This window comes from Ranitomeya variabilis, chromosome 2, assembly GCF_051348905.1.
Source record: "Ranitomeya variabilis isolate aRanVar5 chromosome 2, aRanVar5.hap1, whole genome shotgun sequence".
Taxonomy (NCBI): domain Eukaryota; kingdom Metazoa; phylum Chordata; class Amphibia; order Anura; family Dendrobatidae; genus Ranitomeya; species Ranitomeya variabilis.
Window position 1 is genome coordinate 777859175 of NC_135233.1, and position 231350 is coordinate 778090524.

At 44.5% G+C, this 231350-nt stretch overlaps 2 protein-coding genes across 8 annotated transcripts in view; both read left to right on the top strand.

Moving 5' to 3' along the window:
* The window catches only part of SYNCRIP (synaptotagmin binding cytoplasmic RNA interacting protein), a 99023-nt gene extending 96004 nt beyond the window's left edge, over nt 1-3019 (top strand). For 4 of the 6 annotated variants that reach the window (XM_077289774.1, XM_077289776.1, XM_077289773.1 and 1 more), the window contains one exon: nt 1083-3019. In XM_077289774.1, the coding sequence (XP_077145889.1) occupies nt 1083-1111 (29 nt within the window). In that variant the 3' untranslated portion in view covers nt 1112-3019. The remainder of the gene's footprint in view (nt 1-1082) is intronic. The other 2 variants (XM_077289777.1, XM_077289775.1) reach the window with 1 other exon arrangement.
* A 60738-nt stretch (nt 3020-63757) lies between these two features.
* Nucleotides 63758-176947, top strand: SNX14 (sorting nexin 14). Of its 2 annotated transcripts, XM_077289782.1 has the most exons (29): nt 63758-64019; nt 71051-71171; nt 85846-85922; nt 86003-86081; nt 86844-86887; nt 87683-87770; nt 91232-91316; nt 98246-98402; nt 98941-99016; nt 115131-115175; nt 115284-115364; nt 115626-115740; nt 121611-121766; nt 122557-122681; nt 124601-124659; nt 125750-125776; nt 134858-134993; nt 138541-138748; nt 138878-138961; nt 152375-152475; nt 159306-159417; nt 159696-159736; nt 159813-159932; nt 160017-160140; nt 163721-163885; nt 169600-169695; nt 171864-171955; nt 172473-172529; nt 176246-176947. In XM_077289782.1, the coding sequence occupies exons 1-29, from the start codon at nt 63880-63882 to the stop codon at nt 176255-176257; spliced, it is 2823 nt and encodes a 940-aa protein (XP_077145897.1). In that variant the 5' UTR covers nt 63758-63879; the 3' UTR covers nt 176258-176947. The 2 variants fall into 2 exon arrangements, with proteins under 2 accessions (XP_077145897.1, XP_077145898.1); XM_077289783.1 differs by lacking the exon at nt 125750-125776 and having other exon boundaries at nt 63827-64019.
* Nucleotides 176948-231350: the final 54403 nt, after the last annotated feature.

Below are 231350 nucleotides of genomic sequence, written 5' to 3' on the forward strand. Positions count from 1 at the left end.
ATGGACCAGCACTTTTGTCCATACAGTGGCTGCTGGTGGAGGAGCATGTGACCAGACCTGTCCATCAGCCTCCTCCAGTAAAAAAAAAAAAAAAAAAAAAGCAGCTTTGCGATATGAGCTGTGTTACAATTGGAGGAGGCTGATGGACAGGTTTGACCCCATCCTTCTACGCCAGAAGCCATTGTATAGACAGAAGTGCTGGTCAGTCCAACCCCTTTAACTCAAGTGAGGGTAGACCATCACAAAGGTTACTTGTTATCTTGTCTACAAGGCTAACTCATGCAGTTGGGACTTCCTCAGCTCACCTATGGAGATGTTGCAGAATAGTGGTTTTCCTGCATTCACTCTGTATTACTGTAATGGTGGGATTTTCACTAAATATAGACTCGCTGTTGGCTGAGAGGAATATGAACATTGCTGTGTGTTTTAGGATGGTGGAAGTAATGACATGCTTTACGTCATGTGGAATATGTACAGGTCACTTATGGGAGTGTTATGGCACCAGTGTTGGTAAACTTGCATTGTAGAAGCAGAAATCCAGTCATGTGTGAATAAAAATATTAAGACCCGATATCAAGGTAAATAAATGTCCCCACAGGCACACGCATAGTTTGCCCCTCATTATGGGTGAACCGCTGTTGTAGGCATGCTATTACAGTGCATTTAGTTTGTTGAACATTTTCAGATCCATTATTTTTTATTTTTTTATAATCTCGGTTGAAAGAATATGCAGTGGATGTATGCTAGTTTTGCAGTATGAGGTGTAGTTGTAGTTTTTAACTTTACATAAAAAATAAAATCAGTTTGTAAGCGAACGTAAAGTTCTTAACTCCAAAATATATAAATTACCAAACAGAAAAAAAATATATCCAAATTAGAAAGTTAGTGGCAATCATGTTTTTAAATGCATGCTTTAATTTCAATATTTTGTTATTCCATGCATGGGTATATGTTTTGTTTTCTTTTTTTTTTGTTGATTGTTGAACTTCTAATACTTTAATCTTTTCAATTAATTTATTTTATTTATTTTTTTTCTTTGAATACATTCTGTGTCTAACTGATGCCTTTTGTTACCTGACTAGCAGGGAAAAGGGGTCGAGGCCGGTCCTGACCTGTTACAATGAAGACTGACTTGCTATGTGGGATTACACCAGAAGCTTGCAGTGGAGTACTGGTAAGGAAATGAAGAAACCTTTAAAATATCCGAGATGTATAGGAACATTTTGTCACAGAAGACTTTCAAGCAAAAATCATGGATTCTGATATTGGACTTTCAAACTAATATGTGGACTTTGAATTCCTTTTAACATTTTTTGCAGTGCAAGTTATTAAATTTAAGTTACCCTAAATCTTCAAATGTGTTGAACAGAGTTGCTTCATGGCCGAAGGCATGGTATATTGATAAAAGTCTATTTTATAAGCAAGGATAGAAATCTGCAGACGGTAGATTTTCAGTTTTCTTAATAGTGGTTCCAATGGTGTTTACTTTGCCATTTTTAAGCAAGTAGTCCGTTCTGCTTGCTTTGACCATTTTTGATCTGAGCATCTTAATCAACATTTGATTGTTTCTAAGCCTGCAGGAATCCTGCCTTAAGCTTCAATGGTTGCAGCTGTAGGACTACTGTCCAGTGTTAAGGTTACATTGCGACCCAGACCCTGCAGTTTTAGGGCTGATGTACTGCAGCTATGCAGGTATTTAAAGCTGATGTTTAATGGAACTTCTTAATTAAAAATGGCATAGTAACTTTACACTTAGATTTTAAAAGGTTTAAGATGTCTGTTTTGTTCTTCTTTGATATAAAAAAAAAAAATGCTTAAATGGTGTGGGAAGCAAGGTTCACTACTTATGTCTGTATATCACCATTGGTACCCATTTCATTTTTTTATCACTTATGTTTTTGCTCCCAAAGGTTTATAATGAATGTGCCACATGACTTGTGTTGAGATAGTGAAGTTTCGGGTGTAATCATCAAAGCCGGTTAGTCAGGCATTCCAGATAGTGGTTCTTTTCAGAACCTTTTTAAAGGGTTGGTTAACTACCTCAGTAGCAGAGGATTGAACTATACCCTGTGTACTGTATATAGAAAATCTTTGTTGATGAAAGTTAGACTTGTTCCATGTGCCATGATGAAGTCTTTTCTAAATGTACCAAATGTAACCTATGGCCTTTAGTGTTAAAGGTGTTTGAGACTTCATCATGAGCCCCACAACAAGCCCGGCTTTTGTCGTATTTTGTGGCTGAAAAAGCAGCCTTTGCTCTTTCAGATATATTGTAGTTATTTGGATGTAAAATAGTTTAGCGAGATGTTACTTTTTCTAAGACATCAAATGTTCCCAAAAAGTACATCGGCAACTTATTCTAAACACTGCAGTGTCCCTTTTTGGTCAGTCAGGCGTTGACTGCATATGCCTTTGACCCTGACTTTATTTTTTTTTTTTCCTGTCTGGAAAATATTTAATATAAATTTCTTAAACGAATTCGAGAAAGCATATTGGCTGTGACAATGTCTGGCTAGCAAAATGCAGTAGTTATATTCATGCACTCCCTTACTTTTTGCAGGAAATTTTCAGGCAAGTCATTTATTTCTCTGAATATAGGCCATGGAAATTGTGCTGTACAGCTATTCCTGTAGCCTTTTTTTTTTTTTTTTTTTTCTTTTTAATAAATATAAACTAACTTAAGCACCTTGATAAGGGGAAACATGGTGAATACATCTTTTAATGGAGCACAGTTTCCACTGTTTGAAAACACTTTGCCTCTAAAGGGACACTGCAGGTAAACTACATATTCATTAGGCACCGAAATAGTTGATCAATCCTGTTACCCAATAGCAGTTTCTTATTTCCCCAGCAAATGAAATTTTTTAAGCAGCATAAATAGATCTGTCATCTGTTCAAAATGCTCATGACAACAATCATTTTTTTGCATTCCTGCAAATAAAATTGTTTTATACTGTAAGCTGGAGGTGAGTGTAACTTATTTTTGTAATAAAAGTTTTTATTTTTTTTGTGTCATTAATATGTGTATGTTACTCCAGAGATTATTTTGCTTTAGTCTCACTGCAGTATGTTTACCTGTACTGTTTTGTCTTTTTTTATTTTTTTTAAATCATAGTGGTTGCCAGTTAGTCTGCAAAAGTAAATCTGTTAAAGCTCCTTCTCACTTGCATGAAATACGGCCGAGTCTCGCAGGTTAAAACCTGGCTCTGCCGCCGGCAATCGCAATACATGGAGCTGCATGCTCCTCTCTGGAGTGCTGGGGCTGGGGGCAGTGCAGGGTTTTAACCTGCGAGACTCGGCCATATTTCACGCAAGTGAGAAGGAGCCCTTAGGCCAAACAACTGAATACAATGGCTAGGAAACAGCTGCAATGTTCAATTCACCTGGTTGCAGAACATTCTATACATAAAACATTTAAAAATACAATGTAATAAAAAAAAAAAATTATATATAATTTTTTTTTTTTTGTCAAGGTCATATACCCATATACAGAAGCCTTTCTTTAAATAACCTTGTATGAGGTAAAAACATATGCCGCCTCATACCAGTGGGTATTTGTTTCCTTGAGGTACAAACCATTTGAGAAGATGTATGTCTGCTCTATTTTCCCTTTTTTAAGCTACAATCTAAGGTGGATCAAGCCAGGAAGAAATAAAAAAAAAAAAATGCTTTACACATCAGGGAACTGCTAGATTAGGATGGAGAGAATTTATCCCTCTCCGACCCTTGAACTTTACAAATTACAGTTTTTGATGGAGATATCTTTTTATATTTAATACAATAAAGTATTAAACTTTCAGGTTCTAAAATCGCTCACTTTTGTGATTCTCTAGTATATACTAGTTGTGTGGTGTATTTGATGTCAAAGCATGTGTTTGATGTCCGTCTTAATACTGCCACAGCTTCAATGTTGGGTCATCTTTCTACTGTGCTCATTACAGGATAAGACGTTTTTTTTTTTTTTGTTTGTTTTTTACAAAATTAAAAGTTGAAGACCAGGATTAAGTGTCAAACATTCTGAAAATGTTTTGCTTTTTTCCCCCAAGTACCTATAGTATTACATGAAACTATTATGGCTAACACTTTAGTAGAAATCAGTACAACAAATGCCATGAGAGTCTCAACATGCAGGGATTTAGTGTGCTTTTGTTTTTTAATTTTTTATATATAAATGTACACTATCTGTTAGAAGTTTGGAGAACGCAATGGAAATCTGGTTAGGGTAGAATAATTAGAGTTCTACAGACTTGAAAAGCGTAAGAAAATGAATATTCCTCCTCAAAACGGCCACATTCTTCAAACCCTGTTGCATTGAAGTTGTTTTTCTTTGTGAAATAAATTTTTGGTTTCTTTGTGCTTGCCAGCTTATTAACTTTTGTGCATTATACCAGACCACGTCATGCTACAATCGGGGGAAACTAGAACTCTTGACTATACTCTGTATTGAAGGTAGTGTTTTGAGTTTTCTTCTTGTATCCACCACTACATAAATCAAGTGTTGAAATCTATGGTTTACTTATCTGCTGATAATGTCCAAGACTAAATATTTTTCAATGATATTACACTGGGGTTTCTTCTCCCTCTTAGGGTGGGGAGTGGGGTTGTTACTGTAAACGCCACCCCATCTACTATAATATATACATACAGTGGTTTGGCAGAACTTGATAAATACCAACCGTAAAAGATTTTTAATAGCTGCCTTTTGTCAATAGGGTTGTACAACTTTATACATTCATTTGGTTTTGGGATTGCACCAGTGATTTGCATTTTACTGGCTTTGAATTTTCCATACATATTTTTAAATGTATATAAATAAAGTGATTTACAAAAACAAAGTGTTTTCTGTGTTTTTTATTTTTCTTTTTTTTTAAAGTGAATTTTTTTTTATTATACATATTTATCTATTTTTCATGTTAAATGTATTTAATATAATACTTTGTTCTTGTGTTTTTTTTTTTTATGTTCTCCCCCTTTTCAAACGAAAAAGATCATGCAGTCTTGCAATTTTTAAACTGGCCTCCAAATCCAGTAGTAGCCTGTTACCAGGGCTATGGAGTCGGTAAGCCACAGTTGCGACTCCAACTCCTGGATTTTATCAGGTTCTGACTCCGACTCCTTCATAAATGGCCAATTCGTAACAATAAATTTACTGTTGTAAAATATTAACATCGTGCTTATTCAGTTTCTCACCATCATATAAGTAATCAGACCACTTAGAGCAAAAACTATATTTATTAGAATACAATTAGAATATAACAAATAACTTTTATAAACTTTTCTAAACTCTTGTAAGTAAATATGCAATAAACACTGTTATGCAGTTAATAAGAAGAAATCTATACATTTGTCCTCAGAAAAAGTATTGCCTCTGTCAGATCCTCCTTCATGGATGCCATCAAATCTGATCTAATTATTTTGAGAGCAGAGAACAACCTCTCTACACTAACTTGGGTTGGTGGCAAAGCAGTAACCACTCGGGCAACATCTCTGATAATGTCAGGATACAGATGAATCGCTTGTTGCACTGTTATTTTTGATGAACGGTCAAATTTCTCAATTTCTTTTAGTGCACATGAAAAATTCTGCTGAAATGTACTGGCTGTGTTCTTTGATGGGGATGACTCTTCTATGCGGGAACGCTTTGCATGGTCCTTGTGATCCAAATATTTTTCGAAATTAAATTCTTCATCAGTTGATGAGGGTGAAGATGTGGCAGGACGACCAAATTCTTCTTGTTCCTCCCGACTGTTCTGCAACCCTTTCACCCTTACTGCTATTTCAAACAGAGCTTCTTTTCCTTTAGTTAGCTGTTGATCATCTAGAAGAATCCGATGCATTGGGTCTACATAAACAGCTGCCAAAAGAATGTTATTTTGTAATAGTAGCTCCTCTCTCCGTTTCATTGATGTAGCAATGCCACTTGCAATTAACCCTCCTCTTTGGGACAGACGAAACATCAGGTTCTTCCACTCCTTTAAGAAAATACCTGGAGTTAAGTCCTCTGCTTGTAAATTTTTAGTCACTGTAAATGGGTGCTCCAGCAATTTTTCCAGCTCAGTCACCTGATTCCACTGACTTTCATTTAGCGTCAGTTGAGGGTTAGCCATGTCTACAAGAGAGGTTTTCAGTTCAACCAAGCGCTGAATCATTAAGTAAGTACTGCCCCATCGTGTGGCTTGATCAATAATTGCCCCTTTTCCAGCACGTCTCTTCAAAATTGAGTCAACTTTAGGGGTTCTGGCAACAGTAGCCTATTTTCTCACCTTGCCAATCAGTGCAGCAGCATGTCCTTCTTGCAGACTGTCTTATAGCCAGCTGTAGCGTATGCACAACACAGCGCATGTGATGAATGAAAGAACGTATTGACCGTTTCAACAAGATCATCTAAACTATCATGTTGCTGTTCATCTGAAGCAACTTCAGTTTGCTCCTCAGATACAATACTGTGTTCCTCTATTTCAAACATTTCTGTGTCTGTGGACCCAGAATGTTCTTCTAGCTGCTGATCACCATCATTACTCTCATTCATTAGCTTAATAGTACTTACCATATTTGAAGCATTGTCAGTTACGACAGAAAGAACTTGCTCTTTTTTAAGTTCATAGTCTTGCAGAAGCTTTTCCACCAAGACCTGGAGAAACTCACTGGTGTGATGAGCTTTGGTGTCTTTTACTGCCAATGTCTTGGTAACTATTTCATTTTTGTCACAAACAAATCGGACATTGATGGCAAAGTAGTTCACTCTGTGACGTGTGCAGGCATCCATTTTAAGAAACAGAATGCGTCCCTTGAGAGTTTTTTTAAGTTCTTCCTTTTGTTTAAAAGCTTCTAAGATTACTAATTTTCTAATACTCTCTCCAGAGAAACACCAAGCTTGCGGGCCATTTCCCCATTCAGACACACAAAAGCTGGTCGTGTAAATAATGAAATGGGCACACTATCCTTTACAACAAGCTCTATGATCTGTTTTTTAAATGTATCTACTGTCATTGTCACAGTAACTTTGTCACTGACAAAATATCTTGCAACTGATGGCTGCAAAGTTCTCTGCTCCTTTGTTTGGCTGGAAGAGCTGGGCACTGGTTCATTGGTTTGGATGCAGTCTCTCATCCACTGCTTTCAGTACTTCTGGATGAAAGCGCTGTAAATGTCTCTTTAGATTAGAAGCTCTGGTAGGAGCATTTTTATCTTTGCCTGAATATGCACTGATCTTGGCTTCACAGCATTTGTTTTTGTCTGGATCATTTGTCATACACAGACATAATGTTTTCTATCTTGAGTGATGGTGAAATGTTCAAATACAGCTGATTTAAAGTGACGCTTCTTTGACATTCTCAGGTTTTTAATTCTGCATTCACAATCCAAATGACAATTGTTTTTTCCTAAAAACAATTGTACAAAATTGCCAGGTCGTACAACTGATATAGTGGTCAGTAATACTGTTATTCCTCATGTACTCACAGTTAACTGATGCAAAGTTTGTTGAAAGGATAATACTTCTTACAGTCTTCCTCTTCTGAGTAGCGGCTGTGAGATGCTTGGAAGACGCACACCTAGTAAACATCTAGTCTAGAGGAGGAGCTTTACTACTAAGAATTTGCTACACATTTTCACTTTCAGTTTCATACATTGTAAGTAGGGGGGTTGGGGCACCATGAGGTTAACCAAGTATAAGATTAGATAAGGACAGTGGAGAACAGTGACACACAAGAAGTAAGGGTACTGTCACAGTCACACTTTGGACGCTACGACGGCACGATCCGTGACGTCGCAGCGTCGTATGATTATCGCTCCAGCGTCGTAGACTGCGGTCACACGTGGCAATCACGGCGCTGGAGCGATGCCGAAGTCCCCGGGTAACCAGGGTAAACATCAGGTTACTAAGCACAGGGCCGCGCTTAGTAACCCAATGTTTACCCTGGTTACCAGCGTAAACGTAAAAAAAACAAACCGTACTTACTCACATTCCGGTGTCTGTCCCCCGGCGTTCTGCTTCTCTCCACTGTGTCTGCGCGTCAGCCGGAAAGCACAGCGGTGACGTCACCGCTGTGCTCGCTTTCCGGCTGGCAGGCGCTCACAGTGCAGAGAAGCTGAGACGCCGGGGGACAGACACCGGAATGTAAGCATGTACTGTTTTTTTTTTTTTTACTTTTACGCTGGCAACCACGGTAAACATCGGGTTACTAAGCGCGGCCCTGCGCTTAGTTACCCGATGTTTACCCTGGTTACAAGCGAACACATCGCTGGATCGCTGTCACACACAACGATCCAGCGATGTCAGCGGGTGATCAAGCGACGAAAGAAAGTTCCAAACGATCTGCTACGACGTACGATTCTCAGCAGGATCCCTGATCGCTGCTGCGTGTCAGACACAGCGATATCGTATGGATATCGCTGGAACGTCACGGATCGTACCGTCGTAGCGATCAAAGTGTGACTGTGTGACAGTACCCTAAGAAATGTCTCTATCTCCAGCAGAACTGCTTATCACTGTTGTTCATAGTTTGATAGAACATATATATCTGAGTAACATTTATAAAATTCATATGAAAGTTCAATTATGAAAGATTAATACATTTTTAAAAAAAGCTGGAGTCAGTACATTTCTTCCGACTCCAACCAAAACTAACTCCCGACTCCACAGCCCTGCCTGTTCTTCGAATTCTGAAGAGATCACTTGACAGGAGTCCTCTGTTTTACAGGCTGGATTACAATGACAGTACACCTATACGGTAGGCAAGATCCACTATTCAGAATAGTCACAGCTCATGTACCCCTCCTGCACAATGACCACTCAATGTGTATTGGTACAGATAGCTGTTGTAAAGCATATCTCCTTTTGGCAAGATGAAGAAGATAGTTTGGTGTGCACTGCGCTGATGGGATGTGCTGGTAGGGCAGTGTTTAACCCCAGGAACATTCTTAAAAATGACTTCTCTAGCCTCACGATACCTTGAATTTTTGATTAAGTGAAACTTCGTTATATAGCCGACACAAATTACATTGTGAGGTATGGAGTAAATTGCAACAAAAAGGCGAACGATTCAACCTATATTGGGCCCTTTTCAGTCGCTGGAGGAGAAAGAAGTACTAGCAAAATAAAGAGTGGCATATAGCAAATGTAGAGTATATCAGTCATCAATGAGATGATAGGGTTGTATGACAAATATATATTATATTTAATCAAATTCACTTTGTACAAATGTAAATAATGTAGAAATCTTAAACTTAAAAACATAGTAAAAGTATAATGTATATGAGCACATGCGCTCAAGGTAATTTATCTGTGCCAGAATGTAGAAGAGAATAGGGCAACACATGATGTGTGCAGTATGATTAGCGCTTCATTCCTAACCTAATGATCTACACTTTCTGCCTGCGTCTCAGGCAACCCTTGTACGGCACCACTAGGCCAGCATCCTCCACAGCCACATGTTCCTCCCTTTGCCTCTTAACGCTGCTGTCCTCTGTTCCTTTAAAGCCTCGTGCAGATATATCCCTCATGGACTGCTTCTAGGACTGTGGAGCTGGCTCAGACCCAGAGGCGCTCCACACAGGGCATATGCCAGCTAGATTAGATTCCCTCGTCAAAGCTCAGGCGAAACGCGCGTCAGGCGGGTGCGGGCTGCTGCGGGGTCTCATTGCTGGTCAGTGTACTGCTGCTTATTTCTCTGCATATGCACTTTCTATTAGACTCTGGCACTTTATATTTAGTTGATTTTGCTGTTCAAATTCCTTTTGATACTGTGGGTCGCCCTTACAGGGGGCTGGCTAGGCTTTTATTTTTAACATATGCCAGCCTTATTCAATTTACTTAAATCTCATTATTAATTGTTGGGAGTGTTTTATGCTTCAGCAGCTGACCCTTTACTGTTAAACACACACTGCACCTTAATCTATGCACCATTGAGTTTTACATTGATCCTGTACAGTAAGTAAATTTGTAGCTATGATACTTCATTAATATTTATATTTATTATATACTATCAGATTTGCTACTACTATTATGTAAAAAAAAAAAACCTCTTTGGATCATGCTTGTAATATTACTATTGGTGTTCTTTTATTTGTTTTCTGGTGCATATATTTACCCCGTGCTTCCTTGCACATTTTTTCCACCTGTTTTTTTGCCTTCCCTTCACTACTTCTTGTGTTTTTTTATTTATTTTTTTAAATTAATAAACTATTTCTGGAAAAATGTAGTGGTATCACATGCATAGCTTTATATGAAAAACAATAGAGTGAAAAATCATTTAGATTAGTTGAGTATTAGATTAGGGAAAGTACTATGGTATGTTTAATAGTCTACTACAGTATTCACTGAATTGAGTTAATGTCAGCACGGAAAAAAAAAGTAATCCTTCATGCGTCCTACAGCCGACGATCGCTGACTCACATCAGTGAGCTTCCTCCCTTTGTTGCTTTTTTTTTTTTTTTTTAATAAAAAGGTAAAACATTCATACTAGCGACAGTACAATATACAATAGTATATATATTTTTTTACTGAATTTAGTTAGGATTAGTGTCGGTGTGGAAACCAACCAAATCCATGCGTGCTTCCTACAACTGTCGATTGCTGATGCACATCAAAGAGCAGCTTTTGGTTGTTTGTTTTTTTAGATTAAAAATTTAAGGACAGTAAAAACATGCTAGTAATTGATGACTACTACAGTAGTTTTTTTAAATTAATTTAGGTTTACTGTCAGTTCATTTTTTTTTCTTCCCTGTTCTAAGTAAAAAAAAAAAAACAAACTTGGTACACTCGCACAAACACCACATACTTGAAAAAATGTCATTCCGCTTGTACCAAATCCAGTATTCAGCAGAGGAGGCATATGCTTTCCTTTTCTCTGACAGGGAAAGGATCCCACCTTCCTTTATTTTTCCGACATCTCTACCTCTAGTGATACTGAACTGCCACACAGATGCCCCAATGCAGAAAATGAACCAGTGCCCACCGTTACTGACCCTGTATGGACCTCACCTGCTGAAAATTATGAGCCACAGATTCTTGATTTTGGGGAGAAATTTGGAAAAAGTCAATTTCTGTGAGGCTCGTGGTGTCAAAGTGTCTCTGTGAGGATTTTGTAAATCTGTGTCGCAGACAAGTTTGTATGCACAGCAATTTTTATCCCAAAATCTGACAGTTATTTGTTAACTGGACACTTGTAGACTCCATAGAAATTATGAAATTTTGGGCCCTGGTTCTTCATCTGGGGTTAGTGAAGAAGCCAGAAATTTGGCAATATTGAAGTGTTGACGTTTTGTATAACACTCTAGTGTCCCACATGGCTATGGCCCAGACATGCTCTGAGGCTACCCACAAATTCTTGCATTACAATGAAAATGCAGTGTCCTCCCCGTGATGACACCAACTTTTCAAAGTTTGGCCAGTCATTAAGAACTTCTGCAACACGTTTGCTTATGTGTATAACCCCCAAAGGTACATTGCGTGGATAGGTCCCTTATACATTTCAAAGTGAGGCTCAAATGATGGCAATACCTGCCCAGTAAGAGGGCCAGGTATGGAATTAACCTCTATAAGCTGTGTGCGAGTACTTCAAGGTACACCCACAGAGTTTATGAAGGTACAGACATCTGGCTTCAACTCCCTGACTTAGGAGTGAATGGGAAAATTGTGGGATTTGGTGCACCCACTGCTGGATCAAGGGTACCGCCTCCTTAAGACCATAATTGGGCAGCTGCTCAGTGAGAGCGGAGCCCAATGAAACATCATGCTGGTGGTCAAAGACAAGAGGGATGTCCTTTTTTTGACTACCATACATGGTGATGGCAGGCACCCCCACCACTGTACTAGGTACCTCCTACACAGGACAACAAACCACACTGGATGAAGAAGCTGGCTGTGCACATCGTACTGATGGCGATGTACAATGCTTTCGTGCCATCACTGTGCAGGACAGACATTACTTGAGTTCCAAGAAGTAGTGATTAGAGTTGAGTGTATTTCTTTCGGTCCCCGCTTATTCAGCAAGCTATAGCTCTTACCGAATAAGCTGCAGAGGGAACACTGATACATGGAGCGTGCGGGCTGATTGGCGACACAGCTGCATGTGTCGCGGTTGTCACTGTCACAGCACATGCATGGACAGCCCAACACACAGGCTGTCCATGCATGTGCTGTGACAGTGACACAGCCCTGACACATGCAGCTGTGGTGCCGATCAGTCGGCGTGCCCATGTATCAGAGTTCCCACTGCAGCTTATTTGGTAAGTGCTATAGCTTGCCTAATAAGCGGGGACCTGAAAAAATTTGCTCAACTTTAGTGATCAAAGCCCTAAAATTTGGCAGTCAGAAAGGAGCAGGCCCCAGTTCTTCTGGAACTGAAAGTGCCCGTGTTGTACCAGAGCAAGGTTTCTCTAACCTGGTCTGTATTTGAAAGACTGGGCGTCTACACTCATCCATGGACTAATACATTTATTCCTGACTTGCACAACTCGCATATGCCAACCTGATGCACTCTATACTATCATGTATGCCAACCTGACGTACACTACATTACAAGTATGCCACCACAAAAAAATTCACATGCCAGGAAAACACTAGATCAATTCCAATATACGGTCACTAGTGGAGGCGGGTTTCCACTGTTTAGGCACATCAGGGGCTCTCCAAACATGACGCTCTCAGCCTATTCCATGAAAGTCTGCATTCCAAAAGTCACTCCTTTGCTTTTGAGGCCTGCCGTGTGCCCAAACAGTTGTTTTCCTCCACCTATGGGGGTATCGGTATACTCCGGAGAAATTGCACAACAGATTTTGGGGTCCACTTTCTCCTGTTACACTTGTGAAAATACACCAGAGGTGTTTCTAGGTCTTATGGCATCCAGGGCAAGAAGTTAATTTGCAAACCCCCCCCCTAGCATATATGCAACCAATTTAATGCACCCAACATAAAAACATGAGCACTAGTCAGTATCACAAATAACATTTTCATCCAGGTACCTTGTAGATTACGTCTTTTCAAGTTGTTCTTTCTTCATCTTGTCCAAACACCATGATGCATTTTCTGAGCCACAGCCTCTCTGCAGATTTCCATCTTCTCCAGTCTTGTGCAGCACATTCCCCACACAATGCCCTTAAAGATAGATGTCATAATGCTCTTGAGGAAAAATATCTGCCTTGTGCTGTGACCCTGAATAAATAATTGCCCCTCGCTATATTCCCTGCACAAAATATGACCCCACATGTCCCTCTTATGGTACATGCTTTCCACACTACCCCGTTCTTTCCATACTGGGCCCCCTCTGCACACTGAGTCTCCCCTATAGGGCCCAGTCTCTATACCCTGCCCCCTCAACACATTCCCGCTCCTTGGCTTACTATCCCTTCCTGACTGTGACCTTACACTGCCCCCCATGCTACTCCACACACACATACTACTCAGTCTTTATTATGTGTCCACTTACACTCCCTCCCATACTGTTTTCTTGTACTATTCTCAATATTTTTCCTTACCCCATGACGGCACACCTGAGAGGGGATCCGCCCAGACAGGACCGGAAACCCTACTGAAAATAAAAGGGCGGTACCTCTGTTGCTTCAGTTGGGTTTCCTGTCCTGACAGGGACCCTTGTGCTGAACACGGCGGTGATTCCACTTACCCAGGTCCCGTCCCGGCGTGGAAGAACAGGCAGCGCCTGTGCGTCGGAGTTCGGGTCCTGGATGTGCCGTCCACAGGTCCTCCGGGTCTCTGCGTCCAAGCGGGCGTTTGTGCAGCATGGTCGGATGGCCGGGTTCCTTCCATGGCTGCCACGCCGCCCTCCTCTCTGCCGGTGTCCAGGTGCGGCGGCCGCTTCCGGGTCGCACGTCTGACATCACGCGCAAGGCACGCTGGGAATGGGCGTGACGTCGGGGGCGGGCGCCGGATCCAAGATGGCGGCGCCCATGAAGAAAAAGCCAGCCGGTGGAAAAAGACTCGGGCAGAGCAGGGGAGGGGCCACCATTGGGCACAGGAGGAGGCGGGGAGTGCAGTGGATCCCCCATAAAAGGGTGATATCCACAGAAGATGCACTCGTGCCCAGAAACATCATGGAAGTGGAGCAGCAGCAGGCACTCTCGCCAGATGCCTTGCCGAGCCACCAGCATACCAGGAGCAGCCGCTCAAGTGGTAGGAGCAGCAGTCGTCCTGTCTGGCAAGATTCGTCGGCGTCCAGGAGGGACGCTTCACATGCATCTGTCCTGCCTCCAAAACCGGTACCCTTGATTGTCGGCGGTGGTGAGTGATCTACGTGAATGTCACCCTTATGGTAACGGTCATTTTTTTTTCTGTTTTGATCACTAGGGGTCCAGGAAAGCTAGTGGTAAAACAAAGAACCGAGAGTGTGCCCTTTGTAAAGACCCGCTTGCAGTTCAGTGGCAGAAGGATCTCTGTTCTAACTGCATTAGTAAAACTATACAAGAAGAGACCCCTAATTTCGCCACTAGCCTTAAAGCCATAATACAGGCTGAAATAAAAGACTCCTTGAAAATGGCCCTTAATAAACTGAGAAGGAGAAGCCGTAAGGCGTCTACAGAGTCAGATGCCTCTCAGATACAGGAGAGTCATAAACTGTCCCGATCTATCTCTACCTCCTTGGCCTCTGTCCAGTCTTCAGATTCCTCCTCGGACAGTGATTCAGGAGGTCGTCCATGTTTTCCAGCTGAGGACGTAGACAAATTAGTTAAAGTAGTTAGATCTGCAATGGGTCTTAAAGAGAAGACACCTAGGTCACTAGAAGATGTCATGTTTGGTGGCTTAGAAGAGAAAAGGAAACGCACGTTTCCGGTCAATGCGAAAATCAAAGCATTAATCGAGAGAGTGGAAAAAATAGCTACTTTGCCTTCTTCATCCAAAGGAGCTATCCTTTTGAAGAAAAAGACTGAATCCTAGGAGAAAATCCCTAAAATTGACGGAGCAGTAGCCAAATGTTTAAAAAGATCGTCCCTTCCGTTAGAAGACTCGGGTGTTCTCAAAGACCTGCTTGATAAAAAAAAAAGCAGATAGTTTTCTGAGACATATCTGGGAAGCCTCAGCGGGGGGCCTGAAGCCAGCAATTGCTGGGACATGTACGGCCCGTGCTCTCATGGTCTGGCTACAGCAGATAGAGGATTAGCTAAGGGTACAAAGTACCCAGAGGCGACATTCTTGCAAATATATCTTTAGTGCAAGGAGCAGCAGCTTTCTTGGCAGACTCTTCCGCGGATTCCGCAAGACTAACAGCCAGAGCGGCGAGCTTGTCCAATGCGGCAAGAAGAGCCGCTTGGCTCAAGGGTTGTCCGGGGGATTTGCCATCTAAACATAAGCTGTGCTCCATTCCATGTGACGGCCAACTCCTTTTTGGCAAAAAACTAGAAGAGATTCTGGAACATGCAGGGGATAAAAAAAGTTTTTCCCAATATCCCTAAAGATTCCAAAAACCCCTTCTTTCAGAGGAGATTTAACAGAGGTCGCCCCCCAGGAGATAGAAAAAAATTGGGACTTTAAAGATAAGAGCGGATCGGGCTACATGTTTAAAGGGCCCTCTACATCAGCAAAAAAATCCCCCCAATGACATTACGCCAGAAGTGGGAGGAAGACTCTCCCTCTTCTTTCCGGCCTGGGTAAATATCTCCCCCAGTACCTGGGTCGTAAATATTATCAAAGACGGCCTAAAAATAAAATTCATCCGTCCACCCAGGCGAAACTTTATAATAACTCCCCGAAGAAGGTCCCAACAGGAGCAATCTGCCCTGGAGACTGAGGTCTTGGGACTCATTCGCAAAAAGGTTCTTCGGGAAGTCCCGGCTCGGGAAGAAAGGCGGATTTTACCCCCCCTCTTTTTAATCCAAAAACTGGATGGCTCTTGGAGAACTATTATAAATCTAAGGAAACTCAGCCAATCGATAGACTCCATCTTGAAGGAGTAGTTCTCTATCAACACGACCATAAAACTTCTCTTCCAACACTGCTTCATGGCAGTAATAGACTTAAAAGATGCGTACTACCATATACCAATACATCAGGAATATCGGAAATACTTGAGAGTAGCCCTCTATATTCAAAATCAGTCAAAACATTACCAATATACAGCCCTTCCATTCGGCCTGTCTACAGCCCCCAGGGTTTTCACCAAAGTAATGGTGGAAGTAATGTCATACCTCCGGTCCCAGGATGTAGTAATTGTCCCATATCTGGACGATTTCCTTGTAATAGGGAGGTCAGAGTCCCACTGAACTCATCAAGTATCAGTGGTAACATCAACTCTAAGGGAGCTGGGTTGGATAATAAATATCCCCAAGTTAAGATTGGTACCAGTAAAACTACAGTCCTTCCTGGGGTCAATGCTGGACTCCGAGCGTCAGCTCTGCCTCCTCCCAGAAAACAAAGTAGCCAAGATAATAAACCTGGCCGGTACAGCAATACATCATCCAGCAATGACTCTAAGAAAGGCGATGTCCCTACTAGGCTCGTTAACATCGTGTATTCCGGCAGTAGGATGGGTACAATTCCACCTAAGACAACTACAGTGGGAAGTTCTCTCGGCTCAGACGGTTAAGAGGGCATTTAGAAGGAAATCTGTCTCTCCCTGGGTGTAAGGGATTCCCTAGTGTGGTGGACGACCACCTGACAATGGGGGTCCAGTGGCAAAATCCGGTCAAAGACATCATGACCGACGCAAGCGGTACAGGTTGGGGGGCTCACCTGAGATCTCACTCTGTACAAGGAACCTGGTCCTTACTAGAAAGAAACTATGGGTCAAACGAAAAAGAACTATTGGCAGTGGAAAAAGCCCTAAGACATTTTCTCCCTTTGCTCCGGGGCCGCCATACTCGAATCAAGATGGACAATCGAGCAGTAGTGGCGTATATCAATCATCAGGGGGGACGAGGTCCAAAGGCCTCATGGAAATATCAAATCTACTCCTTCAGATGGCAGAACAACACCTGTCACCCCTGACGGCACTACACATCGGGGGCATAGAAAACACAAAAGCAGACTTCCTGAGTCGCAGAGGCTTAAAACAGGGGGAATGGTCCTTAGACCCCCAGATATTCCAACAAATCGTCCAAGCCTGGGGCACACCGGAAATAGACTTGTTTGCCAACTTACACAACAAAAAAAGTCAAAAAGTTCTGCTCCTTAAATCCAAGGGAACATCCTTTTGCAGTAGATGCCCTACTAATACCCTGGAAGTTTTCTCTGGCCTACGCCAGAGAGGATCAAGCAAAAATAATCCTCATAGCTCCATTCTGGCCAAGGAGACCATGGTTCTCCCTTCTGAGACATGTCGGTAACGGACCCATGGATTCTGCCAGAGGTTCCGGACCTACTAACCCAGGGCCCAGTGACCCACTCTCAAGTGAAGGGCTTCCATCTGGCAGCCTGGAATTTGAGAGGGCGTTGCTAAGTCGCCAAGGATTCTCACCAGGATTAATCTCCACCCTACTTGAAAAGCAGAAAACCCATAACTTCTAGGCTCTATGGTAGGACATGGAAAAAATTTCTTGACTTCCTGGGTGAACCATTGGGGGAGGTGGCTCCAGTGGGTCCTATCCTAGAATTTCTGCAAGCAGGATTACATCTTGGGTTAGCAACCAGCACCCTTAAAGTTCAGGTTTCAGCCTTGGGGGCATTATATAACTGTAATCTTGCCTCAAATAGATGGGTTTCACGATTCATAAAATCTTGTAGTAGATCTCGACCGGTCGTTATCTCAAAAATCCCTCCTTGGGATCTAAATTTAGTCTTAGAAGCCCTAACTAAAGACCCTTTTGAGCCTTTACAGGAGTTATCACCTAAGTTACTTACCCTTAAAACGGTTCTACTAGTAGCCTTAACATCGGCACGTAGGGTAAGTGATTTACAGGCCCTGTCAATATGCCCTCCTTATACTCAGGTTTTTGATGACAGGATCGTTCTAACACCAGACCTGGCGTATCTCCCCAAGGTGGTTCAAAAGTTCCATAGGAGTCAAGAGATTACCATCATTCTGTAGTAATCCTAGAAATCCAGGGGAACAAAAGTTCCACATGCTAGATGTAAGAAGATCTATGTTACAATACATGTCTATAACTAGTCAGTGGAGGAAAGGCCAAACCCTATTCGTAGCCTTTCAGGGTAGCAAAAGAGGGTTGCGGGGTAGCTAAAAGTAACATTGCTACATGGATCAGGGAGGCCATTAGTTTATCCTACTCTGCGGGTGGCACTCCGGTTCCTGAAGGCATCAAGGCTCACTCCACCAGAGCCGTGGCTACCTCCTGGGCAGAAAAGGCTGAGGTTTCAATTGATCAAATTTGCAAGGCCGCTACCTGGTCCTCACCCTCAACTTTTTTTCAAGCACTACCGGCTAGATCTTTCTTCCTCTGCTGACCTAACCTTTGGTAGAAGGGCACTACAAGCGGTGGTCCTCCCTTTTTCATTCTACAAAAATCTCTCAGGTGTGCCGTCATGGGGGAAGGGAAAACACCAAGGTTACTTACCGGTAGCCGTTTTTTCCAGAACCCATGACGGCACCCGTATATTCCCCCCCCCCCTTTGTCACCCTTTCGGTGTGCACTATTGTTTTGGGTGCTTTTTTAGTTAATATGATGTGGTGATGGATTGCCATGTATACTAACCAGGGGGGCCTCTCATGCTCTGAAAACCAACTGAAGCGACAGAGAGGTACCGCCATTTTATTTTCAGTAGGGTTTCTTGTCCTGACTGGGCGGATCCCCTCTCAGGTGTGCCGTCATGGGTTCCGGAAAAAACGGCTACCGGTAAGTAACCTTGGTGTTTTCCTCACACATTTCCCCCTCCTAATACATTTACTATCTCACTTTCCATACTGCTTCTTCACACATTCTCCCCCCCCCCCCCCCCCGACTACCCATACTGTCCGCACACATCCCATCACCCTCACTCTTAATAATAATAACCTTTAAAATAATCTTTATTTTTATATAGCGCTAACCTATTCCGCAGCGCTTTACAGTTTGCAAACATTATCATCTCTGCCCTGATAGGGGCTCACAATCTAAATTCCCTATCAGTATGTCTTCCTCATACTATATCCACACCCATCCCCCACTCAAGATACTGTGTCTGCACCTATTGTATCCTTGCTCCCCAAACTTGTCCTCAAATTTTCTCCATTACACTAAATCTCCCCCACCCCGTTACACAAAATTCCCTCCCACAGTAAATCTCCTTAGCCCCATTACACTAAATTTCCCCCACACAGTAAATCTCTCAAGCCCCGTTGCACTAATTGACCCCCCCACACACAGTACATTTCCTCCACACAGTAATTCTCCCCCAGTCCCGTTGCACTAAATCTCACGCACATGGTAAATACTCCCCAATGCAGGAAATACCCTCCCACACATAATGAAACTCCATTACACCTAACTTTGTTACATTAAATCCCCACCACACAGCGTATATACTCCACACACAGTACATAACACCCCCCACACAGAGTACCTCCTCACACAAAAAATATAACCCTTCCCCCAGTTACATTTTGCCTTTGGTGTCTTCAGCTCCAGTGTGGAGCACTTCCACCAATGCTCTTCACGATTCTCGGCGCCGGCAAGTGATGTCAGCAGCGTGATCATATGACTTGATCACGCTGCTGGCGTCTGCTTCAATTGCACTCGTGTCTGAAGATGCAAGTACAATTAATCACTGGACTCCGTGAGTCCAGCTTGACAACCGGCTCAGGGAACGGGCAACTCCCAGTCCAGGGGATGGGGGGGGGGGGGGGAAATGCGGGTGGAGACACTTCAGACTGCTGCATTAGGCGACTGGGCTACGCCAGGGGTTGCTGCCCCGGTTGCCTGCCTCTAGTTATGCCGCTGTGCCACATTTAGGTAAATTCCTTGGAGGGGGGGGGGTTAGTTTCCAAAATGGGTCACTTGTGGGAGATTTCCACTGTTTAGGCACACAGGGGCCCTCCAAAACGCAACTTGGTGCCCGCTAATTCCAGCAAATGTTGCATTCAAGAGTCAAATGGCATTCCTTTCCTTCCGAACCCTGCTGTGTACCCAAAAAGTGGTCTAACCCCACATACGGGGTATCTGTGTACTTGGTAGGGGGGGGAGAGGAGAATGGACCCCAACATTTTTTGGGCTATTTCTCCAGCTACCCTTGCAAAAATTAAAAAAAAAATGGGCCTAAAATAAATTTTTTGTGAAAGTTAAAATGTTCATTTTTTTTTTCCTTCCACATTGCTTCAGATCCTTGAAATACCTGAAGGGTTAATAAACTTCTTGAATGTGATTTTGAGCACCTTGAGGGGTGCAGGTTTTAGAATGGTGTCACTTTTGGGTATTTTCTGTCATTGACCCCTCAAAGTAACTTTAAATGTGAGGTGGTCCCTAAAAAAAAAAATAATAATAATTTTGTAAATTTTATTGGAAAAAGGTCAACTTTTAACACTTTACTCCATAAGAACAAAAATTGTTTTAAAAATTATTAATTAACTATTTTGTGTTACATGACTGGTTTAAGGGCGTAAGAATTAAAATTTTGAAAATTGAAACATTTTTAAAATTTTTCTCCAAATTTCAGGTTTGTTTTTTTTCACAAATAAGCTCAAGTCATATCAAAGTGATAACATTTCTATCTTGAAGCACAATATGTCACAAAAAACAGTCCCAGAATCGGTGCGATCCGTTAAAGCATTCCAGAGTTATAACCTCATAAAGTGACACTGGTCAGAATTGTAAAATTTAAATGTGGCCTGGTCATGAAAGCTGGAAACAGGCTAGGCGGTGAAGGTGTTAAGATAATCTGTGCTGTATTGTAATACACAAAGCCCCTATACACTTTTTTTATGACTCTCCCCCCTCCTGACTTTCACTTAACCCCTTAGTGACAGACCCAATTTGGTACTTAACCCCTTAATGACCGTAGCCTTTTTCGTTTTTTCATTTTTAGCTCCAATATGGCCATGTGAGGGCTTCTTTTTTTTGCGGGACGAGTTGTACTTTTGAACACCATTGGTTTTACCACGTCGTGTACTAGAAAATGGGAAATAAATTCCAGGTGCGGTGAAATTGCAAAAAAAGTGCAATCCCACACTTGTTGTTTGATTTGGCTTTTTTGCTAGGTTCACTAAATGCTAAAACTTACCTGCCAATATGATTCTCAAGGTCAATACGAGTTCAGACACTAAACGTGTAGGTTCTTTTTTGTATCTTAAGTGGTGAAAAAAAAAAGTTCCAACTTTGCTAAAAAAAAAAAATTGCGCCATTTTCCGATGCCAGTAGTGTCTTCATTTTTCGTGGTCTTGGGTTGGGTGAGGGCTTATTTTGTGTGCCGAGCTGACATTTTTAATGATACCATTTTGGTGAAGATACGTTCTTTTGATCGCCCGTTATTGCATTTTAATACAATGACAAAGTGACCAAAAAACGTAATTCTGGCGTTTTGACACTTATCGCTACACCGTTTAGCGAGGTTAATTTTTTTTTTTTTGATTGGGCAATTCTGAACTCTGCGATACCAAATATGTTTGATATTTTTGTATTATTATTTTGAATGGGGCAAAAGGGAAGTGATTGAACTTTTATTTTTTTATATATATATTTTTAAAAACATTTTTCTTTAACTTTTGGCATGTTTCATGTTGTGAAATTGGATTTTGGGCTCCCCCGGTGGCCACTGGTGGAATTGAACTGGTGTGCATCATCCCCTCTGTTCACCTGTTTCCATCAGGATGTGGGAGTCGCTATTTAACCTTGCTCCTCTGTCACTTCCATGCCGGTCAACATTGTAATCAGAAGCCTTTCTGTGCATGTTCCTGCTGCTAGACAACTCCCAGCTAAGTTGGACTTTAGTCCTCGTTTGTTTTTGCATTTTGTTCCAGTTCACTGCTGTAGTTTCGTTTCTGTGTCTGGAAAGCTCTTGTGATCTGAAATTGCCACTCTGATGTTATGAGTTAATACTAGAGTCTTAAAGTAATTTCAGGATGGTATTTTGATAGGGTTTTCAGCTGACCATGAAAGTGCCCTTTCTGTCTTCCTGCTATCTAGTAAGCGGACCTCAATTTTGCTAAACCTATTTTCATACTACGGTTGTCATTTCATCTAAAATCACCGCCAATATATGTGGGGGCCTCTGTCTGCCTATCGGGGAAACTTCTCTAGAGGTGAGCCAGGACTATATTTTCCTCTGCCAGGATTAGTTAGTCCTCCGGCCGGCGCTGGGCGTCTAGGGATAAAAAACGTAGGCAACGCTACCCGGCTACTGTTAGTTGTGCGGCAGGTTTAGTTCATGGTCAGTTTAGTTTCCATCCTTCCAAGAGCTAGTACTTATGTTTGCTGGGCTATGTTCTCTTGCCATTGAGAACCATAACAGTTTCAATAGTCTCCATAGGAGACTAGAAGCTGCCATAGCCCGATCGGCTCAGCTACATAGAGGCGATGATCAGGTCATCTGGCATAGCCCCCCATCACTCTCCTTCTTGGTCAAATAGCCCTTACACAGCCTGGAGGTGTGTTTGGGGTCATTGTCCTGTTGAAAAATAAATGATGGTCCAATTAAACGCAAACCCGATGGAATAGCTTGCCACTGCAAGATGCTGTGTTAGCCATGCTGCTTCAGTATGCCTTCAATTTTGAATAAATCCCCAACAGTGTCACCAGCAAAGCACCCCCACTCCATCACACCTCCATGCTTCACGGTGGGAACCAGGCATGTAGAGTCCATCCGTTCACCTTTTCTGCATCACACAAAGACACGGTGGTTGGAACCAAAGATCTCAAATTTGGACTCGTCAGACCAAAGCACAAATTTCCACTGGTCAAATGTCCATTCCTTGTGTTCTTTAGCCCAAACAAGTCTCTTCTGCTTGTTGCCTGTCCTTAGCAGTGGTTTCCTAGCAGCTATTTTACCATGAAGGCCTGCTGCACAAAGTCTCCTCTTAACACAGTTGTTGTAGAGATGTGTCTGCTGCTAGAACTGTGTGGCATTGACCTGGTCTCTAATCTGAGCTACTGTTAACCTGCGATTTCTGAGGCTGGTGATTTGAATAAACTTATCCTCAGAAGCAGAGGTGACTCTTGGTCTTCCTTTCCTGGGGCAATCCTCATGTGAGCCAGTTTCTTTGTAGCGCTTGATGGTTTTTGCCACTGCACTTGGGGACACTTTTAAAGTTTTCCCAATTTTTCGGACTGACTGACCTTCATTTCTTAAAGTAATAATGGCCACTCATTTTTCTTTACTTAACTGCTTTTTTTCTTGCCATAATACAAATTCTAACAGTCTATTCAGTAGGACTATCAGTTGTGTATCCACCAGACTTCTGCACAACACAACTGATGGTCCCAACCCCATTTATAAGGCAAGAAATCCCACTTATTAAACCTGACAGGGCACACCTGTGAAGTGAAAACCATTTCCGGTGACTACCTCTTGAAGCTCATCAAGAGAATGCCAAGAGTCTGCAAAGCAGTCATCAAAGCAAAAGGTGGCTACTTTGAAAAACCTACACTGCGTGCACAATTATTAGGCAAGTTGTTTTTTGGATCACATACTTTTTATACATGTTGTCCTACTCCAAGCTGTTCAGGCTTGAGAGCCAACTACAAATTAAGTAAATCAGGTGATGTGCATCTCTAATGAGGAGGGGTGTTGTCTAATGACATCAAAACCCTATATAAGGTGTGCTTAATTATTAGGCAACTTCCTTTCCTTTGGCAAAATGGGTCAGAAAAGAGATTTGACGGGCTCTGAAAAGTCCAAAATTGTGAGATGTCTTGCAGAGGGATGTAGCAGTCTTGAAATTGCCAAACTTTTGAAGCGTGATCACAGAACAATCAAGCGTTTCATGGCAAATAGCCAACAGGGTTGCAAGAAGTGTGTTGGGCAAAAAAGGCGCAAAATAACTGCCCATAAATTGAGGAAAATCAAGCGTGAAGCGCCAAGATGCCATTTGCCACCAGCTGTGCCATATTTCAGAGCTGCGACGTTTCTGGAGTAACAAAAAGCACAAGGCGTGCGATACTCAGGGACATGGCCAAGGTAAGGAAGGCTGAAAAACGACCACCTTTGAACAAGAAACATAAGATAAAATGTCGAGACTGGGCTAAGAAATATCTTAAGACTGACTTTTTAAAGGTTTTATGGACTGATGAAATGAGTGACTCTTGATGGCCCAGATGCTGGATCAGTAAATGGCAGAGAGCTCCACTCCGACTCAGACGCCAGCAAGGTGGAGGTGGGGTACTGGTATGAGCTGGTATCATCAAAGATGAACTTGGGGGACCTTTTCGGGTTGAGGATGGAGTGACGCTCAACTCCCACACCTACTGCCAGTTTCTGGAAGACAACTTCTTCAAGCAGTGGTACAGGAAGAAGTCAGTATCGCTCAATAAAAACATGATTTTCTTGCAGGACAATGTTCCATCAGATGCCTCTAACTACTCCACAGCGTGGCTGGCCAGTAAAGGTCTCAAAGAAGAAAAAATAATGACATGGCCCCCTTGTTGACCTGATCTGAACCCCATAGAGAACCTATGGTGCCTCATAAAATGTGAGATCTACAGGGAGGGAAAACAGTACACCTCTCGGAACAGTGTCTGGGAGGCTGTGGTGGCTGCTGCACGCAATGTTGATCGTAAACAGATCAAGCAACTGACAGAATCTATGGATGGAAGGCTGTTAGTGTCATCATAAAGAAAGGTGGCTATATTGGTCAATAATTTTGGGGGGTTTTGTTTTTTTTGCAAGTAAGAAATGTTTATTTCTAAATTTTGTGCAGTTATATTGGTTTACCTGGTGAAAATAAACAAGTGAGATGGGGATATATTTGGTTTTTATTAAATTGCCTAATAATTCTGCACAGTAATAGTTACCTGCACAAACAGATATCCTCCTAAGATATCCAAATCTAAAAATAACACACTCGAACTTCCAAAAATATTAAGCTTTGATATTTACAAGTCTTTTGGGTTGATTGAGAACATAGTTGTGTGATCAATAATAAAAATAATCCTCTAAAATACAACTTGCCTAATAATTCTTCTTGCAGTGAAAGACAATTTCAGTTGTTTCACACTTTTTTGTTAAGTATATAATTCCACATGTGTTAATTCATAGTTTGAGGTCTTCAGTGTGAATGTACAATTTTCATAGTCATGAAAATACAACTTTTGGTCCGTACTGTGTGTGTGTGTGTGTGTGTGTGTGTGTGTGTGTGTGTGTGTATATATATATATATATACACATACACAGTACGGACCAAAAGTTGGACACACCTCATTTAAAGAGATATATATATATATATATATATATATATATATACACACATATACACAGTCATGGCCAAGAGTATTCACACCCCTGCAATTCTGTCAGATAATACTCAGTTTCTTCATGAAAATGATTGCAAACACAAATTCTTTGTTATTATTATCTTCATTTAATTTGTCTTAAATGAAAAACTACAAAAAAGAATGAAGCAAAAAGCAAAACAGTGATCATTTCACACACAACTCCAAAAATGGACCAGACAAAAGTATTGGCACCCTCAGCCTAATACTTGGTTGCACAACCTTTAGCCAAAATAACTGCGACCAACCGCTTCCGGTAACCATCAATGAGTTTCTTACAATGCTCTGCTGGAATTTTAGACCATTCTTTTTGGCAAACTGCTCCAGGTCCCTGATATTTGAAGGGTGCCTTCTCCAAACTGCCATTTTTAGATCTCTCCACAGGTGTTCTATGGGATTCAGGTCTGCATTCATTGCTGGCCACCTTAGAAGTCTCTAATGCTTTCTCTCAAACCATTTTCTAGTGCTTTTTGAAGTGTGCTTTGGGTCATTGTCCTGCTGGAAGACCCATGACCTCTGAGGGAGACCCAGCTTTCTCACACTGGGCCCTACATTATGCTGCAAAATTTGTTGGTAGTCTTCAGACTTCATAATGCCATGCACACGGTCAAGCAGTCCAGTGCCAGAGGCAGCAAAGCAACTCCAAAACATCAGGGAACCTCCGCCATGTTTGACTGTAGGGACCGTGTTCTTTTCTTTGAATGCCTCTTTTTTTTCTCCTGTAAACTCTATGTTGATGCCTTTGCCCAAAAAGCTCTACTTTTGTCTCATCTGACCAGAGAACATTCTTCCAAAACGTTTTAGGCTTTTTCAGGTAAGTTTTGGCAAACTCCAGCCTGGCTTTTTTATGTCTCGGGGGTAAGAAGTGGGGTCTTCCTGGGTCTCCTACCATACAGTCCCTTTTCATTCAGACGCCGACGGATAGTAAGGGTTGACACTGTTGTACCCTCGGACTGCAGGGCAGCTTGAACTTGTTTGGATGTTAGTCGAGGTTCTTTATCCAACATCCGCACAATCTTGCGTTGAAATCTCTTGTCAATTTTTCTTTTCTGTCCACATCTAGGGAGGTTAGCCACAGTGCCATGGGCTTTAAACTTCTTGATGACACTGCGCACGGTAGACACAGGAACATTCAGGTCTTTGGAGATGGACTTGTAGCCTTGAGATTGCTCATGCTTCCTCACAATTTGGTTTCTCAAGTCCTCAGACAGTTCTTTGGTCTTCTTTCTTTTGTCCATGCTCAATGTGGTACACACAAGGACACAGGACAGAGGTTGAGTCAACTTTAATCCATGTTAACTGGCTGCAAGTGTGATTTAGTTATTGCCAACACCTGTTAGGTTCCACAGGTAAGTTACAGGTGCTGTTAATTACACAAATTAGAGAAGCATCACATGATTTTTCGAACAGTGCCAATACTTTTGTCCACCCCCTTTTTTTATGTTTGGTGTGGAATTGTATCCAATTTGGCTTTAGAACAATTCTTTTTGTGTTTTTTTCATTTAAGACAAATTAAATGAAGCTAATAATACCAAAGAATTTGTGTTTGCAATCATTTTCAGGGAGAAACTGAGTATTATCTGACAGAATTGCAGGGGTGTGAATACTTTTGGCCATGACTGTATGTATGTATGTATGTGTGTGTGTGTGTGTGTGTGTGTGTGTGTGTGTGTGTGTGTGTGTGTGTGTGTGTGTGTGTGTGTGTGTATGTATATATATATATATATATATATATATATATATATATATATATATACACACATCTTACACCTTGAAACTCCAGGTGCTTCACAAAAGCTTATAACGTTGAGCTGTGAAAATAAAAAGATTAAAATTTTTTTGCACATAAATGATTTCACCCCAATTTTATTTTCACAAGGGTAACAGGAGAAAATGGATCAATAAATTGGTTTGCAATCTCTCCTGAGTACGCCAATACCCATTATCTCTGGGAAAACCACTGTTTGGGCACACAGCAGGGCTCGTAAGGGAAGGAGCACCATTTGACTTTTTGAAAGCAAAATTGTCCGGAAGCGAGAGCGGACGCCATATCCCATTTGAAGAGCCCCTGATGTGCCTAAACCGTGGAAATCCCCCCACAAGTGACTTCTAATGCACTCGCTAAAAATTTACTCAACAGAAATAAATATTTTTTTTGCAAAAGAAAAAAAATTAACCTCACTAACGATGTGGTGAACACTCCCACAATGCACTGAAAATTACTTGGCGATTATTATTATTTTTTTTTATGTAAAAGAAAGATGGTACCTTCCTACCTGTAAAGCAATTTCATTAACCAATACGAAAAATCTTAGTTACTTACCGGTAATGGGATTTTACAGAGCCTATGACAGCAGCACCTGAGCGAGGGTATCCGCCCATCAAGGACAGGAAACCTACTGAATAAAAGGGAGGTACCTCTCTTCCACATCAGTTTGGGTTTCAGAGCATGAGAGGACCTCCAGGCAGTAACAGGACCATCAACAATAAACATTCTTTCCTTAAGGGTGTTTAAGTGCACAACACTAGAGATAAAACAGGGAAGGTATTTAAGGGTGCTGACATGGGCTTTGTAAAATCCCGTTACCGGTAACTAAGATTTTTTTCCCCTTCTCACATGAGAGAAGCACCTGAGAGTTTTCTATAGATCATAGCACCCTAGGGAGGGATCACCGCTCGTAATGCCTTTCTCCCAAAGGACAGGTCATCAGAGGAAGACAGCTTAAGACAGTAGTGTTTATTGAAGGGGGAAGACCATGTTGCTGAATTACATATTCTCTTGATCGACACTTATGCCTTCTCAGCCCAAGAGGTTGCCATGGCCCTGATGGAATGGGCCTTCAGGTTCTCAGGAACTGGTATATTACCCCTAGAACGCATACCTGGGGCCTCGCAGGCCTGCCAGGATACTTGTTTTCTATTTTCTGTAAAAGTACTTTAGGTAGAATTTTGAAAATCTAGGTAATCCTCAGGTATATAGTTGTTAGTAATTTCCAGTTATTCATATATTTTTATGTTACAGACATTTCGGTATAACAACCTTTTTTTGGGACTACCCCATATTCACGCACCTGGGGCCTTTTAGGCCTGTACTAGGTTTACATGTGATACTCAGTCTTTTTGTCTGTATTGTTGCTGGGGAAGAACTTTTATGACTCTGCTATTGCTGGGAAGAGTTATTTCAGAACCCATTTGCAGATCCACACTACAAAGCTACTATGTCCATCAATAGATTTGAGGGTATTCGGAGATGCCTTCGTTTTGATGAAAAGAGAACTCGCCCTGTGAGGTTGGCAACCGATAAATTAGCCCCTATTAGCTATATCAGTAATCTTTTTATCAAGAACTGTACAAAGCTTTACCATTCCAGTGATAATGTGACAGTGGACGAGCAACTTCTTGCCTTTAGGGGACGTTGCTAATTCATTCAGTATATGCCCAGTAAGCCAGCTAAGTATAGTATAAAAATTTTCTGGATGTGCGATTCAGCAAGCTATTATGGGATGAATTTACTGTGGCAAAGAAGCTGATGCTCCAGTCCAGAAAGACCTATGTTCTGACATAGTAAAAACACTTGCTCTACCAATTTTCAATTCAGGAAAAAATATTACAATGGATAATTACTTTACCAATTTTGAAATGGACAACTTTTTGCTTCAAAAGCAACTTACACTTGTTGGTACTATGAGGCCAAACCGCCGCGAAATTCCTCCAATCATGAAGCACAATGCACAGCGAACAATCTACGAGAGTGTATTCGGTTTCTGCATTCAAGCAACAATGGTGTCTTATAAAGCCAAGAAAGAAAAATCCATGATATTACTGAGTACAATGCATCATGATGGAAGTATTGACACCAATGACAGGAAAAAAAAACCTGAAATCATACTGCGTTATAATAAGACAAAAGGAGGTGTCGACAAAATGGACGAAATTATTGGAGAGTATTCGTGCAAAAGGCAGACTAAACGTTGGCCTGTTGCCCTTTTTTCCAGTATCCTTGATGTGTCAGCCCTCAATAGCTACATTGTTTATTGTCAAATTAATCCAGAATTCCATGCCAACAGGAAAGACAAGAGACATCTATTTTTGACAGAACTTTGTTATGAACTTTTGATGCCTACTATGATGGAGAGAAGCAGCATGATATGCTTATTAAGGCAAATTACGGAGGCAATGATCCGATGTGGAATACGCTTTCTGGAACATTCAGAGCAAAGAGAAAAAAAAAAAACGCTGCTATATTTGTCCAGCCAAGAAGAAAAGAAAATCGGAGCGTTTCTGTTCTACTTGCGGACAAAATTTATGCAAGGAACATTCAGCCGAAAAAATAATATGCGAGAATTGTCGGGGGAATATGTACAGTTACAAATAAATATTCCTGCACCAAGTTTGCTACAACCAAAAAATGTTTTCATAAAAAAATTGCATATAGAATGCCTATATTTGGCGTGCCCGTTTACTTACTTTTTTGTTGTTTTATGCACATAATTATGTTTTGAAATATACACATCTTAGGCTGTGTTCCCAGTAGCGCTGGGATTTGCCAGAAGGGGATCCATAATGGATCTGACCTCCTGGTAACTCCAGCTAAGGCTGCCGGAATGGCGGGATTCCACCAGCCTTAGCTGAGGTCACCAGGAGGTCAGATCCATTACGGATCCCCTCCTGGCGGACCCCAGCGCTAGTTGGCATGCATCCTTACCTTGCAATTGTAAAATAAATTTTGAAAAGTATTTTTATTTGAGTTATTCCGTGTTATTTGCACACAGGCCTAAAAGGCCCCAGGTGCGTGAATATAGGGTAGTCCCAAAAAAAGGTTGTTATACCGAAATGCCTATAACATAAAAATATATGAACAACTGGAAATTACTAACAACTATATACCTGAGGAATACCTAGAGTTTCAAAATTCTAACTAAAGTAATTTTACAGAAAATAGAAAACAAGTAATCTGGCAGGCCTGCGCGGCCCCAGGTATGCGTCCTCCAGCCTTAGCTGGGGTTACCAGGAGGTCAGATCCATTATGGAATCCCGTCCTGGCGGACTCCTGCGCTAGTGGGAATGCATCCTTACTTTGCAATAAACTTTGAAAAGTATTTTTATTTGAGTTATTCCATGATAATTGTAAACAGGCCTAAAAGGCCCCAGGTGCATGAATGTGTAGATTTCTATGGGTATGCGTTCTAGGGTTACTAGAGGAGTATGCTGTGCTAATGACATCCCTAATCCATCTAGCTATAGTACCCCTCGTTACCTTAACACCTTTCCTAATTCCCTGGAACTACGTGAATAAGAACTCACTTTTCCTCCACTGTCTTGACGTGTCTAAGTATTGTAACCAAAGCTCTCCTAACATTTAATGTGTGAAGTTTGTGTTCCTCTGCACTTTTCGGGTCACTAAAAAAGGAGGGGAGAACTGTGTCCTGGCTTCTATGAAACTTTGAGGCTACCTTCGGAAGATACGCTGGATCTGGCCTCAGAATAACCCTATCATCCTACACCTGTATAAACGGGTGGTTAATAGATAGAGCCTGTAAATCACTGACCCTGCGGGCTGATGTTAAGGCCACTAATAACAGTTTTGTAGTGTTCGTACTCTAACCGGTAACTCATTCAAGGGCTCAAAGGGAGATTTTGTCAGCACGTCAAGAACTAGGTTTAAGTCCTAAGGAGGCATCTTTGGGGCTGGTATTGGTCTTGACCTATGACATGCTTTAATGAAGTAAAGGGCTAGAAGGAAATAAAAAGCACAATAGGTTCTTATCTGGGTATAAGGAGATAAATTCTATTCAAATTTACTCACCATATTGAGCACTAACACAGGGTCATAAAGACATAAGCTGCTGCAGATCCACCGGTCTCCTCGTGACCAACCAAAGAAAAAAAAATGGGATATAGAGCTAGATTCCTCTCTGCACCGCCACATTCTATGTGGTATCCTCATGAAAGAGCCGTGGTGCTCCAAAACGCGTTGAATAAAGCCACTTTTTCATTGGATTACTTAATTGGACTTCTAACTTTATAAGCTGCGCAGAGAAGAATCTACCTCTATATCCAATTTTTTTATGCTTTAATGAAGGAAACTATCTATCCTTTGCTAGGTTATAATGATATAGAGCTGCCAAAGCAGACACCTGTATCTTAAGGGTGCAAGTGGCTAGGCCCATTTCCATACCCTTTTGAAGAAATTCCAATATAGCCTTAATCGAGACCTCACCCCCCCATGGTGTGTCCCGAACTAGCTAAGAATCTAGCCCATGTCCTAGTCATTCCCGGCTTCCTACTCTGCAGCAGGGCAGAGACTAAGGCCGGAAAGAAGCCCTTTTGTATTAATAGTAACTTCCCAAAATCCAGGCTGTTAAATGCAACAATTGCTTTTAATGTTCTGACCAGCCATAATGTAAGAAATCGGATGTTCATGTAATGCTGCATGAACCGGTTACCAGACAGAATATGGAAACAGAAACACATGGGCTACTTGCATAGTGAACAAGTCTGTAGGAACATGTTCACATAGCACCAAGAAACTTGAAGACACAAAAGAGCACAGTAAAACGAAAAACACTCCGTTGAAGAAAAATCACAGTAATCAGCAAGTGCTAGTAAAAAGATGTAAAAACAGGGTATTTGGTTGATACTTTTTTTGCAAAAAATGTATACTAAGCTGCTCCACCAAACATCAAGGTATACCCATATAGAGCAGTCCTAACTGATGTATGGAATCCCTATCTGATGTATTTAAAAACCTGATCATCTGTATATTACCTGTATGAGCAGGGTTCACAGAGGAAATGTCCATGTGGACATGCTGAATGGAACAGCTTTTGTGCAGATAGCCCACAAGGAGTGGTGGATAACTCCCTAGTCTTGTAGACACGAGAACAATTATGGAAATAGAAACACATGGGCTACTTGCACAGTGAACAAGTCTGTAGGAACATGCTCACACACCACCAAGAAACTTGAAGACACAAAAGAGCACAGTAAAACCAAAAACACTTCGTTGAAGAAAAATCACAGTAATCAGCAAGTGCTAGTAAAAAAGATGTAAAAAACAGGGTATTTGGTTGATACGTTTTTTGCAAAAAATGTATACTAAGCTGCTCCACCAAACATCAAGGTATACCCATATAGAGCAGTCCTAACTGATGTATGCAATCCCTATCTGATGTATCTAAAAAACCGGATCATCTGTATATTACCTGTATGAGCAGGGTTCAGAGAGGAAATGTCCATGCCAGAATATGTAAAAATACACAGAGGGTTATTAAATGCATAAAGCGTGGGAACATGATACGAGGAACCTGGTTAGGGTGAAAATTTTGAATGGGCAACAAAGGGATAGTTAAATAAATCTGTTGAGGCGGTAGGCCAGTCTGAAGAAATACATTTTTAGGGCACACTTAAAACTGTGGTTATTGAGGATTAATAGAATTTTATCCTGGGTAGTGAATTCCAAAGAATTGGTGCAGCACGCAAGAAGTCTTGGAGATGGGAGTGGGCGGTTCTGATTATGGAGGATGGTAACCTCAGGTCACTAGCAGAACGGAGGGCACGGGTAGGGGGGGTAGACTGAGATGAGAGAGGAGATGTAGGGTGGTGCTGAACCGTGGAGTGCTTTGTGGGTGACAGTGATAAGTTTATATTGAATTCAGGAGTGGATGGGTAACCAGTGCAATGACTGGCACAAGGTAGAGGCATCGGTGTAACGGTGAGGAATATGATCCTGGCTCCAGCATTCAAGACAGATTAGAGGGGGAGAGTTTGGTAAGAGGGATCCCTCAGACTAGGATGACTGCAGACTTGATTTTTTCTCTTTGTTTTATTAGGTGTGTTAATGACTCCTGGACTTCTAATCTAATTATGGACTTAAAGTCCATAGCAAACCCGGGTGTTTCCTCCCAGACGGTCTACTGTATGTAGTCAGAACAGAGTATTTTACTACAAGTGCTGGGCAAATTTACCCTGCACAAAGCACACTCCTTTTTGTTCTGCTTGGAGCTACTTTCAGGGGCCATTCCTAGTAAAAAAAAAAAATACATAGAGAAAGTGGGAACCCATTTAACCCCTTAACCCCCAAGGGTGGTTTGCATGTTAATGAGCGGGCCAATTTTTACAATTCTGACCACTGTTCCTTTATGAGGTAATAACTCTGGAATGCTTGCATGGATCCTGGTGATTCTGACTGTTTTCTCGTTACATTGTATTTCATGATAGTGGTAAAATTTATTTGATATGACTTGCGTTTATTTGTGAAAAAAAGGAAATTTGGTGAAAATTTAGAAAATTTCTCAATTTTCCAGCTTTGAATTTTCATGCCCTTAAATCACAGAAATACGTCACCCAAAATACTTAATAAGTAACATTTCCCACATATCTACTTTACATCAGCACAATTTTGGAACAACATTTTTTTTTTGTTAGGAAGTTATAAGGGTTAAAAGTTGACCAGCGATTTCTCATTTTTACACCTCCATTTTTTTTCTTAGGGACCAGATCACATTTGAAGTCACTTTGAGGGTCTATACAATAGAAAATACCCTAAAGTGACACCACTCTAAAAACTGCACCCCTCAAGGTGCTCAAAACCACATTCAAGAAGTTTATTCACCCTTCAGGTGCGTCACAGGAATTTTTGGAATGTTTAAAAAAAAATGAACATTTAACTTTTTTTCACAAAAAAATTACTTCAGATCCAATTTGTTTTATTTTACCAAGGGTAAATACCCCATATGTGGGGGTAAACCACTGTTTGGGTGCATGGCAGAGCTCAGAAGGGAAAGAGCGCCGTTTGACTTTAATTGGCTGGAATTGAGATAGGATGCCATGTCGCGTTCGGAGAGCCCCTGATGTGCCTAAACAGTGTAAACCCCCCACAAGTGACACCATTTTGGAAAGTAGACCACCTAAGGAACTTATCTAGATGTGTGGTGAGGACTTTGAACCCCCAAGTGCTTCACAGAAGATTATAATATAGAGCCGTAAAAATAAAAAGTCATATTTTTTTCACAAAAATGATTTTTCGCCCCCAATTTTTTATTTTCCCAAGGGTAACAGGAGAAATTGGACCCCAAAAGGTGTTGTGCAATTTGTCTTGAGTACGCTGATATCCCACATTGGGGGGAACCACTGTTTGGGCGCATGGCAGAGCTCGAAAGGGAAGGAGCGCTGTTTTGGAATGCAGACTTAGATGGAATGGTCTGCGGGCATCACGTTGCGTTTGCAGAGCTCCTGATGTACCTAAACAGTAGAAACCCCCCACAAATGACCCCATTTTGGAAACTAGACCCCCAAGGAACTTATCTAGATGAGTTGTGAGAACTTTGAACCCCCAAGTGTTTCACTGAAGTTTATAACGCAGAGCTGTGAAAATAAGAAAATCCTTTTTTTCCCACAAAAATGATTTTTTAGCCCCCAGTTTTGTATTTTCTAGTGATGAGCCAATATACTCGTTACTCGAGATTTCCCGAGCACACTCAGGTGTCCTCCAGGTATTTTTTAGTGCTCGGAGATTTAGTTTTTCTTGCCGCAGGTGAATGATTTACATCTGTTAGCCAGCATAAGTACATGTGGGGATTCACTAGCAACCAGGCAACCCCCACATGTACTTATGCTGGCTAACAGATGTAAATCATTCAGCTGCGGCACTAAAAACTAAATTTCCAAGCACTAAAAAAATACTTGGAGGACACCCGAGCGTGCTCGGGAAATCTCGAGTAACGAGTATATTCACTCATCACTAGTATTTTCCCAAGGGTAACAGGAGAAATTGGACCCCAAAAGTTGTCTAATTTGTCCTGAGTATGCTGATACTCCATATGTGGGAGAAAACTAGTTTTGGCACAAGTCGGGGAAGTAGTGGTGTTTTTTTAATGGAAACTTTGATGGGCTTTGCGGGCTTCATGTTGCGTATGCAGACCAACTGATGTGCCTAAACATTAGAAACCCCAAAGTGACCCTGTGAAGGGTTAAATTAAGATCAAAATTAAAGCAGGCTTCATTTTGTGCTTTTCGACTCCATCTTGCGGTTTTAAGATAAATTTTGTTACTAGGTAAAGTTCACAGCTGTTATGAGACCTTGATTGTGTCAACCTGGACAGGACATGAGACTGAGGGTGTATTGTTCTATGAGACTTTGACGTACAGACTGTTCCTGCATTCTTATAGGTTAAGAACTGTGAGCGTGTTCTTATGCTAATTGGTTGAAGTATAACTTCTATGATTATGAAAAGTAATACACAATAAACGGGGGCCAGAGATCTGCTCGATACCCCCAGAGACACACGTCTCCGTCTGGTCATTTTCAGTTGCCGGCAACGCTCTGTAGATCAATTTGAAAATCACTGTGTCAACCATGAAGGATCACTTCAGATCCTCCCTCAACAGCTTGGTGCCCGAACGTGGGGCCCCAAACAGGAACGCTTCTGCCCCCCAGAGGACAACAAGACAAAGTACCCTCGGACCAGACACAGGCACTGGAAAATTGGGACTGATCATCCCCCACAACAACCACGGTAAGCTGGCAGTTATACTGTTCAGACAGACCATTTGGTGTGGTTTTCCTGTGTTTGTTGCTGCGGATCTGTGGTTTGTCCTCGATGGTGTGGTGATTCTTGGGTGGAATCATATAGAGGTGTAGTTCCATTGGGGGCCCAGTGCTCGAACCGTACCTCATAAGGGATGGACACCCCGGATTGACCAGTGATGTAATTCTCTTTATAGTCAAAATATCCTGAAATCCTAATCACTGTTAGAATCAGGCGTGGTGAGGTGATCGAAGATGGGTAGGATGCGTAACTCAGGAATATATAGATATATATATGTCCAGAGGTGTCCGGAGGGTTAGTTTGAGACGCCCTCCTCCTTTCACTGAGTACTGCGTTTTTTGGGTTGTCCCAGTGGGGGACAGTTAGACCTGGTGGAACAGACTATACAGCCTCTCTAGTACTGTGCACAACTAAAGTAAGGATATTTAGCTCTAAAGGAGAATCCGTTTCCGTGGAAGAAAAAGAAGAATTTGTGTGACGAAGATTTTGTAGAAATTAATTAAGTCTGAGAACTGCTGTATTCTGTTTCTGTGTGAAATTTCTAAATACCTGATGGGAGGGGTAAATCAAACAGCTGCACGATTGCTTTCTCTGTTCTGTGTTGAGGAATGCTGTGAATTCTTATCTCCGCTCAAGTCTCGGATGGGAGGAAGATTCTCTGTATATTCTGTCCTTGGTGTAACATGCGCTGGGAGATCTGTGTTTTGATTCAAGCAACAGTACTGTATTGAAGTAGAAAGAAATATTGTAAGTTGAAGTTGGAAGTTGAAAGTGAAATATGGTGCCTAGTTTTAGAAGGAAACTTGTAAGTGATTGGTTATCAGTGTGATTGAAAGATTGGTAAAAGATTCACCTGCTTCAAGTTAAGTGATTGATATATAGCAAATTGAGGATCAACAGAGGAAGTGAGTTGATTGTTTTTGTTACCATTACGTTGAAAAAGGAAAGCTGTCTACTTCTATGACAAAGACTGAGACAGTGGCTGGATGTTTTGTTTTGCAGGAAGGAATGGAGGAAGTGCTTGAGGGTAATGTGCCAGAGACAGTTAAAAATGATGATTTTGGACAGGGGGCTCCCTGTTAGATGATATGGTCCCTCCCCAGGAAATTAAGCCTCTTCTTCTGACTGTAAGCCCTATGCCCCTTAACCCTAAGGCACCAATATATCCTGGACTGCCGAGAAGTTTTATGGGCATCTTATGGTAGTATTTAAAGATTTAGGATTCTCATTGTATAATAAAGCCCATTCACACCTTTTTGTGGCAGCTTTAATGTCCGGACTTAAATCTGAATTGAAAGAGGCAATAATGTCAGTTAGACCTGACATTGAGACTTCCACTCCAGATGATGCATTGAAAATAGTAAAGAGTTTTCAAAAGAACTTAGCCCGTTGTGCATCAGCCGGAAAGGCAAAGATTAAACCAGTAGCCACAGCGATTCCCGCTCCAACCTTAGCCCCCACCACAGCTACAAGGACACAGCTAGTTCCTTATCAGTGGCACACACAAAAGACTCCAGCTCCTGCCCTCCCCACTATACACAAATCCAGTCCCATGCTCCAATATCCCTTTTAACCCTATGTTTGGGAATCTCACTCACCAGCCCCGCCATGTCAATTCTCAGACCAAGAGCTTGTTTTAATCGGTGTAGATGGCAGACCCAATAAACATACTTTTACAAAACCCATCCCTGTGGGACCCTTCCCTGAAGTTACGGCCCAGTTTCTAATCTCTCCCACATGTCCGGTAAATTTACTGGGGGCAGATTTATTATCACACTTCCGCTCCAGAATACAATTCCAAGATGATGGTCAGATGGTCCTCACATTATATAACCCCTATGCAGATGAACACAAATAGATCTGTATCCTACACGCCCTTCCCACAGTTATGATGGCCCTGATAGGCCCAGATCCACCCCCAATAATGCCTGAGGATTAGCGACTCACCCCATATCTCTCAGAAATACCACACAAACTCTGGTCAAAAGGGCCAGATGATATAGGGAAAATGCATGTAGAACCAGTAAAAGTGTTTCTCAAACCTGGTGCCCCTTTTCCTAAAGTCCATCAGTACTTTTTGAAACATGATCAGGAGCGGGGCCTCATGGGGCAAATACAAACGTTACTCGATAATGGTGCCCTGGTACCCTGTGTTTCCCCATGTAACACGCCCTTGTTTCCTGTTAAGAAAAAGACCCCACCCGGCCAACCCCCTGTGTACCGGCTGGTACAAGATCTACGGGTAGTTAATGCAGCTACTTTTCTAGAAACTTCAGTGGTGCCTAATCCACATACTCTTTTGTCCCAGATACCTCAGGATGCTGCTTAGTTCACAGTCATCGACCTTGCCAATGCCTTTTTCAGCATTCCATTACACCTAGATTGCCAGTTTCTATTTATATTCACTTATCAGGGATGACAATTGACGTGGACAGTTATGCCACAACGGGCCCAAAACAGTCCCAATCAGTTTGCAAAAAAATAAGGGCCAGTGTCTTTTACCCTGGGAGTTAAATCACCTCTATGTCACGCTGCTTCAGTATGTGGGTGATCTTTTGTTGTGTGCACGAACAGAGCAGGAAGCCATTGCTGCCACTGTTAGCCTCAAGTATCTGGCAGATCTGAACTGTCGGGTTTCGGCATTGAGACTTCAGTTCTGCCTTGGTCAAGTGACATTTTTGGGTCACTGTCTCTTTCAGGGTGTCAGACACCTCACAAAAGAAAGAAAATAGCCGTTAGTTCCTTTCCTTTTCCGAAAGATGAGACTGAACTTCAGCGTTTTCTTGGACTATGTACCTATTGTCATCAGTGGATACCGGACGCATCCCGCATAATGCAACCTCTCTACAATGCCCTGAAAGATGGTTCAAGATATGCTGGTTTGGCAGATTCCACACTGGATACGCTGTTACTACGGAAGACGCTGTAGTGCACGCAGCTGCACTCCCTCACAGTCAGCACAAGAAGCAGAACTACAGGCTCTGTCTACTGCATGTGTTCTGGCCAAAGACAGGCGGGCTAATATATACACGGACTCACAGTATGCATTTGGTATTGCTCATGATTTCGGAGCCCTATGGGCCAATCGAGGGTTTATCATCACCGCCGGGACTCCAGTGAAGAATGCTGAAGCTGTTAAAACCCTCATGGACTCAATCAAATCACCTACCCAGGTGGTCATTATCAAAGTTAAGGCACACGGTCCTAGGAACAGTCCACAGACTGTTGGTAATGCCTTTGCGGATATGCAAGCAAAAGCTGCTGCCCTCCTACCCGTTGAACCGACCATACCAACTATGGTGACCACACGCTCTCAGCGTAAACAGTTACAAGAAACACTGACTCTACAGGAACCTGATGATCTGTGCCAGACTGAGGTTTTCGGCCGGACACCGCGAGACTGCTTAATGACAATGCAGAGAATGTCCCCAAAGGAAGAAGTGAAGCAGTGGAAGGCTGATGGAGCACGTATGGACAATGGTCTCTGGAAGAAGGACCAACTTGTGAGTCTTCCTAAGCGGTTGTACCCTGCTATTGCCACGTGGGCACATGGGCCCACATATCGAGGAAAAAACAGGCCCTAGCCCTGGTACAAAAAATCTGCTGGGCTCCAGGTATTTCTACAGTCCTGAGAGCACTCAACCGTGCATGTAACATCTGTCAGACCTGCAATCCTGGTCAACTTTAATGTGCACCCCCGAAGCACCTTGCTAAGCCCGACTATCCTTTCCAAAGGCTCCAGGTGGACCACATGACGTTGCCTAAGTCTGGAAGGTATGAATATTGTCTGGTGGTTGTCAACATGTTCTCCAGTTGGCTGGAAGCATTCCCCGTTACCAACATGACTGCAAAAACTACAGCAAAGAAACTGGTGTTGGAAGTCATATGCAGATATGGTGCTCCAGAAGTTGTTGAAAATGACCAAGACCTGGCCTTTTCTTCTCATGTGTATCAGGAGGTTCTGACAATGCTTGGATCCACTGTAGCCCTCCATACTCCGTACCATCTACAATCCAGTGGGAAAGTTGAGAGGCTGAACTGAAGGGACAATTGACCAAAATGATGCAGGAGACTACGGCTCCATGGCAAGAGCTCCTACCCATTGTACTGTACCACATTCGTACTACCCCTATTGAAAAACATGGCCTGTCCCCATATGAGATATTGTTTGGTGCTAGGCTCCCAGTTGCAAATTTCCAGCCTCAGTAGTTATCAGAAGAAACTGACCATGCTGTTCAATATGTTATTCAGCTTAGTAAAAATCTTGCTAACACCCATGCTTTAGTTTCTTCTTACCTGCCAGATTCAGCAGAAACCGACACTTGTGACAACTTGAAGCCTGGTGATTTTGTGGTCGTGAAAAGACATGTCAGAAAACACGGACTAGAACCCTTGTATGACAGTCCCTATCAGGTCCTCCTTATCACTCCTACATCAGTAAAGCTGGAAGGAAGGCCGACGTGGATCCACGCATCGCACTGCAAGCTGGTTAAACAGACTAGTAGCAAATAAGGGGACATTATGTTTCGGTTTTTCGCATTTTCCATATTAACATTGGTAACTGCATGGGACAGCCTAAATTCCCCAACATCCTTGAAAAATAAGTTTGTACAATATCATGAAAGATTAGTAGCACAGACGGGTATAGCCAATAAAATTGTCAGTTCTATTTTCATTTACCCTATGATTACACAAATGTGGGATAAATTGGTTAGGGCCACAGACTATCTAGATGATGAAATTTGGGATATATTGGATATACTTAATACTACTGTTGCTGTCCAAAACCAACTTATCATAGTCACTAGTGAACATACTGTAGTACTGGATTACTTAATAGCAGCACAGGGTGGTAAGTGTCAGGTTATTGGACCCGCTTGCTGTCATTATATAGATCCCAATAGCACTATGAAGTTAAAGTTAGAGGACATTCAAAGACTCAGAGATCAATATGATAAAGACAATGACCGTAATAAGGACAGTTGGTGGGCAGACACCTTCTCCTTTCTCAATCCAGCCAATTGGTTTAAGGGATTTGGGGGCTGGATAGCTGGAATCTTGCAAAGTTTGTTACACCTCACTGCCTTTATCCTTGTCATGTATGTAATACTAAAACTTGTTCTTTGGTGTATTTCTGTATGTATTAGGAAATTCTGCACTAAGACAACTAATGATGATACCAAAAGCATTGCCACCCCCGCTCTTTAAACTGATTTCACAAAGTTATCTGATGAAGATGTTGAAGCCATGCGTATGGCTACCTTCAAACGACCTCCACCGTCATCAAAAATTGTTATCCGCAAATTGTAGCATACAGGAGGGACGGGTGCGCCGCAACAGCCATGGCTGGTAACATGGCACCAGTCATGTGAAGACCAGTACCCCTTGAGCTTATAACTCGGGATAGTACCTCTGATGCTGCATATTAGTTAACAAAATTTATCTAGGGGGGAATGTGAAGGGTTAAACCAAGATCAAAATTAAAGCAGGCTTCATTTTGTGCTTTTCGACTCCATCTTGCTGTTTTAAGACAAATTTTGTTACTAGGTAAAGTTCACAGCTGTTATGAGACCTTGATTGTTTCAACCTGGACTGGACATGAGACTGAGGGTGTATTGTTCTACGAGACTTTGACGTACAGACTGTTCCTGTATTCTTATAGGTTAAGAACTGTGAGCGTGTTCTTATGCTGATTGGTTGAAGTATAACTTCTATGATTATGAAAAGTGATACACAATAAACGGGGGCCAGAGATCACACACGTCTCCGTCTGGTCATTTTCAGTTGCCGGCAATGCTCTGTAGATCAATTTGAAAATCACTGTGTCAACCGTGAAGGATCACTTCAGATCCTCACTCAACAACCCCATTTTATATTTTAGCCCCCAAATTTTTATTTTACCAAGGGTAACAGGAGTAATTGGACCACAAAAGTTGTTGTCCAATTTGTCCTGAGTACGCTAATACCCCATATGTGGGGGTAAACCACTGGTGCAAGGCAGAGCTCTGAAGGGAAGGAGCACCGTTTCACTTTTTCAATGCAGAATTGGCTGGAATTGAGATCGGAAGCCATGTTGCGTTTGGAGAGTCCCTGCCTAAACAGTGGAAACCCCCCAATTCTAACTCCAACCCTAACCCGAACACACCCCTATCCCTAATCCCAACCCTAACCACACTCCTAGCCTAAACACGCCCCTAACCCTAATCCCAGCCCTAACCACACCCCTAACCCCAGCACACCCCTAACCACACCCCTAACCTTGACACACCCCTAACCCCAATGCCAACCGTAAATGTAATACAAACCCTAACCCCATCTATAGCCCTAACCCTAATGAGAAAATGGAAATAATTTTTATTTTATTTTATTATTTTTCCCTAAGGGGGTAATAAAGGGGGGGGTTGATGTACTATTTATTGTGGGTTTTTGGCAGCTGTCACACACTAAAATACACTTTTTATTGCAAAAAACTTTTTGCATTACTACATTTTGAGAGCTGTAATTTTTCCATATTTTGGCCCACAGTCATGTGAGGTCTTGTTTTTTGCGGGACGAGTTGCCGTTTTTATTGGTACCATTTTCTGGCACATATTTTTTGATTGCTTTTTATTATGATTTTTAGGAGGCAGAATGAACAGAAAACCAATTCATGAATTTCTTTTGGGTGGGGCGTTTATACCGTTCCACGTTTGGTAAAATTGATAAAGCAGTTTTAATCTTCGGGTTAGTACGCTTACAGCGATACCTCATTTATATAATTTTTTTCTCTTTTGGCACTTTTAGACAAAACCTTTTATATAAAAAATAATTATTTTGGCATCGCTTTATTCTGAGGGCTATAGCTTTTTTGTTGATGATGCTTTATGGCGGCTCGTTGTTTGTGGGACAAGATGACATTTTCAGTGGTACCATATTTATTTATATCCGTCTTTTTGATTGCGTGTTATTCCACTTTTTGTTCGGCGGTATGATGATAAAGCATTGATTTTTGCCTTTTTTTTTTTCTTTTTTTTTTACGTTGTTCGCTGAAGGGGTTAACTAGTTGGACAGTTTTATAGGTCGGATCGTTACGGACGGCGCGATACTAAATGTGTTCTTTTATTGTTTTTTTATTTACATAAATAAATGTATTTTTGGAAAAATATTTATATTTTCTTTATTTAGGAATTAAAAAATATATATTTTTACACATGTTAATTTTTTTTTTTAAACTTTTTTTTACATTGTCCCAGGGCGGGACATCATTGTATAAAGTCAGATTGCTGATCTGACACTTTGCAGAGCACTGTGTCAGATCAGTGATTTGACAGGCAGTGTAGGCTTCTCAGCACGCACTGACAAACCACCTCCCTGCAGGACCCCGCGGCCATCTTGGATCCGGGGGCCTGCAGGGAGGAGACCTTCGGAACAACGCAATCACATTGCGTTGTTCTGAGGGTCTCAGGTAAGCACGCAGGGAGCCCCCTCCCTGCGCGATGCTTCACTATGCCACCGGAACGCTGCAATCTTTTTTGATCGCAGTGTTCCGGAGGATAAAGTGCCGGGAGCGGTCTGTAACTGCTCCTGGCACATAGTGCCGGGTGTCAGCTGTGATAATCAGCTGACACCCGGCCACGCTTCCCTCATGAGTGCGGTTGATCGCGTATGACGTACTATCCCGTCGATGGTCAGACAGGCCCAGGTCACCTCGACGGATAGTACGTCGGATGTCAGAAAGGGGTTAATATGATGAACTTTCGCGTAGATCACTCACCATTCAGCTGATCAATCTAGGGTACCGGAGATGGAAGCAGGATCGGTTCAGAAGAACGTTCTCTCCTGGAGGTGGGCTCATGACCTGCCTTGCTCTTCAGGCTTGTCCTGCTGCCTGCCCGACTGCCACTACTGTGTCCCTGGCGATGGCACTGCTGGCGATGCAGTAATGGCTGCTATGTCGGCTGCTGCTGCACATCCATGTTCAGAACTGCCGCAGAAAATGCCACTGTAATCCTGGGGACATACCCTTTTATACCGGGATGGCCCAGGCCAGCTCCATCCGGCCCCGACTTCAGGTCATTGAATCCGGCGCGCTGTGGGCAGGGACCCTCAGCCAGCCCTGTACACGTGCAGACCCGGATGGCTTCTCACAAACCTGGCCACGCGGGCAGGGACCCTCAGCCAGTCCTGCGCACGTGCAGACCCGGATGGCTTCTCACAGACCTCCTGGCCAGTGTTACCTCACCCTCCGGAAGGCATCCCGTTCTGGACACCCTCCAGATTCTGGGTAAGTCCAAGTACCGCTCACTTCTCAGGTTCCCACAAGGACAGGAAACCAAACTGATGCGGAGTAGAGGTAATGCCCGTTTATTCAGTATGTTTCCTGTCCTTGATGGGCGGATACCCTCTCTCAGGGAAAAAAACAGGAGTTTTTTTGAGAAAAAACAATTTTTCTTTTTAAAATAACCACAAAAGGTAGTGTAGCACATAAGTGAGTAAAAACATGAACAAAATATGCATGTGGAGTGACAACAATCATCCATACAATTTTTATAGTATCTAGTGTGGATTTTAACACATGCCTAATGAATATATTGCTAATCACTATAAAGCTACTCTGTACTATTATATTTTTTTGTAAAAGAAAATTGGACATCACTAAGTGTGTGACGTCCACTACTCTAATACGGTACCTCGCTATCTATGAAACTACATTGTACCATTTTTTTTTTTTCTAAAAGAAAATCGGACATCAAAACTCTGTGATGTCCGCCATGGTAATACGCTACCTGTAAAACTACTGTACGATTATTTTTTTTCTAAAACAAAATCGGACATCACTAACAGTGTGACGTCCACTACTCTAATATGCTACTTTGCTATCTATGAAACTACACTGTACTATTATTTTTTCAAAAAGAAAAATCAGACGTCACTTACACTGCAACGTCCGATACTCTAAATAAAGAAAAAGTCTCTTGGCGCAGGCTCCGATAAGCAGCGATACTGAACAGAGTGCTGCGGCCACTAGAAGAGGAAGAACGCTCAGAGCAAGGAGCCCCACACACGGAAAAAAGTGCAAAATGTGCTCTAAAAATTCAATTGGGAGTGGGGGGGGGGGGAGGGGAGAGGAGGTGGTTATAGGGATTGAGGAACTGCTGCTGCTGTGACCACACATCAGTCACACCAGCACACAAGGAACTTTATAAAAAAAAAAAAAAAACCTTATTGTCACGTTGCTGTGATTGGCTGGTCAGAAATGGGGTGGAGTGGTACAGACCCCTGGGGCAATGTGCAAGGATGATCTGCTGTCGCAGACAGAAAAGCCGGATTACTCACCGGTAATGCTCTTTTAATGAGTCCACGACAGCACCCCACATGAGAGAGAGGGATCCGCCCATAGGAACAGGAAACCTACAGAATAAAAGGAGGCGGTCCCCTCTCCTCCTCAGTTTAGTTTACAGAGTATAAAAGGAACCGCAAAAGCTTTAGTATTAATTCTTATACAGCAAAATATCTTAAAAACTCTATACAACCATTATTTGTGAATTAAAGAAAGGGCTGTGCATAATCAGGGAGGGTTGTAAATGGGTGCTGTCGTGGACTCATTAAAAGAGCATTACCGGTGAGTAATCCGGCTTTTTACCCTTCGCCACGACAGCACCCCACATGAGAGACTTTCAGAGAGTTATTACTCGGGTGGGATGACTGTACTAAGCACAGCTCTACCAAAGGTCAAATCAGACGATGAAGATAGATCAAGTCTATAATGGTTGTAAAAGGTAGAAGGTGTAGACCAAGTTGCGGCCTTACATATTAGATGGATCGGGACATCCGCTTGTTCCGCCCAGGAGGAAGCCATGGCTCGTGTTGAGTGTGCTTTAATACCCACTGGAGGAATCTCGCCTTTCGATGTATAGGCCAAGCAGATAGCATCTCTGATCCACCGAGATATGGTAGCTCTCGTGACCCCATGTCCTTTCTTGTGGCCCTGAAAGGAGATAAACAGAGCCCTACTCTCCCTCCATGCTTGACACCTTTCTATATAAGTCAGGATGGCTCTTCTGACATCTAAGGTGTGGAACTTCTGTTGTTCAGGGGTTACAGGAGAATCAAAGAAGGAAGGGAGAAATATTTCCTGTGACCTGTGGTAGGTGGATGCTACCTTAGGGAGGTATGAGGGGTCTGGTTTTAGGACTATTCGGTCATGGAATATCAGTAAGAATGGTGGGTCTACTGATAGGGCCTGGATGTCACTAACACGTCTGGCTGAGGTCAGAGCTACCAAGAGGGCTACCTTATATGTGAGGACATTTAGAGGTATAGAATCTAGAGGCTCAAATGGGGAGCTGGTTAAGGCTTCTAGCACTAGATTTAAATCCCACGGAGGTAGACGGGGAATATGTACTGGGTTACTGCGTTCACAAGACTTAATGAATCTGGAGACCCATCTATCAGCGGCTATATTATATCCATATAAGGCTCCTAACGCTGATATCTGGACTCTTAAGGTGTTCACTGATAGTCCTAATTCTCTACCTTTTTGTAGGAATTCTAGAATAGGTGTTATCGGAACCTGTTTAGTGAATGGTACTGTATGAAAGTCTAAGAATTTTTTCCATACCCTGCTATATATCAGGGTTGTAGATCTTTTCCTACTTAGTAGCAGGGTGTTTACTAGTTGTTCTGAGAAACCCCTTGAAGTTAATAATTGCCGCTCAAGTTCCACGCCGTCAAGTGAAGCCCTTTCACTTGCGGGTGGAAAAACGGCCCTTGGAACAGTAGTTCCTTGTCCAATGGAAGAATCCATGGATCGGATAGACACATGGTCTGGAGGCAGGAGAACCACGGTCTTTTTGGCCAGAAGGGTGCAATGAGGATTACCCTTGCTTGCTCCCTCCTGATCTTCCTGATCACTAGCGGAATTAGAGACATCGGAGGAAAGGCGTATGCCAGTTTGAAGTTCCAAGGATGGTGTAGAGAGTCCAGCATGTCTGGATGATCCATGGAGTTCAGAGAAGCGAATCTTTCTACCTGTCTGTTGCCTCTTGTGGCAAATAGCTCTATCTGAGGCACTCCCCATGCTTTCGTTATTAGTCTGAACACGGCTCTGTTTAAGGACCATTCTCCCTGGCGTAGCCTGTTTCGGCTGAGGTAGTCCGCTTTGGTATTCTCTATTCCTCTGATGTGTAGGGCTGTTAGGGATGCAAGATGAGTCTCTGCAAATTGGAAGATATCCCCTGCGATGGTCATCAGACTTCCCGACCGTGTACCGCCCTGGCGGTTTACATAGGCCACTGTGGTGGAGTTGTCTGAGAAAACTCTTACATCTGCTCCTTGGATCTGTGGAAGAAAATAATTTAAGGCTTTCCCTACTGCTGTTAACTCTTTCCAATTTGACGAACATGATGATTCTGACTGATTCCAGGTATCCTGGACTATATCATCCTCCATATGTGCACCCCATCCCGTAGGGCTGGCGTCTGTAGTAATTATTTTGGATGGATCTATTATCCATGGTACACCCCCTGAAAGGTGTCCCATATCTAGCCACCAAGATAGAGATTCTATGACATCTCTAGAGAGAGTTAGTTTACTCTCTAGGTGTCCTTCCCGTCCCTGGGCTGACAGTACTTCATACTGTAATTGGCGGGTATGGAATTGAGCCCATGGTACAGCCGGGATACATGAGGACAATGATCCCAGTAAGGACATAGCCTTCCTTAGTGTCATGTAGGGGTTTTTTATCGCTTCTGACACCTTTGACTGTATAGTCCTTTTCTTTGAATGCGGGAGGAAGCTTTTTTGACTTACTGAGTCTAGCTGGATCCCTAGAAACATTTGAGTAGTGTCTGGATTCAGCCTGGACTTTTCGAAGTTGATAATCCAGCCCAACTCCTGCAGGGATGAGATTGTGTTAGACAACCGCAATTTACATTGAGCCACAGAATTCCCTATTACTAGAAAGTCATCCAGGTAGGGTATTATTAAAGTGTCCCGTTGGCGTAGATGAGCCATTACCTCTAACATCACCTTTGTAAAAATGCGGGGGGCCATAGAAAGCCCAAATGGCATTGCTACATATTGGAAGTGACGAACCTGTCCCTCCAGGATGACCGCTACTCTTAGATACTGCTGGTGTTCGGCATGTATAGGAAGGTGATAGTAAGCATCTTTTAGGTCTATCCCGGCCATGACACACCTAGGGAACAAAAGCTTGATGGTAGAACTAATGGATTCCATTTTGAAAGTGTGGTTACGTAAAAAGGAATTTAATTTTTTGAGGTTTATGATGGTTCTGAATGAACCATCTGGTTTATTGATCAAGAATAAAGGGGAATAGAACCCCCTCCCTTCTTGATCCCGGGGAACTTCTATCAATACTTTTTTAGATAGAAGCGATAGGATCTCTGATTCCAGAGCTTCTTGTTGTTGTTGACCTCTCGGAGATGTTACAATAAAAGAATCCCAAGGGATTCTATCAAATTCTAATTTTAATCCATTCCCAATAATGTCCAGAATCCAAGGACTAGATGTTATTAATTTCCATTTAGCAGCGAAATATTTCAATCTACCGCCCACTTCATAATTAACGGTACTTGTTACGTTTTGGGTTATAGGATCCGGAAAACAGAGCACCTTTTTGTTTTGGATCCTTTGCCTCCCAGCGCTCCCTTTGCTCAGTGGGTTTATTCCTGGTGAAGGGGCGTCTCCTGAAAGCTCTCCTGTAAGAGGGAAGGTACTGGTTAGGGAAGCCTTTCTTCCGCTCTCCTGCTTTATTTAAGAGCTGGTCCAGAGCTTTCCCGAATAGGAACTCACCCTGGCAGGGGATCGCACAAAGTTTTGCTTTGGCCTGTGCGTCCCCTTTCCAATTCTTCAACCAGAGTGCTCGCCGGGCTGTGTTTACTAGGCCGGCTGACCTGGCTGTTAGGCGTAGCGAATCCACCGAGGCATCGGCTAGAAATGCTACTGCATCTTTCATTAGAGGGATTTTCGACAGAATTGTATTTCTGGAAGCTCCACTTCTAATTTGTTCCTCCAGCTGCTCCGTCCATACTAGCAGTGACCTTGCAGTACAGGTGCTAGAGATGGCTGGTCTGAATGCCCCCGTATTAGCCTCCCATGACCTTTTAAGCAAGGCTTCTGCTTTCCGGTCTAACGGATCAGTTAGCGTCCCTGAGTCCTCCACAGGCAAGACCGACTGTTTAGAAGTTGAAGCCACTGCAGCATCAACTTTTGGTACCTTTTGCCAGGAATTAAGTTCCTCATCACTGAAGGGGTAGCGTCTTTTAGCAGAGGATGGTAAAAAACCTCTTGTATGTTGTTTCTCCCACTCTTTTTTAACCAGCTCCTTAATTGTGGGTATGGCGGGGAAGGACCTTCGTTTTCTTTGTCCTAACCCCGCGAACATGATGTCCTGCGCTGACTTCTTTCCCTTCTCATCTGGGCACCCCATCGTGCTCCTGACGGCTTTAATTAAACTGTCTACACTGCTATTTGGTAGACAAAGCCCTCCTTCATATTCCGATGAACTTGGCTGGGACTCCTCTTCATCAGAGGATTTTTGCACTACCTCTGACTCCGAGCTTACTGGAGATCGGGACCTGCTGGGCTGGCGGGTACTGGTGCTACTTGTATGGGCCAGACCTTGCATCTCTTCCCGAATTATGGCTCTAACGTCAGATGGAGTCATTATGTTTTCTTGCCGTAATGTCAGTACGATGCACTCTGCACATAACCTCTTAGTATATGAGTCCGGGAGGGGTTGCAAGCCTAAGGCACATTCTCTGTGTTTGGTTTTATGTGTCCTTTTCTTAGTCTAGAGGAAGGGGATATAGGAGGAACATATATCAGCATATGGGAAGAGACTCTTTTAAAACTCACCCAGTGAAGCTGACAGGTACCGGTTCTGGAGGCGGATTCTTAGCTGAAAGACCTTTCTGTTTGGTGGCAGATCGCTTTTCCTGGGATCGATCTCCACTTTTAGTGCTGCTCCTGGCGCTTGTCTCCTTACTGGGAGACTGCTCTGTTGCAGACAAGTGCGCTACATCGGGCGGTGAAGCCATACTTACACACACCGGCCGACGCTAGCGCTGCACTTTTGAATCTGGCGCCGAATCTCCTGCCTCCCCGGACCCAACCCGGAAGTGCTCCAGCGACTTCCGGGTTAGACGCGCCGCTCCTCCTTACCATGCGGCGGCTGCTGGATAAGAAGCCGGCCGCTGAGCGCGCGCGTCCTCATGGATCCGGGCGGCCCAGCGGCACCGAACCCGGACCATGGCGATGAACAGACGAGGGGGGAGGCTGCAAACAGTGGCTCCCCCGCCGCTGCCTCTGGTACCGCAGCCCCTGCCGTTCCACCAGAGACTGACGCAGGCAGGTGCATGGCCCAGGAATCCTTTTTGGACTGCAGGTACTTCGGGGTTCCCATAGAAACAGGAAACCTAAACTGAGGAGGAGAGGGGACCGCCTCCTTTTATTCTGTAGGTTTCCTGTTCCTATGGGCGGATCCCTCTCTCTCATGTGGGGTGCTGTCGTGGCGAAGGGTAAAACCATCATAACTCGTCACTGCGCGTTGCGGTGGCTGGAAAAAGCGTTGCCGTAGATATACTGCGCTTTCTGGGAAAGCAGCTTCCGCGGTGTACATCCTCTGCTCTCCCTGCACTGATGGCTGAGGCTATCCCCTGACTGCACACACACATCCTCTGCTCTACCTGGACTGAGGGCTGAGGCTATCCCGACTGCACACACACATCCTCTGCTCTCCCTGCACTGATGGCTGAGGCTATCCCCTGACTGCACACACATGCTCTGCTCTCCCTGCACTGAGGGCCGAGGCTATCCCCTGACTGCACACACACATCCTCTGCTCTCCCTGCACTGAGGGCCGAGGCTATCCCCTGACTGCACACACACACACATCCTCTGCCCTCCCTGCACTGAGGGCCGAGTGTCATGATCTCAATGGCAAGAGAACATAGCATCAGCATATATAGGAACTAGCTCTTGGAAGATGGGAACTGAGCTGACCATGAACTAAACCTAACACACAACTAGCAGTGGCCGGGTAGCATGCCTACGTTGATTCTAGATGCCCAGCACCAGCCGGAGGACTAAATAATGCTAGCAGAGGAAAATATTAGTCCTAGCTCACCTCTAGAGAAATACCCCGAAAGGAGACAGAGGCCCCCCACATGTATTGGCGGTGAATAAAGATGAAATAACAAAACGTAGTATGAAAATAGGTTTAGCAAATTTGAGGTCCACTTACTACATAGCAGAAGACAGAAAGGGTTTTCAGCTGACCATGAAAGTGTTCTATCAAAACACCATCCAGAAATTACTTTAAAACTCTGGCATTAACTCATAACACCAGAGTGGCAATTCCTGTTCACAAGAGCTTTCCAGACACAGTAACGAAACTACAGCTGTGAACTGGAACAAAAATGCAAAAACAAACATGGACAAGAGTCCAACTTATCTAGTAGTTGTCTAGGAGCAGGAACAAGCACAGAGAGGCTTCTGATAACATTGTTGACCGGCAAGCAACTAACAAAGCAGCAAGGTTATATAGCGACTCCCACATCTTGATGGGAACAGGTGAACAGAGAAGATGAAGACACCAGTTCAATTCCACCAGTAGCCACCGGGGGAGCCCAGAATCCAAATTCACAACAGTACCCCCCCCTCAAGGAGGGGGCACCGAACCCTCACCAGAACCACCAGGGCGATCAGGATGGGCCCTATGAAAGGCACGAACCAGATCAGAGGCATGAACATCAGATGCATTCACCCAAGAATTATCCTCCTGGCCGTATCCCTTCCACTTGACCAGATACTGGAGTCTCCGTCTGGAAACACGAGAGTCTAAGATTTTCTCCACAACGTACTCCAACTCACCCTCAACCAACACCGGAGCAGGAGGCTCAACGGAAGGCACAACCGGTACCTCATACCTGCGCAACAATGACCGATGAAAAACGTTATGAATAGAAAAGGATGCTGGGAGGTCCAAACGGAAGGAAACAGGGTTAAGAATCTCCAATATCTTATACGGGCCGATGAACCGAGGCTTAAACTTAGGAGAAGAGACCCTCATAGGGACAAAACGAGAAGACAACCACACCAAATCCCCAACACAAAGCCGAGGACCAACACGACGGTGGCGGTTGGCAAAAAGCTGAGTCTTCTCCTGGGACAACCTCAAATTGTCCACCACCTGCCCCCAGATCTGATGCAATCTCTCCACCACAGCATCCACTCCAGGACAATCCGAAGATTCCACCTGACCAGAGGAAAATCGAGGATGAAACCCCGAATTACAGAAAAACGGGGACACCAAAGTGGCAGAGCTGGCCCGATTATTGAGAGCGAACTCCGCCAATGGCAAAAAAGCAACCCAATCATCCTGGTCAGCAGACACAAAACACCTCAGATATGTCTCCAGGGTCTGATTAATCCGCTCGGTCTGGCCATTCGTCTGAGGATGGAAAGCGGACGAAAAAGATAAATCTATGCCCATCCTAGCACAGAATGCCCGCCAAAATCTAGACACGAATTGAGTCCCTCTGTCAGAAACGATATTCTCAGGAATACCATGCAAACGAACAACATTTTGAAAAAACAGAGGAACCAACTCGGAAGAAGAAGGCAACTTGGGCAGAGGAACCAAATGGACCATCTTAGAGAAACGGTCACACACCACCCAGATGACAGACATCTTCTGAGAAACAGGCAGATCTGAAATAAAATCCATCGAGATGTGCGTCCAAGGCCTCTTAGGAATAGGCAAGGGCAACAATAATCCACTAGCCCGAGAACAACAAGGCTTAGCCCGAGCACAAACGTCACAAGACTGCACAAAGCCTCGCACATCTCGTGACAGGGAAGGCCACCAGAAGGACCTTGCCACCAAATCCCTGGTACCAAAAATGCCAGGATGACCTGCCAACGCAGAAGAATGAACCTCAGAGATTACTCTACTGGTCCAATCATCAGGAACAAACAGTTTATCAGGTGGGCAACGATCAGGTCTATCCGCCTGAAACTCCTGCAAGGCCCGCCGCAGGTCTGGAGAAACGGCTGACTATACCACTCCATCCTTAAGGATACCTGTGGGCTCAGAGTTACCAGGCGAGTCAGGCTCAAAACTCCTAGAAAGGGCATCCGCCTTAACATTCTTAGAACCCGGTAGGTATGACACCACAAAATTAAACCGAGAGAAAAATAATGACCAGCGCGCCTGTCTAGGATTCAGGCGCCTGGCGGTCTCAAGATAAATCAAATTTTTGTGGTCCGTCAATACCACCACCTGATGTCTGGCCCCCTCAAGCCAATGGCGCCACTCCTCAAAAGCCCACTTCATGGCCAAAAGCTCCCGATTCCCAACATCATAATTCCGCTCAGCGGGCGAAAATTTACGGGAAAAGAAGGCACAAGGCCTCATCACGGAGCAGTCAGAACTTTTCTGCGACAACACTGCCCCAGCTCCGATCTCAGAAGCGTCGACCTCAACCTGAAAAGGTAGAGCAACATCAGGCTGACGCAACACAGGGGCAGAGGAAAAACGGCGCTTAAGCTCCCGAAAGGCCTCCACAGCATCAGGGGACCAATCAGCAACATCAGCACCCTTCTTAGTCAAATCGGTCAATGGCTTAGCAATATCCGAAAAACCAGCAATAAATCGACGATAAAAGTTAGCAAAGCCCAAAAATTTCTGAAGACTCTTAAGAGAAGAGGGCTGCGTCCAATCACAAATAGCTTGAACCTTGACAGGATCCATTTCAATGGAAGAGGGGGAAAAATATATCCCAAAAAGGAAATCCTCTGTACCCCAAAAACACACTTAGAACCCTTCACACACAAAGAATTAGACCGCAAAACCTGAAAAACCCTCCTGACTTGCTGGACATGAGAGTCCCAGTCATCCGAAAAAATCAGAATATCATCCAGATACACAATCATAAATTTATCCAAATAATCGCGAAAAATATCATGCATAAAGGACTGGAAAACTGACGGAGCATTTGAAAGACCAAAAGGCATCACTAAATACTCAAAGTGGCCCTCGGGCGTATTAAATGCGGTTTTCCACTCATCCCCCTGCCTGATTCGCACCAAATTATACGCCCCACGAAGGTCAATCTTAGAGAACCACTTAGCCCCCTTTATGCGAGCAAACAAATCAGTCAGCAACGGCAATGGGTATTGATATTTAACAGTGATTTTATTCAAAAGCCGATAATCAATACATGGTCTCAAAGAGCCGTCTTTTTTTGACACAAAGAAAAACGGTAATTAGTCTTACCGATAATTGTATTTCCAGGAATCCATCCTGACAGCACCATGGAGGACGTCCTTCTCATCCGCAGTGGGACAGGAAACCACGAGAGTTCAAAAGGACCCTCCCACCTCCACCCTTCAGTGATTTTTCAAAGTAACACGTCTGGATGGATGCAAACAAAACAAATTTATTTTGAACATAACAAGATTAGTACAAATGTTACTTCACATAAGTATAACAGATATTAGGGAGGGAACTATCCGTGCTGTCAGGATGGATTCCTGGAAATACAATTATCGGTAAGACTAATTACCGTTTTCCAGGTCACCACCTGACAGCACCATGGAGAAGTACCAAAGGAAACTTCCTGTTCTAGGGTGGGACTACCGCTTGAAGCACCTTCCTGCCAAACGCTAATTGAGAAGAAACTACATCTAATTTGTAGTGTTTTGAAAAGGTGCTAATGTTAGCCCAAGATGCTGCTCTGCAAATCTGATCAATTGAAGCCCCACCTTTTTCTGCCCAGGAAGCGGCCATAGCCCTAGAAGAGTGAGCTTTCAGGACCTCTGGGGGGTTCTTTCCCTGCGCCTGATAGGCAACGCTAATGGCGGATCTAATCCATCTGGCTATGGTGGATTTTGAGGCCTTCTTCCCTTTATTAGGACCCCCGTAAAGGACGAATAGATTATTATCCTGCCTCCAGGCCCTAGTCATATCTAGATATTTTAGTACTGTTTCCCTGACATCTAGGTTATGAAAAAAGGACTCTTTCTGGTTCCTAGGAAACTGGCAGAAAGATGGAAGTACTACCTCCTGGTTTATATTGGAAACTGAGGCAACCTTGGGAAGGAACCCTGGGTCAAGTCTTAAAACTAGCCTATCCTCGAATACCTGAAGATAAGGGTTCTGGATGGACAGGGCTTGGAGTTCCCCTAATCTTTTGGCCGAAGTAACGGCTACCAAGAAAACAGTTTTAAGGGAGAGATTAGCAATATTAATGTCTTTCTTAATATCAAAAGGCTCCCTACATAACTCATTAAGGACTAGGTTAAGGTCCCAAGGAGGGACGGTGTTTCTGATTGGGGGCCTTAACCTTGTAACCGCCTTGGAAAACCGCGTGATCCAAGGATGAGCGGCCAGGGAAGTATCATAGAATACACTGAGGGCTGATATCTGGACTCTTAAGGTACTTGGTTTAAGACCTTTCCTGAATCCCTGCTGTAAAAAGTCCAGAATTTTAGGAATGTTAGGGCAATCAACATCGATTGTTGCATCTCCACAAAAGCTGCAGAATTTCTTCCAAATCTTAAGGTAAATTTTTGAGGTCACTGGTTTCCTACTTGCTAGTAGAATGGAAATTACTTCCTCAGATAGGCCTCTTGTTCTTAGGATCTGCCGCTCAGGATCCAAGCCGCTAACTGAAGATTTCCCGGGTTTTGGTGAAGAACCGGACCCTGAGAAAGTAAGTTCTTTAATTCTGGGAGATGGTACGGATCGTCTATTGCAAGTTTCCTTAGGAGAGGGAACCAGCTTCTCCCGGGCCAGAAGGGAACCACCACGATCACCTGAGCTTTGTCTTCGAATATCTTTCTGAGGACCCTCGGTACCAGAGCTAGAGGGGGAAAGGCATAAAGCAGACTCCTGCTCCATGACTGGGAGAGAGCATCCACTCCTGTCGGGTTTTCCTGAGGGTTCAGGGAATAGAAAGCATTTACCTTCGCATTCCTTCTGGTCGCAAAGAGATCCACTGTCGGAGTCCCCCAGCGTCGACATAGGGTATCGAAGACTCTGTTGTTCAATTCCCACTCTGTGGGTGACAGCTCTTCTCTGCTCAGGTAATCCGCAACCTGGTTTCTTGAGCCTTCTAAGTGAACCGCTGAGACCGAAAGTACTGACTTTTCTGCCCAGGTAAAAATTTGATCGGCCAGATGTTGTAGCTTCGGATGCCTTGGCCCCCCTTGGTGACGAAGAAAGGACACCGTCGTCATGTTGTCCGAAAAGATCTTCAGGTGCTTGTTTTTTAGCAACGATCGGGCTGAACTCAACACCTTCCAAACCGCATGTAGCTCTCTGTGGTTTGAGGAATTGCTGCCGTCTTCCAGATTCCATTGGCCCTGGAAGAATCTTCCGAGAACCTGGCCGCCCCAGCCCTGCTGACTTGCATCCGTTGTTACCGTGACTGCCGGGGCCTGGATCCAAGGGACACCCTTCCGGAGATTTTCTGACACCGTCCACCAGCGAAGGGACTGTTTGACCCGATAAGACAGGAGAAACTTCCTGTCCAAAGAAGACTGTCTTCTGTCCCATGATGACAGAACCGCCTTTTGCAACTGGCGAGAGTGGAATTGACTCCAGCTGACACAAGGGATACAGGATGTCATGATGCCCAAGATCTTCATAGCATCTCTTATTGTCCCTCGATTTTTTGCAAACTGTCGAACCTTTTTTATCAGGTCGGACCGTTTTATGTCCGGAAGGAATGATTTTCTCAACTTCGAGTCCAGCACTATTCCTAGGAACTGTCTTCTTGATCTTGGCGTTAGGTGCGACTTTTCCCAGTTCAGGACCCATCCTAACTTCTGCAGTGTGGAGATCACCAACTGAGAATCGATCTTGAGTTGCTCTACCGAGTCTGCTACCAACAGGAAATCGTCGAGATATGGTACTATCGTGATATCTCGTTTCCTGAGGTAAGACACGATCTCTACGATGAGTTTTGTGAAAACTCTTGGAGCCGACGCTAGTCCAAATGGAAGGCAACGAAACTGATAATGGAATGTTTCTCCTTCCCTCTCTATTGCGAATCTCAGGTATCTCTGATGATGCGAATATATTGGTACGTGGTAATATGCACTTTTTAAGTCTAAAGTGCACATTACCACGTCTTTCCCTAGAAGGGGAATTGTGGAGCGGATGGATTCCATCTTGAACCTCTTGTATTTTAGCCATCTGTTTAGAGGCCTGAGATTTATGATGGTGCGAGATTCTCCTGAGGGTTTTTTTTTAGAAAAAAGACCCGAGTAATGACCCGTTCCTATCTGGTGAGGAGGGACAGGAGATATCGCCCCCATCCGGAGGAGGTCCTGTACGTCCGACCACACTGGAGAGACTGAAGAGAGACGGGTGTTGGAAACAAAATATCTTTCTCGGGGAAGGGAGTTGAACTCTATCCTGTACCCCTGAGATATAACCTGAAGGACCCATGGGCTTGATGTAATTTTCTCCCACTCCTCTAGGTAGTTTAGCAACCGTCCCCCTATCCTGGTGGCGTCATTTTCTCCTGAACTCTGATCTAGGGTTTGAGGGACCCGGATCTCTGTTTCGGTTCCTATTCTCTCCTCCTTTCTGGTAGCTCCACCTACCTTGCTTCCCCTTACCCCTATAGTCTGATCTCTGACTGTAAAAGGGCCTACGAAAGGGCTGGTATTTTTTCTTTTTCTCCTCTGGAAACCCTTTCTTATCATCAGAAGCTTTTTCCAGTATGTCATCTAATATGGGACCAAAGACTCTGCCCCCTGAAAAGGGAATAGAACATAATTTGTTCTTCGAATGAACATCCCCCGACCAATTTTTTAACCAAATAGCCCTACGGGCAGCATTTGATAGAGACTGGCCTCTGGCAGTGAATCTCACAGATTCTGCCGTGGCGTCCGCGAGAAAACCTGTTGCAAGTTTTAACAAAGGGATAGCTTTAATAATAGATTCCCTCGAGGTCTTTGCCGACAACTGGTCCTTCAAGTCGTCGACCCATAAATGCAATGATCTCGCCACAGATGTCGCCGCGATATTTGTGCGGATCACTGCGGCAGAACTCTCCCACGCTCTTTTGAGGAGACCATCTGCCTTTCTGTCCATAGGCTCCTTCAAGTTTGAGGAGTCCTCAAATGGTATGGCAGTCCGCTTTGATACTTTTGCCAGTGGGATGTCAATCTTTGGTACATCCTCCCAATCTTTGACCTCTTCATGATCAAACGGGAGACGCAGTCTAAAGTCTTTTGGAATGGAGATTCTTTTTTCCGCCTCTTCCCATTCTTCCAAAATCATTGAACTGTGGGAATAGGTGATGAAGAGGTTAATGGCTGTTTACCGAGACAAGATTAGAGACTAGCCGGCTCGGACTCACCGAATATGGGCATTAACCGGGAAGACCATTGATGTTTGTGAACGTAAGCCCCCGAACATCTCGTCCTGGACGGATTTAGAGGTTGAGGGTTCCTCAACCTGCATGGTCTGTCTCACAGCTCCTAGTAGTTCTTCTATGTCATTAGAAGAGAACAAATATTTCTTTCCCCTCTGAGGAGGGTCTCTGCATACTTCCTCTTCCTCCATCTCAGAGTTTGAGGGACTGTCTTCAGATGACAGGTCAGACTCCCTCTGCCTTTTCCTGGACCTAGGAAGATCCTGGTAATCAGACTGGGACATCAGGGGAGTGGAAAGGCTAGATATAGAGGCCTGCACCTCTTCTCTAACCATAGTTCTCATGTTCGTTATTAAGGAGGCCTGCTCCTCCCCCACAATACGGGCAGTGCAGGGCTCACAGAGGGGTTTCAGCCAGGAGGCGCCAAGCTTTGAGGCACATAAGGGACATTTCTTATTTCTTCTTTTTTCTCCTGAAGAAGACTGTCCCTAAACTAAACAAGAATCTCGCTAATGGATATTCTAACTGATGTAGAAACAACCCTCACCACTGGGTGCACTCACATGAGCCTGGGAAGCCGGCGCTTCAGCGCTCGCCGCAGCTATAGGATCTGGATTCTCCATAACCGACGCCGCGCCGCCGCTGCGCTATCTTACCTTATATACTTCTAGTCCCCTCCTCAACAGGAGCAACGAGGATGCCGCCATTGCTCCCGGCCGTGACCCGGAAGTGATGCACGGCGCGGTGAACCGGAAGTTACTCCGCCACGTTTCCAGCGCTCTCAGCGTCCTAAGCACAGCGTACCGCCCGGCTTCGGATCGCATGCGGAGGGTGCGCCTCGCAGGAGCGATCAGGTACATCTGTGGTGGCATCCTCCGAGGTCGAGAGCCCCCGCCAGGGGGAAGCGACCTCTTACCAGGAGCAGCGCTGCACTGGTACAAGCTGAGGGACCCGATCACTTGGGTGTCAGCTAACAGAGTTCCCAGCGGGAAGGAAGAGGCCGAGCCCCCCCGATCCACACTCTCTGTAGGGACTAGGCGATCTCTCGTCGTTCCCATCCACAGTGGGACAGGAAAAAACACTGAAGGGTGGAGGTGGGAGGGTCCTTTTGAACTCTCGTGGTTTCCTGTCCCACTGCGGATGAGAAGGACGTCCTCCATGGTGCTGTCAGGTGGTGACCTGGAAAAACCGGCTCCTAAGGGAGATGACGATGGACGAATATGTCCCTTTTCCAAGGACTCCTTTATATATTCTCGCATAGCAGCATGTTCAGGCACAGACAGATTAAATAAACGACCCTTTGGGTATTTACTACCCGGGATTAAATCTATGGCACAATCGCACTCTCGGTGCGGAGGTAACGAACCAAGCTTGGATTCTTCAAAGACGTCACGATAGTCAGACAGGAACTCAGGAATTTCAGAGGGAATAGATGATGAAATGGAAACCACAGGTACATCCCCATGAGCCCCCTTACATCCCCAGCTCAACACAGACATAGCTCTCCAGTCGAGGACTGGGTTGTGAGATTGCAGCCAAGGCAATCCTAGCACCAAATCATCATGTAGATTATACAGCACCAGAAAGCGAATAATCTCCTGGTGATCCGGATTAGTACGCATAGTTACTTGTGTCCAGTATTGTGGTTTATTATTAGCCAATGGGGTGGAGTCAATCCCCTTCAGAGGAATAGGAGTCTCCAAAGGCTCTAAATCATACCCACAGCGTTTGGCAAAGGACCAATCCATAAGACTCAAAGCGGCGCCAGAGTCGACATAGGCGTCCGTGGTAATAGATGACAAAGAGCAAATCAGGGTCACAGATAGAATAAACTTAGACGGTGAGGTGCAAATGGAAACAGATTTACCAAGCTTTTTAGTGCGTTTAGAGCATGCTGATATAACATGAGTAGAATCACCACAATAGAAACACAACCCATTTTTCCGTCTAAAATTCTGCCGCTCGCTTCGGGACAGAATTCTATCACACTGCATACTCTCTGGCGACTTCTCAGTGGACACTGCCAGATGGTGCACTGGTTTGCGCTCCCGCAAACGCCTATCGATCTGAATAGCCATTGTCATGGACTCATTCAGACCCGCAGGCACAGGGAACCCCACCATAACATCCTTAATGGCATCAGAGAGACCCTCTCTGAAAGTCGCCGCCAGGGCGCACTCATTCCACTGAGTAAGCACGGACCATTTACGGAATCTTTGGCAGTAAATTTCCGCTTCATCTTGCCCCTGAGATAGGGACATCAAAGTTTTTTCTGCCTGAAGCTCCAAATGAGGTTCGTCATAAAGCAACCCCAAGGCCAGAAAAAACGCATCCACATTGAGCAACGCAGGATCCCCTGGTGTCAATGAAAAAGCCCAGTCTTGAGGGTCGCCCCGGAGCAAGGAAATCACAATCCTGACCTGCTGTGCAGGGTCTCCGGCAGAGCGAGATTTCAGGGACAAAAATAATTTGCAATTATTTCGAAAATTCTGAAACCCAGATCTATTCCCCGAGAAAAATTCCGGCAAAGGAATTCTCGGCTCAGATACAGGTGCATAACAAACAAAATCTTGCAAATTTTGTACCTTCGTGGCGAGATTATTCAAACCTGCAGTTACACTCTGAAGATCCATTACAAACAGGTGGACACAGAGCCATTCAAGGGTTAAGAGGAGGTAAGAAGCAGCTAGACAGCAATTAAGGGCTAGGCAGCAAAACTCTGAAGGGAAAAAAAAAAAAAAAATTTCCCTTAAACACTTCTCTATCTCCTGCTTCAGCCCAAACAATTAACACTTTGTGGGCCGGTCAAACTGTCATGATCTCAATGGCAAGAGAACATAGCATCAGCATATATAGGAACTAGCTCTTGGAAGATGGGAACTGAGCTGACCATGAACTAAACCTAACACACAACTAGCAGTGGCCGGGTAGCATGCCTACGTTGATTCTAGATGCCCAGCACCAGCCGGAGGACTAAATAATGCTAGCAGAGGAAAATATTAGTCCTAGCTCACCTCTAGAGAAATACCCCGAAAGGAGACAGAGGCCCCCCACATGTATTGGCGGTGAATAAAGATGAAATAACAAAACGTAGTATGAAAATAGGTTTAGCAAATTTGAGGTCCACTTACTACATAGCAGAAGACAGAAAGAACACTTTCATGGTCAGCTGAAAACCCTATCAAAACACCATCCAGAAATTACTTTAAAACTCTGGCATTAACTCATAACACCAGAGTGGCAATTCCTGTTCACAAGAGCTTTCCAGACACAGTAACGAAACTACAGCTGTGAACTGGAACAAAAATGCAAAAACAAACATGGACAAGAGTCCAACTTATCTAGTAGTTGTCTAGGAGCAGGAACAAGCACAGAGAGGCTTCTGATAACATTGTTGACCGGCAAGCAACTAACAAAGCAGCAAGGTTATATAGCGACTCCCACATCTTGATGGGAACAGGTGAACAGAGAAGATGAAGACACCAGTTCAATTCCACCAGTAGCCACCGGGGGAGCCCAGAATCCAAATTCACAACAGCCGAGGCTATGCCCTGACTGCACACACATCCTCTGCCCTCCCTGCACTGAGGGCCGAGGCTATGCCCTGACTGCACACACATCCTCTGCCCTCCCTGCACTGAGGGCCGAGGCTGTCCCCTGACTGTACACACACATCCTCTGCCCTCCCTGCACTGAGGGCCGAGGCTGTCCCCTGACTGCACACACACATCCTCTGCTCTCCCTGCACTGAGGGCCGAGGCTGTCCCCTGACTTCACACACACATCCTCTGCTCTCCCTGCACTGAGGGCCGAGGCTGTCCCCTGACTTCACACACACATCCTCTGCTCTCCCTGCACTGAGGGCCGAGGCTGTCCCCTGACTGCACACACACATCCTCTGCTCTCCCTGCACTGAGGGCCGAGGCTGCCCCCTGACTGCACACACACATCCTCTGCTCTCCCTGCACTGAGGGCCGAGGCTGCCCCCTGACTGCACACACACATCCTCTGCTCTCCCTGCACTGAGGGCCGAGGCTGTCCCCTGACTGCACACACACATCCTCTGCTCTCCCTGCACTGAGGGCCGAGGCTGTCCCCTGACTGCACACACACATCCTCTGCTCTCCCTGCACTGAGGGCCGAGGCTGCCCCCTGACTGCACACACACATCCTCTGCTCTCCCTGCACTGAGGGCCGAGGCTGCCCCCTGACTGCACACACACATCCTCTGCTCTCCCTGCACTGAGGGCCGAGGCTGCCCCCTGACTGCACACACACATCCTCTGCTCTCCCTGCACTGAGGGCCGAGGCTGCCCCCTGACTGCACACACACATCCTCTGCTCTCCCTGCACTGAGGGCCGAGGCTGCCCCCTGACTGCACACACACATCCTCTGCTCTCCCTGCACTGAGGGCCGAGGCTGCCCCGACTGCACACACACATCCTCTGCTCTCCCTGCACTGAGGGCCGAGGCTGCCCCCTGACTGCACACACACATCCTCTGCTCTCCCTGCACTGAGGGCCGAGGCTGTCCCCTGACTGCACACACACATCCTCTGCTCTCCCTGCACTGAGGGCCGAGGCTGTCCCCTGACTGCACACACACATCCTCTGCTCTCCCTGCACTGAGGGCCGAGGCTGTCCCCTGACTGCACACACACATCCTCTGCTCTCGCTGCACTGAGGGCCGAGGCTGTCCCCTGACTGCACACACACATCCTCTGCTCTCCCTGCACTGAGGGCCGAGGCTGCCCCCTGACTGCACACACACATCCTCTGCTCTCCCTGCACTGAGGGCCGAGGCTGCCCCCTGACTGCACACACACATCCTCTGCTCTCCCTGCACTGAGGGCCGAGGCTGCCCCCTGACTGCACACACACATCCTCTGCTCTCCCTGCACTGAGGGCCGAGGCTGTCCCCTGACTGCACACACACATCCTCTGCTCTCCCTGCACTGAGGGCCGAGGCTGTCCCCTGACTGCACACACACATCCTCTGCTCTCCCTGCACTGAGGGCTGAGGCTGCCCCCTGACTGCACACACACATCCTCTGCTCTCCCTGCACTGAGGGCTGAGGCTGCCCCCTGACTGTACACACACACATCCTCTGCTCTCCCTGCACTGAGGGCCGAGGCTGCCCCCTGACTGCACACACACATCCTCTGCTCTCCCTGCACTGAGGGCCGAGGCTGCCCCCTGACTGCACACACACATCCTCTGCTCTCCCTGCACTGAGGGCCGAGGCTGTCCCCTGACTGCACACACACATCCTCTGCTCTCCCTGCACTGAGGGCTGAGGCTGCCCCCTGACTGCACACACACATCCTCTGCTCTCCCTGCACTGAGGGCTGAGGCTATGCCCTGACTGCACACACACATCCTCTGCTCTCCCTGCACTGAGGGCTGAGGCTATGCCCTGACTGCACACACACATCCTCTGCTCTCCCTGCACTGAGGGCCGAGGCTGTCCCCTGACTGCACACACACATCCTCTGCCCTCCCTGCACTGAGGGATCTTCTTCATCTGACAACTAGGGCAGTGGTATCGCAGCTTATTAGAGGGGCGGGGCCTCGCCATGACGCAGGTTGTCACATTCCAGGAAGAAGACTGGAGCCGAGAGCCGCCGTCATGTCCGCGGCCTGCAGGATGTTGTGGCTGCATATGAGGCAGCGGCTGCGGACCGGCGCAGTGCGGGACATCTGCCGGCAGTATCCCCTGCTCTGCTTTATCCTCATCGTCCTCTCGTTGGCCACCGTCCTGCTCCTCAGGTAACGCGCTCCCGGTGTCTGGCTTCCCTCTGTGCTGCTGTATGTGTGCACTCCATGACAGCGGTGCTGAGTGATGCAGTATAGATCCAGAGGGGGAGCAGACAGCCGCTAGCCTGATAGTGTACATTAGGGGGTCTTCTGGGACCCGCTGTATCTCCTTGTACTTTACCCAGGTGTCAGCACCAAATACCCCAACTGTGACACACATATTTTACAACATCGACTAGTAGTTTATATGCCCCACACCGACATACTGCTCCCAGGGAGGCCCGTGGTGTCCCCACACGCACATATAATGCCCCTACAGTGCCCGCCACATACTACAATGCTGCCACAGTGCCCACTCCATATGTACATATAATGCCCCTACAGTGCCCACTACACACACTATAATGCTGCCACAGCGCCCACCACACACTATAGTGCTGCCACAGTGCCCACCACACACACTATAATGCTGCCACAGCGCCCACCAACAAACTCTATAATGCCCCCACAGTGCCCACCATACACTCTATAATGCTGCCACAGTTCCTACCCCACACACTTTAATGCCCCTACAGTGCCCACCACACAATACAATGCTGCCACAGCGCCCACCAACAAACTCTATAATGCCCCTACAGTGCCCACCGCACACTACAATGCTGCCACAGCGCCCACCAACAAACTCTATAATGCCCCTACAGTGCCCACCACACACTACAATGCTGCCACAGCGCCCACACGCACACTATAATGCCCCTACAGTGCCCACCACATACTACAATGCTGCCACAGCGCCCACCCCACACGCACACTATAATGCCCCTACAGTGCCCATCACATACTACAATGCTGCCACAGCGCCCACCACACACACTATAATGCCCCCACAGTGCGCACCATACACTCTATAATGCTGCCACAGCGCCCACCCCACACGCACACTATAATGCTGCCACAGCGCCCACCACACACACTATAATGCCCCCACAGTGCGCACCATACACTCTATAATGCTGCCACAGCGCCCACCCCACACGCACACTATAATGCCCCTACAGTGCCCACCACACACTACAATGCTGCCACAGCACCCACCCCACACGCACACTATAATGCCCCTACAGTGCCCATCACATACTACAATGCTGCCACAGCGCCCACCACACACACTATAATGCCCCCACAGTGCGCACCATACACTCTATAATGCTGCCACAGCGCCCACCCCACACGCACACTATAATGCTGCCACAGCGCCCACCACACACACTATAATGCCCCCACAGTGCGCACCATACACTCTATAATGCTGCCACAGCGCCCACCCCACACGCACACTATAATGCCCCTACAGTGCCCACATACTACAATGCTGCCACAGCGCCCACCCCACATGCACACTTTAATGCCCCTACAGTGCCCACCACACACACTATAATGCCCCTACAGTGCCCACCACATACTACAATGCTGCCACAGCGCCCACCCCACATGCACACTTTAATGCCCCTACAGTGCCCACCACACACACTACAATGCTGCCACAGCGCCCACCCCACACACACTATAAGTGACCTGACCAGTGTGTCCATTTTTTCCATCAGCCTGTCATCAGTGTTTTTTCTGGATGGATAAATAAATAGATTGCAAAGCTTCTCCTTTACATCGCAGGGTTAAACAATGATGCCATCCTTGTGCTATACGGGTATGTGCACACGCTGCGGAGGCGCAGCAGTTTTCCATGAGTTTACAGTACCATGTAAACCTAAGGAAAACAAAATCAGCAGTGCACATGCTGCGGAAAAAAACGCTCGGAAACGTAGCGTTGTATATTCCGCAGCATGTCAATTCTTTGTGTGGATTCCGCAGCGGTTTACACCTGCTCCATAATAGGAATCCGCAGGTGTAAAGCCGCAGGTGGAATCCGCACAAAAACCGCATTAAATCCGCAGTGCGGATTTACCAAAATCGCTGCGGAAAAATCCGCACACCTTTCCGTAACCTGTGCACATACCCTAAGTGTTTTTCACGGACCCATAGATTTGTGTTGGCCCTGTTCATCCATGCTGCTACAAAAAAAACATGTCTTGTATTTTGCAAGGAAACATGGTTCCTGAAAAATATGGACATGTGAACAGCACCATTAATTATAATGGTTACATAAATAAAGAAAATAGACGGGAAGCTATATGCCATAAAATTACTTGAAAATTTTTATTGATACAATTTTAAAAGATTCAACATAAAAACCAGTTAGTATGGGGACAGCAATATGCAAAAAAAACAGCCAAAAGAAGGTACACAAATTACAGGTGAATCATCACCTTTAAGAATGGAGCTGTTATTAGAATTAAAGTGAAGATTAAATATTTATAGATTTGTGGAGCAATGAAGCTTCCAAAATTTTTTTATATATCATACATAGTGAATTAGTCAAAATATAATAAGCTTATAACAGTGTTTGTAATATCCTTATATATATCCATTGTCAATCCGTATTAATAGTAACTGCCTCCACGTGATTCACCCACAAAAGAAAGTATGAAAGAGTTTTCACTTAGTGTCTAATTGTGATGTATGCAGCAAAAAAATCCATAAAAAGGGGGTATGATAGTAAGGAACAGGGATAGGAAACCTTAAGGATGGAAGTAAAGATAGTAAATACTGTACCTTTAAATGACTGTGGCACCTCTGACGCGCGTTTCGCGTTTAAGCTTTTTCCAAGGGAGTGTGCATGATTGATGGCTCTATCTAAGTGTTCTTATATAGTGTTCATTACATTAGTGACAGCGGCTTGAATCTTTCAATATTGTCTTCCCGTCTATTTTTTTGATTTATGTAATGTTTGGAAGTGCCATGGATCTAGGCATGGTATATATTCTTTGAGATTAATTATAATGGGTACATGTGAAATCGGAAACAACATGGACATGCAAGACAGACGCCTGAATGAGCCGTAAGGGATGCCTTCACATGTAGCAGAGATGCAGCCAAATGTCACCTGTAAGTCCACTCAAATACTAACCTCTTCCCAACCTTGGACGTACTGAGCACGTCCAGGCAATTTTGCGCTCAACAAGAGACGTGCGCACAATCGCCGCTGGATGGCAGCTGATTTCACAGCTGAAACCCGGCAGTTTAAACCCCTAAATGCTGCGGCTGATAGCGATTGCAACATTTAGACAGCAGGCAGAGGTAGGGAGCCCCTTCTGCCCTCCAGTGCCCCACCCCGCAAGGTTATCGCAGGGGCTCGATCATTGCTATGGTGACCCAATGTCTTCATGACAACATTCGGGTCATCAGGCTATGGCCGCATCTGGGATGACCGACCCCATAAGACTGTCCTATTAGTTAACCCCTTCAGTGAACACCATAAAAAAAAAAAAAAGTGATTCTTTTTCATCATATCGCCAAACAAAAAGTGGAATAAAACGCGATCAAAAAGAATGCAAATAAAAATGGTATAGCTGAAAACATCATCTTGGCCTGCAAAAAATAATCCACAATACAGCTCCATCAGTGGAAAATAAAAAAAGTTATAGCTCTCAGATTACAGGGATGCAAAAATATATTTTTTTTCTATAAAATTGTTTTTACCCTGTAAAAGCGCCAAAGCATAAAAAATGTATAAATATGGTATCGATGTAATTGTACTGACCCGAAGAATATAACTGCCTTATTATTATTATTTATTTATATAGCACCATTAATTCCATGGTGCTGGACATGAGAAAGGGTTACATACAGGGTTATAGATATCGTTTACAGTAAACAGGTTTACAGTGACGGACTGGTAGAGAGGGGAGAGGACCCTGTCCTTGCGGACTTACATTCTATGGGCCTTATCAATTTTACCACACGCAGAACAGCAAAAAAAAATCCTGAATTGCTGGTTTTTGTTCATTTTGCCTTCCAAAAAAAGGAATGTAAAGCGATCCAAAAATGTTGTGACCAAAAACCGTACCAATAAAAATGTCAACTCGTCAAAAAACAATCCGTCACATGACTGTCAGCAGAAATATGGAAAAATTATAGCTCTCAAAATATAGCGATGCAAAAACTTGTTGCAATAAAAAGTGTCTTTTAGTTTGTGACCGCAGCCAAACATAAAAACAGATATAAATCTGGTATCTCTGTAATCGCACCGACCCGAAGAATAAAGTCACCTAATCACTTATACCGCACAAGGAACGGTGTAAAAAATAAATAAAACCAATTCTTAACCTGCTATTGATTTTTTTTCATTATGCCTCCCAAAGATCACAGTAAGGCTCGGCGCACATTTCTCCTGTGCTCTGGGCTGAGCACTTATGCTGGGGTTTGCGTGTAAATTTATGAAATACGTGACTCAGACTGAACCCCCGGAGGAAGATTCCCTATAATGAGGCAGATGGAGGCACTGTGGACGCCGTCTGGCCTTTGATCCGCCGTTGTCCGTCTTTTAAGGCGTGCAAAAAAGCACAGTCTGCCACACAGGCCAGATGAAGTCCAGAGTAACTCTGCTACCGCATTTTAGTGAGTGGATTCCTCTGGGGTTTTTTCTGAATCACATCATTCGGAGATTGAGATGGAAAACCCCAAAGTAAGAGCACAACGTAGAGCGCAGGATAAATGTGATCCCAAATGTTATGTAAAATGTTACCAATAAAAGTCTCAACTCAGTCCACAAAAATAGCAAGTCCCCACACAGGTCCATCATTTGGCAATGGAAATATTGGGGGCTTCCATGTTACTGGTAGTCTAAAGGCTCTGGAAAAGCGCTTTGGCTCCTTGGACGCCAAAAGAAATCCAGCAAATTCTGCACTCCCAAATACAAATGCCCCACAGTGTGCCTAGACCACTTTTAGCATCCACATGTTTGGCTTTTTTGTAGTGATGTGATTTTTTTTTTATTTCCACGCCTCAACGTCATGAATTACTGTGAAGTATCTGGGAGTTGAAGGTGCTCACCACACAACTAGATAAGTTCCTTGAGGGGCCTATCTTTCAAAATGGGGTCTTTTGTGGGAGGCTTTCACTGTTAAGGCTTTCCAAACGGGCCATGACGTCCTCTTTTTATTCCAGCCAATTTTGCCTTCAAAAAGTCAAATGGCGCTCCTTCACTTCCGAGACATGCTGTGCACTCAAACTGTACTTTTCCCCACACATAAGGGGTATCGGCATGCTTAGGAGAAATTACACAACAAATTTTGGGATCCATTTTCTCCTGTTTCCCTTGTGAAAATAAATAAATTTAGATCTAAAATAACATTTTTGTGGAAAAAAAGTAAATGTTAATTTTTTCCTCCGACATTGCAAAAATACCTGTGAAGCACCTGAAGGGTTAATAAACCTCTTGAATGTGGTTTTGGGCACCTTGAGGGGTGCAGTTTATAGAATTGTGTCTCTTTTGGCTATTTTCTGTTTATATATCCTCAGATAGGTCATGTATCTCATTGTGAGACAAACAACCTCCCTTACTCTTTCCTACCACCACCCTGGAAATTACATGGTTTCATAGTCTCTGATGGAAGGAAGTCACCATCTCAGACAGTCATGAGTTCTGCCTTCATAATGACTTTGCATGGACTGAACCACTCAGGCTCTCCACAGGAAAAAAGAAGCTTCTATCACAGTTCATGATGATGATTGCATGACTCCTGTCTCACAGTTCTAGTATAGCACTGTGGTCTGCAACCTCTCTGACCTAGAAAGCTATACTCCGCTCTGAGAGCTAGAATGTGGCTCGCCAACTATGTGAAGGAATTGTAGAAAAAGAAACGACTGGAAACTTCTCCAAATAACAAAAACATACGGTAGATTATACTTTTCTGTTTTAGCAGTGCCATGAAACTATGTTTGGCTGCATGAAGCGAGTCACTGTATAAAAAAAAAAATGCAACAACTTTTTTCTTGTCCTGGAAACCTATTTAGTTATTGAAGATATTATCACCAAAATGAATAACATATCCACACTGTTATCTTATTGGTGGTTAGGACTAGTGATGAGCGAATAAACGCGTTACTCGAGATTTCCCGAGCATGCTCGGGTGTTCTCAGAGTATTTTTTAGTGCTCGGAGATTTAGTTTTTCTTGCCGCAGCTGAATGATTTACGTCTGTTAGCCAGCATAAGTACATGTGGGGGTTGCCTGGTTGCTAGGGAATCCCCACATGTACTTATGCTGGCTAACAGATGTAAATCATTCAGCTGCTGCGAAGAAAACTAAATCTCCGAGCACTAAAAAATACTCGGAGGACACCCGAGCATGCTCGGGAAATCTCGAGTAACGCGTTTATTCGCTCATCACTAGTTGGGACATAAATGTATCAGTGTTTTCTCTCATGTTTCTCACAGTCACAATGAAGCCTATGTAACAAAGCCATTGTGAGACAAATGTAGAGCCTTTTATGCCCTGGTCTTGAGCATTACACTCATTATGAGCATGACGTACACCTGTACCAAGAGGGAAGTACAGAGCAAGGAAAAGAGGTAGAACAGGAGTGAGCGGAGCAGGAACTACCGTACCTAGGAGGAGATGGCGGCCAAGCAAAGAAGGGTGACGTCACCAGATAGGAGGACGAGGCTGCCGCATCACCGCTGAGCCATTTTCTGGTTCATCCTTCAACCCCAATGTGTCTGAAACACGTTTGACTTGTCTGCTACATCTGACATGAGCCACAGGTTAGAGGTTCCTGGTGTAAAGGATGACAAATTAGCCCCCTAACTGTATGGTTGTGTTATCACAGCACACAGAGATGTTACTGGCTCTAACTGGGCATGTGATGATTTACTGATGCATCATGGGACTGATAGAAGATCAAAATATGGGGTGAAATCTGGGAATCAAGATGAAGGATCAAAATAACCTAAAGGATGCTGTACCACATGGAGGAAAGTGCACCAGGTATAAAAGAAATGTGGAGTGTGACACTCGGGTCTGGGTGCATGGATAGGGAAAGAAAAATCACTAGACCGCTTCTTTAATATGTTTTGTTTGGTATAGTAGTTAGCCTTTATTTTTTATTTTTTTGTATTAGTTCACCACGTTTTCTCTTTTTTCAGATACCTCCATATTCTTATGATCTTCTGGTCTTTCCTTGCTGGAGTTGTTACATTGTATTGCACTCTGGAGCCTGAATCTCTCCTTCCTAATATTCTTTTTAATATAAAACAAAAGCCCAAGGTACAGTATTTAATTACATCATTGCACGTTTGAGCCTCTATTAACAATAATGAGTCAGAATGGCCTAACGAGGCCAAAAAGCTCTGACTGCCCTTCCCGTTATGTAAAAACGCTGTGAGCAGTCCTAAAGCTGCTCTGGCAATCTGCAGTGCTTATGTCATTACACACATTAGGTGAGATCTCCTGAGGTGTTGGAAAATCTGGTTTTACAGTAGACCGTGTACAACACGCTGCTAATATATGACCATTAAAGGGGTTGTCTGGTCTAGAATGAGAAGTCCGCAGTCACACTGTGTTACTGCAAACTTGTGAATCCCCCCAGTACACGCACTGTGCGCTGCAAGGACTTGCGGGTGTCTGCCCAGGGAACGGCTGTTAAGTATTCAATATGCATAATCCTGGACAGAACCTGTCTGGTGGGTGCGACCTCGCTCCATACACTTGATATATCGAGGTAGACTGAACTTCTTTATATTGACTCTTCTTACAGGGAAGGTGCCACAAAAAATAAACAATTGAAAAAATGTAAAGTATTAATGTTAACCTTGTAAAAAAAAATCTAAAATTATCAAGTGTTTTTAATGGAGTAAAATATGAAAAACTAGATGGTGGCCCGATTCTAACGCATCGGGTATTCTAGAATATGCATGTCCACGTAGTATATTGCACAGCCCACGTAGTATATTGCCCAGCGACGTGGTATATTGCCCAGCCACGTAGTATATAGCCCAGCCACGTAGTATATAGCCCAGCCACGTAGTATATAGCCCAGCCACGTAGTATATAGCATAGCCACGTAGTATATAGCATAGCCACGTAGTATATAGCATAGCCACGTAGTATATTGCCCAGTGACGTAGTATATTGCCCAGTGATGTAGTATATTGCCCAGTGACGTAGTATATTGCCCAGTGACGTAGTATATTGCCCAGTGACGTAGTATATAGCCCAGCCACGTAGTATATTGCACAGCGACGTAGTATATTGCCCAGCCACGTAGTATATTGCACAGCCACGTAGTATATTGCCCAGTGACGTAGTATATTGCACAGCCACGTAGTATATTGCCCAGTGACGTAGTATATTGCACAGCCACGTAGTATACAGCACAGAGCCACATAGTATATTGCCCAGCCACGTACTATATTGCCCAGTGACGTAGTATACAGCACAGAGCCACGTACTATATTGCACAGCGACGTAGTATATTGCCCAGTGACGTAGTATATTGCACAGCGACGTAGTATATTGCCCAGCCATGTAGTATATTGCCCAGTGACGTTGTATACAGCACAGAGCCACGTAGTATATTACACAGCCACGTAGTATACAGCACAGAGCCACGTACTATATTGCCCAGCCACGTAGTATATTGCCCAGCTACGTAGTAGATTGCCCAGCTATGTATGTCACAGGTTAAAAAATAAAAAATAAACATATACTCACCTTCCTATCCGAGGGCCCATTGTAGTTCTAACATACTCACCATACTTGTAGTTCTGTCGCCTGTGCGCGGTACAGGCGGCAGCTTCCGGTCCCAGGGTGTGATGACGTCGCGGTCACATGACCGTGACGTCATGGCAGGTCCTTCTGCCATACGATCCTTGCTACCGGAACCGGCGGCTTGCACAGAGCGGTTACCGGAGGGTGGCGAGGAACGGGAAAGGTGGCGGAAGGTGGGTATATAATGATTTTTTATTTTTTTTAATTATTTTTAACATTAGATCCTTTTACTATTGACGCTGCATAGGCTGCGTCAATAGTAAAAACTTGGTCACACAGGGTTAATAGCCGCGGTAACGGAGTGAGTTACCCGCGGCATAACGCGGTCTGTTACCGCTGGCATTAACCCTGTGTGAGCCGTGACTGCGGGGAGTATGGAGCGGCCGCCCGCACTGACTGCAGGGGAGTAGGGAGGGACTAATCGGACTGTGGCCGTCGCTGATTGGTCGCGGCAGCCATGACAGGCAGCTGGCGAGACCAATCAGCGAATGAATAACCGTTACGGAAGTTGAGGACAGACGGAAGTACCCCTTAGACAATTATATATATATAGATAATTTAAAAAAAGTGTTTGGTATTTCCACTATTAAACAATAGAGGGAGCAGCTGCTTAAATTTGCTATGAAAACCTAGTATACAACTAGCTCACATTAGGACTGCAGAAAATATGTAGGGGGGGTCTGCTGACATGTATGAAGTCGCTTCCCCTTCCCTTCTGGGTGTCTGCAAAAATATAAGAGAGGATGAAGTTTAGGATCACAGTGCAGAGCCATTTTGTTGGTGACTGCCAGTGACAGATACAGTGTCACCGAGGACGGACGGCTGCACCGATTGTTAGTTGGTGCTGCTCGCTGTATCATAAACTGGGATTAGATACGTAGAGTGAATCACACTGGGATTATTCACATCACATGTTACACTACACATATCTAGATATAGGAATAGGTGTAATGTATGACATGATTGCATTAGACACAGTAGTCTGGGGCATATCATGCAAGATGGGGTCAGATACACTGGTCTGGGGTGCATCTTGCATGATGGGATTAGATATACTTGTCTGGAATTTATTACCCATGCCCATGATGGTAATAGATACATCGGTCTTGGGCGTATCACCCATGCCAATGATGGAATTATATGCACTGGTCTGGGGCGTATTACCCATGCCTATGATGGAATTAGATACACGGGTCTGGGGCGTATCATGCTGGATAGGGATTACATAAACGGGTATGGGGCGTATGATGCCGGATGGGGATTACATACACTGGTCTGGGACGTATCATGCAGGATGGGGCATTACGTACATGGATCTGGGGCATATCATGCAGGATGGGGATTACATACATGGGTCTGGGGTGGTGTATCATGCAGGATGGGGATTACATACATGGGTCTGGGGCGTATCATGCAGGATGGGGATTACATACATGGGTATGGGGCGTATCATGCCGGATGGGGGATCACATACATGGGTCTGGGGCGTATCATGCAGGATGGGGATTACATACATGGGTCTGGGGCGTATGATGCCGGATGGGGTTTACATACATGGGTCTGGGGCATATCATGCAGGATAGGGATTAGATACATGGGTCTGGGGCGTATCTTGCAGGATGGGGATTACATACATGGGTCTGGGGCGTATCATGCAGGATGGGGATTACATACTCTGGTCTGTGGCGTATCATGCAGGATGGAGATTACATACATGGGTCTGTGGCGTATCATGCAGGATGGGGATTACATACATGGGTCTGGGGCGTATCATGCAGGATGGGGATTAGGTACTCTGGTCTGGGGCATATCACGCAGGATTAGATACACTGGTCTGGGGAGTATCACGCTTGATGTGGATTCTGGCACTGTGCCTTCTCTCTTCCCGATTGCCCTGCTGCCGGGCTAATGGTAGTTGTAGTTGATGACAGCTGTAATTTGTCAAAAACACATCTCCGGTCAGGCCCCTTGGGTTAGTAATGGAAATGGGTTTATCAGACACCCTCATTACTAACCCAATAATGAAAGAAAAACACAGACAGAAAATATATATTGTTTAAAAAAAACACTCCCTGACATGTACCCTGGTTCACCAATTTATTTTAAAAAAAAAAAAAATGCAGATCCTATGTAGTCCAGGGAATCTGCTGTAGAGCTGAGCTCCCTGGCGGCCTGAACTAAAATGAACTTTCGGCGTGGGAAAATCAGCTGGCATTTTACCACGCTGAAGAGTTCATTTTAGTTCAGGCCGCCAGGGAGTGCAGCTTCGGTGACGTCACAGCTAGTCACTAAAGCTCCACTCCCAGCATTTCATTCATTCCACAGTAGTTTACAGCCAGGAGTGGTCACATTAGCAGCGCTCCCGGTTGTAAACTGTAAATTCCCCTAGATATGGATTACTGCGTGGGACTGACTGTACACCGGACAGGTATGGTATATTGTTGGTTTATTATTTCTCCTACGCCTCATTGGGAGACACAGGACCATGGGTGTTATGCTGCTGCTACTAAGAGGACACTAAGCAAATACAGAAAGAATAGCTCCTCCCCTGCAGTATACACCCTCCTGCTGGCTGTAAGTGAACCAGTTCTTGCTTAGTGTGTGTAGGAGGCACTTGGGTCTGCTTTCAGACCCCACCGTTTTTATTTTAATTTTTTACTTTATATTCTATTTTTTCTCTTAACGGAGCGAATGGGGGCGACGGTTCCTTTCTAGGTTCCGATTTCCCCCGAATCATCAACAGGCAAGTACATGAAGCGTCCCTCCCGTATCCTTTCCTGCAACATTGGATGCCAGCACTGAGCTCACCTTACGGGCGACGGTTCCTTTGCGTTCCGATCTCCCCCCTACATAGCAGGCGACCACATGGAGTAGCAGGCGACCACATGGAGTAGCCCTCCATCTACCTCTCCTGGAGCCGGGTGCATAGCCAGACATAAATATGTATGGCGTCTGCAGCCCCCCACTGCATCAACACTGATATAGCGGATGACACAAGGCGGCAGAAGCTCTCCACCCCCTCCCCGATTATGGCGACGGTGGATTCAGCACCGGCCCACCGCATCTACCGTGAGTACACTGCGGGAGCTGAAGTGCTGAGGGGTCCTGGTCCCCAGGGTATGGGAGGTCCGCACCTTAAAGCCCTGGTCCATGGGTTGTCCGCAGTGCAGTAATTCAATGAAGGAGTGTGGCTTAAGAATGGCACTAATAGCGGTCCCGGTGCTGCAGGCTGCAACCGCAGGTTTTTAAATTTAGCCCCGGGCTTTTCCCCTTCATACAGGCCAGAATTTTGGCCACACCCACCTGCAGTTACCGCCGCACCACTCTTTCTGGCGCTTCTCGTTCCCTGAGAAGCGCTCTCACTTCCTGATCTCGGCCATCTTGGTACACCCACAGGGCTAATGCTGCAGCGCTGCTCCAGCCTTTTTGAATCACTGCCTTCAGGACGAGCGATTTCCGTGCATACACTGCAGACCTCCCCTGGGGACTCAAGACACAGGACCTGGGTAAGCTACAGAAACATAGCTTAACCCTTCCCCTGTTAGTAAGCGCTCTCCTCAAGGCTATGTCTCAATCAAAGCCTCACAAAAAGTCTGGGAAGACTCACACTGTGTTCTTCGCGGCATGTACCTTTTGTAAGGTGTCATTACCCAGGGGTCACAATACTGCATTATGCACAGCTTGTGAACCGGTGACTGCTCAGGAACCACCTGTTACTGATACTGAACCCAGTGAGCCTAGTCCCCCTGAGTGGGCTACCTCCCTTTCCCGGTCTATGGCATCTCTGGCAAAAGCGTTAGACTCGTTCCGAGACCCTTCCTCTAACCATGGCACGATTACGGACGACGCTTCCGTTCGTCAGAACCCCTCGTATTCCAGGGGTCGTACCTTGCTAAGGAGCTCTCGCTCTTCCAGGAAATAGGAAAGATACATATCTTGGTACCATGTTAGCCAGTAGATAGAAAAATATTTAGAATTGAGAGTCCTCAGTGGTTGATACCTTTTAATGGCTAACTGAAAAGATGGTAACAAATTGCAAGCTTTCGAGACTACACAGGTCTCTTCATCAGGCAAAGACTTTGCCTGTCTTTGCCTGATGAAGAGACCTGTGTAGTCTCGAAAGCTTGCAATTTGTTACCATCTTTTCAGTTAGCCATTTAAAGGTATCAACCACTGAGGACTCTCAATTCTAAATATTTTTCTTCCAGGAAAAGGACTCATGCCATATCCCCAGACCATCTCCGGGATTCGGGTTCTGAGAGCTCCATTTCTCACTCCCTTTCCATTGGAGCCAGTAGAGAACCTGTTTCAGAGGACGATTCTGATACGTCCCTAGATCAGGAATTTCATCACGATCAGGAGACTCTCAACCCTCTGTCAGTGAATAAGGCTTTGAAGCTTGAGGAGGAACCTTTATCTAAAACGGATCATGCCGTGTCCTTTAAGAGGACCAATCGAGCTCATAGAGTGTTCGCCACTCATCCCAAATTTAAGGAAATCGTTGATTCTCACAAGATCCGTCCAGATAAACCATTCACAGGGCAGAAGCCCATGGAGTCCAAATATCCTTTTGCCCAGGATCCAAGAAAAGATTGGTGGCAGTCTCCCCCAATCGCGCCTGGCTACTAAATCTGTTTTATCCTCTTCGGAGGGCGTCTCTATTAAAAACCAAACCGATCGTCAGATCGACAATATGGCGCGTTCAGCCTTTGAAGCCTCAGCAGCCGCACTGTTCCCATCTTTTGCCGCTATGTGGGTGGCTAAGGCTATGACCCACTGGGCTGAGGTCTTGTCTTCAGCGGTGCTGGATACCAATCTCCCCCCCGAGATAGCAGACCTTGCTACTCAGATAGCCAGAGCTGGAGATTTTGTAGGGACCGCGTCCCTGGATGCTGCTAACTGCGCTTCTCAAGCAGCAGCAAACGCCATCACCATCTGGAGGTCCTTATGGCTCAGGGTCTGGCGTGCGGATTCTGCTTCCAAAAAGTCATTGACTTCTCTACCATATCAGCGGTCGTCTTTTTTTTTGGCAAAAAGCTCGACCAATTAATTTCTGATGCCACTGCAGGGAAGAGTAAAATTTCTTCCACAACAGAGACCCTCTCGACCCTTTCGGAACCTGCAACCACAGGCTCAGTCCCAATTTTTTTTGTTACAACTCAAACTGGTCCTCTACTTCCACATCTCTCGGTTCTGGCCGGGCACAACATGGAGACAGAGGTTCCCAGGCTTCTTATAAACCTTCCCCTTGATGGAAAGGCAGGCCTAGGCAGTCGGGATCCAGAGGCTCCAGAATGGGCAGATCTTCCACACAAGGACTCCCTGTGGTATCCGGGGAACACCCTCAAAGTAGGTGGCCGCCTGCTTTCCTTCAGTGCAGCGTGGCTCTCTTTTTTGTCGTTCACGACGAGTGGGTACGCGGCCGAGTGTCCTCCGGATACAAGCTAGAAGCTCTCTGAGAAAGGACGGAGTTATTATTCCGGTTCCTCAAAGCAAAAGGTTTCAAGGTTTTTATTCAAACCTCTTCATTGTTCCAAAGAAGGACGGTACAGTACGGCCCATACTGGACTTAAAACTGCTGAACAAGTTTGTCAGGGTGCGACGGTTCCAGATGGAATTGCTTCGTTCTGTCATGGCCGCCATGGAAAAAGGCGACTTCCTGGCGTCTATAGACATCCAGGATGCGTACTTCCACATTCCTATTTTACCTTTTTACCAAAGGTTTTTTCGCTTCGCAGTTCAGGAAGATCACTTTCATTCGTTGCTCTGCCCTTTGGCCTTGCCATTGCCCCCAGGGTATTCACCAAGGTCATGGCAGCTGCCGTGGCCATACTCCACACCCAATTAGTGGTGGTGCTACAGTATCTAGACGATATCCTCATCAAAGGCCCTCTTTCCGCACCTGCATGGAGGCCCGTGAACATCACAATAGATACTCTCTCACCTAGGTTGGAAGATGAACTTAAAAAAAAAAAAAAAATCTTCCCCTGTACTGGCTCAGCGAATTTCCCTTCTAGGAATGATACTAGACTTATCTCGGGGGGGGGGGGGGTTGGATCTTCTTCCCCCGGAAAAGATCTCGGTTTTACAGCGAGAAGCTCAGAAGCTCTCTCACCCTCGCACTCACTCTCTGCGCTTCAGTATGAGAGTTCTCGGCAGGATGGTAGCAGATATAGAGGCGGTTCCATTTGCTCAATTACACCTCCGCCCCCTAAAGCATGCTCTCCTGGCTGTTTGGGACAGGAACTTGTTCTTTCTCGACCATCGGCTCCTCCTTCCCCGGCGAGTCAGACAGTCTCTCAGGTGGTGAACAGTAAAATCCTCCCTTAATCAAGGGAAGTCATTTCTTCCAGTACATTCGTTAGTTCTGACAACAGATGCCAGTCTTCTAGGCTGGGGAGCAGTGCTCCTTCATCACATTGCTCAGGGCCGCTGGTCCCTCTAGGAATCACGTCTTCCGATCAACATCTTGGAAATTCGGGCAATCAGGTTGGCGCTGCTCCAATTCCCTCCCTTCCTGGCGGGTCGCCCAATCAGGATTCTGTCCGACAACGCCACTGCAGTGGCATACATCAACCGCCAAGGGGGAACCCGCAGCAAGGCAGCCATGACTAAGGTGGGCCACATCCTCCGATGGGCCGAGGAAAACCGCTCTATGATTTCTGCAGTTCACATCCCGGGAGTGGACAGTTGGGAGGCAGATTTCCTCAGTCGTCAAGGCATCGACTCCGGGGAGTGGTCTCTCCATCCGGAGATCTTCCACCAGATCTGCTGTCGTTGGGGAATTCCGGATGTGGATCTGATGGCCTCACGGCTAAATTCCAAACTTCCCGACTTCACAGCTCGGTCCCATGATCCGACAGCCACCGGGGCAGATGCTCTCGTACTCCTGTGGCTTCATTTTTGGCTTCCGTACATATTTTCCTCGCTTCCTTTACTGCCGAGAGTCATCAAGAAGATCAGAGCGGAGAGGGTACCGGTAATCCTGATAGCGCCAGATTGTCCGCGCCGGGCGTGGTACGCGGAACTCGTTCAACTAGTCACCGACGTTCCCTGGCGATTACCGAATTGCGCAGACTTGCTGTCTCAGTGCCCCATTTACCGTGATCAGCGCTAGAATGCCTTCATCTATGTGTATTTATCATCGCACCTAGAAGACCACCTTCTCATGGTGCAACGACCGAGGATGTTCTCCTCTTCTTTTTTTTTCTATTTTCAAATTCTTACAAACTGGTTTGGACTTGGGTCTCGCCCTTAGTTCTCCCAAGGGACAGGTTTCAGCCCTAATCTGTTCTGTTCCAACGCAGGATTGCCAACAGATTACAAGTCAAGACGTTTATTCAGGGAGTCTCCCATCGGGTGCCCCCCTATAAGATGCCGGTGGAACCATGGGTCCTTAATCTGGTCTTCAGAGTTTGCAACAGGCTCTTTTCGAACCTCTACAGGAGGTTTCCCTGTTTTTTCCTTCATGGAAAGTTGCTTTCCTAGTTGCGGTCACCTCTATTACACGAGTCTCCGAGCTGGCGGCTTTGTCTTCTCAAGTTCCGTTCCTGAATTTTCATCAGGATAAGGTGGTGTTGAGAACATCCCCGTCTTTTCTGCCGAAAGTTGACTCCTCTTTTCATCTCATTGAGGAGATTGTTTTTTCTGTCACTCTGTCCGGCACCAGTACATCGCATCGAGAAGGCCCTTCACACACTGGATTTAGTGAAAGCTCTTAGGAGATACGTCTTGCGGACAGCGTCTTTCCGCAGGTCAGACCCCCTGTTTGTGCTCCCAAAAGGACCAAGGAAAGTGTTTTCCTCTTCCAAGGCGACAATAGCCAAATGGATTCGTTCGGCTATTCAGGAGTCCTACCGAGTCAGAGGTCATTCTGTCCCAGAGTGACTCGGTCAGTGGGTGCGTCTTGGGCCATCCGGCACCAAGCTTCGGCAGCCCAAGTTTGCAAAGCTGTGACTTGGTCCAGCCTGCATACATTTACAAAACATTACCATATTCACTCTCAGGCCTCGGCAGATGCGACCGTTGGCAGATTAATCTTGCAGGCGGCAGTGCCGCAGCTGTAATTTTGGGTACAAGGAGCAATTGCAGTTAATTGTTTCCCACCCAGGGACTGCTTTAGGACGTCCCATGGTCCTGTGTCCCCCAAGGAGGCGTAGGAGAAATAGGGATTTTTGTGTACTCATCCTAAAATCCTTTTCTCCGAGCCAATCATTGGGGGACATCACCCACCCTGTTAGCCTATTGGCTTTGGTTTTTGTGTTGACTTGGTTTTGACATAGTTCATCCTTGTTAAATGTTAAGCTCCTACTGCTTTGTTACCGAACTGGTTCACTTACAGCCAGCAGGACAGTGTGTACTGCAGGGGAGGAGCTATTCTTTCTGTATTTGCTTAGTGTCCTCCTAGTGGCAGCAGCATAACACCCATGGTCCTGTGTCCCCCAATGATTGGCTCGGAGAGAAGGATTTTACGGTGAGTACACAAAAATCCCTATTTTGACATTTTTTCCAGGAGATCGAGGGCTTCGCTTGGAATGGCAGACTAATGAAGATGGAAAAAATGTGTATATTGTTTTATTTCATTAAAATACTTTTTTCTGTCTGGTGTGTTTGATTAACCCTTTAACAACTATAGGATTAGTAATGGATAGGTGTCTTATTCACACCTCTCCATTATTAAGTCGGCTTAGGCTATCTGCACACGTTGCAGATTATATGCGTTTTTGCCTCTTTTTTTCGCTTTGAAATCTCGGCGAAAACGCATACACAACACAGCCCATTGAATTCAATGGGATTCCGCAATGCTGTACTAATGCTGCGTATTTTTCCGCGGCGGAATCTCATCGCGGAAAAATACGCAGCATGCTCATTCTTTGTTCGGAATCGCAGCGATTCCGCACACATAGGACTGCATTGATCCTCTTACTTTCCGCATGGGGCTATGCCCACCATGCGGGAAGTAAGCGGATCATGTGCGGTGGTACCCGGGTCTGGAGGAGAGGAGACTCTCCACCAGGCCCTTGGGAACCATATTTCTGTTTAAAAAAAAATGAAAATAAAAAAAATTGATATACTTACCTTCCGATGGCCCCCGGAGTCCTCCCGCCTCTCAGCTGTGCACGCGGCGGCTTCCGTTCCCAGGGATGCATTGCGCGAAGGACCTGGGAAGACGTCGCCGTCACATGACCGTGACGTCACAAAGGTCCTTCGGGCAATGCATCCCTGGGAACGGAAGCCGCCAGGAGCGCCGCTGAGGAGATCGGGGGCCGTTGGAAGGTGAGAATAACCATTTTTTAATTTTTTTTAAATTATTTTTAACATTCTATCTTTTACTCTTGATGCTGCATAGGCAGCATCAATAGTAAAAAGTTGGTCACACTTGTCAAACACTATGTTTGATAAGTGTGACCAACCTGTCAATCAGTTTTCCAAGCGATGCTACAGATTTCTTGGAAAACGCTAGCATTCTGCAAGCTAAAAATGCTTGCAAAACGCCAGTGTTTAGCGGGAAAACGCATGGCAATTCTACATGCGTTATACCCATGGCAGGGAGTTGCAGAATTGCCGCGGGAATTTCCGCGGCAATTCTGCAACGTGTGCACATAGCCTTAATGTCACCTTTACAATAGGAAGGTGACATTAACCCCTCATTACCCCACTTGCCACCGCTACAGGGCAAGTGGAAAGAACCGGGCAAAGCTCTAGAATTGGCGCATCTAATAGATGCGCCTTTTCTGGGCAGCTGCGGGCTGCTTTTTTTAGGCTGGGGGCCCGTATCCATGGCCCCTTACCAGCCTGAAAGTAGCAGCCCGCACCTGTGAGTTTTGCCGAGTTGGTTTATAAATATAGGGGGGACCCCATGTTGTTTTTTTCTTTCCTTTATTCTCCCCTGTTCGCCGGCCGAGCTGGGGAGAAAAATGACAGCCGCGTTCAGCACCACACGCAGGGGAGCAGCGCTTACTGTAGCGTTTCTTCCCCAGTGGCCGTCCGTATGGTACTGATGCAGCACATGGTTGCCACACGGATGTATCACACGGACACGGATATCTCCGGTACCGTGTTTGCCGGTACCGGAAATATCAGGACGTGTGAAACCGGCCTGAGAAGGAGTGCTGGAGGAGTTCTAAGTGACTGTTGTTTGGTTTGTATGCTTGATAATCCCTTATGTTTCCCTGTTTTGCTTGCTTCCCCTTCCTGCACACCCTGATGGATTCCTCTTTTATATAACCCCTGGCAAAAATTATGTAATCACCGGCCTTGGAGGATGTTCATTCAGTTGTTTAATTTTGTAGAAAAAAAATCATATCACAGACATAGCACAAAACTAAAGTCATTTCAAATGCCAACTTTCTAGCTTTAAGAAGCACTAAAATAAATCAAGAACAAAAAATGTGGTAGTCAGTAATGGTTACTTTTTTAACCAAGCATAGGGAAAAAATTATGGAATCACTCAATTCCGAGGAAAAAATTATGGAATCACCCTGTAAATTTTCATACCCAAAACTAACACCTGCATCAAATTAGATCTGCTCGTTAGTCTGCATCTAAAAAGGAGTGATCACACCTTGGAGAGCTGTTGCACCAAGTGGACTGACATGAATCATGGCTCCAACACGAGAGATGTCAGTTGAAACAAAGGAGATGATTATCAAACTCTTAAAAGAGGGTAAATCATCACACAGTGTTGCAAAGATGTTGGTTGTTCACAGTCAGCTGTGTCTAAAATCTGGACCAAATACAAACAACATCGGAAGGTTGTTAAAGGCAAACATACTGGTAGACCAAGGAAGACGTCAAAGCGTAAAGACCGGAAACTTAAAGCAGTATGTCTCCAAAACAGGAAAAGCACAACAAAACAAATGAGGAACGAATGGTAGGAAACTGGAGTCAACGTCTGTGACCAAACTGTAAGAAACCGCATAAAGGAAATTGGATTTACATACAAAAAAGCTAAACGAAAGCCATCATTAACACCTAAACAGAAAAAAACAAGGTTACAATGGGCTAAGGAAAAACAATCGTGGACTGTGGATGACTGGGTGAAAGTCATATTCCGTGATGAATCACGAATCTGCATTGGGCAAGGTGATGATGCTGGAACTTTTGTTTGGTGCCGTTCCAATGAGCTTTATAAAGATGACTACCTGAAGAGAACATGCAAATTTTCACAGTCATTGATGATATGGGGCTGCATGTCAGGTAAAGGCACTGGGGAGATGGCTGTCATTACATCTTCAATAAATGCACAAGTTCATGTTGATATTTTGGACACTTTTCTTATCCCATCAATTGAAAGGATGTTTGGGAATGATGAAATCATTTTTCAAGGTGATAATGCATCCTGCCATAGAGCAAAAAACTGTGAAAATATTCCTTGAAAAAAGACACACATGGTCAATGTCATGGCCTGCAAATAGTCCGGATCTCAATCCAATTGAAAATCTTTGGTGGAAGTTGCAGAAAATGGTCCATGACAAGGCTCCAACCTGCAAAGCTGATCTGGCAACAGCAATCAGAGAAAGTTGGAGCCAGATTGATGAAGAGTACTGTGTGACACTCATTAAGCCCATGCCTCAGAGACTGCAAGCTGTTGTAAAAGCCAGAGAAGGTGCAACAAAATACTAGTGATGTTTTGGAGTGTTTCTTTGTTTGTTTGTTTTTTTCATGATTCCATAATTTTTTCCCTATGCTTGGTTAAAAAAAGTAACCATTACTGACTCCCACATTTTTTGTTCTTAATTTCTTTTAGTGTTTCTTAAAGCCAGAAAGTTGCCATTTGAAATGACTTTAGTTTTGTGCCATGTCTGTGATCTGCTATTTTTCTACAAAATTAAACAACTGAATGAACATCCTCCATGGCTGGTGATTCCATAATTTTTGCCAGGGGTTGTATATGAGTGAATATTTTGTGTGTGTAGTTTTCAGTTTACCCTTGTCTTTGTTGCCCTGTTTGTTGGGTTGGTGTACTGTGGTGCACGGTATCTTCCCCTCTTCCCTCGGTGGGGGAAGGGGACAGATGAAGGGCTAACTTAGGAGATAAGGCAATGGCGGAGACCCCGGCGTCTTCGCCATCTGAAGTATCCCAGGGAACAGGGTGAGCCTGGGGGGCGCCCCTTAGTGCTAGGGCCAGGAAAGGAGCCCCTGGTCCCAGGTCACTCGACAGCTTTTGTTGTGACACCTGGTTCTAGAAACCGCTGGCAGTCAAATGGTTTTGCTAAAGATATACGCACGTTTAATATCTGGTGGCGCTGATATCTTCAGTGCAGGAGCCGCCTTTCCCCCTTTGGTTCTGTTCTCAATGCATTTGAGCCTTCAGTAGGAGGTATGCATTGAAAGTAATTTCCCAAAGTCTATATACTTCTAATAAAAGGTTTAACATTTGCAATTGTATTGGTATACACTGAGGCTTACATGGATTGTAGGCCTCCATAAATCACATGAAATAAGACTTGTTTTTTTTTTTTTGCTGTATGGCAAACAGGGCTTGGTAAGTTCATTTGCATATATGTCGGAAGCCATGCTCCGCTGTTGCCACCACGTTGGTCAATAAGGGGATCTGTCACCAGGTTTTAATCTTGAGAGCAGCATAATGCAACGTAATGTGAAACGGAGACCCTGATTCCAGCAATGTGTGACTTATTGGGCTACTTGCTGTAGTTTTAATAAAATCACTGTTTATCACCAGGAAATTATCACTAGTAGACTAGTAAACTAGATGCCATGTAGTCCAACCTCGCCCCCACCACTGATTGGCAGCTTTATGCCTATGCAGAGTGTATTCAGAAAGCTGCCAATCGGTGGTGTGGGCGGCGTTATACAGAGGTCAGCATTCAGAGAACTTCTAGACCTGCAGCAGATAAAATAGTGATTTTATTAAACTTTCAGCAACCACTAAGGTAAGTGATAAATCACTAGAATAGGGTGTCTGCCACCACATTGTGCTGCTCTCTGATGGGGTAGCAAAAACCTGGTGATAAATTTCCTTTAAGTATTCTAATAGGACATATAGACAAGAATGGCATTAATGGACTATCACGGTTTAAAAATCCCGTGGTCACCTTACCATGTCATTATAGTGTGCTGCTTCTTCCTCATTGCAGCTTGTATACTAGTAGTTCTACAGCTATAGTAACTGTTCACATAACAGAGCTGGTCTATTTCTTCTCTGTAGCAGGCAGAAATACAAGAGCTTTTCCCACAAGGCCATAGCTGTGCAGTGTGTGGCAAAGTTAAGTGCAAAAGGCATAGGTAAGTTCAAGCCTAATGTAGACTAGAGCTGCACCATACTTCATTGTATTTCTAGGAGTAAAGGTTGTAATGTATTTCAGGCCAACACTGCAGCTGGAAAACTATCAGCCATGGCTGGACTTGAAGGTTTCTTCCAAAGTGGATGCTTCGCTCTCCGAGGTATTCCTGTTTTCTATGGGCATACTCTTAGGCTACGTACTTACATTGAGCTTTTGGTGCGTTTTTGATGCTGCGCAGTTTTGCTGCTGCGAAAACATAGCGTCTTACAGTTCCAGTACAGTTGATGGGATTTATAGAAATCTCACGCCCACAGGGCTTTTATTTTACTCATCGTAAACTGACCTGCGGTGCGTGTTTCAGAGGGACAGCATGTCAACTTCTGACTTTTTTTCTGCGGATTTTTCTCTTAGACTTGCATTAGATGCGTAAAATCTGCAAAAAAAAAAACTGTGTGTGTTTTAAGGGCTTTTTCCGCTGTGGAAATGTTTTGTCAAACCAAAAAAACAAGAAGTATCAAAGTATAAAAATAAAGTATAAAATATAAAGCAGCTTTATAGCATGACACATTAAAAAGAGGCAAAAAAACCGCGTTAAAACCCCAATAAAAACACATGGGAGAAAAAATAGCACACAAAAGCGCAAAGAAAAACCGCAAGTAACCCAATTTAAATAATAGGTGCAGAAATTCCTGAGTGCCAAAAACTCAGCAAGCACTCATAATGATTACTAAGCTTTTGGGGGGTTGTCTTGGCAAAAACATATATATATATATACACTCATATTTTAGTATTTTGAGCTAAAAGGTATACATTGAGTACTGTTATGCCTAGTTACAGTGTTTTAGGAGGTGCATGGATTCAGAGAAACGAGTGTTCTGATTATGACTGTTCAAAGGCTTATCATGCATTATTTTCTTTATAGGTGTTTGAACTCGTACTGGAAAACTTTGTTTACCCCTGGTATCGGTACGTTGGTATTCCAAATCATTGCCTAATTGATAAATCTGTGGCTCACTTCATTATATTTTTTCTTTTTTCAGAGAAGGGTCACATGCTTAGATTGCCCCTATGTAGTAGAATTAGAGCATTGCTATGAGCGCCGACCACAGGGTGGGGCTCATAGCAGTCTGGCATCAACAACCATAGAGATGGAGACCTCTGATTGTCATGCCGACGCACCGCTGACCCCCAATCACATGACGGGAGTCAGCAGTGCGCGTATCTCTGGCTGGATGGCCAAAAGCGCTTGTTAAATGCTGCTGTCAGAGTTTGACAGCAGCATTTAACTAGTTAATAGGCTAGGGCGGATCGCGATTCCGACCGCGCCTATTGCGGGCACATGTCAGCTGTTCACAACAGCTGAAATGTCCCAGCTTTGATGCGGGCAGAAAGGGGTTAAGGAAACTTTAAGTAAAAAAAAAAAAATTGACTTTTTTTAGTGATTTAACTCGTGATCTCAGAAGGGAACCCCCACACTATTAAACATCTAGGGGCCGATGTCACTATTAACAGCCGCATCTACGTATGTGCTTAAACGGCTGTGGTCAGTCCCAGTATGAATCGTGGCAGAGGCAGCATTGTGTCAGATATAGTGTTCAGCTGACAGATTCGACATTTCCCCTGTTGGATGCTATCCTCTTATTTCAGGCCAGCTTAAAGGTGTATGGGTCATTATTAAAGGTAAATGCAATTTGTTTTCTCCACATGTGAAGGATTTCTTTGCAATAGTAATAAATGTATTTTTGTTTTATTTTATGACAGTCACATAACTGAAGATGAATCTTCCGTAGATGAGCTGAGGTTGACGTTGAGATTCTTTGCGTCAGTTCTTGTGCGAAGAATACAAAAGGTGATCACATGATAATTTTATTACTATTATTTTATTTTTACATTTGTCATGGATTAATGGTGCTATTAAATAATAATGATGTACAATCAAAAATTATATTGTGGTACTGTGTTGGCCAGAAAAATCGTAAATTCTTTCATGTCCAAAAAGACAAAAGCATTCTACATGTCATACATTTATTGGCTAACCAGAATCAGCTGTGACCCCATGCTGTCCAGTCAGTATACCCTGTTGCTTCCTCTCCTGCCCAGGAGATGTGCTATGATCAGACCACGTCCCTGTACGGTCAGACACAGCCATTACACAGTACACAGCAGGGGCACATTTATAGGATTATCTCAGCACAGGAACATTTTATTTAATCACATCCAATTGTGGAAATTATTATTATTCCACGACCTACTGATTGAAATGTATTTTGCTGTTAGCTATTAATAAACAAATCAAATGTCACCCACCCACCCTGATGTTTAAGACGCTATTGCTGCAGTAACTGACGTCATATGAGTCATGGTCAGAGCTTCTGAGCTCAGTAATTGACTGCAGCACTGTTGACATAATATTAGCACTGCAGACAAGCAGAGACTGCGGCAGCAGCGGAGAGCTGGCATTTGACCCAGGGACAGTCATTCATCCCTTGGATGTATCCATACCTCCAGGTTGGTAAAGACATACCATTCTTGGACGTATGGATACGCCCTAGCTTTAATGCGGCGCTGCAGCAGCAGGGCACCGAAAGGAGTCAGTCAACAGGAGGAGTGGGGTGGTGCTGCACCCCTGCAACTACAATCTCTGTTATTGGCTGTTCAATCATCAAACAAATTTTACCACTGTCATGAATTACAATAAGTCATGAAAAAACAGTCTCAGAATCACTGTGACCTGTTGAAGCGTTCTAGAGTTGTTACAACAGAAAGTGACAGTGGTCAGAATTGTAAAATTTGACCTGGTCAGGAAGGTGACAACAGGCTTGGGAGGTAAAGGGGTTAAATGGGTTCATTTTTGGTTTGGTTCTAAAAGTTGACAACCCTTTTATAAAGCTACATCAATCATAAAAATCATTAAAAATTGTTATGGCTCTGTGAATGTGGCCGCACAAATAATAGTTATTTAGAAAAAGTAGTTTTTATTGGGTAAAAGTAATGAACCCCTAAACAATCTTGATATTGTCACAATCATAAACTCGTAAAAAATTTTAAATTGCCAACCCTGAAACCCTTCCTGACATCAGCCATATGCTGCAAGTCAGGAAAAGGTGCATGGAGCGGGCTCAGAACCTGAGCCTGCTCCATACTCAGCAGATAATGGCTTAACAAAGATTGGGTGGAGCCGATCTCCGTCTCTGCTGTTATCTTAAATGTCACTATCGATCTCGGACAGATGCATTTAAGTTATGTGGTCTAGGGGCACACGTCATTCCACATGCCCCATGTCTTCCCCTCTGCCTCATGGTTGCGGAGTGCTGGTGGGTTGATTTGACATCAGGGGGTCTGATGAAGACCACTGTACCTGCAGGTGAAAAAAAGCATGTCACTTAATCAAAATGGTGGCGCCTGCGCACTTTCTTGTATTGGTTAGTGTCTATTACCTTCCTGTGTTTCAAAGAAAAAAAAATTATCATCAATATGGCGCCGTCGGGTGCACCTGCGCATTAGCATCTATTGCGTTCCGATAGATGCTGCGCAAGGACCGCCACCGGCTCCTTGTTGCTGCAGCCCTAAAAAATGTACACTGCAAGAAAATAGCACCAGCTCTGTACGAGATAGATGCTACTGCGCAAGCACCTCCGCTGGCTTTTTGTTGCTGCAGTAAAAAAAAATGTAAACTACAAGAAAATGGTGGTGGTGCTTGCGCAGTAGCATCTATCGGAATGCGATAGATGCTAATTCTCAGGTGCACCCAACGGCGCCATAGTGATGGTGATTTTTTTGTTCTTTGAAACACAGAAAGATAATAGGCATTAACCAATAAGAGAAAGTGCTCAGGCGCCGCCATTTTGATGAAGTGACATGCTTTTTTCAAATACATACATTAGTATATTCATTATGCAAACTAGGGGGCGGGTCAGTGAGGAATCAGTGACCTGTCAGCAGTCTGCATTCTGAATATGTAATCAGAGCACCACACCCACCAACCCCGCCTTAGGACACGAGCATATCATTAACACAAAACTGAAAATAAAGATTAAGAAACAACCACAAGATGGATTTCATCAACCAAGGTATCATTTTATTCAGCATAACCGCGCCAACCTGACACTGTCTGTACGTTACTGTGCACAATCCTGCTCACAGGTTCCCTTTAAGTCATGGACACTCCTTTTTAAGCTAATCCATAAACACAGTAAAGAAAAAAAAAATTAAAAGGCCAAAATAGCTTTTTTGTTTTCCAGTCTTTTGCAAAACTGCAAAGAATGCAATAATTAATGATCAAAACGTATCTATTCCAAAATGATAGCAATAACAGCTTGCCCCTCAGAAAGCAAGCCATTATTAAGCTCTGCTTACCAGGAAATGGAAAACTTTTCAGGAAATGGCAGCACAAATCTCTCAGTTTTTATTTAAAAAAAAAAAATCCTAACTTTTGTCGCAACCAAAATAGTTACACAAAACCCAGACTGGACAAGTTTTTCATCACCTTAATCTTACTGACCTGATGAATCAGGTTACTAAGTCATTTTTTTCCACTCAGCGAACGCTGTAAAAACAAACCCCACATACAGTTGTGGGTTGTTGTTTTTCTGCAATATCGGCACATTGTATTGTAAAATAAATGGTTTCCCACAAAACAGCTGTTGCTGGCATAAGAGCATTTTTATGGGGGTTGTCCAGATAGATGTGTTTTCAAAATAAAAAGATATGACGAATTCCGAGAGGAGAGAGTTCCCTATGTCGGCACATCAGCAGTGCTGTGTGTAAAGGGGATAGACTGAGCTAGCCCCCTCCACAACACAGCACTAGCTACGTGCCAACACTGCACACTCTTCCCTGTGTTGGCTAAGGCTGGGTTCACACTGCGTTACGGGCGTCCGTTAGACGGACTACGTTACACCGCGGCATAAACGCGGTGTAACGTAGTTCGATAAGGCCGCCATTAATTCCTATGTCGGACGCATCGCTAGCCTAGGGATGTGCCGTCATTGAGTGACGGACCCTGAGACGCGGGCTGCAGCGTCCGGGTCTGTCACTGCTAGCGCAGATAGAGGTAGCAGATGCTCTATCTGCGCTAGCGTGCTGCCATACCGGCACTTGTGTTTACAGCAGCACGTTACCGTATGTGTTGAACGGGCTGCTGTAAACGCAATGTGAACCCAGCCTAAAGCCAGTCCTTGAGGTGCCACCGTTGATAATTGAAGCATATTAGGAAGTTGTTTCTTTCTTTCTATTTAAAATGCATCCAAATATTTTTTTACCTATTTTTCTTAGCAGGATAGCCTTTCCTAAATGTTTTCTCATTTCTAGGTGGATATTCCATTTGTTATAACGAGAAAACTATTAAAAGCTGCTATGAAGCATATTGAAATAATTTCAAAAGCCAGACAGAAAGGTAAATTGGCTTTCAGGATATTATAGCGTATTTGACATCTCCGAATCAACCCTCTGGTCTTTATTATCTTTTCTCCTTTGCCACATTGGTGGACACAGGACCATGGGTGTTATGCTGCTGCCACTAGGAGGCTGACACTAAGTTGAGACAAAAAAGAGTTAGCTCCTCCCCTGCAGTATCTCCCCCCTCCCTTATCAGACGAGCACTGGAGTGTCACCTCCAGTACCCTCTTCTGCAGCCAGGCCTTATTGCCGGACATTCTGCCCTGCCCACCAGGTTCTCCTCGGCTGTTCAGAGGCACCTTGCATTGTGGCGTCCGTGCAGCCCCCACTGCATCACCACTGAGAAAGCGGATGATGGAAGGAGGCGGACGGTTCCTCTCCACCCCCCTTTTTATGGGGATGGTGGATAGAGGCTTCCCCCAACCCTGCACCGTCCTAATCACCCCGGGCACAGCTCACCTGCAGCGAGCTTCTCTGCATTCCCCCTCTATTCGAGGTAAGTGCCATAACATGTGGGGGGGGGGGGTCGGTCGTCCCAGCGGTTCTGGAGGGCTCGTTCACTCTTTTTCAGGGTCTCCCCTAGGGGCCGGCGCTCCGCGGCCGCGCGCCGGGCCGAAGCCGCAAATTTAGCCCCCGGCTGCGGCCTAGCACAGGCCGGAATCTGATAGGCTCCGCCCCCGTTTTTGCGTCATTCTGCGGCTCCGCCCCCGGTCCTGGCGCTTCTCGCTCTCTGCGAGATTACCCTCTCAACCCCCGGCGGCCATCTTTTTCCTCTCTGCACGCCGCAGCTTCAGCTTCTCCACGTGCAGCGCTCTGAACGCCGGCTGTTGCTCCTCCTGCACCGCCGCTGCTCCTCTCTCCCTGCGGGACACAGGACCACGGGTAAGGAGACCACGTTAGGTTCTCCCTTGCAGCGTCGCCCTTGATCCATAGCCTACAGACCCTGAGCATTTTCTCTTACATTAGGGTACACCATGTCCCAGTCAAGGACCAGAAAGACCACCAAGGTGCATTCTACCTTTTTTACTGCGTGTACCACCTGCCAGGCTCCACTCCTTCGGCCTCAGAGTTTCCCCCTCTGCCCAGCCTGCGATGCCCCAGGTGCCCAGGAGCCCTCCGCCACCACCGACCCCAGTGTATCTAATCCTCCTGAGTGGGTCGCGTCACTGTCACAGTCCGTGGATTCGCTAGCCAAAGTGATTAAATCCCTTCAGGACCCCTCTGGGGAGCGGGGCTCTCTTTTTCCTGGGTTAAGAGATCCCTCCGTAACAGGGGAATCATCGGCCAGCAGGGGCCGCTCTCACCAGAAGGAGGCACGGTCATCCAGAAAACGGATCCGCACTACCTCCCCTGAGCACTCACCGCACCAGTCAGCCTCTGGTAGCTCCACTTCTCGCTCACCCTCTCTAGGGGCCCATAGCGATCACGAATCTGAATATGAGTCTGATGCATCCTTAGACCCGGATACTCCGGAGTTTAGGTCTACTGTCGACTCCCTCATCGAGGCAGTCAATCATGCACTAAAAGTGGACGATGACTCTAATTCTGCTCCGGACCATTCCGTTTCCTTTACAAGAAACAAGCGTTCCCATAAGACGTTCACCTCTCACCCAGATTTCCTGGATATAGTCAGGCGACACAGGGAGCGTCCGGATAAGCGTTTTACAGGCAAAAAGGCCTTGGAATCGAAGTATCCCTTTTCCGCAGATCTTGTTAAAGATTGGATGGAATCTCCACTAGTAGATCCTCCGGTTTCGCGCTTGGCAACCAAAACTCTCTTATCCGTTCCTGATGGTGCTTCTATTAAGAATCCCACGGAACGCCAGCTAGATTCTCTAGCTCGCTCAGTGTACGAAGCCTCAGGTTCCTCTCTATCTCCCTCCTTCGCTGCGGCTTGGGTTGCCAAGGCAATGGTTTACTGGGCAGATGCCCTCGCGAAATCCATTCAGGAACAGGAACTTCCGTCTGAGGTGGCGGACCTGGTCAAACAAATTGACATGGCTGGAGATTATGTGATGTATGCGTCCCTCGACGCTGCGGACTGTGCAGCAACTGCGGCTTCGAACGCCATCACCATTAGGAGAGCTATCTGGCTCAGAGAGTGGTGTGCAGATTCCGCCTCAAAAAAAGTCTCTGATTTCCCTTCCTTTTCAGAGCGGGTGTCTTTTTGGAGAAAACCTAGACCAGCTTATTTCCAACGCTACAGGAGGAAAGAGCAAGTTCCTCCCGCAACACACGTCCAAAGCTGCTTTTCAGCGACAACAGTATTTTCGCTTTCGGCCCTTTTGCAGTAGCCCATTCTGGTCCAATTCTGCCCCCTCTTCCAGATCAGAACGATCCGCACGCTCACACAGAGACTCTCGACCTTATTTCAGGCCGAATCAGTCCTGGCGAGGAAAGCCTAGGCAACCCAGAACCAGAGGGTCCAGGCCTGCCAGATTCCCTTCACACTATTCCAGTCGACACCTCCAAAGTAGGCGGACGTCTGCTTCTTTTTCAGCAAGTCTGGCTCTCCGTCGTCCACGACGAATGGGTCAGGGATCTGGTGTCGTCTGGCTACAATATAGAATTCTCCGCCTCCCCTCCAGCACGCTTTTTTCCCTCTCGTCTCCCAAGTTCGGGAGCTTAGTCTCGCGCACTTCACTGCGCCATCGAATCCCTCCGCCAAAGCGGGGTCATCGTTCCGGTTCCGGAACACGAGAGATTCGGAGGTTTCTACTCAAACCTCTTCGTCGTGCCAAAAAAGGACGGGACGGTACGCCCCATTTTGGACCTGAAGCTACTAAACAAGTACATAAAAGTACAGCACTTCAGGATGGAATCTCTCCGATCGGTCATCTCCTCGATGGAGAGAGGGGAGTTCCTAGCATCAAAAGACATTAAAGATGCTTACCTTCATATCCCAATCTTCCCGCCACATCAAAGGTTTCTCCGTTTCGCCATCCTGGAGGACCACTTTCAATTCACAGCCTTACCCTTCGGTCTTGCCACAGCACCCAGGGTATTTACAAAAGTCATGGCGGCCGTCATGGCCATTCTTCACTCTCGAGGAGTGGTCGTGTTGCCATACTTGGACGACCTCCTCATAAAAGGTCCATCTTATCAGGCCTGCGAAGCAAGCGTCCACATTACCTTGGATTCTCTTTCGCCCCTGGGCTGGTTAATCAATTCGGACAAGTCCTCTCCCATTCCTGCCCAACGGATCTCATTCCTAGGCATGATCCTGGACACATCAAGGGGACTGGTCTTGCTTCCTCGGTCCAAGGCCCAAGACCTTCACCAGGGAGCTCGGACGCTCTGTCACCCTCATCCACGGTCCATCCGGTTTGCCATGAAGATCCTGGGAAAAATGGTGGCCGCAATAGAAGCTGTCCCCTTCGCTCAACTCCATCTCCGCCCCTTACAACAGGCTCTGCTGGACAACTGGGACAGGAGTCCCTTATCCCTCGATCGGCCATGCCCTCTGTCCCCACGGATCAGGCAAGCCCTCACATGGTGGACTCTGGGTTCATCTATCCTCCAGGGGAAGTCTTTTCTCCTCGGATGGGGAGCGGTATTCCTACACCACTCTGCCCAGGGGCGTTGGACGATTCGGGAGTCGAGGCTCCCTATAAACATCCTGGAAATTCGAGCAATCAGACTCGCTCTGAGACGCTTTCACCCCCTGCTTGTGGGTCACCCAATTCGAGTTCAATCGGACAATGTCACAGCCGTGGTGTATATAAACCATCAAGGGGGTACCCGCAGCAGGGCGGCGATGCAGGAAGTCTCCCACATTCTTCGTTGGGCCGAGGCCAACCACTCTACCATTTCCGCGGTGCACATTCCAGGCGTTGAGAACTGGGCGGCGGATTTTCTCAGCCGTCAGGGTCTTGCCTCGGGGGAGTGGGAACTTCATCCAGAGGTTCGCCGGCAAAACTGCCTTCGCTGGGGAACCCCGGACGTGGATCTGATGGCGTCCAGACTGAATGCCAAAGTTCACAACTTCATAGCACGTTCTCGGGATCCCCAGGCCATCGGGGTGGACGCACTGATATCCCCGTGGCATCGGTTCCAACTCCCGTACGTGTTTCCTCCGCTTCCCTTACTGCCGAAGGTGATCCGAAAAATCAAGACGGAGGGGGTTCAGGTCATCCTTGTTGCCCCAGATTGGCCACGTCGCGCATGGTACGCGGAGCTCGTCCAGCTCGTATCCGACGTTCCCTGGCGGTTACCAGACCACCCAGATCTGCTTCGCCAAGGGCCGATCTTCCACCAGAGCTCAGGGGCCCTACGTTTAACGGCGTGGCTGTTGAAACATGGATTCTAACCCAAGCTGGTTTCTCTCAGCAGGTCATTCCCACCATGCTAAGCGCTCGCAAAACGTCTTCCGCTTGCATCTATCACCGCACCTGGAAAACCTTCTTCTCGTGGTGCAGGCTCCGAGGTCGCCCTCCGCTCGTTTTCTCAATCCCTTCCATTTTGGATTTCCTACAGTCCGGCTTGGATTCCGGCCTGGCGCTGAGTTCCCTCAAAGGTCAGATCTCAGCTTTGTCCGTATTGTTTCAACGTAAGATCGCTGCCAACCTGCAAGTCAGGACCTTCATTCAGGGGGTCTCCCATGTGGTACCCCCCTACAGGACGCCGTTAGAGACCTGGGATCTCAATTTGGTTCTGAGCGTTCTTCAGGAACCTCCGTTTGAGCCTCTGCAGGACGTCCCGCTAACTGTCCTCTCCTGGAAGGTTGCCTTCCTTGTAGCAGTGATATCTATCAGACGGGTCTCAGAATTGGCCGCTTTATCCTGCCGGGCGCCTTTCCTTGCCTTCCACCAGGACAAGGTAGTTCTACGCCCATCTCCGGCCTTTCTCCCTAAGGTGGTCTCATCTTTTCACCTTAATGAGGACATCATTCTTCCCTCCTTCTGCCCACAGCCAAAACACAGGGTCGAAAAGGCCCTTCATACCCTGGATGTGGTTCGGGCCCTTAGGAGGTACATTTCCAGAACTGCTCATTTCCGCAAATCAGACTCCCTCGTTGTTCTCCCGGAGGGTCACAGAAAGGGTTTAGCTGTGTCTAAGGCCACGATAGCCAGATGGATTCGGTCTGCTACCCAAGAATCCTATCGGGTCAGGGGCAGACCTATCCCGGCGGGGATTAGAGCACACTCCACTCGGTCGTTGGGTGCTTCCTGGGCCATCCGGCATCAGGCAACAGCGGAGCAGGTTTGCAAGGCCGCAACGTGGTCCAGCCTGCATACTTTCTCAAAGCACTACAATGTCCACATTCAATCTTCTGCGGATGCGGCCCTTGGCAGACGTCCGTCGCTCATTTATAGTCAGTTGGTACACGGAGTTTACTTGGTTGTATTGTTTCCCACCCAGGGACTGCTTTGGGACGTCCCATGGTCCTGTGTCCCCCAATGTGGCGAAGGAGAAATAGGGATTTTTGTGTGTACTCACCGTAAAATCCTTTTCTCCGAGCCACTTATTGGGGGACACAGCACCCACCCTGTTAGCCTTATGGCTTGTTACCTTTTTGGTTCCTGACTTTCTTTGACATGTTATACTCTAATGTTAGGTATTGTACTGTTATTAATCTCCTACTGCTTTTGCACTGAACTGGGACTCTGGAAGCCAGCATGAGGGTGTATACTGCAGGGGAGGAGCTAACTCTTTTTTGTCTCAACTTAGTGTCAGCCTCCTAGTGACAGCAGCATAACACCCATGGTCCTGTGTCCCCCAGTGAGTGGCTCGGAGAAAAGGATTTTACAGTGAGTACACACAAAAATCCCTATTTTACTTTCATGATTAGGGCATTTCATGAACACATCAGAAACGTAGTGAACCTGACAGCTGATACGTGCTGCCCAATTAGTCTGCAGCATGTCTCCTCTTGTAGAAAACTTGTCACTCGGGTAAATGTTGTAAACACATTTTATTGTGCAGGCAATAAAAAGTAAAGAAGACATTTCGGTCCTGCAACGACCTTCATCAGTCAGGCAGATTGCAGTGTGCACAGGGTTCCAGGCAGAAACGACCGCCCAGGATCAGCAGCACATGTATCAGGCACTGGCTGTAATATCTCAGCCAGGTATGTTTGACTCTGACATGCAGCAGCGTTTCCGAGAGAAAACGTACTTTTAGTAGCTGGGGGGACTGAGCCGCACTGTACACTAGTCGTACAGGCAGGTCCCCGGCGGTTTCTCCCTTTCCTGTGAAAGTGGCTGACGGGTCTCTGCCTATACGCGCACGTACATGTCAGTCACTGTCAGCGGGCAGGAAGAAGCTGAAGGGGACGTACCTGTAGGACTAGTGTACAGTGCGGATCGGTCCCCAGTGCAGCAGCGTTTCAGAGTAAATCCTACGTGGCTGACATTGTACAGCCAGTGGCGGATTCATGCTGCCCATGGATTGGGCAGAATGTGTTAGGTGTCATGTTCTGGGAACCTATAGGGATGTAATGCAATTTCAGGACTTGATGTGGGGCAGGTACTTAGATTTTGGAGAACAAGGCCTACATGGTTCTGATATTGTCTGTACATGAACCCTCTGAACTGTACAGTGCTGCAGAATATGTTGTATTATTATTAGATTGATAGGAGGGAGGCAGAAATAGAATGGGTGCAGGGTCTTGCTTTATAATCAACCCCGAAAACAACACTGTGCCTATGTGAGCGAGCACAAATATGTGTATGATAGGTACATTTATTTTGCATGGTCCTTTTGGTATACTGTGTATGGTATGGCTAAACAAGGTCTCGCTCACATTTATCAACGGATTATAATTGAAGGATGCTGATAACACGGTGTGTTGTGAGGGACAATGTCCTCAGAACTGTTGCGCTGAAACTACAAATGTAACATACTGTAATGGTTGGGGAAACGGTATTGGTTGAAATAGTTCATTTTTTAATACTTTTTTTTTTTCATTTTTTTAATTTCAATAAGTAAAAAACTCAGAGTTTCTGCAGCAGGCCGCACTCGAGGAATATGGACCTGATCTTCATGTTGCATTGAGAAGTCGCAGGGATGAACTTTGCTACCTCCGAAAACTTACGGAGCTTCTTTTCCCATTTATTCTACCACCAAAAGCAACAGAGAGCAGGTGAGTTTTCAGTTTTGTCCTAAGTGACAACATCTTCCTTTCAGTTTGTGCTTTAGTTATGATCAGATCTTCCTAGATGTACAGCGGGATATTTTGTAGTTTGTAAAAGCCAATATTTTAGTACTCTTTATTGTCAGTCCACTTGGCGGTAAACGGTAGTCTTATCAATGCTATCCCTTCTCTAAAGTAAGCTGCTCAGGCGACCGGGGAATTTTCATGGGTTCAGCTCCTGAGACCCCCAGCAAGTTGCCAGTGTCTGTATATTCCCCTATCTAGTGTCTATTGATATGTATGTAATGCATGGATGGGCTAGACCACAGTGACCGGAGCCGCTCTTACACTCATGGCTCTCTGCTCTGCTTTCGTGATGTCCATACGCTTTAACAGGGCACGTGTGCAAGAACTATATCCAGGGAAAAAAAATGTAAATGTCTCTATAGTAGTAGTATGATATTTCTGAAGCAAAATTCTATTTTTGTCAAGTATGCACAACAATGTCCATTTCTAATACCACGTTTTTGTATGTTAATTATTGCAGACCTTTGACATTGCTTCTGAGAGAGATTCTTTCTGGTTCTGTGTTTCTCCCCTCAATGGACTTCTTGGCTGATCCAGTAGGTTTCTATAAATGTATTGCAGATTTGTAAGTTTGTAGGTGGGGGTAATATTATGTGCTCATATGGTAATATAGATCTTTGCATCAATATTTGAAAAAACGAGCAAAATCTAATTAGTCCGGGGTCACACTACCGTATAACACGGCTGAGTTCTATGAGATAAAACATCGCATAGCACTCGGCCCAGTATTATTCTTTGGGGCAGCTTAGATTTGTGATTATTTTCTCATGCTGATTCAGCATGAGAGAAGAATGGCAGCATGTTGTGATTCGCAGTGAGCCTCTGCTCACTCTCACCCATACAAGTCTATGGGTGAGAGTGACAACCCACAGCACTCGGATATCACCTGAGTGGGGCTTGATATACGTCGGCAGCAGAGGAGGTGGAGAAATTAATTTCTCCACCTCCTCCACAGTAGCATGACCCTTGGCTCCTGCTCGCAGCAGAGCTGGAGCTGAGGGTCATTAGCATATCACATCCGATGCCATATGCTAGTGTGACCCCCATCTTTAGATGTGTACTCCAAAAATCTGGTCTTTTATGGAAGAGTGCCATTTACAGTTTACACAAAGCCATATATGAGGGGGTACCACAAAAAAAATGAGAATTACTTATTTAATTTTTTTTATTCAAGATAACATTTTGACAATATTAATCCCCTTCAAAATACTGTGCATTAGATAATATGCTCTTGTCCCAAAGGTTTTTCCACTGTTCAAAACATATATTCTTCTTAACTAATGCTGGTAAGTGCCTCCAGCAATTTTTTCTTAACCTCTTCTACGTCCTGAAAACGCTTTCCCTTTAGGTTTTCCTTTGTTCTTGGGGATAAGAAGTCATCGCAACTCGCAAGGGGTTAGGTCAGGCGAGTAAGGGGGGTCAGAAACTGTTGTCATGCCGTTTTTTTCCAAAACTAGTTGATTTTCAATGCTGTGTACGCAGACTAATTGTTGTGATGAAGCAGCCAGTTCACCTATCACCACTATTCAGATTTTTTTTTGTCACTGCCTCACGCAATCGCTTCAGTACCTTCAGAGAGTAAACACATTCTCATACGGTTCTCCCTCTGGTCATCGGAAAGAAGTCATGGAACAAACTTTGCAGCTGCGAATTTCATATTCGAATCTTCAGTTGGATTCTTTGGCATGAACCCCAGGAAATTCCAGTTATTTCTTTCTCGCTTCATTGGGGGACACAGGTAACCATGGGTGTATGCTGCTGTCACTAGGAGGCTGACACTATGCAAATAAAGAAGAAGTAACTCCTCCCCGGCAGTATACACCCTCCGACAGGCACCAGGCAACTCAGTTTTTGCTTAGTGTCTGTAGGAGGCGGACCTGGATCTAACCCCAGATCTGCATTTCTTTTACAGGGATTTGTTGTTTGTTTTTAATCATTTCCCCTTTCTTTTTCAGATATTTTCTTCAGGGTAACAGGGTGCAGTTTTTCTCACCCTGTTTTCCCCACTTTGAACGACCGAGAGAGCAGTGTGGTTTCACCCACATCGCACCCTCTCGGACCCGCTGGGCAGGACTTCGTCCCGTCACCCATTCGGGTGTTCAGGGTGACTCTTTCCTCGGTGGCCAGTCCTGCCCATTTTCCCCTCCTCATCCCTCTCCTCGGAGAGGGCTGAGAGGAAGACGGCGGTCACTTCCAGTGACCCTCTCCCCTTGGTTAGGGGTCGACGCCGTCTTCTGCGCCGTAGAGTTCGCGGCGCGGGAAGGAGGACTTTTTCCAGGACCCTCCATCTTCCAGGGATCCTGATGTTTTCTCATCTTCAGGTAGGGAGTCTTCAATCACCAAACCATCCCCCCCCCTCCCCTCCACCACCTGCCCAGCAGTGATTGCCTCTTACCAGACCTCCTTTCTGATAAGGGGACCGAAGAGGGAGAGGGCCGCATTCTCAGCGCCGGGATGCGCTATCGCCGCGGGAAGGGGAGCAGAAACGCTAGGATCTTTTTCCCCCTCTTTATTCAAACTTGCAGGCGCGCGCCCGCCATTTCTCCCTGTCTCTCCCAGCTTTATCTTTCTTTTTGGCGCTTGAGCGCCCTCTTGTGGCGGCCGGCGTTATTGCGGCCGGGACGTTCAGCTTCTCCCTGTCTCTCCCAGCTTTTTCTTTCTTTTTGGCGCTTGAGCGCCCTCTTGTGGCGGCCGGCGTTATTGCGGCCGGGACGTTTTCAGCGTCTTAGGGGGCATTCCTTTCTATCCCCCCTTCAGTGTCTGTGCACGCCCACAGCGTCGCACTGTCTCCGCGCTCTTTTCTCCTGCTTCCTGCTCCCTGTCAGCGTCTGCTCACCGCGTGGGACACAGGATTTTCTCTGGGAACACAGGCACCTGCGGTGTTGTGAATTTGCTTTTTGCTCCCTCTAGTGGTTACTAGTTTTTTGACTCTGGTTTTTCTGTCATTCCTTTTATCCGCACCTGGGTCGTTAGTTAGGGGTGTTGCTATATAAGCTCCCTGGACCTTCAGTTCAATGCCTGGCAACGTAGTTATCAGAGCTAGTCTGCTGTGCTCTTGTCTACTGATCCTGGTTCCAGTTATATCAGCTAAGTCTGCCTTTTGCTTTTTGCTATTTGTTTTGGTTTTGTATTTTTGTCCAGCTTGTTCCAAATCTATATCCTGACCTTTGCTGGAAGCACTAGGGGGCTGGTGTTCTCCCCCCGGACCGTTAGACGGTTCGGGGGTTCTTGAATTTCCAGTGTGGATTTTGATAGGGTTTTTGTTGACCATATAAGTTACCTTTCTTTATTCTGCTATCAGTAAGCGGGCCTCTCTGTGCTAAACCTGGTTCATTTCTGTGTTTGTCATTTCCTCTTACCTCACCGTCATTATTTGTGGGGGGCTTCTATCCAGCTTTGGGGTCCCCTTCTCTGGAGGCAAGAGAGGTCTTTGTTTTCCTCTACTAGGGGTAGCTAGATTCTCCGGCTGGCGCGTGTCATCTAGAATCAACGTAGGAATGATCCCCGGCTACTTCTAGTGTTGGCGTTAGGAGTAGATATATGGTCAACCCAGTTACCACTGCCCTATGAGCTGGATTTTTGTATTCTGCAGACTTCCACGTTCCTCTGAGACCCTCGCCATTGGGGTCATAACAGTTTGCCAGGCCAGTATTAAATGTTTAATGCATTGCAGAAGAGGGATTATAAGAAAGAAGATTCTGAGTTTTTTTTTTCTTCTTCCCCTTTACCTCAGAGTGGCTATGCTTGCTGCAGACATGAATGTCCAGACCTTGATTACAAGTGTGGACCAGCTGGCTACTCGTGTGCAGGGCATACAAGACTATGTTATCAGAAATCCTAGGTCAGAACCTAAAATACCGATTCCTGAACTGTTTTCCGGAGACAGGTTTAAGTTTAGGAATTTCGTGAATAATTGTAAATTGTTTTTGTCCCTGAGACCCTGTTCATCTGGAGATTCTGCTCAGCAAGTAAAAATTGTTATTTCGTTCTTACGGGGCGACCCTCAGGATTGGGCTTTTTCGCTGGCGCCAGGAGATCCGGCATTGGCTGATCTTGATGCGTTTTTTCTGGCGCTCGGTTTACTTTATGAGGAACCCAATCTTGAGATTCAGGCAGAAAAGGCCTTGCTGGCTATGTCTCAGGGGCAGGACGAGGCTGAAGTGTATTGCCAAAAATTTCGGAAATGGTCCGTGCTGACACATTGGAACGAGTGTGCACTGGCCGCTAATTTTAGAAATGGCCTTTCTGAAGCCATTAAGAATGTTATGGTGGGTTTTCCCATTCCCACAGGTCTGAATGATACTATGGCACTGGCTATTCAAATTGACCGGCGGTTGCGGGAGCGCAAAACCGCAAATTCCCTCATGGTGTTGTCTGAACAGACACCTGATTTAATGCAATGTGATAGAATCCTGACTAGAAATGAGCGGAAAATTCATAGACGCCGGAATGGCTTGTGCTACTACTGTGGTGATTCTACACATGTTATCTCAGCATGCTCTAAACGTATAGCTAAGGTTGTTAGTCCTGTCACCGTTGGTAATTTGCAACCTAAATTTATTCTGTCTGTAACTTTGATTTGCTCACTGTCATCTTATCCTGTCATGGCGTTTGTAGATTCAGGTGCTGCCCTGAGTCTCATGGATCTCTCATTTGCTAAGTGCTGTGGTTTTACTCTTGAACCATTAGAAAATCCTATTCCTCTTAGGGGTATTGATGCTACACCATTGGCAGCAAATAAACCGCAGTATTGGACACAGGTTACCATGTGCATGACTCCTGAACACCGCGAGGTGATACGTTTCCTGGTTTTACATAAAATGCATGATTTGGTTGTTTTAGGGCTGCCATGGTTACAGACCCATAATCCAGTCCTGGACTGGAAGGCTATGTCAGTCTCAAGTTGGGGCTGTCGTGGTATTCATGGGGATTCCCTGCCTGTGTCTATTGCTTCTTCTACGCCTTCGGAAGTTCCGGAGTATTTGTCTGATTATCAGGATGTCTTCAGTGAGTCTGAGTCCAGTGCACTGCCTCCTCATAGGGACTGTGACTGTGCTATAGATTTGATCCCAGGCAGTAAATTTCCTAAGGGAAGACTGTTTAATCTGTCGGTACCTGAACATACCGCTATGCGTTCATATATCAAGGAGTCTCTGGAGAAAGGACATATTCGTCCGTCTTCTTCCCCTCTTGGTGCGGGATTCTTTTTTGTGGCAAAAAAGGACGGATCTTTGAGACCTTGTATTGATTATCGGCTTTTAAATAAGATCACTGTCAAATTTCAGTATCCTTTACCGCTGTTGTCTGACTTGTTTGCCCGGATTAAGGGTGCCAAGTGGTTCACCAAGATAGACCTTCGTGGTGCGTACAACCTTGTGCGCATTAAGCAAGGTGATGAATGGAAAACCGCATTCAATACGCCCGAAGGTCATTTTGAGTACTTGGTGATGCCTTTTGGGCTCTCCAATGCGCCTTCAGTTTTTCAGTCCTTTATGCATGACATTTTCCGGAAGTATCTGGATAAATTTTTGATTGTTTATCTGGATGATATTTTGGTTTTTTCTGATAATTGGGATTCGCATGTGGAGCAGGTCAGGTTGGTCTTTAAAATTTTGCGTGAAAATTCTTTGTTTGTCAAGGGCTCTAAGTGTCTCTTTGGTGTACAGAAGGTTCCCTTTTTGGGGTTCATTTTTTCCCCTTCTGCTGTGGAGATGGACCCAGTCAAGGTCCGAGCTATTCTTGATTGGACTCAGCCCTCGTCAGTTAAGAGTCTTCAGAAGTTCTTGGGCTTCGCTAACTTCTACCGTCGTTTTATCGCTAATTTTTCTAGCATTGTGAAACCTTTGACGGATATGACCAAGAAGGGCTCCGATGTAGCTAACTGGGCTCCTGCTGCCGTGGAGGCTTTCCAGGAGTTGAAACGCCGGTTTACTTCGGCGCCTGTTTTGTGCCAGCCTGACGTCTCACTTCCCTTTCAGGTTGAGGTGGATGCTTCGGAGATTGGGGCAGGGGCCGTTTTGTCGCAGAGAGGCCATGGTTGCTCTGTTATGAAACCTTGTGCCTTTTTCTCTAGGAAGTTTTCGCCTGCCGAGCGAAATTATGATGTGGGCAATCGGGAGTTGTTGGCCATGAAATGGGCATTTGAGGAGTGGCGTCATTGGCTCGAGGGTGCTAAGCATCGTGTGGTGGTCTTGACTGATCACAAAAATCTGATGTATCTCGAGTCTGCTAAACGCCTTAATCCGAGACAGGCCCGCTGGTCATTGTTTTTCTCCCGCTTTGATTTTGTTGTCTCGTATTTACCAGGTTCAAAGAATGTGAAGGCCGATGCTCTTTCTAGGAGCTTTGTGCCTGATGCTCCTGGAGTCGCGGATCCTGTTGGTATTCTTAAAGATGGAGTTATCTTGTCAGCTATTTCTCCGGATCTGCGACGTGTGTTGCAGAGATTTCAGGCTGATAGGCCTGAGTCTTGTCCACCTGACAGACTGTTTGTCCCGGATAAGTGGACCAGCAGAGTCATTTCCGAGGTTCATTCATCGGTGTTGGCAGGTCACCCGGGAATCTTTGGCACCAGAGATCTGGTGGCCAGGTCCTTTTGGTGGCCTTCCTTGTCAAGGGATGTGCGGTCATTTGTGCAGTCCTGTGGGACTTGTGCTCGAGCTAAGCCTTGCTGTTCTCGTGCCAGCGGTTTGCTCTTGCCCTTGCCTGTCCCGAAGAGACCTTGGACACATATCTCCATGGATTTCATTTCTGATCTTCCGCTATCTCAGGGCATGTCCGTTATCTGGGTGATATGTGATCGCTTCTCCAAGATGGTCCATTTGGTTCCTTTGCCTAAGCTGCCTTCCTCTTCCGATCTGGTTCCTGTGTTTTTCCAGAACGTGGTTCGTTTGCACGGCATCCCTGAGAATATTGTGTCAGACAGAGGATCCCAGTTCGTTTCCAGGTTCTGGCGATCCTTTTGTAGTAGGATGGGCATTGATTTGTCGTTTTCGTCTGCTTTCCATCCTCAGACTAATGGACAGACGGAGCGAACCAATCAGACTTTGGAGGCTTATTTGAGGTGTTTTGTCTCTGCTGATCAGGACGATTGGGTGACATTCTTGCCGTTGGCTGAGTTTGCCCTTAATAATCGGGCTAGTTCCGCCACCTTGGTTTCGCCTTTTTTCTGCAACTCTGGTTTCCATCCTCGCTTTTCTTCGGGTCATGTGGAGCCTTCTGACTGTCCTGGGGTGGATTCTGTGGTGGATAGGTTGCAGCAGATCTGGAATCATGTGGTGGACAACTTGAAGTTGTCACAGGAGAAGGCTCAGCGCTTTGCCAACCGCCGCCGCGGTGTGGGTCCCCGACTACGCGTTGGGGATTTGGTATGGCTTTCTTCCCGCTTTGTTCCTATGAAGGTCTCCTCTCCCAAATTTAAACCTCGTTTTATTGGGCCTTACAAGATATTGGAAATCCTTAATCCTGTATCTTTTCGTCTGGATCTTCCTGTGTCGTTTGCTATTCACAATGTATTTCATAGGTCCTTGTTGCGGCGGTACATTGTGCCTGTAGTTCCTTCTGCTGAGCCTCCTGCTCCGGTGTTGGTTGAGGGCGAGTTGGAGTACGTGGTGGAGAAGATCTTGGATTCTCGCCTCTCCAGGCGGAGGCTTCAGTACCTGGTCAAGTGGAAGGGCTATGGTCAGGAGGATAATTCCTGGGTGGTCGCCTCTGATGTTCATGCGGCCGATTTAGTTCGTGCCTTTCGTGCCGCTCGTCCTGATCGCCCTGGTGGTCGTGGTGAGGGTTCGGTGACCCCTCACTAAGGGGGGGGTACTGTTGTGAATTTGCTTTTTGCTCCCTCTAGTGGTTACTAGTTTTTTGACTCTGGTTTTTCTGTCATTCCTTTTATCCGCACCTGGGTCGTTAGTTAGGGGTGTTGCTATATAAGCTCCCTGGACCTTCAGTTCAATGCCTGGCAACGTAGTTATCAGAGCTAGTCTGCTGTGCTCTTGTCTACTGATCCTGGTTCCAGTTATATCAGCTAAGTCTGCCTTTTGCTTTTTGCTATTTGTTTTGGTTTTGTATTTTTGTCCAGCTTGTTCCAAATCTATATCCTGACCTTTGCTGGAAGCACTAGGGGGCTGGTGTTCTCCCCCCGGACCGTTAGACGGTTCGGGGGTTCTTGAATTTCCAGTGTGGATTTTGATAGGGTTTTTGTTGACCATATAAGTTACCTTTCTTTATTCTGCTATCAGTAAGCGGGCCTCTCTGTGCTAAACCTGGTTCATTTCTGTGTTTGTCATTTCCTCTTACCTCACCGTCATTATTTGTGGGGGGCTTCTATCCAGCTTTGGGGTCCCCTTCTCTGGAGGCAAGAGAGGTCTTTGTTTTCCTCTACTAGGGGTAGCTAGATTCTCCGGCTGGCGCGTGTCATCTAGAATCAACGTAGGAATGATCCCCGGCTACTTCTAGTGTTGGCGTTAGGAGTAGATATATGGTCAACCCAGTTACCACTGCCCTATGAGCTGGATTTTTGTATTCTGCAGACTTCCACGTTCCTCTGAGACCCTCGCCATTGGGGTCATAACACTGCGGCTACCGCTGTTGCTGTCCGTCAGCAGGCTCAGCGCTACTAAGTACTCCACCTGGCAGTATTTCTCCGTGGACAAGGTAATATCCACCTATGTCCGACCCCACCCCGGCCTTTGCCCCCTCGGCCATCCATTACGCCTGCGCTCACTGTAAGAAAAAGTGGGCCTCAGGTCAGCCTTCTCCTTTCTGCCCGTCCTGCGTTCCTCCTACCATGTCAGTGCCCCAGGAAGCTTCTAGGTCCCGGGATGAGTGCACACCCCCTCCCCCGGAGTGGGCTGTTGCTATGTCTCAATCAGTGTCCGACCTGACTAAGGTTTCTCAGTCCCTGGTCCAGGCACTTGAATGTATCCAGTTTCTCTCTAATGCCACCAGTACCATGAACTCTTCACACGGCGATTCGCTCGCACCTGTCCTAGACCCTCACAGAGGCAGACCGGACAAAAGAGACAGAAAACGGACCTTATCTAGATCCTCTTCCAGTTCCCTGGACGGGATTCCCCTATCTGCCCGTTCCCCCTCCTCGCAGGCGGACGTCGGGTCTGACCTTTCCTCCCAGTCGGAATCTGACTCTGATGCAGATCAGACTTCCGGAACAAAGGAGATGGTCGATAGCCTTATTTCAGCTATCATTCAGACGCTTGATCTTAAGGAGGATGAAGCGAGCTCTCAGGACGTCTCCGTTGCGTTTAAACGGATTAAACGTCCCTCTAGTTTTTTTCCTAATCACAAGGAGTTTGACAACACTACCTCTACACACTGGGAAAACCCTGGCAAGCGTTTCCCTGGCAGGAAACTGCTTGACGTGTTATACCCTTTTCACTCCGACCTTGTCTCCAAATGGTCCGAGTCTCCTAAGGTCGACCCACCTGTGTCCAGGCTATCCTCTCAGACAGTTCTGTCTATCCCGGACGCGGCTTCCCTTAAGGACCCCACGGACAGACAGATCGAGGCACTAGCAAAATCGGCATTTGAGGCCTCCGGAGCCTCCCTTTGCCCTAGTTTTGCCTCGTCATGGGTAGCCAAGGCTGTATCAGCCTGGGCCAAGACCCTGCACAGGGGCATTTTAGCTTCTGCTCCTGCTGAGGAACTGTCTGAATTAGCGGATCAGATTTCCCTGCAGGAAAATACCTCATGAATGCCTCCCTTGATGCAGCGGCCTGCTCTACCAGGGCTAACGGCAATATTGTCGCCATTCGCCGGATTCTTTGGCTAAAGGCGTGGACCGCTGACCCCGCTTCTAAGAAATCGCTCACTGGTCTACCTTTCCAGGGTTCGAGACTCTTCGGCACCCAACTAGATCAAATGATTTCGGACGCTACGGGTGGTAAGAGTACCTCTTTACCCCAGTCCAAGCCGAAACATCCCTTCAACAGGAGGGGCCCTCAGTCCTTCCGCCCCTTTCGGTCCTTTGCCTCTTCAGGAAATCCCACCCAGGACCGTTCCTCATCACAAGGGGACAGAAGAAAACCTTCTTTCAGGCCTCCACCGCGTTTTAGAGCCAAAAGCCACCCCGCAAAACAATCGGGATCTCGGGGCCACAGGTTTTCTAATAAATGACGGGTTGCCCCCACCTGGAACTCCTTCCAGGGTGGGAGGCCGCCTTCTTCTGTTCTCAGAAGTTTGGCTTTCAGTAGTCGACGACGCCTGGGTCAGGGAGATCGTCACGTCAGGCTACAAAATAGAATTTTCTTCGCCCCCAGGAAGACGTTTCATGCTCTCTCGTCCTCCCACTCAGCCGTCTCATCTCCAAGGGCTTCTCCAGGCCGTCGAGTCGCTCCTCACCTCAGGAGTCGTAGTACCTGTGCCTTTTTGCGAACGGTTCTGGGGTTTTTACTCAAACCTGTTCGTGGTTCCAAAAAAGGACATCTCTACGTCCGATTTTGGATCTCAAGCGATTGAACCGCCATCTACGGATTCGGCACTTCAAAATGGAATCTCTGCGCTCGGTGATCGCGCCCATGGAGCCGGGAGAGTTTCTGTGCTCAGTGGACATTCGGGATGCGTACCTTCACGTTCCGATTTGCGTACAGCGTCAGAGGTTCCTCCGGTTCGCGATCCAGGAGCATCATTACCAGTTCACGGCCCTCCCTTTCGGGCGGGCGTCTGCTCCCAGGGTCTTCACGAAGGTCATGGCAGCTGTCATGGCCATTCTGCGCTCAAAGGGGATCCTAGTAATCCCATACCTCGACGACCTCTTGATCAAGGGCTCGTCTCATCAGGATTGCTGCCAGAGCCTCCAGCTTACTCTGGACACACTAGTTCGCCTTGGCTGGTTAATCAACTACCAGAAGTCTTCCTTGATTCCAACCCAGCGTCTGGAGTTCCTGGGCATGGAATTCGACACCTCTCAGGCTCAGGTCTTCCTCCCCAAGGGGAAGTTCCTTTCTCTTCGTCGGGGTGTCAGAGCACTAAAGGTTCCGAATCCTCTTCCTCGCTATGAGGGTTCTGGGGAAAATGGTCGCTTCTATCGAGGCGGTCCCCTATGCCCAGTTCCACTCTCGTCCCCTCCAGCTGGCCCTTCTGTCTGCCTGGGACAGGAATCTGTTTTCCCTGGACCGTCCGTTTCACCTCTCTTACAAGGTGAGGCAGTCCCTCTCTTGGTGGACGCTGTCCACCTCCATTCTGTGTGGGAGGTCATTCCTCCCTCCCCACTGGCAGGTGATTACCACCGACGCCAGTCTCCAGGGTTGGGGAGCGGTCTTTCTCCACCTCACAGCCCAGGGCCGCTGGATGGCTCAGGAGGCGTGCCTCCCTATCAACCTCTTGGAAATCAGAGCCATCTTCCTAGCCCTCATCCGCTGGGAGCCCCTCCTCTCGGGAAAGCCGGTCCGCATTCAGTCGGACAACGCCACAGCCGTGGCATACATAAACCACCAGGGAGGGACTCGCAGCAGTCAAGTCATGACGGAAGTGGCAAAAATTCTCAGATGGGCGGAGGATCACGTCCCCTCTCTGTCAGCCGTCCACATTCCAGGGGTGGACAATTGGGAGGCCGACTTTCTAAGTCGCCAGGGCATCGTTGCGGGCGAGTGGTCTCTTCTTCCCGCAATCTTCAGCCAGATTTGCCAGCGGTGGGGCGTTCCAGACGTAGACTTGATGGCCTCATGGGCAAACCACAAGGTTCCCCAGTACGTCTCCAGATCTCGGGATCCGATGGCCGTCGGATGCGACGCTCTCGTGATCTCATGTGCCCAGTTCCGGATGCCCTGTCTGTTCCCGCCTCTCCCCTTGATCCCAAGGGTAGTAAAAAAGATCAAGACAGAAGGGGTCCCCATGCTCTTGGTAGCGCCAGATTGGCCTCGCAGGGCCTGGTACGCGGAACTGGTGAACATGCTATCGGACGTTCTGTGGAGGCTTCCGGATCTTCCGGACCTTCTTTCGCAGGGGCCCCTCTCCCACCCGAATTCTCGGTCTCTGAATTTAACGGCATGGCCGTTGAGGCCGCGGTCCTGAAGAACGCGGGTTTTTCGCATAGCGTCATCCAGACTATGATAAGGGCGAGGAAATCGGCTTCCTCGCGTATTTACCACAGGTGTTGGAAGGCCTTTTTCCGGTGGTGTCAGGACAACAATCTGTTTCCTATGACCTTTTCCCTTCCTTCCCTTCTCAGCTTCCTTCAAACGGGCCTAGATTCGGGTCTTTCCCTTAGCACCTTGAAGGGTCAGATTTCCGCTCTATCCATTCTTTTTCAAAGAGACCTAGCTTCCCTACCTCAGCTGAGGACCTTCATCCAGGGGGTTGCTCATATAGCTCCCCCTTACCGTTCTCCTGTCGAGCCTTGGGATCTCAACCTCGTCTTAGACGCCCTCCAGCGGGCGCCCTTTGAACTGCTTCAGGACATTTCCTTCTCGCTTCTATCCTGGAAGGTAGCCTTTTTGGTCGCCATCACCTCCATCAGAAGGGTGTCAGAACTGGCGGCATTATCCTGTCGTTCTCCCTTTCTAGTCCTGCATCAGGACAAGGTGGGTCTTCGTCCGGTTCCTTCCTTCTTACCGAAGGTAGTCTCATCCTTTCACATCAACGAGGACATTGTCCTCCCTTCCTTTTGCCCTTCCCCAGTTTATCCCTTGGAGAAATCGCTTCACAAGTTGGATGTGGTCAAGGCTATCCGGATTTACCTCGCCAGAACTGCCTCTTTTCGTCAGGCCGATCCTCTGTTCGTCGTCTCGGATGGGCGTCGAAAGGGACTTCCCGCCTCCAAGTCCACAATTGCTCGTTGGATCCGTTCGGCGGTTTTGGACGCATACCGTGCCCAGGACAAACAGCCTCCTTCGGGGGTGAGGGCTCACTCTACCCGGGCAGTGGGAGCTTCCTGGGCAGTTCGTCACCAAGCTTCGGCCTCGCAGGTTTGCAAGGCCGCTACGTGGTCATCCATGCACACCTTTGTTAAATTCTACGGGGTGCATACTCAGGCTTCCGCGGACGCGAGCCTGGGTAGGAGGATACTGCAGGCGGCGGTTTCTCACTGGCCGACCTAACTCTTTTTCTGCAATACCCGCCCTAGGGACTGCTTTTGGACGTCCCATGGTTACCTGTGTCCCCCAATGAAGCGAGAAAGAAAGAGGGATTTTTGGTTCTTACCGTAAAATCTCTTTCTTGGAGCCTTCATTGGGGGACACGGCACCCTCCCTTGAAGTTGTACCGTGTTGGCTAACGTGCCGTTGTTGTGGGTTGGTACATAGGTTGAGTTTTATATTACCTGTTCCTACTACTGCCTTTGCACCAACTGAGTTGCCTGGTGCCTGTCGGAGGGTGTATACTGCCGGGAAGGAGTTACTTCTTCTTTATTTGCATAGTGTCAGCCTCCTAGTGACCGCAGCATACACCCATGGTTACCTGTGTCCCCCAATGAAGGCTCCAAGAAAGAGATTTTACGGTAAGAACCAAAAATCCCTCTTTCCTGCAATTTACCGATTGTTTTGCGATGATCAAGCATGATGGCATCGCACAAATTTTTGACCATTTTCTTCTGTTCTGGATGTTGAGGGGCAACCTGAAGAGGTTTCATCTTTAAGTGACATTTGGCCTCTTCTGAACCTGGCAGACTACTTATATGCTTAATCCTGGCTTAGAGCTCCCTTTCCATAAGCTTCTGGAAGCGTTGTAACTGTTTCTGCCTTTGCTTTCTTTAACAGGAAACAGAATTACACGTTTGCAAGTTGCTTCTTAAAATTTGCCATCGAAATTTCATTAATTGAAGGATTTGGGCAAATTTCTGGATTGATTATCAACTGGGATAAATCAAGTTGTATGCAGGTGGATAGGGAAGTAGATTGTACGAGGGAGGTGGAGCAGAGTACGAAATTAAGGGTGGTGACGAAATTTAAATATCTGGGGATTCAGGTTTCTCTTCCCTTAACTAGATTTGAGGAACTTAATCTTGAGCCTTTAATAAACAAACTACGCGTCAAAATTACAGCTTGGAATAAGCTACATTTGTCGGTGGTGGGTAGAGTAAACCTACTTAAGATGGTGGTGATGCCACAGGCTTTGTATATTTTGCATAACTCTCCGGTATGGATCCCTCTGTCCAGATTTCGTAAACTACGATCATTATTTGGGGAATTGGCGTGGGGTGGGAAGAACCCTAGAATTAGGCAGGAGATACTGCAGAGGCCTAAAGATGAGGGGGGACTTGCCCTGCCTAATCCCTGGTTATATTTTTTATCTGCGCAAAGCCAACATCTTAGGGGTTGGGGGGATGGACTTGAGAAAGGTCAGGGACATAGTAGCTTGGTACATATAATTGGCAGGTGGCCCTTGGGTCAGGGTTTAGAAGCTGGCATATTTAAGAAGTTGGGAACTTGTTTTCACACCATAAATTTGATCCATAAGGTATGGCAGACGATTAAAGGTATAAGGGGGGTTGTGAAATTCACTGAGTTTTCGCCTATATGGGATAACCTCTCTTTTCAAGAATTTAATCATATGGAAGGAATGGGAGAGTGGAGGAAAAAAGGCATTGGGTTGATAGGTCAGTTGATTCACAACGGGAATCTTAAATCTTTTGGTATGCTGCAGCAGGAATTCCATTTCCCGGGGTTAAAGTTGTATCAATATAGAAGGGTTCAGCACGCATTTCAGGCACAAAAAAAGAGAGGGCCTATAGTGATTCAGAAGGATCTAATGTTGGATTTTATATTAAATAATAACGGAACAAAAGGGGCAATATCCGAAGTATATGGCGATTTGTTACATACCTTTCTATTGGATTAAGGCCAGAAGGAAATGGGAGGATGAACTGGGGCAAATAGACGATGATAGGTGGGAGTCCATACTGGAATACATACCTAAGTTGTCAATGAGTGAGCCTGGGAGACTGTCGCAATTATATGTGATAAATAGGGCCTACAGGACACCTGACATGCTGTTTAAAGCCGGGCTGAGAGACGATTCTGGGTGCCCCAGGTGTTCCCAGTCTCAGGCTGGTATACTGCACATGTTGTAGCTGTGTCCCAGATTGTTCGCATACTAGGTTGTAGTGCTGAACCAGATAGGGGTGATTTATGGGTGTACGATTCCTAGGGATCCGGTGGTGTGTGTACTTGGGTACGTGGAGGAAATCCTGACCGACGAAACTGCCAAAATGGCAATTGCTAGATTATTGTTCATTGCAAGAAAGGTGATCGCAAGGTATTGGATTAGGGAGGAACCTCCTACTAGACGGGAGTTTATCGCACAAGCGAATCATATTGTCCAGCTCGAGAGAAGCATATATAATAAGAGGAATAGGATGGGATTTTTTTCAAAAGCTGTGGCAGCCATGGCTGGATGGGAATAACTGAACGGCGGTGGTAAAATGATGCTAATAATAAATATGTATGTACTGCTTAATCTTTTCTTTCCAAGAGAATTGTATGGTTGGAGTTGGTCGTTAAGGGGGGAGGGAGGGAGGCGGGGGGGGTTTGTTTCTTGTAAAAATCAAAATATTGATGTATATTGTTATCTGAATGGATATTGTTGTATATCTTTTGCATAATAAAAAATATTTGGTTTACAAAAAATTTGCCATCGAAGAGAGCATTGGGAGAGTAAAGTTTTTTGGCGAAATGCAAAACAGTTTGTGGCAGAAAATTAATACTGCACATCACCCTGAAAACACCATCTCCACCGTCAGACATTGTTGTGGCAGCATCATGCTGTGGGGATGTTTTTCCTCAACAGTGACAAGGAAGCTGGTCAGCATTGATGGTTGGAGCAAAATATACTGGAATCCTGGAGCAAAACCTGTTGAACTGTGCAAAAGAAGGGTTTAAATCAAAGCATATCCATGTCTGTGAATGGCTGTCACAATCTTGACCTAAATCCCATTGAGAATCTGTGGCAAGGCTTGAAAATTGCTGTTCACAGATTCTCCCATCCAATCTCACTAAGCTAGAGCTAGTTTGCAAAGAAGAATGGGCAAAAATGTCAGCCTCTAGATACGCAAAGAAGGTAGAGACATACCCAAAGACTTATCACAGTAATTGCAGCAAAATGTGGTCCTACAAAGTATTGATTAAGTGGGGTCTGAATACAAATGCACACCACGATTTTCAGTATTTATAGTTTTTCAATATTTAGAAAACCAGGTATCATTTCCTTTACATTTCACAAATACTTGATACTTTGTGTTCGCATATCAGATAAAATCCCAATAAAATGTATTTAAGTTTGTGGGTGATAAAATGTTGAAAAGTTCACAGGGTATGAATACTTTTTCAAGGCACTGTGTAACATATCATTGCTGAAGGCCAAGCTCTGAAATTGTAAGCAAAATCCAAAAAGATTTGGTGAAGATTTCCCTGTGGATTCTTTCAGAGTTACTAGGGATGACATAGCTATTCCTTTGAGTGATTTTAGCATTATAAGTGGATGTGACATCTTTTTATCTTACAGATGTGTGATCTGTCCTTTTTGTTTGTCAATATAGTAAATAGAAAATCTACTTAATTTCATCAAATGTAAAAGTTTGCTTTCTAGTTACCAGCAATTGTTTTTTTTCTCCATGTGCATGAGCTAATAGATATATTCTTATACGTGAATGCAACACTGTCTATTTTATCTATTTGTAATGTATGTGAATGTTTTTTCTAGGACAATGTTAACCGGTTGCTCCTTATTTTCATTGACAATAGTCCTGTGAGTATATTATTTTTCTATTTTTGGTATACTATTTGCTCTTCTAGTCTTCTAAGTTCTTTTCATTTTTTTTTTTTTTTAACATGTGTCCATTTAATTTTGTTTTAGCCTGAACAAGCAACTGAGCCAACTTCCAGTTTGGTACCATTCCTCCAAAAATTTGCAGAGCCTAAAAACAAGAATCCTTCGGTATGTGCCATGCTTTGCTTTAAATAACAAAATTATACTCTTTAGTTAAATCAAAATTGAAATATAACTGAAGCCAATGACAATAAAAAATGTATTACATATTTTTGGTGTCCTGTTCTGGACGCTTGAATTAGGAAAAATGAGCAATAGTTTATTGGGATAGCACTGTTTTATTGTTGTTGCGAAATCATCCTTTTTTGCCTGATTTATGTTGTGTTCTACCAGTTTCTTAATGATTTAGTGGACTTATTTAATTTCCAGGTCCTGAAGCTAGAATTGAAGGAGATCCGGGCAGAGCAGGACCTTCTTTTCCGCTTCATGAATTTTTTGAAACAAGAAGGAGCTGTGCATGTTTTACAGTTTTGCTTGACCGTGGGTAAGTTAATGGAGGCGCCTTTAGAAAATCGCAGAAGCCATGCGCAAGCTAAAAATGAGAATAAAAATGATTTAAAACCCCTTCATGACATTTGACACAAGTTCGAATCGCGATCCGCCCATTAACTAGTTAAATGCCGCTGTCAAACTCTGACAGCTGCATTTAACAAGCGCCGCCACCGCTGACCCCCGTCACATGATAGGGGGTCAGCGGTGCATTGCCATAACAACCTGAGGTCTCCTTGAGACCTCTATGGTTGTTGATTGCAGATTGCTTTGAGCGCAACCCTGTGGTCGGCGCTCAAAGCAATGCTGCATTTCTGCTACATAGAGGTGATCTGTGCTTCACCTCTATGTAGCAGAGGCGATCGTGTAGTGGCAGCTTCTAGCCTCCTATGAAGGCTATTGAAGCATGCCAAAACAAAAAAGTGTTTAAAAATATAAAAGTTCAAATCACCCCCTTTTGCCCCAATGAAAATAAAACAATAAAAAACCAGACCTACACATATTTGGTATCGCCGAGTTCAGAATCGCCCGATCTATCAATAAAAAAAAGGATTAACCTGATTGCTAAACAGCATAGCGAGAAAAAAAATCAAAACACCAAAATTACGTTTTTTTGGTCGCTGCGAGATTGCATTTAAATGCAATAACGGGCGATCAAAAAAACGTATCTGCACAGAAGTGGAATCATTAAAAACGTCAGCTCGGCACGCAAAAAATAAGCCCTCACCCGACCCCAGATCACGAAAAATGGAGACACTACAGGTATCGGACAATATGGCGCAATTATTATTATTTTTTTTAACCCCTTCCCGACATGTGACGGAATAGTACGTCACATGTCGGGACCCCCGCTTTGATGTGCGCTCTGGCGGTGAGCGCACATCAAAGTCGCGACATGTCAGCTGTTTTTTACAGCTGACATGTGCGCGCAATAGCGGCGGGTGAAATCGCGATCACCCGCCGCTATTAACTAGTTAAATGCCGCTGTCAAACACAGACAGCGGCATTTAACTACCGCATCCGGCCGTGCGGCCGGATATGAGCGCATCGCCGACCCCTGTCACATGATCGGGGGTCGGCGATGCTCCTCCATTGTAACCATAGAGGTCCTTGAGACCTCTATGGTTACTGATTGCCGGTGGTTGTGAGCGCCCCCCTGTGGTCGGCGCTCACAGCACACCTGCATTTTAGCTACATAACAGCGATCTGATGATCGCTGTTATGTAGCAGAGCCGATCGGGCTGTGCCTGCTTCTAGCCTCCCATGGAGGCTATAGAAGCATGGCAAAAGTAAAAAAAAAAAGTTTTTAAAAATGTGAAAAAAATAAAAAAAACATAAAAGTTTAAATCACCCCCCTTTCGCCCCAATCAAAATAAATCAATAAAAAAAAAAAAAACCTACACATATTTGGTATCGCCGCGTTCAGAATCGCCCGATCTATCAAATAAAAAAAAGCATTAACCTGATCGCTAAATGGCGTAATGAGAAAAAAATTCGAAATGCCAGATTTACGTTTTTTTGGTCGCCACGACATTGCATTAAAATGCAATAACGGGCGATCAAAAGAACGTATCTACACCAAAATGCTATCATTAAAAACGCCAGCTCGGCACGCAAAAAATAAGCCCTCACCTGACCCCAGATCACGAAAAATGGAGACGCTACGAGTATCGGAAAATGGCGCAATTTTGTTTTGTTTTGTTTTTTGCAAAGTTTGGAATTTTTTTTCACCACTTAGGTGAGAAATAACCTAGTCATGTTAGGTGTCTATGAACTCGTAGTGACCTGGAGAATCATAATGGCAGGTCAGTTTTAGCATTTAGTGAACCTAGCAAAATAGGCAAGCAAAAAACAAGTGTGGGATTGGAATTTTTTTTGCAATTTCACTGCACTTGGAATTTTTTTCCCGTTTTCTAGTACACGACATGCTAAAACCAATGATGTCGTTCAAAAGTACAACTCGTCCCGCAAAAAATAAGCCCTCACATGGCCAAATTGACGGAAAAATAAAAAAGTTATGGCTCTGGGAAGGAGGGGAACGAAAAACGAAAACGGAAAAACGGAAAAAGCTCCGGGGGTGAAGGGGTTAAGCAAAGTTTTAGTTTTTTTCACCACTTAGATAAAAAAGAACCTAGATATATTTGGTGCCTATGAACTCGTAATGACCTGGAGAATCATAACGGCCAGTCAGTTTTAGCATTTAGTGAACCTAGCAAAAAAGCCAAACAAAAAACTAGTGTGGGATTGCACTTTTTTTGCAATTTCATCGCACTTGGAATTTTTTTTCCCCGTTTTCTGTTACACTATGGTAAAACCAATGTTGTCATTAAAAAGTACAACTCGTCCCGGAAAAAATAAGTTCTCACATGGCCATATTGACGGAGAAATAAAAAAAGTTATGGCTCTGGAAAGAAGGGGAGCGAAAAATGAAAACGAAAAAAGCCCCGGGGGTTAAGGGGTTAATGCATTACATTTCCTATATATATATATCTACTATATAATTGTCTAAGGGTCACTTCCGTCTTTCTGTCTGTCTGTAACGGAAATCCCAAGTCGCTGATTGGTTGCGGCAAAACAGCCACGACCAATCAGCGACAGGCATAGTCCGGCGGCAAAATGGCCACTCCTTACTCCCCGCAGTCAGTGCCCGCTCCATACTCCCCTCCAGTCAGCGCTCACACAGGGTTAATGGCAGCGTTAACGGACCGCGTTATGCCGTGGTGTAACGCACTCCGTTAACGCTGCTATTAACCCTGTGTGACCAACTTTTTTACTATTGATGCTGCCTATGCAGCATCAATAGTAAAAAGATCTAATGTTAAAAAAAATAAAAAATAGTTCTATACTCACCGTCCGTCGGCCCCTCGGATCCAGAACAGGCCTTTCCCGCTCCTCCCGACGCTCCGGTGACCGCTCCATGCATTGCGATCTTGCGAGATGATGATGTAGCGGTCTCGCGAGACCGCTGCGTCATCATCTCGCGAGACTGCAATGCACTCTTGGGACCGTAGCGCGCGAGGAGCATCGGTGAACACTTTGCCTGGATCCGGGGGCCAACGGAAGGTAAGTATATAACTTTTTTATTTTAATTCTTTTTTTAACAGGGATATGATGCCCACATTGCTATATACTACGTGGGCTGTGCAATGTACTACGTGGGCTGTGCAATGTACTACGTGGGCTGTGCAATGTACTACGTGGGCTGTGCAATGTACTACGTGGCTGTGCTATATACTACGTGGCTGTGCTATATACTACGTGGCTGTGTTATACACTACGTGGGCTGTGTTATACACTACGTGGGCTGTGTTATACACTACGTGGGCTGTGTTATACACTACGTGGGCTGTGTTATATACTGTGTGCGTGGGCTGTTATATACTACGTGGGCTGTGTTATATGCTACGTGGGCTGTTATAAACTACGTGGCTGTGTTATATGCTATGTGGACTGTTATACACTCCGTGGGCTATGCTATATACTCCGTGGGCTGTGTTATACACTACGTGGGCTGTGCTATATACTCCGTGGGCTGTGCTATATACTCCGTGGGCTGTGCTATATACTCCGTGGGCTGTGCTATATACTACGTGGCTGTGCTATATACTACGTGGCTGTGCTATATACTACGTGGCTGTGCTTATATACTACGTAGCTGTACAATATACTACGTGGCTGTACAATATACTACGTGGCTGTGCTATTTACTACGTGGGCTGTTATATACTACGTGGCTGTGCTATATACTACATGGCCGGCTGCGAACAATCAGTGACAGGCGCGGAATCCTGTGTATAAATTGCATTATTCTAAAATCTTCATAAATAAACTACATACATATTCTAGAATACCTGATGCGTTAGAATCGGGCTACCATCTAGTCTACTACAGTCATGGCCAAAAGTTTTGAGAATTACACCAAAATTATATATTCACATGATCTGCTGCCCTCTGGTTTTTATTAGTTTTTGTCTGATGTTTATATCACATACAGAAATATAATTGCAATCATATTATGAGTACCAATAGGTTATATTGACAGTTAGAATGAGTTAATGCAGCAAGTCAATATTTGCAGTGGTGACCCTTCTTCTTCAAGACCTCTGCAATTCTCCCTGGCATGCTCTCAATCAACTTCTGGACCAAATCCTGACTGATAGCAGTCCATTCTTGCATAATCAATGCTTGCATTTTGCCAGAATTTGTTGGTTTTTGTTTTTCCACCCGTCTCTTGATGATTGACCACAAGTTCTCAATGGGATTAAGATCTGGGGAGTTTCCAGGCCATGGACCCAAAATCTCTATGTTTTGTTCCATGAGCCATTTAGTTATCACCTTTGCTTTATGGCAAGGTGCTCCATCATGCTTGAAAAGGCATTGTTGGGCGCCAAACTGCTCTTGGACGGTTGGGAGAAGTTGCTCTTGGAGGACATTCTGGTACCATTCTTTATTCATGGCTGTGTTTTTAGGCAAGACTGTGAGTGAGCCGATTCCCTTGGCTGAGAAGCAACCCCACACATGAATGGTTTCAGGATGCTTTACAGTTGGCATGAGACAAGACTGGTGGTAGCGCTCACCTCTTCTTCTCCGAATAAGCTGTTTTCCAGATGTCCCAAACAATCGAAAAGGGGATTCATCAGAGAAAATGACTTTGCCCCAGTCCTCAGCAGTCCACTCCCTGTACCTTTTGCAGAATATCAGTCGGTCCCTGATGTTTTTTCTGGAGAGAAATGGCTTCTTTGCTGCCCTCCTTGAAACCAGGCCTTGCTCAAAGAGTCTCCGCCTCACAGTGCGTGCAGAAGCACTCACACCAGCCTGCTGCTATTCCTGAGCAAGCTCCGCACTGCTGGTAGTCCGATCCCACAGCTGAAACAGTTTTAAGATACGGTCCTGGCGCTTGCTGGTCTTTCTTGGGCGCCCTGGAGCCTTTCTGACAACAATGGAAGCTCTCTCCTTGAAGTTCTTGATGATGCGATAGATTGTTGACTGAGGTGCAATCTTTGTAGCTGCGATACTCTTCCCTGTTAGGCCATTTTTGTGCAGTGCAATGATGGCTGCACGTGTTTCTTTAGAGATAACCATGCTTAACTGAAGAGAAACAATGATACCAAGCACCAGCCTCCTTTTAAAGTGTCCAGTGATGTCATTCTTACTTAATCATGACTGATTGATCGCCAGCCCTGTCCTCATCAGCACCCACACCTGTGTTAATGGATCAATCACTAAAACGATGTTAGCTGCTCCTTTTAAGGCAGGACTGCAATGATGTTGAAATGTGTTTTGGGGGTTAAAGTTCATTTTCTGGGCAAATATTGACTTTGCAAGTACAGTAATTGCTGTTAAGCTGATCACTCTGACATTCAGGAGTATATGCAAATTGCCATTAGAAAAAATGAAGCAGTAGACTTTGGAAAAATTAATATTTGTCTCATTCTCAAAATTTTTGTCCATGACTGTATATAATTGTCTAAGGGTCACTTCCGTCTGTCTGTCTGTCTGTAACGGAAATCCCAAGTCAGATTGGTCGCGGCAAAACAGCCACGACCAATCAGCGACGGGCATAGTCCGGCGGCAAAATGACCGCTCCTTCCTCCCCGCAGTCAGTGCCCGCTTCATAATCCCCTCCAGTCAGCCCTCACACAGGGTTAAGGGCAGCGTTAACGGACCGTGTTATGCCGCGGTGTAACGCACTCCGTTAACGCAGCTATTAATCCTGTGTGACCAACTTTTTACTATTGATGCTGCGTATGCAAATATATATTTATTTATTTATTTTTTTTGCCTTAAATTGGGCTTACATTAGTGTTATCCTTAATGCTTTGTCTTTTAATTGTAGAAGATGCTTAATAAACGTTTTCTTTGTAGAGGAATTTAATGACAAGATTTTAAGGCCAGAGCTGTCGGATGACGAAATGCTTGCTCTTCATGAAGAAGTGAAAAAGATCTATGTTACATATTGCTTGGATGAAAGCATTGATAAAATCCAATTTGACCCTTTCATCATGGATGAAATCCAAAGAAGTAAGTGTATATGTCTCAAAGCAAAACCTCCAATGATCATGTGATTGACCTTCTAATTAGAGGTCTAACCTGAATTAATTGGCCTCAGATTAGGAATTTTTTTTTCTCTTAATTCTGCTTGTTCATTTGTTTTATGGCATTGTATTTTTTTGGTTCTCTATTTGTGAAGTGGTGTAGAATATGTTAACGCTATATAGATTAAGACTTTTATTGGGTAACAAGTGTAGATACATTTTGGTACATTTGTTATTTTGTATGAATCTCAGAAGTGTTTCAGTGGCACTTTTTAGTTGGGCCTTGTGTAAGGACAACATCTACAAGGAGTTTGTATGTTCTCTCCGTGTTTGCGTGGGTTTCCTCTGGGTTCTCGGGTTTCTTCTCACATTCCGAAGACATACTGATAGGGATTCTAGATTGTGAGCCCCATCGGGGACAGCGATCATAATGTGTTCAAACTGTAAAGCGCTGCGGAATATGTTAGAGCTATATAAAAATAAAGATTATTATTATTAAGGTTAGATGACAGGTATCTCTAACTGACCCGAGTGCTTCATAATGTTCACAGATATGTTCCAAAAATTTGTTTGTGCTTTTTTTTTTTTTTACAAATGCAAAAGATACAACACAGTATCTGCCTGACGGTTGTTACATTTCAATATTCTGATTCTAGCTGGATCAGTGATACTGATCTTTCCACCAGACAAATTTTTAGTTGAGTTTGGATATGCTTGTGTTTATTATTATTATTGTTGTTGTTGTTGTTATTATGATGAGTAACCTCATGCTTTAGTTGCAGACGGCCCCTACAATGAAGTGGTGAAGCTTCAAACTATGAGATGCCTATTTGAAGCTTATGAACATGTCCTCTCCCTCCTGGAGAATGTTTTCACGCCCATGTTTTGTCACAGTGATGAGGTAAATAATGACATTTGGTCGTACAACACAAGTTTAACATTTCTTCTTGAATTAAACCCCGTTTTATGTCAGTTAAAGGGAACCAGTCACTAGATTCATGCTGCCCAATTCATGCTGCATGAATCTGAGCCTTGCTGCAAGATTACAGCAAGTACTGTATTTCTCTGAAACTCTCCAGCATTTCATAGAAAATATCAGTTTATAGATCCCGAGCCGGGTTCTCTCTGCGCTGCTCCAGGAGATTGACAGGTCTCTTGCTAAGTACACACATGGAGGACACCTGTCGTTCACTTGGAGTGGCGCCGGACTAGTCATGTAACTGCTTATGATTTCTTGTGGGGGGGAAAAGCTGCAGAAGTCAATTCAATAAATAAAAAAAAAAAAATACATAGCCGATTAATCAAGAAATAATGTTCTGGTCATTGAGGCTCTGAATACTTCTTTTACTATTAAGGGTTAAATAGTGTAACATACAAAGCCAAGTTCTGCTGATATTAGTTGCTTTACCATTCATGCCGTCTCAGGCGGAGGCACAAGTATGAATTAAAATAGTTGACCCCAATAAAATAAAAAAGCTTATACACGCCTCCCATGCTTGCGCCGTTCCCGCAGTATCTGCGCTTGCTCTCCTGGGGCCCCCGTGCGGTTATAACACATGACCCCGGCGCCCAATCAGTGCTGGCATCACTGTCTCCGCCTTCGGACAAATCGAACATGAAGAGGAAGTCCCGGCTGCAGCTGATCTCGGACTTCCTCTTCATGCTCAGTTCGACAGGAGGTGAGGACAGTGATGCCAGCATCACGTGTCACAACAGCACGGGAGCCCCAGGGAAGCGGGTGCCAACACCGCTGGAATGGCGCCAGCACGGGAGATGAGTATAAGCTTTGTTTTATCGGGGCCAAGCAAGGGGCATGACAAGAAGTTGTCCAAGTAGTGGACAGCTTCTTCAATTACTGACAGCAAAGTATAATGGTTCTCAGTGGCTTGCTGCTACACTGTTACCCTGTATATGTTACGGTCAGGCAGGAGATCTACATTATGTTAGTGATATCAGATGGTGCATCCTGCCGGGTGCTCCTGCCTAAATTAGTAGGGTCATACAGATGCAGTGTGAGCAGTAAAAGAGTTAGTTTCTAGAGCTAAAGCCTTGCTACAGTTTACGTACTGGACACTCACAGAGTCTAAATTTGATTTTTACATAGAAATATAGCTCAATAATTATTACTACCTACTCGGGCTACTTTGTACAATGCCTGAGGCAGGTTGTAGGCAGGGGGCATTATTTTAGCAGAGGGAGGATGCTTCTTTCTCCCTTTAGTTCAGGCAGCAAAAATAAAGCTAAATATCTGGCTATTTATTTATAATCAAATTCAAGTTATGGTCCATTTGTTGCCACCTATTTTGCTTATTATTCACTTTTATGGTTCTCAGTAGGGGTAGGAGTGGGATACATTCTCATGTAGTTCTGTAACATGCTTTACTTTAAAGGGAATCCGTCAGCAGTTTTTTTTGCTTTGTAATCTGAAGGCATCAGTTGATAGGGGCTGAAACACAGAATTCATCGATGTGTCACTTGTCAAAGTGAGTGCTGTTGTCTACTAACTGTGCAGGATTTATCACTAAGAGGTTAACATTGCCGGACTAAACTAGTCTGGTAACGCCCCCTCCTGTGATAAGCAGCTCACTGTCTTTGTACATGTAGAGCCTGGTGTGGGCAGCTTTCTCAGCTCTGCTTCATTCTACATCTAAATGCTCTGATTGTATCAGAATGGCTGCTCCCAGTAATCTAAGTGATACATCGTTGGATTCAGCTTCTCTTTGCCTACATCATGCTGCTCTCAGATGAGGTAGCAAAAACCTGCTGACAGATTCTCGTTAACTGAATCTATAAAAATTATAATGCATTTTTTTCCTCTAGTATTTTATGCAGTTGCTTGAAGGTGCAGAGTCGCCTACCCGCAGTTCAAAATTTAACAGGTAGGGTTTAAATTATCACGTCTTGTTTAGTATTTATTTTATGTGTGCACATAATTCTATTTTATTGCTAAATACAATTTTTGTTCATTTTAATACTTATTTTTTCTTCCTCTTTAGAACTTAAAGGGGTTGTCTCATGTTGTCTCATGAACAAAGTACATTTTAATCAATAGATCTTGAAATAATAATTTCTACAATTGGATGTGTTTAAAAAATAAAATGTCCTTGTGCTAGCATATTATAAATGTACCCCCACTAAGTACTGTGTATAGGCTTAGCAGCCACAGGAGAGCTCATATGTCACTGAGGTGGTTTATGATGAACTCGTGGGACTGGGGACAAGGCAGAAACTCTCGCTCCTGTGATAAAATCAGGCATGGAAATTGTTATCTCAGAAAGCAGCAGTTGCCAACCCATACTGTATTGTCTGTATACTCACTTATTATAAGTGACATATCCCCCCTTCCCAGCTAAGAGCTGTTCTATGTGCCGACCATTAACTGGAGTATCTCTGCATAGTCCGACACAGCCGTTACACAGTACATAACAGGGGCATATTGATACTATTATCTCTGCACAGGAGCATTTTTTAAAAAACCTATTTAGTTATGGAAATTATTATTTTTCCAAGATCTATTGATTGATATGCACCTTGTTTGTGAGAAACTCCTTTTAAGTATTTAAAGCAGTGAAAGGAAGACTACTAAGAATAATAAATATCCAGTGCAAACGCTGAGTTTAGGGGAGTACATAAGAAACTCTGTTTACTAGCTTAGAAATGACCACGTTGGACCTTCCCAACTGCTATAGAAACCAGCAAGGTCGCTTTGCATGTTAAAAGGGTGGTTCGGATCCTCTGACTTCATTAGAGTTGGAGTTGTGCAATATACCTGACAAATGAGCCACCAGGAATTGTATGTGCAGATGTAAAATCATTCCTCCAGATGTGGAAGTGAGCTGTGTCTGATAACCCTTGTAAAGACGTTCTGGGGGAAAACTGTTTTGTACCTAATACAGAGGGGGCCAGTTTTCCCACTTCAGTACGTAAGGCAGCAATGTTTCTAACATATTGATTATATACTTATTGCAGAAATAGCCTCAGTTTGGATGATATACGGTGAGTTTCCAGCATGTTTGCATTGCTTCCCTGTAGTTATGTGGTTGCATTTTTGTTCCATAGCTTGTGAATTCCTTTATTCCTTAATAGAAGTTGTGTCCTATTTTCTACCTTTCCTAGTTAATGCATACATGATGTTGATTGGTGGAAGTCTAATTACCAGTGCTCTCAAAATTTTCAGACAACATAGACTACAGTGCGCTTCATTTTGAGGAATGTGGCGTCCCCAAAATTGGACCTTCACCAATCATAATGTTATGGGTTGTCCTTGTGTTATTACTTAATATGATGCAAAAATTCAAGTTACATTCAGGTACAATTTTTTTTCTGTGACTAGTAACCATAGTGTTTTATGAATCAAGTGCACATGAAAATAAGGAACTGTAAGGTATTTGATCAGAGAAATCTGGTTCTTTTTTTCCTCCAGGACTTATCTCAACTCAATGCACAGATAAAATGTGTATTTAGTGAACACAACCTTTCACATTACTGAGATAGGAAGTGACAGTCAGTGCTTATAAGGAGAGGATATGGGGCTAGAGACTGTCACGGACATCCTGCTGCAAGTTCTCATGTACACATAGTTTAAATCTATGGTAAAAAAAAAATAAAAGTTAGTGTACAGGAGAACTTTCAGCGGAATGTCTGTGTCTGCCTCTGGCTGCTCCCACCTCATCCTCCCCTCTCCATAGAATCTTATGAATACCAAGTTTCATTTCTTACCTCAGTAATGTGAAATTCTTTCTTCACTAAATACAGATTTTATATTTGTCTAGGAGATGAGAGAAGCAGCTTTCTTTCATAAGATATATTACAAAGTTGTTTATTTTCATGTGTATTATAGATTTCAGAAATAAAAATTAAAACAACGGTTAATCTTTAATGGTTGTTTCCAGCATTACAGCTACAGTGGCTTGCAAAAGTATTCCCTTCTCTTGGCTTTTTAACTATTTTGTGACATTACAAGCTGTGTTTAAATATTTTTGTAATCTGATTTGTGTGTGATGCATCATCGCTAAATAGTCTAAGTTGGTGAAGTGAGAAAAATATAGGCATAAATTAAATGTATGGGATCAAATAACTAAAAACTGGCATGTACATATGTATTCACCTCTTTTGCTATGAAGCCCCTAAAAATTTTAGTGCAATCTATTACTTTCATAAGTCACATGCTTAGTGAAAGGAAGTCCACCTGTGTGCAATCTAAGTGTCACATGGTCTGTCAGTATATACATGCCAAATCTGAAAGGCCACAGAGGCTGCAACACCATTAAGCAAGAGGAACCACTAAGGCTTCTTTCACACTTCAGTTGTTTGGCGTCAGTCACTTCCGACATAGTGACGGATCGACGGATCCGTCACAATTGTTGAGAAAACGGTTCCAACGGATCCGTTTTTTTGACGGATACGTTACTTGGGGGTTGTCTGGGAAAAGTATCTACTTTTTGGAGCATGCGCAACTGAAAAAGCGGATTGGGGCGACGGATCCGCCGAAATGACGGTCGCGACGGATCCGTCGCCAATAGGCGGCCATTCTATGGAATGACGGACGCGACGGATCCGCCGCGAACCGTCATTTCGGCGTTGACAAAAAGCGTTTCAATGTCCATCTATGTCTAGACAACATCCGCCAAATTTCGACGGATCCGTTATTTGAGGAAACTGGCGGTTTTAGACTGACGCCAAACAACTGAAGTGTGAAAGAGGCCTAACCAAACACCATGAAGACCAAGGAGATCTCCAAACAAGTTAGTGACAAACTTGTTGGGAAGTTAAAGTCAGGATTGAGATATCAAATTAAAAATATCCCAATCTCTGATGATCCCCTGGAGCACCACCAAATCTATTCTCAAATGGAAAGAACATGGTACCACAACATACCTGCTAAGAGAGGGCCGCCCACCAAACCTCTCAGCCTGGGCAAGGAGGGCATTAATCATGGAGACGGCACAGAGACTAAAGGTAACCCTGAAGGAGCTGCAGAGTTCCTAAGCAGAGACTTGAGTATCTGTCCGTATGACCACAATAAGTCTTACACTCCACAGATATGGTTTTTATGGAAGAGTGGGCAGAAAAAAGCCTATACATACACAAAATATTGTAAGGCTTGTTTTGAGTTTGCCAAAAGACGTGGGAGACTCCCCCAATGTATGGAGGAGGGTGCTGTAGTCAGATAAGACCAAAATTGAACTTTTTGGCCAACAAAGTGAACTCTTTCTCTGGCGCCAAACAGGTTGTGAGGTAGCAAAACTCGAAAAATGCCAAGAGGGTGAATACATTCTCAAGCCACTGTAACCAGTGATAAGTCCCTGATCCCAAATCGCCTGTTGGAAATTCTGTAGTCAAAAGTTAATTTGACCTTAAATGAGGCGACACCATGCATGACTGTAGCTCCATTGAAATGGGGACATGGGACCCCATTCTCTTGGTTGGTCAGGTCCACTAATTACCTATCCAAAGGATAGGTGATAACTTGTGATTCTAGTTCCGTATATACTCGAATATAAGCCGACCCGATTATAAATCGAGACCCCTAATTTTGCCACAAAAAACTGTGAAAACTTAATGACTCGAGTATAAGCCTAGGGTGGGAAATGCAGCAGCTACTGGTAAATTTCAAAAATAAAAATAGATACCAATAAAAGTAAAATTGATTGAGACTTCAGTAGGTTAAGTGTTTTTGTATATCCATATTGAATCAGGAGCCCCATATAATGCTCCATACAGTTCATGATGGGCCCCATAAGATGTTCCATACAAAATACGCCCCATATAATGCTCCATAAAGTTCATGATAGGCCCCATAAGATGCTCCATATTAACATATGCCCCATATAATGCTGCATAATAGGTTAATGATGGCCCCATAAGATGCTCCATAGAATATTATGCCCCATATAATGCTGCGCAAAGGTTGATGGCCCCATAAGATGCTCCATAGAATATTATGCCCCATATAATGCTGCACAAAGGTTGATGGCCCCATAAGATGCTCCATAGAATATTGTGTCCCATAAAAAGCTGCACAAAGGTTGATGGCCCCATAAGATGCTCCATAGAATATTATGCCCCATATGCTGCTGCTGTGATTAAAAAAAAAATGTCATACTCGCCTCTCGTCGCTGGGAGCCAGGTGCCAGGGTCCTGAGCAGGCGGGGACACCGGCGCGCTATGGGGGCCAGGTCCAGGAGCTGCTGTTGGCTCAGGCCCTCAGCACTTGCGATATTCAACTGTCCTCGTTTCACTGCCGCACGCTGCCTTGTCTTCTGGGTCTCTGCAGTGACTGTTCAGGCAGAGGGCGCTCACTAACCACGTCATCGCGCCCTCTGACCTGAACGTCACAGCCAGAGGACGCGGAAAACACAGCCCGGCGGTGGAACGGGGACAGGTGAATATTGCATGGCTCACCCTCCCCCAGTCCTACTCACCCCATCCTGGCACTGTCCCTGCTTATCCAATGGTCTCTGGCACAAGCAACTTCTTCCTGTGTTCAGCGGTCACATGGTACCGCTCATTAAAGTAATAAATATGCGCTCCATGCCTATAGGAGTGGAGTCGTGTTATGATCCTAGTGGCTGAGGATCACCAAATGTACTAGCTAAGTTTATGAACATAGACATGAGCTCTAGGGAGGTGGTAACTGAACTGACCGCAAACCTGATCCTAACCAACACACTAAAGGTAGCTGGTGAACGTGCCTAAAATCCTGGACGTCTCGACGCAGCCTGAGAAACTATCTACTCCTGGAGGGAAAGTAAGACCTCGCTTGCCTCAAGAGAAATCACCCCAAAGATATAGGAAGCCCCCCCAACAAATAATAACGGTGAGGTAAGGGGAAAACACAAACGTAGAAATGAAAACAGATTCAGCAAATGAGGCCCGCTAATACTAGATAGCAGAAGACAGATAGTGAACTGTGCGGTCAGTATAAAACCCTATGCAAAATATCCACGCTGAGAATACAAGAACCCCCACACCAACTAACGGTGTGGGGGGAGAAACTCAGCCCCCTAGAGCTACCAGCAAGCAAGGAAATCACAAATTAGCAAGCTGGACAAGAAAACAAAAATAAACCAAGAAACATATGACCACTGATGGTCAAAAAATGAATCAAGCAAAACTTAGCTTCTCTTGAAGAGACTGATAACGAAGGACTGCAGGAGAGCTCCAAAATAGCACTGAAGACATTGACAGCAGGCAACAACTGAGAGTCCAGGTGAACTAAATAGGAAACCAGCTAAGAGATAACGAGACAGCTGATCCTGCCTCAGACCTGCAGAATGACACAAAGACCCACCAGAGGGAGCCCAAAGACAGCACTCACACAGTACCAGTTGTGACCACAAGAGGGGGCCCAAAAACAGAGTTCACAACAGTACCCCCCCTTGAAGAGGAGTCACCGAACCCTCATCAAAACCCCCAGGGCGATCAGGATGAGCCACATGGAAGGCATGAACCAAATCGGCATGAACATCAGAGGCGACAACCCAGGAATTATCCTCCTGACCATAGCCCTTCCACTTAACCAAATACTGAAGCCTCCGTCTAGAAATACGAGAATCCAAGATCTTCTCCACCACGTACTCCAATTCACCCTCAACCAGCACCGGAGCAGGGGGTTCAACAGAAGGAACCACAGGCACCACATACCTCCGCAACAAAGACCTATGGAACACGTTATGAATGGCAAACGACGCTGGGAGGTCCAAACGAAATGACACCGGGTTAAGGATTTCCAAAATCTTATAAGGACCGATGAAGTGAGGCTTGAATTTAGGAGAGGAAACCTTCATAGGAACATACCGAGAAGACAGCCATACCAAATCCCCAACAAGAAGTTGGGGACCCACACCGCGACGGCGGTTGGCAAAGCGCTGAGCCTTCTCCTGTGACAACTTCAAATTGTCCACCACATGGTTCCAAATCTGCTGCAACCTTTCCACCACAGAATCCACCCCAGGACAGTCAGAAGGCTCAACCTGACCCGAGGAAAAACGAGGATGAAAACCAGAATTGCAGAAAAAAGGCGAAACCAAAGTAGCAGAACTAGCCCGATTATTAAGGGCAAACTCGGCCAATGGCAAAAAAGTCACCCAATCATCCTGATCTGCAGAAACAAAACATCTTAAATAAGTTTCCAAGGTCTGATTAGTTCGCTCGGTTTGACCATTCGTCTGAGGATGGAAGGCCGACGAAAAAGACAAATCAATGCCCATCTTAGCACAAAAGATCCGCCAAAATCTGGACACAAACTGGGATCCTCTGTCAGACACAATATTTTCAGGGATGCCGTACAAGCGAACCACATTCTGAAAAAATAGAGGAACCAAATCGGAGGAGGAAGGCAACTTAGGCAAGGGCACCAAATGGACCATTTTGGAAAAACGATCACACACCACCCAGATGACAGACATTCTCTGAGAGACTGGAAGATCCAAAATAAAATCCATGGAAATGTGCGTCCAAGGCCTCTTCGGGACAGGCAAAGGCAAAAGCAAACCGCTGGCACGAGAACAGCAAGGCTTAGCCCGAGCACAAATCCCGCAGGACTGCACAAAGGAACGCACATCCCGCGACAAGGAAGGCCACCAGAAGGACCTGGCCACCAAATCTCTGGTACCAAAAATCCCAGGATGTCCTGCCAACACCGAAGAATGAACCTCGGAAATAACTCTGCTGGTCCATCTGTCTGGGACAAACAGTCTCTCTGGTGGGCAACGGTCCGGTCTATCCGCCTGAAATTTCTGCAGCACTCGTCGCAAATCTGGGGAAATGGCAGACAAAATCACTCCCTCTCTGAGGATACCAGCCGGCTCTGAAACTCCCGGAGAGTCAGGCACAAAACTCCTAGAAAGAGCATCAGCTTTCACGTTCTTCGAACCAGGCAGGTACGAGACCACGAAATCGAAATGGGAGAAAAACAACGACCAACGAGCCTGTCTAGGATTCAGCCGCTTGGCAGACTCGAGATAAATCAGATTTTTGTGATCAGTTAAGACCACTACACGATGCTTAGCTCCCTCAAGCCAATGTCGCCACTCCTCAAATGCCCACTTCATAGCCAACAACTCCCGATTACCAACATCATAATTTCGCTCAGCAGACGAAAACTTTCTTGAAAAGAAAGCACAAGGCTTCATCACAGAGCAATCAGAGCTTCTCTGCGACAAAACAGCCCCTGCTCCAATCTCAGAAGCATCAACCTCGACCTGAAAAGGAAGAGAGACATCAGGCTGACACAAAACTGGAGCCGAAGAAAACCGGCGCTTCAGCTCCCGAAAGGCTTCCACGGCCGCAGGAGACCAATTAGTCACATCAGAACCCTTCTTGGTCAAATCCGTCAAGGGTTTAACCACGCCAGAAAAATTAGCAATGAAGCGACGGTAAAAATTAGCAAAACCCAAGAACTTCTGAAGACTCTTAACAGATGTAGGCTGAGTCCAGTCATGAATAGCCTGGACCTTGACTGGGTCCATCTCAATAGTAGAAGGAGAAAAAATAAAACCCAAAAAGGAAACCTTCTGTACTCCGAAGAGACATTTTGAGCCCTTCACAAATAAGGCATTAGCACGCAGGACCTGAAATACCATCCTGACCTGCTTCACAAGGGACTCCCAGTCCTCAGAAAAGACCAAAATGTCATCCGGATACACAATCATAAATTTATCCAGATATTTTCGGAAGATGTCATGCATGAAGGACTGGAACACAGAAGGAGCATTAGAGAGTCCAAAAGGCATCACCAAGTACTCAAAATGGCCTTCGGGCGTATTAAATGCTGTTTTCCATTCATCCCCCTGCTTAATGCGCGCAAGGTTATACGCACCACGAAGATCTATCTTGGGGAACCAACTGGACCCCTTAATCCGAGCAAACAGATCAGACAACAATGGCAAAGGATACTGAAATTTGACCGTGATTTTATTTAAAAGACGATAATCTATACAAGGTCTCAGAGAACCATCCTTCTTGGCCACAAAAAAGAATCCTGCACCAAGAGGGGAGGAGGACGGGCGAATATGTCCCTTCTCTAAAGACTCCTTTATATAGCTCCGCATTGCGGCATGTTCTGGTACAGACAAATTAAAAAGTCGTCCCTTAGGGAACTTACTACCAGGAATCAAATTTATAGCACAATCACAATCCCTGTGAGGAGGCAGGGCACCGGATCTGGGCTCATCAAATACATCCTGGTAGTCCGACAAAAACTCAGGGACCTCAGAAGGAGTGGAAGAAGCAATTGATACCAAAGGAGCATCGCCATGAATCCCCTGGCAACCCCAACTTGACACAGACATAGCTTTCCAATCCAGAACTGGATTATGGGCCTGCAGCCATGGCAGACCCAACACGACAACATCATGCAAATTATGCAGCACAAGAAAGCGAATCACCTCCTGATGTACAGGAGTCATGCACATGGTCACTTGAGTCCAATATTGTATGCTATCAAGGGTAAAAATAGGATACATCTTTCCTTTAAACAGCAATATACTGCCTTTACGTATGACTGCTCATGATCAAGAATCTTGTTTCATGCAGCAATGTTTTTATATATGTAAAAAATATTAAACATAATGAATGTAAAATGTATGTTGGTGCAAAGCAGTAACCTGTTCAAGCTGTTGTGAAGGCAGTACGTCTGGCTCTTGCATCATTACACAAAATGCATGACCAGTAAATGGATGCTATGCCTGGTATTGTTCCCTTAATGCACCTTTTTGTCCTAACATGGCTGCCTGGATGACCCAGTTGCCCCATAACCTAGCTGTATCCAGATTGTGACTGCATCTGTTTGTCACATGGCTGTATTAATAGATTTTGGTATTCCTTTGCTGTGCCCTTTTTTATACTAACTGCTGGCTTCTCCAGTATTTATTCTTTTTGTTGTTGCCTATTCTCGGTAATGATCTTTTTGCCAGGTAATGTATCCTAGTTCAGATGTGTGGAAGATGCTTGCTTTGTTAGTCAAAAAGAAATACAGCTAGATATATAAATATGTAAATCATTCAGCTGCCAGGATGAAAATTAAATCTCTGAGCAGTCATAAATACTCGGAGGTCACCCGAGCGTGCTCGGGGAAAACCCGAGCAACGAGTACACTCGCTCATCACTAATATACATCATTCTCAGTGTCTCCTATGTGAATCATATACAGCAGTGTTGGTGTCTCCTATTTGATGTATATACCGCAGTATTGGTATCTCATGTGATACATATACAACAGTATCTATGTCTCTCATGTGATGTATTAACAGCAGTCTCGGTATCTCCTATGTAATGAATATACAGCAGTCTAGGTGTCTCCTATGTGATGCATACAGTATACAATAGCCTCTGTGTATCCTATGTGATGTATATACAGCAGTCTCTGTTTCTGCTATGTATCCTATGTGATGTATACACTGCAGATCTCCCACTGCTTGAGTTCTATAAATGTAACGTGAGCAGTGAACGATTTCACACTGTGAGTAGACATGCAGTGTAATATACATCTATATTTGGTAAGATGTACTGCTGCAAGTTCTTTACAAAACTTAACGCAAAGAGTCGCCTGCACATCAGACTGACTCAAATCTGGAAAAGCAGTTACGAGTAGTAACATCATCCATACCACCTAACTTCACAGTTGCTCCAAAGAGAAGCAGTTTCATCCATCACATTATGGGTGAGTTAATTAAATATTTGACCAAATGTAACGGTACTTTTCAAGTTGATTTTGTACGGCCCCCGAAGGATGGTATAACTATCCTAATGGCCTTTGGTAGTTGAAAGGTTCCCCATCCCTCCTTTAAAAGGTTCTTGTTTTGCTGAAAAAGTGGATTATTGAAGAGGTCACTATAAGTCCTTACACAGTGTATAAGTGGCATTTCACTTTTTTATATTGTACATCTCAAATTAGATTGAAAGAAACTTATCACATTTTTTTGTTTAGCACTACATTTTTAATCACCTATATGTGAAACACATTGTGAGCCCCGTGGTGTGGAAGGAATGGATGTGAGTGATTGTAAGATATGCATAGCATTGCAGAATATTGCTTGTAATTAAGTTTGTATTATATATTTTTTTACTCTTTAGGACAACACAAAAAAGAGGAGGTGAACCCTCCGGTATTGGGAAGTTTGGCAGTAGGCTTAAAGGAGTATTTAAAAGCACAACAATGGAGGGAGCAATGTTGCCGAATTATGGGATGACCGAGGGAGATGAGTATGCAGTATGTAAAGAGTTCTCATTATTCTCCTGTGACAATGGAAATAGTTTGAATACATACAGTAGGTAGCAGCAGTTGCCCAGCCTGAAGATGAATTATAAGGTTGCCACGCCAGTACCACATTAAATGATCAAAAGAAGAAGAAAGCAGTATAATATTGATGTGCATACCTGGGTATAATATGAAATATATTTTATTGAAAACTAAGAAATCAATACTCCATTAAAACAAACTTCAAAAAAAAAGATCCACAACGCTGACATTCCAGCCTAACTATGCATATACACAAATAATAAATAGCATACACAGATATGGGTGACAATGTATTCAGGAGTAAACCCTAAGTATATGGGAAATGTGCAAGATACGGATCAATGTGCAAGTATATGCTCATATTAAAGTGCAGACATTACAGTGACGTGTAAGGGTATGTGCACACGTCAGGATTTCTTGCAGAAATTTTCCTGACAAAAACCGGACAGTTCTGCCAGAAATCCGCATGCGTTTTTTCATGCGTTTTTGACGCGTTTTTGTGCGTTTTTCCCAAATGTATAGAATTGCGGGAAAAATGCGGAAAATCCGCAAAATTAATGAACATGCTGCTTTTTTTACCGCGCACAAAACATGCAGAATGCATTCTAAATGATAGGATGCATAATGTATGCGTTTTTAATGAGTTTTTATAGCGTTTTTACCGCGAAAAAACCTGAACGTGTGCACATACCCTAAATGTGTAGACACCCCTGGTCAAAATTACTGTTATTTGTGAACAGTTAAGCAAGTTGAAGATTAAATGATCTCTAAAAGGGCTAAAGTTAAAGACACATTTACTTTGAATTTTAGGCAAAAAAAAATTATATATAGTTTGACATTTTTTACATTTTAAAAATTGCAAAAAGGAAAATTATGCAATGTTTGGCCACCCTTTGAGACGTGTGTGCTCAGATACCTTTCAGAGCTTAAAGGGAACCTACCACCCCGTTTTTTAAAAATTAGATAAAAATAGTGTGAAATAGGGGCAGAGCTGGGCTTTACATTAGGGCCTTTTCGGTGCCTTTACACCCCCGTTAGGCTGCCCAAATACCTTTGTGAAGTGGCCGTTTTCTGCTGTCACTCAAGTGGGTCAGGTCAGATGGGCGTGGTCCATCTGCGCACGCGCTGAATCCCGCGGCCATTTTCCTGAAGTCCCGGGCAGCAGAGCGCTCCATCTGCGCAGGCGCGGCCACAGGAAAGATGGCCGCGCCCACCGGTAAACGGCTGAATAGCGAAGACCGCGCCGTTATTCATCTCCTGGGCAGTGGATCTTCTTTGGACATGCGCACACCACTACGCCACCAACGTAATGATGAGCAGGATCCTGGGGGACAAACAGCGCTGTGACCACGCCCATCCGACCTGACCCACTTGAGTGACAGCAGAAAACGGCCACTTCACAAAGGTATTTGGGCAGCCTAACGGGGGTGTAAAGGCACCGAAAAGGCCCTAATGTAAAGCCCAGCTCTGCCCCTATTTCACACTATTTTTATCTAATTTTTAAAAAACGGGGTGGTAGGTTCCCTTTAATTAGCCTGTTAGGGCTATGGCTTGTTCACTATCTTCTTTAGGAAAGGCCCGGGGATGCAGATTTCCCAGATTTTTGTAAACCTAGCCGCCTCTAACCTTGTGCCATTTGTGCCAAAAAACAGGAGCCATTGGTTCTTCAAAGCAGCAGCCAATCACTCTGAAAATGGTGGAGGCCACAAAGCAGAAGGCTAGGAGAAGGCTATAAAAAGATATAATATAATTTTCAAGTTGTCCTTTCCTCAGTTCGAAATGTAGAGGATGGCTTCTACAAATGGATAATGATCCTAAACATACATCAAAGTCCACAATAAACTACCTCAAAAGGTGCAATCTGAAGGTTTTATAATGGCCTTCACGGTCCCCTGATCTAAAAATCATTGAAAGTCTGTGGCTAGACCTCGAAATAGCAGTGCATGCAAGACAACCCAAGAATCTCACAGAACTGGAAGAATTTTCTAAAAAGCGTTTACAAGCTGTGATACCTGCAACTACATATTAACCATGCATGGTGCCCAATCTTTTGCATCAGCCCATTTTTGGGGTTTTTCTGCTGTTCTGCCACCTTAGGGGCTTGGCTAGTGGAGCCAATGCATTCAAACAAAATCTGTGTTCTAAAAGATAAGTCTACTCCTTCCCATCTGATCCCTGCCGCATGCTCAAATAGTAGTGTACAACCACATATGGGGTACTGCCACGTTCTGTAAAACTTGCATAACAAATTGTAGGGTCCATGTCTCCTATTACCCCTCGTGAAAATTATAAATTTGGTGCTAAAACAGTATTTTAGTGGGAAAAAAAATATATTTTTTATTTTCACATCTAAATGTTGTAAAGTTTTGTGAATTGCCTGCAGGTTGCAAATGTTCAATACACCCCTAGATTAATTCACTGAAGAGTCTAGTTTCCAAAATGGGGTCATTGTGTGGGGTTTCTGCTGTTTGGATGCTTTAGGGATCGGTTAAATGCGACATGGTGCCTGCAATCATTTTCATCCAAATTTGTGTACCAAAATTCAAATAGCGTTCCTTCCATTTCTTCTGATCCATGCCGTTTGCCCAAAAGAGATTTCTGGCCACTTGGGGTATCGCCGCACTCTGAAGAAAGTGGGTAACAAACTGAATATGTCAACCAAGAAATGAGTGGTTATGTTAACTTTAATCTGATGTCAAAATATATCTAAAAGTAATAACTCTAAAATTCGGCAATTGATATAGTGTTACAAAGAAAAATAAAATGATAATCTATAGATTCCATTGTACTGCAGTACAGTGTCACTGCTAACAAGTAGATATGTAGGAAAAAATGCTTGGTGCATAAAATAATTATTCATAGAAAATTAATTGAATTAATAATTAAAAATTTAAGTAGCACTATTTACAAATATCCAATATTGTGCAATTATGCAAAAAGTGACTGCACAGTGCAAAATGAGTGCAGTATATAATATGCTGCATACCATTACATAAATGATTGTCTCCCTCATAATCATTTAATGGATGAACTTGTCCTGATGTGTCCACTTTGGCAGATTTTTAAAGTGGACCTGTCACTAAGCTCAAAGTGTCCAGATTTTGCTCTTATTTTATTTCCACTGCTCCCCTGAGAAGTTGTTTTTTTTGTTTGTTTGAATCCTTCATATAGTTCCAGAGATGGTCCTTATTATTTAGTGGTAAATGTTATAGCTGTGCATTATCACCCCGCAAACAGTGTCCCCTTAATACAGACAATAAAGAGTAAACTATGGTACATAAAAAAAAATGCAAAAAAAGGATTATTCAGCTGAGGGGCAGAAATAAAATGAGAGCAGAAATTCACCACTTTTGACTTGGTCCTCCTTAACTGTGGATTTCACTGATTGCAATGCATTGGGTAAAATTTGTAGCAATGTCCGTAATTTGGGGACTCGGCCTTTATGTGAACATACAAGGTACAATAGATGAAGGGCTAGCTTTATATTCTACTTATACCACTTTGTATTTACTCTCAGATTGAAGAAGGAATTATGGTATTAGAAGATGACTCTCCTGTCGAGGTTCTCACCGCAACCACTCCAAACACACCCCGAAATCTCTCCGCATGGAAAATCAGCATTCCATTTGTAGATTTTTTTGAAGACACAAGTCAGGAAAGAAGAGATCGAAAAGAAAGAATTCCTGTGTTTTGTATAGATGTAGAGAGAAATGACCGAAAAGCAGGTACTTCGTGCTGAGACTGTGTATGTCAATTGTTCTGTACAAACTCTGTATGTCAATTATGAATGTAAAATGGTGTCCTAAAATTTATCTTTGGAATGATTGCAATTGTTTTGTTTCTTTTTTTTTTAGTTGGACATGAAGCAGAACATTGGTCCGTCTACAGAAAATATATAGAATTTTATGTTTTGGAGTCAAAACTTACAGAATTCCATGGTATGTTACGTACATAAAACTCCTGTCTATTTACAATACCTAAAGTAAGTTTTAACGACAGCTTTTTAATTTAGTTTGTGCGAACAAGGCTGAAGAAAGTGTACAATCGACTATAAGACATGTGATATAGTTTTAACTCCTTCACAACCGATTGTAGCCGATATACCTTTACATATGTTTATATGCCTATAAATAAAATTGATAGATATTTTTCCGATTAGCTCACCCACCAATTTTCTGTTTGTCATCTGTGCCTGCCCTCGGGTGTTTGCTTGCATTATATTATGTACTGTTTTTTGCCATATATACAAGTGTTTCTCACAAAATTTGAATATAATCAAAAAGATAATTTATTTCAGTTCTTTAATACAAAAAGTGAAACTCATATATTGTATAGAGTCATAAAACCAGAGTGATCTATTTCAAGTGTTTATTTCGGTTAATGTTGATGATTATGGTTTACAGCCAATGAAAACCCAAAAGTCATTATCTCAGTAAATTAGAATACTTTATAACACCAGCTTAAAAATTGATTTTAAAATCCGAAATGTTGGCCTACTGAAATGTGTGTTCAGTATGCACTCAATACTTGGTCAGGGCTCCTTTCGCATCAACTACTGCATCAATGCAGCGTGGCATGGAGACGATCAGGCTGTGGCACTGATGAGGTGTTATGGAAACCCAGGTTGCTTTGATAGCAGCCTTCAGCTCGCCTGCATTGTTTGGTTTGGTTCTAAGCTTGGTGTACTTATCCAACAGAATAAATTATATATATTAGCGACTGGATAAAAATTAACCTTTATTAGGTACTATTAAAAGCCAATTAATGGCACACTAAAAATAGACAAGACAAAAACCTAAGTGATTAGTGCCCTAATACCTTCACAGAAAAGGGGAACAACACACAACAATTAACAATAAGAAACAAACCAACACTGGTAGTATTAGAATGGCTTCCAATCTATAATCGTGGCTATTATTTCCACAGGCTCACTGCCACTAAGCCAGTAAATGTAGGAGTTACTGCAATATATTGGACATCAACTTATTAACCTACAATTAGGTCACACTTTAGTATTCACCTACCTACACACTATGTATGCAGTACTCAACTTTCCATTTTTGTTAAATGGCCTTTCAGTCACAGTAATGCATTATGCTTAGTGTATTACCATAAGAAACACAGCATATTACCATTCCATGTATGTATACATACTAGAAAGTACCATATATTAGATTGGAGCCCTGTCAGTACAAGTTGGCAGCACAAATACCCAACCTATAAAGATGCCATATCCTCATGGTCACCCATCCATAAATCTATGGGATACATGTATTTCTCATTTTAACTTCTATGAGTGTTCCCAGATGGGTTAACTTTATGGCACCCTAAAGGGTTAGTATAGGTGGGATGTTATAAGAATGCTGGGATGTATGCGATCACATAAATATATTGTTCCCATATGTTTGGGTGGATCTCACCGCATTTTCATCATCTCCAGCCATTCATCTATCACCATCCGCCTCGTATCCAACCCTGGTGTATGGGTAACGTGCTCTAGAAGGCGTCTCCCGACGCGTTTCTTCTTTGTAGATTCATCAGGGGAGAATGCTGCTGCCATTGCGGCTCTCCCCATTTCTGTGATATTTATAAATTAAGCTCGGTGCCGCGCTATGTAAGCCCCGCCCCCTGGCGTGTGACGTGCTTCCTGAGCTTCCTCCTGTGTTGCCAGGCAATCTGAGACGCTCCCCTGCTTCCCTGGACGCTTAGTATCTCCGTTCGGTGGCGCATGCGCACCACCATATCCAAGCCTAGCGGAATACAAAGTCCAAGGGCAGACTCCTACCGGGTAATAATCAAAAAATGATGGGACATAAATGCATGTGTTCATGCTATTTAATCCGATACAGTGCTTGTTAATGTAGCGCACCTATTATATGTATTAACCATTGCGCTGCCTGCTTAATTAGCACTATAAGAAAACAGGAAAAGTATTGAAGTTTTCAAAAAACAACTTTTCAACCTGTTCACCAATTGGCATGATTCAAGACACTCAGCGTATTTCAACACCCATATACAGTGGAACGGAGGCAAAGTGCCTCCCTAAATACCCTGAATAGCTCTCAATACTCCCCCTACGTATCCACCAATAGGATGAGATAGACAGGTAAGGACGGGAGGGACTCACGGTAGTTATCCTACCCCCATATGAATATGTAATTTGATAATCCCTTGCCAAAAATCCCTATTATGAAAAAAATGAATTGGTAAAGGAATACTGATAGGGAAGGAGTTCATATATGCGGGACACCACCGACAAAAAAACGTGGGAAAAATAGTGACCCTACGGATATCCTATTACGTATCTATACTCCTCTCCCTGCCTATCGCGGAGGTTGGCACCCTAGGAGAAACCTGCACATATGGCGCCCCCACTCAACGTAGGCTGTCCCAAACTATCTATCCCTGTAAATCCCTCATATCTACAAAGGATAGCTAGAAATAAGGATTGTATATGGGATTATGTCCAATATATTGCAGTAACTCCTACATTTACTGGCTTAGTGGCAGTGAGCCTGTGGAAATAATAGCCACGATTATAGATTGGAAGCCATTCTAATACTACCAGTGTTGGTTTGTTTCTTATTGTTAATTGTTGTGTGTTGTTCCCCTTTTCTGTGAAGGTAATAGGGCACTAATCACTTAGGTTTTTGTCTTGTCTATTTTTAGTGTGCCATTAATTGGCTTTTAATTGTTTGGTTTGGTGTCTCTCATCTTCCTCTTGACAATACCCCATAGATTCTCTATGGGGTTAAGTCAGGCGAGTTTGCTGGCCAATCAAGCACAGTGATATTGTTGTTTTTAAACCAGGTATTGGTACTTTTGGGGTGGTGCCAAGTCCTGCTGGAGAATGAAATTTCCATCTCCAAAAAGCTTGTCGGCAGATGGAAGCATGAAGTGATCTAAAATTTCCTGGTAGACTTCTGCGCTGACTTTGGTCTTGATAAAACACAGTGGACCTACACCAGCAGATGACATGGCTCCGCAAACCATCACTGATTGTGGAAACTTCACACTTGACCTCAAGCAGCTGGGACTGTGTGCCTCTCCACTCACCTCAAGACTCTGGGATCTTGATTTGATAAAACACCTTGGACCACTGAGCGACAGTCCAGTTCTTTTTCTCCTTGGTTCAGGTAAGACGCTTCTGGCATTGTCTATTGGTCATGAGTGGCTTGACACAAGGAATGCGATACTTGTAGCCCATGTCCTGGATACGTGTGTGGTGGCTCTTGAAGCAATGACTCCAGCAGTGGTCCACTCCTTGTGAATCTCTCCCAAATTTTTGAATGGCCTTTTCTTAACAATCCTTTCAAGGCTGGGGTTATCCCGGTTGCTTGTGCACCTTTTTCTACCACACTTTTTCCTTCCACTCAACTTTCCATTAATATGCTTGAATACAGCACTCTGTGAACAGCCAGCTTCTTTAGCACTGACCTTTTTTGGGGGGCTTACCCTGATTGTGGAAGGTGTCAACGACTGCCTTCTAGACATTTGTCAAGTCTGCAGTCTTCCCCATGATTGTGGAGCCTACTGAAACAGACTAAGGGACCTTATTAAATGCTTAGGAAGCCTTTGTAGGTGTTTTTGTTAATTATTCTAATTTACTGAGTTAATTACTTTTAGGTTTAAATTGGCTGTAAGCCATAATCATCAACATTAACAGAAATAAACACTTGAAATAGATCACTCTGTTTGTAATGACTCTATATAATATGTGAGTTTCACTTTTTGTATTGAAGAACTGAAATAAATAAACTTTTTGATGATATTCTAATTTTGAGAGAAGCACCTGTAAGTTTCCTTTAATCTATTGAATAAAAGATAAATATTACCAAGAGACAGTGGTATTTTTTTTCCTGGCACACTTTTTTTTCTTCCTTGGTTGCAGGGCTGTGGAGTCGGTAAGCCACAGTTGCGACTCCGACTCCTGGATTTTATCAGGTTCCAACTCCGGCTCCGACTCCTTCATAAATGGCCAATTTGTAACAATAAATTTACTGTTGTAAAATATTAACATCGTGCTTATTCAGTTTCTCACCATCATATAAGTAATCAGACCACTTAGAGCAAAAACTATATTTATTAGAATACAATTAGAATATAGCACATTACTTTTATAAACTTTTCTAAACTCTTGTAAGTAAATATGCAATAAACACTGTTATGCAGTTAATAAGAAGAAATCTATACATTTGTCCTCAGAAAAAGTATTGCCTCTGTCAGATCCTCCTTCATGGATGCCCTCAAATCTGATCTAATTATTTTGAGAGCAGAGAACAACCTCTCTACACTAACTTGGGTTGGTGGCAAAGCAGTAACCACTCGGGCAACATCTCTGACAATGTCAGGATACAGAGGAATCGCTTGTTGCACTGTTATTTTTGATGAGCGGTCAAATTTCTCAATTTCTTTTAGTGCACATGAAAAATTCTGCTGAAATGTACTGGCTGTGTTCTTTGATGGGGATGACTCTTTTTCTATGCGGGAACTACTTTGCATGGTCCTTGTGATCCAAATATTTTTCGAAATTAAATTCTTCATCAGTTGATGAGGGTGAAGATATGGCAGGATGACCAAATTCTTCTTGTTCCTCCTGACTGTTCTGCAACCCTTTCATCCTTACTGCTATTTCAAACAGCTTCTTTTCCTTTAGTTAGCTGTTGATCATCTAGAAGAATCCGATGCATTGGGTCTACATAAACAGCTGCCAAAAGAATGTTATTTTGTAATAGTAGCTCCTCTCTCCGTTTCATTGATGTAGCAATGCCACTTGCAATTAACCCTCCTCTTTGGGACAGGCGAAACATCAGGTTCTTCCACTCCTTTAAGAAAATACTTGGAGTTAAAGGGAACCTGTCACCCCGTTTTTTCCGTATGAGATAAAAATACTGTTAAATAGGGCCTGAGCTGTGCATTACAATAGTGTATTTTGTGGACCCCGATTCCCCACCTATGCTGCAGAAATACGTTACCAAAGTAGCCGTTTTCGCCTGTCAATCAGGCTGGTCTGGTCAGATGGGTGTGGTGTCTTCCCCCAGATCTTGCTTATTTTTCCGTTGGTGGTGTAGTGGTTTGCGCATGCCCAAGTCCAGAATCCACTGCACAGGGGAGGGAAAAGAGTGCGATCTGCGCTGTTCCCCTGGTGATCGGTGGGGGCGGCCATCTTCCTGTGGCCGCGCGTGCGCAGATGGAGCGCTCTGCTGCCCGGGGCTTCAGGAAAATGGCCGCGGGATGCCGCGCGTGCTCAGATGGAGATCGCGGCGGCCATTTTCCTGAAGCAGAGTTCGCTACTTTGGTAACGTATGTCGGCAGCATAGGTGGGGAATCGGGGTCCACAAAATACACTATTGTAATGCACAGCTCAGGCCCTATTTAACAGTATTTTTATCTCATACGGAAAAAACGGGGTGACAGGTTCCCTTTAAGTCCTCTGCTTGTAATTTTTTAGTCACTGTAAATGGGTGCTCTAGCAATTCTTCCAGCTCAGTCACCTGATTCCACTGACTTTCATTTAGCGTCAGTTGAGGGTTAGCCATGTCTACAAGAAAGGTTTTCAGTTCAACCAAGCGCTGAATCATTAAGTAAGTACTGCCCCATCGTGTGGCTTGATCAATAATTTCCCCTTTTCCAGCACGTCTCTTCAAAATTGAGTGAACTTTAGGGGTTCTGGCAACAGTAGCCAATTTTCTCACCTTGCCAATCAGTGCAGCAGCATGTCCTTCTTGCAGACTGTCTCTTATAGCCAGCTGTAGCGTATGCACAAACACGGCGCATGTGATGAATGAAAGAACGTATTGACACAGTTTCAACAAGATCATCTAAACTATCATGTTGCTGTTCATCTGAAGCAACTTCAGTTTGCTCCTCAGTTACAATACTGTGTTCCTCTATTTCAAACATTTCTGTGTCTGTGGACCCAGAATGTTCTTCTAGCTGCTGGTCACCATCATTACTCTCATTCATTAGCTTAATAGTACTTATCATATTTTAAGCATTGTCAGTTACGACAGAAAGAACTTGCTCTTTTTTAAGTTCATAGTCTTGCAGAACCTTTTCCACCAAGACCTGGAGAAACTCACTGGTGTGATGAGCTTTGGTGTCTTTTACTTCCAATGTCTTGGTAACTATTTCATTTTTCTCACAAACAAATCGGACATTGATGGCAAAATAGTTCACTCTGTGACGTGTGCAGGCATCCATTTTAAGAAACAGAAAGCGTCCCTTGATAGTTTTTTAAGTTCTTCCTTTTGTTTAACCCCTTCCCGACATTTGACGTACTATCCCGTCGAGGTGGGGTGGGCCCCCATGACCGCCGACGGGATAGTACGTCATACGCGATCGGCCGCGCTCACGGGGGGAGCGCGGCCGATCGCGGCCGGGTGTCGGCTGCATATCGCAGCTGACATCCGGCACTATGTGCCAGGAGTGGTCACGGACCGCCCCCGGCACATTAACCCCCGGCACACCGCGATCAAACATGATCGCGGTGTACCGGCGGTACAGGGAAGCATCGCGCAGGGAGGGGGCTCCCTGCGGGCTTCCCTGAGACGATCGGTACAAGGTGATGTACTCACCTCGTACCGAACGTCTTCTCCCTGCAGGCCCCGGATCCAAAATGGCCGAGGGGCTGTATCCGGGTCCTGCAGGGAGCACTTCCGGGTCGGAGCAGGCTGCAGATGAAAGCTGCAGCCTGCTCCGATGAAAGTATGATCGCCGATCTGATAGAGTGCTGTGCACACTATCAGATCTGCGATCTGTGATGTCCCCCCCTGGGACAAAGTAAAAAAGTAAAAAAAAAAAATTTCCACATGTGTAAAAAAAAAAAAAAAAAAATTCCTAAATAAATAATAATAATAAAAAAAATATTATTCCCATAAATACATTTCTTTATCTAAAAAAACAAACAAAAACAATAAAAGTACACATATTTAGTATCGCCGCGTCCGTAACGACCCAACCTATAAAACTGGCCCACTAGTTAACCCCTTCAGTAAACACCGTAAGAAAAAAAAAAAAAAAACGAGGCAAAAAACAACGCTTTATTACCATACCACCGAACAAAAAGTGGAATAACACGCGATCAAAAAGACGGATATAAATAACCATGTTACCGCTGAAAACGTCATCTTGTCCCGCAAAAAACGAGCCGCCATACAGCATCATCAGCGAAAAAATAAAAAAGTTATAGTCCTCAGAATAAAGCGATACCAAAATAATTATTTTTTCTATAAAATAGTTTTTATCGTATAAAAGCGTCAAAACATAAAAAAATGATATAAATGAGGTATCGCTGTAATCGTACTGACCCGACGAATAAAACTGCTTTATCAATTTTACCAAGCGCAGAGAGGTATAAATGCCTCTCCCAAAAGAAATTCATGAATAGCTGGTTTTTGGTTATTCTGCCTCACAAAAATCGGAATAAAAAGTGATAAAAAATGGTCACGTGTCCGAAAATGTTACCAATAAGAACGTCAACTCGTCCCGCAAAAAACAAGACCTCACATGACTCTGGACCAAAATGTGGAAAAATTATAGGTCTCAAAATGTGGAGACGCAAAAACTTTTTTGCTATAAAAAGCGTCTTTTAGTCTGGTTTCACACTTGCGTTTTTATCTGCATGCGTTTTTTAAAAAAACCACATGTGTGAAAAAATGCATGTAAACGCGGTAAAACGCATGCGTTTTTATAGAAAAACACAAGAAAACAAGAAAAAAACAAAAAACCCTAACCCTACCCCTAACCTGAAATACGTGGCACTGAAATACGTGGCACTGAAATATACGTTTATATACGTATATACGTATATAAGTGCCACGATATTTCAGTGACCACGTATTTAAGTGCCACGTATTTAAGTGCCACGTATTTAAGTGCCACGTATTTAAGTGCCACGTATTTAAGTGCCACGTATTTAAGTGCCACGTATTTACGTGCCACGTATTTACGTGCCACGTATTTTTCAGTGCCTGAAATACGTGGCACTGAAATACGTGGCACTGAAATATCGTGGCACTGAAATATCGTGGCACTGAAGTATTTACGTGCCACGTATTTTTCAGTGCCTGAAATACGTGGCACTGAAATACGTGGCACTGAAATACGTGGCACTGAAATACGTGGCACTGAAATATCGTGGCACTTAAATACGTGGCACTTAAATACGTGGCACTTAAATACGTGGCTCTTAAATAAGTGGCACTTATATACGTGGCACTTATGACTGTCAGAAAATGTTCAGTAAACGGTTAGGGGTGAGGTTAGGGGTAGGGTTTCAGGTAGAATTGGGGAGTTTCTACTGTTCAGGCACATCAGGGGCTCTCCAAACGCGACATGGCGTCCAATCTCAATTCCAGCCAATTCTGCGTTGAAAAAGTAAAACAGTGCTCCTTCCCTTCCGAGCTCTCCCGTGCGTCCAAAAAGGGGTTTACCCCAACATATGGGGTATCAGCGTACTAGGGACAAATTGAACAACAACTTCTGGGGTCCAAGTTCTCTTGTTATCCTTAGGAAAATAAAAATTTGGGGGGCTAAAAATCATTTTTGTGGGAAAAAAAATATGTTTTATTTTCACGGCTCTGCGTTGTAAACTGTAGTGAAACACTTGGGGGTTCAAAGTTCTCACAACACATCTAGATAAGTTCCTTGGGGGGTCTAGTTTCCAATATGGGGTCACTTGTGGGGGGTTTGTACTGTTTGGGTACATCAGGGGCTCTGCAAATGCAACGTGACGCCTGCAGACCAATCCATTTAAGTCTGCATTCCAAATGGCGCTCCTTCCCTTCCGAGCTCTGTCATGCGCCCAAACAGTAGTTCCCCCCCACATAGGGGGTATCAGCGTACTCCAGACAAATTGGACAACAACTTTTGGGGTCCAATTTATCCTGATACCCTTGTGAAAATACAAAACTGGGGGCTAAAAAATCATTTTTGTGAAAAAAAAAAATAATTTTTATTTTCACGGCTCTGCGTTATAAACTGTAGTGAAACACTTGGGGGTTCAAAGCTCTCAAAACACATCTAGATAAGTTCCTTAGGGGGTCTACTTTCCAAAATGGTGTCACTTGTGGGGGGGTTTAATGTTTAGGCACATCAGGGGCTCTCCAAACGCAACATGGCATCCCATCTTAATTCCAGTCAATTTTGCATTGAAAAGTAAAATAGCGCTTCTTCCCTTCTGAGCTCTGCTATGCGCCCAAACAATGGTTTACACCCACATATGGGGTATCGTCGTACTCAGGACAAATTGCACAACAACTTTTGTGGTCTAATTTCTTCTCTTACCCTTGGGGAAATAAAAAAATGGGGGTGAAAAGATCATTTTTGTGAAAAAATATGATTTTTTATTTTTACGGCTCTGCATTATAAACTTCTGTGAAGCACTTGTTGGGTCAAAGTGCTCAACACACATCTAGATAAGTTCCTTAAGGGGTCTACTTTCCAAAATGGTGTCACTCGTGGGGGGTTTCAATGTTTAGGCACATTAGGGGCTCTCCAAACGCAACATGGCGTCCCATCTCAATTCCAGTCAATTTTGCATTGAAAAGTCAAATGGCGCTCCTTCCCTTCTGAGCTCTGCCCTGCGCCCAAACAATGGTTTACACCCACATATGGGGTATCAGTGTACTCAGGACAAATTGCACAACAATTTTTGGGGTCCAATTTCTTCTCTTACCCTTGGGAAAATAAAAAATTGGGGGTGAAAAGATAATTTTTGTGAAAAAATATGATTTTTTATTTTTACGGCTCTGCATTATAAACTTCTGTAAAGCACTTGTTGGGTCAAAGTGCTCACCACACATCTAGATAAGTTCCTTAGGGGGTCTACTTTCCAAAATGGTGTCACTTGTTAGGGGTTTCAATGTTTAGGCACATCAAGGGCTCTCTAAATGCAACATGGCGTCCCATCTCAATTCCAGTCAATTTTGCATTGAAAAGTCAAATGGCGCTCCTTCCCTTCCGAGCTCTGCCCTGCGCCCAAACAATGGTTTACACCCACATATGGGGTATCAGCGTACTCAGGACAAATTGCACAACAATTTTTGGGGTCCAATTTCTTCTCTCACCCTTGGGAAAATAAAAAATTGGGGGTGAAAAGATCATTTTTGTGAAAAAATATGATTTTTTATTTTAACGGCTCTGCATTATAAACTTCTGTAAAGCACTTGTTGGGTCAAAGTGCTCACCACACATCTAGATAAGTTCCTTAGGGGGTCTACTTTCCAAAATGGTGTCACTTGTTAGGGGTTTCAATGTTTAGGCACATCAGGGGCTCTCCAAATGCAACATGGCGTCCCATCTCAATTCCAGTCAATTTTGCATTGAAAAGTCAAATGGCGCTCCTTTGCTTCCAAGCTCTGCCATGCGCCCAAACTGTGGTTTACCCCCACATATGGGGTATCAGCGTACTCAGGACAAATTGTACAACAACTTTTGGGGTCTATTTTCTCCTGTTACCCTTGGTAAAATAAAACAAATTGGAGCTGAAATAAATTTTGTGTGAAAAAAAGTTAAATGTTCATTTTTATTTAAACATTCCAAAAATTCCTGTGAAACACCTGAAGGGTTAATAAACTTCTTGAAAGTGGTTTTGAGTACCTTGAGGGGTGCAGTTTTTAGAATGGTGTCACACTTGGGTATTTTCTATCATATAGACCCGTCAAAATGACTTCAAATGAGATGTGGTCCCTAAAAAAAAAATGGTGTTGTAAAAATGAGAAATTGCTGGTCAACTTTTAACCCTTATAACTCCGTCACAAAAAAAATTTTGGTTCCAAAATTGTGCTGATGTAAAGTAGACATGTGGGAAATGTTATTTATTAAGTATTTTGTGTGACATATGTCTGTGATTTAAGGGCATAAAAATTCAAAGTTGGAAAATTGCGAAATTTTCAAAATTTTCGCCAAATATTCGTTTTTTTCACAAATAAACGCAAGTTATATCGAAGAAATTTTACCACTAACATGAAGTACAATATGTCACGAGAAAACAATGTCAGAATCGCCAAGATCCGTTGAAGCGTTCCAGAGTTATAACCTCATAAAGGGACAGTGGTCAGAATTGTAAAAATTGGCCCGGTCATTAACGTGCAAACCACCCTTGGTGGTGAAGGGGTTAAAAGCTTCTTCGATTACTAATTTTCTAATACTCTCTCTCCAGAGAAACAAGCTTGCGGGCCATTTCCCCTTTCAGACACATAAAAGCTGGTCGTGAAAATAATGAAATAGGCACACTATCCTTTACAACAAGCTCTATGATCTGTTTTTTAAATGTATCTACTGTCATTGTCACAGTAACTCTCTCACTGACAAAATATCTTGCAACTGATGGTTGCAAAGTTCTCTGCTCCTTTGTTTGGCTGGAAGAGCTGGGCACTGGTTCATTGGTTTGGATGCAGTCTTTCTCATCCACTGCTTTCAGTACTTCTGGATGAAAGCGCTGTAAATGTCTCTAGATTAGAAGCTCTGGTAGGAGCATTTTTATCTTTGCCTGAATATGCACTGATCTTGGCTTCACAGCATTTGTTTTCATCTGGATCATTTGTCATACACTGACAGACATAATGTTTTCTGTTTTGAGTGATGGTGAAATGTTCAAATACAGCTGATTTAATGTGACGCTTCTTTGACATTCTCAGGTTTTTAATTCTGCATTCACAATCCAAATGACAATTGTTTTTCCTAAAAACAATTGTACAAAATTATTGCCAGGTCGTACAACTGATATAGTGGTCAGTAATACTGTTATTCCTCATGTACTCACAGTTAACCGATGCAAAGTTTGTTGAAAGGATAATACTTCTTACAGTCTTCCTCTTCTGAGTATCAGCTGTGAGATACTTGGAAGATGCACACCTAGTAAACATCTAGTCTAGAGGAGGAGCTTTACTACTAAGAATTTGCTACACATTTTCACTTTCAGTTTCATACATTGTAAGTAGGGGGTTGGGGAAGCATGAGGTTAACCAAGTATAAGAATAGATACGGGCAGTGGAGAACAGTGACACCAAAGAAGTAACTATAGGAAAAAAAATGGAGACACAAAGCGCAAAATAGGGTCTTATCCTTTAGATAACCAAGAGAGCTTTCTTAGAATTGCTCACCTGATTTTGTTGAATGAAGAGCATGTAGCGATTTCGGCTGCTGCAGATCCACAAGCCGATCAGCGGCCATATGAAAATATAAACTGTGCAGGAGGTGTGGGTTAAATCCGCGCTGCCTTAATGATGAAGTTCCAAGGATAATAAATTTAAAAGGTGGTTTATTCAACGCGTTTCAAGGTCAGTGCGACCTCTTCCTCAGGAAATTCCACATACAACATACAGATACAACGTGCTTACATCTTACAAGTAAGAAATGTCTCTATCTCCAGCAGAACTGCTTATCACTGTTGTTCATAGTTTGATAAAACATATATATTTGAGTAACATTTATAAAATTCATATGAAAGTTCAATTATGAAATATTAATACATTTTTTTTAAAGCTGGAGTCGGAGTTGGTACATTTCTACCGACTCCGACTCCAACCAAAACTAACTCCGACTCCGACTCCACAGCCCTGCTTGGTTGTATATGTTCTATTGTGCCTTATGGGAACTTTACCAATTTAATACATTTAGGTTAGTCGAGTCATGTCATAATTCATCCCTCTACATTTAGGTATTTAGTATTGATATCAGTACGTACTGATATGGAGTACAGATGATAGCAATGAAAGGGTTTGGTCAGGACCTGTGTCTCCATAACTCTGGGGAAGGGTTGCTGCAGGGGATTATTCTGATGAGCACAACACTCAGAGGAAGAAAAAGGTGCAGACCCTTTCACTACCATCATCTGTACTCTGGAGAACTGCATTCTGATACCAATTCAGCTGAAGGCAGGCAAATAGACCTGGGAAAAGCAGGGGTTTGGAGGCCACTTACATGATTTTTTTTTCTCCACAGGAATGAATACAAATTCGCTAATAAAGAGATATATAAAGTTTCAGAACTTTCCATGCTGGACAGATTTCTTGAACTGTTACTATTTTATTACTTTATAGGAACGCTAGATGGCAGCAATGTAGCTTTAGTCAAATAGACTCTGCGGACATCTCCGTTCTCAACACAATATGCATATGGACTAACAACTATCATCAATGTATATTGTAATGTACATTTTTCAGAGCTTTGGGAAGGTGTCTATAAGAACAAAAGGCTCCCCGTGTATATAGGATCGATGTAGGATATAGCTTTTTCTTTTATAGGGTAGCAGGTGTCAACATTGCCATCTACATAGGAACACTGTAAGATTTCATTGCACTAGGTGCCCCACTGCCTTTAATTTATGCCACATTCTTCATATTTAGGCACTTTTCCAGATGCCCAGCTTCCATCAAAAAGAATTATTGGTCCTAAAAACTATGAGTTTCTAAAATCCAAAAGAGAAGAATTTCAGGAATATTTACAGGTAAAAACATTTTGTTATGAATTTGATATATTAAATTATTGGTTTGCACAAAAATATTGTGTATAGACAGAATTTATTGTCCCACAGAGCTGGCTTAATAATTCACTGATTACCTGTTTTGTTTTGTTTGTTTTTTTGTTCTATTTTTAAAAAACGCGATCAGTATAGCCAACCCCTGTGTGGTTTTTTTTTTTTTTTTTTTTTTTTTTTTGGGGGGGGGGGGGGGGTGGCAATGTATTTAAAGGGAATCTGTCATCAAGATTTCAGAACCCAAACTATTAATATGTGTGTATAGCTCTTTAAGAGACAAGTTCGTCAATACCTTACCCTGGCCAGTCAGTTCTTCCATTACTGAGAAATCAGTGTTTTAAGTGATATGCAAATAGGGCAGTATGTCTGAATCTTCTGTCACTCCAGCTCTATTCCCCCCAAGTGTCACCTCCTTCCACTGCTTGACTAACAGTCTTTGTGCTGTGTGACTTAAGGCAAAGTAGCCATGAGTCAAGCAGGAAGCGGCGGTACTTGGTGGGGAACACAGCTGGAGTGACAAAGGTCGAACATTTACAAATGGTTCTTTTGCCTCATTTGCATATCTATTCAAAAGCTGATTTCCCGTAAAAGAGAAACTGACTGACCATGTAAAGACTTTGGTATACTTGTCTATAAAAGAGCTACATGCACATATAAATATTTTGGGGGTGAAATCCTGCTGACAGATTACCTTTAACTCCTTAACGTCCAATGACGGGCAGAGTCCGTCATTGGACGTTTGATGCGGGCTCCGGCGATGAGCCCGCACCTTTTCTGGCACATGACAGCTGATCTGATCAGCTGACATGTTCCCCTAACAGCCGCTGGTGGAATCTCGATCTACCCACGGCTGTTAACATTTTAAATGCCACTATCAAACTCTGACAGTGGCATTTAACATGTACGCACAGGAAGCGCGTCATTTACCTCCTCCCATTGGCACCCGTGTCACATGACCTCGGGTCGCCGATGGGTTGGCTTGACAACCCGTGGTCAGCAGGGCTAGGAAACCCCTGTGGTTGTCATAGCTGGATAGCTACGAGCGCCGCCCAACAGCGGCTGGATGATTGCAGCTTCTAGTCTCCCAAGTAAAAGAAAAATGTATTTTAAAAAAGAAAAAAATATAAAAGTTCAAATCGCCCCCCTTTCACCCCATTCAAAATAAAACAACAAAAAATATCAAATATACACATATTTGGTATTTCCGCTTTCAGAATCGCCCGATCTATCAATATAATAATATGAATCCAATCGGTAACCGGCGTATCGAGAAAAAAAATCGAAACACCAGAATTACCGTATTTTCCGGCATATAAGACGACTGGGCGTATAAGACGACCCCCCAACTTTTCCAGTTAAAATATAAAATCTTCTTAAAAGTCGGGGGTCTTCTTATACGCCGTATGTCGTCTTATAGGGCCGGTGACTAATGTGCCTTTTGGGGGGGAGTGGTCCTGATGACAAAGAGAGGGGCATCTCACAGGAAAGTGTGAGTGGAGTATCCCCCATTACCTCATTGTAGCTGCAGTGTGGGGTGCTGGGGAGCGGCGGCGGCCACCGCCCCACAGCACAGCACCCATGTGGCACAAAGAGGAGCAGCAGCTGCCGCCTCTCCCCAGCACAGAGACCCCATGCTGCAGCTACAATGAGGTAATGGGGGATACTCCACTCACACTTTCCTGTGAGACGCCCCCTCTTCGTCATCGGGACCACTCCCCCCCACCCACCATATACACATTGGTGTCTGCACTCGGTGTACAAGACGGCACCCGGCGTATAAGACGACCCCCGACTTTTAAGAAGATTTTCAGGGGTTAAAAAGTAGTCTTATACGCCAGAAAATACAGTACATTTTTTTTTATAGCATTGCAATAAAATGCAAAAAAGGGCGCTCAAAAGATCGTATACACCAAAATGTTATCAATAAAAATGTCAGATCGTCGCACAAAACATAAGCCCTCATCCGGCCCCAAATCCCAAAAAATGGAGACGCCACAGGTCTCGAAAAATGGCAACATTGAGAATGGAGAAACATAATGGCAGATCAGTTTTAGCAGTTAGTGAACATGGTAAAAAAAAAAAATCCAAAAAACAATTGTGGAATTGCACTTTGGTAAATATGGTAAAATCAATGGTGTCGTTCAAAAGTACAACTCGGCCCGCAAAAAACAAGCCCTCACATGGCCATATTGACGGAAAATAAAAAAGTTATGGCTGTGGGAAGGGGAGCAAAAACTGGAAACGGAAATACCACTGGTCTTTAAGGGGTTAAATTAAAAAAAAAAAAAACCGCCAACTTTATGGAGAATTTGTAAAACCAAAGTTAATCATAAAGTTAAAAAGAACCTGTTATCAGGATTTTACACCCCAAAGTGAGGACATGCATACAGAGGTGCCTTAATGCTGAGTAAATCCTCACCTTGTAGAAATCCGTAGTTGAAATTGTATCTAATGAGTTGTAATTGCAGCGAGCGGGCGGACACTACACTTACAGATCTCCTGCGTCTCTCCCTATTCCCTATGGGCAGGGAGAAGGCAGAGAAGTGTAGTGTCTGCCCGCCCGCTGCACTTTAATGTTACTAGAATAAAGTTTCAACTATGAATTTCTCTAAAACAGCAAAACAGATTTCTACAAGAAAGGTGAGGATTTACTCAGCATTACAGCACCTTTTATATACATATTAGTTTGGAGCATAAAATCCAGATGACAGGTTCTCTTTAAAGGGAAGGTGCCATAAAAAAAAAATTTTTTACAGCAATTGTAAAAATGTAAAGAATTAATGTTTAAATTTTCTTAAAACATATTTTCATTTGTTTATAATTTAGTAAAATATGAAAAATAATTTGAAAAGTTTTGGAATTTCCACTTTTAAACACTAGGGGGAGCAGCTGCTGAAATTTCAGAAAAACTTAGTGTACAACTAGCTCACATTACTGCACTGCAGTAATTATGGGCGGAGTCTGCTGACGTGTGTGATGTCTCCTCTCCTCCCCTTCTATGTGTTTGCTAAGGGATAAGAGGATGATATTCAGGAACCCAGTGAGCAGCCATTTTGTTGGTGACTGCAGAGTAAGGCTGCCGTCACACTAGCAGTATTTGGTCAGTATTTTACATCAGTATGTGTAAGCCAAAACCAGGAGTGGAGCAATTAGAGGAGAAGTATAATAGAAACATATGCACCACTTCTGCATTTATCACCCACTCCTGGTTTTGGCTTACAAATACTGAGGTAAAATACTGACCAAATACTGAATGTGTGACGGCAGCCTTATACTGACAAGTAGACAGTCACCGAGGATAGCAGGCAGCAAGGATTCTGGGAGATATGTGGTGGAGGGAGCAGGGTGACAGCAGCACAGAGTATTTCAGGAGAGCAGTGTGCTGGTCTATGGAGGGGGCACCATGTTCAGCGCGCAGAGCAGCCAGGGATTGTATGCACATAGAGCGCTGTCTTTTATACACATGGATGGACCGTCTGCTCCACAGAAATCCAGGAAACATTTCTGTGGATTGATGGCCTGTTCTGATCCAGACTTTGCATGCAGACCCCATTCCCCTCCTCAGATCCTGTCTTCTCCATCCTGTCCTGGCGATGTGTGAAAGCGAGACGTCAGGCGAAGTACAGGGTGACGCTGGGAAGGAAATGTAGCCATAGAGTAATGATAAAAATGAGACCCCTCTCTTCAGCTGCCTCACCAGCCCTGACTGCACCTAACTGGAGGTCATGCTGCCCCCTCTATTACCCCAGACCCACGTGCAGGTGCTCAGCCAGAACCACCATAGAATGGGTCCGCTTTCTGAAGATAATACTGCCATAGTGTTCTCACATAATACCGCCATAGTGTTCTCACATAATGCCACCATATAGAACACACATAATACCGCCATATACATCACGCACAATACTATCAAATAGATCACACAATACTGTCATACAGTTCTCACATACCACCATATAGATCACAAATACCGCCATATAATTCTCACCTAGTACTTCCACATAGATCACACATAATCCCACAATATAGTTCTCATATACCACCGTCATATAGTTTTTACATCATTCCACAACACTGATCAAACATAATATTGCCATATAGATCTCATATAATACCGTCACATAGATCACACAATACTTGGCGGCATAATGTGTGATATTATATATATATTATAATATCCCGGCATAATGTGTGGTCTTTATGGGAGTATATGTGATATATATATATATATATATATATATATATATATATATATATATATATATATATCGGCATTATACATGATCCATATGGTATTGTGCTGCTCTAGGGAGGTGAGAGACGTATGGTGGAAGGAGCAGGGTGACAGGAGCACAGTATTTCAGGAGAGCAGTGTACTGGTCTGTGGGTGGGAGGGTGTGCTCACACTCACACGCTCCCAACTGTACTTGCAGCCTTTACTGGCTATTAAAATGGGGGACACCCCCCAAAAAAAGACGTGGGGCCCCCTATAATTAATAACCATCAAATATTATGCAGACAGCTGCGGGCTGACATTAATAGCCTAGGAAGGGGCCATGGATACTGTCCCCCCCCCAGGCTAAAAACATCAGCTCTCAGCCGCCTTTTACATGCGCCTTTTCTGGCGCTTTGCCTGGCAATTTCCACTTGCCCTGTAGCGGTAGCAAGTGGGGTTCATATTTGTGGGGTTAATGTCACCTTCATATTGTCCGGTGACATCAAGCCCACGGCTTAGTAATGGAGAGGCGTCTATAAGGCACCCATCCATTACTAATCCTATAGTTGTATTGTAAATAAAGACTCGGCCAGAATAAAGTCCTTTATTAATCTTTTTTAAACCATACCGAACGCATAATCCTCGACTCCCTCATCTCCCACAACAAAAATAAACCACATTGAGGAAAGACACGCGGGGGGGAGAGGAGTGCATAGGAGAGGATTAGATACTGACTGCTGAGCCGTGTATCTAATCCTGTCCTGTGTGATACCGACGGCTGAGCCGTGTATCTAATCCTGTCCTGTGTGATACCGACGGCTGAGCCGTGTATCTAATCCTGTCCTGTGTGATACCGACTGCTGAGCCGTGTATCTAATCCTGTCCTGTGTGATACCGACGGCTGAGCCGTGTATCTAATCCTGTCCTGTGTGATACCGACTGCTGAGCCGTGTATCTAATCCTGTCCTGTGTGATACCGACTGCTGAGCCGTGTATCTAATCCTGTCCTGTGTGATACCGACTGCTGAGCCGTGTATCTAATCCTGTCCTGTGTGATACCGACTGCTGAGCCGTGTATCTAATCCTGTCCTGTGTGATACCGACTGCTGAGCCGTGTATCTAATCCTGTCCTGTGTGATACCGACTGCTGAGCCGTGTATCTAATCCTGTCCTGTGTGATACTGACTGCTGAGGACACAGTACACGGGACAGGATTAGCTACCCAGGACAGAGGTAGCAGTGGTAGGTGTATATAGAGGCAGACAGTGGTATACAGAGGCAGGTAGACAGTGGTATACAGAGGCAGGCAGTGGTATACAGAGGCAGGCAGTGGTATACAGAGGCAGGCAGTGGTATACAGAGGCAGGTAGTGGTATACAGAGGCAGGCAGGCAGGCAGGCAGTGGTATACAGAGGCAGGCAGACTGTGGTATACAGAGGCAGGCAGGCAGTGGTATACAGAGGCAGGCAGTGGTATACAGAGGCAGGCAGTGGTATACAGAGGCAGGCAGTGGTATACAGAGGCAGGCAGGCAGTGGTATAGAGGCAGGCAGTGGTATACAGAGGCAGGCAGTGGTATACAGAGGCAGGCAGTGGTATACAGAGGCAGGCAGGCAGGCAGTGGTATACAGAGGCAGGCAGGCAGTGCTAGGTGCTATATAGGGGCTGGTAGCAGTGGTAGATGCATAAGAAAATAAAAACGCTGTACTTACCTTCTTTCCTCTACCAGGAAGTGCCGAGTCATGTTCAGGGCAGAGCAGTGTGACAATCTCCCTGCTCTGCTCTGAACAGGTCGGCAGTGAGCAGTAATTGCAGCCTGTAATGTAATACTAAGTACAGGCTGCAATCACAGCTCCTCGCTGCAGATATTTACCCTGGACCCTCGGCAGCAGCTTCTCCCAGCAGCAGCTCCTGCCATCGCACGCACTGAGCTGTGTGTGCGATGGCAGAGGGAAATAAACAAAATGGCCGCGATCTCCTCTCACAGCTGTGACGCGGCAGCTCAGTGGGCGTGGCCAAGTCACAGCTGAGAGGCAGGAGGAGATGCAGTCGGAGCCCGACCGTTGGCTCCTATGTACATGGCTGCCGTAAGTGAGGTGTGCAAGTGTCGTGCCCAGACACTTACACCCACACTAATGAAAATGGCGGCCTCCAGTGGTGAATGTAAAAGTGAATAAATAAAAAAGTATGAAAGAGGTACATTTACTTTTGTATTAAAAATAATTGATTGTATAATCAATAATAATACAAAAACTAAAATCACGGCACCCTCCCTTTAAGTACGATATCTCTATAGATTAGAATAGTGCTATGAAATTGTATAATGGTAAGAATTAGCTCTTTCAGCATCAAAACAAATAGCAGCCATATTCCTTTTGTATGAGCACCAGAAAGTCCTTGTATTTTTACAGACTCTGTTTGTGTCTTCTTCGCCGGCCTTTCTCTGTGATTATCACGGGGAGCTGCATTGGGCAGGGGAAATATCACATTACATACCAGCCTCACAAATCTGTAGAAATTATTGCTCATTTTGTGATTGATTTTTTTTTTGTTACAGAAACTGTTTGATTTTTTTTTTGTTACAGAAACTGCTGCAGCACCCAGAGCTGAGTAATAGCCAATTGTTGGCCGATTTTTTGTCACCTAACAGTTTGGAAACCCAGTTTCATGATAAAATCCTTCCAGATGTCAATCTTGGTATGCGATGTTGAGTTTTCAGCAGCTTGTACTGTACATAAGAAGTGATCAAGTCCGAATAGTGATGATCTTATTAATCCAATTATTATTTATCTGTGATTATAGAACTCACTATTGTATTATTTTTTGCAATTTCACCTTCTCACCAGTGTGGTGGGCCAGCTGCCAAAGAACATATTTCACTGAAAGGAACATGATATTTGAGACCTTGTAAATATTTTGTGTGAGTGTTACTATAACAGTGTGAATATTTCTTGTCTTTGTGTTCTAACTTGCAGGCAAAATGTTCAAGTCTGTGCCAGGCAAATTAATTAAAGAGGTGAATTCATAGTTATTTAGTAGATATATAAGCCTGATCTTATGTTCCAAAGTTAGAACATGTCTTTGCCTTGCAGAAAGGCCAACATTTGGAGCCCTTCATCATGAATTTCATCAACTCTTGTGAATCTCCAAAGCCTAAACCCAGCAGACCTGAACTAACAATACTCAGTCCTACATCAGAAAATGACAAAAAGGTTTGGGTGCAGTCAGTAATATTGTCTACATGTAATGGGTGGTATTTTGACATTTTGTTGATTTAATGCTTGTTTCAAATGTAGCTTTTCAATGATTTGTACAAGAACAATGCCAACCGCTCGGAGAACATCGAGAGAAAACATAACCTGAATTGCTTCATGGAGGTTATGACCGTGGAAGGAGTTTATGACTATCTCATGTATATAGGTAAGTAGGGAGAAATGCGATCCTAACAGACAATATTTTCTTCTGTCATTTTGATTACTAGAAGTACAGTCCTACAGCTGCAGTATGAATTCCTTTAATAGGGCGGCATAATTATATAACAGATCCATTATATAGGTTGTCAGATCCACAAGGTATAGTGTTAAACCAAAAGATGGTGGCTCCTGCTGGCGCTTCTAGAGGGCACTTACTGTATCCTGTTTATTACTACCATACAAATATGTAAAAAAGAAGAACGACGTTGTCCTAGTTTAAAGAGAAAAATCAACTATTAACCTGTTCCTTCCGGGGCAATTTTTGCGTTTTCGTTTTTTTTTCTTTTCCTTTTTCCATAACCTTTTTATTTTTACATCCCTATAAATGGATTTTTTATTTTATTTTGCGGGACGAGTTGTACTTTTGAATGACACCATCCTTTTTATCACACAATTTACTAGAAAACGTGAAAAAAAAATTCCAAGTGTGGTGAAATTGCAAAAAACAAGACCCTGCAGTTTGACATTGTTTATTGTGGTTTTATTTTTATGGAATTTGTTGTTCAGGAAAAATGACGTAGCATCAAGTTTCTCCAGTTCAGTATGATCATGGATATACTGAATTTGTCCAGTTTGTTTTTATTATTACCATTATTATTATTTTAGTAGTTGAAAAAAAATTGGAATTTGTTACAAAAAAAATTGTCTTCATTTTTTGAAGCCCGTAATGTTTTTATTTTTGGCTGATGGAGCTGTTTGAAGGCTTGTTTTTTTTTGTTTCAAGGCAAGAAGATTTATCTTATCTTATTTATTTTATTGATCCCATTTTTGGGATCGGTATATCCTTTTTTATATATATATATATTTTTTTAAAAAAATACAGCATTTTGGCCATTTTCGCAGTTTTAATTTTTTTTTTCTCTGATATCATCTGTTTTTACCTTTTTTTAATGGGTGGAAATGTTTTTTTTTTTCCTTTGTGTTAGTCTCCACAGGGGACTTGTACTGTACCCAGAAATACTAGTAAAAATCATGGTCGTTTTTGAAGCCCAGCCACAGGCTGGTTTTCACCGTAATGTCAGATGCGTGGCGGGATTAGCAGATCCATGACTGCCATAGCAATTCCTCAATGGTCTCTGATTTCGACAGGTAGGGGGATGTTAAAAAGGGGTTAAAAATAAAAATAAAAGTATTTATGTATGTGTTTACTTATTTTAGAACCTTTTGATCCATAGACCTGTTTTTCAGTGGAATCGCTGCCATCTTGTTGACGGCAACACTTCTCTTTGATACCTTTCTGTCTCTCCTGCTTCTAATACAGGAAGCGCTCTGCTGCCGTGTATATAGTGTTACTACTTTACTAGAGGAGTTTTCCCTGCCTCTCCGCAGCACTTCACTGTCCATGGCTGTGCTACTGCTCTCTGCTCTGATTGTTGTGAGATCTGTCAGAGTGGGGTACACACCGGTGTCACAGTCCTGGACAGAGAAGCGCTGCTGAGAGGCAGGGAAACTCCTCTAGTAGTAAAGTTAGTACACTATGTCCCTAGCGATAGCATGTAATGTATCTGTCAAGCCATGGCCATGAAGATGATCTCTGCTCTAAGCGATGTCACGCTGCTTAGGGCAGATAGATCACTTCTATGCTGTGGAATGACGTGATAGTCGGGTTTGCATACTATGCTTGTGCCCTTTGCAAATGCCTGTACTTAGCATTTTTTTAAAATTAACTTTAGAAAACTTTTTATGTGTAAAAGCATATTAAAATAATAACATTTGTTTTTTTTAAAAAAAAATTTAACAAAAAAAGCAAAACTGTCCCAAGCATCAAATAAAAAAAACAAAACACTCCCTGTTTGGCTTCCCCATGAAGTAGATGTTTTCCAGGAGGTTGTGCATACTGGAAAACTATTACCAGACAAGATGTCAAAGACATTTTCTCATACTGTATTCACACTGTATTTACATACGGCTTTTCCTAAAAAAAAAATTCAACTGTATTGGAAATCGTATTTCCAAATCAATGTATTAAAGTAAGCAGATTTTATAAGTACAGTACAGACCAAAAGTTTGTACACACCTTCGTATTTAAAGACTTTTCTGTATTTTCATGACTATGAAAATTGTACATTCACACTGAAGGCATCAAAACTATGAATTAACACATGTGGAATTATATACTTAACAAAAAAGTGTGAAACAACTGAAATCATGTCTTATATTCTAGGTTCTTCAAAATAGCCACCTTTTGCTGTGATGACTGCTTTGCACACTCTTGGCATTCTCTTGATGAGCTTCATGAGGTAGTCACCGAGAATGGCCTTCCAACAATCTTGAAGGAGTTCCCAGAGATGCTTAGCACTTCTTGGCCCTTTTGCCTTCACTCTGCGGTCCAGCTCACCCCCAACCATCTCGATTGGGTTCAGGTCTGGTGACTGTGGAGGCCAGGTCATCTGGCGTAGCACTCGATCACTCTCCTTCTTGGTCAAATAGCCCTTACACAGCCTGGAGGTGAGTTTGGGGTCATTGTCCTGTTGAAAAATAAATGATGGTCCAACTAAACGCAAACCGGATGGAATAGCATGCCACTGCAAGATGCTGTGGTAGCCATGCTGGTTCAGTATGCCTTCAATTTTGAATAAATCCCCAACAGTGTCACCAGCAAAGCACCCCCACACCATCACACCTCCTCCTCCATGCTTCACGGTGGGAACCAGGCATGTAGAGTCCATCCGTACACCTCTTCTGCGTCGCTCAAAGACACAGTGGTTGGAACCAAAGATCTCAAATTTGAACTCATCAGACCAAAGCACAGATTTCCACTGGTCTAACGTCCTTTGCATGTGTTCTTTAGCCCAAACAAGTCTCTTATACTTGTTGCCTGTTCTTAGCTGTAGTTTCCTAGCAACTATTTTGCCATGAAGGCCTGCTGCACAAAGTCTCCTCTTAACACAGTTGTTGTAGAGATGTGTCTGCTGCTAGAACTCTGTGTGGCATTGACCTGGTCTCTAATCTGAGCTGCTGTTAACCTGAGATTTCTGAGGCTGACTCGGATAAACTTATCCTCAGAAGCAGAGGTCTATTCAGTAGGACTATCAGCTGTGTATCCACCAGACTTCTGCACAACACAACTGCTGGTCCCAACTCCATTTATAAGGCAAAAAATCCCACTTATTAAACCTGACAGGGCACACCTGTGAAGAGAAAACCATTCCCGGTGACTACCTGTTGAAGCTCATCAAGAGAATGCCAAGAGTGTGCAACGCAGTCATCAAAGCAAAAGGTAGCTACTTTGAAGAACCTAGACTATAAGACATAATTTCAGTTGTTTCACACTTTTTTGTTAAGTATATAATTCCACATGTGTTAATTCATAGTTTTGATGCCTTCAGTGTGAATGTACAATTTTCATAGTGATGAAAACACAGAAAAATCTTTAAATAAGAAGGTGTGTCCAAACTTTTGGTCTGTACTGTATATGGAAAATATATTATTGTCTGTACCTGTATAAATTCAGAGAGAATACACTTAACACCTTTCATCAGTTATTAATTCAGTATTTTTCATGTTTTATTATGAATTGCCTACAGGACGTGTTGTCTTCCACATTTCTGATTGGCTACATCACCTTTTAATGGGAGGGCGAATCCTTTTAAAAAACACCCTAGAGACCTACACAGACCACTACCTACAATGTAAACTGGAGCAGCTTAGTCAGGAGCATCGACTGGTTTCACTAATTACACTTCTCAGAGGTATGGGCATTGCAATCTTTTCCTTGTCAATTTGCATGAATATTTGTGTTTTATAACCTAGTTTCCTACATTAGTTATATTTAGATATCTCCAGGAAGGGTTTAAGTATATTCAGATTTTAGATACAGGAGTATTAGTATGGCTCTATAGGCGATTTTCAACCAATAAAAATTATCCTTTTTTTTTTTTTTAATAAAAAAAAAATAGATCCGATGTGCCAGTAAATGAGAAATCTAGTGTATGAGCCATATTTAAATAATAGTGGAAGAGCACTCAGGGCTTGTCACTGCGCTTGGAAGAAATGGTCCAAGTGCTTCTAGTGCACTTCCAGCCTGATTTGCATATGGCTTCTATGCTAGCTTTATCATGATTGGCAAATCGAATGTTTTCATTAAAGATAACATTTTTATTGGGGAAAAGCCACATTTCTTTTCTCTGTCCCCCATGACGGCACCACGGAGAGGGGATCTGCCCATCAAGGACAGGAAACCTATAGATAAAAAGGCGGTAACTCTCTTCTGCATCAGTTGGTTTCCTGTCCTTGATAGGGAACCTACAGTCGACGCAAGCATCATACCTGAGGATCGTCGTGGGATGCCCGGCCAGACCGATCCAGGCAGCGGGGGTTCCCTGCCTCGGCTGGCACAGTATCCTGAGGCGCCACCGCTGGGGTCAGTGGGCCTTTAGGGTGTGTGGGGAGAGGCGGCAGAGAAGAGGATTGCCACATGCTGCTTCTCCCAGAATCTTCTCCAGAAAATGCAAAGACCAGTAAGTGGACGAGGCTCCTGGGTAGAGCTGCTTCCTCCCGAAGTGGAGGCACTTGGCTCCAGCTCCGGGTGGCAAGCCACAGCTATTTCCGTTGCCAGTCCAGACTGATCTAGGCAGCGGGGGTTCCCTGCCTCGGCTGGTGTATCCTGAGGCGCCACCGCTGGGGTCAGCGGGCCTTTAGGGTGTGCGGGGAGAGGCGACGGAGAAGAGGACGCATGGTGGAGAAGGCTGTCGCACATCAGCTGACGTCAGATCAGGACGCTGTGGCATAAGGTCGCCTTGCGTTCTACGGTAGAAAGTGCGGAACAGGCAACAGGCTGGTTTCCTGGATCTCGTGGGGCACAGGAGAGAAAATCATTGACAGCAATGCAGCATTCCTGATGGGACGCCGCTTCCCTTCATGATGGGCTCTCGGTGTTACCAGCTCCCCGTTTTTTAGCAGGTATGGAGCCAGCACAATTAAGTCCATGGTGGAATGTTCTGTTGATGGTCTCATGCCTTTGTTCCAAAGCTGTGCCTAGAGCCTCGTGTGCGAGGTATGTTTTCACATATACACAGCTAGGCCTTGGACCTCTAGGCTATAATAAGGCCGTGTCCAGGCTACATCTCATGATTTGACTTAAGTTAGTTGCATGTGTTGTCTGCGCAGAGCCTTATGATTGGACTTCAGAGTGACTTTTTGGTTCGATAAACAGGTGTTTCACTTTTCTTTGCAACTTAACTACTCTATGCCTTAGGAGGACACATGGTGTTAATGGAGCACTTTGTCTCCAGGAAGACTGCCCTTCAGCTGCGGCTCATTAATTAGCACCTTCGAGTGGGGTCAATCTGGCCAATGAGATGTACTATTCAGAGTGGAGGCTTATCCGGATCTCTGAGAAATTGCTCTTTTGCTTGTAACTGTGGGCCTGTTTAGCATCTTCAAGCATGGCTGTACCTCTAGGCATCATATTGAGCGCTCTGTGTTTCATATTGCATCATAGTGCCTTTATGCATTGTATTGAGTGCCTCTGTGCATCATATTTCATCATAGTGCCTCTATGCATTATATTGCATCATAATGCCTCTATGCATTAGCTTGTGTGCCGCTTTGCATCATATTGCATCATAATACCTCTATGCATTATATTGAGTGCATCGTATTGCATCATAGAGCCTCTGCATTATATTGCGTGCCTCTATGCATTATATTGCGTGCCTCTGTGTATCATATTGCATCATAGTGCATCTATGCATCATATTGCATCATAATACCTCTATGCATTATATTGAGTGCATCATATTGCATCATAGAGCCTCTATGCATTATATTGCGTGCCTCTGTGCATCATATTGCCTCTATGCATCATGTTGTATTATAGTGCTTCATATTGCATCATGGTGCCTCTGTGCATCATATTGCATCATGGTGCCTCTGTGTATCATATTGCATCATAGTGCTTCATAGTGCCTTTATGCATTATGTTGCATCGTATTGCATCATATTGCATCATAGTGTGCCTTGTTGCGTGGCTGCACATTGTATTGTCGGCCTTCCACTTCACATTTTTGTCTTGGGCCCCAACTCTGGTTATAGAGTCCTAGTGGTTTTTTACCCAGATCCAACTTCTGTTGCTTCATTCTTTACAACAGGGCTTAGCCAAACAAACAGCTATGCTTGAATTGGCTTAGTAAATTGGCATTTCTTCCGTTTAGAACAGATCTCTCAAGTGAGCTACTACCTTGAGTGCTAAAGGCAGGTATCTTTCATAATTCGCTTTAAAGGGTCTTTTTTTTTTTTTTTTTTTGTTCATCCTATTTAAGGAAATACTACTGTCATGGGAGCCGAAACTACCACGAGGTGGAAGGAAAGAATCCTTCCTGACTCCACATATGGCAATCAGACTAGTTTCCTTGATCAACAACCGGTAGACAGATTCTTGTCCCATAAGTCCTTTGTATTATGGTTACCAGGGACGGCATCACTGCCTTGTTACATTGTGGCGAATCAGCAGCACTGTGCCAGGTGGCAGAAGATCCCATACTCTCTGCTCTTAGGGCTCCTAGTATCTAGTAGTATCTACTATCTAGTATCTACTAGTATCCTAGTAGCTCTTAGTCCTGTATCCAGGACTCTTACAATTGAGAACCCATAGTCCCACTGCCTCACAGTAGATAATCTACCTCTGTGGTGGGAAGAAACCTGTTTTTCTCTAGCCATAGAGTATGGTTACTCCCTCCATGGCTGTCTGGGTGTATAAATATCACAGACAAGATTGCCTTTAAGATATGTATATGTGTGTAATATCAGTAAAATAGGAGTGATGATCCACATTTCCCTTTCAGCGCTTCTGATGAGAAGCACAACACTGGTAATGTCAGGAGATGACATATTCCTTAGTTTCAATAATATCCAACCCTTACTTGAGGTTTAGACATCTAAGGATTCGGAATAGACGTGATCTCCTGGATGAGTAATGTGCGTACATCCCAATGCTCTGCCATTATCCATGTACTAACTGTTATTGGTTGATCTTCCCGCAGTCCAGGACCGGAGGCTATTGTGCACGCACGGTGTGCGCACGCCCCTATAACGCAAGCACACGCCGCGGTGCATGACTGGGTAATCCAGTCTGAACAGGTACGCATCGCTTCTCCAAGTCCCCTCCTCATGGAAATATGGTGGCCAGTACTCTGAGCCCTAATATGTGGCAATGGTCAAAAGTCTGGTCACCAAGACTTCACTGGTGCAACTCCTCAGAATATTAACCATAATATTGATTGTGAATGTTTCCAGGAGTGGAGAAGACCATATAGGAACCACCAAACTGCATGGGGGAAACCTGGAGGAACTTCTTTTCAGCTACAGGTTCCAAGTTAGAAGAGGGGGTTTCCAATAACAGCCGTCTTAGAGTTTCTGCACAAGGGTTTGGAACAGGGGCTAGCCACAAATACTTTAAAAATTCAAGTCTTGGCTTTAGGGGTCCTATACAATTTCGACCCGGCTGGGAATCGGGGGATATTCAGGTTCATCAAAGCATTGACCAGGTCTAGACCCATCCCCTCTCGGTTTACTCCTCCTTGGGATTTAAACTTGGACCTTATAGCCCTATCCAAACCTCCTTTTGAACCCGTCAGAGGCTTCACTGTGGATCTGTCTCTTAAAACATCACTTCTTGTAATTCTCATAAGAGCTCGTAGAGTCAGTGACATTCACGCATTGTCAAGCTAGCCCTCGCTTCACACAAAGCTTTAGAGGATATAGGTTATTCTTAAGATTGACCCGGCCTAACTTCCAAAAGTTGCATCATGGTTTCTCAGATCTCAGGAGATCTCCCTCTCTGCTTTTTGTACCAATCTCAAAGATAGTGAAGAGCAAGTCTTACAAACACTAGACGTGGGGAAATGCCTAATCCAGTACCTAGTGGCCACACGGGAGTGTAGGAAGCATATGTCTCTCTTTGTGTGCTTTCAGAGTCCTCAAGAGGGGCGAAAAAGCTTTATGGCCACGCTGGCAAGATGGATAAAGGACGCCATCACCCCGGCATACTCATCGCATGAAGCGGCCATCCTGTAGAAAAATTAAAAGCCCATTCATCAAGAGAGGTGGCAGCCTCCTGGGCAGAAAAAGCCGGGGCCTTAATAGAACAGATATATAGAGTTGCTACGCGATCTTCCCCCACTACGTTCTTTAATCATTATCGGCTGAATCTAGCCTCTTCTTCAGACCTTACCTTTGGGAGTACGGTTCTGGAAGCGGTGGTCCCTCCCTAATGTACAATCTCTGAAAATCTCTCTGTGGTGCCGTCATGGGGGACAGAAAAATATAGTTACTTACCGATAACGGTATTTCTCTGAGTCCATAACGGCACCCGTACATTCCCTCCCTTCACCTGTGGGTGTGCACACTAGTTAAAATTATGCTAGTTCTTATGAAATCCCGCGGTATCTCTGTTAAGACTTGTAAACAACTGATGCGGGAGAGAGGTACTGCCTTTTTATTTGTAGGTTTGCTGTCCTTGATGGGCGGATCCCCTCTCCGTGGTGCTATCATGGGCTCAGAGAAATACCGTTATCGGTAAGTAACTATATTTTTTCCATATGTGAAAATGTATTGACAGGTTCACTTTTATGAAGACCAATAAAAACATTTGCGTGCTAGACCTGCAAATAGAGGATTGAAAACTCTGATTACACATATTGCTTTTTAATAAATTAATTTATTTTGTTTTTAAAAGACCTTTGGGAAATATAAAAGTCAGTAGGGCGAAGTTAGAGGTTTCCGTAACTTCTTTATCAGGAGTACACCGCTTCCCTGCCTCCACACTTTGGGGACGATGTGCTCTTGCTTCAATGACTAGGAGCATCACTGGCCCCAAATTTTGTGTGCTTTGCCTTTGCAGGAGTGCCAGGGCAATTAACCAGGCTGAACACAACTATCCGTCCAGCTTCAGAGCAGTGCTTACATTAACTATTGGAAAGGGCATGTAAGCACTGCTCTCCTTGCCACGGAGTCCTGCTACTGCTGATAGACGTAACATAGGCAACGAGCAGGAAACAAATTAAAACTCCCTCTGTTCTTGAGGACATTGAGGATTTTTAACCCCTTCAAGACCTTGCCCTTTTTCGGTTTCGCGTTTCCGTTGTTTGCTCCCCTCCTTCCCAAGTACATTGTAATTTCAACTATTTATGCTGATGAGAATAACCCTTTAAGCATCAGCCCTTCTTTATGCCAACCTTCTTGCTATGTTCCAATGATACTGTTTTTGCTATACATCCTTGATCGCCCTTGCAGTTCTCATAAAGACGAGGCTTAAGCAAAGCTTCCCCTTAAGCAAAGCTTCCCCTGGGTAAATAATTAAAAACCTTACAATCGTTCAGTGCTGAATCGTATCAAATTTTTATCTCCTGATATTCACTGTTGTTCTATATCCACAGAGCATTACTGGTATTTGTTTTCTTTGTAGATGCTGTCTTCTGTGAAACTACTGAACCTAGAGCTGTTTCTGCAAAGCAGAAACGAGCAAAGCAGACATTTGAAGAAATGATGGCTTACATTCCAGGTTTGTGACATTTCATAGGAGATTTGAGCTTACTTAGACTATAGCACCAGCACCGTGTTTCCCTGACTCTTTTGTTAATGCCAGTTTAAACGAGTTGCTCCCTCTCCTACTCTTAGAACAGGCACTGAAGGACCTGATTTCATCTGGCGTCAGAGTTTCAGACAGTGCAGTGTGAAGCTATATGGGTAAATGGGCTTCTAAGAAATGGAGGAAGATTAATTTTTCGTTAAGTTTAGGTTTGTGTAATGGCAATTATAGACATCAGTCAGATTTTGTATAGGAGAAATAACAGATTATAAGTCCTGGTCATTACAGAAGTTATCCACTACTTGGTCAAGTCCTTGTCATAACCCATGCTTGGTCCTGATAAAATGAAAAAGCCTATACTCAGCACCTGTGGCGGCACCATTCCTGCGGTGTCGGCACTCGCTCTACCCGGAGCTCCTGTGCTGTTATTGTGACACATGACCCGGCATCCAATCAGCGCTGGCGTCACTCTCTCCGCCATCTGTCGAATTGAACATGAAGAGGGAGTCAGCGATCAGCTGTGGCCTGATGTTCTCTTCATGTTCAATCGCACGAAGGTGGAGACAATGGCGCTGGGTTGACGTGTCACAACAACAGCACAAGAGCCCCAGGATCGTGAGCGCAGACACTGCTGGAACTCTACCAGCATGGGAGCGTAGTGGACAACCACTTTAAGGTCAAACTTAGTCACTAACGGGTTAAGCAGACAATAGTTTGCTGCAGCCAATAATCATGACTAATTTCAAAACTACCGTAGTTGTCCTTAAATGTGAAAATTGGTCATTTTGGACAACTTTATTTTAAATGTGCCCCACTCTCACATCTGCCTTGAGGTTAAGGTGGGAGAGATCTGGTAAAGTCATGCTTAAATGGGAGATTTATTTTGTTGTATAAGTAACACCTTTACTACCTTGGGATTTTCAGCTTTTGTGTTTTTGTTTTTTGCGCCCCCCCTTCCCAGAGCCATAACTTATTTCTCTTGTCAATGTGGCCGTATGGGGGCTTGTTTTTTGCAGTACGAGTTGTACTTTTGAACGACACCATTGGTTTTACCATATAGTGTGCTGGAAAAAGGGGGAAAAATTCCAAGTGCGGTGAAATTGCAATAAAAGTGCAAGTCCACAATTGTCTTTTTTTTGTTTGTTTTTTTTAAACCCTGTTCACTGAATGCTAAAACTCACCTGCCATTATTATTCTCCAGGTCATTACAAGTTTTCAGATAACAAACATGTATAGGTTCTAAAATAATAAGAAAAAAAAATTGTGCCATTTTCCGACACCTGCAACGTCTCCATTTTTTCGGGATCTGGGGCTGGGTAAGGGCTAATTTTCTGCATGCCAAGCTGACTTTTTTCATTGATACCATTTTGGGGTACCGATAAATACAATATTTTTATCGCCTGTTATTGCATTTTATTGCAGTATTGCGGCGACTCTTGTGGAGTTTTGATTTCTTTTACAACATTTACCTATCTGATTCTTTCGATATATTGATAGATCGGGTGTTTCTGAATGCAGCGATCCCAAATATGTGTATTTATTATTTTTTTTATTTTGAATGGCAGAAAAGGGGGTGATTTGAACTTTTATATTTAATTTTTTTTTTTAATTCTAAAAACATATTTTTAACTTGCTTTAGTAGTCTTGAATAGACTTGATCGCATGTGCTAGACATAGCAGAATTCAGCCTTGCTATGTGTAGCAGAAATTATCATCTGCTATGAACGCCGGCAATGGGACGGCCCTCATAGCAGATCTGCAATGACAGCTATGGGGGTCTCCTGCAGACCCCCAGTTGTCATGCTAACCCATTGGCGTTTTGCGATCAAGTGACAGGGGCACAGATGGGCTGGGTTTGTGACGCACTTTCAGCGCGCGCATGTTAGATGCCTGTGTCAGAGATTGACAGCGGCATTTAGCATGTTAACAGAAGCAGTTGGATTACAATTCCTCCCATGGCTATTAGATCAGATTAGCTGTCATGGTGCTGAAAAGAAGCGGACTCAGCGTTGGAGCCCACATCAAAGAGGGGGAGGTGACCTTTGACGTACCGACACGTCATAGGTCATAAAGGGGTTAAAAATAGAAATGCGTGTTTCTTTGTCAACGATCAACAGTTTATCTTTCATCCTGTACATTAGATTTAATAGGAAAATGTATCGGGGAGGAAGCGAAGTATGAAGGAATTCGATTATTATTCGATGGTTTACAGCAGCCTGTGCTCAACAAGCAGGTAATTGTGAATGCATGATGATTTTTAGTTCACACAGATCGTCATCTTTCTCTCTGTAGAGGCAACTTGCATATTTATAATTTACCAGATGAGCGCTGCATGGCCTACACGTCTCTTTACACTGGCATGTCAGGCATTTAATTCTGCACAAGGAGAGACTTTATCCCTTAGACCTCAGCCAGAGACCTCTCTTACAGCCAAATCAGATCTCTTGCTCTGCACTGAGGAGAAGCAACACCCCTGCAAATAGTGATTCTGATTTGGCTTTTATCCTGTCATATCGCAAGGCACAATATTGATTTTTAAAGAGGCAATTTGCATTTTTAATTTCCCAGAGGAGCATTTCATGGCTTATAAGTCTCCTAACACTGGCATGCCAATCTCCACAAGGAGAGGCATTAGGCCTTAGACACCTGTTCAAACCTTGATTTTGGAAAATGTAGTTTTAATTTATAAGTATTTAATTTTTCATACCTACTGACTTTACACTAACAGCAAGTATGTGATGTCATTTCAGCTGTCGTATGTTCTGCTAGATATTGTTATTCTTGATATATTCCCAGAACTTGGAAAGGTACAGTGTATTTTTATACTTGTACGAATAAAAGTATGTAGAATTTTGTATTTTATTTCTAGAACTTATAAGATGTTACGTATTGAGTGTCAGAAAATGACCCACTGATTAAATGTTTTTATGTTACATGTACCGTATTTTTCGGACTATGAGGCTACTTTCACACTTCCGTCTTTTACAAGACGTCGCAATGCGTCGTTCTGTGTAAAAAAAACGCATCCTGCAAAGTTGCTCGCTGTATGCGTTTTTTGCACATAGACTTGTATTACCGACGCATCGCGACGTATGGACAAACGTTCCATACGTTGTGCACTGGATGCGTCGGTATTTGGCGGGCCGTCGTATCGAAAAAAAACGTTCAAGGGAACGTTTTTTTCGTACGTCGGGTCCTGCATTTTTAACTACCCAGGCGTGGCCGGAATTCCACCCCCTCCTCCCTGGGACTTCACAATGGGCAGTGGACGTGTTGAAACACTGCATCCGTTGCCCACGTTGTGCTAAAAAACGTCAATGTCCGTCGGTACGTCGCACCGACGCTTCTCAACTGCCGCATACCGACGGAAGTCTGAAAGAAGCCTAAGACACACTTTTTCCCCAAAATATTTGGGAGAAAAATGGGGGGTGCATCTTATTGTTGGAATGCAGTCTTACCGGGCTGTTTCAGCAGTGGTGTAGCAGTATCCCTTACTCAGGGGACTGGCGGTGGCAGAAGTGTGGCGATGCTGAAGCTTGGTGTCAGCGATGAGCAGTGCGGAGTGCATCATTGGTTTCCCTGCGGCCATCTTCAGGAAGCCATGGGCCACCGGAGGCGGCGCGTTCGCGGGTTGCGATTTCGTTTGGGCCTCTCACACTCCATTTTCCTAAGGCTGTGTGCTTCAGGAAAATGGCCACCGGAGGCCGCGCTTGCGCAGATTGAGATATTGGCGGCCCTCAGCGTCAGGAAAATGGCCGCCGGAGGCCGTTCTTGCACAGATTGAGATCTCGGCAGCCCTCGGCTTCAGGAAAATGGCCACCAAGAAACCAATGATGCACTTGGCTCTACTCACCGTTAACACCGGGCCACAGCTTTGCCACGTTTCTGCCGACGGCATCCTGAGACCTTAAGAGACCCCTCTCCATGCAACGCACTCTGCTCTGCCTGACCTCCGACACCGGACCCGCAGCATCGCACCGCTGGGATACCCCGGAATTGCAGCATTGCCCCACTTCTGCCGTCACCGGCTTCTTGAGGAAGGGACCATGCCTCCTGTGACCCCGCTCTACCACCGTCGACCCTCAGGTAAGATACCTTAAATTCAGACAATAACACCGACCCCATCTTATATAAAAATCTTTTTTTTGCTACTTTCCGTCCTGAAATTTGGGGTGCGTCTTATGGTCCGATGCATCTTATAGTCCGAAAAATATGGTATGTTTTTACATTTTTTTATTTTTCATATCACACTGGCCACTGTCGCTATTCTAGACTTCTATTTCCAGTTCTTTCAGGAAATCCACATGGCATGTATGTTAGGAGCAATGGACTGACCAATATTTTGTATTTAAGCATCTAATGATTGTGTGCAGAGGTCTTTGTAGTGAGAGAGGGAGCAGGGTCAGTTGTGACCTCGCCTACTGTGATTGGTAGATCCTGATTATATTTTATTGGCTGTGTATAGAGTTAACTGTCATTGCAGTCCTGCCTGTGATGATAATGGCTGCTGAAAAATCTTCGGAAAGTGCAAGTTTAAAATAGCCCCAGTGTCCAGTGTGAAAATTATGAGATTTCTATTTTTTTTTTAAAATACAGATCATGTAATGAAAATGATTTATACCTTAATGAAATAAGAAAAGAAAAACATTTAACATAAAAATGTGGTTTAAACAGTAGGCCATTCTCTGATGACATGTTCACTTTAAAGAAGCAGAACCATGTAGAGACAGAGACCCTGATTCCTGTGATGTGTCCCTTACTTGGCTGCTTACTGCGGTTTAATTAAATTAAATAACTGGTATCTATTTATACCAGTACTTTAAATGCTGAGCTCTGTATGACCACACCAGCGATTGACTACTTTCTGTGTACACTGTGCATGGGCAGAAAGCTTCCAATCATTGGTGTGATCATGGTTATAATACAGGTAAGAAAAAATAGCGGCACTGAATACCAATTAAAGTGCTGATATTTTATTGAAGCATAAAATTCCTAAGCCGGGCAGATGAAAACCCGGTCGGCCAACGTCGTTTCGCTTGATCACATGCTTTTTCAAGGTCTTTATCTGCTAAAAATCTATCAGTTCTCTAAATGCTGAGCTCTGTATAGCCCCACCCATACCACTGATTGGCAGCATTCTGTGGACACTGTGCATAGGCAGAAATCTGCTAATTATTGATGGTGTCTTGAATATGGAAGCCTCAATGACAACAGGTTTGCTAGTCCTCTAGTGATAATCTTTTGAACAACAATGAGTAGCCCAATAAGTGCAGCATACCTGGAGTTGGAGTCTTTGTCTCTGCTCTTCTCAGATTAGGTGACAAGAAAATTAAGACTTAACAATATTCACACGACCATTTGTTACTCTGTTCTGAGCAGCCTTGGCAGTTCTTTGTGATTTGATAGTAAATATAGCTTGATTCATGTCATCGGAATTAAAAAAAAAAAAGAAAAGAAAAAATTTAAAAAATTGTGTACATTTATAGCTTAAATTGGGTCAATCCAGGAGCCAATCCTGATATGGAGAATTGTAGGGTAAGGGTAAGACAACAGTCTGAACCAGTGATAGATGTAAGATTACCTTTGTACTCCCTATAGACTTTAGGCCTGATTCATTAAGGTCTTTACACTGGCGTACAAAGTTTTAAAAGTCACAAAATTTTGGCGCATCGCAAGACTGTGCTAAAATTTTGCAACTTTTGGTGTTCTCACATCATTTCCACCCATCTCCGAATAAATGGGCAGAGCTGGCGTTCTGACATGGCAACACCCATTCATTAAATTCATGATGAATGTCGGTGTTCTTCATGCTGCTTGTGTAGGATCGTGGGGAGGGAGATGAAAGTCATGGGAAATATTTAAAGGGAATCTGTCACCCCATTTTTTGCCTATAAGCTAAGCCCACCGCCATCAGGGGCTTATCTACATCATTCTGTATTGCTGTAGATAAGCCCCCGATGTAACCTGAAAGATAAGAAAAACAACTTAGATTATACTCACCCAGGGGCGGTCCCGCTGCAGTCCGATGGGTGTCACGGTCCGGGCTCCTCCCATCTTCATACGATGACGTCCTCTTCTTTGCTTCCTGCCGCGGCTCCTGCACAGGTGTATTGATTTGCCCTGTTGAGGGCAGAGCAAAGTACTGCAGTGTACAGGCGCTGGGCCTCTTTGACCTTTCCCGGCGCCTGTGCACTGCAGTACTTTACTAGTTATATCACTAGTTATAATTTGTTAGTTGCTGGGGATCCAATCAGCAAGTTATCCTGTCTTATTGATAGGTGATACTGTTGTGTTTTTATCTAAAAATTTGTTTCCCAGGATAAAATGTAGTCATTTTACTTGGTAGCATCCTGAAAGAGTAAAACCATCTGTAATTGCTTTTAATTAGTCAAGTGATTCAATTTCATGCATGCATCAAAGATTGGCATTAGATGGGAAATGATAATGGCATGCAAATTTGACTTTTGATGTTCAGACAAGATGCCCTGTATGCATACAAATAATTTTCTTGATTTTATTTCAGCCTCAAAAGTAATTGCCCTATATGCCTGCCAGAATGTGATGGAGACCACTGTAATTCAACAGCTATTTCCTTGTTCCTTGGCTGTGAATCCAAAAGCCTCAGCTTGTTCCAATCACTTGACACATACAACACAAGAAATGAGTGTGAATATTGGCTAATCAGAACTCTAAAACTGAAAATGAGTTGCCTGGTTTTGACCTAATCAATGAAAGTTCAGAAATTTACAATATACTATTTATTACCAAGTTCAATCTACAGAATGAAAACCATAAAAAAAACACTGTAATAATGCTTGTGCAAAGAAATACCACATTTTATAGGCTAAAGTCCATAAAAGTAAAAGGCCCGCAAAGTCAAAACAGTTATTAACAAAAATCACAAGGATTACCTTAAACCAGTAAATACTCGGCCCATTTGGCTGAGTTATATAGTTTAAAGCCTAACAACCAGTATTTTTACCTATTTTTATCCTTGTGTTTTTTTGTGATAATTTTTTTGCCTTAGTTGGCCCCCTGCATCTATAGTGGCCGTATTCCTTAGTAGAGTCCATTATTAGTGTTAAATTAATTTTTTTTTTTCCCCCTTTAGCTTATGCTCCGTGTACTGTGATGAAGTGAACTAAGGTTTTTGTACATTAGATTGTAAATATTTGCACTGTAAACACATTAACACTCCTCAAACGAATAAAACTTTTAACAAGTATTATAGTGCTTGATTTATTTCTTTTTTTTAATTTGACCTGCCATAAAACCAGAAGAGGCCTGTACAACATATGGACCGCATGCGTCCTGCCAAAAGGTTTGTTGAGATTTGCAGAGCTGTCTTGGGAAAGGCAGGCTCCCTTCTTCCTTTCTTCCCAAAGCAGGCTATGGGCGTACATTGATTTGAATGAGAACCTGCCTCCAGAGCGTATTTTTAATAAAATGACCACAGTGAGACATATAGCTAACACATCTGTCAACTGAACTTTGTCTCATAACAAATGTGTTGGCAGCTGCAGCTCTCACAGCTCTGCTGTATTGCAACCAGGGCTTTGGAGTCGGTCAGCCACTGTTGCGACTCCGACTCCTGGATTTTATCAGGTTCCGACTCCGGCTTCGGCTCCGACTCCTTCATAAATGGCCAATTCGTAACAATTAATTTACTGTTGTAAAATATTAACATCGTGCTTATTCAGTTTCTCACCATCATATAAGTAATCAGACCACGTAGAGCAATAACTATATTTATTAGAATACAATTAGAATATAGCAAATAACTTTTATAAACTTTTCTAAACTCTTGTAAGTAAATATGCAATAAACACTGTTATGCAGTTAATAAGAAGAAATCTATCAATTTGTCCTCAGAAAAAGTATTGCCTCTGTCAGATCCTCCTTCATGGATGCCCTCAAATCTGATCTAATTATTTTGAGAGCAGAGAACAACCTCTCTACACTAACTTGGGTTTGTGGCAAAGCAGTAACCACTCGGGCAACATCTCTGACAATGTCAGGATACAGAGGAATCGCTTGTTGCACTGTTATTTTTGATGAACGGTCAAATTTCTCAATTTCTTTTAGTGCACATGAAAAATTCTGCTGAAATGTACTGGCTGTGTTCTTTGATGGGGATGACTCTTCTATGCGGGAACGCTTTGCACGGTCCTTGTGATCCAAATATTTTTCGAAATTAAATTCTTCATCAGTTGATGAGGGTGAAGTTGTGGCAGGACGACCAAATTCTTCTTGTTCCTCCTGACTGTTCTGCAACCCTTTCATCCTTACTGCAATTTCAAACAGAGCTACTTTTCCTTTAGTTAGCTGTTGATCATCTAGAAGAATCTGATGCATTGGGTCTACATAAACAGCTGCCAAAAGAATGTTATTTTGTAATAGTAGCTCCTCTCTCCGTTTCATTGATGTAGCAATGCCACTTGCAATTAACCCTCCTCTTTGGGACAGGCGAAACGTCAGGTTCTTCCACTCCTTTAACCCCTTTCTGTCATTAGACGTACTATTCCGTCCATGTGGGGTGGGCCCTACTTCCCAAGGACGGAATAGTACGTCATACGCGATCGGCCGCGCTCACGGGGGGAGCGCGGCCGATCGCGGCCGGGTGTCAGCTGACTATCGCAGCTGACATCCGGCACTATGTGCCAGGAGCGGTCACGGACCGCCCCCGGCACATTAACCCCCGGCACACCGCGATCAAACATGATCGCGGTGTGCCGGCGGTACAGGGAAGCATTGCGCAGGGAGGGGGCTCCCTGCGGGCTTCCCTGAGACCCCCAGAGCAACGCGATGTGATCGCGTTGCTCCGAGGGTCTCCTACCTCCCTCCTCGCCGCAGGTCCCGGATCCAAGATGGCCGCGGCATCCGGGTCCTGCAGGGAGGGAGGTGGCTTACCGAGTGTCTGCTCAGAGCAGACACTTGGTAAGCCTGCAGCCCTGCACAGCAGATCGCAGATCTGGCAGAGTGCTGTGCACACTGCCAGATCATCGATCTGTGATGTCCCCCCCTGGGACAAAGTAAAAAAGTTTAAAAAAAACGTCCACATGTGTAAAAAAAAAAAATAAAAAAAAAAATCCTAAATAAATAAATTTAAAAAAAAAATTATTCCCATAAATACATTTCTTTATCTAAATGAAAAAAAAATGAAACAATAAAAGTACACATATTTAGTATCACCGCGTCCGTAACGACCCCACCTATAAAACTATATCACTAGTTAACCCCTTCAGTGAACACCGTAAAAAAAAAAAAAAAAAAACGAGGCAAAAAACGCTTTATTCTCATACCGCCAAACAAAAAGTGGAATAACACGCGATCAAAAAGACGGATATAAATAACCATGGTACCGCTGAAAACGTCATCTTGTCCCGCAAAAAACGAGCCGCCACACACCATCATGAGTGAAAAAATAAAAAAGTTATAGTCCTCAGAATAAAGCGATGCCAAAATAATAATTTTTTCTATAAAATAGCTTTTATCGTATAAAAGCGACAAAACAAAAAAAAATTATATAAATGAGATATCGCTGTAATCGTACTGACCCGACGAATAAAACTGCTTTATCAATTTTACCAAATGTGGAACGGTATAAACGCCTCCCCCAAAAGAAATTCATGAATAGCTGGTTTTTGATCACTCTGCCTCACAAAAATCGGAATAAAAAGCGATCAAAAAAATATCCCGTGCCCGAACATGTTACCAATAAAAACGTCAACTCGTCCCACAAAAAAAAAGACCTCACATGACTCTGTGGTCTCAAATATGGAAAAATTATAGCTCTCAAAATGTGGTAACGCAAAAAATATTTTTTGCAATAAAAAGCGTCTTTCAGTGTGTGACGGCTGCCAATCATAAAAATCCGCTAAATAACCCGCTATAAAAGTAAATCAAACCCCCCTTCATCACCCGCTTAGTTAGGGAAAAATTAAAAAAATGTAAAAAATGTATTTATTTCCATTTTCCCAATAGGGTTAGGGCTAGGGTTAGGGTTAGGGCTAGAGTTGGGGCTAAAGTTAGGGTTAGGGTTTGGATTACATTTACGGTTGGGAATAGGGTTGGGATTAGGGTTAGGGGTGTGTCTGGGTTAGAGGTGTGGTTAGGGTTACCGTTGGGATTAGGGTTAGGGGTGTGTTTGGATTAGGGTTTCAGTTATAATTGGGGGGTTTCCACTGTTTAGGCAAATCAGGGGCTCTCCAAACGTGACATGGCGTCCGATTTCAATTCCAGCCAATTCTGCGTTGAAAAAGTAAAACAGTGCTTCTTCCCTTCCAAGCTCTCCCGTGCGCCCAAACAGGGGTTTACCCCAACATATGGGGTATCAGCGTACTCGGAACACATTGGAGAACAACTTTTGGGGTCCAATTTCTCCTGTTACCCTTGGGAAAATACAAAACTAGGGGCTAAAAAATAATTTTTGTGGAAAAAAATTTTTTTTTTATTTGCATGGATCTGCGTTATAAACTGTAGTGAAACACTTGGGGTTCAAAGCTCTCACAACACATCTAGATGAGTTCCTTAGGGGTTCTACTTTCCAAAATGGTGTCACTTGTGGGCGGTTTCTACTGTTTAGGTACATTAGGGGCTCTGCAAACGCAATGTGACGCCTGCGGACCATTCCATCTAAGTCTGCATTCCAAATGGCGCTCCTTCCTTTCCGAGCCCTCCCATGCGCCCAAACGGTGGTTCCCCCCCACATATGGGGTATCAGCGTACTCAAGACAAATTGGACAACAACTTTTGGGGTCCAATTTCTCCTGTTACCATTGGGAAAATACAAAACTGGGGGCTAAAAAATAATTTTTGGGGGAAATTTTTTATTTTTTTTATCTTCACCGCTCTGCGTTATAAACTGTAGTGAAACACTTGGGGGTTCAAAGTTCTCACAACACAACTAGATAAGTTCCTTGGGGGGTCTAGTTTCCAATATTGGGTCACTTGTGGGGGGTTTATACTGTTTAGGTACATTAGGGGCTCTGCAAACGCAATGTGACGCCTGTAGACCAATCCATCTAAGTCTGCATTGCAAATGATGATCCTTCCCTTCCGAGCTCTGCCATGCGCTCAAACGGTGGTTCCCCCCCAGGTATCAGGTATCAGCGTACTCAGGACAAATTGGACAACAATATATAGGGTCCAATTTCTCCTGTTACCCTTGGAAAAATACAAAACTGGGGGCTAAAAAATAATTTTTGTGGAAAAAAAATATTTTTTATTTGCACAGCTCTGCGTTATAAACTGTAGTGAAACACTTGGGGGTTCAAAGCTCTCACAACACATCTAGATGAGTTCCTTAGGGGGTCTACTTTCCAAAATGGTGTCACTTGTGGGGGGGTTTTACTGTTTAGGTACATTAGGGGCTCTGCAAACGCAATGTGATGCCTGCAGACCATTCCATCTAAGTCTGCATTCCAAATGGCGCTCCATCCCTTCCGCGCCCTCCCATGTGCCCAAACGGTGGTTCCCCCCCCACATATGGGGTATCAGCGTACTCAGGACAAATTGGACAACAACTATTGGGGTCCAATTTCTCCTGTTACCCTCGGGAAAATACAAAACTGGGGGCTAAAAAATAATTTTTGTGGGAAAAAAATTTTGTTTTATTTTTACGGCTCTGCATTATAAACTTCTGTGAAGCACTTGGTGGGTCAAAGTGCTCACCACACATCTAGATAAGTTCCTTAGGGGGTCTACTTTCCAAAATGGTGTCACTTGTGGGGGGGCTTCAATGTTTAGGCACATCAGTGGCTCTCCAAACGCAACATGGCGTCCCATCTCAATTCCTGTCAATTTTGCAGTGAAAAGTCAAACGGCGCTCCTTCCCTTCCGAGCTCTCCCATGCGCCCAAACAGTGGTTTACCCCCACATATGGGGTATCAGCGTACTCAGGACAAATTGTACAACAACTTTTGGGGTCCAATTTCTTCTCTTACCCTTTAGAAAATAAAAAATTGGGGGCGAAAAGATCATTTTTGTGAAAAAATATGATTTTTTATTTTTACGGTTCTGCATTATAAACTTCTGTGAAGCACTTGGTGGGTCAAAGTGCTCACCACACGTCTAGATAAGTTCCTTAGGGGGTCTACTTTCCAAAATGGTGTCACTTGTGGGGGGTTTCAATATTTAGGCACATCAGTGGCTCTCCAAACGCAACATGGCGTCCCATCTCAATTCCTGTCAATTTTGCAGTGAAAAGTCAAACGGCGCTCCTTCGCTTCCGAGCTCTGTCATGCGCCCAAACAGTGGTTTACCCCTACATATGGAGTATCGGCGTACTCAGGACAAATTGTATAACATCTTTTGGGGTCCATTTTTTCCTGTTACCCTTGGTAAAATAAAACAAATTGGAGCTGAAGTAAATTTTGTGTGAAAAAAAGTTAAATGTTCATTTTTATTTAAACATTCCAAAAATTCCTGTGAAACACCTGAAGGGTTAATAATCTTTTTGAATGTGGTTTTGAGCACCTTGAGGGGTGTAGTTTTTAGAATGGTGTCACACTTGGGTATTTTCTATCATATAGACCCCTCAAAATGACTTCAAATGAGATGTGGTCCCTAAAAAAAAATGGTGTTGTAAAAATGAGAAATTGCTGGTCAACTTTTAACCCTTATAACTCCCTCACAAAAAAAAATTTTGGTTCCAAAATGGTGCTGATGTAAAGTAGACATGTGGGAAATGTTACTTATTAAGTATTTTGTGTGACATATCACTGTGATTTAATTGCATAAAAATTCAAATTTGGAAAATTGCGAAATTTTCAAAATTTTCGCCAAATTTCCATTTTTTTCACAAATAAACGCAGGTAATATCAAAGAAATTTTACCACTATCATGAAGTACAATATGTCACGAGAAAACAATGTCAGAATCACCAGGATCCGTTGAAGCGTTCCAGAGTTATAACCTCATAAAGGGACAGTGGTCAGAATTGTAAAAATTGGCCCGGTCCATAACGTGCAAACCACCCTTGGGGGTGAAGGGGTTAAGAAAATACCTGGAGTTAAGTCCTCTGCTTGTAATTTTTTAGTCACTGTAAATGGGTGCTCTAGCAATTTTTCCAGCTCAGTCACCTGATTCCACTGACTTTCATTTAGCGTCAGTTAAGGGTTAGCCATGTCTACAAGAAAGGTTTTCAGTTCAACCAAGCGCTGAATCATTAAGTACTGCCCCATCATGTGGCTTGATCAATAATTGCCCCTTTTCCAGCAAGTCTCTTCAAAATTGAGTTAACTTTAGGGGTTCTGGCAACAGTAGCCAATTTTCTCACCTTGCCAATCAGTGCAGCAGCATGTCCTTCTTGCAGACTGTCTCTTATAGCCAGCTGTAGCGTATGCACAACACAACGCATGTGATGAATGAAAGAACGTATTGACACAGTTTCAACAAGATCATCTAAACTATCATGTTGCTGTTCATCTGAAGCAACTTCAGTTTGCTCCTCAGTTACAATACTGTGTTCCTCTATTTCAAACATTTCTGTGTCTGTGGACCCAGAATGTTCTTCTAGCTGCTGGTCACCATCATTACTCTCATTCATTAGCTTAATAGTACTTATCATATTTGAAGCATTGTCAGTTACGAGAAAGAACTTGCTCTCTTTTAAGTTCATAGTCTTGCAGAACCTTTTCCACCAAGACCTGGAGAAACTCACTGGTGTGATGAGCTTTGGTGTCTTTTACTGCCAATGTCTTGGTAACTATTTCATTTTTGTCACAAACAAATCGGACATTGATGGCAAAATAGTTCACTCTGTGACGTGTGCAGGCATCCAATAAACAGAAAGCGTCCCTTGAGAGTTTTTTTAAGTTCTTCCTTTTGTTTAACCCCTTCACCCCCAAGGGTGGTTTGCACGTTAATGACCAGGCCAATTTTTACAATTCTGACCACTGTCCCTTTATGAGGTTATAACTCTGGAACGCTTCAACGGATCTTGGCGATTCTGACATTGTTTTCTCGTGACATATTGTACTTCATGATAGTGGTAAAATTTCTTCGATATAACTTGCGTTTATTTGTTAAAAAAACGGATATTTGGCAAAAATTGTGAAAATTTCGCAATTTTCCAACTTTGAATTTTTATGCCCTTAAATCACAGACATATGTCACGCAAAATACTTAATAAGTAACATTTCCCACATGTCTACTTTACATCAACACAATTTTGGAACCAAATTTTTTTTTTTGTTATTGAGTTATAAGGGTTAAAAATTGACCAGCAATTTCTCATTTTTACAACACCATTTTTTTTCAGGGACCACATCTCATTTGAAGACATTATGACAGAAAATACCCAAGTGTGACACCATTCTAAAAACTGCACCCCTCAAGGTGCTCAAAACCACATTGAAGAAATGTATTAACCCTTCAGGTGTTTCACAGGAATTTTTGGAATGTTTGAAAAAAAAGTTAAATGTTCATTTTTATTTACACAAAATTTATTTCAGCTCCAATTTGTTTTATTTTACCAAGGGTAACAGGAGAAAAACGACCCCAAAAGTTGTTGTACAATTTGTCCTGAGTACGCTGATACCCCATATGTGGGGGTAAACCACTGTTTGGGCGCATGGCAGAGCTCGGAAGGAAAGGAGCGCCATTTGACTTTTCAATGCAAAATTGACTGGAATTGAGATGGGACGCCATGTCGCGTTTGGAGAGCCCCTGATGTGCCTAAACATTGAAACCCCCCACAAGTGACACCATTTTGGAAAGTAGACCCCTTAAGGAACTTATCTAGATGTGTGTTGAGCACTTTGACCCAACAAGTGCTTTATAGAAGTTTATAATGCAGAGCCGTAAAAATAAAAAATCATATTTTTTCACAAAAATGATCTTTTCGCCCCCATTTTTTTTATTTTCCGAAGGGTAAGAAAAGAAATTAGACCACAAAAGTTGTTGTGCAATTTGTCCTGAGTACGACGATACCGCATATGTGGGGGTAAACCACTGTTTGGGCGCATAGCAGAGCTCGGAAGGGAAGGAGCGCTATTTTACTTTTCAATGCAAAATTGACTGGAATTAAGATGGGACGCCATGTTGCGTTTGGAGAGCCCCTGATGTGCCTAAAACCCCCCACAAGTGACACCATTTTGGAAAGTAGACCCCCTAAGGAGCTTATCTAGATGTGTTTTGAGAGCTTTGAACCCCCAAGTGTTTCACTACAGTTTATAACGCAAAGCCGTGAAAATAAAAATTCCTCTCTTTTTTTCACAGAAATGATTTTTTAGCCCCCAGCTTTGTATTTTTACAAAGGTAACATAATAAATTGGACCCCAAAAGTTGTCCAATTTGTCCTGAGTACGCTGATACCCCATATGTGGGGGGGAAGCACTGTTTGGGCGCATGACAGAGCTCGGAAGGGAAGGAGCGCCATTTGGAATGCAGACTTAAATGGATTGGTCTGCAGGCGTCACGTTGCATTTGCAGAGCCCCTGATGTACCCAAACAGTAGAAACCCCCCACAAGTGACCCCAAATTGGAAACTAGAGCTCCCAAGGAACTTATCTAGATGTGTTGTGAGAACTTTGAACCCCCAAGTGTTTCACTACAGTTTATAACGCAGAGCCGTGAAAATAAAAATTCCTCTTTTTTTTCACAGAAATGATTTTTTAGCCCCCAGCTTTGTATTTTCACAAGGGTAACAGGATAAATTGGACCCAAAAAGTTGTTGTTCAATTTGTCCTGTGTACGCTCATACCCCATATATGGGGGTAAACCACTGTTTGGGCGCATGGCACAGCTCGGAAGGGAAGGAGCGCCGTTTGGAATGCAGACTTAGATGGATTGGTCTGCAGGCGTCACGTTGCATTTGCAGAGCCCCTGATGTACCTAAACAGTAGAAACCCCCCACAAGTGACCCCATATTGGAAATTAGACCCCCCAAGGAACTTATCTAGATGTGTTGTGAAAACTTTGAACCCCCAAGTGTTTCACTACAGTTTACAACGCAGAGCCGTGAAAATAAAAAATCCTTTTTTTCCCACAAAACTTATTTTTTAGCCCCCAGTTTTGTATTTTCCCAAGGGTAACAGCAGAAATTGGACCCCAAAAGATGTTGTCCAATTTGTCCTGAGTACGCCGATACCCCATATGTTGGGGTAAACCCCTGTTTGGGTACATGGGAGAGCTCTGAAGGGAAGGAGCACTGTTTTACTTTTTCAACGCAGAATTGTCTGGAATTGAGATCGGATGCCATGTCCCGTTTGGAGAGCCCCTGATGTGCCTAAACAGTGGAAACCCCCCTATTATAACGGAAACCTTAATCCAAACACACCTCTTACCCTAATCCCAACGGTAACCCTAACCACACCCCTAACCCTGACACACCCCTAACCCTAATCCCAACCTTATTCCCAACCGTAAATGTAATCCAAACCCTAACTTTAGCCCCAACCCTAACTGTAGCCTTAACCCCAGCCGTAACCCTAGCCCTAACCCTAACCCTAGCCCTAACCCTAACCCTAATGGAAAAATGGAAATAAATGCATTTTTTTTATTTTTCCCTAACTAAGGGGGTGATGAAGGGGGGGTTTGATTTACTTTTATAGCGGGTTATTTAGCGGATTTTTATGATTGGCAGCCGTCACACACTGAAAGACGCTTTTTATTGCAAAAAATATTTTTTGCGTTACCACATTTTGAAAGCTATAATTTTTCCATATTTGAGTCCACAGAGTCATGTGAGGTCTTGTTTTTTGCGGGACGAGTTGACGTTTTTATTGCTAACATTTTCGGGCACATGACATTTTTTGATCGCTTTTTATTCCAATTTTTGTGAGGTAGAATGATCAAAAACCAGCTATTCATGAATTTCTTTTGGGGGGGGGCGTTTATACCGTTCCGCGTTTGGTAAAATTGATAAAGCAGTTTTATTCTTCGGGTCAGTACGATTACAGCGATACCTCATTTATATCATTTTTTTATGTTTTGGCGCTTTTATACGATAAAAGCTATTTTATAGAAGAAATAATTATTTTGGTATCGCTTTATTCTCAGGACTATAACTTTTTTATTTTTTTGCTGATGATGCTGTATGGCGGTTCGTTTTTTGCGGGACAAGATGACGTTTTCAGCGGTACCATGGTTATTTATATCCGTCTTTTTGATCGCGTGTTATTCCACTTTTTGTTCGGCGGTATGGTAATAAAGCATTGTTTTTTGCCTCTTTTTTTTTTTTTTCCTCACGGTGTTTACTGAAGGGGTTAACTAGTGGGACAGTTTTATAGGTTGGGTCGGTACGGACGCGGCGATACTAAATATGTGTACTTTTATTGTTTTGTTTTTTTATTTAGATAAAGAAATGTACACTCACCGGCCACTTTATTAGGTACATCTGTCCAACTTCTTGTTAACACTTAATTTCTAATCAGCCAATCACATGGCGGCAACTCAGTGCATTTAGGCATGTAGACATGGTCAAGACAATCTCCTGCAGTTCAAACCGAGCATCAGTATGGGGAAGAAAGGTGATTTGAGTGCCTTTGAACGTGGCATGGTTGTTGGTGCCAGAAGGGCTGGTCTGAGTATTTCAGAAACTGCTGATCTACTGGGATTTTCACGCACAACCATCTCTAGGGTTTACAGAGAATGGTCCGAAAAAGAAAAAAAATCCAGTGAGCGGCAGTTCTGTGGGCGGAAATGCCTTGTTGATGCCAGAGGTCAGAGGAGAATGGGCAGACTGGTTCGAGCTGATAGAAAGGCAACAGTGACTCAAATCGCCACCCGTTACAACCAAGGTAGGCCTAAGAGCATCTCTGAACGCACAGTGCGTCGAACTTTGAGGCAGATGGGCTCCAGCAGCAGAAGACCACACCGGGTACCACTCCTTTCAGCTAAGAACAGGAAACTGAGGCTACAATTTGTACAAGCTCATCGAAATTGGACAGTAGAAGATTGGAAAAACGTTGCTTGGTCTGATGAGTCTCGATTTCTGCTGCGACATTCGGATGGTAGGGTCAGAATTTGGCGTAAACAACATGAAAGCATGGATCCATCCTGCCTTGTATGGAGCATCTTTGGGATGTGCAGCTGACAAATCTGCGGCAACTGTGTGATGCCATCATGTCAATATGGACCAAAATCTCTGAGGAATGCTTCCAGCACCTTGTTGAATCTATGCCACGAAGAATTGAGGCAGTTCTGAAGGCAAAAGGGGGTCCAACCCGTTACTAGCATGGTGTACCTAATAAAGTGGCCGGTGAGTGTATTTATGGGAATAATATATATTTTTTTCTTTATTTAGGAATTTATTTTTTATTTATTTTTTTACACATGTGGAAAATTTTTTTTAAACTTTTTTACTTTGTCCCAGGGGGGGACATTACAGATCGGTGATCTGACAGTGTGCACAGCACTCTGTCAGATCGTCGATCTGCTGTGCAGGGCTGCAGGCTTACCAGCGCCTGCTCTGAGCAGGCACTCGGTAAGCCACCTCCCTCCCTGCAGGACCCGGATGCCGCGGCCATCTTGGATCCGGGACCTGCGGCGAGGAGGGAGATAGGAGACCCTCGGAGCAACGCGATCACATCGCGTTGCTGCGGGGGTCTCAGGGACGCCTGCAGGGAGCCCCCTCCCTGCGCGATGCTTCCCTATACCGCCGGTACACCGCGATCATGTTTGATCGCGGTGTGCCGGGGGTTAATGTGCCAGGGGCGGTCCGTGACCGCTCTTGGCACATAGTGCCGGATGTCAGCTGCGATATGCAGCTGACACCCGGCCGCGATCGGCCGCGCTCCCCCCGTGAGCGCGGCCGATCGCGTATGACGTACTATCCCGTCGGGGGTCATACGGGCCCACCCCACCTCGACGGGATAGTACGTCAGATGTCAGAAAGGGGTTAAAAGCTTCTTCGATTACTAATTTTCTAATACTCTCTCTCTCCAGAGAAACACCAAGCTTGCGGGCCATTTCCCCATTCAGACACATAAAAGCTGGTCGTGTAAATAACGAAATAGGCACACTATCCTTTACAACAAGCTCTATAATCTGTTTTTTAAATGTATCTACTGTCATTGTCACAGTAACTTTGTCACTGACAAAATATCTTGCAACTGATGGCTGCAAAGTTCTCTGCTCCTTTGTTTGACTGGAAGAGCTGGGCAATGGTTCATTGGTTTGGATGCAGTCTTTCTCATCCACTGCTTTCAGTACTTCTGGATGAAAGCGCTGTAAATGTCTCTTTAGATTAGAAGCTCTGGTAGGAGCATTTTTATCTTTGCCTGAATATGCACTGATCTTGGCTTCACAGCATTTGTTTTCGTCTGGATCATTTGTTATACACTGACAGACATAATGTTTTCTATCTTGAGTGATGGTGAAATGTTCAAATACAGCTGATTTAATGTGACGCTTCTTTGACATTCTCAGGTTTTTAATTCTGCATTCACAATCCAAATAACAATTGTTTTTCCTAAAAACAATTGTACAAAATTATTGCCAGGTCGTACAACTGATATAGTGGTCAGTAATACTGTTATTCCTCATGTACTCACAGTTAACTGATGCAAAGTTTGTTGAAAGGATAATACTTCTTACAGTCTTCCTCTTCTGAGTAGCAGCTGTGAGATGCTTGGAAGACGCACACCTAGTAAACATCTAGTCTAGAGGAGGAGCTTTACTACTAAGAATTTGCAACACATTTTCACTTTCAGTTTCATACATTGTAAGTAGGAGGGTTGGGGCAGCATGAGGTTAACCAAGTATAAGATAAGGGCAGTGGAGAACAGTGACACACAAGAAGTAAGAAATGTCTCTATCTCCAGCAGAACTGCTTATCACTGTTGTTCATAGTTTGATAGAACATATATATTTGAGTAACATTTATAAAATTCATATGAAAGTTCAATTATGAAATATTAATACATTTTTTTTAAAGCTGGAGTCGGAGTCGGTACATTTCTACCGACTCCTACTCCAACCAAAACTAACTCCGACTCCAAGACTCCGACTCCACAGCCCTGATTGCAACATTGGCTGTGACATGGAAGCTGAAACACACAGAGGAATCTGCAGATGCCCATTACAATCACATAGAGCTCTACAGTGAGATCAGGAGAGCAACCATTACACATTATTATCATTATTTATTATAGCGCCATTTATTCCATGGCGCTTTACATGTGAGGAGGGGTATACATAATAAAAACAAGTACAGTAATCTTAATAATAATAATAATAATTTTTATTTATATAGCGCCAACATATTCCGCAGCGCTTTACAACTTATAGAGGGGACTTGTACAGACAATAGACATTACAGCATAACAGAAATCACAGTTCAAAACAGATACCAGGAGGAGTGAGGGCCCTGCTCGCAAGCTTACAACCTGTGAGGAAAAGGGGAGACACGAGAGGTGGATGGTAACAATTGCTTTAGTTATTTGGACCAGCCATAGTATAAGGCTCGGGTGTTCATGTAAAGCTGCAGGAACCAGTTAACTGCCTAAGTATGTAACAGTACAGACACAGAGTGCTATTAACTGCACAAAGTGTATGAGAACCTGATTGTTTGGTTTTTTTTTGGTTTTTTTTAATAGGCCACACAGGGATGGTTAGGTTAATGCGTTGAGGCGGTAGGCCAGTCTGAACAAATGAGTTTTTAGGGCACGCTTAAAACTGTGGGAATTGGGGATTAATCGTATTAACCTAGGTAGTGCATTCCAAAGAATCGGCGCAGCACGTGTAAAGTCTTGGAGACGGGAATGGGAGGTTCTTATTATTGAGGATGCTAACCTGAGGTCATTAATCAATACAAGTCACGACTGGTACGTGAGGAGAGAGGACCCTGCCCGCGAGGGCTCATAATCTACAAGGGATAGGTGAGAATACTGTAGGCGAGGGTAGAGATGGTCGTGCAGTGGTTTGGTCGATCGGTGGTTACTGCAGGTTGTAGGCTTGTTGGAAGACGTAGGCCTTCAGGTTCTTTTTGAAGGTTTTGATGGTAGGCGAGAGTCTGATATGTTGTGGTAGAGAGTTTCAGAGTAGGGGTGATGTGTGAGAGAAATCTTGTATGCGATTGTGGGAAGAGGAGAAAAGAGGAGTAGAGAAGGAGATCTTGTGAGGATCGGAGGTTACGTGCAGGTAAGTACCGGGAGACGAGATCACAGATGTATGGAGGACACAGGTTGTGGATGACTTTGCATGTCATGGTTAGGGTTTTGAATTGGAGTCTTTGGGCAATGGGGAGCCAGTGCATGGACTGACAGAGGGGAGAGGCTGGGGAATAGCAGTGGGCAGGGTGATTAGTTGGGCAGCAAAGTTTAGAATAGATTGGAGGGCTGCGAGAGTGTTAAGGTACCTTCACACTAAACGACTTTGCAACGATAGCGATCCGTGACGTTGCAGCGTCCTGGATAGCGATATCGTTGTGTTTGACACGCAGCAGCGATCTGGATCCTGCTGTGATATCGCTGGTCGTTGCTGAAAGTCCAGAACTTTATTTGGTCGTCAGATCGGCGTGTATCGTCATGTTTGACAGCAAAAGCAACGATGCCAGCAATGTTTTACAATGGTAACCAGGGTAAATATCGGGTTACTAAGCACAGGGCCGCGCTTAGTAACCCGATATTTACCCTGGTTACCATTGTAAAAGTAAAAAAAAAACCACTACATACTCACCCTCTGATGTCCGTCACGTCCCCCGGCGTCCGCGCTGCTGCTCAGAGCTTCCTGCACTGAATGTGTCAGTGCCGGCCGTAAAGCAAAGCACAGCGGTGACGTCACCGCTGTGCTTAGGGCCGGCGCTTACACAGTGCGGGAAGCTGAAGGCGAGGGACCCGACAGACACCGGAATGTAAGTATGTACTGTTTTTGTTTTTTTACAATTACGCTGGTAACCAGGGTAAACATCGGGTTACTAAGCGTGGCCCTGCGCTTAGTAACCCGATGTTTACCCTGGTTTCCCGGGGACTTCGGCATCGTTGGTCGCTGGAGAGCTGTCTGTGTGACAGCTCTCCAGCGACCACAGCGACGCTGCAGCGATCGGCATCGTTGTCGATATCGCTGCAGCGTCGCTTAATGTGACGGTACCTTTAGAGGGGAGGCCACAGAGCAGGAGGTTGCAGTAGTCAAGACGGGAGATGATGAGGGCATGCACTAGGGTTTTTACAGATTCTTGGTTTAGGAATGTACGGATCCAGGATATATTGTTGAGTTGAAGTCGACAGGAAGTGGAAAGGGCTTGGATATGTGGCTTGAAGGAGAGATGAGTGTCAAGGATTACCCCGAGGCAGCGAGCTTGTGGGACTGGGGAGAGTGAGCAGCCATTTACTGTAATGGATAGGTCTGTTGGGGGAGTCGAGTGAGATGGGGAAAGATGATGAATTCTGTTTTGTCCATTGTTGTGAATTCCGTTCTCGGGCTCCCTCCTGTGGTCATGAGTGGTACTGTGTGAGTTTGGTCTTGGGCTCCCTCTGGTGGCCTTTAGCGATATGGCTGGTCTTGGCTGGGCTCAGCTGTTTCATCTCCTGCTAGGCTGGGCCTATTTAACTCACCTGGACCTTTACTGGTCGCCTGCTGTCGGTGTATTCAGTTTTGATCCTGTGCTCTCCTGAATATTCCTTGTGACCAGTCTCCTGCTATGAGAAGCTAAGTTTGCTTGTTCAGTTTCTCATTATTTCCTTGAAAACGTTTCTCATTATCTTATGAGTTCAGCCCAGCTTGCTTTTATGTGATTTTTTGCTTGCTGGTTAGTTCTGGGGTGCAGAGTGCGCCCCTCACATCGTGAGTCGGTGTGGGGGTTCTTGTATTCTCTGCGTGGTTTACTTTTGATAGTTTTTGTACTGACCGCACAGACACCTATCTATTTTCTGCCTATCTAGTATTAGCGGGCCTCATTTGCTAAATCTGTTTCATCTCTACGTTTGTGTTTTCCCCTTGACTCACCGTTATTATTTGTGGGGGGCTATCTAAAACTTTGGGGTACATTTCTCTGAGGCAAGTGAGGTCTTTGCTTTCTCTCTAGGGGTAGTCAGTTTCTCAGGCTGTGACGAGACGTCTAGGTTTTCAGGTAACGTTCCACAGCTGCCTTTAGTGTGTTTGGATAGGATCAGGATTGCGGTCAGTATAGCTTCCACATCCCCAGAACTAGTCCTATATACTCAGGGTATATTTGTCAGGTCAGTTTGAGATCCTACCACCAGGATCATAACAGTCCATATTACGTTTTACTCAGAAAAAGCAACCATTCCCACATGGGTTAAAAATGTATTTTTATTAACAATTCCAAAAAATAAACAATGATAGTCATATAATTAGTCCAATAAGTATAGCACAGAAGGGGATACATAAAACCAGGGACAGAAAAAATAGTTGAAACACTTGGAAATGGCAAAGCAGTATGTAAACAACAATCCAATATTAATATAAGTTGTCTGCTACTAAAGGAATATTACGTGCCTATATATCTCACAAGTGTCAATATAATCTATATATATGAGGCATCGTGATTACTTGCTAATCCCGCCCCCTGCACAGTAGCTCTGCCCCCCACCACATCACCACACACAATCCCGCCCCCCACCCCATTACCACACACAATCCCACCACCACATTACCACACATAATCCCGCCCCCCACTCCATTACCACACACAATCCGCACTGTTGTGGATTCTGTTTGTGGGCTCCCTCTGGTGGTTACTGCTGGTACTGGGTGACTTTGGTGGGTTGCGGCCTTTGGTTTCCACCTGTCCATCAGTGGCTGGGTGTTTCCTATTTTACCTGGCCTTTCTGTCATTCCCTTGCCGGCTATCAATGTATTCAGATGTGCTCTGTTTGGTTCCTGCCTACCTGCTCCCAGATCTTTCAGGATAAGCTAAGTGCTGATTTTCAGTTGTTTGGTTTTTTGTCCAGCTTGCTTATTATGTCTCTATGCTAGCTGGTAGCTCTAGTGGACTGAGGTTCTCCCCATGTGCCATGAGTTGGCACATGGGTTCTTGTAATCTCAGGATGGTTTTTTTTGATTAGGGTTTTTTGCTGACCGCTCAGTCCCCTTTTGTATCGTTCTGCTTTCTAGTTTACAGCGGGCCTCAATTTGCTAAAACTATATATATCATCTCTGTGTGTGCCTTCCTCTCATTTCACCGTCAATACATGTGGGGGGCAACTATATCTTTTGGGGTTCATTCCTCTGGAGGCAAGTGAGGTCTTTATTTTCTCTGCAGTGCTAGTTAGCTCTTAGGCTGGTGCGTGGCGTCTAGAACCAACGTAGGCACGCTCCCTGGCTATCTCTAGTTGCGTTTGTCAGGCGTAGGGCAGCGGTCAGCCCAGGTTCCATCACCCTAGAGCTCGTCCGTAATATATTTGTACTTTGCTTGTCCTGTGCTATCCCTAGCCATTGGGATTCATGACAGTATAGCCGGCCCACAAAGTGTTAATTGTTTGGGCTGAAGCAGGAGAAAGAGAAGTGTTTAAGGGAAATATTTTTTTTTTTTTTTTTCCCTTCAGAGTTTTGATGCCTAGCCCTTAATTGCTGTCTAGCTGCTTCTTACCTCCTCTTAACCCTTGAATGGCTCTGATCTTAGCTGTTTAACATGGATGTCCAGAGTTTGGCTTCCAGCCTGAGTAATCTCGCGGCAAAAGTTCAAAACATACAGGATTTTGTTGTTCACACTCCCATGTCTGAACCTAGAATTCCTATTCCAGAGTTCTTTTCTGGAGATAGATCTACCTTCCTGAATTTCAGGAACAATTGTAAATTGTTTCTTTCTTTAAAATCTCGCTCCTCTGGAGACCCTGCTCAACAGGTCAAGATTGTAATATCTTTCCTGCGGGGCAACCTTCAGAATTGGGCATTTGCATTGGCACCAGGGGATCCTGCATTGCTCAGTGTGGATGCGTTTTTTCTGGCATTGGGATTGCTCTATGAGGAACCTAACCTGGAGATTCAGGCTGAAAAGGCTTTATTAGCCCTCTCTCAGGGGCATGATGAAGCGGAAATATATTGTCAGAAGTTTCGGAAATGGTCGGTGCTTACTCAGTGGAATGAGTGCGCCCTGGCTGCAAACTTCAGAAATGGTCTTTCTGAGGCCATTAAGGATATTATGGTGGGGTTCCCTACGCCTACAGGTCTGAATGAGTCTATGGCTATGGCCATTCAGATTGATCGGCGTTTACGGGAGCGCAAACCCGTGCACCAGTTGGCGGTGTCTTCTGAACAGGCACCTGAGATTATGCAATGTGATAGAATTCAGTCCAGAAGTGAACGGCAAAATTATAGGCGGAAAAATGGATTGTGTTTCTATTGTGGTGATTCAGCTCATGTTATATCAGCATGCTCTAAACGCACAAAAAGGGTTGATAAATCTTTTGCCATTGGTACTCTGCAGCCTAAGTTCATTTTGTCTGTGACTCTGATTTTTTCACTGTCTTCCATTTCCGTCGATGCCTATGTGGATTCGGGCGCTGCCCTGAGTCTTATGGATTGGTCATTTGCTAAACGCTGCGGTTTTAGTCTGGAACCTCTGGAAGTTCCTATTCCTCTGAAGGGAATTGACTCTACACCATTGGCTATGAATAAACCGCAGTATTGGACACAAGTGACCATGCGCATGACTCCCGTTCATCAGGAGGTGATTCGCTTCCTTGTACTGTATAATTTACATGATGTACTAGTGCTTGGTCTGCCATGGTTACAAACTCATAATCCTGTCCTGGACTGGAAAACAATGTCTGTGTTAAGCTGGGGATGTCAGGGGGTTCATGATGATGCACCTCCGATTTCAATCGCTTCATCTACTCCTTCTGAGATCCCTGCGTTTTTGTCTGACTATAGGGATGTTTTTGAGGAGCCTAAGCTCAATTCGCTCCCTCCGCATAGAGATTGTGACTGTGCTATAGAATTGATTCCTGGCAGTAAGTTCCCTAAGGGTCGTTTATTTAATCTGTCACTGCCAGAGCATACTGCTATGCGGAATTATATTAAGGAGTCCTTGGAAAAGGGACATATTCATCCATCTTAGTCCCCTCTGGGAGCAGGTTTTTTTTTCGTGGCAAAAAAAGATGGTTCCCTGAGGCCTTGTATAGATTATCGCCTTCTGAATAAGATTACAGTCAAGTATCAGTATCCATTGCCATTATTGACTGATTTGTTTGCTCGCATTAAGGGGGCTAGGTGGTTCACTAAGATAGATCTTCGCGGTGCGTATAATCTGGTGCGGATAAAACAGGGTGATGAGTGGAAAACCGCATTTAATACGCCTGAGGGCCATTTTGAGTATTTGGTAATGCCTTTTGGACTCTCCAATGCTCTGTCAGTCTTTCAGTCCTTTATGCACAATATTTTCCGTGAATATCTGAATAAGTTTATGATTGTGTATTTGGATGATATTTTGGTGTTTTCTGATGACTGGGAGTCTCATGTTCTACAGGTCAGGAAGGTGTTTCAGGTTCTGCGGGCCAATTCTCTGTTTGTGAAGGGCTCAAAGTGTCTCTTCGGAGTCCAGAAGATTTCTTTTTTGGGGTACATTTTTTCTCCTTCTACTATTGAGATGGATCCCGTCAAGGTTCAGGCGATTTGTGACTGGACACAACCTACATCTGTTAAGAGCCTTCAGAAGTTCTTGGGGTTTGCTAATTTTTATCGTCGGTTCATTGCTAATTTTTCCAGTATTGTTAAACCTTTGACTGATTTGACTAAAAAGGGTGCTGATGTTGCTGATTGGTCTCCTGCGGCCGTGGAGGCCTTTCAGGAACTTAAGCGCCGGTTTTCTTCTGCTCCTGTGTTGTGTCAACCAGATGTTTCACTTCCTTTTCAGGTTGAGGTTGATGCTTCCGAGATTGGAGCGGGGGCGGTTTTGTCACAGAGAAGTTCTAATGGCTCGGTGATGAAGCCATGTGCATTCTTCTCTAGAAAATTCTCGCCCGCCGAGCGCAATTATGATGTGGGTAATCGGGAGCTTTTGGCCATGAAGTGGGCATTTGAGGAGTGGCGTCATTGGCTTGAGGGTGCTAAACATCGTGTGGTGGTCTTGACTGATCACAAGAATCTCATTTACCTTGAGTCTGCCAGGCGTTTGAATCCTAGACAGGCTCGTTGGTCGTTGTTTTTTTCTCGTTTCAATTTCGTGGTTTCATACCTGCCAGGTTCAAAGAATGTGAAGGCAGATGCTCTTTCCAGGAGTTTTGTGCCTGACTCTCCTGGAGACTCTGGGCCTACTGGTATCCTTAGGGATGGGGTAATATTGTCCGCCGTATCCCCAGACTTGCGACGTGCATTGCAGGAGTTTCAGGTGGATAAACCGGATCGTTGTCCACCAGAAAGACTGTTTGTTCCGGATGATTGGACCAGTAGAGTCATCTCCGAGGTCCATTCTTCTGTGTTGGCTGGTCATCCTGGAATATTTGGTACTAGAGACTTGGTGGCCAGGTCTTTTTGGTGGCCTTCCTTGTCTAGGGATGTGCGTACCTTTGTGCAGTCTTGTGAAGTGTGTGCTCGAGCTAAGCCTTGCTGTTCTCGGGCCAGTGGGTTGTTGTTATCCTTGCCCATCCCGAAGAGGCCTTGGACGCACATTTCCATGGATTTTATTTCTGATCTCCCGGTTTCACAGAAAATGTCCGTTATCTGGGTTGTGTGTGACCGCTTTTCTAAGATGGTTCATTTGGTGCCCTTGCCTAAGTTGCCTTCCTCCTCTGAGTTGGTCCCTTTATTTTTTCAGAACGTGGTTCGTTTGCATGGGATTCCGGAGAATATCGTTTCTGACAGGGGATCCCAGTTTGTGTCTAGATTTTGGCGGACGTTTTGTGCCAAGATGGGCATTGATTTGTCTTTCTTGTCTGCATTCCATCCTCAGACGAATGGCCAGACGGAGCGAACTAATCAGACCTTGGAAACTTATTTGAGGTGTTTTGTTTCTGCTGATCAAGATGACTGGGTTGCTTTTTTGCCACTGGCCGAATTTGCTCTTAATAATCGGGCTAGTTCTGCCACGTTGGTCTCTCCTTTTTTTTGTAATTCGGGGTTTCATCCTCGTTTTTCCTCTGGTCAGGTGGAGCCTTCGGATTGTCCTGGAGTGGACGTGGTGGTGGACAGGCTACATCAGATTTGGAATCAGGTGGTGGACAATTTGAAGTTCTCTCAGGAGAAGACTCAGCAGTTTGCTAATCGCCGTCGCCGCGTGGGTCCCCGACTTCTTGTTGGGGATTTGGTGTGGTTGTCTTCTCGTTTTGTCCCTATGAAGGTCTCTTCTCCTAAGTTCAAGCCTCGGTTCATCGGTCCTTATAGGATCTCGGAGATTCTTAACCCTGTATCTTTTCGTTTGGATCTCCCAGCATCGTTTGCTATTCATAATGTGTTCCATCGGTCGTTGTTGCGGAGGTATGAGGTGCCCGTTGTTCCTTCGGTTGAGCCTCCTGCTCCGGTGCTGGTGGAGGGAGAATTGGAGTATGTTGTTGAGAAGATCTTGGATTCTCGTGTTTCCAGACGCAAACTCCAGTATTTGGTTAAGTGGAAGGGTTATGGTCAGGAGGATAATTCCTGGGTGGTCGCCTCCGATGTTCATGCGACTGATTTGGTCCGCGCCTTCCATAGAGCTCACCCTGATCGCCCTGGGGGTTCTCGTGAGGGTTCGGTGACCCCTCCTCAAGGGGGGGGTACTGTTGTGGATTCTGTTTGTGGGCTCCCTCTGGTGGTTACTGCTGGTACTGGGTGACTTTGGTGGGTTGCGGCCTTTGGTTTCCACCTGTCCATCAGTGGCTGGGTGTTTCCTATTTTACCTGGCCTTTCTGTCATTCCCTTGCCGGCTATCAATGTATTCAGATGTGCTCTGTTTGGTTCCTGCCTACCTGCTCCCAGATCTTTCAGGATAAGCTAAGTGCTGATTTTCAGTTGTTTGGTTTTTGTCCAGCTTGCTTATTATGTCTCTATGCTAGCTGGTAGCTCTAGTGGACTGAGGTTCTCCCCATGTGCCATGAGTTGGCACATGGGTTCTTGTAATCTCAGGATGGTTTTTTTTGATTAGGGTTTTTTGCTGACCGCTCAGTCCCCTTTTGTATCGTTCTGCTTTCTAGTTTACAGCGGGCCTCAATTTGCTAAAACTATATATATCATCTCTATGTGTGTGCCTTCCTCTCATTTCACCGTCAATACATGTGGGGGGCAACTATATCTTTTGGGGTTCATTCCTCTGGAGGCAAGTGAGGTCTTTATTTTCTCTGCAGTGCTAGTTAGCTCTTAGGCTGGTGCGTGGCGTCTAGAACCAACGTAGGCACGCTCCCTGGCTATCTCTAGTTGCGTTTGTCAGGCGTAGGGCAGCGGTCAGCCCAGGTTCCATCACCCTAGAGCTCGTCCGTAATATATTTGTACTTTGCTTGTCCTGTGCTATCCCTAGCCATTGGGATTCATGACACCGCACCACCTCACCACACAATCCCACCACATCACCATACATAATCCCGCCCACCATATCACCACACATAATCCCGCCCCCCAACACATCACCATACACAATCCCGCCCCCCCAACACATCACCACACATAATCCCGCCCCAACACATCACCACACATAATCCTGCCCCCCCACCACATCACACTGGCTAATCCCGCCCCCTGCACAGTAGCTCCGCCCCCCCACCCCATTACCACACACAATCCTGCCCCCCACCCCATTACCACACACAATCCCGCCCCCACCACATTACCACACACAATCTCGCCCCCCACCACATTACCACACACAATCTCGCCCCCCCACCACATTACCACACAATCCCGCCCCCCACCACATCACACATAATCCCACCCCCCCACCACATTACCACACATAATCCCACCCCCACCACATTACCACAGATAATCCCGCCCCCCACCACATTACCACACATAATCCCGCCCCCACCACATTACCACACACAATCCCGCCCCCCACCACATTACCACACATAATCCCACCCCCCCCACCACATTACCACACATAATCCCACCCCCCCACCACATTACCACACATAATCCCGCCCCCCCACATTACCACACGAGGCTCCGTCCCCCCACATTACCACACGAGGCTGCGTCCCCACACATTACCACACGAGGCTCCGTCCCCCCACATTACCACACGAGGCTCCGTCCTCACACATTACCACAATGTGTAATCACAATTTAATTGTGATTACAGAGAAATTTTAACATAATTTATGTTTCGTTATAAAATTTGTTTAGATGCTGGAATGAATAAAAAACGCACATCTTACTGAATCCAGTTTGTTTTTGATTTTACACTGTGAATAAAATGTATTAGTATTATTCAGATTTTTAATGATTATTATTGTTATTAACTTCATTTTAAGTTAATTTACCACCTGCGTAAGCGCTATAGAATGTTGTCATTATTTACTTTAGTTTAATCACTAGCAGCGTTAATTAGATAGCAATGAGCGTGCCGAGCGTTAGCTGGCTGGAAACAGCTAGTTATAAATAAAGTGCATGTGCTGTAACTACAATAGACCACACAGTTGGTCTGGACACGGTAAATATCCCCTTAGACAACAGAGGCAAAAGTAAGACAAAGTGTCACATAGTTCAGACCATAGGTCCTACAAATATGATCAAATATAAATAGTTAATGACAAATAGTTAAATAAAGCAATGCATGTTTACCTCTAAGTGTAGGTATCCAGGTGCCCACCACACCCGACGAAGCTTTCAGAGTGAAACGTGCGTCTAAGGGGATATTTACCGTGTCTAGACCAACTGTGTGGTCTATTGTCTTTACAGCACATGCACGTTATTTTTAATTATATTGACACTTGTGAGATATATAGACACGTTATATTCCTTTAGTAGCAGACAACTTATATTAATATTGGATTGTTGTTTACATACTGCTTTGTTATTTATTTATGAAGACTGGTGAGGTTTGGGATGAAATGGGATGGGATCGGGTCAAGTGCACAGGTGGTGAGATGTGATCTTGAGATTATAGTGAAGAGAGACACGTCCCCTTTCATGTAAAATAAGCTCTGGAGTCAGATTTTCATACAGATCTGTTTCCAGTTCATAGCCTGTGTAACGCTGGCATCCCTGCATGGTTCCTCTCCTTCCCCCTGGCAGGGACTCCAGCATTCTCCACAGCCGCTCAGTGCCGTCTCCGGCTCCAGCCGGGGCTTCCGGGTTCCAGAGCTCACGCAGTACTCCCGCTAACACAGTTAGTGTGTGTGCGCCCCACTTCTTAAAGGGGCAGCGCACACTCTGGAAGTGTCCGCGGCCTAAAGCTGGGAGGCATTAGGTATCGCAATTAAAATATATATATATCCTTTGCCACTAGTCCGGATCGTCTTAGAGGTGCCAGCATTTTCACCAAGCTCGATCTGACAGGAGCCATCAACCTTATCCGCATATGCCAAGGAGATGAGTGGAAGACTGCTTTTAACACCCGCGACAGTCATTATGAGTATTGTGTTATGATGTTTGGGCTCTGTAATGCCTCAGAGTTACAAGAATTCGTGACTAACATCTTCCGAGAACTCCTTTACTCTTGCGTGGTGGTTTACCTGGATGATATCCTGGTCTTCTCTCCAGATTTCCCATCTCATAGGATGGATGGTATACAGGTCTTGCAAAGACTTGGGGAGAATCACCTGTATTGCTAAATTTGAGAAATACGACTTTGAACAGTCCTCTCTGTCTTTCCCAGGATGTATCATCTCCGACACGAGTTTGAATATGGATCCTGAGAGGGTGTCTTCAATTCTTAAATGGCTGAAATTAAGGCAATACAGCAAAGTTTTTATTGGATTTGCTAAGTATTACTGCCAGTTTATTCCTCACTTTTCGTCTTGGACCTCCTACATCTCAGTGATGATCCGTAAAGGCGCTAACTCTGGAGGCTATCGCATTTCTTTCCTTTTAAATAGGCCTTCTCCTCTGCTCCTGTACTACATAGACCTGCAATCAATACATCATTCTCCTTGGAGGTGAAAGCTACATCCTATGGGGCAGGGGCAGTTCTCATATAGATCTTCCTCTAGTCGAATATTCACCTGCTGTTTCTTGACCAAGGCCTTCTCTGCCCCTGAACATAACTTCTCCATTGGCGATCATGAATTGTTGGCAATTAAGATGGCTCTAGAGGAGTGGCGTTAACTTCTCGAGGCAGGTCATCCGGTCATCATCTATACTCTGTTTAATAACTTTGCTTACCTGCAGTCCGTACAAAGGCTGTTTCCACGACAAGCTAGGTGGTCGCTGTTCTTTGCCCACTTTGACTTTGTCCTACATAATTGGCCAACCAAGAAGAACTTCTAGGTGGATGCACTTTCTAGGTCCTTCCTACCCACTGAACAAGAAGAAGAAACCCAACTTATCATGGAGTCTTCCAAGATGGTTACTGTGAAGCACTGGAGAGGGACAGAAGTGCACACAAAACAGTCTGCCAATGTTAGGTATAAATGATGGTAGCATTCACCTAAAAGTGTGTGCAGACAGAACACTTTTAAAGGCATGGAAAGCTATTGCTGCTGCCCTGTTACTGGAAGAAATGTTTCTTCCAGATGTATAATGGCAAAAAATGGATGGCACGTTTAGGTGGGCTGTGCTGTGGGTAGGAAGAGCCTGGGATTCTAAAATGGGTTTTATTAATGACATCGCGTTTCAACTCTGGAATCAAGTGAGCAGAGGGTACAGCATTTGTTTTTTTTTATACCTTGAGAAAGGCGCTTCATTCCCTCAGCGCAGCCTGCCTAAATGTGCTAGCATCCATTTTTTGCCAAGATGGTTAGTGTGGCTCCTGTAAACTTGTTTCAGATTCCTCCAGTTAAGACTTCAGTGTCAGAATCGGTCAGGAGGCAAGTATTGCTGTGGGGTCACTCTTCAAAGATGTCTGGTCATAAGACTTTGTAACTTGCGTCATTATAGGTGACCAACCATATGAAAGGATATTATGGAATTCGATTCAGCTTATCCTTCCTGTGCTTGTAACAAGACTCCCGGGCAACTTTTACTACTTCCTGTGCCTTTTGCACACTGGCAGCACATTGCTATGGACTTCATTATGGATCTCTGTGTCCTCTGGATTCTTGGTCATCTGGGTGGTGGTGGACCGCTTCTTGAAGTTTACTCACTTTACCCCATTACCTGGTTGTTATGATCCGGTGACCTTGGAGCCGCATGAAAACTTTCTCTGGAGTCGGTGGAACCTGTACTGACCGCAAATCCTGAACTAACACCGCAACTAGAAGTAGCCGTGGGGTGTGCCTAACAAACCCTAGACACCTCGACACAGCCGGAGGACTAAATACCCCTATAGATGGAAATAGGAATGCTATCTTGCCTCAGAGCAGACCCCCAAATGATAGGCAGCCCCCCACGAATAATGACTGTGAGTAGGAGAAGAATAGACACACGCAGGTAGAAAACAGGATTTAGCAAAAGAGGCCACTCTAGCTAAATAGGAAAGGATAGGACAGATTACTAGGCGGTCAGTATTAAAACCCTTCCAAAAATATCCACAACAGATAATACAAAAAGTTCCACAATCTAACTAAAGACATGGAATGTATATCTGCCACTCCAGACAATCCAGCAAGACTGAGAAAATACTGACACAATCTAAGCTGGACAAAAAAACACAAAGAATAGCACTGAATTGTGAAGCACACAGCATGTGTGCCACAGGAAAAAAAAACCAGACACTTATCTTTGCTGATTTGGCAGAATGACAGGAGGAACCAGGCAGAGGTCCAACACCTCCCAACAACAATTGACAACTGGCAAGGACTAATGAATCCTGCACACCTAAATACCCCAGTCAGAACTGCAATCAGCAGACACACCTGACCAGGACTGCAACCCAGGGACAACTGCATTACCACCTACTACCACCGGAGGGAACCCAAAAGCAGAATTCACAACACCTGGTCTTCCACCTGCTCCCGTGCTTGCTGAGAGGAAGTTTATTCAGCATATCTTCCGCCTTCATGGGTTCCCTCTTCACATTGTATCCGACAGGGGTGTCCAGTTCACATGCAGATTCTGGAGAACCATTTGTAAACTTTTGAACTTGATCTTGGACTTCTATTCTGCATACCATCCTCACCCCAATGGTCAGGGGGAAAGGGTGAACAAGATTCTGTCTAATTTTCTGCCGCATTTCACGATTATGCACCATGATGACTGGGTCAGGCTTTTGCCCTGGTCGGAGTTCTCCTATAATACTCATGTAAGCGAGGACTACAAAATCTGGGAGGACACCAAAGCCACTCTTGAGAGGTCATCTGAAAGGATGAAAAGGCACACTAACAAAAGGTGCATATATCCGCCATTTTTTTTCGTCCAGGTGGTAGAGTGGCTCTCCTCAAGATACATTGGTCTCAAGGTTCCATCTTACAAGTTGAGTTCTTTCTTCTGAGGTCATCAGCAAATAAATGACTACAAATTGAAGCTTCCAGCCTCGTAACTGGTGTCTAACTCCTTCCATGTATCCTCAAGCCAATCATACTAAGCCACTTCTTAAGGATCCTGGTTCCATGCCTTTGAGGATGTCTTTGACCACAACCTTCTTTCATTCTCTATCAAGAACTACGATCCCGCTCCGGTCACCCCCACTTTCCACACTTATAGAAACATACAGGCCATTAACACCCAGAAACTTATGAAGAATTTGCAGTCCTCATTGGCCCCTATCTCCTCCCTCTCATGTCCTGATTCTGCACTGAAGTATTACAATGAAACCCTGCAAAGTGCCCTGGATGTAATTGCACCTCCTATACATAGAACAACTTGGCACAGACGGTGACAACAGTGGCAATCTGCAAACACGTTTCCTGCAGCGATGCTCCAGGTGTGCCAAACGCCTGTGGAGAAAATCTAATCTACCCGAAGATTTCATCCATTATAAGTTTATGCTTAAAACATACAACTCTGCCCTTCACCTCTCCAAACAAACCAATTTCAACACCCTCATCACCTCACTGTCCAATAACCCTAAACGTCTCTTTGACACTTTTCATTCCCTACTCAACCCAAGAGTGCAGACCTCAACCATGGATCTCCATGCTTACGATCTGGCCAATTATTTCAAAGAAAAAATTGACCATATCCGACAGGAAATTATCTCCCAATCCCCTCATATCATGCACTGTCCTCCCTCCCCCACTGCATCTAGCTCACTCTGACTTTGAACCAGTCACAGAAGTAATCAGGCTCCTTGCATCTTCTCACCCGACCACTTGCACCAGTGACCCCATTCCGTCACATCTCCTCCAGTCCCTTTCCCCTGCTGTCACCTTTCACCTAGCAAAAATATTCAACCTCTCTCTCTTTCGGTATCTTTCCCTCCTCATTTAAGTATGCCATCATACATCCATTACTTAAAAAACCATCCCTCGACCAAAACTGTGCTGCTAACTATAGACCTGTCTCTAATCTTCCCTTCATCTCTAAACTCCTCGAATGCCTGGTCCACTCCGTCTTATCCGCTATCTCTCAGATAACTCTTCAAGACCCTCTTCAATCTGGTTTCCGCTCTTTATACTGAAACTGCCCTCATTAAAGTTTCTAATAATCTTCTACAGTTGTGGCCAAAAGTATTGACACCCCTGCAATTCTGTCAGATAATACTCAGTTTCTTCCTGAAAATGATTGCAATCACAAATTCTTTGGTATTATTATGTTCATTTAATTTGTCTTAAATGAAAAAACACAAAAGAGAATGAAGCAAAACATTGATCATTTCACACAAAACTCCATAAATGGGCCAGACAAAAGTATTGGCACCCTCAGCCTAATACTTGGTTGCACAACCTTTAGCCAAAATAACTGTGACCAACCGCTTCCGGTAACCATCAATGCGTTTCTTACAATGCTCTGCTGGAATTTTAGACCATTCTTCTTTGGCAAACCGCTCCAGGTCCCTGATATTTGAAGGGTGCCTTCTCCAAACTGCCATTTTTAGATCTCTCCACAGGTGTTCTATGGGATTCAGGTCTGGACTCATTGCTGGCCACCTTAGAAGTCTCCAGTGCTGTCTCAAACCATTTTCTAGTGCTTTTTGAAGTGTGTTTTTGTCCTGCTGGAAGACCCATGACCTCTGAGGGAGACCCAGCTTTCTCACACTGGGCCCTACATTATGCTGAAAAATTTGTTGGTAGTCTTCAGACTTCATAATGCCATGCACACGGTCAAGCAGTCCAGTGCCAGAGGCAGCAAAGCAACCCCAAAACATCAGGGAACCTCCGCCATGTTTGACTGTAGGGACCGTGTTCTTTTCTTTGAATGCCTCTTTTTTTCTCCTGTAAACTCTGTTGATGCCTTTGCCCAAAAAGCTCTACTTTTGTCTCATCTGACCAGAGAACATTCTTCCAAAACGTTTTAGGCTTTTTCAGGTAAGTTTTGGCAAATTCCAGCCTGGCTTTTTTATGTCTCGGGGTAAGAAGTGGGGTCTTCCTGGGTCTCATACCATACAGTCCCTTTTCATTCAGACGCCGACGGATAGTACGGGTTGACACTGTTGTACCCTCGGACTGCAGGGCAGCTTGAACTTGTTTGGATGTTAGTCGAGGTTCTTTATCCAACATCCGCACAATCTTGCGTTGAAATCTCTTGTCAATTTTTCTTTTCCGTCCACATCTAAGGAGGTTAGCCACAGTGTCATGGGCTTTAAACTTCTTGATGACACTGCGCACGGTAGACACAGGAACATTCAGGTCTTTGGAGATGGACTTGTAGCCTTGAGATTGCACATGCTTCCTCACAATTTGGTTTCTCAAGTCCTCAGACAGTTCTTTGGTCTTTCTTTTCTCCATGCTCAATGTGGTACACACAAGGACACAGGACAGAGGTTGAGTCAACTTTAAACCATGTCAACATCAACTGGCTGCAAGTGTGATTTAGTTATTGCCAACACCTGTTAGGTGCCACAGGTAAGTTACAGGTGCTGTTAATTACACAAATTAGAGAAGCATCGCATGATTTTTCGAACAGTGCCAATACTTTTGTCCACACCTTTTTTATGTTTGGTGTGGAATTATATCCAATTTGGCGTTAGGACAATTCTTTTTGTGTTTTTTCATTTAAGACAAATTAAATGAAGGTAATAATACCAAAGAATTTGTGTTTGCAATCATTTTCAGGAAGAAACTGAGTATTATCTGACAGAATTGCAGGGGTGTCAATACTTTTGGCCACAACTGTAACACCTAAATCTAATGGTCACTGCTCCTTGTTAATTCTCTTGGATCTCTCCGCAGCATTCGACACTGTGGTGTTGTGAATTCCGTTCTCGAACTCCCTCCTGTGGTCATGAATGGTACTTTGGTGAGTTCTGTCCGTGGACTCCCTCTGGTGGCTGTGAGTGGAACTGCTGGTTCTGAGATTGCCTCCTCAGCTGCCCTCGTTTGCGGCTAGGCTGGCTTCTCTATTTAACTCCACTCAGATCGTTACTCCATGCCAGCTGTCAATGTATTAGTACTGGTTCAGATCTCTCTCGGATCTTTCTGATTACCTGTCTACTCCAGCAAAAGCTAAGTCCCTGCTAGTTCATTTGTTGTTCATTTTGTACTGAATATGTTTCTTAGTGCTTGCTAAGTTCTAGTCCAGCTTGCTAACATGATATTGCCTTGCTAGCTGGAAGCTCTGGGTTGCAGAGTGGCACCTCCGCACCGTGAGTCGGTGCGGGGGTCTTTTTGCACACTCTGTGTGGCTTTTTGTAGTTTTTTGTGCTGACTGCATAGATCCCTTTCCTATCCTCAGTCTATCTAGTAAGTCTGGCCTCCTTTGCTGAAACCTGATTCATCCCTGTGTTTGTGACTTTCCTCTTAACTCACAGTTAATATATGTGGGGGGCTGCCTTTACCTTTGGGGAAATTTCTCTGAGGCAAGGTAAGGCTTATTTTCCTATCTTTAGGGGTAGTTAGCTCTTAGGCTGTGAAGAGGCGTCTAGGGAGAGTTGGGTATGCTCCACAGCTATTTCTAGTGTGTGTGTTATAGGATCAGGATGGCGGTCAGCAGAGTTCCCACTTCCCAGAGCTTGTCCTGTCTTTTAGTTTAACCATCAGGTCATTCCAGGTGCACCTAACCACCAGGTCCATAACAGTACAGCTGGCCCACAAAGTGTTAATGCATCTCAATAGAGGGATAAGAGTTCTGAGACCATTTTTTTTTCTCTGCAGTGTGTTTTGTCTTTCTTTTCCCCTTAACCTCTGGGTGGTTCAGGACTCAGGTGTAGATATGGACATTCAAGGTCTGTCCTCTTGTGTTGATCACCTCACTGCGAGGGTACAAAGCATTCAAGATTATGTAGTTCAGAATCCTATGTTAGAGCCTAGAATTCCAATTCCTGATTTGTTTTTTGGAGATAGATCTAAATTTCTGAATTTCAAAAATAATTGTAAACTGTTTCTTGCTTTGAAACCCCGCTCCTCTGGTGACCCCATTCAGCAAGTAAAAATCATTATTTCTTTGTTACGTGGCGACCCACAAGACTGGGCATTCTCCCTTGCGCCAGGAGATCCTGCATTGCTAAATGTAGATGCGTTTTTTCTGGCGCTTGGATTGCTTTATGACGAACCTAACTCTGTGGATCAGGCAGAGAAAATCCTGCTGGCTTTGTGTCAAGGTCAGGATGAAGCGGAGGTATATTGCCAGAAGTTTAGAAAGTGGTCTGTGCTTACTCAATGGAATGAGTGTGCCCTTGCAGCAATTTTCAGAAAAGGTCTTTCTGAAGCCCTTAAGGATGTTATGGTGGGGTTTCCCACGCCTGCTGGTCTGAATGAATCAATGTCCTTGGCCATTCAGATCGATCGGCGCTTGCGTGAACGCAAGGTTGTGCGCCATTTGGCGCTGTCCTCTGAGCAGAGGCCTGAGCCTATGCAATGTGATAGGACTTTGACCAGAGCTGAACGGCAAGAACACAGACGTCAGAATGGGCTGTGTTTTTACTGTGGTGACTCCACTCATGCTATCTCTGATTGTCCTAAGCGCTCTAAGTGGTTCGCTAGGTCTGTCACCATTGGTACTGTACAGCCTAAATTTCTTTTGTCCGTTACTCTGATTTGTTCTTTGTCGTCCTACTCTGTTATGGCATTTGTGGACTCAGGCGCTGCCCTGAATTTGATGGACTTGGAGTTTGCCAGGCGCTGTGGTTTTTTCTTGGAGCCTTTGCAGTATCCTATTCCATTAAGGGGAATTGATGCTACGCCTTTGGCCAAGAATAAACCTCAGTACTGGACTCAGTTGACCATGTGCATGGCTCCTGCACATCAGGAAGATGTTCGCTTTTTGGTGTTGCATAATTTGCATGATGTGGTCGTGTTGGGTTTGCCATGGCTACAGGTCCATAATCCAGTATTGGATTGGAAATCAATGTCTGTGTCCAGTTGGGGTTGTCAAGGGGTACATGGTGACGTTCCGTTGTTGTCAATTTCTCCTTCTACTCCTTCTGAAGTCCCTGAGTTTTTGTCGGATTACCGAGATGTACCATATTTGATGAGCCCAAATCCAGTGCCCTACCTCCTCATAGGGATTGTGATTGTGCTATTAATTTGATTCCTGGTAGTAAATTTCCTAAGGGACGGCTTTTCAATTTATCTGTGCCGGAACACGCCGCTATGCGGAGTTATATAAAGGAGTCCTTGGAGAAATTGCATATTCGCCCGTCGTCGTCACCGTTGGGAGCAGGGTTCTTTTTTGTGGCCAAGAAGGATGGTTCTCTGAGACCTTGTATAGATTACCGCCTTCTCAATAAAATCACGGTCAAATTTCAGTACCCTTTGCCTCTACTGTCTGATTTGTTTGCTCGGATTAAGGGGGCTAGTTGGTTCACCAAGATAGATCTTCGAGGGGCGTATAATGTCGTGCGTATTAAACAAGGCGATGAATGGAAAACAGCATTTAATACGCCCGAGGGCCATTTTGAGTACCTGGTGATGCCATTCGGGCTTTCTAATGCTCCATCTGTGTTTCAGTCCTTTATGCATGACATCTTCCGAAAGTATCTGGATAGATTCATTATTGTATATTTGGATGATATTTTGGTCTTTTCGGATGATTGGGAGTCTCATGTGAAGCAGGTCAGAATGGTGTTCCAGGTTCTTCGTGCTAATTCTTTGTTTGTGAAGGGGTCTAAATGTCTCTTCGGAGTTCAGAAGGTTTCCTTTTTGGGCTTCATTTTTTCCCCTTCTACTATCGAGATGGATCCTGTTAAAGTTCAGGCCATTTATGATTGGACTCAGCCTACATCTGTGAAGAGCCTTCAGAAATTCCTGGGCTTTGCTAATTTTTACCGTCGCTTCATCGCTAATTTTTCTAGTGTTGTTAAACCATTGACTGATTTGACCAAGAAAGGTGCTGATGTGGTGAATTGGTCCTCTGCGGCCGTTGAGGCTTTTCGGGAGTTGAAACGTCGTTTCTCTTCGGCCCCTGTGTTGTGTCAGCCAGATGTTTCGCTCCCTTTTCAGGTCGAGGTTGATGCTTCTGAGATTGGAGCAGGGGCTGTTTTGTCTCAAAGATCTTCTGATGGCTCTGTGATGAAGCCATGTGCTTTCTTTTCTAGAAAGTTTTCGCCTGCTGAGCTTAATTATGATGTTGGCAATCGGGAGTTGTTGGCTATGAAGTGGGCGTTCGAGGAGTGGCGACATTGGCTCGAGGGAGCCAAGCATCGCGTAGTGGTCTTAACGGATCACAAGAATCTGACTTATCTCGAGTCTGCTAAGCGGTTGAATCCTAGACAGGCTCGATGGTCGCTGTTTTTCTCCCGTTTCAATTTTGTGGTTTCGTACCTTCCGGGTTCTAAGAATGTGAAGGCCGATGCCCTTTCAAGGAGTTTTGTGCCTGATTCCCCGGGAGTTCCTGAGCCGGCTGGTATTCTCAAAGTGGGGGTAATTCTGTCTGCCATCTCACCTGATTTGCGGCGGGCGCTGCAGGAGTTTCAGACTGATAGACCTGACCGTTGTCCAGCAGAGAAACTGTTTGTCCCTGATAGATGGACTAGTAGAGTTATCTCTGAGGTTCATTGTTCGGTGTTGGCTGGTCATCCTGGGATTTTTGGTACCAGAGATTTGGTGGCTAGGTCCTTTTGGTGGCCTTCCTTGTCACGGGATGTGCGTTCTTTTGTGCAGTCCTGTGGGACTTGTGCTCGGGCCAAGTCCTGCTGTTCTCATGCCAGTGGGTTACTTTTGCCCTTGCCAGTCCCGAAAAGGCCTTGGACGCATGTTTCCATGGATTTTATTTCAGATTTGTGATCGCTTCTCTAAGATGGTCCATTTGGTACCCTTGCCTAAATTACCTTCCTCCTCTGATTTGGTTCCACTGTTTTTCCAGCACGTGGTTCGTTTGCATGGCATTCCGGAGAACATCGTGTCGGACAGAGGTTCCCAGTTTGTTTCAAGGTTTTGGCGGTCCTTTTGTGCTAAGATGGGCATTGATTTGTCTTTCTCTTCGGCTTTCCATCCTCAGACAAATTGCCAAACCGAACGAACTAATCAGACTTTGGAGACCTATCTGAGATGCTTTGTTTCTGCTGATCAGGATGATTGGGTGACCTTCTTGCCATTGGCTGAGTTCGCCCTTAATAATCGGGCCAGTTCGGCTACTTTGGTTTCGCCTTTTTTTTGTAATTCTGGTTTTCATCCTCGTTTTTCTTCAGGGCAGGTTGAGCCTTCGGACTATCCTGGTGTGGATTCTGTGGTGGACAGGTTGCAGTAAATTTGGACTCATGTAGTGGACAATTTGACATTGTCCCAGGAGAAGGCTCAACGTTTCGCCTACCGCCGTCGCTGTGTTGGTCCCCGACTTCGTGTTGGGGATTTGGTTTGGTTGTCGTCTCGTCATGTCCCTATGAAGGTTTCTTCTCCTAAGTTTAAGCCTCGTTTCATTGGTCCTTATAAGATTTCTGAAATTCTCAATCCTGTGTCGTTTTGTTTGGCCCTTCCAGCTTCTTTTGCCATCCATAATGTGTTCCATAGGTCGTTGTTGCGGAGATATGTGGCGCCTATGGTTCCCTCCGTTGACCCTCCTGCTCCGGTGTTGGTCGAGGGGGAGTTGGAGTATGTGGTGGAGAAAATTTTAGATTCTCGTATTTCGAGACGGAAACTTCAGTACCTGGTCAAATGGAAGGGCTATGGTCAGGAGGATAATTCCTGGGTTTTTGCCTCCGATGTCCATGCGGCCGAGTTGGTTCGTGCCTTTCATTTGGCTCGTCCTGATCGGCCTGGGGGCTCTGGTGAGGGTTCGGTGACCCCTCCTCAAGGGGGGGGTACTGTTGTGAATTCCGTTCTCGAACTCCCTCCTGTGGTCATGAATGGTACTTCGGAGAGTTCTGTCCGTGGACTCCCTCTGGTGGCTGTGAGTGGAACTGCTGGTTCTGAGGTTGCCTCCTCAGCTGCCCTCATTTGCGGCTAGGCTGGCTTCTCTATTTAACTCCACTCAGATTGTCACTCCATGCCAGCTGTCAATGTATTAGTACTGGTTCAGATCTCTCTCGGATCTTTCTGATTACCTGTCTACTCCAGCAAAAGCTAAGTCCCTGCTAGTTCATTTGTTGTTCATTTTGTACTGAATATGTTTCTTAGTGCTTGCTAAGTTCTAGTCCAGCTTGCTAACATGATATTGCCTTGCTAGCTGGAAGCTCTGGGTTGCAGAGTGGCACCTCCGCACCGTGAGTCGGTCTTTTTGCACACTCTGCGTGGCTTTTTGTAGTTTTTTGTGCTGACCGCATAGATCCCTTTCCTATCCTCCGTCTATCTAGTAAGTCTGGCCTCCTTTGCTGAAACCTGATTCATCCCTGTGTTTGTGACTTTCCTCTTAACTCACAGTTAATATATGTGGGGGGCTGCCTTTACCTTTGGGGAAATTTCTCTGAGGCAAGGTAAGGCTTATTTTCCTATCTTTAGGGGTAGTTAGCTCTTAGGCTGTGAAGAGGCGTCTAGGGAGAGTTAGGTACGCTCCACAGCTATTTCTAGTGTGTGTGTTATAGGATCAGGATCGCGGTCAGCAGAGTTCCCACTTCCCAGAGCTTGTCCTGTCTTTTAGTTTAACCATAGGTCATTCCAGGTGCACCTAACCACCAGGTCCATAACACTGTGGATCATCAGCTCCTCCTCACTATGCTCCGCTCCATTGGCCTTAAGGACACCGTTCTCCTATCTCCCTGACCGCTCTTTTCACCGTATTTTTTGCTGGTTCCTCTCATCTTCCTCTTACTGTTGGGGTTCCTCAAGATTCAGTCCTAGGCCCCCTCCTTTTCTCTTTGTATACCGCCCGTATTGGACAAACAATCAGTAGATTTAGGTTCCATTACCATCTCTATGCTGATGACACCCAATTATACACTTCTGCTCCTGATATCTCGCCTGCCTTTTTTAGAAAACACCAGTGATTGTCTTACCGCTGTCTGTAACAACATGTCCTCCCTCTATCTGAAACTGAACCTGTCAAAAACTGAACTCGTGTTTATTCCCTCTACTAACCTACCTTGCCATTTCCGTGTGTGGTTCCACCATTACTCCCATGCAACATGCCCGCTGCCTTGGGGTCATACTTGATTCCGAGCTTTCATTTGCCCCCCTCATCCGATCACTGTTATCTGCACCTCAAAAACATTTCTAGAATTCAACCTTTTCTTACTTTCGACTCTGCAAAAACTCTTACTGTTTCTCTAATTCATTCTCGTCTGGACTGTTGTAACTCTCTACTAATTGGCCTCCCTCTTACCAAACTTGCCCCTCTCCAATGTGTCCTGAATGCTGCAGCCAGGATCATATTCCTCACAACCGTTATTCCGATGCCTCTACCTTGTGCCAGTCATTACACTGGCTACCCATCCACTCCAGAATCCAGTACAAACGTATTACCCTCATCCACAAAGCACTCCATGGCTCAGCACCACCCTACATCTCTTCCCTGGTCTCAGCGTACCACCCTACCCGTGCCCTCCGTTCTGCTAATTACCTAAGGTTAACATGCTCAATAATCAGAACCTCCCACTCCCATCTCCAAGACTTTTCACGTGCTGCTCCAATTCTTTGGAACGCACTACCCAGGTTAATACTATTAATACCCAATCCCCACAGTTTTAAGCGTGCCCTAAAAACGCATTTGTTAAGACTGGCTTACCGTCTCAACGCATTAACCTAACTATCCCTGTGTGGCCCATTCAAAAAAATTAAACCATAATCGGGTTCCTCGCATCATGTTCTCATAGACTTTATGCGTTTAATAGCCCTCTGTCTGTACTATTACATACTTAGGCTGATTACCGGTTCATGCAGCATTACATGATCACCCGATTCTTGCACTATGGTTGGTACGAACAAGGAAAGCAATTATTACCATCCACTACTCGTGTCTCCCCTTTTCCTCATAGTTTGTAAGCTTGCAAGCAGGGCCCTCATTCCTCTTGGTATTGATCTGTGTTTGTTATGCTGTAATGTCTATTGTCTGTGCAAGTCCCCTCTATAATGTAAAGTGCTGCGGAATATGTTGGCACTATATAAATAAAAATGATTCTTATTATTATAAGAGCATCTTGGCCATTAGGAAAGTGAGGGGTAAAACTGTAACGCCGTTGTCCCTGCATGGTATTTCTCCTCCCCCCCAGCAGGAACGCCAACATGCTCACCGCCACGGCCACTCAGTAGCATCTCCTGCTCTAGCTCTGCCGCTGCTCCCAGATTCCAAGGCTCGTGCAGGTCTCCCGACGACGCTCTCCTGCTTCTTAAAGGGGCAGAATGCGCACTCCGGAAGTGTCCTCAGCCTATAACTGGGAGGCATTAGGTATGTAAGGAATCCTCCCCGTAGAGAGCTGACTGAGCAACTTCTGTACCTAGTTTTTCTACCTACTAGTCCATTGTCAGGTCCCTGTTCCTGAACCCATTCTGTGGCCCTGTATCAGTGCCTGTCCAGTAATCCTGAGCCAGTCCTGTCTGAGCCAGCCGTTTTGTTCGAAGCTGAACTCATTCTGTCTGAACCCCGCACCAGTATCCATACTGCCAGTGATCTTGATCCTGTCCAGCCTAACACTCCAAGTCTGCACCTGCATCCATGACCCCTGAGGTCAGCTGCTGCAGAACCATGGATTGCCCTGGAGTGGTACCTCGTGGCTACCTGCAGCTGAAGCCTAATGAAGCCTAACCTCAATATCAGAGGTTCTAGTGAAAACCAGGTAGTCGCTTAGTTGCGCCCTTCCAGGTTAAGCCCAGTCCGTTACTTCCTGTAACAGCTCATTTGCATATAATGGACGGCATTGGCTCTTTTAAAAGATAACATAATCATTGAGGGCAAAGAAAAGGCTGAGTTATTAAACATGCAATTTTCATCTGCGTTCACCAATGAACTGACTGTTCCTGTTCCAGGGCTCATTCAACAAGGCAAACATCAAAGTTCACCAACTGATATAACTGATGTAACCCAAGAAGTACTCCTAATTCTGAGCAAATTAAATATTGAGTAGTTGACAGATTGCTGTATCTCATTTCCTGAGACTCTTTTAACAGGGTTGGTAACACAGGATTGGAGGATGGCTCACGTTGTACTGATATTTAAGAAGGTGGGTCCAGGCAACTACTGTCCGGTAAGTCTGATATCAGTAGTGTGCAGAGTTTTTGAGAGCTTTATTAGAGATGACCTGCAGAAATCTATTGCAAATAATAATATAATAACTGACTACCAGCACAGATTCATGAAAGATAAGTGGCACCTAACAAACATGTTGGGTATCTATGAGGAGGTAAATGCAAATCTGGATGTTGCTAATGTGGCTGATATGATTTAGCTGGACTTTGCAAAGACATTTGATTCTGTACCAGACAACAGACTTATATTGAAGCTCCAGAAGCAAGAACAGGGAAACTACAGTATATGCATATAGGTAAGGCATTGTCTAAAAGACAGGAAAGAGTCGTAAATAGTACGTTCTCTAAATGGGATATAGTCAGCAGTGGGGTACCGCAGGGATCTGGGCTAGGACCCATTCTTTTTAACCTCTTTAGTAGTGACCTTCTGGATGGGATTTAGAGTAAAGTATCAGACTTTGCTGATGACGCCAATGTAGAATATTAAAAACTTGACCTTGATAGTACAATATTACAAAACTACCTGGATAAGATGTCTGAATGGGCAAACACTTGGAAAACATTATTTAATGTTGGTAAATGTAGGGTAACTGCACCTGGGACAGAGTTAACCCTATTGCTGCATATACATTAAATGGAAGTATATTTTTCTATTACAGAACAGGAGAAGGACTTGGGTATTCTGGTTACAAGTAAGCTGAGCAGCAATACTCAATTTCTGGCAGCAGCTGCAAAAGCAAACAAGATTTTAGAGTGTGTAAAACGAGAGATGAAATCCTGTGATCCCAATGTATTGTTACCCCTTTATAAATCACTTGCAAAGTCACGTCCAGTTTTGGGCTCCACATTTTAAAAAGGATGTTTGGAAGTTAGTTCAAAGGCAGGCAACTAGAATATTACAATAGATGGAAGGCCTCTCCTTTGATGAGAGGTTGGAAAAGTTGGGCTTGTTTAGTTTAGAAAAAAAGACTCCTTATAGAGGGGATCTCATTTACATGTATAAATATATGTGTGGCCAGTACAAAACATTATTGCAAAACAATGGGGAGACAAAGAGCGCAATAGGGTCTTATCCATGTTACAAAGAGGAGAATATACACCAAATTTGCTCACCTGGTTAGGATGAGATTGGAGCATATAGATAGTGGCTGCTGCAGATCCACAGGTCTTCACCGACCAGAGAAAATAATGTCTTCAAAAGGGAGATTTGTAGTTAAAATTCTGCGCTGCTGCTGAGATGAATTTCAGGAGAGTACAGTTGATTCACAGTGGTTTTATTCAACGCGTTTGAGGGGACTCATGCCCCCTTCATCAGGAAATACCACACAGAATATACACGCATCACAGGTATAAATAGTTTTGGAAGGACGCTAGGTTACAAAAAATAAACGCCAACAGATCAGATGACTCAGTGTCAAAGTTCAATGATAACACACAATTAACAATTCAAATTCAGCATTTAAGAAGAAATTAAAAAAAAAGAAAGAAAAAGAAGAAGAAAACCGATCTCTACTCTACTATGATTTTATTCCACATTTAATGTAAAGATTCCAATGGATTTTCTATAAGAAAAAGCAGCTTGTTGATTCCACACGGTAGTTCATCTGTAGGGCATTCGCTTCTGAACTGGAGTAACTCCTTTTCTTACTCCTTTTCTTACATGTTCCTGTCCATTTAAGTAGAGATCGGTTTTCTTCTTTTTCTTTTTTTTTTTTTTTTTATTCTTAAATGCTGCAAACTTGGAACTATTATCTAGAAATATAAAAGAAGTCATTATATTTTTTTAATTATATATACCTCTCTAATCGTTTGACTTGTTAATTGTGTCTTATCATTGAACTTTGACACTGAGTCATCTGATCTGTTGGCGCTCTTTTTTGTAACCTAGCGTCCTTTCAAAACTATTTATACCTGTGATGCCTGTATATTCTGTGTGGTATTTCCTGATGAAGGGGGCATGAGACCCCTGAAGCGCGTTGAATAAAACCACTGTGAATCAACTGTACTCTCCTGAAATTCATCTCAGCGGCAGCGCAAAATTTTAACTACAAATCTCCCTTTGAAGACAGTACAAAACATTGGCACATGACTTATTCCTTCCAAAGACCATACTAAGGACCAGGGGGCACTGATTATTATTGAAAAAAGGTGACTATGGCAGCTAAATAGAAAAGGGTTTTTTACAGTTAAAGCAGTCTGACTGTGGAATGCCCTACCTCAAGATGTAGTAATGGCAGATACTATAACTACTTTTAAAAAAGGGCTGGATGATTTCCTCAGTACACATGACGTTGTGAGTTATAGATAATTTAATGACAAAGAATGTGTAATTGGTGGAGAATAGGGTTGAGCGAAACGGGTCGATCATTTTCAAAAGTCGCCGACTTTTGGCTAAGTCGGCGTCTCATGAAACCCGATCCGACCCCTGTGCTTGTCGGCCATGCGGTACGCGACTTTCGCGCCAAAGTCGCGTTTCAATGACGCGAAAAGCGCCATTTCTCAGCCAATGAAGGTGAACGCAGAGTGTGGGCAGCGTGATGACATAGATCCTGGTCCCCACCATCTTAGAGAAGGGCATTGCAGTGATTGGCTTGCTGTCTGCGGCGTCACAGGGGCTATAAAGGGGCGTTCCCGCCGACCGCCATCTTACTGCTGCTGATCTGAGCTTAGGGAGAGGTTGCTGCCGCTTCGTCAGAAGCAGGGAGAGCGTTAGGCAGGGTCCACTAACCACCAAACCGCTTGTGCTGCAGCGATTTGCACTGTCCAACACCACCTTCGGTGTGCAGGGACTGTGGAAGCTATTTTTTTTTTTTTCCCTCAGCGCTGTAGCTCATTGGGCTGCCCTAGAAGGCTCCGTGATAGCTGTATTGCTGTGTGTACGCCACTGTGGAAACCAACTGCTTTTTTCAAAGCACATATCCTCTTGTTCCTTCCTTTCTGCACAGCTATCTTTTTTGTTTGTCCACACTTTTTATTTAATTTGTGCATCAGTCCACTCCTATTGCTGCCTGCCATACCTGGCTTACATTACTGCAGGGAGATAGTAATTGTAGGACAGTCCCTGTTTTTTTTTTTTTTTTTTTGTGGGAGATTAAGATTGGCATTTCTGCTACAGTGCCATCCCTGTGTGTGCCATCTCTCACTGAGTGGGCCATAGAAAGCCTATTTATTTTTTCCGTGATTTGTGTTCTAAATTCTACCTCAACACAAAAACACTACATCAATCAGTGGGAGAAAAATATTGGCCTCAGTCAGGGCTTGTGTGTCACTGCTGTGTGTGCTATCTCTCATTCAGTGGGCTATAGCAAGCCTATTTATTTTATTTTTTTTTTTAATATTATTTGGTTTCTAAAGTCTCCCTGAAAAAAAAAAAAAAACCTAAAAAAACAGTGGGAGAGTAATATTGCCCTTTCAGCTTGTGTGCCAGTCTTGACTCCTGGGTGTGCCACCTCTCTCTCTCATTCAGTGGGCCATAGAAAGGCTATTTTTTTTTTTGGTTTTTTTAATATTATTTGGTTTCTAAAGTCTCCCTGAAAAAAAAAAAAAAACATAAAAAAAACAGTGGGAGAGTAATATTGCCCTTTCAGCTTGTGTGCCAGTCTTGACTCCTGGGTGTGCCACCTCTCTCCCTCTCATTCAGTGGGCCATAGAAAGCCTATTTATTTTTTTTTTAAAATATTATTGGGTTTCTAAAGTCTCCCTTAAAAAACAAAAAATACATAAAAAAACAGTGGGAGAGTAATATTGCCCTTTCAGCTTGTGTGCCAGTCTTGACTCCTGGGTGTGCCACCTCTCTCCCTCTCATTCAGTGGGCCATAGAAAGCCTATTTATTTTTTTTAAAAAATATTATTGGGTTTCTAAAGTCTCCCTTAAAAAACAAAAAATACATAAAAAAACAGTGGGAGAGTAATATTGCCCTTTCAGCTTGTGTGCCAGTCTTGACTCCTGGGTGTGTCACCTCTCTCCCTCTCATTCAGTGGGCCATAGAAAGCCTATTTATTTATTTTTTTTAAATATTATTGGGTTTCTAAAGTCTCCCTTAAAAAACAAAAAATACATAAAAAAACAGTGGGAGAGTAATATTGCCCTTTCAGCTTGTGTGCCAGTCTTGACTCCTGGGTGTGCCACCTCTCTCCCTCTCATTCAGTGGGCCATAGAAAGCCTATTTATTTATTTTTTTAAATATTATTGGGTTTCTAAAGTCTCCCTTAAAAAAAAAAAAAAATACATAAAAAAACAGTGGGAGAGTAATATTGCCCTTTCAGCTTGTGTGCCAGTCTTGACTCCTGGGTGTGCCACCTCTCTCTCTCATTCAGTGGGCCATAGAAAGGCTATTTTTTTTTTTGGTTTTTTTAATATTATTTGGTTTCTAAAGTCTCCCTGAAAAAAACAAAAAAAACATAAAAAAACAGTGGGAGAGTAATATTGCCCTTTCAGCTTGTGTGCCAGTCTTGACTCCTGGGTGTGCCACCTCTCTCTCTCTAATTGTGGGCCATAGAAAGCCTTTTTTTTTTTTTTTTTTTTAATATTATTTGGTTTCTAAAGTCCCCCTGAGAAAAAAAAAAAAAATAAATTAGGTGGGAGATTAATATTGACATTAGTGCTTGAGTGACAGTCCTGCGTGTGTGTCATCTCTGTGATTTTGTGCCACAGAAAACAGAGTGTGTAACATTGTGCCTGATTTTCCTTGTGGTCTCACCAACCTGTTAAGGGATATTGAAATCATACTGAAGTTATAGCTCACCGTGTAAGTTGTTTGACAGCAACAAATAAAGTTACTTTGGTTAAGATTTTAAAACAATGAGGAAGTCTGGTGCAAGAGGTCGTCGTGGGCGTTCATTGTCAGCTGGTAATGATGGTAGTGGTAGTGGAGCATCAGGTGGTCGTGGGGATAAAAATATTCCACCTAAGTCTGGAGCTGTGGAGCCAGTTTCGTCGTCAGGCTACACAAGGCCTCGAACGCTCTCTTTTCTGGGAGTAGGAAAACCGCTTTTAAAGGCGGAGCAGCAACAGCAAGTTTTGGCTTACATTGCAGACTCAGCCTCTAGCTCTTTTGCCTCCTCTTCCGAAACTGGTAAATGTAAAAGCAGCGTGTCGCTTGTGGATGTTCACGGTCAGGGACAAGTCGCTTCCTTGTCCTCCTCAGCAAAAACTACAACAAGAGAGAAGGATGCAGCAGGCGACACAACGGGTCACTCCATGGAGCTCTTTACACATACCGTCCCTGGCTTAGAAAGTGAAACATTTAACAGGCCATGCCCATTACAAGTATATTCTGACATGGAGTGCACTGATGCACAGCCACAGCCAGAGTACTATGCTGCTCCTTTGACTCAGACCACCACATTGCCCTCTCAGGGTACAGATCCACAATCAGACCCTGATGAGACTATGTTGCCCCGCCACGAACGCTATACCACCGACCGACACAGTGACACAGACGAAGTTGCACACGAGCTCGAAGAGGAGGTAATAGATGACCCAGTTATTGACCCCGATTGGCAGCCATTGGGGGAACAGGGTGCAGGCGGCAGTAGTTCAGAAGCGGAGGTGGAGGAGGGGCCGCAGCAGGCATCAACATCGCAACAGGTTCCATCTGCCGGGCCCGTATCTGGCCCAAAACGCGTGTCAAAGCCAAAACCTGTTGGAGCACAGCGTTGCCATCCGGTTAAAGCTCAGTCTGCAATCCCTGAAAAGGGATCCGAGTCTAGGAAGAGTGCAGTCTGGCATTTTTTTAAACAACATCCAACAGATCAGCGCAAAGTCATTTGTCAAAAATGTTCAACTAGCTTAAGCAGAGGTCAGAATCTGAAAAGTCTAAATACTAGTTGCATGCATAGACACTTAACCACCATGCATTTTCAAGCCTGGACTAACTACCAAACGTCCCTCAAGGTTGTAGCACCCTCGGCCAATGAAGCTAGTCAGCAACGCAACATCCCTTCCGTCACTGTAAGGCCACCATTTTCTGCACCACCGGCAGTATCTGTGCAGGTTTCTTTGCCAGCCAAAAGCAGTCAGGGTCAGGGAACCACCAGTTTTGTAGGAGGAAATATTGCATCTAGGGCACCGGCGGAAACAATACCGTCTCCAACCGTCTCTCAGTCTGCCATGTACACCGGCACACCCGAAAGTTCCACGATCTCCAGCTCTCCAGTCCAGCTCACCCTACATGAGACTCTGGTTAGAAAAAGGAAGTACTTATCCTCGCATCCGCGTACACAGGGTTTTAACGCCCACATAGCTAGACTAATCTCGTTAGAGATGATGCCCTACCGGTTAGTTGAAAGCGAAGCTTTCAAAGCCCTGATGGAGTACGCTGAACCACGATACGAGCTACCCAGTCGACACTTTTTTTCCAGAAAAGCCATCCCAGCCCTGCACCAGCATGTTAAACAGCGCATCGTCCATGCACTCAGGCAATCTGTGAGTACAAAGGTGCACCTGACTACAGATGCATGGACCAGTAGGCATGGCCAGGGACGTTATGTGTCCATCACGGCACACTGGGTGAATGTGGTGGATGCAGGGTCCACAGGCGACATCAATTTAGGGACAGTTGTGCCTAGCCCACGGTCTAGGAAACAGTTGGCTGTAGGCGTTCGCACCCCCTCCTCCTCCTCCTCCTCGTCCTCCTGCAGAAGCTACAGCTCTTCCACAGAACGCAGTCTGCCAACCACTCCATCGGCAGATGACACTGTTGCACACCAGTTGTCCCATTATGGGCCAGCTACTGCCAAGCGTCAGCAGGCTGTATTGGCTATGAAGTGCTTGGGCGACAACAGACACACCGCGGAAGTTCTGTCCGAGTTCTTGCAACAAGAAACGCAGTCGTGGCTGGGCACAGTAGATCTTGAGGCAGGCAAAGTAGTGAGTGATAACGGAAGGAATTTCATGGCTGCCATCTCCCTTTCCCAACTGAAACACATTCCTTGCCTGGCTCACACCTTAAACCTGGTGGTGCAGTGCTTATTGAAAACTTATCCTGAGTTCTCCGACCTGCTCCTCAAAGTGCGTGCACTTTGCTCACATATCCGACGTTCGCCTGTACACGCCAGCCGTATGCAGACCTATCAGCGGTCTTTGAACCTTCCCCAGCATCGCCTAATCATAGACGTTGCAACAAGGTGGAACTCAACACTGCACATGCTTCAGAGACTGTGCCAACAGAGGCGTGCTGTTATTTATTTGTGGGAGGATACACGGGCAGGCAGTAGGATGGCAGACATGGAGTTGTCAGGTGTGCAGTGGTCTAAGATACAAGACATGTGTCAAGTCCTTCAGTGTTTTGAGGAATGCACACGGCTGGTTAGTGCAGACAACGCCGTAATAAGCATGAGCATCCCCCTAATGCGTCTGCTGATGCAAAGTTTGACGCACATAAAGGAGCAGGCGTCTGCACCAGAGGAAGAGGAAAGCCTTGATGACAGTCAGCCATTGTCTGGTCAGGGCAGTGTACAGGACGAGGTAGCGGGCGAAGAGGAGGTGGAGGACGAGGAGGATGATGGGGATGAGTATATTTTTAATGCCGAACCTTTCCCGGGGGCACAGGAAATTGGTTGCGTGTCACGGCCGGGTTCTGGTTTTTTGAGGGACACAAGTGACGTAGATTTGCCTGCAACTGCCCCTCAACCAATCACAACCGGAGATTTGACAACTGGAACTTTGGCCCACATGGCGGATTATGCCTTACGTATCCTAAAAAGGGACACACGCATTACGAAAATGATGAACGATGACGATTACTGGTTGGCCTGCCTCCTTGATCCACGCTATAAAGGCAAATTGCAAAATATTATGCCACATGAGAACTTGGAACTAATATTAGCAACCAAACAATCAACTCTTGTTGACCGTTTGCTTCAGGCATTCCCAGCACACAGCGCACGTGATCGTTCTCACACGAGCTCCAGGGGGCAGCAGACTAGGAGTGTTAGGGGTGCACACATCAGAAGTGGCGTTGGACAGAGGGGTTTTCTGACCAGGTTGTGGAGTGATTTTGCTATGACCGCAGACAGGACAGGTACTGCTGCATCAATTGAAAGTGACAGGAGACAACATTTGTCCAGTATGGTTACTAACTATTTTTCATCCCTTATCGATGTTCTCCCTCAACCGTCATTCCCATTTGATTACTGGACCTCCAAATTAGACACCTGGCCAGAATTGGCAGAATATGCATTGCAGGAGCTTGCTTGCCCGGCAGCAAGTGTCCTATCAGAAAGAGTATTCAGTGCTGCAGGTTCAATATTAACCGAAAAAAGGACTCGTCTGGCTACCCAAAATGTTGACGATCTAACATTCATTAAAATGAACCACAACTGGATTTCGAAATCTTTTGCCCCACCTTGCCCGGCCGACACCTAGCTTTCCTATGAAAGGCTCTTGCCTGTGAATTACGTTTCTAATGTCTAATTTGCTGCAGCTGATTGTACAGCATACGACATGTTTACACCTCCCTAAATGGCCAAACTCCCCACACGGGGCCGTGGTATCGCGACTTGGCGCAAGCACCCGTGAGACTGCTGTTTGTCTGAAGAGGTGGGTGTGCTCGCTTTTGGTTGACGGCATTGCTACTGGGTCCCTCATAGTACAATGTAGTGTCTCTGGCGGTGGTGGTGCGCACCCAACGTCAGACACACCGTTGTAAAATGAGGGGCCCTGGGGCGGTCCCGCCGGCCTCTAGAGAGTTCCCCCCTACCCCAGCTCAAAATGTGCTCTACCACGTGCAAAATTATGTCGCACAGCTCCACCAATCTTTAGTCTATTCGCTGACATCATTCAATGTCTGGCACTGACAATACACATTTGTAGACATCTATGATGCAACTTAAAGTAGTCTGTGTCTGTGTCCTATATTGGCACCATTAAATAGTTACTGCCAAATTACTATGTCAGAAACTCAGCAGATGAGCCCACCCCTGTACCTAAGTATGCCACCTTTTGTTTTGTTTTGGTTGTTTTGCGAGACATTAACATCTATTTATATTTTGGGAGTACTGGGACAGACACTCCTTGCACTACTCCTCCACTCACCACCAAGCTGCCCGTGTATCCATGTAACCGCTGTAAAACTGCCATGAGCCTATTGTTTGTTATTTTAGGCCTTTGAAGCCTGTCTGCGGTCCCTCCTTCCACTAGTCCTCCACTGACCAGACCACTGCTGCCCGTGTACCCCTGGAACCAATTATAAAGTGCCTACAGCCAGCCCATTTTTTTATGTTAGGCCTTTGAAGCCTGTCTGCGGTCCCTCCTTCCACTAGTCCTCCACTGACCAGACCACTGCTGCCCGTGTACCCCTGGAACCAATTATAAAGTGCCTACAGCCAGCCCATTTTTTTATGTTAGGCCTTTGAAGCCTGTCTGCGATCCCTCCTTCCACTAGTCCTCCACTGGCCAGACCACTGCTGCCCGTGTACCCCTGGAACCAATTATAAAGTGCCTACAGCCAGCCCATTTTTTTATGTTAGGCCTTTGAAGCCTGTCTGCGGTCCCTCCTTCCACTAGTCCTCCACTGACCAGACCACTGCTGCCCGTGTACCCCTGGAACCAATTATAAAGTGCCTACAGCCAGCCCATTTTTTTATGTTAGGCCTTTGAAGCCTGTCTGCGGTCCCTCCTTCCACTAGTCCTCCACTGGCCAGACCACTGCTGCCCGTGTACCCCTGGAACCAATTATAAAGTGCCTACAGCCAGCCCATTTTTTTATGTTAGGCCTTTGAAGCCTGTCTGCGGTCCCTCCTTCCACTAGTCCTCCACTGGCCAGACCACTGCTGCCCGTGTACCCCTGGAACCAATTATAAAGTGCCTACAGCCAGCCCATTTTTTTATGTTAGGCCTTTGAAGCCTGTCTGCGGTCCCTCCTTCCACTAGTCCTCCACTGGCCAGACCACTGCTGCCCGTGTACCCCTGGAACCAATTATAAAGTGCCTACAGCCAGCCCATTTTTTTATGTTAGGCCTTTGAAGCCTGTCTGCGATCCCTCCTTCCACTAGTCCTCCACTGGCCAGACCACTGCTGCCCGTGTACCCCTGGAACCAATTATAAAGTGCCTACAGCCAGCCCATTTTTTTATGTTAGGCCTTTGAAGCCTGTCTGCGGTCCCTCCTTCCACTAGTCCTCCACTGACCAGACCACTGCTGCCCGTGTACCCCTGGAACCAATTATAAAGTGCCTACAGCCAGCCCATTTTTTTATGTTAGGCCTTTGAAGCCTGTCTGCGGTCCCTCCTTCCACTAGTCCTCCACTGGCCAGACCACTGCTGCCCGTGTACCCCTGGAACCAATTATAAAGTGCCTACAGCCAGCCCATTTTTTTATGTTAGGCCTTTGAAGCCTGTCTGCGGTCCCTCCTTCCACTAGTCCTCCACTGACCAGACCACTGCTGCCCATGTACCCCTGGAACCAATTATAAAGTGCCTACAGCCAGCCCATTTTTTTATGTTAGGCCTTTGAAGCCTGTCTGCGGTCCCTCCTTCCACTAGTCCTCCACTGACCAGACCACTGCTGCCCGTGTACCCCTGGAACCAATTATAAAGTGCCTACAGCCAGCCCATTTTTTTATGTTAGGCCTTTGAAGCCTGTCTGCGGTCCCTCCTTCCACTAGTCCTCCACTGGCCAGACCACTGCTGCCCGTGTACCCCTGGAACCAATTATAAAGTGCCTACAGCCAGCCCATTTTCTTATGTTAGGCCTTTGAAGCCTGTCTGCGGTCCCTACTTTAAATACTCCTCCACTCACCACCAAGCTGCCTGCCCGTCTATCCATGTAACCGCTGTAAAACTGCAATGAGCCTATTGTTTGTTATTTTAGGCCTTTGATAGCCTGTCTGCGGTCCCTACTTTAAATACTCCTCCACTCACCACCAAGCTGCCTGCCCGTCTATCCATGTAACCGCTGTAAAACTGCAATGAGCCTATTTTTTGTTATTTTAGGCCTTTGATAGCCTGTCTGCGGCCCCTACTTGCAATACTCCTCCACTGACCACAATGCTGCCTGGAGTGCCTGCCTGTGTATCCACGTAACCGATGTAAAACTGCCATGACTGCCTACTGTTTGTTATTTTAGGCCTTTGATAGCCTGTCTGCGGCCCCTACTTGCAATACTCCTCCACTGACCACAATGCTGCCTGGAGTGCCTGCCTGTGTATCCATGTAACCGATGTAAAACTGCCATGAGTGCCTACTGTTTGGTATTTTAGGCCTTTGATAGCCTGTCTGCAGCCCCTACTTGCAATACTCCTCCACTGACCACACCAATGCTGCCCGTGTACCCCTGGAACCTATTTAAAAGTTCATAGAGCCTAGTTATATATTTTATTTACTATTAATAAGGCCATGATGGACTACGCTGTACCACGCTACAAGCTAACCAGTCGACACTTCTTTTGCGAGAAAAGCCATCCCAACCCTCCACCAGCATGTAGAAGACCGCATTGTCCATGCACTCTGGCAATCTGTGAGTACAAAGGTGCACCTGACAACAGACGCATGGACCTGTAGGCATGGCCACGGAAGATTACGTGTCCATTACGGCGCAATGGGTTAATGTGTTGGATGCATGGTCCACAGGGGACAGCCTACTAAGTCTGTCTGCAGTCCCTAATTCAAATTGTCCTCCACTGTCTAAATCGGAGCTTCCACCTTCTGGCTTTCGGCCTATAGTATCAGAAATTAAACTGCATTTGGCCTTCAACTTTGGTTAGGGCCTACTAACTGCTTCTGCCCCTGCCTGGTGTTGTCCTCAACTAAATAAAGCTGAGCTTCAACCTTCTGCTCCAAATTACCATTTTAAAAAATGCAATAGGCTTTTCCGGCCTACTAAAGGTGTCTGTCTGTGTGCCCCTGCCTGGTGTTGTCCTCAACTAAATAAAGCTGAGCTTCAACCTTCTGCTCCAAATTACCATTTTAAAAAATGCAATAGGCTTTTCCGGCCTACTAAAGGTGTCTGTCTGTGTGCCCCTGCCTGGTGTTGTCCTCAACTGAATAAAGCTGAGCTTCAACCTTCCGGCTCTCATTAAGTGGTTTTTAAAAAACAAAATGGTGGTTAGGGCCTACTAACGGCTTCTGCCCCTCCCTGGTGTTGCCCTCAACTAAATAAAGCTGAGCTTCAACCTTCTGCTCCAAATTACCATTTTAAAAAATGCAATAGGCTTTTCCGGCCTACTAAAGGTGTCTGTCTGTGTGCCCCTGCCTGGTGTTGTCCTCAACTAAATAAAGCTGAGCTTCAACCTTCTGCTCCAAATTACCATTTTAAAAAATGCAATAGGCTTTTCCGGCCTACTAAAGGTGTCTGCCCCTCCCTGGTGTTGTCCTCAACTGAACAAAGCTGAGCTTCCACATTCTGGCTTTCGCCCTATACTATCAGATATTAAACTGCATTTGGCCTACTAGTGTGGTTAGGCCCTTGAAACAGTGTCTGCTGCTCTTGGGTTTGCTACTCCACTGAACAAAGCAATGCCGCCTGTTTAGTCCTGTTACCAATTTTGAACTGCATTTAGCCTACTTTATTCTTTGGCCCTATATCTGTTTCCTCCTCATCCTGCCCATTGCCCAGCCACTGCTAAATGAGTCTGCTGGTACATTGACCTAGACCACTACATTCCCCTTGTACTCTACACAGCCAGAATCTGACCCTGCTGAAAGTAAGGTTCCCCTTCCCGCATGTTATACCACCTTACACAGGGACAAAGAGGAAGGTGCAGATGAAAGTGCAGGTTCCTTCATCAGGTGGGGGGGCATACTCGTTGGCGACGTCACTGGCACAGGGCCCCTCAGAGTACGCAAAAGTGTCGCTGCTGGTGGGAGGCGCCCCCGCCATGCAAACACACCGCCGTACTTTGAGGGGCCCTGTGCCAGTGCCAATGCGAACGAGTGGGCCCCCCCCTGCTTGCTCAGGATCACAGCACTTGCAACGTTTAAATACTTACCTTTCCCTGCAACACCGCCGTGACGTAGTCCGCATTTCCTGGGCCCACGAAAAACTTGAGCCAGCCCTACTCCCCCCACAACTTTCCCCCAATTCCCTATGCCCAACTATTATTATACAGTTAATTAAGATTGGCAAGCTTCAGAAACAAGAATGGATGTTTTTGGCATTAAAATGGGCACTGTAGGTGTTTTCCTGGCCTCCACTCACTGCCGACTATGCTTCCCCATTGACTTGCATTGGGTTTCGTGTTTCGGTCGATCCCCGACTTTTAGCGATAATCGGCCGACTGCACTCGACTCGACTCTGGACAAAATCGGGTTTCCCAAAACCCTACTCGATCTTAAAAAAATGAAAGTCGCTCAACCCTAGTGGAGAAAGATTGAAATTGAAGGACCTAGGTCTTTTTAAAACCTATGTAACTATGGATCACAGAAACCAAGGTATCAATTTATTCAACTTCCTATGACCTATCCATATAGACTGCTTAGAAGGATTGGTCCAACTGATAGATATCCTTTTAAAAGAATTATCACACAAGTATTCTAGGCCTTAAAGGGAACCTGTCACCCCCAAAATCGATGGTGAGGTAAGCTCACCGTCATCAGGGGCTTATCTACAGCATTCTGTAATGCTGAAAGAGGAGAAAAAGAGGTTAGATTATACTCACCCAGCGGCGGTCCCGCTGTGGTCCGGTCAAATGGATGTCTCAGGTCTGCCCCGGCGCCTCCTATCTTCATTCCATGATGTCCTCTTCTGGTCTTCACGCCGTGGCTCCGGCGCAGGTGTACTTTGTCTGCCCTGCTGAGGGCAGAGCAAAGTACTGCAGTGCGCAGGCGCCGGGCCTCTCTGACCTTTACGGCGCCTGCGCACTGCAGTACTTTGTTCTGCCCTCAACAGGGCAGACAAAGTACGCCTGCGCCGGAGCCGCAGCATGAAGACCAGAAGAGGACGTCATGGAATGAAGATGGGAGGCGCCGGAGTGGACCTGAGACGCCCATCTGACCCGGACCACAGCGGGACCGTGCCTGGGTGAGTATAATCTAACCTCTTTTTCTCCTCTTTCAGGTAACATCGGGGGCTTATCTACAGCATTACAGAATGCTGTAGATAAGCCCCTGATGACGGTGAGCTTACCTCACCATCGATTTTGGGGGTGACAGGTTCCCTTTAAATGTACAAGCAATGCACATTTGTGAGACAATGTAATGCAAGGCTTTGTCTTCACATGTATATGATGCCATAAAGTTTGCTCTCCCCAAGTTTCATGCAAAGTAATCTTCCCCCAGCACCACAAAACCCTTAGCACTAATAAACTTTGTGGAGCTACTGCTTATCATAGGAGGAGAATGGCGTTGTGTGAGAAGAAATGGCCAGAATTGTCAGTCTCAGCACATTCAATAGGATGGTCAGAGAAAACGGAGCAACACTTGCACAGGTGATGCTATAAAGATTTTGTAAAAATGGTTATATAAAAATGTTCTAATAGAATGAATCATAACATATAATTAAATTGTTGTCCCTACTGTATCATGGCCAAATTCTCTATTTACCGTATATACTCGTGTATAAGCCGAGTTTTTCAGCACATTTTTTTGTGCTGAAAATGCCCCCCTCGCCTTATACATGACTCATGATCCAGAAAGCTGGTGGGGGAAGGGGAGCAGCGGCAGGAGCCGGCGGCTGCGGCTGTAACTGCGCCGCTGCTAAAGAGAAATGAATATTCATTTCTCTTATAGCAGTGACGGCTGCAGCCGCCTGCTTTCAGAAAACATTATACTCGCGCTGTCGCTGCATCTCCGTTGGTGCCGGCTTTCAGCAGCTCTCCCTGCCAAGTGATCACGTAGCACCACTTATTAAGGTAATATGCTCGCGTCTTCACTCCCATAGGCGTGGAGCGCATATTCATTACCAAAATGTGCTGTGCCACGTGATTGCTCAGCACAGGAAGAGCTGCTGGAAGCCGGAACAAAATGCTGCGCATGCGAGGGCACGCTGGAGGAGGGTGCGTAGGATGTTTGTTTGTTTTTTTCTAATAGGAAGCATGCATACCAGGACAGGACTGGGGGAGCCATGCATACCAGGACAGGACCTATGGAGCCATGCATACCAGGACAGGACTGGGGGAGCCATGCATACCAGGACAGGACCTATGGAGCCATGCATACCAGGACAGGACCTATGGAGCCATGCATACCAGGACAGGACTGGGGGAGCCATGCATACCAGGACAGGACCTATGGAGCCATGCATACCAGGACAGGACCAGGGCGGCAATGCATACCACAATGGGACCAGGGGAGCCATGCATACATGATGGGCCGGGGGGAACCCCACATAGCAGGACAGGGATGAGGGGACAATGCATCTCCGGCTTATACTCGAGTCAATAAGCTTACCCAGTTTTCCGTGGCAAAATTAGGTGCCTCAGATTATACTCGGGTCGGCTTATACTCGAGTATATACGGTATATCAACTCTGTCTAGTTATTGCTGTCACATCTGTGTCAATAAGATTTGCCATTCAGAACTATTGGAAAGGTGAATGACTACTCTGTCACAGATGTCATACTGCTTCCTTACCAATATAACCAGACACCGTCACATCAAACTGTAAAAATAACTTTAGGACAATGCAAGCACCATATAATGAGGATTTTTAGAAGGAATTTAAATGTGTGAATCAGCTGAACTTTTTTCTACTTGTTATAGCCCCTGTTTTTTTTAGACCATCCTTATCTAGGCCAAGAGAACATCCTGTCAATCTGGGCGATCCTCCACCTACTATTGTGAGGATATTTGCAGCAGTTCTGTAGAATGAGATTAACCTGCTGTTTCATTCTAAATTCTTATCTCTAGTCACTCCTATAGAAGAGCATAAAGGTACCATCACACTGAACAACTTAACAACGATAACGATAGCGATCCGTGACGTTGCAGCGTCCTGGATAGCGATATCGTTGTGTTTGACAGGCAGCAGCGATCAGGATCCTGCTGTGATATCGCTGGTCGGAGCTAGAAGGCCAGCACCTTATTTCGTCGCTGGATCACCCGCTGACATCGCTGAGTCGGCGTGTGTGACGCGGATTCAGCGATGTCTTCACTGGTAACCAGGGTAAACATCTGGTTACTAAGCGCAGGGCCGCGCTTAGTAACCCGATATTTACCCTGGTTACCATTGTAAATGTAAAAAAAACCA

Excerpts from the sequence above, each read along its gene's own strand:
- SNX14 (XM_077289782.1), top strand. The coding sequence starts at position 63,880 with ATGTCCGCGGCCTGCAGGATGTTGTGGCTGCATATGAGGCAGCGGCTG. Across the intron at positions 124,660-125,749 it reads CGCAGTTCAAAATTTAACAG|AAATAGCCTCAGTTTGGATG; the intron begins GTAGGGTTTAAA and ends TACTTATTGCAG. Across the intron at positions 134,994-138,540 it reads CCGAGGGAGATGAGTATGCA|ATTGAAGAAGGAATTATGGT; the intron begins GTATGTAAAGAG and ends ATTTACTCTCAG.